General features: G+C 42.4%; 28 protein-coding genes across 32 annotated transcripts; 15 read left to right on the forward strand and 13 right to left on the reverse strand.

The window, feature by feature from the left end:
- Window positions 1-711: 711 nt before the first annotated feature.
- Window positions 712-24,949, forward strand: nr3c1 (nuclear receptor subfamily 3, group C, member 1 (glucocorticoid receptor)). The gene is made up of 9 exons (XM_041943499.1): window positions 712-987; window positions 1,644-2,851; window positions 16,145-16,305; window positions 16,558-16,674; window positions 16,813-17,094; window positions 17,915-18,059; window positions 19,019-19,149; window positions 19,629-19,786; window positions 20,334-24,949. Exons 2-9 carry the CDS (start codon window positions 1,644-1,646, stop codon window positions 20,484-20,486), a joined length of 2,355 nt encoding a protein of 784 aa, XP_041799433.1. The 5' UTR covers window positions 712-987; the 3' UTR covers window positions 20,487-24,949.
- Window positions 24,950-26,533: 1,584 nt separating this feature from the next.
- On the forward strand, window positions 26,534-27,958 carry fgf1a (fibroblast growth factor 1a). Its single transcript, XM_041944554.1, has 3 exons — window positions 26,534-26,699; window positions 27,488-27,591; window positions 27,758-27,958. Exons 1-3 carry the CDS (start codon window positions 26,534-26,536, stop codon window positions 27,956-27,958), a joined length of 471 nt encoding a protein of 156 aa, XP_041800488.1.
- Window positions 27,959-28,968: 1,010 nt separating this feature from the next.
- On the reverse strand, window positions 28,969-36,503 carry LOC121611767 (NEDD4 family-interacting protein 1-like). Its single transcript, XM_041944456.1, has 8 exons — window positions 36,328-36,503; window positions 35,407-35,500; window positions 32,982-33,121; window positions 32,764-32,851; window positions 31,805-31,929; window positions 31,565-31,631; window positions 31,327-31,435; window positions 28,969-30,717 (listed from the first exon to the last, which is right to left on the reverse strand). Exons 1-7 carry the CDS (start codon window positions 36,361-36,363, stop codon window positions 31,329-31,331), a joined length of 657 nt encoding a protein of 218 aa, XP_041800390.1. The 5' UTR covers window positions 36,364-36,503; the 3' UTR covers window positions 28,969-30,717; window positions 31,327-31,328.
- Window positions 36,504-40,312: 3,809 nt separating this feature from the next.
- Window positions 40,313-42,681, reverse strand: gnpda1 (glucosamine-6-phosphate deaminase 1). The gene is made up of 7 exons (XM_041944061.1): window positions 42,576-42,681; window positions 42,327-42,454; window positions 41,739-41,840; window positions 41,459-41,641; window positions 41,158-41,342; window positions 40,737-40,911; window positions 40,313-40,598 (listed from the first exon to the last, which is right to left on the reverse strand). Exons 1-7 carry the CDS (start codon window positions 42,578-42,580, stop codon window positions 40,537-40,539), a joined length of 840 nt encoding a protein of 279 aa, XP_041799995.1. The 5' UTR covers window positions 42,581-42,681; the 3' UTR covers window positions 40,313-40,536.
- A 1,107-nt stretch (window positions 42,682-43,788) lies between these two features.
- hspa4b (heat shock protein 4b) lies at window positions 43,789-52,578 on the reverse strand. Its single transcript, XM_041943663.1, has 19 exons — window positions 52,288-52,578; window positions 51,621-51,678; window positions 51,096-51,236; window positions 49,489-49,611; window positions 48,798-48,897; window positions 48,503-48,636; window positions 48,158-48,402; window positions 47,981-48,057; window positions 47,727-47,878; window positions 47,449-47,555; window positions 47,201-47,334; window positions 46,637-46,821; window positions 46,280-46,375; window positions 45,772-45,927; window positions 45,524-45,649; window positions 45,291-45,398; window positions 45,097-45,216; window positions 44,800-44,961; window positions 43,789-44,341 (listed from the first exon to the last, which is right to left on the reverse strand). Exons 1-19 carry the CDS (start codon window positions 52,392-52,394, stop codon window positions 44,135-44,137), a joined length of 2,538 nt encoding a protein of 845 aa, XP_041799597.1. The 5' UTR covers window positions 52,395-52,578; the 3' UTR covers window positions 43,789-44,134.
- Window positions 52,579-53,281: 703 nt separating this feature from the next.
- On the reverse strand, window positions 53,282-55,402 carry LOC121611811 (cytochrome b-c1 complex subunit 8). Its single transcript, XM_041944509.1, has 3 exons — window positions 55,364-55,402; window positions 54,310-54,481; window positions 53,282-53,456 (listed from the first exon to the last, which is right to left on the reverse strand). Exons 2-3 carry the CDS (start codon window positions 54,461-54,463, stop codon window positions 53,362-53,364), a joined length of 249 nt encoding a protein of 82 aa, XP_041800443.1. The 5' UTR covers window positions 54,464-54,481; window positions 55,364-55,402; the 3' UTR covers window positions 53,282-53,361.
- Window positions 55,403-57,176: 1,774 nt separating this feature from the next.
- On the reverse strand, window positions 57,177-59,498 carry gdf9 (growth differentiation factor 9). Its single transcript, XM_041944512.1, has 2 exons — window positions 59,123-59,498; window positions 57,177-58,117 (listed from the first exon to the last, which is right to left on the reverse strand). Exons 1-2 carry the CDS (start codon window positions 59,496-59,498, stop codon window positions 57,177-57,179), a joined length of 1,317 nt encoding a protein of 438 aa, XP_041800446.1.
- A 4,198-nt stretch (window positions 59,499-63,696) lies between these two features.
- Window positions 63,697-65,055, reverse strand: sowahab (sosondowah ankyrin repeat domain family member Ab). Its single transcript, XM_041944769.1, has one exon. It carries the CDS (start codon window positions 65,053-65,055, stop codon window positions 63,697-63,699), a length of 1,359 nt encoding a protein of 452 aa, XP_041800703.1.
- A 1,505-nt stretch (window positions 65,056-66,560) lies between these two features.
- Window positions 66,561-74,886, forward strand: LOC121611303 (septin-8-A-like). The gene is made up of 10 exons (XM_041943780.1): window positions 66,561-66,641; window positions 68,439-68,553; window positions 68,702-68,897; window positions 69,440-69,626; window positions 69,710-69,871; window positions 70,240-70,336; window positions 70,539-70,707; window positions 71,323-71,455; window positions 71,555-71,742; window positions 73,260-74,886. The coding sequence occupies exons 1-10, from the start codon at window positions 66,561-66,563 to the stop codon at window positions 73,261-73,263; spliced, it is 1,332 nt and encodes a 443-aa protein (XP_041799714.1). The 3' UTR covers window positions 73,264-74,886.
- Window positions 74,887-75,675: 789 nt separating this feature from the next.
- On the forward strand, window positions 75,676-80,421 carry ccng1 (cyclin G1). Its single transcript, XM_041943783.1, has 6 exons — window positions 75,676-75,876; window positions 77,696-77,959; window positions 78,058-78,311; window positions 78,619-78,697; window positions 78,927-79,037; window positions 79,267-80,421. The coding sequence occupies exons 2-6, from the start codon at window positions 77,696-77,698 to the stop codon at window positions 79,456-79,458; spliced, it is 900 nt and encodes a 299-aa protein (XP_041799717.1). The 5' UTR covers window positions 75,676-75,876; the 3' UTR covers window positions 79,459-80,421.
- Window positions 79,873-83,257, reverse strand: nudcd2 (NudC domain containing 2). The gene is made up of 4 exons (XM_041943784.1): window positions 82,864-83,257; window positions 81,897-81,945; window positions 81,659-81,810; window positions 79,873-80,933 (listed from the first exon to the last, which is right to left on the reverse strand). The coding sequence occupies exons 1-4, from the start codon at window positions 83,050-83,052 to the stop codon at window positions 80,850-80,852; spliced, it is 474 nt and encodes a 157-aa protein (XP_041799718.1). The 5' UTR covers window positions 83,053-83,257; the 3' UTR covers window positions 79,873-80,849.
- A 488-nt stretch (window positions 83,258-83,745) lies between these two features.
- gabra6a (gamma-aminobutyric acid type A receptor subunit alpha6a) lies at window positions 83,746-91,137 on the forward strand. 2 transcript variants are annotated; one of them, XM_041943782.1, is made up of 9 exons: window positions 83,746-83,941; window positions 84,048-84,115; window positions 84,504-84,724; window positions 84,819-84,901; window positions 85,005-85,148; window positions 86,092-86,244; window positions 86,351-86,601; window positions 88,167-88,411; window positions 90,243-91,137. In XM_041943782.1, exons 2-9 carry the CDS (start codon window positions 84,113-84,115, stop codon window positions 90,262-90,264), a joined length of 1,122 nt encoding a protein of 373 aa, XP_041799716.1. In that variant the 5' UTR covers window positions 83,746-83,941; window positions 84,048-84,112; the 3' UTR covers window positions 90,265-91,137. The 2 variants fall into 2 exon arrangements, with proteins under 2 accessions (XP_041799716.1, XP_041799715.1); XM_041943781.1 differs by having other exon boundaries at window positions 83,746-84,115.
- Window positions 91,138-91,500: 363 nt separating this feature from the next.
- On the forward strand, window positions 91,501-120,415 carry gabrb2a (gamma-aminobutyric acid type A receptor subunit beta2a). Of its 2 annotated transcripts, XM_041943778.1 has the most exons (10): window positions 91,501-91,574; window positions 91,694-91,794; window positions 92,225-92,292; window positions 103,413-103,633; window positions 111,842-111,924; window positions 115,514-115,651; window positions 115,900-116,052; window positions 118,050-118,294; window positions 118,768-118,908; window positions 120,059-120,415. In XM_041943778.1, exons 1-10 carry the CDS (start codon window positions 91,501-91,503, stop codon window positions 120,413-120,415), a joined length of 1,581 nt encoding a protein of 526 aa, XP_041799712.1. The 2 variants fall into 2 exon arrangements, with proteins under 2 accessions (XP_041799712.1, XP_041799713.1); XM_041943779.1 differs by lacking the exon at window positions 118,768-118,908.
- A 4,462-nt stretch (window positions 120,416-124,877) lies between these two features.
- Window positions 124,878-142,508, forward strand: atp10b (ATPase phospholipid transporting 10B). Its single transcript, XM_041943954.1, has 21 exons — window positions 124,878-125,403; window positions 128,357-128,561; window positions 128,932-129,017; window positions 129,314-129,420; window positions 130,191-130,322; window positions 130,563-130,690; window positions 130,909-131,161; window positions 131,544-131,737; window positions 132,818-132,976; window positions 133,687-134,230; window positions 134,367-134,467; window positions 134,553-134,679; window positions 134,782-134,966; window positions 137,366-137,633; window positions 138,456-138,532; window positions 138,616-138,741; window positions 138,823-139,023; window positions 139,155-139,235; window positions 139,368-139,472; window positions 139,585-139,772; window positions 141,130-142,508. The coding sequence occupies exons 1-21, from the start codon at window positions 124,994-124,996 to the stop codon at window positions 141,407-141,409; spliced, it is 3,957 nt and encodes a 1,318-aa protein (XP_041799888.1). The 5' UTR covers window positions 124,878-124,993; the 3' UTR covers window positions 141,410-142,508.
- A 1,429-nt stretch (window positions 142,509-143,937) lies between these two features.
- On the reverse strand, window positions 143,938-147,143 carry fbxl3l (F-box and leucine-rich repeat protein 3, like). The gene is made up of 5 exons (XM_041944517.1): window positions 147,040-147,143; window positions 145,900-146,260; window positions 145,501-145,623; window positions 145,059-145,230; window positions 143,938-144,612 (listed from the first exon to the last, which is right to left on the reverse strand). The coding sequence occupies exons 2-5, from the start codon at window positions 146,257-146,259 to the stop codon at window positions 143,969-143,971; spliced, it is 1,299 nt and encodes a 432-aa protein (XP_041800451.1). The 5' UTR covers window position 146,260; window positions 147,040-147,143; the 3' UTR covers window positions 143,938-143,968.
- A 2,366-nt stretch (window positions 147,144-149,509) lies between these two features.
- Window positions 149,510-167,102, forward strand: atp7a (ATPase copper transporting alpha). The gene is made up of 23 exons (XM_041943940.1): window positions 149,510-149,732; window positions 151,313-151,443; window positions 152,731-153,235; window positions 153,906-154,682; window positions 154,875-155,087; window positions 155,195-155,358; window positions 155,611-155,772; window positions 155,948-156,024; window positions 157,463-157,685; window positions 157,831-158,064; window positions 158,179-158,270; window positions 159,476-159,603; window positions 160,174-160,328; window positions 160,415-160,549; window positions 160,743-160,937; window positions 161,135-161,317; window positions 161,446-161,659; window positions 162,381-162,527; window positions 162,640-162,782; window positions 162,991-163,194; window positions 164,319-164,436; window positions 164,540-164,642; window positions 164,908-167,102. The coding sequence occupies exons 2-23, from the start codon at window positions 151,324-151,326 to the stop codon at window positions 165,179-165,181; spliced, it is 4,566 nt and encodes a 1,521-aa protein (XP_041799874.1). The 5' UTR covers window positions 149,510-149,732; window positions 151,313-151,323; the 3' UTR covers window positions 165,182-167,102.
- A 1,222-nt stretch (window positions 167,103-168,324) lies between these two features.
- Window positions 168,325-176,205, reverse strand: sfxn1 (sideroflexin 1). Its single transcript, XM_041944006.1, has 11 exons — window positions 176,120-176,205; window positions 174,166-174,335; window positions 173,915-174,085; window positions 172,815-172,913; window positions 172,624-172,699; window positions 172,217-172,302; window positions 171,931-172,058; window positions 171,689-171,738; window positions 171,344-171,393; window positions 170,001-170,048; window positions 168,325-169,820 (listed from the first exon to the last, which is right to left on the reverse strand). Exons 2-11 carry the CDS (start codon window positions 174,327-174,329, stop codon window positions 169,724-169,726), a joined length of 969 nt encoding a protein of 322 aa, XP_041799940.1. The 5' UTR covers window positions 174,330-174,335; window positions 176,120-176,205; the 3' UTR covers window positions 168,325-169,723.
- Window positions 176,206-177,055: 850 nt separating this feature from the next.
- LOC121611945 (serine/threonine-protein phosphatase 2A catalytic subunit alpha isoform-like) lies at window positions 177,056-180,105 on the reverse strand. Its single transcript, XM_041944682.1, has 7 exons — window positions 180,004-180,105; window positions 179,315-179,524; window positions 178,999-179,172; window positions 178,829-178,918; window positions 178,076-178,237; window positions 177,836-177,954; window positions 177,056-177,710 (listed from the first exon to the last, which is right to left on the reverse strand). Exons 1-7 carry the CDS (start codon window positions 180,103-180,105, stop codon window positions 177,638-177,640), a joined length of 930 nt encoding a protein of 309 aa, XP_041800616.1. The 3' UTR covers window positions 177,056-177,637.
- A 1,619-nt stretch (window positions 180,106-181,724) lies between these two features.
- Window positions 181,725-184,689, forward strand: atp5po (ATP synthase peripheral stalk subunit OSCP). Its single transcript, XM_041944683.1, has 7 exons — window positions 181,725-181,796; window positions 182,093-182,143; window positions 182,234-182,344; window positions 182,640-182,769; window positions 183,883-183,995; window positions 184,160-184,246; window positions 184,420-184,689. Exons 1-7 carry the CDS (start codon window positions 181,770-181,772, stop codon window positions 184,528-184,530), a joined length of 630 nt encoding a protein of 209 aa, XP_041800617.1. The 5' UTR covers window positions 181,725-181,769; the 3' UTR covers window positions 184,531-184,689.
- Window positions 184,690-185,021: 332 nt separating this feature from the next.
- Window positions 185,022-186,969, forward strand: si:ch1073-44g3.1 (UPF0461 protein C5orf24 homolog). The gene is made up of 2 exons (XM_041944510.1): window positions 185,022-185,233; window positions 185,498-186,969. Exon 2 carries the CDS (start codon window positions 185,501-185,503, stop codon window positions 186,137-186,139), a length of 639 nt encoding a protein of 212 aa, XP_041800444.1. The 5' UTR covers window positions 185,022-185,233; window positions 185,498-185,500; the 3' UTR covers window positions 186,140-186,969.
- A 1,133-nt stretch (window positions 186,970-188,102) lies between these two features.
- On the forward strand, window positions 188,103-201,346 carry nsd1a (nuclear receptor binding SET domain protein 1a). Of its 2 annotated transcripts, none has more exons than XM_041944267.1 (23): window positions 188,103-188,429; window positions 189,017-189,861; window positions 190,182-190,323; window positions 190,510-190,682; window positions 190,764-192,603; window positions 192,803-192,927; window positions 193,289-193,520; window positions 193,661-193,764; window positions 193,891-193,950; window positions 194,045-194,266; window positions 194,394-194,486; window positions 194,801-194,924; window positions 195,031-195,228; window positions 195,841-196,020; window positions 197,557-197,713; window positions 197,805-198,010; window positions 198,129-198,241; window positions 198,350-198,619; window positions 198,719-198,835; window positions 198,942-199,083; window positions 199,213-199,319; window positions 199,398-199,602; window positions 199,848-201,346. In XM_041944267.1, the coding sequence occupies exons 2-23, from the start codon at window positions 189,034-189,036 to the stop codon at window positions 200,633-200,635; spliced, it is 6,426 nt and encodes a 2,141-aa protein (XP_041800201.1). In that variant the 5' UTR covers window positions 188,103-188,429; window positions 189,017-189,033; the 3' UTR covers window positions 200,636-201,346. The 2 variants fall into 2 exon arrangements, with proteins under 2 accessions (XP_041800201.1, XP_041800202.1); XM_041944268.1 differs by having other exon boundaries at window positions 193,292-193,520.
- Window positions 201,347-202,722: 1,376 nt separating this feature from the next.
- On the forward strand, window positions 202,723-208,927 carry slu7 (SLU7 homolog, splicing factor). 2 transcript variants are annotated; one of them, XM_041944150.1, is made up of 15 exons: window positions 202,723-202,878; window positions 203,142-203,301; window positions 204,041-204,194; window positions 204,478-204,558; window positions 204,692-204,856; window positions 205,134-205,199; window positions 205,324-205,455; window positions 205,635-205,732; window positions 205,813-205,880; window positions 207,087-207,226; window positions 207,481-207,642; window positions 207,732-207,833; window positions 207,942-208,019; window positions 208,145-208,267; window positions 208,346-208,927. In XM_041944150.1, the coding sequence occupies exons 2-15, from the start codon at window positions 203,150-203,152 to the stop codon at window positions 208,523-208,525; spliced, it is 1,701 nt and encodes a 566-aa protein (XP_041800084.1). In that variant the 5' UTR covers window positions 202,723-202,878; window positions 203,142-203,149; the 3' UTR covers window positions 208,526-208,927. The 2 variants fall into 2 exon arrangements, with proteins under 2 accessions (XP_041800084.1, XP_041800085.1); XM_041944151.1 differs by having other exon boundaries at window positions 202,732-202,866.
- Window positions 208,928-209,954: 1,027 nt separating this feature from the next.
- On the forward strand, window positions 209,955-213,339 carry c1qtnf2 (C1q and TNF related 2). Its single transcript, XM_041944419.1, has 3 exons — window positions 209,955-210,090; window positions 210,418-210,675; window positions 211,331-213,339. Exons 1-3 carry the CDS (start codon window positions 210,063-210,065, stop codon window positions 211,969-211,971), a joined length of 927 nt encoding a protein of 308 aa, XP_041800353.1. The 5' UTR covers window positions 209,955-210,062; the 3' UTR covers window positions 211,972-213,339.
- A 364-nt stretch (window positions 213,340-213,703) lies between these two features.
- Window positions 213,704-234,180, forward strand: ccnjl (cyclin J-like). The gene is made up of 6 exons (XM_041944026.1): window positions 213,704-213,942; window positions 214,625-214,732; window positions 218,440-218,650; window positions 228,727-229,026; window positions 229,124-229,283; window positions 230,602-234,180. The coding sequence occupies exons 2-6, from the start codon at window positions 214,655-214,657 to the stop codon at window positions 231,134-231,136; spliced, it is 1,284 nt and encodes a 427-aa protein (XP_041799960.1). The 5' UTR covers window positions 213,704-213,942; window positions 214,625-214,654; the 3' UTR covers window positions 231,137-234,180.
- A 4,952-nt stretch (window positions 234,181-239,132) lies between these two features.
- On the forward strand, window positions 239,133-240,005 carry LOC121611594 (gastrotropin-like). The gene is made up of 4 exons (XM_041944218.1): window positions 239,133-239,227; window positions 239,325-239,488; window positions 239,591-239,680; window positions 239,786-240,005. Exons 1-4 carry the CDS (start codon window positions 239,161-239,163, stop codon window positions 239,837-239,839), a joined length of 375 nt encoding a protein of 124 aa, XP_041800152.1. The 5' UTR covers window positions 239,133-239,160; the 3' UTR covers window positions 239,840-240,005.
- A 580-nt stretch (window positions 240,006-240,585) lies between these two features.
- LOC121611593 (gastrotropin-like) lies at window positions 240,586-242,134 on the reverse strand. Its single transcript, XM_041944217.1, has 4 exons — window positions 241,981-242,134; window positions 241,730-241,890; window positions 241,503-241,592; window positions 240,586-241,334 (listed from the first exon to the last, which is right to left on the reverse strand). The coding sequence occupies exons 1-4, from the start codon at window positions 242,045-242,047 to the stop codon at window positions 241,275-241,277; spliced, it is 378 nt and encodes a 125-aa protein (XP_041800151.1). The 5' UTR covers window positions 242,048-242,134; the 3' UTR covers window positions 240,586-241,274.
- Window positions 242,135-249,775: 7,641 nt separating this feature from the next.
- Window positions 249,776-250,903, reverse strand: LOC121612024 (5-hydroxytryptamine receptor 4-like). The gene has a single exon (XM_041944770.1). It carries the CDS (start codon window positions 250,901-250,903, stop codon window positions 249,776-249,778), a length of 1,128 nt encoding a protein of 375 aa, XP_041800704.1.
- Window positions 250,904-251,438: 535 nt separating this feature from the next.
- LOC121611466 (alpha-1A adrenergic receptor-like) lies at window positions 251,439-262,868 on the reverse strand. The gene is made up of 2 exons (XM_041944039.1): window positions 261,603-262,868; window positions 251,439-252,676 (listed from the first exon to the last, which is right to left on the reverse strand). Exons 1-2 carry the CDS (start codon window positions 262,570-262,572, stop codon window positions 252,111-252,113), a joined length of 1,536 nt encoding a protein of 511 aa, XP_041799973.1. The 5' UTR covers window positions 262,573-262,868; the 3' UTR covers window positions 251,439-252,110.
- Window positions 262,869-278,806: the final 15,938 nt, after the last annotated feature.

The raw sequence follows: 278,806 nt of genomic DNA on the forward strand, positions 1-278,806 counted from the left end.
TACATCAATGTACTATTATTTCGGGATGTGTGGTCTAAGAAAAACTCTTTTTCACATTGCAGACCTACAGCTGTGGGCTGCTTCTTTAGTATTTTCCACGGGTAGAGATAAAAGCCATCCTCGGTTCCACTGCCCAGCCCACAGATCATCATCACTGCACTGTGGATGACTACATGACTACAGTGTTCATTCATAATTTCTTCTGCCTCAGATGCCAGCCTGTCTGTCAAAGGCTCCATTAACAGCTGCAAGACAGTCAAGACCCTGCAGTGGACAGCAGTATGAGCTATCATGTAAGAGGAGACAACTGCTGATAGTTTGATGAGCACCATTTGTTCCTAGCTCTTGCCTGATTTCTTTTGCACTTCCTACTCTATTATTTGAGTTCTGGTACTTTTGCGTATGCGCAAAGATACACAGATAAGATAAAGACATTATCAAAATTGCACTTAAATGTATTTTTGCCAAGAAAACATGCAAATTTATCATAATGTTATTTTTCTTTTTTAGTCGGTTGATAAATTGTCATCAGTTTTCATTTTAAATCCCCAAAGTCGTCCTGAGAGCTTGAGCTTGAACTCCCTGAACATAACAAGCTGCAGTTACACCGCACAGCCAGGAGGGAGCGCTGCATGTTGTAAACAGGTCTGCCATGGGGCTGGCTTGCTAAGTTCTCCATTTTGTATGTTTTTCCTGGAGGTTAGCGCCTACTTTCCTAATGGCTAGCTGCGAATCACCATAGCTCAGCCAGTTCACCGCAGCCTGTATTACATTTTACAGCAAGATCGAAGTGGAAGACTGAAAACTTATAAAACACACGCAGCTTGGCGTGTTTTTGTCGTTTTTATCAAGCCATGTAGCGAGGATACGACGCGTGAAGAGCAACGTTAACAAACATTGAGTCAGTGTTAGGTGGTGTGGACTTCCACTTTCAACCAAAACAATGTTGACAGACGACCTGTGGACACATTATCAGTCATTTCAAGGGTAAATATGAGCCTTTATTGAGATTTTAGCTGATGTAACGTTATATGTTAGCGTAAGATAAATGTGATTACGGAGCAGATTTAACGCTAAATATGCATTTATAAGGGCTATGTTGGCTAGCTGGCTAACGTTACTGTCAACGACATTCGACCGATATGTGGGCACGTAGCCACTTTAAATTAGCCGTATTGCTACGTAGCATACCAGCAGTTAGCGATAAGCTAACGTTAGCATATGTTTGACTTGGATAAACTTTACGTCTCTCTGAAAGTGACTTGTAGTGGAACCCGTGATGGGTGTGCTTACTTTAAGTGCAGTGTATGTAGGGTGGACAGGGCTGTCGATGCGCTCATGTGAATACTTTACTAATGGCGAATAGCTAGCACAGTTAGCCATCTTTAGCTTCATTAGCTATCAAGGGCGCGCAGCGGGGCATGCTTGGCAACTTTTCCCTACCTTTTATTGAGCTAACGTTCGTTACTTGTTTTCTGCGTGCGCACAACCTGAAATCATTTTTATATGACATTATAGTGTAACTGTACTAGCTTTTCGATACGGCTGATAATCCTCCTTCAGTGTGTTTTAATGTGGATTCTGTGCACTCTACTGAGTCCTTTCTGTTTCTTTCTGTTCTGTTCACACTTATAAAAAAAAAGATGGATAAAGGAGGAGTGAAGGAGATAACATATAGAAGAGATGACCATTTGAGCAAACTGGTCTACACTGAAAGCCCTGAGGAGGGAGGTCTGTTGAAAGTGGCTCCTCACAGTGCCATGTCCATCACCTCTGCCACATCTGTCGTTCTTCCATCCAGCCCGTTGATGCAGCCAGGACACGTGCCTAACGGCCTCAGCAACAGCCCCCTTCAGGAGGAACTCACCTCTGTTACTGCCACAGTAGGACCCTTGTTGGAAGACCCTGAGTTCAGGGGCTCGACCAAAGATCAGAAGTTTCAGCAGCAGCAGTTACTTCAAACACATACTTCCACTACATTTGGGCGTCAAACCTTGAGGGAAAATTTGCCCCATTTGGAGGCCTGTATAGTCGACATTACCCAGTCGTCCATGGATTCACTCATTGGTGGATCAGATCCCAACTTCTTCCCAATGAAAACAGAGGATTTCTCCATGGATAAAGGAGACCAAGACCCCATTGACCTTGATCAGGCTTTTGAGCACATTGGGAAAGATGTGGATGTGCACCAGAAATTGTTCAGTGACAACGCTCTGGACCTGCTCCAAGACTTTGAGCTCACTGGGTCCCCCTCAGATTTTTATGTAGGGGATGATGCCTTCCTGTCCTCTCTGGCAGACGATTCTCTGTTGAGGGATGTTAGCTCAGAGAGGGACATAAAGCCTGCTGTGGTTGAGAGCATTAATGGCAGTGGGGTAGTCTCTGTTGCTCTCAATGGCAGCAGTATGACAAGTCCAGATCAGTCCTGCTCTAGCATATCCACGACTGCCCCTGTCACCCCTACAACCATTTTGTCTGCGTTGGTGAAGAAAGAAAAAGATGGTGGGTTCATTCAGCTGTGCAACCCAGATGAGATCAAACAGGAGAAGTCACCTGCAGGCCAGAGTTATTGCCAAATGAGCTGCTCATCATCCACAGACATGCCCAGCTCTAACCCCATCTCCATCTGTGGGGTCAGCACTTCAGGAGGACAGAGCTACCGCTTTGGAGTCAACCCCAGCAGCAATGAAGCTCAGCAGCAGAAGGATCAGAAGCCAGTGCCCAACCTGTATCTCCCCGTGACAGCCATTGGTGGGCCCTGGACCAGAGTGCAGGGTGTTGGGGACAGCTCAGCAGTGCAAAGGGCCAGTGAGGCTTTCTCCAACTCCACTTACCCCATCAGCTTTGCCAGGTATGAAATGTAGGTTTTACTCAGCTGTGTGGTCTGACCTGACCTTTTGATTTATTAGTCTTACTAACTTCCTCTAATATATTTATGTGGTGCATCATCAGACATCGAAGTGCTTTAAGACCAGAGGTGTTTGTCCTCATCTTTACAACAAAGCTGTTACTGTTTGAAAATAGGCCTGGTCATGAACATGCCCAAAAATGGTCAAATCCTTGTAAAGATAAGCCATTTTATCAATTAGGTGGGCATAATATTAATTAATGGCATTTTGGATAACATTGTAAACCAGAATTATTATGTCAAAATAGATATATTTTGGTTACTGCTCTTCAAATGTGATTATCTATATTTCCCCAGCATGATACAGCTCCACAGTGCACATTTTGCCTGAAGAAGGCTTAGATTAGAATCAATAAAGTCGATCCAATTCAGTTGATGTATAACAGACAGCTCAATATCACTGTTAAGAAAATACATCCTGCATAACAGCCTCTCTTTATGTGTTTTGTATTGTGTCCCTTTAGTTTAAATCCCATGTACAGACTAATGTCTGTGTGCTACTGTAGTGTTAGCAAATTTGGGTGCGATTTGGACAGCTTGTCTTTATCCTCAGCATGAACACAATACTGACATTTAAATGCAATTTTTGAGCCACCTACCTTTAGAGGCATAGTTCACATGAGGAATGTCACTGTGACATTGTTAACCAAATGAGGTTTTTGGCTCACTGGATATTATTAATGAAAACTGCTGGCTTGCTGTATGGTTCAGCTGTTTATAACCTTGTGTGTTAGGAAATGGTTTCAATGTTATAATTGAGGTGTCTCTTAACAACTCATGTTACCTGAGTGCAGTAAACAAAGATGAGAAAGAGATATGGCCTCACATACCTGACACCAGTCTATTTAAAGGATTCCTTGGGTCAGCCCTGAATTGTCGGACGTAACATGAGCTTTAACAACTTGTGATTAGCATTCGTCATTATTTTTAAAATGCCACTGACAAAGTTATTAATCAGTGGAGAAAGTAATTGTGAGTTTTTCAGTCCAATTTGTGTTGTTTATAGTTGAACTTAGGCTGGCTCTGTTATCTGGCTTCACAAATGAAACACTGGCGATAATGGATAACAGCTATCACAAAGGTGGTTATCAGCTCGTGGTGTTAGTTCAGGATTAATCCAGTTTATGAGTGCATACACATGAGGGAGCTAGGGTTTACAACAAACACCCAAACACATGCAGCATGATCAGATAAAGCACAGGCTATTTAACACATGTTGAAGATATTGATCCCTGTGGGAAGATTGGGACAATGCAGTTTCAAAAAGTAAAGAGAAAGCAAAGTAGAACATGCTTTGACTAGAATAGTGGAAAAAGTTGTAATAATACAGTCATCAAATAAAGGGCACTGCATTTTTCACATGCTAAGTAGCCTGGATTTGGTATGGGACAGAATAAGGACATGTACCTGAAAATAAGTTATATGCTTAGTGGTGCACATAGATTAGCTACATGTCAGTGTAAAGATTCACACAGCAGGGAACCTTGTATTACTTGGATAGTGTCATTATAGTTTAGATACAATTTACCAATATCATGAAGTGGCCTCATAAGCACCTGAGCTGCACTCTTGGCTACATTGTACAGTAAGTTCAGCACAATTAATATCCAACAGTATTCAGTAAACTTATTGTATTACTAATTAAAGCATATTGCTGTTTAAATCCTTTATCTTTCATAAAAAGAAAAAACATTTATACCTGATATAAAGAAAAATCGTTCTATACGATGAACACATCTTTCCATTTTCTTCAGTACTTGTTACTTAAACATGAGTGTACTATTTTTGTCCACTTTTCTGATTGTGTAGGAATGGTAGCTGCTGTTTTCCTTCACAGTTGAAGCATGAGGAGGTGGACATTTTATACGTTTTGATAAGCCTCAACAAAAACTGCTCCAGGTTTGGTTTGCAGTGTTGGTTACCATAGCAATGGAGCTTCATTTAAAATCAAGCCATCGTCCTGAGGCAAAATTGCCTGGTTTAACCCTTAAGTTAGTTACTGAACCCACCAGCCCTGCTTTGTGAGACACGTTCTAGGACACTACAGGACGTGGCCTCAGCAATAAGCGCCAAAATCTGGAGAAAGGATGTGCTGTTAAAAAGCCAGGGGAATTCCACTTTGATCCAAGTCAGACATTTCATCTTTTTTTCTCTACTGGACAATCCTGAGCATCAGTTTGTGTGTTTATGGCAATGGCTTTTCCTTCTAAACTAGATTTTTGAAAATGTGATTTTAATCTCTTCTCTACAGTTCAGTTTAACAGCCTGTTGGCTGTGTTCAGTGTCTCATGGAAGTATCCACTCAATGGGGGTTCATGAGGTTGTTTTGGGCAGTCGTGTTCGATCCACCAGTTTCATTGTGCCAAAAATAAACCTGAGATTTGCACTGTCTTCACTGAAGCAGATCTGTCCCCAAGGAGCAGCAGAGCCAGCTCATTCAACAGTAGGGATGAAAGAATTGTGGCCTTTACTGAATTCAAGTCTGTACAGTAAGAATGAAATTCTGTAGGAGACAAAGATGAAAAGGCTGCTTGTTCCACTCACTGCCTCAGCTGATTTAGCTGAATCTTAATTTCAGCTGTGATTTCTTTCTAGTGAGTAACGAGTCACAGTAGTTGGAATTCACACTGCCCCACAAAGTGTCTTTTGTCTTTTGTGCTGTTACTACTTTGCTGCCGTGTAGAGTTTTATGGGTTGGCTTTGGAATCCGGTCGTGAAGCAGCTCAATAGAAATTCTTCACCAACACTGGCGTGAGACACATCTCAAAGGCTTTTTTTGTTTTTGTCTCTTTTACATTCACGCCTGTCTGATTCACAATATCTGACAGGCAGTGATCAGCTCAAAGATTGGCACGCAGGAGTGAGTCATGCCAACGAGGGCACAGCTGTGGTTGTTTTTATTGTTTGCACAAATGCTTGGTACCATCTTCACGACTGTCTTGAGGGTCGACCTTATACGTAGTGACCAGGAACAGATGGAGAGAGACACGAGACACACCTCATCTTTGTTTCACATGTGGCTTTAGTTGCCTTGTCTTTGTCTTCTTTAGAGGTGTGTGTATGTATCAGTAACTGTGTGTGTGTGTGCATTTAAGCATAGGATTATGTCTTTTGCATGAGGTGTGAGCGCAGATGATTTTGTGTGTTTGTTTGGGCGTCTGCTTTTATTGTTGTGTAAATTTAGCAGTTCTCTGTGTGTGTCTCTCTAGTGGGTGTGAGTTTGTTTTTGTGTGGTGCCTGTTCACCTCAACCTATGTGACATTTAGCGGCTCGGAATTAGCTGAACGCAGGGCTGCGCTGGCTCTGTGGTTGTGAGGTGGTTGGCATCGGGTCACCATCACCTCCAGCTTCTCACGCAACCACGCTGCTGCTGCTTCCTGCTGAGACGGAGGCTCGGAAGACTTCGCGCATCACTGAGGAGCTGACCTGCCGGAGCCTTACAGTTTGCTGCTTTGCACTGTGCAGGTCTTCTTACAATCGTCCAACGAGCTGCGACTTGTAACAAAACCAGTTGTCTCGCATGTCCCGCATCACTAGTACTTTAATTTTCCATACCTTGTCTGTTAATTTTCTGCACCACAGTTTTACAATCTGACTCAGTTTTACGGTCTGACTCACACACGACCAGTTCTCACACAACAAAGAATGCTTCACCTTGAGAAATGCTCTGCTTCGTTCTGAATTTAGGAAATACACACACTCGTCACATGATACTGGTTTTAATGTGGCATGACATGATTAAAATTGAATTACACTGAAAGGAAATGCCTACTGTATATTGAATGGAGAAAAATAAAGAATAATATTAAGAGATAATTCCTCTGGTAGATAATCACACAGCACGTTATGCAACCTTTGTTTTTAGTGTGGTATTTCCTCCTCCACTTGTGATTGGCCCATACAGGGGAGTTCAGTTTGTGGGTCAGATGTAATGACTTAGCCATACATTCTGCATTCTGCTGACTTAAGTCTGTGCCCATTGTGTTTCTCAGGGCTCTTTGACAAAATAAGAAATGTGGTGGACCTATAAAAACATTTTATAATGCACACTGTAGGTTACTGGAATATCTTGGAGGCTTTTCACTTGATTGTGTGTAATGGAGGACTGTTGTTTGCAGGAGTAATAAAACTCGCTCACTGAATAGAGTTGTTCTCGCGTCTCACAATCAGACAAAGCAGTGTTGTTTAGTTTTTCTCTAGAGTTCTCTTTATGTGCACGTATTGTATGGTCCAGGTTTTCCACACAAATAAGAGGTCGTTCATTCAGCCTGAAGTCATTTCAATTGAGATCAATTCATCACATCAGTTCAGTTTTCTGTTTATTAATCAGATGTTTGTTCATTCTCTTTACCTTGTTTTAGCTTGTTAAGTGTGAGGATTTGCTGCTTTTCTGTGTCTAACGTGATAGTTAAGAGTGTCTTTCAGTTTTACGCTGTTGATGGGACAAAACGAGCAATTTCAAGATGCCTTTTACAGAAACTGGCTTTAATTTTCTGACAGTTTAAAGACCAAGCGATTAATTGATTCGTGGAGAAAATAATGGATAGACTAATTAATAATGAAAACGTTCTTTAGTTGTAGCCCTGCTATGCACTGACTGATCTGACTTGTTGGCTGAGAATCTGCTGTGCAGTCAGACCTGGGAATGAAGCAGTGCCTAGCCAAGTTGAAGAGCACATCCAACTGTGTCTTCACTACAGTGGTAAAACTCCAGAGAATTTCTCATGCGGGAATATTGAGTCAGTTTTGGAAAAATGGCTGTGACTCACTGCTGAATAAACCTTCGGAATGAAACTGCTTGAATATATACTGTGTTAAAAAAAGCTTTCTGACTTCTTCTTTGTCACAGCAAACAGTTCTACTATCTCCACACATTGTTTTCCTCAAGTCCTGCACAAGATAACAGGACAGGAATTATACCTCGGCCAAGCGGTCAATGCCATGAAGGGCCTGGGGTGTGGCCGCACTGCCCCATCTACCACACTACCAGTTTGGCATGCTCCGTCTCGAGCTGGTTGTTGTGCTCTTAAAAGAAAGTTGCAGATTTCCTCGTTTAAAACTACATGTGATGCAGCCAATAAACAAACTCACCTTTGGCAGAGTCTAGCTTGCTAGCTAACAAGTAATGTCATGTGATCAGTATATGCAGCCAAACACTGTATGGTTTAATAATGTAAGTATTAATAATAATTAAAATAAAAAATTTTACAACCATTTTGCTGCATAGTGTAAGCTAACTGCAAAATAAATAGTCGGTTTACCATTTTTTCATAATATGTAATTATCACTTATTGTTATTGCACCATTGGTCTTGGGCCTACACTTTAGCCACAATGTGGAATTGGTTTGTGTTGATCAAATCAATTCCAGGCCTGAGATAAACTTCATGTAGAACCACATAGCTGTCTTTGTAATGCATCCTATTGATGAATTTACTGTTTGTCTGAATCCTTTCCTCGAGGCTGTGTTCGACAGCTGTGGTGCCTGCAGGACTTTGTAGCAACTTGTTGAACATGTGAGTTTCCTCATGCCAGGGTAAGCTCAGTGGTAGAGCTTGGTATTTATCAGGTAATTATTCTGTCTCAGCTCAGAATGTAGATCATTATCAAACCGTTGCAGGGACCAGAGTGATAGGCCTGAATGGGACAGCTATGACTAAACTCAGACTGTAGATTCAACTGGTGCTGGTGAAGTAAAAACGGAGTTAATCACAGCTGTCAGATGTATCAGCCGTGGTTTGGTGCCTGGTTTGATACATGAGCAGTTTAAGGTCTTAAGTCCATTTATATATAGCTCTATGTATTTATATAAAGCTTATGTACAGTGTATGAATAGTCTCAGCTCTCAGTCTTGGCTTTCTATTTTGTTTCTTTGGTCAGAGTCTCCATTCAGTGCAGTCTTGCTCTGGCACACCCCTCACCTCTCTGCCTCACCCACCCGTCCTCCCTTCCTCTGTCCGTCCCCTGTTTTAGCTTCCTGCAACCAAGGGCACAGACCTTGACTGTCAGCAGAAGCTTTCAGCTGCTGTAAATCACCTTTTATGATTTTGCTTGTGTGTGTATGTGACATGCGTGTGTATTGGCTTTGTGTATTATGCATGAGTGTGTGTGTGTGCATGTGGGTGTGTCATGAGTGCTGTGGCAGGCAGGCTGCTGTGAAGCGCTCACTCTCCTGACCTACTTTCCCTCCCGCCTCCCCACAGCTGGCGCCAAGTGAATGCACCAGATCAAATGCCAGCCATTCCAGTCGCTTTCACGTTATTACCGCATTCCCCTGTAACCACAGTTTTGCTTTTTCTGTGTTTAGTTTGTGTTGTGTTTTGACTCTGAATAGGCTTATAGAAATTCCCCATATTGAGGTTAAGAGGATATAGCTAAGTCTGTGCGTTGTTTGTGCCCTTCTTCCTTCTTTTGTGTACAGTTGTCGAGTCAGCAGAATCAAACTTTGGGAGTGGGTTCCTCCCACATTCAGCGGTATCCAACTGAAGGTATTACTGTTATGCACATGGTAGCAGCAGCAAGCCTCCAATTCATTTTACAGGCCAGGAAGCCACCTTCCACCTACACACAAGTCACTAGCTGCTCCTATTTTGGAAACTAATATGGAAACTCAAATCCTTTGGGGTTATTACTCTTGAGCTTAGCCATCGGTTAGGTTTAGTCTTCTCCTCTGGTGTTTGAAGCCAAGTGGTAGTTGCTGCACTGGGCTACAAAGTGTAGCTGTTATTGAAGAGAGTTTGTCAATACAGCATGAACGAGAGACAATGACTCCTTGTAGGCAGTGACACTGAGGCATCATCCATCATAAATCACACGGAAGAGCATTTCACCGAGGCCTGTATCATGAACCAAAACAGTGACCCAAAAAACACTTGATGTCAATGTAAAACTGCTTCAGAAGGTACCGTATCTCCATTGTATTAATTTTCAGTGGCAGCATGGCACTAATGTTAAGTACTTATACTTGTACTGTCGGTTTGTATTGGCGGGCACAGGATGCAGACATTTTAGAGAAGTCCAGCCCAGGATTTAGCCAAACAAACCCAGTCCCTCTGCTCTCTCATAGAAGCTGTGTTGTTGTTCTGCGTGCAAGAATGATTCAGAGCGTGCAGACCAGTTCCCCTTCTATTTTGGTGGCTCTTACCTCGGGGAAGGAGCACTTCCTTCTGCTCCTCCTATGCTCTCCTCTTCGCACACACGAATGAAGATGAGGAGATGTTTGTGCAATGTTGTCCGCTATCAGTAGCAGTGATCATGCAGAAACCCGGCCTGATTTTTGTTAAGATCCTTACTCAATTATTTCAAGTCTTTATTTGAGAGCTTGGCCTCACCACATTCGAGCCTTAGAGAAAAAAGGGAACTAAATGATTGTTCGTGTATCTCTGAGATAATGCATTCACTGTGGCTGGACCAGAGGTTGGTCTAGTAGAATAATGTAGACTATGTACAGTAAATGCACAGGGGCCAATTGACCTAAAATAAAATGATGTAGTTCGAACGGCTCCTTTTGAATTGACAAAGAGGCTAGGGTATATAGAGCAGGGGCCTGCCAAGCTGCTCGTGACACTCACGGCTAAAAGGGGATTATGAATTGTTAAGCAGGGCACTGGGCCACCAGCATTATCGTAAGTGCGTGAAGTGGCTTGCCTCGTTAAAACCCAGGCCGATTGATCACACTCCTACAGACGTAAGCGGTTAACTTTCTCAGCGCTGCTCTTGCTGAGGCCGAGGCCCATCTCGGGGTGTCTCTGCCTTTGTTCTGTGGCTGTGCTCTGACCGATAGTAAACTCTGAGGGAATGCAAGAACTTCCTGTCGATGGTGAGCTCTCACTTCAACAGATGGTTTCAGAAAGAGGAAATTCTGTCTCTGCAGATCGCTGTGCAGCTTTGATGGGTTTGTGTCTGACAATCCACAAAAACAGATTTCTAACATGTCTTATGGCTAAGTTGAATGTCATCAACTGATTCCAAATTGAGTTTTGCAAAAATATTGAAAAGCAGCGACTTCACGTCAGGCTTACTTTGGTGTTGGAAACCATGTAGCGGCTGCAGTAATTGGATTTGACCCAGTAGCCTAAAGCCATCGAGTAAAGCTGTCCTGCTGACACCATCCCAGTGGGCCAGTGAAGGACAAAATGGTTACCCCTCCACACCCTCTGACATCATCATCATCATCATCTTCATTACTCTAGACTCATTAGCCTGCTCTGTCCACCCTGCTGGGGCGTGAAGGGCTTTTGTGTGCGTATGTCCATATACTGTTTGTGTGTGCTCTCTTAGCCGTTAAGGAAACCCCACATAAATCTGTGTGTGAGACAGATGGCGTACTGGTTACATCATTGCAGCAGCACAGCTTTTATATGAATTCAGAGTTTTCCACAAGCGCCAGCTGTCGGCCGGATGGCTGGACAACAAAATTTTTACAGCTGACGAGTTTTCTTTCTGTTTCACCATAACATTTTAGATCTTAGTAATTTTTAACTGTATCTTTAAACTGGGTAAAGGACTTCAGTCATCATACCTAGAAACAAGATGAGCTAACGTTAGCGACAGCTGGACTCACAGCCCCTCCTGATGTCCTTTGTCCGCCAAAGAGACTCAAGAGCATTGTTTTTTGAAGTGAAACTGCTTTATTTCGTGAAAACAGAAACATACATAATGAAACTCTTTGGTCATTGTTTTGATTGAGAAAAGGCAAGGCAGCTATTTATAGAGCATTTTTCATGACAACGAAACTTGATGAAGAGACATAAAAACATCAAGCACATGCAATGTAATGGTATAACAGTGAAAATGATAAAAACAAACTTCAAATACCTACACACACACACTCACTGTTCATAGATCTGATAAAACAGGAAGCTTTACATACATACATGCATATGTACAGACTCACAAGGTTTACACACACACACACACACACACACACACACACACACACACACACACACACACACACGCATACACTGTTCAAATGCCTGAGAAAACAGGAAGGCATTGAGCTTAGCTTTAAATGTAGATACAGTTTTGATAGATTGTAGGTCATCAGGCACAGCATTCCTGAAACCAGGTCCACAATAACTAAAAGCACCTTTACCAGCCCCAGATCTTATTCTGGGTACGACCAAAAAGCCACTGTCTGAAGACCTGAGAGGTCAGATGGGGTGTAGTCAGTGAGCAGATCAGAAATATGCTGTGTGACTGAACTATGTAGTATCAACCAATAGGAGGATTTTCAATGGGAAGCCTAGGGGAAAGAGAAGCCAATTAAGTGACTCATGTATTGGAGTAACGAGATGATGATTTCTTGTACTGGTAAGAAGTCTGGCAGCTGAATTCTAATGAATCCAGTGAAAAGAGCATTGCAGCTATCTAATCTGTTCACAATGAATGCATGAATCAGTTTCTTAGAGGTGACTTGTGATATGAATCTTTTTACTTTTGACATATTTCTCATGTGCTAGAATTATGATTCTGTAATATCTGATATGTGACTTTCCAAGTTAAGGTCAGCATCCAGGATGACACCCAGTTCTCTGACCGAGAGACCCATAGCGACACAATATTACATATTGTTTTCGGTAAGGGTTGTGTCTCCTGTGATCCAAACGGCAAGTATTGAGACGTGCTGGTTAAAGGTGTAATGAAGAACTGAGAACTAGGATTCAGATGATAGTATGACATTGATATATTCAATCAAAAATAATTTGTAGAAAGTAAAGGCAAAGCTGTGAACCGCGAGTACTCAATATAAGAAGTTTGTCACAGCACAATCATTTGCCAAGACGATATGTAGAGAACACATTTTTAAGTATTGCTGATCCTCAAATGGCTACAGTAAAGCATTTCCTTAAATTGTGTTCCCATAAATAATCTTGAAACAACATTAATTGACTTTTTTTGGCAACTTGAGGACAGTAGATCAAGCTGTAAACACGAAATTGACATATTATCACCTCATAAAGTTGTCATAGTGAACTGGAGTCATGTTCCTGGCCGGTGGTGCAGTGGTTGGCACTGCCCCCTTATAGCAAGTTCAAGTTCAAACATATCGGCCGCCTGGGACCTGTGTGGAGTTTCCATGTGAGCCTGAATGGTTGTCTGTCTCTTTGTGTCAGCCTGTTCAGGGTTGTACCCCGCCTCCCGGTTAAAGCCGTCCAGACCCACCAAAGGATAAGTTAATGGATGCATTGATGTTTTTAGCCAATTCCAATCTTCAAACTTCTCCACAAATACAAAACTTAAGTGCAAGTACAGTGGGTAGCCAAAGGTAAATAAAAGAATGCAAGGACATTGATTCTCAGGTGTCTGTCAGCCAAACAGATTGAAATGAACAACAAATTTTCTTTGGTTACTCTCCAGTACAAATGAATTAAATGTATAAGCACAGCCTATAGCATCCAGTAGGCTGATCAAATCATAATGAAATAACAAAAATAGCAGTGACAAAAACTGTCTTAGCCTTAGGCTAATCTTAAAGCCTATTTTAGATTTTTTTGCCCGAAAAAAAACCCCGACCCTAACCTGAATCAAAATTTTGCAGTTTTACATTTCATTGTAGTATTATATAATATTTTATTTCACATAAAATTATGAGAAATATCTTATTCATGGTCTTTTCCCACCTGAAGTCAACCTAGCCCACATGCAGGGCAGCCATGGTGACAGCCTTCTGTAACTTGGCTTAAGTGCTGTCCAGAACAAATAGTGTTCTTAATTTGGATCTACTATAACTGTCACTTACATCCCCCTGGAATACTAATCCCCAAATGCTGAATAGGTTTAATATTACTTCATAGCACTTCCCATGACGTAGGCCTGTCAACAAATATTCTAAATGTGGATATATATATGAATCCATCCATGAATCCATACGTTCAATTTTGAAAATTGATATTCGGTTGTGGAAAAAAAGCAGCACTGCCACGGTTGATGTACTAAATGCAGTGCTTGATGGACAAGGGTTGCAAAACCAGAGTTTTTCTTGTCCTGTAATTACTTATTTTTACTAGGAAAATCTATTGAACTCTGACATATTTAAATCTCTCTGGTCCTTATGTCTGGTGAAAAATAATTTAGAGTAGGAAGTGAAAATATTCTTGTCCAACATGCCATTTTCATTGGTTCTCTGATGTCCGTCCTCTCTCTTCCTCCTCTCCTGATTTGGTGAATTAAGTGTTTATTTCAACCAATCCGGAATTGGTGTTGTTTGTTGGAACAGTGGAAATATGAACCAGCAAGGTTTTGATATCTTTTATTTTCTTTTTGTCACATTTCAATGAGTTGTTTTGTTTTACAACAATGAAATTAGTGTTTCTGTGAATGCAGTCTGGTGTCTTTGGAGAGAGCGATACAGCAACTGTTGAAGTTAAAGAAAACGGATCTTATTCTTAAACAAAAATTCGATCCATTCCATTATGTTGTCAGACACTTACTATAACAATCTGAGCCTGTCAGTGGCAAAAACAAACACCTGGATGTATATTGACGTGGAAAATGCCCAGGGAGGGAGGGATTACATTGCAGCCCATTTCACTCTAGCTATAAATATTTATAATGATGTTCCTTCTGCTCGGGTCGTCCACCTCAAACAATGCTAAATTGTGCACACAATATGGAGTGTGATTTGCTTTGTGCTTCTGTGGCTTGGCTGTACCTACCACATAGAAATAAAACCTTTTGTTCTTCAAAACTGCCTTAGCAGAATGTCATTTAAAAAAGAAAAACAGTCAGTCAGATGAACAGCCTCTATTCCAAACGAGTTGTGACACAGTGTAAATATGAATAAAACAGATTGCGATGATTTCCTGATCTTTTTTATCACATACTTAATTGGCAGCAGCACAAAGACAATGTATTTAATGTTTTACCTCATCAACTTCTTTGATTTTTATATTTCTACACTTGTTTTGAATTTGATGCCAGCAACACGTTTCAAACAAGTTGGGACAGGAGCAACAAAAATGCCTGTTTGGATCATTCCACAGGTAAACAGGTTCACTGGTAACAGGTGATAGTATCATGATTGGGTCTAAAAGGGGCATCCTGGAAAGGCTCAGTCGTTCACAAGTTTGGATGGAGCGAGGTTCACCACTTTGTGATCACATGACTGTATAAAGGAGATTACTACATGGACTCAGTTATTATTGTTATTGGGTTATGGGTGTTATTGTCTCCCCAAAACAACCAAAAGTTTTGGGGGTAAACACTCCAAGGTTTGAATTTCAGCTGTATGACGAAATGCAGTCAAAAACACCCAGAAAGTTAAAGCTCAAACTATCATCATACGAAGTAAATGAAGAGTTTTATTGACCACGGTGTGTTGTCAGTGGTGCCCAGAAAGTTCTCAGCCCTGTCATGGCTAGACGGTCTCTTGAGGTCTCTCCCTGATGTTTTTTTCTTCCCCTGACTGCTGAATGCCTCTGGACTTGATGCTTTGATGTTTCGCTCAGGTTTTCCCATCCTACTACGCCCACAGACTGCTGGGGCCTGACCTGCTTTCATACTAATAATGTTGTGTAACTGAGAGTGAACTTGGCTCCTTGGCTGCATTGGTGTGTTCGTGTGCAGTGACTGTTCAGCTGTTATCACATCAAACTGCCTGTTTTCATTGCCGTGGCAGACTTGTGGACACATGGACAGACAGAGACAGTTGTTTGCAAGTCTCAGGCTCAATATCCTCTCGCTGTGGGCGTTGTTGCTGTGGCCTCTGGGTTAGAAAGGGGGTGTGGGCCCCTGGCGCATGGATGCTGCAAAGCCCGACGCCCTCTAGTGGTAGCTTTGAAAAAGTACATCTCTAACCACTGTTGATGAGGTCTGGAAACGTTTGTGGTTCAATCAAAGGAAGAAGGGTTGTTTAATGACAACCACTGGATTTAAGATGTGACCACAGATCTTCAGATAATTTAGGCCTTAAAGGTCCAAATGGGCACACTGGACTCACTTTTCCTCACTCATGATGTTGGGAATGAAGGCACAGTTTAGGAAAAACAAGCACAAGGAACACATTGACTCTGATGGGCAAATATGTATGTGTAGTGTAGCCGTGTAGTTTATTTCTGGAAAGCTTTGTCTACAGCTGAACTCTCAAAACTAAGAGGATGCTTTCAGGTGCTGATAGTGCAGTATGTAAATATTCATTTTCTTTCTGTTTTAATGTAGTACTAGTAATTAATAATCAATGTTTTGGTGTTTGTTTTTTTAAGAGAGACTGACATATGAACTCCACCTTTTCCAGTTCTACCTCCAGACAGGAAGGAGTCGTCGCTACATCCTCGACACAGGGAAAGAGCGGGACTCATAAAATCTGCCTGGTGTGCTCTGACGAGGCTTCAGGCTGCCACTACGGCGTTCTCACTTGCGGCAGCTGCAAGGTCTTCTTCAAAAGAGCAGTGGAAGGTACAACATCATAGGACATTATTTCCTCACTGACTTATTATATTATTATATCGCCTATGCTGAGCTCATTCATCACTGATTTGTATCACACAAGTTTGCTCAAATGCTGGAGTCATTATGATTTTAAGTTGGAGGCATGATCATTACAAAGTAAAGGACTCTGATACAGCTAATTACTTTTTCCTCCCTGGAGTGTTTGCCACAGCAGTGAAGGTAAATAACAGATTAATCTTCTTCTTCTGTGTGCCTCAGGGCAGCATAATTACCTGTGTGCTGGGAGGAACGACTGCATAATAGACAAGATCAGGAGGAAGAACTGCCCAGCCTGCCGATTCCGCAAGTGTCTGATGGCAGGCATGAACCTGGAAGGTATACCTATTAACCGCACAGATAATGCCAAACTGTGTACCTTTAAGTTGGTTTAATTGCTCCTGACTCCTCTTCACCTCTTCTCCTTATTTCACTTAACTCTTCCCTGCATGTTCAACCCTGTTTTCCTCTCCGCAGCACGCAAAACCAAAAAGTTGAACCGCATAAAGGGCGTCCAGCCGAGCAACCTGCCCGAGCTGACCACTCCTCCCCCAATCGAGGCTCGCTCCCTTGTACCCAAGTGCATGCCTCAGCTCGTTCCCACGATGCTGTCCCTGCTGAAAGCCATCGAGCCGGACACCATCTACGCCGGCTACGACAGCACCCTGCCCGACACCTCCACCCGCCTCATGACCACCCTCAACAGGCTGGGCGGCCGCCAGGTGATCTCTGCTGTCAAGTGGGCCAAAGCTCTGCCAGGTTAGTAGGGTGCCCTGCCAGTCGGAGTAGAAACGTGTCGCCCGCAGTGAGTGTAGCCTATGTGCGGTGAGATCGTGGTATTGGTGAGCTTGCAAAGAGAAGGATGGACCACATTGAGGTTAATCTGCGCTTTTTGTTGTAACACTTAGCGCTGATGTGCCAATTGTCATTGGTCTTCTTTTTCTGTAGTGACATCTGTGTACATGTAAATTCAGTATTTAAGAGCTGCATTTGATATCCCACAAATAGAAAGGAACTCAAACCTGCCCGAAGCGAGTTTATGATGTGCGCTGTCCTCCATTGTTAGGCATTCAGGCACTGTGTGACACCACACACAACCCTAAATGCAGCTCCTATGCTCAGTCACACATTTTATGTTAACAGCACACAACAGATTGCCAGCATAAATATTTGGCAAGTGTTAGCTAAAAGCAGGAGATGTTGTTATGTATCGGTGCAGGGGAAAACAGGTGTCTTCCCTGCTGTGATTTGTGTAAACAAACACACTGACACTACATCTGGATCCGCTCCATCTGGGGCTAAGTTGACACGCAGGCACATTTGGTAAACCGAGTGAGATCTGATTGATATGCTCACTTGGAGGAGAAGAAGTTGGGGGGGAAATGAGTAAAATGTAGATGTCAACCAGGAAATGTATGTGATATTTTTCCAAAGAATCACCTGTTCAAGGATACATTATCAGCGCACATCTGAATTATTTACTGTATTTTTGTTTTTTGATTCTCACGTTCACACACCCTTCCTCACATTATGATTACATTGGTAGGTGGTAGAAACATTTCCATGTCCTTGCCCTCAGGTTTCAGGAACTTGCACCTGGATGATCAGATGACTCTGCTGCAGTGCTCCTGGCTCTTCCTCATGTCTTTTGGCCTGGGCTGGAGGTCTTACCAGCAGTGCAACGGCAACATGCTCTGCTTCGCGCCGGACCTCGTAATCAACGAGTATGTGCCAGTCCTTTTTCAGTCTATGCATGAGACTAGCGCTTGTTGTTTAGTTCGATACCAAAAAAGGGACTGCACAAATGTGCTGAGTCTTTATTTGTGCCTCAAATAAATCGAGCGCTGAAGTGATATTTTCCAGCCTATGTTTTTTTTTTTTCCCCGCCAGTCAGCCAACGCATAAATCTGTTTGTTTTTGTATATCAGTGCTGCTCTCTGCTCTGTGCTGTGTGTGTCGTATCTCCTGAGAATCAAACAGCGTCTGTCAGCTGTCATTGGTAATCAGTGTTTCACCCTTCTTATGGACTCGATGACTCGTTTAAACAGTGCTCTGAGTGTAGTGAGCAGTCAGCACAGCTACCCTGTTTAAGGCTGTAATAGGCCTTTTGCTTTTTTTGCGTTTTTTCCCATAATCACAAGATGAGAGTTGATCGGATCATAATTATTATCTGATGATGTTGTGTTCACTATTTGCCAGTCGGCCACCAAACAAAATTCAACTCCATGTTTTTCTGGCAGCCTTGAAACAGTCTTTCTCAGTCTAGTAAAATCCTTTCGACAGTGTCATTTTTAAGTTGTTGTCATGAATGGTGGCCAAGAATCCGGCCATTTCTTCTCACTTTGACTGAAGTTAAGGAATGAAAAGGCAACTCCTACAATCTTTTGCATGAGTTTGTCCTCCGTTTCACCCACAATATATTTCACCCGATATGACACTCGCTCATCTTCTCAGCCTTCTGCTCCAACAAACTAATAGACTGAATCTCATTTCTGGAAGAATGATTTAAAATAGGATCCACAAATTGTGAGCAGCAAGACCTTGAACATTTAATCTACAGCGATATCACAGGGAGCTGCTTCATCTCCCTGATTGAGACTGCACAAGCAGGCCTATAACTCAACTCTGACTTTAGGTGAAACAAGAATGTGCGCTTTAACTGTTTGTGTCTTAATTCCACCAGGGAGCGGATGAAGCTGCCCTACATGGCCGACCAGTGTGAGCAGATGCTGAAGATCTCCAGCGAGTTTGTCCGGCTGCAGGTTTCCCATGATGAGTATTTGTGCATGAAGGTCCTGCTGCTGCTCAGCACAGGTCAGACTTTTTCACCCGAAAGCAGCCAAACCACCCCCCACCCACCACCCCCACCCCGTCTTCCGCTCTCACATGTCGAACGTGGTGCTGCGTTAATGTGACCGTCACGAAAGTCGTTACTCCAATCCAATACTGTCCACCGATGCTGAGAGATAATGTTGATGTATGCGCAGAATCAGGCGTCACAGCCCAGCTCATTAACTTAGCTCACAGCCAACACAGCTGCTTTTATTCTGTGTCTTCTAAAAGCTTTGTGCTGCTGAATATTATTGGGTATTCACCCTGGAAATGACCTTCTGTATATTAATCAGTTGCAGTTAATAATGATATGAAAGAATGTAAAGAACACCTTTTCAATTAAACGCCGGAAGTTTTCTGTTTGAAGTGTGACGTATTGACACTAACAACAGCTCACCGGTGCAGTGCATTCTCCATCACTCTGTCCCAGGTGTTGATCTTTAGTTTGTCCTCTCCTGCAGTGCCAAAGGACGGCCTGAAAAGCCAGGCGGTGTTCGACGATATTCGGATGTCGTACATCAAGGAGCTGGGGAAAGCCATCGTGAAGCGTGAGGAGAACTCCAGCCAGAACTGGCAGCGTTTCTATCAGCTCACCAAGCTGCTCGACTCCATGCACGAGGTACGAGGATCCAGCACACACAGACAAAATGTGTCCTCCGACGTCAGCGTTACATGTTATCAGCAGGCTCTTATTGACCACCTGCTGTCTGCAGCTTTAACAATGATTTACTGTCTGTGGTTGATCTCATTTGTTTAAAGCATTTACCTAGTTCAAGGAAATGTTTCCTCCAATAATGCAAAGTTAACTTGAAAGACCTTTACACCAAGAGAAAGTCATGTACTACATGCCATCATATCTGAACTTACTGACACGTGGTTCAGTGTGTTTATCCCCCTAACATCTCCTCAGTAATACGTCAGAAATCCTTTTTTGTTTGATCCCGTTGTACTTTGACTAAATTGAGGATGGCTGCACCACACGTAGATATGGGCAAAAAAAATAACACCATTAATAGAAGTCTGTTTTATTCAAGGTTTTAAATGATGGTTCTAGAAAAAAACTGAGCAACAAATCAGATTGTATATTGTAAGTGATACTGAGATAGATTTTTTCGCCAAACAGAGTGTGTCTTTCTGTTAATTATGCACTTTCTGTGTGTCTGCAGATGGTTGGGGGACTGCTCAGCTTCTGTTTCTACACCTTTGTGAATAAATCCCTGAGTGTGGAGTTCCCAGAGATGCTGGCAGAGATCATCAGCAACCAGTTACCAAAATTCAAGGCAGGGAGCGTCAAACCTCTCCTCTTCCACCAGAGATGACTGTGCCCCGTAACAGACACAACGCCTTAAAATCCCACCACATCACCCCCCTGCGCCCACCCCCCACCCCCGAACAGCGACGGTGAAAGGACTGAGGAACTGCTGCGAGGAGCGAATGATGCTTTTGGGAGCGAGTATGCAACTTTGTGTAGTGGGTAACGTGTCCGGAGGGAGAGGGCGGAGATGTTTGTGTAGAAACTAGCCAGCGAGCACAGCGGTTATGTCGAGCAGACTAAGATGTAGTGTACAAGAAGTAGGAAATGTTTGTAAGATAAATGATAATCACAAAGCGAAATAGGCTTAACATCCATGTCGTCTCAGGTTTCTTACCTTCAAACACAGAACAATATCGAAAATAGATGAAACAAATATCTATGTACAGGTTCTGATAGTATTTTCTACATTTTCAAATTGTAACAGTTTATACAAATTTCCAGGTTGTTGTTACCTGGGAAGGTAACAAAGCTTAATGAATAACATGCTCTTAAGTAGGCTTTTGACTGTATGTTCCTCTTTTAGTTTTTATAGAAGGTTGTAACAAAATGTTTTTCAGTCACACGGGGGGGAAACTGTTGTCCGGTCATGTGAAAAGCATATTTCATTGCTTTGATCTTTGATTGATACTTTGGAAATTGAAACAATTCTGTTGGATTGTTGATCGACATGCGCCATTCTAAGGATGATCTCTCCCACAAGCCGACCTCTTCCAGGTTTACACAAGTCTATTATAAAAGGGAAAAAAAATGTGCCTTTTTTGCTTCAAACATCATCGTAGCCATTTCTGTGTACCTGTCCAAGGGGTGCGTTTTCTTTGACCCATCATGGTCTACCTTCATCGTACGTTGATTGTACTTTTTATGTTACATGCAGTTTTCCTTTTTTTTTTTTAATGGCTGTGTTTATCTTTAGAAGTGGCAGCTCGGTCCATCCTCCGTGTGTAGAAATTATCCTTATTGTTAAAGAATATTCAAAGCCTGCATCATTTCACGCGATCTCACGCACACACTCAACTCCTCAAGTGCGATTTGAGCACTTTGTACCCTGCTAAAGGCTTTAAGACTGTGAAGACAGACTGTTATGCAGTACCAGTCTTTAGTACGTATATGACTTTAGGTGGAACATAGAGAACTTTTTCTAGTAGGAAATATCCCGCTTTATTGTTTATTTTTTGCCCCCCACTCCTGCTCCAATAGTCTAATAATGGAATGTGATAGTTACTGTACCTGCGTCTACCAATCATAGAAGAGAGGGCATATTTTATTGGGTTTGCAAGATTATGTCATTTTTAAATCATCAGGAAAACTAATTTCTGTGGTTCTGACATGGCTAAGACTGGTTGGAAAAAACCGTCCTTCAGTTTTTTAAGCTCTTTTTACAGTCTGTTTTGTAAAACTGACAAACATGCAGTCATGATGCTGCCACTGCTGATCCTTGTACGACAGTGTATCCATGCTCTCAATTAACGTCTGATTTGGATAATTAGTTATTGGAAGCCTTGCATAGTTGCTTTGCTGTATTTCTTATATAAATAGTTTAACATTTTAGAAATTAATGTCATTCGCTTTCTTGCCAAGTGATTTGAAGATTGATATTACTCATGTCTTCACAGTAAATATGAAGCTGGAGTCCACAGCCAGTTAGCTTTAGCTTATCTTAAAAACTGGAAACTGGTGCAGAGCTCTACCCTGGCTAACAATCTGGGCTTTTGAGGTGCTGTTAAATTTTGTGACCTTCAGGTTGAGCCAGGTTAACTGTTTTCAGCCCTTATGATAAGCTAAGGTATCTGGTTCCTGGCCGTAGCTTCATTTTTACCCGACAGACGTGAGGGCGGTGTCAGCTTTCACATCTAACACGACAAGAAAGTGAATAAGCGAATTTCCCAAAATGTCCAACTAACTATTCCTTTAAAGTGAACAGTGTGTGTGATAGACAGCTTGTGTATACAGCACTTTGGATCAGATGTTGGCAGATTCATCACCCAGTAAACCTCCCACAGCTGCTGATAATCTCTCACCTCTCCTGTTTAACCCTTTCTGCTCCTGTAACACCCTGTAGGCACTTTGTCTTAATGTCATTGTATCTTTAGTATATTTGAACATTTGTGTGTCTGTTAGGTAGTCAATCCCCCAAATGTTAGAAAGCACTGAGCATCAGTCACCTCATCGAGTCAAGTCACAGTCAGAGTGCAGCGTCACTGACTGGGGAGGCAGGCAAAATTGATCCTTTATTCTCTGGGAACTCTTTCAGTGCCAAACTCCTGTTTTGTCTGTTGTCAGTGATGCTGAAAGTGGGTCAGTGTTTGTACAACCCCGATTCCAAAAAAGTTGGGACGCTGTGTAAAACATAAATGAAACAGAATGGGGATAATTTGCGAATCCTTTTTGATGTATGCTCAACTGAAAACAGTACAACCAGTTCTACAGGTCAACAGGTTGATTGGTAACAGGTGATAGTATCATGATTGGGTATGAAAGGAGCATCCTGGAAAGGCTCAGTCGGTCACAAGCATAAAGCATGGACTCAGAAACACTTTGTAAAACTGTTGTCAGCAAACACAGATGGTTTGCAAACGATTCATTCTGTGAGTCCCAACTTCTTTGGAATCAGGGTTCTATAAGAAGAGGAAACAATTCCCAGTATTGAAGCTTCTAAATTTGTCCTGACTTATCTGAGCTTTAGTCCACTGGATTGAAGTCATTATTAATGAAACACGAGGCACTTACAGTTGTGTAATCACATAGAATAATGTAGTTCTGTCAGTATCCCTTTGTTGTGTGTTGTCTAAGTGGAAGTTTGAAATGTGCTGCAACATTTTCATCAGTTCATCAGCACAAAATAATCCAGGGTTTGACACGAATGTGAACTTTACAGAGGAATTAATTTTGTTTCAAAGAAATGCTCTTGACAGTTTAAAGGTGATGCCCTGCCAGTTTAAAATTGGATAAATATGTCAAGTGTGTGACTACAAATTGCTCACTGATGCACTTAAAAACGGAAAATTCTACCATTCTACCGTTGGTCTGTTGCTCAGCTGTCCCAACAACAAACATAAAAGCACTCATCGTAAATGTCGAACCGCTCCCATGCTCAGGTTGTTGAAATTTGATGTCTGATTCACACAGCATGTAACTGTCCGTGTATGAGCCTTTATGTCCTGACTTCAAGAACCAAAAACATTGCCTGAAATGTGTGTGCTTCTGTGATTTATGGTGTGTGTGTTTTGTCAGGTTCAAGTTGTCAAATTCACGTCACAGATAAGGATTGAGTTTCAGGAATGTGCTGCCACGGTCGTCACTCACACCCACGCTCGGAAATAATCATCATCAGTCATTTTTCTTTTTCAACTTTATTCAAAATAGTTGAAAACCATCTTTATTAACCGCAAAGGGGTTCCCCATGGGTTACTTTCACATTCAGTGTATCCAAATCTCTGCTGCTGCTGTTCATTTAAACAGGTAAATATATATAACTATATACACATATATTTATATATATATATATATATATGAAATTGCACACTTGCCTTTTCTTGCTCAAAAATGTATCTTTGCTTACCTATTTGTACATTTTTGAGGAGGACAACTGAATATGCAATAGATCCAACAGATAATCTATCACCATCGCATAACAAGATGTGGTTGGTCCCTCTTCTGTTCCCAGTATAAGCTATTTTCATACAGGAGATTCACATTTAATTTTAACTCTGCGGGCCAGATTTTCAGGAAACAGATACACTTAGTGATCAGTCTACCGCGACTGCACACAAAAGCCTATTTGATGTTAAACTACACGGTGACCAAAGCAAACACAAATTCATCACGTGTCGATGTAAACTAGAAGACAAGATGCACAGTTTTTCGTTTTTTTAAAACACTTTTTTTTTTTTTTTTTACTCAACACACACTCAACGCTTTGGTCAAATTGTGTAATACTGTGAATAGGATAGGAGTCAGTCTTTTTCACACACAAACTGTTTGTGAAAGTAATCAACCAGCTTGAATCTAAAAAGATTTGCACTACCCAAATATTGTTTGAAAATCTATTTTGTATAAAACATATGCAGACATTAACTTTTGAGAATTATCAAGGGCGGATCATGTTTCACTGGTGTATGCTTTCTCTAGAAAAAACCCATTTGTTTTGCTTACAATTTGTTGATGTACATATAATCCATTGTAAAGAAATGTGGTGTATTTGTCTCCAAATAATAGTTTTTCTATACGTACCCTCTGTATTATTTCTCTCTGTAGTGTGGCTCCGGTTGATCTTTTCCTCCATTGATTAAAGGTCAAACTGTATGTCTTTGTGTGGTACTTCTCGAAATACAAGGAACTGTACGCTGAGGCTTGCCACGATATGAACTGGGTGGTTCTGAACAGTGGAACCAGTAAGCTCGTTGTAACACACTTTCCGTAATCACACCCAGCACTTGTTCATCAAATAAATGCGCTTTTCCATTCTGACAGCTGGTGTGTTGAGTGTTGATGTCGACCGGTGAAGTTTGCTGAAATTCTCAACCTTAACGTTTGGAGAGTTCATTGTTCATCATGTTTTCATGACAATTTAAACAGTCATGTTTAGTGTGAGCATGGCTGAAATGGTATGAATGAGGATCAGTCAGCAGGACATTTCAACCTCTGGGCCCTGATTGGCTGACAGCAGCAGCTCCTCTGATTCAAATGAGGTAAAAGAGCAAACTTCAGGCACCTTTGAGTGTTGATACTGAAAAAAAGCCCGCATTGGTCATGTGGTTTGTTCATGAAACGTAACACCAACCAGTTTCAACCTCAGCGGCGTTCATCACCAGGGCTCAAATGAAGTAAAACTGAGAGCAGTCACATGACAGCGAGGAGAGCCAATCAGGACAAAGTTGAGTTGTAACATTAGAATGAAACTGCTGATTCAGAAATTACGCAGAGGTAGAAGAAGTACTCACATCTTGTACTTAAGTAAAAAGAGTAGCACCACAGTGTAGAAATACTCTTCTACAAAAAAAAGTAGCATTCAACATTTTACTTAAGTACAAACACAAAGGTATTAACACCAAAATTTACTTTGAATTTCCTTATATACTGCTGGGTAACTCATGAATTCCCCCTGTGCCCTGTGGATCAATAATGTCTTTTTCTTGATTACATTTTGTATTCTTAATCAGAATCTGCGAAGTAACTTAAGCTACACATACAAGTAAAAAGTACAATATTTCCCTCTGAAATATGGTGGAGCAGAAGTATTAAGGAGCATAAAATGGAAATACTCAAGTACAAGTACCTCAAGATTGTTTTTAAGTACAGTTCTTGATTAAATGCACTGAGACATTCAGAAACACGGCCTACAGTTAACCATGAACCCATTAATGGTGCATCACAGCAATATTTTTGTTAAAGGCCCTGAAAACGGATTCACAATCAGATTCTCACCATGAATGAAGGAGTCCTACATCAACACTATAGCTTTTTTTATTTTCTGCCAAAGACAGAGCTGTTTTGTCTCTGTCACATGACACATTTCTGTATTGGTGGCTTTTTTCTGCACTCCTCTTGCTGATTTGAGGTGAGCGGGGCTCAGCTGGGAAAAGGTGATGTCCTGCACCATTCAGCATTTAGCATTTGAATGTAATAACAATTGGTGGGTTGTCTGGCAGCTGTCAATCAAATCTGATCGAACCACACCTGCTAGTTTCTGAGTCTTAAACTCGTTAAAAATAAGTTGTAAGTACTTTGAGCTTCAAGCATCTTACTGCCACCTCGATAAACAATATAACAATAATCATCATCAACAACAGCAGCACTTTACTGCACTTTGAAACTTGGACTGGAGGTCTATAGGTGTCAGGGATCACACTCCATACAATTATCCCAATTGAAGGTTTAGGCCAGGAGTCGGGCACGCGCATCCAGCTCCCTGTGTGATCTCTGCGCTCGTTCACGAGCGTGTAAACACCTGACCGCTGCAGGGGACACAGCCCGCGGATCATTCTCAAAGACCACCGGGCTCCTCTGCAGACCCTCCTGCTGGCTACACAGCCGAGCTTTCCTCTCAGCAGGATGTCGGACGAGGAGCTGCCTTTGCCCGAGGATCAGGCTGTGGACACCGGCATGCTGCCGTGCTACAGGCGGCTGACTCGACTGTACTGCATGAATGGCGGACATCACCTCCAGATCCTCCCCGATGGGACCGTGCAGGGCCAGAGGGACGACAGGGACGTTCACAGTAAGACCGCACCGCACTGCGCATTTCACGCCTAGCTCAGGCCTGCAACATGATGCGTTCACTTACCTTACCTTACCGCAGGTGTGTCAGGTTCACGGAGCCATGTGGAATGCGGCAGCCGGTTACTGATACTTTAAATGGGGATGCCGCTCATTTTCAGTAGCTCTGCACTGGTCTGTTTGACTTTGAAGGCCGATTTATTGAACTTACCTACATGTGGAATAAAATGCAGAAGTACAATAAGTAGCACAGACCTGTGACAGACTGGGTGTAGTTGAACTATTATGGCCTACTTTTAAAATATTCATTTTCTCAGCCATTATAGAAATATTGGCCTTTTAATTCGTATCAAATATGAAGGCTCATGCCGCAAACATGTCAACATTACTACTTCTGTTGTCTATTAATTTCCAAAGGTATGTCACGTGTTCTATCAAACATCTGGCCAGAGACAACAGATGCAGATTTTAAACCTTTCAGGTGAAGAGGCTCCATGTTTTATACTTCAGATACTGGAAGACTGGAAAGATTGACACCTTCAAGACAACACATTCATTCGGTCACCAGCATGACGGTGCTCTGAAGTTCATGTGGCTGAGACTCTATTCAGTTTCATTTTGTGAGACTCGAGACCTGCAATCGTTCATGTCAGTCGTTCAGCTCCAGAACAAACACTTGAAACTGTTCAGTCTTCTTCCGCCCACTCATCTGCCAGCTGATGAGCGGAAACAACAACAAGAATATTTGGGGCTGACACAGAAACCTTGCCATCTTTGCCCTGCTTTCAGCTGTTCTGAAGCTCAAAGCTGTGGACAGAGGTGTGGTGGTCATCCAAGGAACGGAAGCTGGGCGATATCTGGCCATGAGTGACGAGGGGCGATTGTACAGCTCCGTGAGTATCTTCAGGCCGCCTGATGTGTGTAAATCAGTACATTAAGCGTAATGACACATTACATTGATCACTCACCATTACTCAGTCTTAATCTAAACTTTGAACCTCAAACCAAACAACTAAAGTGCTGTCAGCTGTTGCTGCTTCTTTCCTGTTTATCTCTCAGGCCACAGTGACTGATGAAAGTTACTTCCTGGAGAAGTTGGAGGAGAATCACTACAACACATATCTGTCTCAGAAGCATCGGGAGAGGAGCTGGTACGTAGGCCTGAAAAAGAACGGAAAGCCTAAACTGGGTCCGAGGACTCACGTCGGACAGAAGGCCATCTTCTTTCTGCCCCGACAGCTGCGCGACTCCAGTGAGTGAACGCTCAACGCGGCGACACCTCCACCCGAACCTGGACATGAAGCTGCTCCAGGATGGATTCTTTTCTGTTCAGATACACACATCTCACCATTTTAGTTCAGGAACTGGGCCGGAACAAGACATGAAGAACTGGTGGGAAGGTGGTTGATGGATTAAGATCAGTAAAGATCAAATGTATGTCGGTTCTTGTTAGGATTAATATTCACACAAAAGAGCAGCTGGTCCTCGACCTAACCACTGTGCACGTCATCCCATCATCATCATTTTAGTCCATTAACACAGCATCCCAGCTTATTTGGCAGAGGGTGGGACAGAGGAAATGTGAGGAGTGAACAACAAAACAGACACACACCAGGAGTGATTTTATCTCAATTAGTGGTTCTCAGACTAAAGGGCATTATAAGTAATTGTGTGGGATGAGAAAACAATGAACAATAATATACCGTATATGCTGTAATTAGACACAAAAAAACCCTACTATATTATTAGTAAATTTCTACTTTTCTAAATTTTTTCCAGATGTCAGTAAGTGTTGGTGGAAAGTTTGGCCACAGGTGGGAGTAATGTTGAAAAGGTCTCATTTTCTCATGAACTAAAGCACCAGCTTGGATGCATAATGACACACAGAACCCACCGCACTGAGAATTCTGCTGGTTTGCGGGATGTCATGTGCTCTTTGGAGTTTGACTTTCCTGTAATCTATGCTTTCCTCTCCAGAAGTGATTCATTGCTCTGTATATGCCGAGGTGCCACAAGCTGAAATATTTCATATTTCCAACAGTTACACTTTCCTGCCACTAGATGCCACCAATGTGTAAAACCACACAGAGAACCATTAACATACATAATGGCTGTGGCTCTGTTGCACTCCCTTTCCAGCCAACACCCCATCCATAATACTAACCTGTAAATACTGTAATACTGGAGTGGTATGACACTGCATATCGTGGGGACATACTGGACCATAAGGCTCAGTGGCACCCCAGTCAATAATCCAGACAACTCAGAAATCACGCATTAAAAGTGACATTTATTTAACACTAAATGTTTTCTGTACAGATTCATATCAACAAAACCCAAAGGTTGCAGCTCTACACCACATAGAAATAAGCATAATGTCCGTCTGTATCAAAGCCATGGCAGAAGTATGAAGTTAACTGACGAGGCAAACAGTTCAGTTTGCTGGGCCACGCTAATACCCATATTAACTCCTCCCACTGTCGACACTGGTTAGATGTTCAAAAACTGCATTACCCTGACATGCTGTTTCCTCCACAGTATAAAACAGAAAAGCAATCCTGCACCGCTGCATCACTCATTCCTTGTTTTATATGTCTGCGGTTTCAAATAACGATGGAAACGTCCTCTGGGTTTTATTGGTCATATTTCTAAAAGTGCACCTGCATTCAACATTCTTCGATATAGTTTTGATACCCACACGACAGCTAAAATCTTACACCTTATGAATCATTAAAAAAAAAAAAAAAAAAAAAAAAAACAGATTTCCCATCCCCATCTGTCGATTAAATCTTAAGGCAAAACCCTCCTGAAAATGGAATAGAGTTATTTTTATGCTCTTAGATCATCTGAAATGTCTGAGTGAGATCATTAACAGCTGAAATCCAGACAGCCAAGCCTCTTTTCTATCATCACAGAGCTTTTCACTGACAATGAATGAGACGCAGACTCCACTGACTCACCGAACAGTCATGGAAAGGTCAAGCTGTTACATCTAAATGAGCTATTCAAAGGGCATGAGCCAGAAAATGTGCTCACATGCCCATTAAAAAAAACAAAAAAAACCAAACATCTTTGTGGCTCCAAATGTCCAAAACAGTTGGTGTCCCCTTCACTGTTAACCAAGCTGCTCCGGGGTTTGTAACTGGACATTTGTGGCCATCTGGTTTCGGGGCTGCGGCTCGTTTGTGTTTAACAAGACAAACTGCAGCATCTAAGATCATATCTGTAACCTAAATTCGATTTCCAAAGTGGATAGTTTCACCTGATTTAATGCACAACAAAACATTTACCAGGTAAAATCATACCTTCTGAAACATGGATGTAATTTTGGTGCGCTCCACTGACACTGTGTTTGAATCACAAGCATGTACAATGAGACGATGCCCTCACCGGACAGTTTCTAACACCTTAGAAGCAGCAGGCAACTCTGCCCCCTCCTGGCTAAAAAAAAAGGGCAACACTACTTAAAGCCAACAGGTGTGAAATACGTGCTAATCCATAAATCACCATTTACAGCCTAATGAAAGCTCTGCAAGTGTATGTGGTATCTAAAAAACAGCCTATAATAGTCACAATAAAACCATGAAGTGAGATTAGTGCAGATTATAAAGTGTGCTGCATGCTATGGCAAGTCTACGGAGTGTTGTATTAACTAATACCTGTTGGCTTCAAGTGTCACCAACATGAGACTCCCCCTATTTATTGACCTTAAGGGCAGATGCATGCTCATATGCTACCATCAAATGATATAAGGCATTACTTATACATTACAGACAGATGTAAATAGCACTTAACATTCGCCACTAATGAATACATTAAGGGACTATCACTGTTAACCATTCTCCATTAATAAAGTTTCAAAACAAAATAAAACAAGTGATATAATTCCTGAATATTTTATTGAGAGTTGTCTTCATCTATAACTTGTCTGGCCGAGTTCTGTCTTCACGTAAAGTTTGAAAGTCTTCACGGAGTTGCTGCTTGTGTCAGTCATGTCCAGTTTTTCCACAGCCAACATCCTGAATTTGGGTTAAGGGAAGATGTACAAGTCAAATCTAGAAAAGGGCCGGATTAAAGTGACACTTTAACTTCAGCCACTCTTAATCTCCTGTATTTTACTTATCAACATGAGGATGTAATGTGTAGACCCTGTTAGCATGGGTTTCTGCTTGATCCTTGAGCAAATTACATACAGGTCTTACACTAGCTGGGAGGTAACCCCATGAATTCTCATGTCAAGAATTATCAGTACTCTATGAAGTTTTTCTTTCTTTTTTTTCTTTTTAACAGGAATATCACTTCTTCTTGACACTGTAAAAGAAAAATCAGGCCAAGAAACTGATCGATTCGGGTGTGTTATGCTGCAGCAGCTAATGCAGCATTGAGCCGCTAGCAGGCTGCAGAGGTCGGGTAAATTTATCAACCGTTTTTCAGATTAAACAGGCTTGTTGTCTATAACTGGTGCAGTGACCCTGACTGCTTTACTTACTAAAGAAACATTTTTAATTTGTGTGGTGAGTAATGGCAGATATTTCTTTTCTTTTTTAATAAACAATTCAGTCTCATCATTGCCTTAATCTCATCACGCAGTGTGACCTGAGCCCTGTGTTCATGTTCAAAGACTTTACCTCTAATAGATGAAGAGTACCCTTGTTCGGGGAAGAGTGGCATAGGTGGGATCAGCCAGTTTACGCACTCTGGAGTAGTTAACAAAGCCTCTGATGAACAGCATGAAGCCTGGACGGAAAGGAAAAGATATAGAACACAAGAAGTTAAAATAATACCACAGAAGATTGTTGACCAACACGTAATCATGGGAACTACCGGGACAGGCTATTCATTTATAGAATAATGTCTATAACTTACCCAGAGCCAGGAACACCCACCACAACCAGTACTGTCCATCAAAGTAACCAGGGAAATAGGTAGAAAACTGGAAGAAATACAAGATGGAACCTGTTAGGTGCTACGACATTATCCTACAAAGTTATCTGAGTCTTTCTGTGGAGCAACACACATAAGAACGAGTCAATCTGCACCATCTGTTCTGAACAGCCATTTAGTAGCTGAACTGGTGGTGGTAATTATTTCTTGAATGGCTCTTACCCTGACAATGAGAACCCATTTGATGAGGGACAGACCGAAGCCAGAGATGGCCCCGTATCTACCGGCGGCTGATGTGGTCAAACAGAACGACAAGAAGAAGCCGATCCAGTTGAAGAGGAATGCCACTGGTGACAAAAAAATCAGAAATAATGTCAAAGAAAGAACGTGTTAGAACGACACCAAACTGCCGTGGACCATGAACCCACAAATAAAGCATGACCAATAGACGGAGGAGATTTTTAATCAAAGATGTCAGACGTTTTATAAGTCACCAAACTGGCTGGCACACGTTCTCCTCCTCCTCCATATTTTGCTGTGAGTGAACTGGCATTTGCACCCAGGACAGTAACAACAAATGCTAATGTTAACGTGAACGAGTCCATCTACTTCATGCTGTATATAAAAGGCAACATGTATATATATATAAAAGGCAGCACCCAAAACCAAATCAGAAACCTAAAACCTAAAAATAATAATATGTATATGTATGTGAAGGGAAAGTTCATCTATTTCATGTTCAGTGACCAGGTTTCTATAAATAAGGAAGCACCCAAAACCATCAGATCATTTATAAAGTGGGACTGAAAATTTAAAATAATAAGTCATCCAACTTCATAAAACAATAAGAAAAAAAGTCAGCATTTACTTTTGGTTTCACATTGACTTAAACTGCAGCTCAGTGGGTGAAAGTCCTGTGTTTTGACCATGACCTCCACCCTATCTGTACTTTCCTCTTTGTCCTCTTTATTCTATGTTACCTGATGACGGGTGTTAAGAGCTGAATTGCTGCTGCGTGACTGTTCTCACCTGGGTGGAAACAGGCATGCCACATGAACAAATACCTAATAAACATCTGGCTCTAAATCAGTTCTGTAATAGTGAAACTGAATGTCAGTTTGCTCTTTTAGAGAGAAGGGCTGTTCACAAGTCAACTGCTGAAATGCTAAACGAGTTCTTACTGAAGAAAGTGAGCATGAAGATGCCATCATTTCCTATTCGCAGCTGGTCAGCATCCTCAAAGTCATCTCTGGCCACAAAGTCGTCCTCCTGCACCCACAGCAAGACATATGCAGATATATTACAACAAGCCAAGTTCACCTCTGATTTCTACTTCTACTTGAGAAAGTACTCAGTAATTAAGAACATATCTAAATGTTTGAAAATTAGATCAATTTACCGTGACTCTTCCAGTGACCAGGGGGATGGCTGCCTCTTCTTTGCTTCTCTCAGCTTCATCATAGGATGGCAAAGTGGTGGCAACGCTGTAGGATGGAGGGTTGGGAAATCTTCCTCCATCTTCCTTGTATTCAAAGAAAGCTGTGGAGGGAACAAGCAAATGACTTCACATCCATGCACAGAGGTCTTGTCTCAAAACAAACTCTTCTAAATAAAATAAACTCAAGAGCACAGCTGGCATTGCAATACATTGTACTCAAGTATCATTTCCGTAGGTTGGGATAATATTTAAGCTAAAATCACTAACTTTTTACACTTCAAATATTCTGGAGGCTATTATTGCATTTGTAAAGTTGCTCAACTTATTGGTAACAATATAAGGTGAAAATGTCATTGACTGACAAGGAAACATGAATATTAAAGTTATTTATTGAAGCTGGATTGCATTTGCATTGTTAACAGTGATGTTTGGCCCAACAAACCTGATCAACATTATTATTTAGAATTTGGAGACAATCTCCAACTAGGGCTGGGCATAAATGGTGTACGATGTATTTAATATTTAGGGACAGTAAAGAGAAACTGTGTGAACGTTAAGCTTCATTTGAAGCCAGAGCAATAACCAGAGCAGTAGCTTTAGATGTGGGGGAACTGTTTCATGTTGCTTTTTGTGTAGTCTCACATAGTCACACCTAACATTATCTCCACACTGCAACACAAGCTGAGCTGGTTTAGTTGTTACAGGAAAGCTCCCTCTGCTGCATGTCAGACTATGTGTCTGTTGGTACCTTACCTTAATGTACTTGATAGACATGCCCCGTGGTGCACTGACTGTTGTACTTATATAATACAGTTTGGGTTTTCTGCCAAATAAATGCTGTCGAGATGCCTAACCCTACCCCCTGACTAGCTCTGAGAATGAATCACATTACATTCACTACTTAACCTACATTACGGGGCAGTTACTCCTTCCAAAGCACATGTAGGTCTATAGTTTCATTCCTGTATGGAGCCAATAAACACATCCTTTTTAGTAATAATTTTTACTCTTGTAATACTATGATATAATACCACCACCATAAAAACAACAGAATCCATCTCCAACCACACTAAGTGTGCAATTGTCAGTATTCTTGCCCTCACTATACAGTTGGATTTAATAACAATATATACATTAAAAAAAAAAAACATTACAGATTGCAGCTGGTGATAGAGACCATCTTTCACCAGTTTGATCTCCTTTTAGGACACTGTATCTGGTCTGCACTACTCTACTAACAGACAGACACAGATAAATACACACAATATGGATAAGCTAAAATTATTCTATCAAAAAAAAAAAAGAACAATATGTTTGATGTTAATGGCGATGTTAACAGCAGAACTCAAGGTTAATGTTGGCTGATTCACCAGCTGTCATTAAGGTATGATTGCTGACAGGCAAAAATCTACTTTCACTTTCTTCAAAAAAGAGAAGCAGCAGCAGCAGCAGACAATTATGAAACCAGACCAGGAGGTAAGAGGACAGAAGAGTTACATCAAGGCGAAAGACATTAGTCATAAACAGTATGCGATGATTATCGTTTATGTTCTGTCCAATACAAGTCAAGACTTTTATCTAGGTCATTTAGCAACTATGCAGAAAGCTCCTTAGTGTTGTTCAAACACACACAGCACTGAACACGATAAATGGACTCACCCAGGAAGAGCTCGAGGCTACACCTACTTATGCAACATAATGACCCCTGTCCTCTTAAGAAGTGAGATTAGAAACATCAGACCACTCTGAAAGGCCTTGTACACAAGCTATTCCCCTCTACATTACTCCTTCTAAGGCTCAGAGTGTACGGCATATTAGAGCAGCAGGTTGACAGAGCCATATACATATTTATATTTACGTAAGTACTGTACTTCAGTACACATGAGTTATGAGCTATTGGAACATCATTTAGATTTCACTGGAAAATATTGTACAGTTTTCCATTGTTCTGAATATTTCTTTATTGGCTGTAGTTACTTTTTACTTTGCAGAGTAGGTTTGTTATTCCGAAAAACACCGGATGAGCTCATAAAATTTTAGCCATTATTAGACTTTACAGTAGTCAGCAGTACATGCAGTTGGTGAAATAGCTTCAACATTAAAATACTCATTACAGGTTGAGGCCCAGACCATAAAGGATGTGACTCTCAAATACATACTTGCAAGATTAATGTGACACTGTGGAAAGAACTATTCACAAAGATTACTTTTCTTTCTTCGACACATTTCACCGCAAGTACTTTTACACTATTACTACTTAACTATGTAAGACTTTCACTTTTAATTGAGAATTAGTATGCAGGGGCACTGATATTAATGGATTCAAAAATTTCTGTTTGTTCTGAGTTATCTGACAGTATGTGATGGAGCTGTGAAGGTTTCTAACCTGCATTTGCTGCAGCAATACTGCTGTAGGGTGGTGGTGCATCCGGGGCAGGACCCTCCTGGGATGACTGGGCCGGCTCCTCCTCATTCACCAGCTGAGGAAATAAGTAATACAACTTGGTTCAAACTTGAATTACATCCTTTAGGAAAACTCTCCTTGCTGGCTATGATTAATGAAAACTCAAAGCACCCCTTGGTTTGCACACCCCACACCAACTTAGGCCAGGTACTGAAAAAGCACAATACAGATGGACTGGAGGTGCAACCAACAGCACTAATGTCGCACTTGTTTAATGCACTATGCAACAAGTGGTCATGATAGACATGTCTGTAACAACTCCTTCCTTCTAACAGTAAGGACTGGCTGCACTGCACAGTCACCTCTGATGCATAATTAAAACTACAGAGCCCAATTTACACTGCCATATAACCTGTGCACCCATTATCTCACACATCATCTGCGTGTGTCAACAAATGACCAGGCACCAGCCACATCACATTAGTATTCTGATCCTGTTCTGTCTCTGGAGTTTACATGACTGACAGACTGCTGGTCACTGATCCAGGACTGTCAGGAAGTGAAACGGTCTCGGTTCAAGGCTACACGAAGTGACAGTACACAACATTCCTGTTCAAACCAGCCAGTGCTAGCAAACGCTACGACTATTTAACTAGCTAGCTCCTAAACGAAAACAGGTCACATGAGCTTCAAGTTATATGTGACGATTTCATGATCATGCAATTAATAGTTCACTAAGATAAGATATTTGTCGCTCATTCAGGCCCGCCCGTAACCAAATGTCGGTTGAGCTCGTTGTTTTCCTCTAAGTGACAGGCTAATGTTGACTAGTGTTAGCTGACTGGGCAGCGGCTAACGCTAGCTGTTAGCTCCGTTTTAGCGTGCCAACAAAATGTTACATACCTCTTGATATCTGACATTGCTGTTTTGTTCTGCCATTGTGGAAGAGGAGCGAAATATATAAAGCGTCCTCTTCACACTTCAGATACAAAGATGTGTTATGTAAAAGGAATCTCGCCAACGAAGTAGTAATAGCTAACGTTGCCTCCTAGTCGGCCATCTCCTGCCTTGTCCCCCTCCTGACGCCCGGATTGTAGCAGGCTCTCATGTTGCCTTCAATGCTGTCGGATTTTTCCACAAACACTGCTTGCGCATGAACGAAAACTGTGCGAAATATACTTAAAGTATCGAAAATATAACTACTGCACAGTGTTACACAGTATGTTATATCGTTGTATTACCAATGATAACGGGCAGTGCTTAAATGTTGAAGGTGACACTCAAAAGGTTGAATATTGACTCCATATCATTGAGTAATTTTAAACAATTCATCAAAATTATGATTTAAAAAAAATTATGAAATTATGAACTTAATATGGCAACCACTGAAAAATGGCTGTCATATAAATGTAGTCAATCAATGATTTGTTAATTTTTAACAGAGGGAGTGGCCCAATGTCTCCCCCGAAATAGCTTGTTACAGAGCTGTTTTGCTGTGGGGGTGTATGTACAGCAGCACAGACAATACTGAATGATCTTTGAAATATTATGGGAATTTATGTATTCTTGCATATATATTATGTAAGAATACTACAGAAGTGTGTCTGTATGATCCTCTCGCTCTTCCGCGACCATGCGTTGTCACTTTTATCATGAGGGTGGCACAACTATAGAGAAGATGGGTTACAATATAGTATAGAATTGCGTGTTTATGGGATGGTTTAGAGAATATAGATCCAAGGGAAAAACTGACAAAAGAGCCTGACTAAGAGACAAAGGTGCAGTTACAAATAGATCTGCAGCTTCAGCACCATGGGTTTATCAATACACAGCACAGTTAGACTACTGATATGGCAGATCTGTGATCGAAGCCATTTTAACTTCCTTAGTGTGATAAAGTTGAAAGGGGTTTTGTGTCATCGCATCCAGCACAAATCAGGATATAGACGCTTACAATATGAACGTGAAGGCAACATTAGTTGAGTTGTCATGTGACCTGACAGAAGGAACAGACTGACCAACTCAACACTATCCCCAACCAGACAGAGATATGAAAATTTAATTGGTAACCCCAAACAGTAACAAATTAATTTTGACTATTTCAATACCTATACCTATTCTTAGGTTTAATACATCCCTTTCTGGGTGAGTTCACATGTATGGGATCCTGCATTTGACATTTCCTGCACTCATTTTTCTCAGTGCCAAGTAGTGATGATGATGTTCTAATGTGTCGACACTCACGCTTGTTTCATCTTAAATGCCTCTGACTGCTCATCCACATCATTGCGTCGCTGGTCAGTTTGTCAGTTTGTCCACTTTGATGACATCTTGCTTCAGTTTTCATGCTGATCGTCCTAGAAATCAACGGGAAATAACGGAAGTGATGTTATAAATTATCACAGGTATTATTACTTTCATTTGTAATGACGCCTTCAGTTTTTATGTGGTGAGAAGTTCAACAGGAATCGTCTGGATTAAGATATCAATTTAACTTTAATTTTGTATGACTGGATTATTTACTACAGACACATTTTAATGGCATGTGACACTTGGTGTGTGGTATTAAATAAACAGTTTAGTCCCACCGTGACCTTAATCTCATCACTCAGTGTAACTTGAGTCCTGTTTTCATGTCTCCGATGACAAACATGACTGTGGCCAGATTAATACACGTTAATGTTAAACGATGATGTGAAGGGAAAGTGCATCTATTTCATGTTCAGTGACCAGGTTTATATAACTAAGGAAGCACCCAAAACCATGATCATTTCTAAAGTGCGACTGAAAATTGAAAATAACAAAGTCATCTAACTCTATAAAAGAAAGAGAGAAAAAAAGCCAGCATGTACTTTTGGTTTCACATTGACGTGAACCGTAGCTTAGTGGGTAAAAGTCCTGTGTTTGAGCCATTCAATCACCACAACCTCCACCCCAAGTGGACTTTGTCGAACTTTATTCTGTTACCTGATGACGGGTGTAAAGAGCTGAATTGCTGCTGCGTGACTGTTCTCACATGGGTGGAAACAGGCACTCCACATGGACAAATAATTAATAACCATGTGGCTCTAAATCAGTTCTATTAAGGTATATGATCAGATCAACTAAATATCAAATATATGTTAGATTAGGTATGATCAGGGTAATCTGATGTTTGGAATGTAGACCATTTTTAGTTGTGGTATGTGAGGCCACATAAGGTCAGATCAGGAAAAGGAAAACCAGAGGTGGTAAAGTGTATAGAGGGGCTAATAGGATGTAAACCTCTCAAAGAGGTAGATATAGATTGATGCAAAGGAAAACATTCCTCAGTGGCACATTTGCCCAGAACATGATCTGGTTTTTGAATTAGGAAAGGTATGGGTGGAGTAAGACGAAACACCATGCTATATATTGTGATGTCTGTATGTTAAGGGCAGAGTCTTCTGATGTGACCCTGAAGCTGATCTGATACTGCTTGTTAAAAAAAGTCTCTTCAACTCAAGCTTGTATCAGCAGAGTCCTTTCTACATCATCATCATACCACTGGCTGATAAACATCACTATAATAGTGAAACTGAATGTCAGTTTGCTCTTTTAGAGAGAAGGGCTGTTCACAAGTCAACTGCTGAAATGCTAAACGAGTTCTTACTGAAGAAAGTGAGCATGAAGATGCTGGTCAGCATCTTCAAAGTCATCCCTGGCCAGGAAGTCGTCCTCCTGCACCCACAGCAAGAAATATGCAGATATGTTACAACAGCTTGTGTTCACCTGTTTTCTTTTGATGTTTTGTTTGAAAACTCTGCATTAGTACATGACAAGGGACCTAATTTAGAAAAAAAATCCAATATGGAATTAAATTGCATCCAAACAAATCCGTTTTAATTGCAGAACTCAAGGTTATTTAACGTTGGTTGATTGGGAGCAAAAACTGTATCTGTAGTCATGTCTCCACTAAAATATTTAAAAGAGTTGGCTTGCTTTGTGTGTGTACTTAGAGCAGCACCAATACTACTGAATGATCATTGAAATATTAGAGGAATATTATTCAAATACTACAGGCAGCACTGAGTCTCTATGATCCTCTCCCTCTTTCACAAGTAAACGTTGCTACTTGTCACTTTGATCATGATGGTGACACTACTCTAGAGTACATAGAGAATACAGATCCAAGATGGGAGGGACTGAAAGGAGGGTTGGACTGAGAGAAAAGGGTGCAGTTAAAAATCTGTCTGCTGCTTCAGCACCACGGACAGTGCCATGAGTTTATCAAAACACAGCACGGACTGCTGATATTTCAGAGCCATGATCAGAGCCACAGATTCTATTGCACAAACCTCAGTCTTATAAAGGATGAATGACTCAACTAATGACTCAACTAACATATTCAACTAAACTACCCCTCTGCCCCTGCACTGTCTACTACAGGATGAGAGGGGGGGGTTTATAGGTTAATAAGGGGGATGACATCCCCCCGATCCATCTCAAATTGCCCACTGAATGTAATGGAGTGAAAACTGCAATATTTGCCCCTGAAATGTAGTCGGATAGAAGTATAGTTACCATATGTGCCTGAAGAGCTATACAGTGGCAACAAATCACATAGTCTAGTAAAATTGACGTACTTTGAAATTGTACTTAAGTACAGTATTTGTCTTTGAGGTGTTATAGTAGTTATACCTTACAGTTGGCAACAAAGACTTTGTGATCCTCTGATTCTCTTAAACACACAATGAAAAAGGTTTGTTGAAAGGGCCATTTTGCTATTACATCCAGCATAAATGTGGATGAGGAAGTTTACAAGTAGCACGTGCAGGCAACATTAGCTGTTCTGTGCTGTCATGTGATGTGAGAGGAGGAGCGAACTGAACCTCAACACTATCCCAAACCACACAGAGAGACAGAGATATGAGAATGAAACACACTTTATTCAAATAAAACAAATGAGAAGCAAAACTGTATTAACAATCATCTGAAAAACAGTGTTTGCAATATCAGCACCCGATGATTACTATAAGAATTAACTGAGGTTAACAGCAAGCAATGCTTGATGTCCACCAGTGTATTTCCACGAGAAGATTAAGAAGTTGTGAAAAATGCCTTGTGAATCCACAAAATTTGAAAAAGATCTTCTCACTTCTTCCGTAGTTCTGCGGGAAGTGTCTCCACCAGCTTGTTGTGAAAAGGCATCATGCCTATAGAAAGAACAACAAGCATTTTCTATGATTTCGTGTCTGTTTTGCAAATATTTTTGCTTCATGCAACCTGGTTTGCAGTTCATTACAAGTGAAAGAGAGTACTTTAAGCACTGTAGTCTTGTGATTTAGTCTCACCTTTGAAGTACTTCACAGTTTTGACCCGCAGTTCCATGGTGGCGTCTTCATCACATATGAAAACAGTCCGCGGGTGCTGCTGGAATGCAGACACTGTCCACATGTGATTCACGCCCTCCTCTATGGCTTTGTACAAAGCAAATGCCTTGTGTACTCCGGTGATGAGAATCATGACCTGAGAAGAAGTTGAAAATGTGGACTGTGGCCTGAGTCACTGAGCAAAAGCAACTTTTTTTTTGTTGGGTCGGCAAGATGGCAAGATCATTGTCCAATGCACTGTTCTGCTTGTAAGCAAAGTTCTAACAGGAAATAATGAGAATTTCAAACATATGGCATGATTGGGATTTGGCAGAAATGTACAGCAACAGGAGCAACACACACAAAACAGGACAGACGGTCGACATTCATCTCGGCTTCTAACCTCTCTTGCGTCCATGACAGTGCCCACTCCCACAGTCAGTGCTACGGTTGGCACCTCTGAGGCATCTTCCTCAAAGAATCGGGAGTTAGCTATGAGGGTGTCGTTTGCCAGGGTCTTCAACCTAGTCCTGGAAACCAGGCTTGAACCAGGCTCATTGAAGGCAATGTGGCCATCTGGTCCAATACCTGACAAGACAAGAGGAGTAGTTTGAATTTTACTGTTTCTTCAATAATGGCTGCACAAATCTCAAATGTGTAGTTTATTTTATAATACATTCATTATCAGCACTGTGAGCTCTGACCTCCGACAAAGAGCTCGATCCCCCCAGCAGCTGTGATCTTTTCCTCAAAAGCGTCGCACTCTGCTTGCAGGTCGGCAGCGTTGCCATCGAGGATGTGGGTATTCTCTGGTTTTATGTCGATGTGCTTGAAGAAGTTATTCCACATGTAGGAGTGGTAGCTCTGTGGGTGATCTCTGGGAAGTCCTATATAGGATTTTATGACAGTTTCTTATGCAAGACCACAGCTTTCAATAATGGCTGAATGTGTCATCATTTTCAGTGGGGAGAAAGAAAGACTTACCTGCATATTCATCCATGTTGAAGGTTTTGACATACTTGAATGAGATCTCTCCATTCTTGTAATACTCGATGAGTTTCTGGTAGCAGCCCAGGGGTGTGCCTCCTGAAAACAGGAAAAGGCTTACAAAGCAAAAGTGGAGTCACAGGACTTGGGCTATATCCCAAAATGGAGACCTCCCTATTACTCCTCTATATTTCAGAGGAAACTGTGCTATTTTTTACTCCACTAGATTTATGTTGATGGCTGTACTGGCTCTTTGCAATAGAAAGTTTGTGGGCGACACATGTCACAAAGCATTTGATTTCAAACTCCCTACATCAATGGAGACGTAAAACAAGCTAAAGCATTTAGAACGTTCTTGCATAAGTACTTTCACTTTCAGTTAGTTTTAATAACACTTGCACACATTTCAGTATAATTTAAGCATTTTCCATTAATGGGTTATTTTAGTAAAAGGCAGCAGATGTGGGGGAAATACTGCTGACTTCATCACTGTTTTACACACTATCCCATTCAACAAATTATGAAAAAACAACGACAACAAAATACAATTTAAAAAAACCCCACACAGCTGTATGGCTCTCTTACCTGTGGGCAGCCCCAGGGTGAAATATCTGTCCGGGCCGGGTCCGAACAATAAAATCTTATTTCTAATGTACTTGGCAGCCCACTCGCTTGCCTGGTTATAGTCATCGAGGATGATCAACTTCATCGTCCTGGAGTAAAAAGACAATGGAAGAGGAATGAGTCGCTTGAATGAAGGAGCTCAGCCTTTAAATAGGGACAGAGCGCGCCGAACTCAGACTTTAGACTCATTAAGGTAAGTAGATCAGATACTTCATAGCTGTCCATGCATTAGGGTTGCGAAACAAGCTGCCAAAAAGACTGACAACTTTAACGCAGCGGCGCACTATGACTACAACTTCCGCTGTACTTTCAGACTGCTGATAAAACACAATGAATCTAGTTATTGTATGTAATTATACCTCGGACTATCTGCTGACTCCCAGCCGACAGGGTCTGGATGGGTCATGTGATCTGTGTTTTTGGAATCAAACAGCGCTCATCGCGGAGGTGGCGTTTACTGAACTTCTGTTTTTATGAGGAGCTGATGCTAGCTAGCAAGCTAAGTAGTTCATTCATGCTGTTTCGGCGTATTTCTCGGCTCTGTGGAGCGATTGGCAGCTTTTCAAAACCATTTCAGTTGTATGTTTAGTTACATGCGTGTCTCAAGAGAGTTTTCCTGAGTCTTTAGCTGGAAATCATTACGTTCGCAGAAGGTTAACAGCGTTTCAGTTTAACGTTAAATGCCTCCTAACGTAACTTAGTCAACGATTCTTGATTTGTTCTCAGCTTTCTCACCTGAACAGGTTCATGTTTTCCCCCATTGAGTTACCTACATATTCAACAAATCGCATCTGTTTCCAACTCCTATAACATATTCTGACTCATTAAAGAAATTGATATAATTTGTCTCGCACGGCTATAGCCAGGATTTTAGAAATATCAAGTTCCCCAGCTACACCTGAACTCTAAAAACCTCTTTTACTGTAACACACATTTCACAGGTGTTTCTGTAAGTGTTCAACTTGATTTTCTGTAAATTTCACCTAATTACATTATGAGGGTAAATGTTCCTCTAATACTAAGCCATCTATTTGAGCTTTTTGCTTAAAACATCACAATTTCAAAATATTGAGTCAAAAAATATATCAGAATCAGTCATATAAAAGCCCAGCGTTTTAATTATTATTGATTAGTGATTAAGCCACTATAATAAAGGTTTTCTAATATTTCCTTCCTTGTTTGATACATTTTCTTATATGTGGAGTGGCTGGATTGCCTTCTGATTTATGATGCATAATGTGTGTCCAGTAGTGAAAAGTCCAGGTCATGTCATCAACCCCCCCCCCCCAAATATTCCTGGAAATATGACCAAGGACATGACCTGTGTCTGTCTTAAATGGTAGCTGGTGCCCTGCTCGCTAGTCACAAGAAATAACTTAGTGAGGCCTTGGGTATCTATGAGCAAAGTCAAAGATGGCACAAATGATTTTCAATAACTTTATTAAAACCATATTGTGACACAGACCAGAACACGTACAGAGCACACAACAGAAATAAATACCATCATTGTGTACAGCGCTCATTGTCAAACAGGCTTATTGCGGCTGGCTTTTGATTTATGTCATCCAGAAAGAGAGAGGGCATGCTATGTCATCAGAGAGATACCACCAGGAGCTGGGCTCAGTGTGCTAATCACCCTGGCTGCTTTTTGACTGTGGAGTGCACTTCCTGAAACACTTCAGCTTGCTCTGATATACACCCAGGCTGCATCTCAATCTGAAACAGCCAGGCTCCTTGTTCGGCGTTGCTTGTGGAGGTGTTAGGCTGCTTTAATCAAGGTCCATGTCAGGCTTGTTTTCTGTGGTTTCTGAGGTGGGGTTGCCTGTGTTCTCGCTCTTTCCCTTGTCTGCAGTTTCCTCCTGGGGTTTCTCCTGTCCATTGACAGGCCCGTTCTGTTCTGCAGGCGTGTCCTCCTTGGGGAGCTCCACTTTGGGCTTGGGCTTGGTCACAATGGGGTTACAAGCAGAGAACAGCTCCTGGAAAATTACACCCAAAACACAATTTTTAATATGTACGTGTGTGTGTGTGTGTGTGTGTGTATATATATATATATATATATGCACACACCAAAGCTAGGGGTGTGTTTCTGGTTGATGTTTGACCTGAGTGTCTCATTACTTTAGAATGGCATAAAGCAACTTCATGATACCCCAAATGGCAACAAATGAACTTTGACTATTTCACTGCCCGGACATCCTGCAATCTGAACTCTTGGATTTAAAAAATCATTTTCTGGGTGTTGTTCGTTGCTTATTCCTCACACACAATACAGATTTAACAGTGGCTACAATTTATGTTGTATATGTATGCTGTATGTATGGACAAATCTGTCAATTTATTTTACAGTGCGCAGGATTCTGATTCAGGACTCCTGTATTCTAGTCACTTTTCTCAGTATTTTGGCATCATGATGTTTTAATGAGTGGACACTCACCCTTGTTTTAGCTTGAATGTCTTTTACTTTGACAGAGGGATCCACCGACAAGCTCAGTTTGCTTTGCTGGTTCATGGCGCTGTTCATCCACACCATTGCATCGCTGGTCAGCTTGTCCACTTTGGTGACATCTGCCTCATCTAAATGGTCATACTGCTCCTCCTAGTAATCAGCAGGATATAACAGCAGTGGTGTTAACTGCCACAGGAATTGGTACTTTTATTCGCAACAATGCCTTCGGTTTTTATGTGGTGAGAAGTTCAACAGTAATTGTCAAGACAAAGTCTTTAGATTTACCTTCATTTTGTATGATTCAACAAATTTCATGTACTGCTGGATTTGTTTTCCCATCTCCTCATATGCTTTAGGTCTCTCTTCAGCCTCTGTATACCTCTCCTGGATGGGCTGGCCAAGTTTCTGCAGTGAACATAGTGTACGTGTCAGTTAATCGGTCAATGGAGGAAAAAAGCCACTACTGTTGCAATAATTACCTTAAGCTCTGCCAGTTTGTCAATGTACACATGTTTGGGTTGGTCCTCTCCATCTTCATACAGCCAGTTTTCAGTATGCTCCAGCTCTAATGACAAAGCATCTCGGTCCTAGAAGCATAAAAATAATTTCACAGTATGTTCAGAAAAGCCAAATGTGTCAGGCAGTCACGACAACTTTGAACTTTGATCACAATTCCTTCTGTACAATGAGTCAGAAGTGACTGTTTACTCACAGATTCACTGACAAACTTCTCCAGCATTCCGTGTAGTTTGTCTCTCATGTCGTACACATACTCTTCAACATTATTCTTAGCGTCATTCCTCTCCTTCTCCAGCTTGTCCTGCATGATCATCTTACCCTGAGGAGAATCCAAACAGCAACTGTAACCGCCACACACTTCAAAATAGATCAAGTAATTAAAGACGACAGTCAGATGGGTGGAATTAGGAATGTGTGTGTACATGATGGATGAAAGTTTACCTCATTTTCTACAAAAAGGTTGAGCATGTCATCTGCTAGCTGCCACTGTGGACTGTTTTCAATAGGAAGCTCCAGCACTTTTGTTTTGACTTTGGGCTTTTTGGCTTGTGGGGGTTGGTCGGACTTCTTCTCGCCTTTGCCCTCCTCTGTGGTTGTCTAAGTAGGTTAGAGAATCAGCATTAAGATTCAAAACATCACTCAACATGAAACAAGATGTGTAATCACGCAACAACTTATTAGATCATCTGCACAATCTAATGGAATCCAGTGCATTAAACCCGTCTTTGTGAAACATAATATTTTGTTTTTGTTTGCACTGTGTCAGAGTGTTGATTAAATACATTTTTGAGGCTGTAATTAGTATTTGCAACACATCTATGAGGATTAAAAAAAACATTAGAAGCTTCTCAAAGATAGAATTTAATGCACGCTGAATTGTATCTCCTTGCAAAGCCAGTCTAATAAACTGGTAACTGTATTTGTTTTACACAGAAACTGGGCATCTTACTTCCATCTCTTCATTCTCACGTGGCGTCTTCTCTTCAGTTTCTTTCTGACCATCTCCCTGTCCCTGCTGCTCATCCTGATCGGTCTGCATCTTGCTCTGCAGGAAAACCAAACATGTTTGTCGTCTCAAAACACATATATATTGTTCTTTTTTATTATTATATTGTACTTTTTACATTGTTTTTTTATTATCAGGGAGTGCCATTGTGATTTTTGTGTTGTTGTCTTGCGCAGTAGTACAAGGACCAAGTTTCTTGAATCTTGAACCTGATGTTCAATGTCAAAGAACACTTTATGACCCAAAAACAACAATAACAACAACAACAAAAAAAACAAGACACCTATTAGGCTGAAGTACCTCTCCATCTTTGTCATTAGCTTGTTCTGTCTCCATGGGTTCCTCTGTCTCATCTGACTTCTGTATTTCAACCAGGGAGGCACTGGACACACTGAAGATGCCATGAATGTTCACCCGCACCTTCACTTTGACCTTGGAGCTCTCACCAGATGCCTGTGGGACAACCTTCTGGATCAGGAACTGACCTGCAAGGAGGGGGGAGGGGACCCAGAGTTTAAAAAGGGAGAAAGGGGGAAAAAACCAACAAAAAAAACCAACTACCCCTAACAGCGTTCAGGCCTCTCCTGATGCTATTAGACTAACCTTATTAGCAGGTAAGGTTAGTCATTTTTTGCTTGTCAATTTGATTGTGTCTATCAACCTCAATATTTTATGCAGGGATTTGTGCAGTAAACCAGCACTACAAGGAGAGTGAATGCTGGACTTCCATTTGTCAGGCAGACAGAAGCATGACAGGATGCTAATCCTGCTGTGGGCCTGCTGGGAGCGTAGGCTAACACATTAGCTACTTCTCGTTCTGTCCCTCAGTAGTGAGAGATCACTTAAGAAGCTTCAGCTGCTTACCAATAGTGGGATCAGGGTAGGGCAGCTCATTAGGGCAATTGTAGTAGGCCTCCAGGGAGAAAGGCTCTTTCCGGTAGAAGGTCAGCACTTTGGAGAAAGGTGCTGCATGGTTCCTGGGAAACACCTCGCAATCACTGCAACAAGTGAATATTTCATAACTACTATTACATTCTATAAGCAAGCTCTGAGACAGAACAACAAAAATAAGAAAAATTATCCAAAACTTTTTTTTTTTTCTTTTCTTTTACCTCAGACCTTCCTCTGCAGCAGAATGCCACTTCAAGGAGATGGGATAGGGAGCAACGTCTGTGATGGAGAATTCACGCACTTTGAAGGCGGGTGACAGTATTGCACACTGCAGAGACAAAACCAGCATTTCAATGAGAGACGCGGTCATAATAAACATTTTAAAATGGAAAAACAAAAAAACATGTCACGTTATCTTTAAAACAGATGCAGATTCAAGAGCTGATGTGAGGAGCAAGGAGGGCTGGAGGCGGGCTTTAAAACCCAAAGTGTGATTAACCTGCAGAGCACATCCTCTGGCCACAGCTTCGTCAGCATTCAGTGTGGTGTTTAACTCCTTCCCAAAGAATTTGCTGATTCTCTCTTTGACGGCTGGGATCCTGGAAGCTCCACCCACAATCTCTACTGCATAGATGTCTTCCTTTTTCAGTTCTTATGAAACAAAAACAGTTTTATTAATCACACAGTCTGATAAACTTGCACACATTACATTGTCTGGCAGAACTAATAAAGTGAAGTAAACACTGCACTCACTGGTTTGTTCCAGGAGACTCTGGAGTGGAGGCTCAACACGGGTCAAAATATCAGCACACATCTCCTCAAACTGACCCCTTGTGCAAGAGAAAACGTAAGTTTTTAAATTACATTTAAAATAACACACAGTAGAACCATGGACACTAAAAGCAAACAAGTGATTTCTTGTTGGTCTACCTGTTCAGTTTTCCAGAGACATCAATGTCATTCATGAAGCACTCAATGTTAAGCGGCAGGTCAGAGGAGTTGGCACTCATCAGTTTTTTCAGTTTTTCACACTCCTGGTAAAGCCTGACCAGAGCCCTGGGCTTTGACTTGACATCCAGCTTGTATTTCTTGCCAAATTCCTCACAGAAATGCTTCACCAGTACCTCGTCAAAGTCCTTTCCTCCCAGCTCTGGGTCACAAGCTGTGGAAAGGATCTGAGAGGCGTGGAGAGAAGGCCAAGAGAGAGTTGAAGGAATTAAACAGCCTCTCGCAGATTGTTAAATAATTGTAAACTGTGCTGATTTGTCTACACACCTTGAGTTTGCCCTTATTAAATGCACACACTGATGTCTGGTATCCAGAATGGCCCAGGTCCACAAACACCACATTCCTGGCCTTCTCCTCGGGAGCAGGGAGATCCTGTTTGTAGATCCCATACGCCAATGCAACTGTAAGGGAAATAGTTAACTTATTAATGAACTACTGGAATCATTGTCAAAGTGTGCACATTATGACTAGTTTTAGGTCTGAATGGCAGCCAGAGTCAGCAGAACTATTAGTAACATGCACATCCTTGCCCAAACCCTGCCCAAGAACACCTAGTACAGACCTGCAGTCGTCTCATTCATGAGCCTCAGGCAGTTGAGACCAGCGATCTGAGCGGCATCTACCACTGATCTCCTCTCAGCATCAGTGTAGTAGCAGGGAACCTGGTTACAATGGAAGAGCATTTAAAATTAGATTCATTTTTCAACAAAACAACTTTACACATTACGGTAGCGTAACTCCCTTCAAAGGAGGAAGCTGTCCAAAGACCTGGGAGCAGCTGGAGAAACTTTTTTCTCTGCAAACTTTACGAACTTTATGCACTTGCTGACAAGCAGATACAGGTTAGCTGCACTGCACTAGCTAACAAGCAGTGCAAGGTTTAGAGGGGTCACAACCAAAACAGTGACCCCTGTCTCAGGGCAGACAGCCAATAACCAGCATTATTAGGTCTTGGCACAAGCATGCTGCATGCTTATTAGCTCACTGACACTGGTGAAATTTACTTCTTAGATAATGAAATTCAGTACAGAATAGCATGGCATTTTTTGATACTCAGTGGTATTGAAGCCATTCCATCAATGCCATAATGCATTGCAGTTTGGGTAACCACCCCTAGGTGTGGCTATGCTGGGAATTACGTGAGGTCAGCAAACTGTTTACTAATGACACTGGTAGCAGGGGCAACCAGGCAACAGAAATGAAAACACCTGCATGGGTGCATCAAAAACTCCACAGTAATATGTAATACTTACAGAGACAACACAGTCAGCCACGGGCTTCTTAAGTGCATTCTCTGCCGTCTCCTTCAGCTTGGTCAGCAGCATGGCGGTGACCTGCTCAATGCTGAACACCTTCTCTTCCTCCATGTACATCACCTTTAGAAACAGTCAAATTGTCAGACACAAGATTACATTGCTCTACATGATTTATACTATGTCGGCTCAAAATTAGTGTTCTGCACAGCAAGTGACTGCACGATAATGAGCCGATTAAACATAACTATCTACCTCAATCTCTGTCCAAATGTAAAATAATTTCACCACTGAGTCAAACAGTAAAACACATTTCTTAACATGCAGTTTGACTTATGTTTTTCATGTAGCATTAAGTCAGTCTTAACAGTATCCATTATACTTCTACTGAATCATCAAGTTCCATTTTGAACTTTCTCAGTTCAGCTTGTGATGACACAGACATTTCACAACTTCAAGAAGCACACATGTGCCACGTCATAGGTGCAATAAAGTGCGGTACAGATACAAGCTTTTAGTGCTTGTTGGCATTAAAGCTTTGTTGGAAACAAAACTCACCTAATAATTACCACTAGTAATTAATAAGCATAGGACTGACGCAACAGAACAGACAAATAATCCAAAAGAAAAGCCAATTTGGTCTTCAAAACACAAAACGGTCTGAATGAAGGCATGGAATATTAATATCTGTAATGCCCATTTTTGGGACTATATCGTGCTGTGTAATGTGTAATGATGCACGTCAACTGTTTTATTATCTTTACTATCATTGTGAACATGTGTATTCTTTGCACCTGCAGGTGTGACAGAATAATGAGTCACTGATGTCACTTTCTCATAGCCAGACCAATCTGCGCAACTTTGTCAACGCTGTGGAATGGACTGGCGGCACCAATCGCAATTGTTTTGGCAGTGCAAAGCCCAGAATGCAGCGGCTTGTCCCTGCAAAATAGTGTGTGTGTGGTGGGAGGGGGATTTGTTTTGATGTAACAATTGCATGTGGGGAGGCAAGCCCCTGGCATTAAAACTGCTCAAACCCTGCAAAAGGTAACAGCTGCTAGCTTGTTTATGTTCGTACTGTTGCCAACCAGGTTACAGTTAGGGTAACTTGCCACTTTCAGCATGTGGGTCGCTATGTCGTAGGTTGTTGTTTCCTGTAATGATGGTGATTTTGAAAACGGTAACACACAGATAGTGAAAGGGGAGGAGAAGGCCGTCTGAAAGATGGCAGGCTTATACCCACAGTCTGCATCCAGTGAGTCAGACCACTGTGAAGTCAAAAACTAGTCAATGTTTGAAACCATGAATACATCCAACTGAATAAAGGCTTTTCTCCTTACTCTGAGAGAGAGCACCTGAAGAAGTGCTTCTGCTCTCCAACGAAAATTTATTTGGCAGCTCATTAAATACCTGGTCTGGCTGGTCAAATAGTAACCATATATGGGTGCCATTAGATGTCTCAGAGCGAATACTGGATTTTACAATGACAGTTACTGAAGAATAATTATTAAGCATGTTAAAGATAATAATTAAGTGCATCCAGTGTGTCTAGGCTATCACTGCTCTAAAAAAAAATAAACTGTGAATGTTCATCATTCTTCCCTTACCTTGATGCCAGTTGTTCCTGTTGGCATTTGTGCGATGTCGTAGACCATGCTGTTTTTGAGGCGCTGCACATAGGGGTCTGAAAACGCTCTGCCATGAAACCTCTTGAAACCTTGTACTGTGTTCTTGCAGTTTGTGACGACCTGTTACCAGAAAAAATCCCTCTGTGTTAAAGACATGCACACCTAAACAAAATTTAATTTGCTGAATTTGATTTGTGCTGTACCCATGCCTAGTATTGGTCATGCTCATACTCAGTGCGCTGTGGACACGGGCCCCTCTTTTGTCATGCTACTTGTCACCAGGGTGGGAAATTAGCAGCAGCCACCAGCCAAATGCTGATAAAATATGAAAGTGGCTGGCCGATTTCAGAAAAAACAACAACAAAAAAAAAAATACTACCGAATGGCTGGTGAATTTGAACATTAATCTGTCAGTGGCTGGTACATATTCCCATTTTAAAAAGTTACTATCCCGCTGTGGTGGTGGCATATCCAGTGTCCCATCACTCCCCATTAAATACATACCTGGCTTTTGGCAGCAGCACCGATCGACCGATTCCGGGGTCCAAAAGAAACACATGCTCTAAAACATAAAACACAATTCAATTCACTCATTACATTTTTTTTCCCCCAATGGTGCAGCTTCGTGTACGGTTGATGCAACCAGTGCAAAAATGATGATCGACTGTAATGACGACTTCACGTAATAATATTTTTTGGTGCATTATATACTCCAACATCGGTTTCTCCCATGGACTATGAATCTGAAAATGAAGTACAATGGATTGCTCAAGCCGTTTTGACAGATAAGATCCCCGGCCTCCTCCTATCATGCGCTCATTCACGCCTGCAGTAAAAAAATATTCATCACCTGTCCGGGCAGCTCAGTTATTAGACTGTTCAGATCATTTCGACGATATTACCGTCGTAAGACACCACAAGAGGCAATTCTTAGTGTGAAGCGGTACCAGGATTTCTTTGTACTCCCTCAATGGTTTCGTGTCAGCTAGCGTTAGCTTTAGCAATCACATGCTGTTTCCTGTTGTGAAATCTGCTAGCATGCTAACTAGCTTGCCAGTAATGTTAGCTTCACTCAGTATTATGATGGACAACAGTGGATTCATTCACGTTCCGTGCGTGCTATCAGAGCAGATGATACAAAGCAAATAATCATACACATTAATGTACTTACGGTGTACATCGATCACTGTATTCATTAGCGACAGTTTCAATGCCTCCGGCTCTGGCTACTGCTACATAGCAGTTCATGAACCCGACGTCAAACCCGACAACTGACATCTTCGCGAGCTAACTGAACAGTGTAGAGTGCAGTAAATACAAGGAAGAACAGAAATACAGTTCAGTGCTAACAGTGACAACAGCAGCTACGGTGGGTTTCAGTCAGCGGACGGTGATACACCCTTGTTCTTGTTCCATGAAGCTCAGTAGCAGCATGCGGTGCGCCGGCTGATGCTTGAGAACGTTCAGGAATTTTCTGTCTGTCCCACCGACCAATAGCAACCGACTGCAGAGCACGAGACCCTGTTGTCGTACGCCACCCAGAGGCAAGGAAAGTCATTGCATCAGCAGGTTCAGACCTGTAAATGCACAGACCCTGCAATTTCATTTTTCGTCCATACTAACATATCACAACCATTGTAATGATCCAGAGCTGCTGCAGGTCACCTGCTTGCAATGCCTCTCCCACTACCTCTATCATTACTAAAGATAAATGCAAATGTTTATCATCACTTGCTATATAATTGCCTCCAACAGCATTTTAAACATTTAAGGAGGCTATCATCGCCAAAATCACCTTCAACAAATATTTGCTTCATTGATTTATCTATTTCAGAAAATTGTGAAAAGCACCCATTACACTTTCCCAGATCCCACAGTGGCATGTTCTTTATTTTCATTTTTTCTACTGCAAAACCCAATAACATTCAATTAATAAATATGTGATTTTGAAACAACTGGTCATGGGCATTTTTGAATTGATAAATAACTGCAGTACTTATCATAATTGTGGGAAATTAATTTTCAGATATAGACTACAGCACTAAATTGGTATAATAACTTGTAAAACTGTAGCACTGACCTGACAGAGGCTTTAAATGAACATTAATCCGCATTAATGCAACCAGAAAGAGATGGCTGAATGAAATCAAACAAATTCACATAAATATCATATTCATCTTTATTGGTGAAACTTATGGAGCTGGAATTAATAACAGAAAGCAGCATTCAGAAAGGTGGCTGAAGTTTATTCATCATTCTCGTAGTCAGCAGGATTCTTCCGCTTGCCCTGCTCATGAACACTGTTGCCCCAGGTGTATGTCAGGTACATCAGAGTCATTGCTGCAAAAGCAAGATCATAAAACAAATTAGCACCAGGACAATCACTACATTTAACTGTATTTAGCTGTACCTTCCGGGGGAATAAAAGGCATGAGAAAAATCTTGAAATCAATTTTTCCAATATCAAACTATCCCTACACAGATCCTGAAAAAACAAGGAATGTTAATCACATTTTTAATTTTTAATCCAAACCCGTTCTGCTAAATACTGGTCACACCAGAGAGAATATCACTCAACACAATGGTAAAATGTTTTCAGGTTCTACACGAACAAATAAACAATATAGTCATGTAAGAACATAGTCACAGTTAAAAATTAGATTTTTTTTAATGCATCTGCCTATTCATGTGACAGGGTTAGCAGTATTGATAGATAGATAGATACTTTATTCATCTTCGAGGAGAAAATTGCAAATTTATATTTGCTCTACTGGCATTATCTTACTTTCCAAATGACCAACGTTAAAGTAACTTTTTTCTCTATAATTTTAAGGTAATACTTAGCATACAATGTTTTAAAAGAAAAAAAAATGTTATTATTATCAGTACTACTGAAACCAAATAGTTGAATAGGGTTTTGATATTGTCCGTTAAAGTTACATTTACAATAAGTGCAGTTACCTATAGTTGCGCCTGTGCCTGTCATTTAAACCATAACAGATGCTGCGGCCAAGCAGGCATTTACGCCTATAATATGACTGGGCACCAGCCCAACTCAATGCCTGGGCACTAGTAATGATGACTAGATTGATGATAATTGAGATTTCAATGAATATATAATACTTAAATGTATTATCTGTACCAGCTCTAAGTAAAATATTGATATATGGTATAGAAATAAAAAAAAACGTACGGGGGGCAACTTTGAAGAATGAGGTTGAGAACCGCCTCCACACATTTGGGATTCCCTTGGAGAAGTAGTTGGGGAAAGCCCTCTGCTCAAAGGGGGACAGACTGTAGGTGATTATATGCCTGACCTTGGCCAAGTCTCCGAAGTGGCGACCCATGTTCACCAGAGAGCTGATCTGAAATGACAGTAAGCAATTTACAAAAGTAATTTAGCAAGCAGCCATTAGTATTGAGGGGCAAAACTCTTTTCAGTGCATCTTAGCAAAAAGCAATCAAACCACATTGTGATTTCAATGTGACTTGTTAATGAACACCCCTTCATCTTCGAGCTGCACTGACTAACTGATTAGTTGTCAACTATTAATCAGCAACTATTTTGATAATCGATTAATTAGAGCATTTAACAAAAAAAAAAAACACATAAAAATCCTCTGTTTCCAGCTTCTTAAATGTGACTATGACAGTTTCACAGTGCACTATAACTCTTTGAGATGCGGACAAAACAAGACATTTTAGGATCCCATCTTGGGCTTCGGTAAACACTGATGGATTGTTGCAGCCCAACTTCATCTCCACATGAACTATTAAGGCTACCAAACAATTTTAGAAAACGAATATAGAACTTAAGGTTTATATATATATATATATATATATATATATATATATATATATATATATATATATATATATATATAGCGTAATAGGGTTATTGATAAAAGCGTCCATACATAAACTGTAAGGCAAAACCAGGTCATCTAGATACGTGAATACGTGATTGCGAAACTACAAAATAACAATTCTAAGCAAGACACAAGACTAGCTAGACTGGTTAGCCGTGATAGCCTAATGTTAGCATCGTCAGGTAGCTCCTGTAGGCTAGGTGCTAAGGTACAAACAGTCCTTGAAACTGTTGACTGGAACGTTAACGTGGTCGTTTACTCGAAAGAGGCCAAAACTAAGTCACTCGTGTTACAACCAAGCAAATATCTGACACAGGTCGGCGATAAAAGCGAATGGAAGAAAAAGTTTACCACTAAAACCATGACATTGAGGCTTACCGTGTTGCTGCTCAACGGCGTTTCCGAATAGCCATCCGGTGTCCTTCCTTTTTACTCAAGCGTCGGTTGGCTGCTGACACTGAGAGCAGTACCGCCACCTACTGGACTGGAGTATAGCCAAACTAAAGATATGGAGGAGGAATAGACTTTTTTCCATTCTGGCTCCAGGTCCACCAAGAATTTAATCACAGGTCTTCAAATATTCTTGATACCTGTTAGGAATACGTTTAATGTGGACATAAACTGGTTTATACAACAGTATGCCAATGAGGACCTAAAAGTCAACAACCACAATCAGAGGTTGACATCAGAGAAAAGGCCACAAAGAGCCTTGAGCTGTAAAATGATATGGACTGAGGCTTTTGAAATACTTCAAAACTTGGTTCATACACTATGACCTGCTCACGTGTTGTGGCATTTGGCCATGTGGCCTTTCTGTTAAGATTAGCACAATGAGTTTTCGGTTTGTGCCTTCCTCAAAAAAGCAACAGGAGATGAGCAGAGATGGTTCATGGTCGCAGATGCCACCGCCCATCTACAGTTTCATGCCAAAACTAAATCACCATCAAAGAGGATGTGTGAGTCCTGATTGAGGTGGTGGATCTTGTGTTAAGTGATGTGTACAAGTGACTTCAGTTACATGCTGGAGATTTTATCGTCACTACCATTAATGAAAACATGCTTTCACCTGACCTTTGAGGCCACAGAAAGACAATGCACACTGACATATTTCAGAAAGGCATCTGAGCACAGGGGTAATGACTGTTCATTTCTGGAAAGTATCAGATAACTCTGCAAGTGCTCTCTTCTCTGACAGGGCACCTCACATAATCGTACTGAAAGTGGAGTCTGTGCATATTCTAAATTGTATTTGGCAGGGCAACTTGCACTCAACACTCACAGGACAATACTTTGCAAGACTCCAAATCTCTCTCATTTCTCTGGTGCACCATCATACTCCCTGTTTTGTGTGAGAATTTTCATCCAGTTGTATGCAGACAATATTTATGCATGTTATTTTTTTATTTTCCAACTTTTCAGAGAATATGTCTACATATTTTTCTAAGCTGAGCACAGACACACAGTGAATTCATTCAATTTGCATAAATAGACATGGCATGCATTTAGTCACATTCAACCAGTACAAATTCATAAGTTTGCAGTCAATTCATACGTATGCAGTCACTCAGTGACTAGAGGTAATAAATACACACTGAAACCTTGTCAACTTTCATTCTGGACATTATGAAGACAGCTGCCATTCAGACAGCTGTCTGTAATCCCCAGGAATAAAACGATATGTAAAAGGTTTGATAAGTGTTTGTGACTGCTTCTTCATCTTTTGTCCAGAACAGGGCTACTTAAAACTTTTTGTTGTGTTAAATGAAAGAATAACAGACAGACCACCCACCCAAAATAAGTTAACAAAAAGAACTTAAAAAAATCATACAAAAATCATACAACACTCGTTTTCTTCTTCAAGGGTGTCAGATTCAATACTACAACAGTAAGTTGAAGAATAGCATGCATTGGCACCCTCTCTTGTCACGCCTAAACAAAAAGGAAATAAATGTCACCTTTCACATTTTTCATTGGGATAAAATACTTTTTGTTTAAGTAAACACGCCTGCTCCAGATCAAACTTCTTTCATGCACAATGATTTTATAAATTCATGAAATCACTGAGCCCGGTCAGAGTATCTGATACTTGGATAACGTCCACCTGTGATCACTGGTGAGGAGGTTTGTGATGATGTTCTATTCAGCCTGTAAAAAAGGAGGAAAAAAGAAAAGACACGTTGGCTTAGCTGGCTTAGCGACATGTGCACCTGGTGGCAACCATGTCTTCAAACTCCTTGTAGACATAGGAGCCATCCTCCTCAAAGATCATGACACTCAGTGGGCTGTAATGGGAGGGAATGCACGAGGGTCTGGGCACAGAGGAGTCAAGCTTCTCGTAGATGATGTTTTGCACCATGGTGTGGACAGGTGAACCGTAGATGAAGCCCATGGTCCTCGGACAGATGCCTCTGCAGTACCTGGGGTTGTACTTTGGTGGAAAAACAATCCAGTGATCCAGTTTGAGCTGGCTGAATCGCACCCTGAAATCATACAAGGCACAGTCACTTGTCGGGAATTCAGAGCTTGGAAGAAGGTCGGGCAGGTGGATATCCAGACTTTTATCACCTCGTTTGCTCTTTGAGGATTCCCTCTTCCATCTCCTCTTCCGCCCAATCCTCTGTTCCGGTTTGAAAACCATCTGCTTGTGAAAAGTGTTTGCTGCAGTGGCTGGCCTTTGACCTGCTTTGGCATTGACCAGTAACCTCTGGTTGGCGGTTCTGCTTGTGTCATTGAGATACAGAAGCAGAGGAGGGGACCTCAGGGTGAACTCTACTGGGCCTTTGCTCCCATCACCCCTGGCTCTTTGTTCGTCTGGGCAGGTGACATTGATGAGCAGGTGTATGTTCTTCTTCTGAAACTTTAAGAGAGGCTGGAGAAACAAGGTGACGTCAACTTCCACCCAGTCCCTCCTGCTCCTCCCGTCTGTGCTGGCTGTGAAGTTCACAGCGTGGTGGACCCCGGGACACAGCGGACACTGGTCTGAGTGCTCCTGCTCCCTGATACTCAGGTAGCACACGGAGTTGACAGGTACCTCACGGTAATGGTCAAAATTGTACAGCAGGGCCGACTTCATAAGCTGTTCTTTTCTTCTTACTTGATCAAGGCTGTAGGAAAGATCCTGCATAAAACTCTCTGAGGGAGAACATAAGGAAACATAAGGCACTGTGTCACCATTACATAAAAGAGACAACACAAATGTCCAGCTACTCATGATTACACTCAACTCTAACTGGCCAGAACATGTATGTGTATATATATATATATATATATATATATATATATATATATATATATATGTATATATCACATGACCACAGGGCTGAAAACACTGTCCTCTTAATCTAACTTTAAGGTTTTTGTGGAGATGAAATAAACAACTTTGTGAAAAAGACCAAAAGACTAGCAGCTTTTTCTTTCTGTGCGGTAAAACCTGCACAGAGCATAATGAATTTCAGTCTGGCACACCAATATCTGACACACTGGTGTCATTAGAACCCCTGTAATGACAAGATTAAAAATGTTGTTTGGTCCACCCCTATTGGCCATTCCCCCACCCTCTGTGCATTGTGTATATACTGTACAGCCTCCAAGGATTCACATGGCAGCTTCAATATATTGCCAAAGCTCCACCAGAGCTCCTATCCTGGAATGTGATGCCCCAGGTTTTGTGTGTGTCAACTCAAGTTTGTGGAAACATTCACAAATTCATTATTATAGTACTGCTTACTGTACAAAACAGAGACACAGCATTAGCAAATAATTCGGGACCCTCCTTAGTTTCTTTATGTAATTTATAAAATTTAATATCTTAATCATATTCCCAAAACCACTGAAAGCACAGTGCTTTTGAGGACAGTTGGTAATCCAGCCTTGCCCCACTGAGCTTTAAAAAAACTGACTTTTTGACTTAGCTGCTTTACCTTTATATGTGCTACAAACAACAGGCAAAACTTTAAAGGTGGCTTTTTTTTTGCTTCTATATTAGATCCTATGATATTATTCTTTGTGCCTTTGGGTGGCATATTATGGCATATTTTCAGAGGCATGCCAATTTTAATGATTTCATTTCAAATCAAGCCTCAGCACTGTGAATGTTGTGTGTATTTCATTGTGCGTATGGTCGGATCACTTGCTCACCTTCATTACTTTGCGCAAGACACTCATCTTGAGGCTTGATCAGTCGGACTGTGTTGTAGATTTTATTCCCGTCCAAGCTCCAGTGCACTCTGGAGGACTTCTTGTAAACCTCCGTCAGATATTTCATGTACCTGTGCTCGGGTTTCATCTTTTTCTTCAGGCCTGGGTTCCACCTCGACCCTCCGTGCTCTGACAGGGCTTTGAGCAGCGGGGAGAAGATGCTGTCGTAAGGGTAAGTGAAGTCGGCCAGGCTGTGCAGCGCATTGGAGGCAGTCACAGAGGAGCTAACCAGCGGGCAGCTGCAGGTGACCAGCAGCAGATAGACAACCGTGCGAAAATAACGAAGGACAGCTGACATCAGCATTTGTTTTTCCATTCTAAACAACGAAACCAGTCAAAACTTAGAGAGACTCTCCACTGAGAGCGCGAGGTCAACAGGACCACGCACGTGCCGCCGCTGATCAACACGCGCAGGTGTTGGCAATCAGCTGCATCACTCATATTACTTTATGAGGCAAAGAGCCCTATAACCACAGAACTTAGTTCACTTTCAGACATGATATCACAGCGAGTCATCAAAAACAGCAAGAGGCTAGTTTGAAGTGATAGCACGGGAACTTTAATTCAAACTCGAAATAATAATAAAAAAGGTAATAAAGAGGATTTAAAGAGATTAAGATTTAAAGCGCAAAATCACAAAAAAAGATTTTTATAAACACATTTCTTTGCCTAGTTTAGATGCAGTGTACAAGGTTCCTTACAAAAATAAAGACCATCATGGCGGCATATTTTTCGCTTTTATTTTGACATACCCTCCCTGTTTCCGGGGCTCTCTTCAGTATTTCCATTTAACATCACACCACTGAGGAAGTATTTTTTACAAAAAATGTCATCCAGTTTGTTCGCTATTAAACGAACACTATTTGCAGTTTTGGAGATAACGTTTAGAAGTACACTGACAATTTGAAGGTGTAAATGAAAAGTTACACTGGTGAGTTACTGATTGTTTGGAGTATCTGGCTAGCTAATAAACAGGGTTAACGTATAATGTTATTTTAGGTTTAAGTGCACTGACAAAACGTGTGACTAGCATAGAGGTAATTGAGTTTCTTTTTGGCTTCAAGCAAGCAAGATAATATCCACTAGGTTAGCTGAAACTTGAAACAAAGCTTAAAACTCTGATAACAGTTAGTCTGACCTGCTAGCATTAGCCAAAGCTGCTAACTGATGGTAGCTAACTTTCACTATATGAGGTAAATAACGTTAATATTACTTGTCCAATGGTATTGATTTCCTACAAGATGTGCAAGATTGGTTCTCAAACGGGTAACAATAATGCAATAAGTCTGAATTTATAGAGAATACTTATAACATAAAGTGTAGCTACTTTAAGCTGCTAACCACTAGAGGGCAGAAATTAGATTAAAAACAAATACACAGTATATATCACAGCCTGGACAAATAGTACTGTATCAGAACTTGAAAATAATAAGTGAACTAGCTCTAAAAATAACAAGTCACACAAACACCAGTGTCCCATGTGGAGGTCCTGTGCTCGATCCATTCATCCACCACGATCTGCTCCCAGCATGGACTGTAGTCTGTTGCAATGATGGTCCTGGAGCAACATTAATCATGATGTTGTAGGAACTGCAGTAACACAGCAATATCAGATAAACTATAGTGTAATGTGTACTTTTGAGTGATGTGGTGATTGGGTTCTCCACCTCTGGGTTGACAGTACACTGCCAGACAGCACTTTGTAGGACTAATTGTACTGCCAAATGTGTGGAAATTACAAATATACTAACTACTTGAGCTTGACTCAGCTGTGTTATTGTACTCTAGAGGTTTTCCTTATCTATGGCACTTTGTACAGTGTGTACCAATTTGTGTCGAAAGGCACATGTTGCTGCAGTTTTCAACTTGGTTGGTAGTAGGGCCCAATAACAACTCGCTAATATAGTTCATCAACTTTCCGAGTGATTTTATGGTGGTCGTATGTCATCATTTTACACAAGTTTGTTGTCCAAATCAATGATTTCAAGAAAATTCTATTGAAAAACAAACAAAATACATGTTTTTTTGTGAGGATTGTCTGATATTAATGCAATTTTGGTTGCAGTTAACATCAGTTTGATTATTTTTGGTTTGGTTCTTGTTTTTGCAAGTTCTGCACATGTAAAACTAACCCTTCTGTAGCTCATATCACACATTGTACTTCCTGAACTGTGCTTTTGTACTTTGCAAGCTCTTAATAGTAATATATCAACACAGACTAGTTAGAATTACCATTTTTAGTCTTCTCACTCAAAACTAAAATAAACCTCTTGCAGACAACATAGGCGACTATTTAACTGTGATGATAAAATTAGCATGCCGCGCCCTCTACTGGCCTGAAATATGAAGAGCAAATAAAGGGGAATAACAAAGCCCATCATCTATTAAAATCATCCAAGATAAACTCAAACAAACATGTAATGTGATTTATTTAGAGGTACTGACTCAAAATGATGAAATGGTCAAAAAACAAAATGAGTTCAGCACTAGTCAAACTTCGAAAAACAAATCAACCAAGACAGTAAGCAGCACAATCAAGTACTACAAGTACAATCTCGTGAGATCAGAGTAGTGCTCATATTGCGTGGTGGAAAAAGCTGTAAGTGGGCCGCATGTAGTGGCCACTGATTCCACAGTGTCCCCACAGATGGAGAATGTGTGTCTACTATAACCACTTTGCTGCCTTACTTTGTTTTAAAACACACCAGTAAAGTTCAAACTGTCATTATTATGCAAGCAGCATGCAGCTTTTTGTACAGTGGTTGTCAGCATGGAGTCGTAGTGCATTACCACTGATTCATTATTGATTGTTTGATTGATTGTTATTTTGTTGATTGCATGCCTTTACTGTAAAACCATCCGCAGGACGTTTTGTGAGTTTAACATTTTTAGCCCCACTGCTTGCAAGAGTCTAAAAATAGCAAAATCATTGTTGTTTGTGCCATTCAGCACTTACATATTATAAAGGGGAATTGTTGCCTCTGGTACCACAAGCCGGACTTTAAACTTAGGTTGTAGCCATATCTCATTTCACCAAATACTATTACTAAAATATAAACAAATCTGCATATTATACTTGTAAAGGTAGCTATTAGTATACACAAAACTGAGGTACTTTTCCATTTTGTACTGAGAGGAAATGATACAAGACCTGGAACGCACCACAGTATTGTTGGACAATCTTTGATGTTTGCAAATGTTGTCAGAACAGTTAAAGAAGAGCCATAGGAAGCCATTCTGTGGTAGATTTCCTTTTATTATCATCCAGTTGTCTTGCAGTATGAAAAAAAGTTTCAATGTGGGATTTAACGCATAATGCGGACTACAACGTTGAATAGCTGTGAGTGCAGCTGTCCTTTGTCGGGATCATTATGCAAGCAGCTTCTTTTCCAGATAACAAGACAAAGGACATTGTTCTGGCACTGTTTTGCTTGTGGCTTCATTGTCTAAACTCTTTCCATGTCACCAGGGAGCGTTTTTCTCTGGGTCAGTTAAGGATAAAAATTGTGTATTGTACTGCACAAAAACAGGCAGATTCCTGTTTTCAAGCATGTTTAATGTGCGAAAAATAGTTATTTTTCTACTTTAGGTTTATTTCTTTGCCATTTAAATGACACCCTATCCTACAATTTAATCTTTGCCTTCTTGTTTGCAACTTGAGCAAAATCATGTCAAACCTGTATTTGGCTGAAACCCTTTCTGATCAATACTAAAATGATTGATCGTGGGGTATTGGGGGCATGGTTTGGCATGTTCTGCTTAAGACTTTTTTGACTGCATCAGTCCAGAGCATGACACCCATGTTGTCCCACAAAAGGAGGCCTTTCTCATGCATTACAGCTCAAGTTCACAAAGACACTAATAAAGGAGACATTCCAGCACCCCGTCCAGTTGGCTGCTTTGCATAACTGGCCCCACAGAGGTCCCCTCTGCTTTTACTGCAGATGTGAGGCACCTTTTTTTAAAATGATAAAAACCAACTGTTCGTTTCTGCTACACTACTCAGTGTTTTATTTTATCATATGGCCTGCTGTGGGTCAACAACCCAATGACGTGTTTCACACCAGGTTTGGCAGCAGCTGTGTCCCAGGTGTGGTCTGCCGTCATATTTCCTCATAGTCTGAAGTCACGATTCAAGAGGTTACATCTAATGGTTTATTACACATTGAGTAAAGAAAATATGTATGACTCTCGCTGATGATATTAGTAAGAAAAATAAATTAAATGCATTCAAAACAACATTCGTTATTAATACATGGAGTTCAACTAAATAAAATAAGATGATTAAATTATAAATGCCGTTCATAAATAGTACTTCCAACAGTGATACACTGTGCAAGAGGGCTAAAGCCTGCAATACTGAGACACTACACATTTATAATTCAGTTATAGACTTTAAGTGATCTAAAGAGAGTCAACAATGCTCTGACTTGTTTTATATTAACATAATATACAGCCTATACAGTACTATTTATTATGATTTTACACAGCCCCTTTTGCGGTCCACGCCATTCTCACCAGTCCTGAGCAAACTTGGTTGTGGTCTTTTGTTTCTTCCCTATGTGAGGCTGGAACAGTTTGCTAATGGTGTTGAAGCCTTTCGGGTGCTCTCTGCATTCTTCATTGTCTGTCTTCACCCTGAACTTGCTCTGCTGCAGTCCTCCCAAGAGTGCTCTGACCTCAGGCGGCACACCTCTGCCCAGGTAGTGGAAGGCCTTCTTGCCATCGTTGTCTCTCTCGTTTACATCGGCTCCATAACTTCGCACAAGCAAGAGCATCACTTCAGTGTGTCCGTGTATGGCTGCGATGTGTAGAGGTGTGTATCCCCCGTGTGCTTTGCTGTTGACGTTAACACACGTGCCTCTTTTCCTGGAGACGTCCACGAGCTTGTGTATCATCTCGCTGTTGCCGTCCTTGGCAGCCCAGTGCAGTGCTGTGAAACCCGACATGAAGTCTTTCTTCTGTGCTAAGCGCGCATCCTGCAGCAGCAGACCATAGATTTGTCCCCACAGGCCTGCAGCACACTTAACCAACCACTCATGAGCTAAGGGCTCCAGAGGCACAGACTCAGAGTACTTTGCCTCATCTCCTTGTCTTGTGCTCTTGTTTTGGGGCCTCACCTGGGGAAACCCCGGGGGCTGCATGTCCTCTGCCTGTCTGTTTGTCCAACATGGGGAGTCACTTGGTGCACCCTTCTTGCAGGCTGGAAAGTTCAGGGTTTGCACGGATGGCTTGTCTGAAGCTTTACTCTGATGTACATGGGAATGTAACCCATCCTGTGTTACTGGTGCAGGGTCTCTCTGGGGGGATTTTACCGCTATGACAGCGAACACAGCTCCAGATTTCCTCGCTCTGCTCGCCTGATCTCCGGAGATATTCAGGACTTTGACAGTAGTTGCCTCCGCACTAACGTGTCTTGATAGCGGCCTCCTTTCCTGCACACTCCCTGCAGACATACGTTTGGCATCACTATAATGCTTGTCTTTTCTGTTTGAGGGATAGCACACGTTATTATTCTGAATGTCAGAGTAAGTCATCCTGGCCGACTCGGCTCGATGAGGAGATGTGTAGGAAAAGCTCGTATTTTGGCTCGAGCAGCTGTCATCCATCGGCGTTTTCTGCGTCGCATCGTGCGCTGCCTCTCGAACAAAGTCCCGATAGCGTTTCTTCACGACCACAAACTTCACCTCGTCGAGCTGCTTGACCACGGCGACGCTGTTCACCAACTTCTTGAAGAGGTCCCTATTGTGCTGCTTTTCCGCGGGATCGCTGCAGCTGATCTGACTCCTGAAATTGTTCAGCAGCTCCGAGTTCTTCACTTTGCCTCCGCGCTCCAGCAAAAAAGACAAAACCGATTCTTGGGTCAAAGCCATTTGGTCCTGCCGGGGTCAAACCTTTGAGAGATAGAAAATGTAGTGTGGGTGAAGACCGGGGGGTAAACTGTGCGCCCTCCGTGCTCCCCTCTCTGTCCTCCGCCAACCTGCTGCTTCCGGCGCCTCTCCAGATAAAACCACCGTGCTCTCCTGATGGCTGTCCACGTTAAAGGCTGTCTGTGGGCAGTGCGCACTGCACGCCTCGTCCCGTGATTAACCAGTATTAAAGCTGCTGAAAAAAAACTACTTGCATTTTCTACTTGTGTTTTTACATGTAGAGATTAAAAAAAGGCGACAAATCAAAACAATAGTCAAATGTGATAAAATTATACCAGAGTAGAACTGTGTATTATGTCTTGATCACTTTTCTATAAGGCATATAACCACTTGTTTATTCTGTTATTTAAAATATTTTGATATTAAGTCAATATTGCGTGGCATTATAAATGGACATTCCTCCACTTTAATCCTTTGTGACCTATGACATAAAATAAGATTCCTGGATTGAAGAAACTTAGATACACAAAAAAATCAGAAAATTATTTGTTTTTTTTCCAAATTCTGATCATTATTCAAACATAACGCAACAATGATCATGTCCATACTGTGAAAAACATGTAATTCAGTGTATTTAACACCTGTCCATAGCAGTGGTGCAAAAAAGGAGGGGGGGGGGATTTTTAACTTAAGTACAAATAGCAGAATCTTAATGTCACAGTGCTCCATTCAGTCTTGCATTCATAATCTAGAGGCAGACAAGTGTGGGCAACATATAATATACTTACAGCATCAAAACTAAAAGTATTCCGGCAGCAGATAGGCCCCTGGAGGTGGCTTCAGTTATATTACTGGATCATTCTTACTCATGCATTACTGTCTACATGTTGTAGCTGGTAGCATGAGGACAAATGGTTTCTTTATATAATTCTGAGTAGCTTCACACGTTGCATGTTGGTTTCTACATTTTGTCGGGTCGGCTATGAAAAATCTTAATCTTCAAAATTAGGCTAATTGACATCTAAATTTAGTGGAGTAAAGAGCACATTTTCCTCAGAAATGTATAAGAGAAGATGTATAAAGTCGCATTTAATGGAACTAATATTATAAACTAGAAGTAAGTACAGTTACTTCCCACCACAGCGACACTGTGCTGAGGTCCTCTGTTATGGGTACTGCATTGCAAGGAGACATATGTCCATCAATTATTATTATTATTATTATTATTATTATTATTATTATTATTATTGTTGTTGTTGTTGTTGTTGTTATATTGTTGTTGATGGAATCCAGACCTGATGAAACAAAGACAATGGCAGCAGCCATGTCTGCCTGTCTGTCCAAGCAGTTATCTGAGAAATTCCTGCGTTTAAAGCAACTGCTCTCCTCCAGAGTCAGAATGAGGGCTGAGCAGCGATACTGAGAGCTGTTGTAATGTCGCCCTCCAGCACCGAGGGGGTGTAGCCTCCAAGTGGCCATATTGGAAGGAGTGAGTCCGTCCCTGCTGGATGTGCGGAGCAGGTCTGCCTCATAATTCCCACACTCAGCCACTCGTGACGATGGCGGCCGGTGATGTAGATGTTTTCGCAGTAAGTACGGTGATCTTCCGTCTGCGGGCCTGCAGTGACTCATGATTTGGTGCCTTCAGAGCAGAAGCTGGAATTAAGCCGGCCAACCCGAAGCGTTCAGGTGTATGTGAGGGAAAGGTGGTGGTGATGGGACGTGTGTCGCGAACGCAGCACGGTCGATGCGGCGTTGCGATATCTCGCTGTGTGGAATGAATCTGGGATAAAGACGGATTTTCAGCCGCGGTGGGATTCAGTAGAAATGCTGCGTCGTCGCTCCGGAGAGACGCGCAGGAGAAGGCGCAGCTCAACATGCAACCGACCAGCATGAAACGGCAGGAAGCGTGCGCACTAACGCCGTGCTGTTTACATGTCAACACCTGCTACAGGTGTACACACGGCTGCTGAAGGGACGGGACAAGAGGGCCGAGCGCTTGAATGAAACGCAGGACAGCAGGCAGAAAGAGACTCAGTTAAGAGGATAAACATAAGTAGCGTCCTCTTCAAGTGGCAGCTGCAGCTCCACTTTAGGGTTAGGAAATATAAGTATGCATCAGCCAAACGTGTCATAAAAGGCATCATCGCTCACAGCGCGTGCCCGGTGTTTAGTCTCCTGTTTCCAGGTCGCTTTGTAAATGATGGAGGACTTTGTGAAGTTGAGGTGGTGCCTGTTTGTCTCACTGTGAAGGGGGGTACCAGGGCAGCCAGCAGCTTGGATATCCTCCCACCCTGTGAAATAACATCTAAATAAAGAGCTCTTTGTGTGTGTGTGTGTGTGTGTGTGAAGAGAGAGGGACAGAAACAGATGATTGTTGTATTGAGCACATCCTGGCCGTCATGTTGAGCCTTTTGCAAGATGCCAGTGTCCCTGGGTGAATCTGGTAGAGGAGGAATGAGCCGTCTCCCATTTTTTACGACCAGCCAGACCGAAATACATAGAGATTTACATTCTTTGATCTATTTTCAGTGTTATATTCGTCAACTTGGAAAGCATAGACAACATGGCGGTTGGTAGAGCTCTGCAGTGAGTTTAATCATGTTAACATTAGCTTGGACTGAGTCCAAAATGAGTAGAAGTGGTGCTGTAATGATTGCCAGTCACCAACTATTTTGACAACCAGTCATTTATAAAGGAAATAGCCAGTTTTGTTGTCCCACTGTTGTCCCACTGTCCAAAATTTGATTTTTCCTGTTTTAATCATTGTAAACCAAGTTTTTTGGTTTTCTTCAGTCGGTTGAGCAAAACAAGAAATTTGAAGAGCCAGCTTTGGTGTTTTCTGAATTCTGAATCTATTAATCGGAAAAATTATCGAACAACTAACAAATGATTAAAAATATACCTTTGGTTAGCATACTTATAATCACAAACCATTACTGTCTGCAGCATTAAAGTTACTAACACATAGTCGGGCTAAGCCCTGATACTGCAATACAATCACAAGACATGCAATGTAAAAGTGTGACAGCAGTGCTGCACAACTCCAATGATCGTCTCTGCTCTTTGTTTTCTGGCAGGATTTGTGTGACTGTACTGGAGGAATTTGGTTTGTGACGTAGAGACAGAACCTTTTTATAGGTCGGACTGTTCAGTGTGTGAAGTGGAAGAGAGGGATGACCTCATTAGCAAAGAATGCTTTTAAGCTTGAAAGCAGAGTGTGGTGATGGGATCTGACAGAAGGACTTGTTTAACCTCACCGTGCAGTTCCTGGATTTTTGTTGTTGTTTCTTTGGATATTTAGTGAAGAGAATATGATGAAATGTTGCTGAAATGCAAGTCATTCTAATATATTCTTTGTTCTCGCCTGCTTCCAAATACGTCAGAACGAAGAAAAGCGAAACCTTGAGCTTGGAGGCCATGTGGGGTTTGACAGTCTTCCAGATCAGTTGGTCAGCAAATCAGTGGCACAGGGATTCTGCTTCAACATCCTCTGTGTAGGTATGTCTGAACCCAGGAGGAGTTCAAAATCAGAAGTTAGTGCTATGAATGTAACACGCATTAATATGGAATTAGTCACTCATCTCTCTTCACCGTGTGCCATTTTCTCTCTCTCTCTCGCTCTCTCTCTTCTTTTTTTTTTTTAAAGGTGAGACCGGGATAGGCAAGTCCACATTAATGAACACTCTCTTCAATACAACATTTGAAAACGAGGAGGCCAGCCACTATGAGAGTGAGGTGCAGCTACGCCCACAAACGTATGATCTGCAGGAGAGCAATGTCAACCTCAAGCTGACCATCGTGCACACCGTAGGGTTTGGAGACCAGATCAACAAAGAAGAAAGGTGCACATTCTTGCAGATGTTAGACTTTTAGTTAGACTGAGTGCTATCCAGACTGAAAAAAATGATTAAATGTGGAAGAAACTAACCTGTGCAAAGGAGAAACTATAGAACTTTATAAAATGCTACAGAAAACTTGAAATCTTCAGCGTTGTTTTAATACAGATCTTTAACTACTCACAGAGCTATCGCAGACATTTCCCCTGGTTAGATCAGCAGCAGCTATTGATCATTTCCCTGCTCCCGCTCTGGTTCTTCAGCCAACACACTTCTGGCCCATTTCTGGCATGTGAACTGGGAGGGAAGAAAGGGAATATTGGAATGACTGGTAGAACTAATGCAATCTCAATAGACATTCGAGTGTTCCAGCAGCAGGGAGGGAAAAAACCGGGCATTCTTGAGCTGCAAGACTGTAGTCACAGAGTTTGTAACCAGGATACTAACATGTCTCCCGAACAACAAGGAAAAGGTCTTAAATGTTAATGCCCATGTAAGGATAAAATAACGACGCTCATCTTTTATGTGTGTGCTGTCTTTCTGTGCAGCTATAAACCCATTCTGGAGTATATCGACGCCCAGTTTGAGAAGTACCTAGAAGAGGAGCTGAAAATAAAACGCTCCTTGTTTAACTGCCACGACACAAGAATCCACATCTGCCTGTATTTCATCGCCCCGACCGGACACTCCCTGAAGTCCCTCGATCTCGTCACGATGAAGAAACTGGACAGCAAGGTGACCGCACAATCTGACACCGTGTCTGTCAGCTGTTCTTGTTCCTCAGTCATATTATGTTTTTGCCCCCCCCCCCCTCGCAGGTGAACATCATCCCCGTTATTGCAAAGGCAGACACGGTATCCAAGAGTGAACTGGACAAATTAAAGATCAAGATTATGAGTGAGCTGGTCAGTAATGGAGTGCAGATTTATCAGTTCCCCACAGAGGATGAAGCTGTTGCGGAGATCAACTCCTCCATGAATGTGAGTCCTAGAAACACACAGACACATACACAATGGATGCACCCAGTGTGTTTTACAAGATAGTGTGCGTTCTCACTTGTGTTTTCGTATTTTAGCTCTTATTTGGTCAATTGTGTTAGTCTGGCTCCAGACCTTTGAATGGCCGCCCGCATCTCAGAATCTATTCAAATGGAATAGAAATACCAGTAATGTAGCTGTATAGTAGCATAATAAGGATCACGATGTAAGGCACACTTTCAATCCACAGTTGACATATTTAGAAGTGTGTTGTAATAGCAGAATGATATCCTGGATGTGACAACTGTAGTATGATTTTTAACCATATTTCTTCAAGGATATTGTAACAGTATCAGTACTTTATGTTACAGACTCATCTTCCCTTTGCTGTGGTTGGAAGTGTAGAAGACGTTAAAGTGGGAAATAAGATGGTGAAAGCAAGGCTGTACCCGTGGGGATCAGTGCAGGGTGAGTGCATTGAGTTGATTTGACAAGCATCATACAAGTCCCCCAAACGGTAGAGCTGTTTGTCAGATGCCTGCCGCTGAATTATTATACGTTTTTCAGTCGAGATGTGAGCACGATGACCACAGGAAGCACTGAGTTGTCGTTTATGATTTGCATTAAGTACGGAAGGTTAAATGAACGAGCTTCTTTTTTGTTTTGCCAGTGGAGAATGAAAACCATTGTGATTTTGTGAAGCTGAGGGAGATGCTACTGCGTGTGAACATGGAGGATCTCCGAGAGCAAACGCACACTCGGCATTATGAGCTCTACCGTCGCTGCAAGCTGGAGGAGATGGGCTTCAAGGACACAGGCCCGGACAGCCAGTCGTTCAGGTGAAATTCAGGAGTAGCGGTGATGCATTGCATTTCTGACTCATCTGAAACCTTTACTGCCTTCATAAATTCATCTTAAGATCAGCATTGAAATGACAGGCGACATATTAGTTGTTATATCTCAGGTGGAGTTCTGTATTAGGTTGAACCACCTATATATAAATCCATGTTTGTAAAGTCCTTCATGCGTTCTTAGAAACTACTTGCTAATTTAAAATAATGATTCACTGAATCATTTAAATTTAAGGAATATCTTAGCTAAGACTTAAATAATGTGCAAATAAGTTTCTAGGAGATGTCTGTGGTTCTGTCCAATCAAAAGTGATCAGCTATTTAAACAGGAAGTCACTGTAGAGTCATAAACAGTATCATAATCCTTGTTAATGTATGTGAGAGTGAGTGGAAAACACGATGACGCAACCTAATGACATTATTTAGCCGTTGAGTCTCATGTTAAAGTATTTGACGTTTTGTAATTTGAGGTATGTTGTTTTGTTTTTGTGATATGTACCTTAAAATCTTGCCAATTTGCATGATGGTTGCACTCCTGGGTACAAATCCTGCCCAAACAGGGCATTAGCCTGATGTTAACATTGCCTTTACCCTGATCCTCAGCCTTCAGGAGACATACGAAGCCAAGAGAAAGGAGTTTCTTGTGGACCTGCAGCGCAAAGAGGAAGAAATGAGACAGATGTTTGTCAACAAAGTGAAGGAGACAGAAGCCGAGCTGAAAGAAAAAGAAAAAGAGGTGAGCATTCACGTCATCACAGAACAGCTACTCGCTATATATATATAGCATATTTGGTTTGTCGCATGTTGTGCCCTGTCCCCCCATCATCGTCTCTAGCTTCATGAGAGGTTTGAGCAACTCAAGCGGATGCACCAGGAAGAAAAGAAGAATCTGGAGGAGAAGAGACGAGAGCTGGAGGAGGAGATGAATGCCTTCAATAGGAGAAAGGTTGCAGCTGAGACGCTGATGGGACAGGCTCTCCAAGGCTGCTCACAACCGTTCAAGAAGGACAAGGACAAGAAGAAGTAAGTCTGCTTTTCTGTGTGCATCTACACCACGCTGATCAGAGCCAGCACTAATGCTGCTACATAATAATAATAAGATTCAAGGATAATTAATAATAATAAATGTCACACATGCATTATATTCACAAGCCATGAATGCGTGTTCTCTGAGCCAGTCTACACGGAGTTGATTGGACAATGTGATTAATGAGATAACGTTATCTTCCCAGAAGCCATGTTGGCTCAGAAACTGATACAGGGACAGATTCGGCCTGACACTGTGTGCCCAGACATAGTAGGAGGGGTCACAGCTTGCATGACACAGCCTGATGCTTATTTCTCTGCAGGCTGACCTGCCAGACTGTATCTCAGGCAGGGGCACTTCTGTTTACATTCGGCTGGCCTCACCAATGCTCACGCCATGTGCAGCGCAGATGATACTCTAGAAATCCCACATAGAACCGTAATCATTTCTGCAGGTGGAAACATTATATGTCACGAATGATTATGTATGCTCAAAACTTGAATACACAGTTTGACGCTGAAGGTTAGCCTTGAAAATCCACAATCAGAAAGCTGGCTTAGCGAAATGGAAACAAATGGGATTAAATTAAACCCCAGTTCCTGAAAAAAAATGTTCACTATTAATGGCAGCTTGCACGGGTTTTAATGCCACGTGGGTTAAAATGTTAAGAGTATCAAAGGCATTAAGCCAGCGTAATGCCACACAGGGCCGAAGATGTGATTTCAACAGGTTTCTGCTGAATGCATGCTGCATTATGACATATTTAAAAATGCAAGAACAACTACATAGGCTGATCATGCGCACAAAAGGATTTAGAAGATAACACCTAAAATGTGTCATATAAAAGACTCTAAGATGAGGAATGTATGTTAGAAGCTTTCAAGCTTTGAAAGCACATGCGGGTAAATTAAATTGTCTGAGGCAAGGCCTTCTACAGGTTTACCTGATTTGATTCATGCCATGGTTGCCGTGTTTTTTTCCGGGATGCAACTAAACCAGTAAACTGAAATCTCCATAAACGGATATTCTCTGAAATGATCTGTATCACCAGACTGCATTAGCGACAGAAAAAGATGATTTTTATATGCAGCTATTTTTGGTGCTACAGTCATTGTTGGTTAGCTGAGCTCTGCACATGGTGTCAGTGTTATGTGTCTTGTTGGATATGACATTGATGGTTTAGGATCGGATCGAAAAACATCTCTACAAAGTCAGTTTTAATCTGATTTCTCTTCACCTGTGAATGTGGCCTCAATCTTATTTGGAGAAGTTGGTTTTTTGTGATTTTATTTTGAATCTGATTTAAATGTTAAATGCTAAAAACAGAAGTTGAGCTGTGGTCTGACTGAACAAATCTTAAAATGTAAGCTTATAGAAAGGAAGTGAATACTTAAACCCAAACACTGTTTCATTCCCATTTCATTCATTTATTCCTTTGCTTGCTCCCATACCTCAAATCCTTCATTTTTTCTTTTTTTGCCACATTTTGTCTTATTTCTTTTTCCCCTTTCAGTTGATTTATGGATCAAACATCAAGGGAAACCAGGAATGTGTCTGCCATCAGCATGGGAAAAAGAGACAGAGTCATATCTGACATTACTTCCTGTATGTGTGGACATAGTGTCACAGCCACAATGCACGTATGTCAGCCTGAATAATGTGACGGCTATAAGCCACTGTGTACTTACGGATCAAAAAGGTAGCGCTGCTCAGTGTATTTAATTTGTCCCTAATGCTGACTCAGCTAGACACACAATCCATGGACTGTTTTCATAACATGTAGCTTGTGTTATTTTATGTTCTTGCCATGAATGTGTGTCCATCTCCTGCTGTAAATGTAAATCTCTGTTTCTCAGTGAGAAAACTTAGAACAGGAGACTTTCAGTTACTGACTGAACTGATGGTTGTGAGTTATGTATTAACGTACAGTAAGCCTTTGTGTGTATTTATGCAGCTGTTATTCACAAGTTGAAAGGTTTACAGCAGTTTTTTCTAAGACAACATGTCTAATAGCTTAGAAAATATTGTTTTTTTTTATTGTATTTTGAGGTAAGATAATTTATATGTCTAACACAGTTCTGTGCAAAGTTAAAAAGAAAGTAATTTATATTATTTACGCACAGTGAGTGTGGAAGTGAGTCAAATATTTTGCCTTCATTTCTATTCAAATAAATAATGACAATGTGAAACCGAACGTGGCATCAGTTCATCTGTTGGTCAGCTGAACCCATTCTGTTCTCTGGGATTTCCCACCACATCACTCATTTTCAAAACATTTCACATTGTACCCATTGTCAACAGAACATGTTTTTTTTCTGATTCTGTTTGATTAACAGTGTCAGTGGTTTTTCTGTAAAAGCATTATCCATTTAATTCAATTTGTTTTTGCCTTCAGTCAGTGGCAGCAAACAGGTCAAAAAACAAAATGCTTATTAAACTTACTTATCCTTTGCACTTATATGTTGTATTTAATATCTTGTTGTGGTTTGTCTAATAACCTTAATGAATATGTGGAGTTGCTTGTTCATATAAATGACATGTTTTTTTTCCCTTCTCATAGCTTCTTTAGTCTTCCATCTGCGTGCTCCTTAACCTCAGGAAGGAATTTGAATTAGAAGACTTTCTACCACATCAAAAGATCACAGACTAACAGTCAAGCATATTATTTTTACTATGTGAAATAACAGTTTTATAGAAATGCACTTAACATCCCTGGAAGTGAGTCAGCCTGAAGTCTTCCATGTCTACTAAACTCTCCTTTAAGCTTTTAAGCAGCGCTCTGTAGCATGGTCTCTGCATGGCTCCTAACGTTCATTCCTAAAAGTATTAAAAGATCTTCATTGCCAAAATCTCAGTTTTTGTACTTAATGTGCTTAATGTTCTTTCATCTGCCATGTTAGGCTAATAGTTTTTGACTGATAACAATTTACACTGTGAAAAGTGACATGATATTGCTGTTTAATGTTGTACGGATACATTATATTATGATTTAAAAGCACTTTAAATGAGTCATCGTACAAATACAATCTTAACTCATTGTAAAAGGTGCCCTATCATGCTAACATGTCAGCCCTTATGTTGTGTCAAAAAGATCTAGTTAGAAGTATTTTATAGTTTTAAACTGCAAAAAAATATATGGTGTTACATAAAAAAAAAGCCTGGATGTATATAAATTTAGGATTAAATCTCTAATTGTTAGTTGATCTATATGGTGGGTCCATATGAGCGAGCCCGCCTGCAGATTTGTATATCCTGATGTAATAAAGAGTTACTTTATTGAAAACATGCCTCGTCTCTCCATAATTTCTCATTTAGACAGAAAAGTCCAAGGTCCACAGAGAGCAGCTATATGGTCAGCTACAGTCTCTGCAGGTTCGGGTTCCTTCCAGACTGTTCCAGAAACCTACCAGTGGGCCTCCATTCAGAAAGAACAGGAGACAACATAGTGTGATAATGCCTATGAAAACAATCTGTACACGACATTTTAAGAAATCCTGCAGTTTTTCAGAAAATACACAATGGTTTTGGTGTTTTTTCTGCCTGTTATTTACCCTCTTCTTCAGTTTGAACACCTTTTCTTGGCTTTCATTTTAGTGAACGCAAAAATAGTCAAGAAACTAAATCTTGTAAATTATTAGATATTAACATCTAACGCGCCGCTTTAAAGTCAGAAGTAAAAATTATTTTAGATAATTTTATTGACAACATATAGAAGGGATACACAGCAGTTCGCAATTTTCGGTCATGTCCTATTCCCCAACTGCGATTGGTCTCCCAGCATGTAAAGGGCGGAGCCTAGTCAGGAATGGCTGGCAGTTTATCCAATTGAAATTTAGAACCAGAAACGTCATCCGTCGTTAACCAATGAAAACTCTCCATGTTTGGGCATGGGCTTGGTTTTATGCCTGCATTAAAACCTAAACTGCCCTTTTCCCCATCGCCTTACGCCAAGGGTAGGGGGTGTGCATAGGCAGATATTAACCTATGCTTAAAACTTTCTTTAGTGAAAGTTCATACTTACACTTTTTTTGTGTTAAAAACCTCTTCTCACTCGCTTATTTCAAGCGCGCGGAGGCTTTTTTCCATTGCTGATTTTTCATTGTATCAAAGACAACGTAACTTAAGCCAAGGTAAGTTCCATATCAAGTTAATTTACAGTATGTTTAACTTTAAATGATATTTTGGGATTTGAAATGTAAAAACATATCGCAATGTCGCTGTCCGTATTTTATAAGAACCTCGACTGACGCTATGAACATTCAAAATGGATGTAACATTAACGTTATGTTAGCTTTAGCGGCTATAGCTAACGTCAAATGTTAAGTTACGTCGTTAACGTCAGCTAAGTTTGTCACTTCCCCTTTGCCTTCGTGCAACATAATGTTAAACTGATACAGTGGCCGCCGTGTTGTGTCCTGTAGTTTTCGCTACGGTTTTATGGTTTGAACTGTGTTTTATCACTTGGGTTTGTTGTCATCAGGCTCTGCGTTAGCTCTCAGTTGGCGTGTATGGCGAGGACATGTCCTGACATGACGCAGGTCCTGGCCTGCCACACAAAGGGCCTGTTACTTTGATATAAGCTAATCGTTGAGCCTTATGTTGTGCCCACGTTGTCCAAAATGTTTCCGAAACAGACTAATTCGTATATTTTATAAATAGTACTATTACAAATTGTGATAAACTTTGTTTGACATGTCCATGGTATGTATCCCTGTAATGTACCCTGTCCAGTCCAGTTGAGTCCAGTTCAATGACAGCTGTTAGGGGAAGGCTTGTTACTTGATAACTTACAAATATGGAAACGCTCCCATGTCTCAGATACTCCTGAGCATACAAAACCGTATCCCTAATCCAGATCCATTCAAGTTACTAACTAAATTATTTATTATGAAGTGTGTTTAACCATTTTGTGTGGAAGTACATCTGTTCTAACCATTAAGAAAATTTAACACCAACTCTAACACAATTATTGCTATTAGTTAGACATCGTATCTTGGGTCCACATTCTAGAGTATTAACATTTGTTAGAGATTATTTATGATTATTTTATGTTTGTTTCCCCCATGGTACTAAGTGGTATAAATAACACGGGAGAGTTGACTTTTTGTGTAGAAGGGGATTTCATAATCATGCAATAAAAGGCTAGATAGTGTCTGGCTTTTCCTTGTCTTAAAATTGTGTGACTCCTTTCCTTTTCTGGTATTAGCTCACGTATGTAAATCTTAATTTACCTAACTTTTATAGTAGAGTGAAACAGTAAATGTCTCTACTTGCTTGGCCATCATATCCGGACAGTATTGTCCATCCTTATATTATTTAACAATCTAGAGACATGTTCACTAGACACACCTATAGTTGTATGGGTAAGGGCTTTTTAGGAATAATTGACTAATCATTAACATTATATATATATATATATAGTAGGAGCCATGAATGTGTTTGAAGGGATATTTCTTGGTGTGTTGGCTAAAATATTGGTGTTTGTTATTGTTTAGGTTTGTGTGATTCTCTTGATGAGGGAATACGTAGGTCAAGTGGATATGGGTGGGGATGTTAAGTTAATATAAGGACCTGCTCACCTTTTTTTGTAGTGTGTGGCGAGAGAGTGAGAGAGGTTGATCACTGTAATCACTTTGATTATGAGTTTGTGCACGGCATCATAAGTTGATTATTCTTTTCTTGAAATAAAAAGGTAAAATATATTTTCGTATTCCAGTGTTTTTTTCCGTTAAGCGCATCAAACAAATTGGGAGGCCCTGCCTCAGCCTCTCAGCGGCTCTTTGTTCTTTGAAGTCGCTACATATATATATTTATATATATGTGTGTGTGTCATGTATGTCATACAGACAATCTTGTCAGTAGTGAGTTTTCAAGTCAAAGACATTGGGGTTTTTTTGTTTTGTTTTGTTTTTTAGTTAGCCTTCTTCAGCTTTTTTCCTGTCTACACAGATGATTGACACAGTGACAGGACCTGGAGCACAGCCCTTTGCTGTTCAGCTGAAGGCCATGATGGATTTGGAAGGCCGATACCAACCAAAGCTGAGCGGCTTGAGGCTCATCGAGGGGTCCCAAGACAATGGCCTCAGGATGACCACCAGACTGAGGGAACTGGAGGTGAAGGACCTGCTCTCTCTGACCAGGTTCTTTGGTTTCAGCTCGGACACCTTCTCGCTGGCCATCAGCTTGCTAGATCGATTCCTCTCTGTAATGAAGGTTTGTAAATGCATGGATGCCTGAAAAGTTTAAAGTTAAAAAGAATCTAGCAATAGGAGAAGGTTGTTTTCTAATCTAATTTCCTTTCCCTTCTACAGATTCAACCAAAGCACCTGTCCTGTGTGGGCCTGTGCTGCTTCTACATTGCTGTTAAGTCCTCGGAAGAGGAGAAGAACGTGCCTCTGGCCAACGACCTGATCCGCATCAGCCAGAATCGCTTTACAGTGTCTGACATGATGAGGATGGAGAAGATCATCATGGAGAAGCTCCACTGGAAGGTGAAGGCCCCCACAGCGCTCCGCTTCCTCCGCCTCTTTCACAGCCACATCCAGGAGCAGCTCGACGCTGAGAGGTAAGGACAGACGGTCACATCAACCTGCAGGGCTTAACCATGACTCAACAAGATTATATTTACTCTACTAAAATGTGTCTTCTCATATTTAGCTTTAAAGGGAACAGCCAAGAGGCACAGTCCTATTTGGAATCATGTAGATTCAAATCATTTTCATCAAAAGTGTGGTGTCATATATTAGTTAATATATACAAATGAATTCTAATTTTGACTGAAGCAGATTGATCTCTAATCTAAGTTGCCTCTCGTCTGTCTTTTATATACTGATAGTTACAGCCTTGACACTAAAAGCTCTTTCTTTTTACAGCAAGAAGATACTGAGCCTTGAGAGACTGGAGGCTCAGCTGAAAGCCTGTCACTGCTCATTTGTCTTCTCCAAAATAAAGGTAGGTCAAAATAACTGGAATGCTAGCATTTTAAAAGCTGGCCTATTTCCAGCTGGAGATATATTGTATTAGACAAAATCATAATGTCAAAGTGGCATCCAGCAGTTCCTGTTGCATTGTAATCATTTGTAGTGATATAAAGTAAGCCATCTGTGTTGGGCATATTCATTTCTAAAATGTTTTCAATGGCAGTTCTTGTGATTAAGAATCATGCCCTGTCTCTCTGCAGCCATCTCTGCTTGCCATGGCTCTCCTGTGTTATGAGGCCCAGGAACAACATGACCCAGAGTACACTGACAAAATACCAGAGGCTCTGAAAAGCCTGCAGCAGCAGCTGAATGTGAGTACCAGCTATTTGTACAATCTTCAGTAGGTGTTCTGAATTCAACAATTCAGATGTAATATTTCTTTGAGTAGTTTTGATGTACCTTTGTTGGGTTAGAGCCCAAAAATAACAGACTGTTAGGATTTGTGGAAATTGGTCACCATGAATACATGGAACAGGCACTCTGGTGTGTTGTCCTAATTAACAATTTCTTTTTTCCCCACATACTGTTTCTTCTGTGCAGATCAGAGATGGCGACCTGGTTTTGGTGCGCGAACTGGTTGGAAAATGCCTGGCTGAATATGCCACCACCAAGTGCTACAGGCCAATCAGCCAGAGGCTTCGCTGGACTATTTCGGGAAGAACTGCACGTCAGCTGAAGCACAGCTACTACAAGATCGCTCATCTTCCCACCATACCTGAGTCAGCTTATTAAACCTGGAGGTACAAACGGGTGACTTTACATGCAGAGAAAAATGACAACTGTCCCCAAACTCTCTGATTGGATGTAACTTTTGGGTGACTTTCTTGCAGTATGGTCTCCCACATACAGCTCCAGTTATTTTCCTTACAGATTTTCATCTGTGATGATGGATTTCTGTAAGGAAAAGCTCAAAATGCAACAGTTTTCATCAAGTTTGTTTGTTTGTCATACATTGATCAAGCACACTGCATTTTCTCTGCCCCAATGAGAAGGAGTAATTCATCTAAGACCATCCAAGTTTTACTTTCCTGGTTGAGTTGCTTGTGCAAGTGTACAGTATGTTCTTGTTTAAATCCGTACCAAGGTGTTTGGTATTTCCTGGAACGGGTTGCTGGTTTTAAGCTAATAAGTATAGAACCACCTAGGTCCTCAGTCCACCATGTGGAAGAGGAGGGAGAAGGATTTTGTGAACAGCAAAAATGGAACCAAGAAATCGGGCCCAAAATCCTTAACTCTCACCCTAGGTTGCTAAACTGTCCTGAATGCACACTCCTACCCAAGGTGATGATTTTTTGTTTTTTTATTTTGATATGGTGAGGGAGCTCCAGTTTTCTCCAGTGAAGTGAGGCTAGTGACGATCCCGTCATGTACGGCTAACCATACTGTGTGAGCTGAAATGTTGTCAGTGGTTACAGATGAGTTGTTTTCACAATTCTTGATTTGTGTACACAGAGTGAAGCACTACATGTGTTAATTGATTTCAGTTGTCAATTATGCAGAGAACACAAAAAAGGTCATTGCAGTGGAAATGTGGATTGGAATTTGTATTGCATTTTCTTTGCCAGTTTCCCTGTCTAGTTTAAGTTTCTTTTAGTGACAATGAAATGTGTTCTCAAATTGAAAGTGGCAAATTGAACGCACCATCTGGACAACCTTGATACTTGTACCTTTCAATAAAACTTTATTGAAAAGCTATTGCTGTGCTCCTTCTTCTCATTATTAAAATCATCTCATGTCACAGGGTTCTTACAACCAGATAGACCAAAAAACAAAATTCAGGAAGTCTTGCTTGACATGAAGAGGTGTAAACAGCAAAGTGAACAAGATAAAACCGCTCACATCAACTGTTGTTCTGCCATATAATCAGCCCTGAAACTTGCCGAATCAGGCCTAAATAAAATCCATCCCTCACAACCAAGACAAGTCAGATCAAGGGGCTGCTGTGAAAAGTCTGAACAATAAAGTCACCCTGTATTTGAGTTAGTCTGAAGGCAAATCTTTCACTTCACATCAGAAAGATTGATGAAAGCACTGTTCCGCCACATGTCATAGATGTCCTCAGTAGTGGTTAATAGACAGAGGTACCATTTCGGGCACATAACAGGTCTCTGACATGGCATCAGTCACTTCTGTAAACTGGAAAAGTCCGGACCACCACCAGCAAAATTCCCAGAGATCTCTGCACCGCTGAAGTCAAATCCAGGATTCTAGCAAAGAGGAAGTGCAATTATTTCCTTTGTAGGTTTCTCTCATTTTACAAATCCCCACAGTAAATTTGATGATAATACCTGTGATGCTCTGAGGATGTATTCAAATCTGATTTCTCTCACAGGCTTGAGGAGTAGTTTGAGAAGAACTGTTCAAGTGTAAATGGACAAAAAAACGTCTGCCTTTGCTTTGCTCATCTCAAAGCATTCCCAAACCACACCAGCAGCAAAGTGATAAGATTGAGTTTCTGCGTGGTGGAACCACTCTCTAAATCAGGCACACTATCAGGGATTTATAAGCTGCAAACAGTAAATAAGAACAACTTTTGTGATGAAAAAAAAAAACCCTTTGGTCTAGTTCGACTATTTGACCACTTAATTCTACAAAACACAGACAACTGGGATCAAGCTCCATATATTAGCATCTTAAAAACACATTTGACTGCAGCTTGATGGCTTATTAGACAAGGAGAAACCCACAAGCATTTATTAATGGCTTAGTTCCATTTATATCTACATTATTACCAACTAAAAAACAGCCAAAGCTTATAGCTGATCAATTAGGCATTACTTTATTATTTATTAACCATCAATAAAGCCATTAGTTACAAATTAAAACACTGACATGACTGTATGTAGAGGAGACAGTTGTGCATCTGATCACTTGCTGTATCATCATCTTAACACACACTGTGACCCTTCAGAAGACATTTAAAGAAACTAACCTCCCGCTGGAACCTCTCCAGTGTGAGCTTTCTCTGCATCTGGTCCTGGACCCAGGCATTGGCACAGTACTCCCCCTCCAGCAGGGAGGACCAGCAGTTCCCTGCCTCTCTGTTGGTCTTCATAAGAATGATCCGAATGAGACACTTGTCCTCTGGACAGAAAAAGAGATTGACGGGAAGGTGATTAATCGTGGTTCCGCACATTAAAGTTGAAGCTATTTAGAGGTGCGCAACCTACCTAGAGTCCATGTAGCCTCGTCAGACATGGTTACGCCAAACAACTTTCCCTGACAGAATGTAAAAAGAAGAGATTGTGAGGTTAATATGTGCTCACATAGCAGGGAAAATTATCATGAGTTTCATAATGCCAGAGGAACAACTATGAGTTCAACTGCCGAGATTAAGAAAGGCCAGTGAAATATCTGTATTTACCTAACCTTTGCAGCTGCAAAGAAACTGGATGTGTGTGGAACAGCTGCAGAACAGCCAACATAACATTAACAATGGCTTGGCTCCCCTCCAGTGAGCTAGCATGTACACTCCCAAACCCTGAAACTGGCTGACCCAACTGGAATACAGCCATCATTGATGTTGTTGATTACACCTGCGCTTTTCCTCCTCTGACGTGTCAAACTGTAAGTGTTCCCACCTATATAGTATAATTTTAGAAATGGAATAGACAGAAGTCTTTATAGTGGACTGTATTCAGAGCAAATGCGTTTTTAGTCACAGAGTGATAGAGGGACAGTTGATGGACCTCATGAATCACACATTTTACTTTCAGATTCAGAAAATGTAAAGAGAACACAGATTGGATCCCACATCATCTTTATTTAGTTTTCTCTTTCTCTTCGTTGAATGAAGTCAATAAAGAATTAAGTGATTAGAGCTACGACTAACAATTATTAAATTACTTTCAGTGTCAGTTAATCTGTTGATTATTTTCTCGATTAATCGATTAGTTGCTTGGTCTAGGAAATGTCAGAAAATGGTGAAAAAATGAAATATCTCATTTTGTCCACACCCCAAAGATACTCAGTTTATTTTCTTTTTTTTCTTAAAAAATTACTCAAACCAATAAATGGATTACAAAGATATTGGTTATGAATGTAATAGTTGACAACTAGTCGATTAATCGTTGCAGCTCTAAAAGTGATGTTGACTGGGAAGTGAGAAAAGTCCCAAGAATCACCTCGGGAGCTTACCTTGAATATTTCCTGCCCCTTGACGTGCAGCTCTATGTCGCTGGATCCCAAATGGCACTTGACCTCTTTAGCAGACGTCCCGTGAGGCACGTTGACTTCGACGAATACCTCCTCCATAGTCTGGTACCAGGAGCCCCAGGGTGTCTTACAAGGGATGACACCGCTCCTCTCTTCGAAATTTACCGACATGCTGCGGCTACTGACCGGCTGACAGGTCGGCTAACGTTAGTTACCAAAGTTAGCTAGACTTTTTCCGGCTTGCAGAGAAATTATGCCAACAGTTTGCAATGTGGTTAAGCTCGATCACTGTAAATGTATTTACTGCGGAACAAGACAGTTACATTTATTGGGTATATTATCTCCCGCCATGTTGTTTTATCTCACTCACTTAGGAAACTTCTTCTTCTTCTCTCAGTGGATCCCACTTCCGGTTGTACACAACACTGTGGCTGCGGCGCCGGCTGGTGGCTGTTGAAACGAACTACAAGAAAAAACGTTCACGAGAGATCCTACATGTTATACTTCTGTCAGTGTTTTATCGCCATTACTATTTTGTTGATTGATGGGTTACATTGACTTTGGTTTTTATTTTATTTCAGTTATTTTACTTTGGCTTTAAAGGTAACCAAAAGAATCCCTTGTTCGTCTAAAAATGGAGTGGATTTACTAATCTGTTAATTAGATTACTGTTCTTGCCTTAGTGCCTCCTGTGTCATTAAGCATACCTACCAGTCACATTACCACCAAGAAAGTCTAGCTCTGTTTTTTTTGTACTGCCCTCATACGCCATCTTTTTAAGTATGAGTTAGCTCAGAGAGTTGACTGCAAATCTGGTGATAGGTGCTGCCTAGGATGGCTGTCCTGACATTAACTTTAGTTGCTTTTATGTGCTGGATAAGGTAAGTCCCTCGCTGCTGAACATGGATCAAAGTACAATGAGCCTGAGTGTTTAGACTTTTGTTTCTCTGCAGTCTTGGTAATGTACATGGGAATGAGAAGATTAACTCAGACAACATCACTCGCATTTTGGATCGACTTTTGGATGGTTATGACAACAGACTGCGACCTGGATCTGGAGGTAATTCAGTAATTCTTAAAGCCTTGTGTCTGAAGACTTAGACCGTGTTTGAGATAAAGCTCGTGTTGCACTATGTGCATTGTGCAGCTGTTAATTACTGTTGCAGGTGGTGTCACAGAGGTGAAAACAGACATCTTTGTCACCAGCTTTGGACCTGTTTCAGATGTTGAGATGGTAAGATACTACTGCTGTAAGGAGATGTGTGTGTGCTGACTGTGAGAGATAACAGAGCTCCAGTGCCCAATGAATGTCTGCCTTATGGGCAATCTGCCATGAGACCATCTAATGAGCTTTAATCTGTTTGACCAGCCTTATAACTCCATTATTGATGGCCTCTAAATCAATATGACAACATGTCAGACAGAGAGAATGGATGAATGGATTGATTAATGATTATCTGGGATGAGTGGCATCCATCATTTTCTCGTCATCTCTCCTCACCTTCCACTGCGAGTTGAAAAGGCTCTTTAGTGTTATGCATGCTGATGAAAGATGAGCACTGTGTCTTCAGTCCATTGGACACTGGTTGTGCAGCCACTAACGTGTTCCGTGCATGCATCAGGAGTACACCATGGACATGTTCTTCCGTCAGATGTGGGTTGATGAGCGGCTGAAATTTGAGGGCCCCACTGAAATCCTGCGGCTGAACAACCGCATGGTGGACAAGATCTGGACGCCTGACACGTTTTTCCGCAATTCAAGGAAGTCTATCTCTCACAACACAACCTCACCGAACAAACTCTTCCGCATCATGCAGAACGGGACAGTCCTCTACACCATGAGGTGATCTTACATTGTACAGTTACTGTTTTGCGGATGGGATCTTTTGTGGACACAAGCTTCATAGGCTTGTTTCTGTGTCTCCTCTTGCTTTTAGACTGACGATCAGCGCAGAGTGTCCCATGAGGCTGATGGACTTCCCCATGGATGGCCACGCCTGTCCTCTCAGGTTTGGAAGCTGTAAGTACGACAGATGTGTTCAGAAACAGAAAGAATGATAATGTCCAGACTCCTAAGTGTGTCCCACATTGACGTTTGTCCTAACATTGCCTCTGCTATTTAGATGCCTACACAAGCAGTGAAATCCTGTTCACTTGGAGGAAGGGGCCAATCGCGTCTGTCGAGTGTCCCACGGAGTCCATGAGTCTTCTGCAGTATGATCTGGTGGGACAGACGTTGTCCAGTGAGATATTCAAGTCAAACACAGGCAAGGCTCACTGTCCGCTATCACATCGCTCTTCTCACGAGGACGCTGTTACAGCCGTGCCCGCTATCAGAAGTTTCATTTATGAATAATTCTCACGAGCTGATGAATCTCAGAGCAGAAAGAGGTTGAATGAGTCTCTTCAAAGTCTGCACTAGTGTCCGTTGCTCCCCCCGCAGTTGAGTCGATAAAAAAGCAAAGACTTCCTTGAGCAGCCATCTACTGTAAGATGCTTAAGTGGTCAGGCCTAATGCGTACGGTGTGCTTTAAAAAAGAACTATGGGGTTTAAAACCCAGTGAATGCACCGGCAGAAAGGAGGAAGGATGGAGTAGTGTGTGTGGGTGTGTGTGTGTGTGTGTGCATTTTCTCTTTTCACCAGAAGAAGGAGAAGTGCTCCCCTGCTGTGAACCCAGCAGATTCTTGCAACAGAGAGGAAAAGGATGAGGCAGGCTCCAAAACATAGAGATGATACCCATTTAGAAAACCTCTGTATCTGTGTGTGTGTATCTGTGTGTGTGTGTATGTGTATATGTGTGTGTGTGTGTGTGCGTGCGTGTGTGTGCGTGCGTGCATGACGCAGCGTGTTTTTGGCCTGTGAGTGTCTGCATGCATGTGTTTAGACAGAGCAGGGCAGTGTTACGCATAGTGACACTGCATGCTCTCCTCCTGCCCCCACCTCACCCGCTCCTTCCTCTTTGACTTCATCCCATTTCCCAGCGTCTGCGGTGCTCCCTCCTCCTTTTTGTCCTCCCTCTCTTCCTTCCTCCTGTCTCTCACATGCTGTCTTCCAGTTCGCGGGCTATTCCAGTCCCAACAGCAGCACTACATCCATATGTTCCTCTCAGCAGCTATTCTGTTTCAAGGGCAGGCAAGGGCATCGGTTCTGTGCTACCCCGCTCTGTCCCTCGGGGGTTGCTCTCTTCACACGTGCTGTTTATCTTGCAGGTCACTACTCTGTGCAGGTGGTCCATTTCCACCTCCAGAGGAAGCTGGGCTACTACCTCATACAGACTTACATCCCTCTCATAATGGTGGTTGTGCTGTCGCAAGTCTCCTTCTGGATCAACAAAGAGTCTGTTCCTGCACGCACAGTTGCTGGTATGCCCCTCTTTCCCACCGATGTTGGCCAATTCATTTGCACTAATCACGTTTAATATCATAATACATCTCCATGTTCGTGTCATAAATGCGTGTCTCCCGCCAGGCATCACCACAGTGCTGACAATGACCACCCTGAGCATCAGCGCCCGCCAGTCACTTCCCAAAGTCGCCTATGCCACCGCCATGGATTGGTTCATCGCGGTGTGTTTTGCCTTCGTGGCGTCGGCGCTCATCGAGTTTGCGGCGGTGAACTACTTCGCCACCCTCCAGGCCCACCGTCTGAAGAAGCAGAAAGCTCGACAAGACAAGCTCGAGGTGTTGGCGACCAGCAGCGAGGATGGAGACACCATCTCGGTGAGCGGCTGGCTTGTCGTCATTAGAACGTGGTCATCATTGGAAGAGATGTCCCAGCACATATCTGTGCCACATTTAATAGCAATTGTAGAGCCGTAATAAAATTTTTTTTGCACATACAAAATATTTTGAGAGAGAGAGATGATCTATTAGAATATTAAAGCTCCTGAAAACATGATTGTTAATTTTTAGTTTGTCTCTGTAACATTAAATATTCACATCTAAATAAGCATCAATTAAAGCAGTTTAAAGTTTCAAAAACAACATCCTTAGTTACTGTTTATCAGGAGTGAAATGAATTGTGTTAAGGAGTTCATCAGTCTGTGCAGATTGAAATGTTGCAAAATTCTGATTTTTTTTAGGTAAGAGCCATTTAATCAGAAACAAACAAACAAATTGAGTATATTGAAAAGGTAATGGAAGTAGTTCAGCATTTTGGGAACTGCACTCCTTCACATCCATGCAGAGAGACATGGCTGTACGGTAAATATATATAAAGCCAGCCCGCCTTAATGCTAAGCTAAGCTAACTGGCTGTTGGCTCTAGCAACATATTCACCGTACAGACGCGAGACTGGTGTCTCATTGACGATGTTTCCCAAATTAATGTCTTTCAAAACTGACAAAATGAATTGTTCTCTTATCTTCTGTGTGACCTGACTGTCTGCAGTGAAGTCAGTGATCAGAACAAACAGTAACGCTCTGGCTTCCTGGTTATAAACAGGGCTAAATATATAGCCTTACAGCCTCGTTTGCTACCATGAGAACTGACTACTGGATAGTAGATTTTCTTCCTGAACTCAGCATGAGAGCGACTTGCTCAGCAGCATCTGCTTCTGCCATCACTTGAGGAAGGGGGGGCGATTTGTATCATCTCAGATGCATTTACATAGCTAATAATGGTGAATGGAGGAGTCTCCTCGCTGCCGCAGACAGTTTGATGCAGCGGTGTTGATGATGAACAGGAAGCCAGCAGCTCCGGACTCAGCTGTAGAGGAAAAGAAATCATGCCACAGATAGGAGGTCTTTTTCTATGCATTTCCAAGTATTCACCCTGCCTCCTCCAGTCTTCCCATTCAGGGCACACCACACATTAAATAGTAATACACCCTGTTGTGGTGCTCTCATCTCCAGCTATATGCTTTATGCTAATACAGTAAGCCACCACAGAGTCCTCCTGGGATCCGTCTCACGTGTGGGGCTCATGGTTAGATGCTTTAAAAATAGCCTCAGTGCGAGAACAGAGAACAACTCCAACACTCCTCCCTGCATAATCTCCCAACCATCCTGTGGGTATCCAGCAGACTACCTGCTGTGTTCTATAAGGAAGCCATTGAGAGGAAGCTCCTGTGGGAGCAAACATTACTTCCAGGATGTATACATGACTCCAGCATGTAAAAATCACCATACATGTACTAGCTGGCTAGAAATTTCATGTTATTTTTTTTTTGTTTTATTTTTTACACTACCTACTCCCCTTTTTCCATCACTGAGCAGAAAACTCACACTAACCCCATCTCACCCCTCCTGCCTTTCCTCCAAATCACCCCCACCCCCTCCCACCAGTTGGACAGCAGCCCTCAGGAAGGCCTGAAGAGGAGAAACCACTCAGTGAGTCGCAGCGAGGCAGGAGATGCTCCGCCGCTGCCGATTTTCCTCCAGCAAGGCTCAGCTTTTCCTCAAATCCCGCAGCTGGCCGGCACCAGCCCCATCGACAAGTACTCCCGCGTCCTCTTCCCCCTGGCCTTCGCCCTCTTCAACCTAATCTACTGGTACATCTACCTGGCCAAGGACACCATGGAGAGTGCCAGGTACACCAGTCACATCTGATTATCTTGGTACACTTGGCACATCATCTGGTGATATTCTGTATTTTTATCGTTATCCAAACCCAACAATGAATTGAGCCTTCTAATATGTTGTGTCTGTGCAGCCAAAACCCCTTCATATCTTATTCCTATGTGCCATAGATCCCCTGAAACTGCTCCTTTATTATGATTAGCATGGACACTAGTTTATTTTTAGTCAATCCCACAGAGCGTCCCCTGTCCTGGTGCCATTCATACTCACTTGAGCACCAAATGTGTATCCATCCTCACCCGTAAAATATAGTCCCCAACAAATGCACTTAGTCCTGTCTGAGTAACATTTCTAAAAACTACAGATCTCAGCTTTTTTAGGATATAACTCGGATGTAAAAGCATTGTTGGTGTTTCATGGGATTAGCTGAAATATGGAATACCATCATCTTCATCCTTTTACTGTTCTTCCACTGCAGATAATGACAATTGAAATCAGTATACTTCCAACCATTTCAGCCATTCTTAGCCAGTTATGAAAGAGTGATTATCTCTAAGTCATGTTGTTGCATCTGAATGATACCTTGAGATCTGAGGAGCAAACAGTGTCTGGTACCTTATAGGAAAAAAAGTAAAAACAAACATGATTTTGTGTTGTCACATTTTTGCAAACCTTACCATTTATCTTGTGACCTTCTGGGGAAGGTCCCAGCCTGATTACGTCTTACAAGTAAGCCTCCCTTGCGCAGTTTCACCTTTAACCTTTTGAGTCTTGTGTGACAAGGCGGCAGATCCCAAAAGGCTTTCATGCAAAATAGTCAGCACAGCAGAGGCACACTTGGAGGGCGTCCAGCACTCTGGTACGAATGAGGTAAAAAGGCAAAAAAAAAGATCAGACAATGGACAAAGGATATTTATACACACTTGCTTTGTATCTCAAAGAGCCACAAACCTGTCTCACTCTGCTCTAATTATGATAGCTTCAGTGGAACAATAACTACCCACAGTTTTTTGTCAAAGACTTTTATCTAGGCAGTAAAGGCATCAATAATTTCTAATGCTGAAACAGCCCCGGGAGTTGTAAGCGAAAAAAAAAAAAAAAAAAAAGGGGGGGAATGATGTTAGGTGGCGTTGTTGCTGCATTCACGCCAGCACGGTGGCTTTTATCATCATCACAGATTTACTATACAAAAGTGGCTGGGTGCTCAGTTAATTTGAGAAGAAAAACATGCATCAAGCTCTCTCCTCTTTTATATAAGGCTCACCTGAGGGCTGGCAAAACCCCAGCCTTATAATGACAACTCGGCTTCTCCGTGGGGAGCAGGTCTCACAGGCGAAATAAACCAGAGCTTACTTTGTGCATGGAGGACATGAAAAAGCGGCTATTCGCTTTCCTGTTTATAAGTGAGCCACTTATAGAACACAAAGCTCCATGTCCAAGAAAGAAAGCGAGCGATACAGTGCAAAACGACAGAGAGGGAGACGGAGGGGAGAGAGAGATGTGTTATGTAACAGTGGGGAGTGCAAATCTGCTCATCATGCTTCTCATGTTCCTGTCAGAGAATTTTTATGGTTGTTTTGTTTATAACGTTCTGCAGAATAATGAGAGAGACAAGATGGAGAGCATGAGAGCGGCTGCATCACGTCTATTAGCTTTTACATATTTCTGCCACGTCTCCCACTCGGCACTTTTTGAAGAAGGCACAGAGAGGACAGGGAGCGCAGGAGCAGTTTGGGCTGTGCGGGTATACTGCAGATAGAGAGTCTCTGAATGTGGAGGGAGAAGAAGGGTTTCTGTATGCTCCTCTCACCTCCTCTGCTCTGCTGTGCTCTGCTCTTGCAGGGACGTGGATATCCAAAACTGAGAGGACCGGGAAAAGGGCACGTGCAGCCGGGGAGACCTTCAGCATCCAGCCTGCCTCACCTCACCCTCCTCTCTGCATGTGTGTGTGTGTGTGTGTCTGTGTGGACAAGCTCTCAGCAGTCACTCTGCTCTCATCTGACAGAGGAAATGAATCAGAAACTCATTTATTCTCCTGCCGCACATCCATTCATTTCACAGGCTGTGACCACTGCCCACTTGTGTTCTGATCAGTAGCTGAAGAGCTGCCCTTCACGGGCCTCAATCACTTTAAAGCTGCGTACACACAACAACTTCTCTGGGCCCCCGGACCGAGACAGACGCCACACACACACACGCACACATACAGTACGCATGACGCTCAGACACACACGAGCACGCACACCCAAACCAAGAAACACATCAAAAAGAAGTGGATGATATAATCTATGATGGCTGTAACTGGTGGTGATGCAACAGTGAACCAATGCTTTCAGAAGCCTGCCCTCTACAGAAGCACAGCTCCCACTACAACAAGATCAAAGGCAATTTAGAGGAGGCTCGCGTCCCTCCCCGCGGCTTCAGAAATGTACTCAAACCTGAGAAAATGAATTGTGGGATTGTGTTTTCCATCCCACCTTTCTGCTCTGGCGCTCTGGCGCTCCCTTTGCATTCGCAGATCCACTGCAGGTCCTGTGGAAACATCGCAGGGAAGAGTAGGATGTAATACCCATGGGTCTCCATGACATTAATTTTCTATTTTTTCGTATGGATGGTGCATCTCTGTTGGGCACATGTGTTTTTATGTAAAGTGTCTACCTGTAACTGATGGAGCGTTGTTCTCTGTTTAGCTGCTTAACGTGTGCAGGAACATAAGAACTGAGGGAATAAACTTGATCTTAAGTTGACGTTTTGACCACTTTAACCCTGCAGTGCATCCCATTGTTTGACCTTGTCAGGATACAGACAAACTTATCTGCCATGTAGTAGACATGAGAATAAAAGAAGCCTAGAATTAACGCCGTTGTTGTTCATTTCACTCCTGGCACAAACGCTTGTTTCTTCATTACGCACAGCCACTTGTCCCTTTAATATTTTTCTCTGCAATGGAAACTGCTCATCCACCATCATCAGTCTCCACTCTTTGATCTTGGGCTGGCTGCACGCATGCGCCTCTCATTGGCTCCTCTGCACTGTCTGGAGTAAGTTGGATGCGCGCTCTCCTCACTCGCATCGCGAAACCACCTCAAAAACTGTTGCGATGGGGAGGATCAGGAAAAACCACTTTGGGATTTTGACTTTTTCCTTACTAGTGACTTTCGTCTGGGCTCAAAGGTAATCCCGTTTGCGTCTTTTGTCCTCTGTCTCGCATGTCATGTAGCCTCTGTTAAAGCGTGCCTGGCGTGTGACATTAATAAGCTATTCTGCATCACACCACCTTTTTCTCTCCCCAGCGTCAAGGATATCAAAGATCCGAGCAATATGCCTCTGGTAAAAGAAACAGTGGACAGACTGATGAAAGGATACGACATTCGGTTGAGGCCAGATTTCGGAGGTAACGAGCAAACTGAGAACGGAATGTCATGTTTTCACGCCCTCCTGACGTGCAGTACATGTTAAATGACTCGCAAAATCTCCTTTAATTTACATAATCATCCCTTCACAGCCAAATAGGCCTTTCCAATTAGGTTATGAGAAATGATGAGCACATTTCATTTGATGGGGAGATAAGACAGGCTTTTTAACGTGATCGATCCTGCTCATCAATGTTTGATTATTCCACTAAAAAGATGAAATTAACAGCATTTTAATCTCATCTGCGTGTTGAACATGATTTTTTTTCCCTGCTCGGGCTGATGATGCACGAGTCTCCTGTAGGTGGAGGGGAGCAGAGAGGAACCTGAGCGCGCGTCACGAATTTGTTAAATTTACATGATGAGAGAATTATTCATATGTGTTGTATTAATGCCTCCTCTCCTTCACAGGTGCGCCGGTGGCTGTGGGGATGAATATAGACATAGCCAGCATAGACATGGTCTCTGAAGTCAATATGGTAGGTGAATCTTCATGATTATAACCCCCCGCTTAATGTTGCCAATTGTGCCTGGCACGGCTGGAATACCCATGAAGTGGGCAACTTATCACGGGTCAGTGTGTGCGATTGCATGCGAGAGAGCCGGCAGAATCTGAGCCAAGCTGAGGCATCTTGTGAATAGATTTTACTCGGGTTAAATAAAAAAAAAAATGTGAAGGCTTCCGTTCCCAAACACATCATCGCCATCCTCCTCTCGGTCTCCGCATTTGCAGCTCTGGTGTGTTGCTGCATTTGAATTCAAAACACACACTCACTGGCGCACTCGGACGCACAGCCCCGGCTGCGCGCGCGGAGAGCTGCCTCTGTGTGTGTGTGTGTGTGTGTGCGCGCGCGCGCGCGTGTTCCTGACTGCTTCACGTTGTCAAGCCTCGGTGGTGTAATTTTGTTGACACGCACCCCCACCCCCCCCTCCTCCTCCTCTTCTTCCTCCTCCTCCTCCTTCTTCCTCTTCATGCAGTTACCTACAAAATGGATAAAAAAAACTCCTTCTTCTTCTTCTTCTTCTTCTTCTTCTTCTCCAAACTGGCATCATTTGATGTTTTTTTTAGAGGCTTTTTAATTCGGCGACCAATCACATCATCACCGTCTACGTAAATGATCTTCCCCCTACTTGTCAGATGACGTGAGCAGTTTGTTAATAATACATGTCTGGTCACACAGCATATTGCAACAGAAAAAAAACCCCAAAACCCCGGCTTGATCTTTGGTGCACAAAGATGAGCGTCATGTGCGACTTGGAGAGGACAGGGGGGGAAAAGTTCAGCAGCCCATGCAAGAGCACCACCTATTGATCCGTGTGACTGACTGACAGACAGACAGACCGCAACCCACAAGAAACCCACAGCAGTATTAACTGCTTCAGTGTAGCTCCACTGCATTAAATCCACCGTCTTCCTGCTGTGGAAGAAGTGCTTTTGCTCATGTCATTTGCGATGCTTTCAGAGACAATATGAAGGGCAGTCTTTGCAGAGAATCCACAGTGAGCGAAAAGATGATTTACAAAGCAGCTTCTCCATGGAGCAACATAATAGAGATGTTATATAAGAGGATGAAACACAAGTTTGCCGGCAGGAACGGAAGGAGACGTGTTTTCTATTATTAATTGAGCCATTTTGCAGTTGACGTCTTGTTAATTTTGCCTGTCAGATTTTTTTTTTTTTTGATCGTGGCGACCTGTCAAATCTGTGTGTCTGATGGTCATTTTCAAACTGCACTGAAGGAGTTTTCAGCTCATAAATACGACAGCGTATGTCAGCTTGCTTTTGGACGAGGGAAAGCACTGAATGGTCAGAGCTTTTCCTTTGATGGAAATGATTTATTTTGGTGGAGGATGCATCCACAACGGAAGTGCCTTGGGGGTCCGGGGAGATTTGAAATAGAAACCCCTCACTTGCTTTCGTCCTCTCTCTCTCTCTCTCTCTCTCTCTCTCCCTCTCTCTCTCCCTCTCTCTCTCCCTCCTCCATCCTTCCCTCCCACCACTTTGACTGGATCCCTGGCTGTGACTCTGGGCTCAGCAGCCATGTAATCCACCTCTGCCTTGCTCCAAAGGGTTATCTTACTTAAGAACTAGGCATCTATGCAAGCATTCATCTGGAAAAAAACACTGCTTCATACATCCGTGTGTGTCTGTGTGTGTAACAAAACACAAAACTGTGCACAAACAGTGAATGGCGACTGACGTCATGCAACTCCCTGTGGCTATGAGAGAGCGTTCATCTCGCTCATTTCTCGGAAAAGCTCGCCCTGCCAGATCTGCACAGGCGTCCCTCTGACACGACAGACAAATTTAGACAAAAAGTAGAAAAAAAAACAACCCTCGTCTGACTTGTGTTCCACACGTTGTTGTTACCTTGTGAAAAACCCTTCCTGCGACTTACATAACAGGCCGGACTCTCCCCCTTTCTTCACGTCCAGCTCTCTTTGGTACAATGGAGGATGAGATTGATCTCAGAGAAATCAATCAAATCTTGCAGCGTGATCACGAGGACGGAGTCGGTGACCTGTGCTCGGCGCGGGGCCGCTTTGATCTTCCTCATCAGGGGCAGCCGCTTTTAAGATTAAAGTGCTGAAAGGGAAAACAACACAGAGAGGCGAGGATGAGACTGGTGAAGAGCAGGGTGGGAGAGAGGTGAAGGTTACTGTGATCAGCGTCCCCGTCTCCTCTAATGATATTCTACATCCTGGTGGAGGCGGAGGAAAAGTTACCGCAGACCCCTTGTTGCCACATGAGAGCTTCCTCATTAACCCCTCAACATACAGTTTCCCCTTTTCCTCGACTTAAGTGGCTTTAAGGTTGGAAGCATTGCTGCACGCTGCTCCTCGCTGAAGCTACATGACGCTCGAGCTGAGGGGAATACTCAAACCCAAGATGGCTGCACAGTTGCATCAAATGGATCTTCTAGATCTCTGTGCATCGTTTTCTACAAAATTTGAGCCTGAAATATTTTCCATGATGCTGGGATGCCTACAGTGATTTGAAATAGTGTGTGGGTTTGGCTGCACAGCATGAGTTTGTAATGACTGGCTCAGTGCTTCAGTGAAGTTTGAGGGGTTTAAAAACAAGGCAGCTAATTTTACAACTCTCCAGTCTAACGCTGCAACTTTCTGTTTCAAATTATTTTCCTGATCAGTTGCTCTGTCAGGTGAAAAATGTGTTTGACAAAGTTTCTCAAGCTCACGATCATGTCTTCAAGTGTTGTTTTGTCCGACCAACAGTCCGAAACCCTCAATTTTCAGAAGGCTATTATAAAAAACTGAGAAAAGCAGACAAAAGACATTTGAAAATCTGTGAGTTGTGACTTGTTTTGGACACTTTTGCTTGAAGAATCACTTAAATGATTAATCAGAGTTAAAAAGTCAAAGAATGAAGTCAGTTTTAGATGGTAGAAGTCCAGGGTTGAAGCTGCACACATATAGAAACGCTCTCCTTCGAAGCAAGGAGAGAAGTTGCATGAAAAGCCATTATGTAGGCAGGCACATTGGTTAAAATGTCAGCCCCACGGGGTCTTAATCAGGGTGGAACGTGGAAAAAGTGCTAATCTGAACTAGATTCTGATTTTTTGAAATATTATAACCCCAAACAAATTCACATCAGTGACGCTTCATTCCAAACGAAGGCTGAATTTTACACCAACAGTGTGAGAACCAAAAGGAAAATGGAGTAATTTTCTGTGAGAAGTGAAAGAATATGCCTTGGCTTTGAAATCAGTGTCTGTGAGCAGGCCTGCCATCATGGCGGTGAGCAGGTTTTGGGTTGTAGACAGCTGCTCACTCCTCTAATTAAAGATAAAAACGCCTCTGGTGGAGAATGAACTCTGCGTTTTGGTCCGGGCTGATTGAAGCCATTGTGGCATTTTTCTTCTACGCTGACATGAAGGGCATGATGGCTGTTGAGGTGGTGTTTGAGCACGAAGCGGGATTCGTGGTTTTGCCGCTTCTCCCTCCATGCGATGTGCACATGCAAGAGGTCGGTTTCGCATGTGTCATAGTGCCATAGCGGGGCCATTTTTCTTTTTGTGCATTCCCGTGTGATCCACAACGATGGCCCGTTGAGGCTCAAAGGTCAGCCGTGTTGTCGGGCAATAAAAATGTGCAGGTCAGTCAGCGCCGAGGTAGCAGCCTCGCCTGCATGACATTACAAATGTGCTATTTTGAGAGGGAAGTGTCCTCCGAGTCCGAGGTGTGACCACACATCCTTGCTGGGTGGGCTTTGCTGACTCACTGGGGTTAGTGCAAAATATGGCACAGATATGATATCATGGCTAAGACCCCCCTACCCCCATCCCACCGTCCCCTTTATCTCTGTCTGTTCAGTGCAGGCATCTCGCTCCATCACTCATCTCCCACACTTAGCAGCTGAAATTGCATTTGCATAATGCTGTTTGTTTTTGCTGAAATCACAGATCCAGGAACCGAACCCCGGTTACGGTGCATTAAAAAGTGTTCTGCACACAGCCAGTGCAGCTGATTAAATACAAGTCGGGTCTGTTGTCTCAGCAATGCATCAGTGCTGCATAATAACATCCTCAGCGTACATCCATATGTCGAGCATAGCCACAGTATGCACTCCGAGGCTGGAGTGAGGTAAATGAGTATTTTCGCTCCTCGTCGTGTCTTCATCACGCTTGTTAATTACATGTAAAATACCTGAGGTTGGTGGTTGTTAAGAGGCACTGCCTGTACTATAATACTGTTCTCTGAATGTTAATTAGCTGGCTGTGAATTAAAAGATTTAAACAAACCAGCTGTGGTGGCTTCTGGGATGGAGGAATTAGTGGGGCGTGAGCGTTGCCTTTATTACGATCATTATCCTGACGAGCGCCGGTTTCTTTACATGAGTAAGGGGATCTGGCCGTCAGATAACGGGGGGTGGGGGGGGCGATGACCAGAGGGAGCGCGTCGCAGGCCAACGTCCGCGTGAGAGACGCAGCTTCTTGTGCCTGTGAATTAGCAACCATTTTGATCTTGTTTGTCCAAACTGATCCTGTTCCATTTTATTTTCAGCTTGTGGAAAATAAGCTTGTGTTATTTTTACTCAGTGTTGCCATGACAACGCAGCCCTTTTTTGTGGATCCAGGGAAGTCAAGGAAAAGCAAATAGGGCCTCTTCTTCTAGGGACTTTTTCAAGGTTTTAAACATTTGTGATCCAGGTGAAGGTTGTCGTGTGTTTGAAGAGAGGCCAGATTTGTTGGTATTTTGCTTTTTTTTCTCATAAACGCTGATGATACAAGAAATCCCGAAAATGTTAATCGTGACAGAATCTTAAATAGGACTGATAATAATGAATAAGAATTTATTTTTTTCAATTGAAGGATTCATCTTTTATAAAATATCTGAAAACTGTAAAAAAAAATACCACATATGGGCCATATTCACATTGTGTGTTTTGTTCAACAAACCATCTGAAACCCAACGATATTCAGTTTACACACATTCAAAAGGGAGAAAAGCACAAATGTTTGCCATTTTTACATGATAAATGACTGAATCAATTACTTGATTATCAGAACTGGTGCATATTAATCAGACAGTCGGTGATTGGAGTAAGTAATCAGTTCTCATTTGAAATATTACAGAGTGTCACGTCTCTTTTCTGCGGCTTTCCTAAAGTTGCTGCAAGAACATTAATCAGAACTACAACTCATGCACATTTTTCTAGAGATATATTCACCATTTTTGAACATTTAAATACAAGACAGATTTTGTCTGTGTGTCCGTCCGGTGCAGCTTTGATTCTGCCTGCTCTGTTTGCTCTGCTGAGCTTCCCTAAAAGCTTAAAACAAGAATGCAGGTTGTCCAGAACAATGTCATTAGTTATGCTGAGTGGCCACACGGAGTAACAGATTAATATGGTCAGCAGCATAATTACAGCACAAGAACAACACTTAATCCTGCAGCTTTCTTACATGCACACTGGGTTCTCTGTTTAATGTTTAGTCCGTGGAGAATTTGAAATTGACGATAGAACACTGACAGGAGCTTTAAAAAAGCAGAATAACAGCAGATTTGAAAGAAACCTGATTACACGCATTGATACAATTAATCAATACTTATGGTAAAAATGTGCTAGAAATATGTATATTTTAAACATTAGGCAGCTAGTGTCATATTTTTAAATGATTACATGTAATTTTGTTTGATTCTGATTGATTTGCAGTTGTAAATGTAATGGTGTCTTTCTGAAATGCATTTCCTCTAATGCACCTATCAAAAAAATGAATCACATGCATTCCTATTTTTACTTTGCTGCTTTGTCATTTGCTTTAATTATCAGCATTTACCCTTGCAGAGTCGCACTGTAAGAGCGAAGTTACGCCAAGTTTAAATTGGTCGTAATATTCTTCCATAATGGCCTGTGTGGGAGCAAAAAAAAAAAAAGCTGCGTGTCTTAAAACAGGGAGTAAGTTAGCCAGCTCCATTAAAAGCATTTAATGTGCTGATGACTCCCTTAATGATTCTGTCAGGCACTTTCTCCACTGAAGCTAAGTAGCTGAAAAATGACCCATTGGAAAGAGAGTCACAAAGGCGTCCATGTTGTCACTTCCCTCAGGGTGCGTACGGCCGGCAACTCATTCAGAATGCGCTAACTCCCCATTGACCCATAATAGTTAACTGGAAGCCTGAACTTAACCGGACACGGAGAGCGCAGCAAATGAATAAACTCAGCTCGACCAGCTGATGTGCTGTGGCGTCTCCCCCAGCTTGTAGATGGGAGGCGAGCAGACAAGACGCTGAGATGTCTGCAGACGAGCTTGTTATCGCCCGAACATGGCGTCGCTCCTCGTAGCCGTGCACAGTAGATGTTGTTGCTATCAGCAGGTCCTTCTGTGCTTCTGCTGGAGCCCTCTGCAGCAGGATGCAGCAGAGGGGAGCGTTAGCAATATGGTGGACGTCTGTCTGGTCCCGTAAGCTGCAGAGTAGGGAGGAAAGCTCAGATACCAACTGTCACACCAACGGTTCATGGGTGGAATGTGTTTTTTGAAGCCTTGTGTTTTGTTGAATGCGGCTTTGTTTTCTCCTTTTTTAGGGTCCCACAACCACAATTCTGTATGTGTAAAGAAAAAAAAACCCAACCATCATTATTTGTTCCTTCTGACCTTATTAAAACCCAGCATGAAAAACAGCATTGGAGCAGTAGCATTGCCCTTTGTAACAAACTGCACAATTAATGAAGGTGAAAAATTACAGACATTACCATAAAGCATTGTTCCCACCAAATATGGAAATATTTCATTTTATTTTTACATTTTATTTTATAAATATTTACTAATAGAAATAGAATATATGCAGATTTTTTAAGAACAGAATTCCTTTACCAGCCGCTAAAAAAAATGCCAGAAAATCAGTGCTTATGATTCGTATGGGCTGTGTATAAACACAAAGTCTTTCTCCCTGTTAGACCACTCACGAGCAAAAGACTGCAGTAGCACAATAAATAGATTAAAGATAACATTCACACCAAAAATCATCAACTATCATGCTGATAAAACAATGTTAAGTATTTTTAAAAAGGTCCCTATAACCCAAAAAAATAACCTTTGCGGGAAATGACTCAAAATGTGGTGGTGCACGCATCTTTTCATAAGTAACAAACTGAAAATAAACACGTGAATGCTGCTGGCGAGATGGTAGAGAAAAGGTGAATGCATTAACATCAGCTGTTTCTTCGCATCTCAACCTACAAACAGAGCAGCACGCGTTGTGTGAAGCGCGTCTGTCGGCAGCTCCCTCCCATGTCGGTTGTGACAGCTGATGTAGCTGTAATGGAGGTCTTGTAACAACTGTAGCCTGTCAGATTTCTCAGGGAAACACAAATGTACTGCTTGTCACTCTGTCAGATTCTTAATGGGGGTTTGTTAGCCCAGAAACATATCTGCAGTGAGACACTGTCACTGTGCAACCAGCCTTGATGTTTTTTAAGTTGGCCGGGCCTTGTTTGCATCTCCATCCTGTTTATACAGTCAGTGCTGTCGTGCTTTTCTCTTTTTTCTTTTTAATGTTGGCGCTCTCCACAAGATGTCTCCCTCACTGATGCTCGCTGTGTGATGTTAATAGGGCTTCTGAGGAGTGCTTGTGACAAGGAGACTGAAGGTCGCTTTGGAGACCGACGCTCCAGCATGGGACGGTCTGTCTCTCACTTTTTTTTTTTTTTGGCTTTTTTTGGATGCTGCACGCTGAAGAATCCTCCCCACCTGCTCCTCCCTCTCCAGCTTCAGTGTGAGGAGGAAGAGACTCTTAACACATCAAATGCCTTGTTTATTGCTCAGAAATCAGTTTTGGTCCAGGAGACAAAATGCTGAAACAACAAAGTGACATGATATTTTGTGTTAAAATATTGCTTTGATTGGGTGTTTTTACTCTTATGTTTAGCAGCAGCAGAGTTGTGCTTGATATTGTGACATGGCTATCACGCGTGCTGTTACATGCATTTCTGTAATGCTAAAAGATGGACATGCAGATGTTCAGGATGTAGTGTTTGCATGCTTTTCCTGCACCAGAATAGCACAACACCTTTCCCCCGTCACAGGAATAAATGCACTCCCCGGCAGCATAGTAGTTTACGTTGCACATTCTTTGAACCATAAGTTGGACCGTGCTGAGAGAGAGAGAGAGACGGGGGAGGCAGCTCTATTTTGTGTCCCTCTCTGAGCTCAAGTGATGTCCGAGTGGAGGTAAGCAGCACCATCTGTGCGGCCGTAATTACGCTGCCATTTTACAGCACAGCCAGGAGGCAGCGTGCAGGCCCAGGTGTTCTCCATGCATCTCTATACTCTTAAACCCGCCCACCCCCAAACGTACACAGCGAAGCACTGCACACACACAAATGCACACACGCGCGCAAGAAAATGAGAGCAGGCACCTTGAATCCAAGCTACAATGAACTTAAGAGACACGGCTGAAGAGGTTTTGTATTTAATAGACCTTTAAGAGATATTGACATGTCGCAGTAAAGCACAGGTGGAAATAATAAAATGAACGACGGCTGAGTTCCATTCAGCTGCCTCAGTTTCAGGGTCCTGCTATTGTGCCTGCCGGCTCACTGTCACACCGTCGTGGCTTACTGGGACACTTGAGTAGAACAGAGCCATCTTTAATGAACATATTAGTCGGCCTGACACCTGAGCTCTTCCTGCTGTGACATGTCAACATGTCTGCTGTGAAAAAAGGCCTGTTGCTGTGTGTGAAATCACTCCCTATTTACTCTTCAACAGTGTATTTGAGTGTGATTTCTTTATTTTTGTGGTGCCCTCACATTGTTCCAGCTTCCAACTTTCTGCCAATGCAACACTCCACATCTGGGGAACAACGATGGTTCAGAAGTGTCTGATTTTGCTTTTAATGTAAACAATTGTGAGGGTTTTTAAGTCATATACATAGGGAGTATTGAGTGATTTTGTTGTAATTCAATAAGTGTCCGTCCTAGTAGAGGGATCCCTCCTCTGTTGCTCTTCCTGACATTTCCTCCATTTTTCCTGCTATCAGATGCGTCTTTTCGGGAGTTTGGAGGTTCTAAGAAGAGACAGATTGCACCGATTGTGAAGCCCCTCGGGGCAGATTTGTGATTTGTGATATTGGGCTATATAAATCAAATTGACTTGCTTCGACTATTGAGCAATTAAACGAGGAAATAATTTTTTATAACATATAAGTAAAAATCCTACTGGTGCAGAAATCACAATTGGATTAATTGATTTGTCGATCGAATTAACAGCCGCAGTATTTTGATGATTAATTGTGCGTAAAAGTCATTTATGAAGCAGAGACATTTTCTGGTTTTAGCTTCTCAGATGTGAGGATTTTTGCTGCTTTTCTCTCTTTTTTAAATCATAGTAAATTGAATATCTTTGGGTTTTCAACTCTACATTTTTGACAAGTCCTTGACTCTTAAAGAAGATTTCTCAATTAAGCCAAAAAAATAGTGAACATATTATTTAGCGATGATAATAAGCGTTAGATGCGATGACTGCAAACATCCAAAATGTGACACACAAGACACACTTAAAGCTTGTTACCATATCCACCAAAAGTCAAAGGATGTTTCAGTCCAGATACGTCATAAAACCATGTTGAGAAAAAAGAAAAATAGAGAGAGTTTGTTGCTGAAAGTCCGTGCCGCCATATTGCAAAATAATTTGTGCTTTAAAACAATCATGCTGCTCAGATTGTTACCGTGGGGCTCCAGTTAATATTGTTTGCTTCAGCTTTCTAATTTAGTCAGAGACAGGGTTACAGTATCTTCCCCTCCGACCGTTCCAGCTCCTTGTGTTGCTCCTTCATCAACGCGGCAAAGGATGGCGGTAAAGGTGGGGATGTCTTGCAGGAGATGCTGCCTCAGTGGGTGAGGCGTACCGAGCCCACAGGCAGCAGCTAGCGATCCCAAAGGTGATAGAGACATCCGATCGACGGGCTGATAATGAGACAGAGAGGGAACGAGTGTGAGAGGAGGGTTCAGTGGGAACTCTTGTAAAACAGGATAAGGATGCGGCCGTCCTCGCTTGACTTTTCACTCCTGAAAAAATCAACATGGCAGCAGCTCGTGTATTTTTAGATGCCCTTTTTACGCAGTGCTTTGGTCGTGCACGCCGCATGCAATGAATGATAAGAGTTTAGGAGCCAAAGTAGCGATTGCTTTGCGGTGTCAGTGTGGATTGGAAAACATAGAAGCGCAGCGATAAGCAACAATGATGGCCGCCTGGAGCAGAAGCTCGAGGGCCTCGTTTCATGGACCAAATTTTTAAATTTGTTTTCCTGCTCATCGATTGCACTGCAATACGCTGCAACAGAGCAGATCCAACTGCAGTGCTGTGCTTTGCTGTGGCTGTGTGGGTGTAAGTCTTTTTTTAAGAGTGAGAAGCAGAGAAAGGAGACAGAGAGCGAGAGGAGGGGATGCAGTTTACTGCTACATCTCGGAGAATGTGTAAAAACAAACTGTACAGTACAGATGTGTTTTCTCGCTGAGGGGACATCTGGGAAACCTTTTTCCGAAATCTTGGCCGTTTGGTTGTTTCTTACACGGAATTAGAAGCATAAAGCAGCGAGAGAGAAAAAAAGGAGACCCCAGTTGCAGAAATCTACCGGCCATTTGCATTAGAGAGAGTATTGTCTCCGTAGAGCAGAGAGCGGCTTCACCCGTTCAAGTGGAAGCAGATATTTTTAGCGTGAGACAATCGTCAGCCAGCTGAGAAAGTTCCCCTCTGGTCACGGTCTCAAAATTAAGCGAGGATAGTTGAATATTAACCCCCCAACCCCAGCCACCATGGCCTCCAGTTTGGGACCACCAATGACCTTTTGGCTGACCTTCTCACTGTGCACAGTCTATTCATCGTGCTGTGACACATCTATGGAGTCAGATGCTAGCATGGGATGGCGTGCTGTCAGGGTTTCACATGTTTCCCTGTTGAGATGAGAGTGGAAATAAGGCATAGTCCCGTGCTTAGGGTAGCACCTGAAAGACTTGGTGGAAAGTGTTTTGGCTTGACAGTGTAATTAACATCAGTGTTACTTGTTCTCACTATGAGTTGACTCTCTGAAGTCCTGCTCTAGCTTTGCTAAATGGACCCCCCCTTCTTTCCTCCAGGACTACACCTTGACGATGTACTTCCAGCAAGCGTGGCGGGACAAGCGTCTGTCCTACTCTGAGATCGCCTACAACCTGACTCTGGATAACCGGGTGGCGGATCAGCTGTGGGTCCCCGACACCTACTTCCTCAACGACAAGAAGTCCTTCGTTCACGGCGTCACCGTCAAGAACAGGATGATCCGTCTCCACCCCGACGGCACGGTGCTTTATGGACTCAGGTAAGCCTTTTACTGCCGCCCTACCCATCGTGTCATGACTGTTAGCGGATTGATCGCGATGCATAATGAAGTAATGTGATTGTGTCTGAATGAGCCCTTATAATGAACTCTAATTTTGACTTTAAACCATTGTGGCGCTTCACTTTCCTGCTCAGCACAAGTTCAGCCTTTTTTTTTTGACAGTGCAGTGCAGCAGCACATCTGAGAGACACTTAAAAACATTTAGATGTGCTCAGCTTAAAAAGAACATGGTTTAGGTCTTGGGTTTGATACCTGTGGGGCTGGGACTGTCCAAGGGGTCCCAAGGTAATTCTGACGTCATTAACAAGGCAGGTTTGTTTGTGTGGCAGCTTTCAACAGCAACACAAGTCAAAGTGTTTCACATATGACAACTTTATAATAAGGGTACAAATATTATACTTAAGTAAAGCTTAACTAATGCATGACTCATGATGATTTAATGCATGAATTAATACAGGGTGTATCATAAATTCCTGTTGCTCACCAATAACAAATGATCAGGTCACTATGAGTTTATATCAGTTTATATAATGAGTTGACAAATAATGAGTTGACGTTCCTTAACTGATGATACGTTGATCATCAGTTAAGGAACGTTAATTCACAGTTACTTCATATGTGAGCTGATATGCGATCAAGTCAGATCAGTTTCAGCTACGTCAGAGTTTATTTGTGTAACTATATTCATGTGTTTCTGTTTTTTATCTAAATGTTTGCATCTGAAAACCAGCTTGAATAAAAACTGCTGTAACTGGAATCAAGCTCATTTGGTTGCATATCAGCGAATGTATGCAGTGTGATTGAACATTTCTTGCATGCATTAAATCATCATATACTTAAGTAATGCTTAACTAATGCATGACACATGATGACACATCTGATTTGTACTCTTATTGTAAAGTGTTCCCAAAATGCATTAAAAACACACAGCAATATAAAAATACACATGTAACCAGGATGTAAAGACAGTGGAATAAAACAGGAGAATAAAATTACAGGCCCGTATTTAACTTAATAAAAAGGCAAACAGAGGAACTCCATGCATCCTGTTATAAAAACAAACCAAAAAGAAATATGAAAAGGATTTTTTTTCCCTCAAAGTTTTTCAAGTTTTCCTCTGAAATACCAGAGAATTTGACCCTTTTCTGGACCATTCAGAGTATTGAAATGTGCGAAGTGCGCAGCTCGTTGGCACATGAGACCTGTGACTGTGTGGGGTCACTAGTACTACTTCTTTGGGCGGGCTGTAAATGGTCACAAGCCAGAGTGGCTGGAAACCAGCAGTCTAGATCTACATCTGGCTAACCTGTTACAACCTGTCTGATCACCTGGTTGCTCATTTCTCATTTGACCGTCGCAACATTTGCAGATCTCAGCACTCGCTCGGGTCTATACACTGTGTCATGTCTGATAGAAATTGTGTCCACAGCCATGAGAACAAGTCCTAAGTTGTAATAAAGTAGAATAATCCTTTAACAGCTATGTGTAGGAGGTATACGCCTTCATGTTGTGGCCTCTCACATCCCCTGATGATAATCAGTATCAATAATTGATTGGTTGTGATCAATAATAAAGCAGGGTGGCACAAACAGCCGAAGTGAGTCTGATTGTGCGGGATGGTTCAGCCCGTCTACAAGACATCTCTTTGTGGTGTTGGACCGTGATGCCTCTGAGGAGACTGTCATCCATAATTGATAGCTCATAATCAATAATGTAGCAGTTCAATACAAACACTGAATCTGTATTTGTACTGATGCTGCGTATTTGACTTCATAGGCTAGCACAGCCCGTCCATCACTGTGCCGCTGCCTCCTCTGATCTGTCGCTTCCTCTTTGTGTGTGCGCGCGCGCGTGTGTGTGTGTGTCGCTTGTGCAAATGATCTCAGATTAGTGTCCGCGTTTAAAAGATGAGATTATTGTTGCTAATTCAAGATGTTGCAGCATTCAGTCATTCTCTCTCTAGACTGAGATGCCCTTCTTGCGCAAAGACTGCTTAAAAAATTTAAGTATCTGCACTGCACCAGATCATTCATCGCTACATTTTGTTTCAAGCAGTCGAGAAATGTAATTTATAACGCTCTGACTCAATTATATAAGACCAACACATGTTTTTGCATAACAGCAAAAAAGCAATGGAGGCCATGATAGGGCTGTTGTAAATCTGAGGGCATGCGTGCAGCGGAGAGATGCGGCCGTTACCTCAGATACGTTGTCCTTGTCAGTGCCGGTGCCTCCCGGCTCCTCTATTATTTGGTTCATGGGTTTGGTCCGGGTTTTATTTGATGCTAGCAAGTCCAGACACAAGCTTCTGTCAGAGTCAGCCCGGCCAGATGCCTGCGCGCTCTGAGCACGCTGACACATACCTGTAGAGACGGGCCGGCTGGTTGCAACAGCAGGGCTTTAGTGGATGTGGAGGAGACGGCTAACTGAGAGGAGACTCGGAGTCCTCGGGAAAACAGGTTGTGTGTGAACACGCGTCCTGCCAGGGTGTCTGAGCGCATGACTGTTGGCTGTGAATTCATTTGAGCCTTCATCATCAGTGGAAAGTTCAGCAGTTCATCGAAGCATTTAGATGCTTTGTGAAGTAAAAGTAGGAATACCGCCACGTAAAAATACTCTGTTACAATTACAAGTGCCCTAAAAATGCTGCAGAATGACCTGTGTTATAGTCTAGAATTTAACTGCTAGTCCTGATGCATGAACATGTAAATAGCCCTTCATTGGTGCATTTCGTGGTTAGGGAGCTAACGCTATCTGCTTTCCGCACAAAATTATATTTAAGTACAATACTTGAGTCAATGCTTATAGTTTCTTCCCACTGAAAGTCAGTTTATGTTACAGTTATCATCACCCATGCGTTTCTATTTGATTCATTAAAATACCTCACTTTTAAAGGTCCACCTTTTTTTAATTAAATGTATTTGTGCAGGAACAGATTTTACACGTTAACTGTTCATGAGGAGGCAGACAGCTGTGTAACGTCCTCCGTGGCTCTTCTCAAATCTGAAAACATGACCCTGATGATGTCACAGTGATGTAATCAGGGCTCAGAGACCACACATTTATGGCAGAAAGCCGGCGTTACAAACTTCTGCCGTCCAGTTGCATCATGGGAAACGCAGGAGCCACTTTTTGTGGAGCTCGACCCATCCTGGAGACTAAAAGTCAGGATATGACGCACTCTGCTGCTTCAGTTTTTTTAAAAATGTGTCAACATCTTTATGGACGTGTGATATTACATCACAGGTGGTCACCTTTAATCTATGATATGTAGCTCATTCAGCTGCGAGATTTCATACACAACAAATACAAACAATTTTCAATGAAATATAAAAAATGAATATAAAATTTAAATCTTCTTCCGGTTCTACACAGTGTAAACACCCCGTGCACCTTAAAACACAACCAAACTGTTGATTAACAACATGGAAATAATTGGTTTTATATTTGAGCAATTACACAATTAAAACAAATGCAAAATCAATTCTCCTGCATCATTTCACTGCTTGTTTACCTTCTTTTAAACCTCAAACCCTAGTAAACATGTCGCGCTATAAGATGCGATGTTGTCGCTCTAAATCCTCGCATAATAAGCCGTAACAGTAAACATATTATTGGCCTCAAAGGTGAACGTGGATTTGTGCTGAGCTAACTGAAATTAGCTAACACTGCACCTGGGGAACACCAATAGATTAGAGTTGTTTAGTTTGCAGGAGGCATTAGATGTGTGTGTGTATGTGTGTGTAGGATCTGTGTCGGTGGGTGGGTGTGGGCGAGTGTTATTTTTGGGGTGCATGTGGAGGAGGAAGGGTGAGGGTGTTGTTTACTCCTTATTCCCTGGATATATAGCGCGCCCCAATCCTGCCAAATCCTGGTCTTCAATTACCAGGAGGAGCAGAAAATTGCAACGGTGCTCCCAACTGTCACTTTAGGGCTCGGGCTGACTCTCGGGGAGAGGTAGTCTGATCTAATTACCCGGCCCCTGAAAAGGCTCAGCCAATAACACAGATACCGCCCAGGCTGCGAGAACAGACACACACGACAGGAAAAAAAACAACAACAACACGAACTCCACTTAGCCTTTCATTTTATGCAGGAAAGGAGGAAGGAGCAAAGACATGGAGTGCACGGCTCCTGATGCGTGTCGCTCAAAATTCACAGAGAGGGATTGAGAAAAGAGGGAGAGCCGGAGAGAAAGGAAGAGACATGAAGGTCAGACTTCATTCAAAATGGAGAAATTGTTAGGATTCTCCCTCCTCCTCCTCCCTTCACTCTCTCTCTCCCCCTCCCCTCTCTCTCTCTCTGTGAATATTGTAACTCCTTTTGTGAGAGGACATATCCTTGTGCTATGGAGACTGACGTCCTCTTTTGTCAGGGCGAGGAGTGTTCCACTCTGCGGCTCAATAGATGACATCGCATGGCCAGGAGGAGAAAGCTGCTGAGTGGAAGAAGAGAGGGATTTAAATAAGCCTTTTTTTTTTTCTTCTGTCAATACGATCAATACGGGCTTAGCATCGCCTTCAAAGTTATCCATCTCCCTCTCAAACTACTGATCAGGCAGGGCTGCTTTTGTGTGTTGCATGTGTTCATATGAGCCTGTAGTTTGAAATTAAGAAACCTCTCCTTTGATTTGGCACGCTTTGGCACACACGCCGGACTCTTTTTGTTGCCACTGCAGACATTTTATTTTCAAATTTGGCAACAGTGCCCCGGCAGGGAGAGACAATCCTGCGTGCCATGTTTCCACAGCTCAACACGGGCTCTCTATCCAAAATGGAGGAAGCTTCTCCATCTTAATTTAACTTCTAGCTCCATTACAATGTCCATGTCATAATAATAAGGCCAGTTTAATTAAAGGATGCACTGGTTTGTAACCTGCCTGCAAAAATCTCTCTCTGCGTTCGCCTCTGTGCCGTGACGCTCCCTCGAAATGAGATTCTGTCTGGGAATTCGTGGTGGTTGTGTTATGTCCGTAAACAAGGTCATTTGGAATAAAGGTGCACAGGCTGCCTAAGGGGGGGTCCACACACACACACACACACACACACACACACATACACAGCCAGAGCTGAACTGTGAGGGAACATGCACAGGAGAAAAGAAACACACACACACACGCACACACACACACACACACACACACACAAAAACAGCCTTTTTTTAGAGCTCCATGTCCTATTAGCTCCGACGCAGAGCAAATGTAGCGTGTTTGAATCTGCGTGATCTGTTAGAGCGTGGCCTCTCCTCCGGCAGGTTGGGATGAGAGAGAGAAAGGGGGGGGGGGGGGGGGGGGGGGGGGGGGGGACCGGCCCTGATGCTGATGAAGAGCAAACAAGCCCGCGCTTCATGATCACTGCCGCTGCTGCTGCAGAGGTCCACAGCAGCCTCTCGCTGCAGCGGAGATGACGAGGAAGAGGAGGAGGAGGAGGCGAATGCGAGGACGGGGAGGGAATCCTGCAGAGAAATCCTCATCCGTCTCTCCTCCTCCCTCGTTATTAGCTGTTTATTAATTGTTAGCGGGGGTATTGGCCACGCTAGCTCGGCCAGGGGATGCAGAAGCAGCTCTTGATCAGCGATGCAGAGTCTCTGACAAAAAAGCTCCCAGACTTCTGCTGATGATGTAGGTGGGCTATAAATAGGCTGTTATTTTTACCCCTGCCATTTTGGCCTCATTTCCGCTTCTCCCCTGTGCTTCCTCTGCCACCATGATGATTTAGTGGTGGCGATGCTAGTGACAGTGAGTGATGAGTGACTGGCCGGTGAGCGCAAGTAAGTTGTGGTCGTAAAAGGGTAAACTGGGACAGGAATAAGACTCCTGTGTTAATCCCCCAGTGCACCATGGCCCTGCTAACTGGCTCTTATATAAGAGCCCAGAGAGCAAGAAAAGGGAGGAAGAGAGAGAGAGAGAGAGAGAGAGAGAGCCTAAGTGTGTGAGAGGAAGACTGTGTGTCTCTGCATCTCAAAAAAATGAAATCCTAAACTTGCCAGGCTGGGCCCAGGGGAGCTGCGAGTCTTGTGCAGAAGGATTTCAAATAAACTTTTGCTCTTAATTATTAAAGACAAAGCACTCTTCAAGATAAGTTTGTAGTTACGATGGGGTCGAGAGAGGAGAGATATTGTGATTTACTTTTTAGTGCTACACTTATTCTTATTTGTTAAGCAGTTCGAGCTCAAAATGTATTTTCAGACTGGATGAAAAGTCAACTTTGCATATGAAATTTAAAAAATGTGGGGTTTTTTTAACTGTTTATACATTGCAAAAAAAATCTCCATCTCACCAAGTGGGGTTGGGTGATATCACAATATTCACCATCAGACAGTATGAATTTGCCTACCGTCAGAGATTGTTAGAGATTTCTTTATATATTTAGTTGTTTTTTCATGTCACAGCAGCTATCCCTTCAATATCTGTAATAGGCCATTGTGTGCAATGCTGAAAATGGGCAGGACTGATTTATGGCAATATTGGATGTTATATATGATTTTTGAAAAAACAAAAACTATTTCAGGAGATATTTCATTTGCTGAACTGAGCAAAAACACTCCTGCCTGTTTTTTTTTAATTAAAAATGAATCAACTGATATTCCATAAAATATATTGTGGTAAAGTATTTTATGCTATTACAAGATCACCTTTTCCTTCTAGTCTTTATTCCCTTAAAGTGCCAGTCTCCTGATTATTTTAAATTATTCCCGTTACAAACTTCTAAATTGAGTGTCAGCACCTTCATACAAGACAGAATGAGGAAGATTCCCATAAAAAAAAAAATCTTTAAAGTTGATTTTAATTAGAAAAAATAAATTTTTTAAGTGTAATCTACTCGCTATCAAAGACTTCTACTAGTTTTCATTGTCATCTGTGAATTAATTGATCACTAAGGCAGCAAACTGATGAACTGATAGTAACCGGCTATGACAAGGGAAACCCAAGGTCACGACATATACTTTGAACTATACTGGGAATTCTGCCACAGGCCGCTGTTATTGTTAATGGTTGCATGATGCTATCATGTTTTATATCAATCAGTGTGTGTGTGTGTGAGAGAGAGAGAGAGAGTGTGTGTGTGGGTTTGTCTTACAACTCTAGGATACTAGCTTTAGTCCCTGTAGTTAAATTGTGTGTCCGGTCTCTCTCAGACAGCCTCGGGGGTTTGGCAGGGCCGGGTGCCAGCCTGTCTCAGCTTTGGCCAACTTGTCGTGTGTGTAACAGGAAGTGCGTCGCTCTGAGTGAACCTGTCAGACGCGGCTGGCTCGCACTCTGTGGCTCTTTATTACAGGATTGTGTGACCAGAGGTTGAACCCTGTTCTTGTTTTATCTAGTTATCTGCTGAAAATAAAACCGGTGTTGTGTCCCAGTTCCACACTACATACAGTGGTAATTGGATGCAGTAGATACTATTCTTAATAGTATACATTTCTTGCAATCAGCATACAAGTAAGACATGTACTGTACATTTTGCGCTAACAGGAAATGATGCAATACATGCACTGATGGAGGACAATAACATTTGACAAAAAAGTATTTTTCCAAATATTTATTTTTTGTTTTGCGACATGATAAAACTTTTTTTCCTAAGGGAAATTCTTGTGCAGCAGTTTCAGTACAAAGCTTGAAGATCTTATGGGAGCTGTCTCACCTATCAGCTCTTTATTTCATATTTTTTGCTCTCATTAGCTAGTCCATATTCTCTTTGCATTGCATTGTGGCACAATAGTGTGCACTGACAGCATATTTAAGAAAAATATGCATTTTTTTTGTATGCATGCTTGTTTTTATACTTAATTTTGTCACTTTTCCAGTGTGAACACATTGCCCTGCTTATAATTAGTTTGTATTCTGGACTTAGGACGTAGCTCGGGTGTTGAAGAGTTATAAAATGCTACAAACTTGAGAACTAATACTAATCTCAGGTCACAGTTCAGGTCCTTCTCAGATTTGGCAAACAGCATTTGATTTTGAGTTATCACCGATTTGATGCCATTTTTCATTTGATCCTGTTGTTTTCGGAGGAATGGTTCCATATCAGGTGCTTCGTATTGTAGTTATAAGGATTTGTCATCAGCCTGCTTTGACGTGTTCATCATACTCTGTAGTGAAGGTAAAATGAAATGGACCGAGCCGCTTGTGGCAGCCTCGGCAGGCTCTTGATGATGAATCCTGTATTTTCCATCCCTCTCTGTGTGCAGGATCACCACCACTGCAGCCTGCATGATGGACCTGCGCCGCTACCCTCTAGATGAGCAAAACTGCACCCTGGAGATCGAAAGCTGTAAGTACCGTTGTCCCTGACAACCAGCTCTCACGCCCACGCGTAGACGTAGAATTAAACAGATCCCACGTACACATGCAGCTCTGAAATCTGGTTTGAAAACAGTCTGCCGGCCCAGTGGTGGCAAGGTAGAAGGAAGGCTGATAAGGCTGCATGTAAAATGCTGAGAAAGGCTGATGAGATATCAAGAGATACGCATCAAGAAGAGGAACATCACTAATGGCTCGCTGACTGATAACATCCAGCCTAATTAATTCAACTCCAACTGCAGTGGCTTCCCAAGGCGTGGACGAGCCTGATTAGGTCCAGTGATTCAGGGATGTGCTGATAGTGGATGTTATGTGCAGATTCCTCCCGAAACTGCCTCCATGTTTGTACAGTACAAAGAGCTCATTTCACATGGAGTTTGTAATTGTACGTGATCCGGCGCTCTCGAGTCGAGGGAGGGAGGGAGCGTCGAGGAACATGAGAGAGAAAGACGAGGTCCTCTGCGTGTTTTATCTGGGTCCCCAGAGAGAAGGATTATGGGGCTGGGATGTGGTGTAGGGCTCAGTCTTTCCGGGTTTGATCACACCATTGCCAGCAGCGTTAAGCGGCACAAAAACAGTGCGGGTCAGAACCGCCTCTCGCTGCTCCTCTCCCATTATGCTCGCCATCTCTCTCCTCATCACTCCCTCTTTCCGTTTCTCATCTCCTTTCTTTGCACGGTCTCATCCTCTTCTTTTTTTTCTCTCTCCCAGCCTTTTTATCTCTCTCTCCATCACTCATACTCTCTTTTTTTCTCCTCCTCCTCTCTCAGGCAGCCCAACACAAAATGCACACACACACACACACGCACGGCTCCAGTTTTGATCACCAGGCAGTATCTGCTCTCATATGGATTAACTGGCAATGGTTTTAACGTTGGAATCGCTTCATGCCAGAGCATGCTATTTTATTCAGACTAATGAGCCCAGAGAACTCTCACTTCCCTTGATAAACTTGATGCATTTTTAACAGACACAAGTCTTAAAATCCCAGATCCCCTGATACATCAGCAGCTCGCTCCTGCAGCTCAGACCACGGGTCTCACATGCTGGGCTGCACTGAGCAATAATTGATTTGCACCCCTCCAGCACGAAAGATTTATTGTATTGCACACATGCGCATGCAAACACACACTCACATATGCATGCATATCTTCAAGCTCACGCTGCATAGTTTCTCTCTTCACATCAGTCTTATGGGACCCACATGACAGGCCAGGATGAGAGCAGTGATGTAATACATCGACATCTTTCCAAACTCGTACAGAGACAATGGTCCAGAACTAATGGAGCTACAACTCGACTGACCAGTTATGTACAGGCCATAAAATGCTCCCTTACGATGCTCCTCATGCCAAAACCTCCCTTTCCCAGACTCCTCGACACCCCCCTGATCCCAGCCTGTCATGGCTGATCAGAACTGAACTGAGCTGCGCATCAAAACAGCAGCATGGTGGACTCAGCCCTAATTGGGGTGATGCGGGGTTGCATGAGGCTGGGATGATGATAATGCAGACGTGGAGGCAGAGCTTACTGTATCTGCTGGTGTACAATTTCAGCATCAGCCACATTATGCTCCACGGCTGCACCAGCGCTGCAATGTTTTCAGTTTATGTGTTGTTTTACCTCAGCAGAATAAGGCTGATGATATGCTTGTCTTATTGTCAGTGTATAGTTTATTGCTCTGTGCCATTAAAAACACACCAGTGAGCCTCACCAGTGCACTGGCTGACCTTCACTACCATGAGCACAAACATTGGAGTTTATTTTGAGTCAACCTCACATTCATATTTACATGCTGTATGTAAACCTACTGTGTATTAAGCCGCAGCTAAAAGTAGTCCCCAATAAATACACAATTTACTCATGTTTGAGTAATGGCTGCTAAAAGCTACAGTGCCCAGCTGATTTAGGAAATCATTTCACCTTTTTTAAATGGAAATTATATATTTGTGGCCAGTTGTTAAAAAATGATTAATCTTTAGTAGGAACAAATTGGCCTGGAGCTAAGTGATAGGATAAGTAAGTCAGACAGTATTGAGTTGCAGAATAACAGTGCGATTTGTTGGACATATATTAATATCAGCCTTATTTGTCAATGATGTAAGATGCAGACCAACCTCAACAGGTCTTTCTCACAGCAGGCGTTTTTACATGTCGCAGTAGGATAAACTGAAGTGGGATCAGTAAAATTGATGATGGCTGTTCAGTCTTCAGTGTCCTGGTAGTGTGCACGCAAGTTCATGTAGAATGAAGCCACTGCTGGGATTATTAGCAACACCTGGACAGGGAGCAAGTCAAAATGTTTGCTGCCTGTCCAGTCAATACCAACCCAACACGAGCACCACGACTAACTTCACCTTGAATGTCAGGAATATGTGTTAATTTTTAAAAATCAAAGCCTCTGAGTTTAATTATTCATCGCATCTGAATAGGTCACTGCCTCTATTTTGAGTGTGAGGCAGACAAAGTGGAGCTCAGGGCTGGGAGATGGCTGCTCCTGCTCTGACGGCGACTGCAGCCGTTTCCATGCATGTGCAACAAACGCATCAAGCTCCAAATCTCTGCCGCTCACAGTGTGCTACAGCTTTAAAAGAGCACACACTCTCACACTCACACCAATATAAACCATGCTTCAACGTGGAAACATGCCCATGTTTTTAACGTGAATATTTTCCTCCCAACATTAGTTGTGTCTTTTGCCTGTCCTGTGAACCCCCTCAGTAGATCCCCATATATGTCGCCTTTCATGGATCAGACTTAATATCACTGCCAGCCTTTTTAAATCAGTTTCCTACCTTGCAGTTCGAGATAGTGTTTCAGGTTGATGTAAGTAGGTTATGAAAACAAACCAGTGATCCATTACAGCTAACACGTAGCTACGTTTAATTTTTTTTGTGAACATTACCTGTTTGTATTACTGATGCAGCCGAGGGAAGCAGAGACCAGGAGTTTGCTGAAATCATCATATTCATGAGGCCTTTTTTTGTAAAATTATATCAACATAGAAAACACATAATAAGCCAAAATTAATGTCATTAATTTTGGCTTATTTGGCATTCAGAGATTGCTGTTTGATAGCAGACAGCCAAACAAAAAGCGATGTTAGCTTTCAACCAGCACTTGAAGGATTACTTGCTTTTCTTTTCTATCGTGGATTTAGAATTTAACGGGGACAAAAAAATTAAGGAGGACAGAAAATAAAGCTAAAAATGTGTGTATAAGTGAGTCTCAGCCCTTTTGGCTTGCAGCACTGTAGAATAAAGCGAAGTCAACTTGTGGTTCCTCTTTAACACTTATATATTCCTTCTTCAATTCAACCACTTTAAGCAAAATTTGAGATTCTTCTCTTCTCAGACTGTTTAACCTGAAATGTTTTTCTTCGATCGTCTTGTGACCCCTCAGATGTACTTTGTGACACCTTGCAGGGTCTGGACCCCCAGGTTCGAAACTACTGCTCTAGACACTTCACATCATGTCACGACACCATGATGTATTATACATCCGTAATGGATGCTGGTAATGTGTCTCTAAGTGTGCAGGCTTTGGTTTCCCTTCTGCAGATGGCTACACCACAGACGATATTGAGTTTTACTGGCGAGGAGGAGACGGCGCAGTGTCCGGGGTCGACAGAATAGAGCTGCCACAGTTCTCGATTGTTGACTATAAGCTCATCTCCAAGAACGTGGTCTTCTCTACAGGTAAACGCCGCAAAAGTCAACTTTGTTTTTGCTCCTTTAACTCTTTGTCTTTTTCTCGTGCGCTAGCGGCTTCTTTCAGCTGAAAACAGATCTTTAGGAAAAGAAACATTTTTAAAAATCCTGACGCTCAAAAAATATCGGTATAAGTTATTGGAGATGAACATGGCAGGCTCTATATAACTTTTAGTGGGCGTCATTGAGGAAAATCTATTTCTATTCCACTTCCTTTCTCCCTGTGCCTCCTTCAGGTTCCTACCCCCGCCTGTCCCTCAGCTTCAAACTGAAGAGGAACATTGGTTACTTCATCCTGCAGACATACATGCCTTCCATCCTGATTACCATCCTCTCCTGGGTCTCCTTCTGGATCAACTACGATGCCTCGGCTGCCAGAGTGGCCCTGGGTAGGATCGCCTCGCCACCGCTGAACAGTGACCCTGGGAAATAACCCAAAGCTAAATGATTACAAACCAGAAAGAGGGCCATTTAACATTTGATTTAGATCTATACGTTATTGTGTGTGTGTCATGAGCCTGATCTCTGCGTTGACTATTTTCCCAGCATTTGCTTGTCTTCTCATTAGCTTTAAGCATGTGAGTGATAGCAGTGTGTGATAGACTGCCTGGCTAAATGTCTGTTGTTCAGAGATGACTATATGCATGAGTCATGCAGAGCGAGAAGCGCTGCAGCTCGACCTTGAAGCGTGTTGTCTTCCTCTCTGCCTGTCTGTCTATCGGAGCCTCTCATTGGTCACAGATCCCAGCTTATCAGAGCCAGATCGCAGCTAAATTGCAGTCGAACGAAAGGTGGCAACATTTGCTTAAATGCACCTGAAATGTTACAGTCGGTGTTTTTGCATTAATGTGAAACTACCACTGATGCTTAAATGAAATCTCCCCTGAGTGTTAAACATGGGTATGACAGGTCAGAGCAGCAGAGGGAATGGCTCTGAGCTTTGTGTGTGTCGTTCTTGTCACACACCATTTGTTTTCTGGAGTGGGACACATGCGGTTTGGAGCCCCAGACGGTGCGTTCAGAGGGTAACGTGATTTAAAGACTCACCCCCTCCCAGCGTCCTGAGAACGTGCAGCGAGCGAGCGTAGCCAATGAGAGATGAGGCTCCATGCTACAGTGACACTGCTTGCTGCTGGGTTATTTATAATACGTGTGAATCTGACCAAATGCAGATTGTGCATGCAGATGACTAATGTATCAAACACAATGCGCGTATGTCAAAAAAACAGGTGAATCGTGCTGTGACTAATAGCAGATGTTTACAGTGGGAGCGCTGTGCTTTTCATACATCCTATAGTTTGTTCTGGGTTCATTTGGATACGTGATTGGATCTCCAGTAAACCTCGCCCACATGAAAAAGACACACACACACAGTTTCAGTCTCAGGAGGCTTTGATGGATCTTTTTATCCATATGGGTTCACGTTCTTTCAGGCCTGTCTGTTTGCTATAAATACTATATAATGTACATGGTGAAAATGAATGCTCATGTTCACAGCACATACTCATGTCCTTTGAAGATGAGCACCTGATCGCAGTTATTTTGATGTAGGGCAAATCCCAGTGAAACCAGACGCCGCTGCTCACTCAGTCACTACTCTCTTTATCATAGATACTCAGTGGTTTACTGAATGGTGAGCAGCAAATTTGAGTTTCTGACACATCATCACTGATGGACATACAGTCACCTGTAAAAAGCAAAAAGTATTGTGAGCAGGGAGTGAGTTTGGATACAAAATAAGAGTCTAAGAGTGCTATCTGCTCTGCCAGGCCGCACTCAGGCGCAGCAGCGCTCCAAGCTAAATGCTAATGTCAGCATGCTAGCATGCTCACAATAACAATGCTAACATGCCGATTTCAGCAGCTATAATGTTTCTATGTTCAGCATCTCACTTTAGTATGTTAGCATGCTGATTAATTAAAAGCATTTGCTAATTAGCACTAAAGACAAAGCAGAGCTGAGGCCGATGGGACTGGGTTTTGCAGGTATTTGCTCATAAAACATTGGACAAAATTGATCATGATTCATCCTGAGGGTGACATGAATGCTTGTACTAAATTTCACGGCAATCCATCCAGCAGTTGAAGACGTTTCACTCAAAACCACAAATGTCAACCTGTCAGAAAAAGTCATCGGATCACCAAATTCATCGTGTGGGGACCATGAATGTACAAAATTTCATCTTAATCCAACAGGTGTTGAGATATTTCTGTGTGGACTAAACTGACATCCCCAACTCTAGAGCCAAGCCACTAGCATGGCTATATATCTAACATAGCCCTTGATCAAAGTGACAACCTTGTTGTTTTTACTGTACAGATGATGGTAAAAATGTCTTACAGCGTCTAAAGACTTTCTTTCTAAACGTGTGACCTGTGGTATCCAGGGATCACTACGGTGCTGACCATGACCACTATCAACACCCACTTGCGAGAGACGCTCCCAAAGATCCCCTACGTGAAGGCTATTGACATGTACCTGATGGGCTGCTTTGTGTTTGTCTTCCTGGCCCTGCTGGAGTACGCCTTCGTCAACTACATCTTCTTCGGCCAGGGCCCCCAGCGGCAGAAGAAGGCGGCTGAGAAAGCAGCCACGGCCAATAACGAGAAGCTGAGACCCGACCCCAACAAGGTACATGTGCGGGCAGACTTCCTGTAGAAGTATCCGTGCTGTCAGTTAATGTGTGTGTTTGTTTCTGTGGGAGTAAATGACTTCTTCTCCTCTCAAGGTCAATGTGATGCTGTGATCAATGCTTGATGTCCTTTACCAGCACTCTTTACTCCTGCTCTAGCTCTCCGTTTCTCACTGGTTTGGCCTTGTGTATCAAGTTTATTGCTCTGACTAGGATCTGAAAGAGTGAATGCAGAAGCAATGATTGGCTCACACTTTATCTCCATATTTCTGTGTCTCTCAAAGGGCAAGGCGCCTTGGAAAAATCACTGGCTGTGGCGCCAAAGCCTTCCCTTTAAATTTCATTCAGCTGCTAACGTTAGCAGGAACAACAGCAACATACGAAAAATAAATAAAATAAAACACCCTTTCCTTCTGAGTGTGGCAAGCTACGATTTCCCCTAAGTAACAGTGCTGATTTTGTATGCTTGCAGTGGCTGGTGGGAAATGTAGTTCAGAGAGATGATGCTCTGTATGCCAGAATGAAACAGAGGGAAATTGACGCATATGACTCGATGTGGGATCCCATCTTTGTGGACGATGCCGCATTAGGACTAGGCGAGCAAAGAAATAAGGTACTGGAGGTTTTGAAAGTCAAAACTAACAATGTCATCAATCTGAATCAACCCAGATCAGAGGAAAATGCTGTAGTTTTTGTGCATTTCTTTGATTTCTATAGATTTTTAAGGCAACTTTGATCATCACTCCCACCATTGTGTTTTTTCCCTCTCTTGGTTTGCTCTTCATGCATTTTCCTGACAAACATGGCTTAGCAGTTTGATTTCTGCAGGCATGAACTTAATCTTAACTTGGGCTGTACATCTAAATTGACGGGAAATGACAAATATGGCAAGAGAGAAGAAAACATCAGTAGCTTCTCTTAAGATAATATCATCTAGATACAAATACTGGACAATCTCAAAGGCAATTGATAACTCTCTTAAAACAAAGTGAAGCAATTGAAAAAAAAAAGGATCGTCAGACAAGAGAAAGAGATCATTTGCAGTTTGATGAATAGTGCCAACTAAGTGGCTTCGCTTCAAAGTGAGTTACACAAAAACAACAAAATACAACAAGCTCCATTTACAGCGGGACAGGATTGGATTATAGGGACGTTTTTCCTCAGAAGTCAGGCTATGGATGAAGAAATGTTGATCCGAATTCACTTCCCACAACGTCTTTCCTGACCTGCCCCGAACCTTTTTAGCCTACCTCTCCTCCATCTTTGCAAAGTCCTTAATATTTCTCTCAACCTTCTCCTGTCACATTTTTTTCCTTTTGCTTTCTCTTTTTTTATTCAGTTTGTCTTGTGAATCGACAGAATTTTAACCACACTCTGGTTGAAATTCTGAGATGACAATGAAGATTTCTCCATGAGAATTAGTTTGTGGAGTGCGTTGTGCTCTTCCAGGAATGTTACCTCATAGTCTTGTGGTCGTATTATCACTCAGATATTGATTGACAGATGATCAATAATTAACTTAATGCTTTTAAAGTGCTTAGAATATTTCTCCACTGTAAGTAACACAATTTCTGACTCATTTGCATTACCCATTCTAGCACCTCATCAGTATTTTTTACACAGTGAATTACTTAATGATCATTGTAGATGCATCTGTTTTGAATGCTAATTTTACCAGACTTAGTCAGAAGTTAAAAGCACTTTTAGATTTTCCTTTGGCAGTAACTTCTCATGGCTCCACCTGTTCTTACACCCTCACACAGATGACCCCCGACGACAACATCCTGTTCAGCACCCTGGAGATGAAGAATGAGATGGGCGGGGCCGGGGATCTGTCCCGGGGCCTGGGAGCGCCCGGAGACCCCCGCAACACCATGCTGGCCTATGATAGCTCGACACTGCAGTACCGCAGGGCAGCCATGGCCCGCCAGAACTATGGCCATAGCGCCTTGGAGCGCCACGCCCAGAAGAAGTCGCGCCTACGGAGACGGGCCTCCCAGCTCAAGGTGAATATCCCAGACCTGTCCGACGTGAACTCTATCGATAAGTGGTCCAGGATGATCTTCCCCACCGTCTTCTCCTTCTTCAACGTCGTCTACTGGCTCTACTACGTCCATTAAACCCGGCGGTGTCTGGCGGCCGGCTTGTGGCGTGCAAAGAAGATGGGGGGGAAGGGTAGGGGGATTTAGGGAAGGTGAGAGAAATCAGGAGAGAAAGAGAGATGATGTGAGAGAGAGAGAGAGAATGAGAGATGAACAGTGCACCAACTTTTTTAGCTGGTTCATTTTAGAAGAAGTGAGGAGAATGCAAAGACTTTTGGATGGACTGCAGCAGCACCCAACACTTCAGTCAGCAGTGACTCTTTTAGGATTTGGGAAACACCTTAAAACGACTGACAAACACTCGAAAAAGAAGAGCGAGTTTTAAAAAGACAGATATGGTGCCTGTTCCAGAATTTCAATATATCACTAATATTTGTCATTCGTAGCTTACTCTCTGTGGATCAAATATTTATGCTTGTGTTTGCATATACTTTAAGGATTTGTTTTGTTTAGTATCTATTTACTTCGTAGCCGAGCTGTCTGCATCCAGGAAAGCTTTATAAATGATTTTAAAGGAGTCATCCTTGATAGTCTATTTTCCTATAATTACTGTATATCAAAAACATCCTTTAAAAGCATGCTTATGTTTGATTTCATTTGCATCTCAGTCATGATGATGATGGAGCGCAAAGTATTTTGGTTTTACTAGTTGAGGTTAGTCTGTCAGTTACCATTTTGCAGCTTTGGCTTAGCATGGCCCACCTGGGTGGATGGTTTGAGCATCGCTGGATGACAACAGGTGGACAGCAGGGGGCGCTCTTTTCTCTGGAGATCCCTGTGGGGCTTTAATGGTGCCAATGCTGAACAGAAAAAGCTTCTTCAGTTGTTGAAGGTCTCATATTTTCCGGTGAAAGAGCGGGACTGTTGGACACTGACGCTTTGGCCAAGTTTATTTTTTGCTTTCGCTGTGCTGACAGAATCAAGTCCATTTCATCACGTGATATTTTTTTAAAGAGAACATGTGACTCCTCCGTACTTTCTGCCATTGTGTGAGGAGCTTCAGAGGCGGAGAATGGCTTTAACACAACTTAAGCTGGTGTAAGAACTTTGCTGATAGGTGAGCTGAGTTTCATTGCAACCAGAGTTGCTGCATAAATATGGCAATCCACAATCATCATTATCAGTAGAATTGAATGATAGAAGTATGATGCGTTTCATTGTGATTAGGTTTCTGTTTTGAAAAACTGTAGATAAACATAAATCATGTTTAAAGAAAAAGAGGTGATTCATTTTTATAAATCAATACTCACATTATTGTGTAAATATTATGGATTTATTCTATTTAAATGGGTCTCTGTTGTTGTTTTTGCAGTTGAAATACAGATCAAATGTTCCATTCAGTCAAAAGAAGAAAAAAAGAAAAAGAGCAATTTAACTGAGGAAAAAGAAAAACACAATTCACAACTTTGCTGACTCTGTACTTTTTGGACTTTTCTCTCTTTTCTTTCTTTTTAATGGACTCTAAAAGCATCTACTTGCTGAAACTAAAGCACTTCCAGACACCAGTGACTTTTGGGTCAATGTTTTGTTCTCCAGAAATGACTAAACAAGGACCCCACTATCCAGGCATTGAAGTCAGGCATATTTTGTACAAAGTTTCTGTAAATTCCAATTGTAATATTTCATAATGACTGTAAATATCTTGTGTAATGATTGTCAGCAATTATGAAGATGTATCTAAATTCAATTAAAACTCAATTCAGTCTATCACTTCAATAACAGAGTACACGGGTGGCGGTTTTATGTGTCCTGCATGAATGTGCGGCTGTTCATGATTACTGACTGTCGGCCTGATTGAGTGAGTGAGTGAGCAGCTAAACCCGACACAGGCAGTGAGTAGGCAGGCGAGAGAGGCAAATGTAGGGGTGAATAGAGAGATGTGAGGGCTGCAGCTGGGGACGATTGGCTGCATAATGGATGGAGAGGCAGAGGAGTCGGAGCAAGAGGCCGCGGTGGTGGTCTGGGCTGAGATGGGCTTGGCTGGGGTCTGAGCAGGGCCGAGCGCCAGGCCTCAGGGGACATTAACGCAGAGAGCCATAGATATGGAGGCACTCTGTGGACTCAACTGTGGCCTGCTGGCTGCAGGGGCCAGCAAAAAAAAAAAAAAAAGACAGGAAGAGAAAGAAAATAAAGGACAAGAAAGAGAGAGATCCATCCATCCATCCAGCCTCGACCTCTCCCTGCACCCCCCCCCCCCCCAACCAACTGCACTCTGCACTGCACTGCACTTTCCTTCTGACCCGACCACTGTTGCAGGCCTTAAATGGATGCTTTTGAATATTTGATGGTGCAAAACACTGAATATTTAATATTTAAAAAGGGATTTTGTTCTAGCAGGGACTAATGTGGCAGCTAATGTTTGATTTTGAACTTAGAGGACCAGAAGAACACAATGAGATACCAACGGTTGGAGGATGTTTTAACTGAGGAAATTTCTGATGAACGTTATGAATAAGAAATAAGGACATATGCAGGAAATGAGGATTATGAGTGAGAAATGGTTCAGTCCAGCCTCAGACACATAGAGAACCTTAAATGTACGGTAGTGGACTTCTCTCTTGCCGAGCTCAAGAAAAGGGAGGACAAATTAGTATGTAACTCAGAGAGACTGCTCATGTTTGTGGATTTTATAGCAGTTTGTTTTTGAGAAACAGAAGAGGCCCAACGTCGCTCTGAATAGGACCGCATGTGGCTTCTGTGTTTGTGTGCGTCTGATACTTCTTGGAGTAAAAACTCTAAGTGCAAACTAGCGAAAAAGGCAAAGTGGTGTAAAAAGTGATGTAACGCGACATGTAACCTTGTTCCAGGTTCCTCCATGCATTGGTAAAAATCAGCTCAACATTACTGTTCCCCCTCAGTAGAACAGATGTATTATCTCACTACAGTAGACAGATGGTTTGTGCTAAATTTGCCCTCTCTCTCTCTCTTTCCCTCTTTTCAAAAAGGGCATTAGTGTTGACATGTAAGAGAGGGGGGAAAAGGCAGATGCTTTCTACTTTGTAGTGTTTCCATGTCACTGGAGTAATTAGGGATGCACAGACCTCTGCTCTGTGGAATCATGTATGTGTGTGTGTCTGTGTGTGTGTGTTTCGTGTCCAAGAGTGTGTTTTGTTTCTATGTGTATGTGTGTGTGTGTGTGTGTGTGTGTGGACTCACAGCTGCGCCACTGTGCAGTCGGTGTGCCAGCCAAACCAAAGCGAGCCAGAGCTGACTGGGACGGGTGAGAGGGTGAGTCTGGCAAGATCGCGTCACGCCACTCCCCTGCCGCACACGTCTCGGGATGGAAAAAACACGCTGAGCTGCCCGGGAGAGATGAACCCGCCTGTGTCAGCTGTTCAAGGGCAAAACAGGGAATCATTTAAATTCTTTGATTGGTGATAAATCAATGTCAAAGACAATGAAGATCCATCTATCTCCATTTGAGGGCAATTCCCCTATAACTCCTGTATATGCTGTGTAGAAAATACTAACCAGATGCATATAGTTTCATTACTATGGCTATAACTGTGTCACAATAAATAAGTGATCCGGTTCAAATCTAAACAGGTTCTGCAGCTTTCTTTTGAGAGGACAACATATGTCAACATGAGGAAGTTGAAGGCATCCTACATGCATGCCATCTGTGCAAGAAGCTGCCTTGTTGTCGTCCATCATACGTAAGAGCTTCACACACAAACATGTAAGCAGATTCACCTAATTCTGTGTAATCGGCATGATTCAACCCTCAACATACAAAGCCTTTACGAGCTTCTGCTCTGCTAGAGTGTCAATCGGGCAAGAAATCTTTCAAGCCCACCTTTCGGGCTTCCGTAGCTGACCTCTGACCTCTCAGTGGATGAGGGGAAAGTATACAGATCACCAATAAAGAATCACACTAATTACTATCTTCAGTTTCATTAAGAACAGCAAAGAGGTTGTCAGTGGCTTTAAGCACTGTGGACCTTATTCTAAATCCATATACTCTTGAATGGGGTGTGTACGTTGCCTCTGCTGTGTTCATTCACACACCGCAGACTCTTCATATACTGTATGTTTGCCCCGAGCAGTAGCTGCACTCTGCTTGATGTTGTGTTGTCAGTTCAAATCTTCTTATGAGCCGCTGCACCAGTTTTACTGCTCTGCAAATATTAGATTGTTAGCTCATTTGACATGTTTGTTTTGTGCATTAGTGTTTTTTACTTTTTTTTCTTATTTTTCCTTTTAAAGCACAACATCATGTGTAAAGTGCTCATTAATGACTAAACTAAGGCCGACAGGAAGCATGCTACTGGTTCAAGGACTCTGCTGAAATGAGATTATTGGCAGCAAAATTAAAATCAGCCGAGTCACTGCCACACTCACACCTGAGTTTCCGCTGCCGTATTTCCCAACTCTCCAGAGCAAAGAATGAAAACACACCTGTCAATGAAAGGGGCGGACTCAGAGGAGGACTAGGTGTGCTGTCACTTGTTTTTAGGCCCCACACAAACAGAGAGAATCTTTCAAGCGGCGGATGGCCCGAAGGAGAGTTGCTTTATCTCATCAGAGCTGTAAGTATTGACGGGATGGGAAGGAAAAGTTGGTGACAGGAGGAAAAGGAAAACAGACAGAGCAGCCATGACGTGGAGAAGCCCCCTGGCTCTGATGAGGGACGCTCTCAGAGCTCAGAGGGCACGGGAGAAGGACCTCCGCAACTTGGCGTCCAATCTACCTTATGAGGGTCTGGAGAAGAGGAAGCAACCCAACCGCTACTTCCCTGGCAATGCCATCAAGACCACCAAATACACCCTCCTCTTCTTCATCCCCATGAACCTCTTTGAGCAGTTTCACCGGCTGGCCAACATCTACTTTGTGGGCCTGGCTATTCTGAACTTTATCCCCGTGGTGAACGCCTTCCAGCCCGAGGTAGCTCTGATCCCCATCTGTGTTATCCTGTCTCTGACGGCCCTGAAGGACGCCTGGGAGGACTTCAGGAGGTACCAGTCAGACAGGAAGCTCAACAACACACCGTGCTTCATCTACAGCAGGTAAATGACTCAAAGACAATCATACTCTGAATGCAGACACAGCACTGTTCATGCATGATGTGGCGAGTGGAAACACTCACGGTGCATTAGCGTCACCTCCACATCTGTGTTTATCATTCTTACCAAACAGCATGTTGCTGTCTGTGAGAGTGTGTAGATGTGTGTGCTGTGTGTGTGTGTGTGTGTGTGTGTGTTTTACCTCCTCTGCGTTTCAGCAGCCCGTGAGAATTTTTGACTTAGAAATAGAAAATGTGTGGGAGATTATTCCTTTTTTGAAGAGCCTCACAACAATATCTCTCACCATCGCATTGTGCACACTTGATGAAACCCTCATCTGGGTGTTGCGTCAGCAAAGACAGTAAGGTTAGCGGTTATCTATTTTTAAATTACGGATGAAACATGAATAATTCACAAAGGAGGATAAACACTGTCATTTTCAACCCTTTCGCTGCTGTGATTGTGAGTAGGGGGAAGAGGAGGCGAGGGGATGTGGATTTCCTCTGGATGTGTTGTGAGACTGGAGGCACCTCCAGTGATGAATCCTCACTGAAGGGCTTAACATTAACCAGCAGTTGCTTGCTTTAAATTTCCCAAGAAGAAGAAGAAGAAGCGCAGCCTCAGCTGGCAGAAAGCCTGCATCGTGTGTGTGTGTGTGTGTGTGTGTGTCTGTGTTTGTATATGCATGTGTGGTGATAGGGTCCAGGTGGCCTAAGTGCAGACTCCAGATGCGGCGTTTCGGACACTTCGGAGAACACACCGGTCCCTCTGGGCCTGTTAGCAGACACTAGCCGTCATTGCCTCACGCAATCAGATAAACAGCGGATGAATCATGGCGAGTGTGTTCTTGTGGGTCTCTCATGGCTCGCTGGGTGGGGATGCTGAAGCTCCATTTTGGGCTTGTAAAGATTAGGACGGCATCGATTGCCTGGGATTTCTTTCAAGTATACAAATGTTTCGAGAAGAAGCTCAGGAATAAATTTCAGGCTTCCACAGACTTCGTCTTTTCCTCTAGCTTGGTGAGCTGCCATTCACCGTTGCAGCGAGTGCATGTAAGGGCCCACATGGAATGCAGTCGGATGAGGGGGATTTAACGTTAATTCATCAGAACTTGCAAGAAGCACGCCTTCATTTCCCGTCACCCTTTACCCGCGTGCTGTTTTCACACTGGCGTGAAGTGTGTGTTTGAATGTGCTTTATCTTCGGGGTCATCCTGTCCGTCTCGTCTCTGTTCACCTGCACTCAGACATACCACACATGAAACATAAAAGCTGTTAATCATGCTGATTGAAGAAACAGCAAAGTCATGTTATTATAATGTTCAACATGTCTGGTTTTATTGTCACTAAAACCAGTCACCACTCCTCATAGTCTGTTCCTGTCTGTTGTTTTAAGCATTCATTTCTTCCATATGTAGTGTGAGCGTGATTCATATCACGCCTATTATCAAACCAAACAGGTTATCTGCTGTCATTTTCTTTCAGAAGTATTTTCTTCACAAAATGCTTCACACTCTGAGGTCTTATCACAAAGACACATCAGAAAATTTACAACACTTGGCTTTTATCACTTTAAACATCAGTTAAACTTGATGACTGCACTGACAAAGACATTGTTAAACATGTGGAACGTGAGATCCTTCTGCAAAGGTTTGACACTTTTAGAAAAATATTTATATGCTTCCTTGCAGAATTCAATGACAAGACTGATACCACTCACATATCTGTCTGTTAAATATGACGTTACAGCCAGCAGCCAACTATCTTAGCCTAGCATAAAGACAGGAAAACAGGGGCAATTAACAGCTAGCCATGCTCAGTCTGAAGGTTCAAAAAAATCCACCTAGCAGCACCTCTAAAGCTCAACAGTCAACATGTTTCTTTTATCCATACAAAAACCAGTGTGTAGAGCAAATTGTCACTGGAGACTCAAATTCACCATTCATGGGCAAGCAAAGGTGCAATACAAGAAAAGTTTTTATGTGGATTAATATTCATTGATGTTAAATGCTAAGTGGTGAGCTTTAGAGGTGCAGGTAGGTGGATTTTGCCATGATTTGACAGATCTGTTTCCCCCATTTCCAGTCTTAGCTTTGTGCTAAGCTAAGCTAACCAGCTCCGGGCTTTAGGTTCATATTGACTGGACAAGCATGAGAGTGGTATAAATCATTTTGCATCACAAGCAAATGAGCGCATTTCCAAAAATGTTGTTGAGCTGTTCTTTCACAACAATGTGGAATCACTGACATACATTTTAAAACCTTCTGATCATGTATGTGATGAAATTTAACTCCAGGCAACGTGAGAACAACACAACTTTGAGGAAGGGACCTCCCATAACTGAAAGGCTAATTAGGCTGCCTGACGCAGGCAAAGCGTATGTGAAGCTTTCCTGACGGGAAACAATATTTACACAACCTGTTATGTAGTATAATCTAAACAGAACATACTAAAAATACATACCCCCCCCCCAACCTGGCTTTGTTTGGGGTGAGGTGTGGTGTTTAGTGGAAGCCACCCGATCAGGTCCTACATGCAGGGCAGCATACCTGCAGCTCTTTGTCATTGGTGGTTAGCCAGCTTTACACGCAGGTAACAACTATAAAGCATGTGGCTCTCTGGGAAGCGTCAGAGCCAAGAACAGCCTCGGCTCGTACGGTCTGTCTTCCTCTAAAAATTTCCTTATTGTAAAACGCACAAAACACATCTGGGCTGCTCTCCAAAAACAACAGCATTGATTTTTCATTTGGTGTTGTTGTTTATTCCCTAACTTAAGCAGCTGCTGTGATTTTTTTATCCATAAGGAGTGAGTCAGTACTTCATTTGATTGCATAAACACGAAATATGCCCACTATGCCAATATTGCGATTAATAAAGGTGTCAAAAATCGATAGAAAAGGCAGCCGGGGACTTGTGTCTCTGTAATGACTGTCGGTATCGGACACGTCTGATTACAGGAAACAGAAACAGTTTGTGGAGAGGCGTTGGAAGGACGTGCGGGTGGGAGATTTTATGAAGGTGGTCTGCAATGAGATCGTCCCTGCAGACCTCCTGCTTCTGCACACATCAGACCCCAACGGTGTGTGTCACATAGAGACATCCAACCTGGACGGAGAGACCAACCTGAAGCAGAGGACGGCGATGTCTGGCCTCTGCATCTCGGTGAGGAATGCGGTACCTACTGCTTCTGGCTTTAATTTCTCGCCTGTGTTTCCTCTTTCCTCACTGTCTTCCTCCCTCCGTGCTGCCTCACCTTTCTGATTCTCCTTGGCATGAACACTGAACACACATCAAAGGAACAACTGTGACATCTCTTGACAGTACTTACTGGAAGTCTGCAGTAACTATGATATGCATTAAAGTCAGTAATGACAGACAGAAAACACATACCTGTTGGATTACATTCTGTTGCCTTAATGCTTATTTTTTCTGAGCACAGTTGCTCCTCCTGCGTGTAATAAAGGAGGTTATGTAACGTTTAAAAAGTTTCCATTCACACTGTAGTGATGTCAAACCTCCTCTCGTTTCCCAGGACCCTGAGTTTGAACCTGAAAGCTTCAACAGCCTCGTCGTGTGTGAAAGACCCAACAACAATCTGAATCATTTCAAGTGTTATGTGTGAGTATCAAAAACACAGATCACATGGATTCCCCAAACGGTTCCTTTGAGCCTTTCAGAGAAGCCGAGCAAAACTAATTCCAACCCACTTTCTGATGCCACCAGAGGCATTATTGGGGCTGTAATAGACTATAATCGATTTCCTCGGGCACCGCAGCTCTTACAGCTGGTCTACCCATGCTGTCCGGCTATGGTCGTAAAGCAGGAGAATTGCTAATGGGGAATATATAAGCAGTAATGAATATCTAACAAGATCTGACAGTACAAAGGAGGTTTCTCGCTTTCTCCTGCCGCAGAGAGAAACCTGATAAGGAGAAGGTGGGCGCTGGGATCGAGAGTCTGCTGCTGCGAGGCTGCACAGTGAGAAACACGGACCACGCTGTTGGCTTTGTGGTGTACGCAGGTATATTCTCCATTTGCTCAGCTGCTTAACTGCTTTGACCTTGTGCTCTTTGTGCTTTTGTTGTCCAGGACCAAAGCCAGGACTTCAGAGTCCAAATTTAACAAAAATTTCACATACAGTATTATGAAGTATTTTTGGCATGTTGTTTTTTTTATCCCTGTGTTATGAGCTGCTGCCAGTATGTAATTATGGTGGAGAGCACTGCATTCCTTTCATTTTAATGTGATTTTAACGGTCAAGTTCAGTCAAACAAGGCTTCAGATATAATCAAATGCATATAAATTAAACACAATGATAGACCATCTGGAAACTGAGAATGCCTGTCCAACATTTTGTGTCAATCTAGCAGATGTTGAGATATTTCACAGGATAACCTGCTGGTGTTGTTAGAGGGAAAGTCAGAGGACCATCAAAGTCAGATCACAAATCCTAATCTCATGGCAATTCATCCAGTTGCTGTTGAGATATTTCAGTCTGGACCAAATGGCAGCCAGACTGACATTGCAACGCCTAGATCCACTAGATAACATGGTTGAAAATATCAGAATCAGTCTTAAAACATCCTTACAGTGTTTGAAATCAATAATGTAAAGTCCCCTATCATAATAAACCCATAACTTTGCAGAAATATTGCAGAGGACATGACCTCAGTGTCCTCAATGGCAGCTTCAGCCCTGTTTTTTGTCCTTGAATTAACCGAAGCACGTGTTTTCAGACATAAGGAGTGTCTGTTGGTAACTGACTCAACACGTTCTCATCCCATCTTTAAGGCCATGAAACCAAGTCCATGCTCAACAACAATGGACCAAGATACAAGCGCAGCAAACTAGAGCGGAAGCTGAACACAGACGTCATCTTCTGCGTCATTCTCCTCTTCGCCATGTGTCTCGTCGGAGCAGTAGGTCAGTGATGAATTACATAACGTAACAATATAATCACAACACAGACTGACTCGTGATTAATGCTTTTACATTTATGAGGCGGCGCTTAATTTCCAATAAAAAAAAACGCTCAAATTGGCCACAGGCCCAAACACATACCAGGAGAACAGGGAGGAGACAGGGGAAGGTGTGGTGCCAAAAATAGCTTTCATCCCTGCGCGACAGTCGGTGTGATTAATGCTCCTGTCCTCACACATGCAGGTCACTTCTTATGGCTGCAGGCGCTGCCCGGTGTGCCCCCTTACCTGGTCCCCGACAGCACCGGTCACCTGGACAGTCCCAGTCTGTCTGCCTTCTACATGTTCTTCACCATGATCATCCTGCTGCAGGTGGAGGAGTCTGACTGGGTGCATGAAAGAGAGCATTGAGTGTGTCTTTCTTAAAGTCTTAAAATCATCAAACTCTTGTCTCCTCTCCTGTCTCCTCATTCTTCTACATCCTCTCCTTTTCCACCACCTCTTGTTCATCACCACCTTTTCTTTCCTTTCTTTCTCGCTCTCTCCTGTCTCTCTTCTCTTTGTTTACATTTTTTCTCCCCCCACTTCAGGTCCTGGTTCCCATCTCCCTCTACGTGTCCATCGAGTTGGTAAAGATTGGTCAGATCTTCTTCATCACTAATGACATTGATCTGTACGACGAGGATACAGACAGCCGAATGCAGTGTAAGGCCCTGAACATCACGGAGGACCTGGGGCAGATTGAATACATCTTCTCAGACAAGACCGGCACCCTCACAGAGAACAAGATGGTGTTTCGTAGATGCTCCATCATGGGCACCGAGTACCCACATAAGGAGAATGGTAATCCTTCATTTTGTGTATTTTTATTTCAGCAAAATGAGCTGTCGCAGCTTTTACTGCTTTTCACAGTAGGCCTCATATGTATGTAAACATACACATGAGAAAACAGTAGCAAGTTAGTTCTTGAAATAATGCCTGGAAAACTTATTACTGAACTACATGTACTTTCACACACAGCACATTGCAAGAAATATCAGCATACTACTGTAACTCACTGACATACCAGCACTGGCATGTTAGCTGGAAACATGTTACTGTCATCAGATGTAAGTGAACATGTTAATGTAAGCATGTTGCATGCTAGTCTTAGATTTAGCTCACAGTAAGGTTGATATCACTGAGCTAGCAACACCACCATCGACATGGTTTTTGGGATTTGCAGCCATCCGCCTAGCTGTCCTTGAAGAACCAGACTCAGAGGAGGACGTCATCTTCAACCAGCGGCCACGACCCCCAAATACCGGATGGTCCCTGGATACTGAGGACACCAACCCAGAGGACACGCAACATCGCAGCCGGCCCAAGAGCAAGGTCGCAGGAAAGGCCCAAAGCGACGTGGCCTTCAGCAGTCTGCTGGTAAGACGGTCGCTCGGTCAGGGAGAAAAGGCAGATATTTAATTCAGAGTCGGGTGGGGTTGTGGGTTTTGCCTGTCTTGGTATTGTAATGCGGTCAAGGCAGGGTCACAGGAAGCCACCGTGGGGAAAATGGTCATCGGCGTTTCACTTGTTACTCATGCAGGAGGAGAAGTCAGGCAGTTCACTGAGGGCCACCTGGAGAGGCCCACAAATTAGACTCATACCCTAGATTAACAAGTCCTTGCAGTCAAAATAAATGCCTCCAAATCAAACACAAAACATTTATACTATAAAATCACACTTAAAATTTTATAGTATGATTTGGTAGATTCAGCTCAGGTCATTATTGTCTGAGTAAACAAAGTGAACAATGATCTTTTCATTTTATTTGTTGTCATGTATAGTCATGCATGTTTGAAATGAAAAAGACTGAGAAATTTGATCTCCGGGATTCATGAAAGGACGTCCCTTTTTAAATGTTCCATGTCCACAGACACACTCAAAAGACCTCAAACTGACATTTGTTTACCCAAATTTCACCCATCCTTGTGTCAAAAGGCCTCATGGTCCCAGTCCCTGCTGCAGATGGCCGAGCTGCTAGGTGTCAGTGATGAGCACATCCATTTTGGCTCAGCGCTGCCCCTCTATCTGTGACGGGACATATGGTCATGCTGGGCATCGCTTGGCACAGACCACGGATGTCACAGAAACTGTACACTATAGATTAGCCATCGTCGTCTTGATATACAGTAGTGTCTATTTTTGTCCACGTGGCAAAGAGCAGAGGAGAGCAGAGGGAAAGTCTTCCAGCAAGGCAGCACGGAGGCCATCTTTGGCTTTCCTCATGCTGTGTCTCGAACAGAGCAGAATATTTCTATGAATGAAAACTTCCTCCTTACCTTCTGCGTTACCTGCGCTCCCTCCTTGCACGTGGGCAAAGAAAACTGGATGAAAAGGTGAAAAAGCTAAAAACTTTTTCCAGCCCTGCCATGTCAAATCAGTGAAAACTGAGCGTAAGCAAGAAACAGTTTATCAAAATGAGCTTTTAATTAAAAAACTGATTAACTTTTACTCCAACAGGAAACTGAGGTGATTCCAGACAGGAAGCTGCTTCAGCAGATTAGCAGGGCAGAGAGCAGCAGCGGCAGCCGGAAGATAGATCCTTACCTGGACTTTTTTCTGGCTCTCGCCATTTGCAACACGGTGGTGGTTTCCATGGCAACAGCTCAGAGACGGAGGGTGAGTGCTCCGTTTGCTGCGACTGTGGATGAGAGATGGAGGGCACTGTCAGGAGAGGAAAGATGGCCGCAGGATTTCTTCTCTTAAAACTCCCAGTATGCAAACTGGCAAACTTTTTATCTAGAAAACACTGTGCAGAATCTATTGATCACTGTGTCCATTGTTCCATGATTTCTGAAGATCTATAAACCCAGTACCCAGCTATTTGGCTGCAATACTGCAGCGACATCTCCATAATTTAATCAGTGACACACACAACAATAATATTCTTCTTATTAACCTCAAAAATTTAGCTTAATTTCAAGAGTTTTCTTCAATTGTTTAGCTTTAAGTTTCTGTGCTTTCATCAGCGGTCAGTACTAATTTTCTTTCATCTTTAAAGCCCCAGTTGTAAAGATTCAGAGTCCTCTCTAAATTAGCCACATAGTAAAGGGAGATTTGCAGGGGCAGCCAGGGTTGCCTTTATTAATTTTAGTACTCGCTGCTCTTGACTGTGCTGTTCCGAGGTCTGGCAGATGGGAGAAATATGTGGGTTTTCCCTTGAGTTTGTAATTAAAGGCGAAAGCACAAAAAAGAAACGGAGTGGAAATGGATGACAAGGTTTTGAGAGTATTCTGTGTTCTCACCATATGGGTGTTCGGGCAAAATGTCCACATAAAAACATTATATCACAAGCAAATTTCTGTTTTGTTTGCTTCGTTTGTTTTCAGGTGAGTGGGTTTTCACGCTCCCATCAGACAAGTAACCCACTGGATGCTTTTTCCAACCTGGCGAAAAAGTCTGGCTCTCTTCGCCATGTTTTCACCTCCTGGCAGAACAAGCCTAAGAGAAATCGTACCTTTTCAGAGGATTCAGCCATAGAGGAGGACCATTTCCACTCCCCTGTAAAAATGGAGGAGTCTGGCGGCAGCAGTGGGCTCCAAACATGTTCGCTGTACACTCCAACTCAGTGCAACCAGCCTGCAACGACCTCAGACAATCTGAGGTATGAGGCAGAGAGTCCAGATGAGGCAGCCCTGGTGTACGCAGCCAAGGCGTATGGCTTCACCCTGCTGGCCCGCACCCCTGACAGCGTGACCGTGAGGCTCCCGTCTGGGGATGACCTGGTGTTTGAGGTGCTGGACACCTTGACCTTTGACTCCACCAGGAAGAGAATGTCTATTTTGGTGCGACACCCAATCACAAAAGAGTATGTGCTGTACACTAAAGGTGCAGACTACGGCATCATGGAGCTACTCGGTACACCGTACGCAGGTATGTGCAGGTGAAAGTGTATTCACACACTCTTGTTTCAGATTTATTTACATTTATAAGCCGATAATGAGATACCGTGGGTCATCTGATAATCTAACATGAAAGTATATAAATGTATGTGTCATATTATGTTCAGAACATCTCCGTGGGAGTCATAAGAAAATAGCAGCAGATACTCAGCATCACCTTGACTGCTATGCTAAAGATGGGCTGCGTACACTTTGCTTTACAAAGAAGGTGCATAATCAGATATATTGATTTACAGCATCATTTTCTTATAATAGATGAGCTCTGTTTCATCTTTCTTCTGCGTGTGCTGCAGGTTGTGAGTGTCAAGGCGTATGAAAGCTGGTCTGTGAACAGACAGAGGGCTCTGGCTGCTATAGACAGCAGAGAAGAGCTTGTTATGGACACTGCTGTGCAGCTAGAGACAAACCTCTCCTTGCTCGGTATTATCCCAACACACATTATTCATAACACTTGAAAAACATACTGTGTGATAAGTTCCCTGTGTGAATCATACCTGACTGTGGATATGTGGTCTCCTGCAGGGGCGACGGGCATTGAGGACCGTCTGCAGGAGGGTGTCCCAGACACCATCATGGCACTACGGGAGGCAGGGATCCAGGTGTGGGTGCTGACTGGTGACAAGCCGGAGACAGCCGTCAACATTGGCTATGCCTGCAGGCTACTGGAAGAGGAAGACCTAGTGATTAACATGAGCTGCAATAACAAGGTGAGGAGGCCGCTGTCTGCCTCACTGAAGGCTGCCTGTTTGGCTCAGAGCTGCTTTTCTTTGCCGCTCATGTGAAATGATAAATGGTTGTGCATCCCTGATTCATTTCTCAGACCAAAATTTGAATTTGTTTTGGTAAATCAAACCTGAAACGAAAATGTTGATGTGCTCAGATGAGAATGAGATGCGTTACATGAGAAAACTGATACCACTGTCATGTCTGTAAAGTAAATATGTAGTTGCAGCCAGCAGCCAGTTGGATCCGCTTAGTATTAAGACTGGAAACAGGAGGAAACAGCTAAACTGTCCAAAAGTAACAAAATCAGCCCACCAGCTACCAGGCAATTAGAGAATCCAGGAATTTACCAGTCCAAGAAATATTCAGACACATAACTCCCTCTGAAATGGCATATTAACATTTTTACACAATTTGTACAGATTTTACAAATGCAACACAATGAATGTATGAGCTTTGCAGGTGCTTGTAGGTGAATTTTGTTACCTTTTGACAGGGTAAGGCCAGCTGTATCCAGTCTTTACGTAAGATAAGCTAATTGGCCTCTGGTTGTATCAATCTTCTCACCTGACTTTTGGTAACTTTTTAGTATTTAGTCTGTTTGAAGCCTGTGTGTTTGTGTGTTTACGGGCAGTTGTGCTGACTTATACCAGTTAGTTTTGCAGGATTTTTGAAAACAGTCAAACAATTATGTGCAGAAACAGAAACAGAATTAAAATGGGATGTTTTATGTATTAGGATAGGTTATATGATTGTCAAATAGCCTGTGCAAGCAAATAAGGGGGAGAGAGGGTAACCCTGAAGAAATGCTACTTCCTATCTTAAATTACAGGTCAATTTATTTCTTGTTTTTAAAAATAATACAAAATATAATTTGCCACTTACTAATTTAAGCCTGTTTACTTTAGCCACAGTAGGTTGTACATTAATTTTTCCAAAGAATTAATCAAAAAGTGAAAATGCTGGCACCACAAAAAAAAAGCAAAACTGAACACTGGCCTTTTGAAACAGATTAAGGCGAGGCGTAATTTAGATTTCACATACCACATACAGCTTGTTTCAGGGGGCAGCGTTTATGGTCATTCAGGACAGGTCATGTGTTTTCCAAGCAAGCAGTGAGTCCAGTAGGTTTTACCTGTGAGCTTGTCTCCCTCCAATTTAAGTGGCCAAACCTTTTTGACCACTTTTACATTTTAACTAAAGGTCAAACCTTCACATTTTCATCTAAGAAAGATAACGTGTCATGTGCGGGCCCTTCTTCTCTGAGGTCATTAACGATCTGGTAGCACAGGAACGAACCCTCCATAACAAGCTGACCACGTCTAATCATCCCTGGCCTCAAATAGACTGAAATTACCTGTCGGCTCTAACGGACACACGGGGAGCTTTCTGGAACAAAGGGACTGCCGCGCTTGGCTCAGACGGGACTACCCATTGATGATGAATGCAGCGAGATAACCCCAATTCAATATCTACTGCTTTCATATCTAATTACCAGTCTAATATTCAACCCTCAGAGGAAATACCCCTTCGCTCATGATCCACAGTGGAGGCGTATTGGTAATGAACTATTTTTACCACTGTAACTCAATGACCACCTGAGGGATGCATTCCCACAGTCATCAGCCTACCACACCTAATGAAATTTAGCCAGCGTTAGATAGGTGATAACAGGATGTGACCCAGTTTTTTTTCATCATGTCGGCTTCCCTTTTGGCTAAGATGCTGGAGTTATTTACACACAACAGTGATGAGTCTGATGGGACCAGAGCCTCGTAGCTGCTTACAGTCAGACATCATGAACATGACTCAACAGAGTGATGTTTCTTTTACCAGCACATACCATAATGTGTACTTTATTGCACACAGTCTTGCCTTCAGTGTTTTCCCTTCTCAAGCTGTTTTTTTGCCTTTTTATGGATGAAACTAGATGTCACCTGTACGTGTCTTCTTTCAGTTTGTGTTTTCTTTAGGTCTCTCACAGACAGCCTTGTGTGCAGCTCAGTCTAAATAAATCACAGGACTATAACAGGACTGCAACTTACTCTTACACTACAACAATTATACTTCAGTAAATAGTCTGGTCCATAAAATGTCAGAAACTAACCACCCAACAGCCAAAGACGACATCTTCAAGTTGTTTATGTTGTCTGACCAACCATCCAACTATCACATGTGCCAAAATAAAAGCAGGAAATCTTTACATTTGAAGAGCTGAACTAACACATGTTTGCCATTTTTAATTAAAAAATGATCAATTGTTTAATAAAAATTGTTGCCCTGTTAATTTCCTGCAACTTACTGTTTCAGTTCTGCTTTGCAAAGCTTTGTGGAAATGATGATGACCGTGTGATCAGCCAAATAAGCAGATGCTGTTTTCCAGCTTACGTGCACATCCATCCTGGACTGCACACTGGAAGAGGTGAGGAGGTACAGCCTGGATCCTCGTAACGTGGACACAACGCAGGACATCTCTCTGGTGATCGACGGACGCACCCTGACCATGGCCCTGTCGTCGGACCTGCAGGACCGCTTCGTGGAGCTGGCGAAGCACTGCCGCTCGGTGCTCTGCTGCAGGGTCACACCCTTACAGAAGAGCAGGGTGGTGAAGGTGGTCAGGGAGAAACTCAAGGTCATGACCCTCGCTGTCGGTGAGGAACTTTTGCTCAGCTATTCACAAAAAACAATAAAATAAAATAAAGCAGTGAGAATACAGTAAACTACAAAAACTATGTAAAGTCTTTGTTTGATCTTAATTACCACAGAGTGTTACTCAGATATCAGTTTAAGATTATATAAGATTATAGATTAAGATTATAGAGGGTCCCTGAAGGGCCGTGTTGAGTCATTTTATACAGGACAAATTTGTTTCTCCGTTTACCTTTTTTTTTTTTTTTTTTTTTTTTTTTCATCATGTCAGTTCATTTTGATTCCAGCAAAAAATGAATGAATTCATTACCACTTTGAACTGCTGGTTGTTTGCAGATATTGTAATTCTTGGACAGGCTTTTTCTGCAATAGGCATTTTGACATGTTGCAGTTGGAGAAAAAGAAGTATAAAAGATAAAATGAACTATGGCTGAATTCCATTTAGATGCTACAGGTGTGAATGCAAAAAGTGTTACAAGGGAACAGAAAAGTTAATTTCCCTTTCATCATGCAGGTTCTTTCAGGTTTTATAAGGTTCTTGATCTTATCCTGCTCTGAGTCATTGAACTTCCTGATAAATTTATTACTGGACATTAAACCACATTTCACATTTATGTCGAACCCAAGGTTCGACAAGGACTTTTGGATAGAAATTTGAGGATGCATGGTGTTCTGCCACGATGGTATTAGAGTTAGTTCAGGTCTCGAGGAATTGAAAAGAAGTCATTTTTATTATAAGGAGAATGTGTTCGAAAATGTAGACAAAATGAAAAACATTTTCACCTGTAAATGTAACTGAACTGACATCCGCTCCGTGGCTTCAGGTGATGGCGCAAATGACGTCAACATGATCCAAGCAGCTGATATCGGCATTGGGATATCCGGTCAGGAGGGCATGCAGGTCTGAACTGAGGTCTTCATCTTTGAAAATGTTGTTTGTTCTTCTACTGCTCTTCACTGTCTAAACCTCTTCATCGTCTGCAGGCCGTCATGGCAAGCGATTTTGCTATTTCTCGCTTCAAATACCTGAAAAAACTTCTCTTGGTTCATGGACACTGGTGCTACACTCGACTGGCCAACATGATCATTTACTTCTTCTATAAGAATGTGGTGAGTCTTGTATCTGCTGTCTGAATTATCATGTCACATGCATTTTTCATCTGATCACCTACGGTTGAATGTGTCTCCCAGGCCTACGTGAATCTGCTGTTCTGGTATCAGTTCTTCTGCGGCTTCTCAGGCACTGCCATGATCGACTACTGGCTGTTGATTTTCTTCAACCTCTTCTTCACCTCTGCACCGCCCATCATGTTTGGGATAATGGACAAAGACGTTTCTGTAGAGGTCCTGCTGGGCGTCCCTGAGCTGTACAGGACCGGTCGGGGCTCAGGGGTCAGTGACAGTCCCAAACCACAGCACAACTCTGTCAGCAGCTACATGTTTATAGAGTCGGGTCTGGAGTAAAATGCGTGAAATACTTTGATTAGTTTTATGAGTATTTTAACATGTGTGTGTTTGTCTAGGAATACAATTCTACAACTTTCTGGGTTTCCATGCTCGACGCCTTCTATCAGAGTCTGGTGTGCTTCTTCATTCCATATTTGGTGAGAGAAACACTTGAATTCTCCACCGCTGATTAAACATTGCACGAAGTCGCAATTGTCATGGTGCATCCTCTGAGTTACCGCTTATTTTACTGTTTTACTGATATGTTCCTAAAATGTTTTCTCCCCCAGGCTTACCGGGATTCAGACATTGATGTTTTTACCTTTGGAACTCCTTTGAACACTATTTCTTTATTTACCATCCTGCTGCATCTGTCAATAGAGATCAAAGCCTGGGTGAGTGCTAAACTGATGGATATCTATGGATGGATGCTGTGTAAAATGTAAATAAAGCAGAATGTGATGATTTGCTAGTCTGTTTTGATGAAGTCCGATTGCTGTCTCGCAGACGGTGGTTCACTGGGTGATCATTCTGGGCAGCGTGGCGCTGTACTTCATCGTGACGCTTGCCTACAGCGGCATCTGCGTCACCTGTAACCCTCCATCCAACCCGTACTGGATCCTTCAGAGCCAGATGGCTGACCCCATGTTCTACCTTATCTGCATCATCACTACTGTGGTGGCTCTGCTGCCCAGGTACCGTCAGCGTCATCCTCCCGGCTCTGGAGGGGGGATGGCTTTTTCATGCACTTCCACATACATTTTTTTCATGTACTTCCATGTCTGTAATTCCGCTGGATTCCACATATTTGTTTTCCCATTTCCTCCCTTCTTTAATCTCCTGTTATATATACAATTAAAATATTTAGAAAAAAGGTTAAAGAGCAGAAATACAGCTTTGCTGGTAATTCGCACCTTAAATCAAATTTAAGTTTGCTCTGAACCTGATTTTTCATCATCATCGGATGTCTCTTATATAACTAGAGCTGGAACACTAATAAATCTGAATTTTTTATTTTGTCTTTAAAATGTCAGAAAATAACAAAAAAAAAGACGGCCTTCACAGTTTTCTAGAGCCCAAGGTAACGTTTTCAGGTGTCGTTTGGTTCAACAAACCCAAAGATATTCAATTAACTATGATATCAGAGAAAAGCTTTTCCTCGTATTTCTATTAAACAATACAGCTATTTGAGAAGGTTATTCTAGTCCAGTGTTTGTCCTGGGGGGGTCCCAAAGTAAATCTGAAGGGGTCCATATATGATTAAAGGATTAAGAAACATCAACATTTGTTTGAGAAAATTTACTTTGTTTTTTTACTTTATTGATCTGCAGGGGGGAATTATCAAGCAATCCAGCAGCAGGGTATAAAGCCGTTTAAATGAGCTCCACCTTTACCAGCTGCAACATTAAAGTGATGTACACATGGATGCATCAATTACTATAATCCAGTCTTAAAATATATATAATTCTAAAATGGGACATTCTGCATAATGAGTGCTTTTATGTGTAGGTATATTCTGATGCTAATACTTTTAGACTTTTACTTTCCTTACAAATTTGGAAAACATGGCTTTTACTTGTAACATATTTCTACACTGTGGTATTGCTATTTTAACTAAAAGATCTCAGTAATTCTTTAAGCACTGCTCCACACCTCCACAGAGATTCTCTGTAATGAGACATTGCTCATTTCTATGGGTCACAAGCCCAAAAGGTCATAACCACTCTTCTAGTCCTCCTGCCACCTCTGTTTAAACCCGATCAGCCTCATAATCATATTGTTTATCTCTTATTTTGGAGTGTGGATTTGACTTGCACACATTATTAACTGCTTTGTAGTTGTTAGGTTGTAATGGTGCATAGACGGTCTAGGCTGATTTGTAATTAAATAATGTTAATTGTGAGGTTCAGGAACGACTGCGCCACGGCTCGCTCTTCCTGGTTGCTGATGCGTCTGAAAGTGCTGATATTTAGAGGGAATGCTCTGATTTACATCAAAGGGCCGCATATTTTTCACTGGCCTACTTTCTCACCACCACACTTTCTCCCCCAGGTACATGTTTCACGTGCTGAGGAACTCTATCGCCCCCTCCCCGCTCGTGCAAGCCAGGCATCTGGACCGGCTGGACCCCTGCACGAGGAGCCAGTGGATCAAGGAGTGGAGGAGCTTCAGGGGCGGTGGGCAGGTGAAGCGCTCCAGGCTGTCTACCCCACCCTCTCCCTCCCTGGAGACGCCTATGGAAATTTACCCCCACTCTCCTTCTCATATCACGCAGGATGAATTCACACTGAATGTTATCACTGAAAAGTGTCAGCAGCCTCTACACACATGAAAAAACAGACTTGTGGCAACTTTGGGAGGAGAAAGGATTATTTATTCTGAAATTTGTAAATATTAGGCGTGAGTGAATATATCCCAGTATAGAGTTATGAGAGTTATGGTCTTACATAAATGCAATCAAGGAGACATACTCTTCCTCTCTGACTTGTGACAAATCATCGATTGGGGCGATGACTTCATTTTGTAATAAACTGCTTGACAAAAAGCATGTAGGGCCTCTCCTCCTTGCTCTCCTCATAACAAGCTGCCATAGTGAACACATAAGCCTGTTACTTTCCTGATGGGTTTTCAGAGCACAGTGGTAACCCAATTAGTCATGCCACCCACCCCTCCAAAACGTGGCACTTTTCCAGAACAAAATGCTTAGCTAGTTTAATATATTCCTCTCACCTAGATACCCTAAACAGTCACAATGCATCCTGTCACTGAGGCAAACACACATGTGTGGTTTACAGATTTCCCATTTAATTTGCCTGTATAACAAAAACGATAGGCTGGGCCTGTATTTTATTTTATTTAATTTTTTACATCTGCAAAATTTGCTTTAGAAATACACGGAAGCACAATCAAAATGTATTTCCCCTGAGTGTGTGTGTGTGTGTGTGCGCGTACGTTTGTATGCGTGTGTGTGTGTGTGAAATGTAAATTCAGAGGAATCAGAAGAAAAGGCTTCTAAACTACAAAGTCTGATGCTTTTGTATGGAAATGGAGTGTGCACAAGCCGAATCCACTTGTAAAAAGGGCTGAGTTATCATCTGCATACTTCACTCTACAGCCGCCGCTCTGCTTATGTAAGGTCCCACTGCCTCCAGTTGGATCGTTGCTGCTCTCTAGTGTTGTGAATGAAGAGCTGCAGAAAGGTCAAATGGGACAAAGTCACAATAACAGACATTTAAACAGCCCAGATGAGGCTCGATTGTATTATAGTCACGAGAATGTGCAACATGCAGGTTAGTTAAATCCATTTTATTGAGAATAGATGCAGCATAAGTTAAACAAATAGCACTTGCGATGAAGACTTCTTCCAGACCTGAGCAAGGCTCTCACTGCTGCACAGACATGAATACCATGTAAACATATGTGATAAATACTTTAACTGACAAATTAACAAACACAAGGCAAATCTTTACAGCTGTTTTAATATATGTGTGGTATCTTTAAACATTAAACTGTAATAGCCTTTTTCTTTAATGCACCACAAAAGAAACAAAAATCATGGTATAAAAAAATTTAAATCTAGATGTTTGGCACAAGGGCCTCTATTTCAAGACAGGAAACCTTCATCTGTTTTAGCCAGTGCTCCTACTTGAACAGGGAAAATCGTCTATAATAAAACACAAAACAAACACCTACAATTAAATTAATATTATAATATGTTGACTACAGGTGATGTTCCACACAGGTTGTGTGGTTGGTTGTGTTTTATCTTATTCTTGAGGATTACGGGACAAATTCAGATGATGACAATAAGGAGAAACATTACACTGAGATCCAGTGCGGCAAGCACAGAGTTTGAAAGGTTAAAATCACTCTTTTCTCATCAACTTAGATTTCAGACTATAATTTTGGAAAATAAGTTTTAAATGCCAATTTGAATGAAAACAAATTTAATTTCAGCAGTGGAAAAAAAGGAAAGTGAAACAATCACTATAAATGATTTTTAAAGCTGAGTTTAACATGTTATACCACCGTTCAAAGCAATTAAATGAAGCAACATATTTTCAGATATTTTAACTGACAGCTGAAAGCCTGAATTAAAATGTTGTAGTTTAGGATGAAATATTAAAGTCTCCACAACACAAATACATACAATATATATATATATATATATAAAAACCTCATTGTGTTTTACATGAAGGTGTGACTCTTGCTGTGACTCGCCCAGAAACTCTCGTTGTCTCTGGGCTGCAGGAGTGACACTACTGTTGATGCAGGTAGAAATGTAGGAAATCACTAACTAAAGCAGGAGTAGATGGGCAATGAATAAGGTAGAGAACAACATTTCATCACAAAAAGACCTGAAGAACAACACATACTGATAATAGTGTAAAAGCAAATTAAGAGCAGGGTTTTCCCTGAAAAAGTAAGTAAGATAAGCGAGATCTACATCCTTTACTCACAACAGTAGAAAGGTTGCGGTGAATAACTGGAAATTCAGACTGAAAGAACCTACTACAACCAAGATATCACACCACAACATCTATGGTAAAAAGAAAGCCGACTGCTCACAAGGTAGCCAGACAGAGATCCACCTGCCAACAAACATTTTCAGTATTAGTCAAAAGATTAAATTCACTGCAGGTAAAAATATGAGTGACAGCTTTAGGAATGAACTTCTAGTGAGCCGGCCAAGAACAGTGATGACACAGAATCTGTCTCTCGCTTTCTTCTTGTCCAAAAAGAGCAAATCACACTGCAGTCTAAATCTGAAGCTTCAGCTGAACATAAAATGTGCAACTGTGGACACACAGGATTCTCATGAAAGCATTATGCAGTGAGTGTCCATGAAAGTCACGCACTTCATTAACCTCCATGCTGGCTTTATGTCAGCCTACCAGGTGGGCATCATATCGGGGAACCACATGCGGCCCAGGTGCTTGGACACCTCACTGTGGATCTGCTCCGTGTTGTAGCTGCTGTCTGGGATCAGCACCTCCTCCATGATTGACAGCTGAGTCAGCCTGCCCCCGCACATCTTTACGAACTCCACAAAGCCACTGCAGGTCACTTCGCACTCGCCTAGCCCGATGGCCGTCAAGCTTTTGCAGCGTTCAGCGATGCGGATCAGCTCCTCGTCGAGGGGCTCCAGGCCGTTGGCGCACACCACCAGCTCCACCAGCCGAGGGCAGTTCAGTCCGATGCGGCCGAGCATCTCTTTGCTGACCGTCCGGCCAAAGTACAGGTGGGTGACGGGAGTCTCCTCACGGAAGAAGGGCTCAAACTCCTCCTCATAGAGGAAGAAGTACATGACGATGTCGACCTTGGGTGAGTGTCGGACCAAAGCCTCCCAGCTGCTTCTTTTGATTGCGTGAAAATGTGTCTGGCCGGGGTTTTCGCTCACCACGTCAATGCGCAGGTGCTCCAAGTGAACGTGTTTTTCAGAGGACAGGGCAAGCAGGAGCTCGTCGCTCAGGAGATGGTAGTTCAACGCCAGCTCCCTGAGACCATGGCACTGGTCTGCAACACACAGGATACCTGAGGACCGGAAGAGAAGTCAGAACATTTGAAATAATCTGCAGGGCTCTAGGGATGGCAATTTTGCTCAATCCATCCACCATTTTGGCCCAGATTGAGATTTCTCAACACCTATTTCATGGCTTGCCATTAAATTCTGCACAGACATTCATGGCCCCCTGAGGATGAATCCTACCGGTTTTATCGATCCACTGACTTTTCTTCTAGGGCAACCACGAGGTTGACATTTTTGTTTTTGAGTGACAACAGACATTCATTCATGTTCCCCTCAGGAAAAAATTTAATCACTCTGATTGTCAGCTGTGCTTTGTGTTTAATGCTAATTAGCAAATGCCAGCATGCTAACACCTTAAACATGTACTTATCATTCCCCTTTTCACTCTTTTCTAATTCCCGGCCCACTTTTGACTGTGCTCACTGATTAAAAACAAAAGCAGAAACTTGACCTGCTGGGGAGACATGAGGACAGCTGCTCATCTTCAGCAGCTTGAGGGTGTCGCTGTTGTTAGCAACCAGCACCTTCAGGGACGGGTCGTCCACCGGCGTATCATCAATCTTGATAGAGGACAGGGACTTGGAGTTGACAAACACCACTGTCAGTGCAGACACAAAGTGGGCCTGAGGAGGGACAAACAATGCTGATTCAACCCGAACGATTAAAAATGTTACAAGACAGTTTATTTTCACCAAACAAAAGTGCAGAAATTATATTTTTGCCAAAGTAAAATCACGGTACAGTAAGTCCTTATGTGGGATGAGGGAGATGATTACAGTCTTCAGCTTGACGTGCAAATGGCACACGTGATACGACGGACCTAGCTCTTTGCCTCAAATAAGACAGCAGTGAATGTGTTGAGATGTGCATATGAAGCGTAGGCAGCCTCTTACCTGAGACACGTCCATGAAGCTGGGCCGTGCTGTGGAAATCAGCCCCAGGGTCTTAATGGTACAGTTCACCAGCTGGGAGAGAATGTCACAGGCCGCCTCTGCAGATTCTGTGCAGCTGTCCACCTGATTTACCAGCAGTGATTCACCATTTAGGTTAAAAAAAATAAACACACAAAAATGAGGAATGGTAAGATGGAGGTGTAAGAATAATCTCATCCTTGATGTGTTAAGCTCACTAATGCCAAGACAGCTGATGCGTCACGAACAGTTGTACAGCAGATGGTTTGGATTAAGGAGGACACACATTGTTTTTCAGACAGCTGTGTTGTGAAAAGGGAAGAGGAGGAGGAGAAGGTGATAGGAGAGGATGAACGGGCGACAGCAGGGGAAGGCTCTCACCTTGAAGCTGACGTACTGCAGGTGCTGGGCGTGCTTCTTGATGATCTGCTGAATGAGGTCAGGGTGAGTGGAGCGCAGGTAAGATGTAGCCGACTGATTGAGCTCAAATTCAAATCTCCTCCACAAGTCAGGCGTGTGAAAGACGTCATTCCAGCAGCGGCACACAGACGAGGCCCTGGCCCGGTCGATGAGGGACAGATGCTGGAAGATCTGCAGGACGATGTGGTGGGGCAGGTTACCCCAGTCCTGTACTGGAGTCAGGGCGAAGCTGGACGCCCCCCACTTCTGTCTCTTAGCCCTCTCTTCATGGGAGGGGAAGGTCTGGCACTTGGATTTGAGACCTGTCCTTCCTCGTTTCATTCTGAAACAAATAAGAAAACAACGTGGGATCATGTGATTAGAAATTGTTCGAAGTTTTAAGGCAAACCATAAAATTAAAACTACTCATTTTATCACACAGCTTAGACTTCAGAAATCTAAGCCCATTGTTCATGCGCTTCTATATTGTAAATTATAATCCTTTTTTATTAAAACCCTCTTTAAAATAAAACTTCTATATTTCCCAAAATAAAAATTGCCAATTCTGCTGAAACCTGTACTTAGTGTCTGTGAGTGAAATTAACAGTGATGCAGAACCACCAGTCTGAAACCTCTACCTCAACTACTCTATATCATCCACCCAGCAATCATGTTCATAACTGGAGACGCCTGTTTCGCTAACCAAACCTGTTTGAGGCTGCAGCTGCAGGTTTCAGCAGTAAACACTGAGCTTATCTCCTTACAGATATGTTGGTCCAGCATACAAATAACAATTTACAACATATTTTGAAGCTTGATACTCTGTTGACCCTGTAGTTTCAGACACACCTCTTAAAGAGCATGATTGATATTAACTGCACTACACTTCTTCTAGTAAAATAATTTCTAACACCCCTTCATTATAACTTGGCACGTTATTATTATTATTATTTTAATGTGTGTGTATATGAAGGAAAGCTATTCATGCTGCAGGTTGAATTGAACTGAGTTGAGGCGAAGTGAATAGAGAAACACCACCTGTGGCGCCAGATGAATATGTTTACAGAAACCTGCATACTAAAGCACACATAATTACAAACGCAAATAAAACGCGTTACTTACATGAACGGCTTAACAGCAACACTTTCCTCTCGGTTTTGTGCTCTGTCGGTGGAGTAGACAGCGTTCACTCGGAGCCATGGCTGGAGATGACTGGAGGAGGCGTGCTGCTGGCTGTTGCTGACATAGGACAGCAGGAGCAGCTCCCATAATAAGCTCTCCTCTCGGCCTTAGCGACAGCTTGAAGGGCGCTGCCGAGCAGCCGGTACACGTGAGCGGAGAAAAACATGGACCCGCTCGGCTGCAACTCCAGCCACCAACCTGCATGCAGAAACACAGGGGTGGTGTCTACATCACCGGGGGGACACACATGTTTCCCACGTTTGCTTGTTATAGACGGTGTACCTTCACTTTGACCCAGTTGTTTACACCAGTGTGCGGGATTGTGTGTTTATGTGCAGTGAACGTGTTTGTCAGTGTCGTGACCCATTAGAAGAGGCACAAGATACGTGTGCACGCGTGCAGAGAAAGTAGGTCAGTGTGTCAGAGTGTGCGCGCGCGTGAGTGTGCGTGTGTGCGTGCATGCGTGTGCATGTCTGTGCGTGTCTATGTGTGTGCATGTGTGTGTGTGAGAGAGACAGAGATGTAAAAATGGGCAGTAGTAATCACAGAGACGCAGCCTTTTATTTTTCCCTGAAATATTAAACCTGCAAATTAAATAGCCTACTATGAAATACAAAAGTACAATACAATAAATAATGTTGACTGCATTAAATATGATAAGTTATTTGATAAGGTATTTCAGTTTCATTATAAGTATAAATGAGCAACAGTTCAGAATTGATTTAACTGTGCAAAAATATGTGGTGTCCACTGTTATGTTTCCATTCGACTTTAAGATCAGGGCTAAAGTACATGACGACAACTGATCTTATTACTGCAGTGCTTTACTCTTATTTGAAAAATGAAATTGTACATATTTGGACTTCACATTTTAGCAGATCAGGTGAAAAAGAAACATGAACCTTTTCCTGAGATAATCTCTTGAGCACTGATCTTGAGTTTAGACAGCAGCGGTGACTTGTTCATATACAGCACTTGCACTTTGACAGGCAGGATTTCCTGTTCCTACTGCATATTAAAGCCAGCAAAAACACTGTTATGGACTGTTGTGTGTACTTGTGTTGATGCTTGCCCATTGTTTTGTTGCTGTGTCCAGTGGAGCCTGCATGTTGACTTGGGGGATGGCTGGAGGCTAAATTGACTTGGGGGATGGCTGGATGGCTGGAGGCCACTGCTTGGCTGCCATCATTACACTTCATACAGGCTCATGGGTTTTTGTAAGATATTGGGTGTGTATGCATTTGTGATAATTGTTTTCTATTAATAAGCAAAATAGGTGATCTGATTTTAGCTCTGATTGTGACAGCAGATTCTATAATGCAGGACAGTATTGTTCTCTCACTGTCAGTTGGTGGTAAAGACTACTTTATGATTATGGAATGTACATACTTTTACTGACTTGGCAGTAAAATTATGTTTTTGTGTGCTTTCCAACTTATATATTTATATGTGTGGTCATTGAACCCACCTTTTCATTTTTCCGTGGCAAATGTCTCACATATAGTTCAATCATGTCATGATTACGACAAAAAATGTTGCTGTAAACACTGCTGAATTAAATTAAGGATAAAATGATCACTCATACATTAAAAGATGGCATTAAAAGATCAATCATTTAACAATTAATCACATATTAGTTACAAGTTAAACAGATTATATAAACGGTCCCCCATTAGTAAAGTAGGGCCCTCTAGCCACCGAACAAGATGCTTCATCCCTCCAGTTTTCACCACAATTTGACCACCAGCCATCAACAGAATGAGAAGTTACTGTTTTAATACCAGGGCAGATTTTTTAATGCCACATCTAGGGTCAGTGTAAACTGGACTGTGACAAGTTTGGTCTGTGTTTAAAGCGACCCTAGTCATGCCGTTTTTCATAACTGAGCAGTGTACAATCTATGGTGCTTTTTCAAGCCAGAGGATTACTACTGCTGTATGATGTTTCTCACACACATTGTAGATTCCTGACCATACAGGGAGGGCGTATGGGCGATGACAGAGGGCCAATAACTAGTCAGGTGTTTAAAGGGAGGGACTAATCAAGGAACAAAGGAGTCAAGGAGATGAAGACGCTTAAGAAACGAATCACTATATTTTCTAATAAAACCCTGAATTTTGTCTGTTAGGCTCGCACTGCGTGTACATCAATGGTGCCCTGGTCAACTCTTTGCCATAAACTCACCTAAACTCATGACTAATCTAAGTCTAAGCTGATAAAGTTTGAACACGGATCATCTGATAAATCATTTTAGGTATGGTGGTGCTATGCACTATGTGGAAATAAAGCCTGTTAGAGCCTGAGAGGTGCAGCTCAGGGCAGAATTTACCTCGAAATATTGCTGTGGAGTTCCCTTGCGCAGCCCCGCCCCTTGGCACTGACGCGGCCGTGTGGAGCCGTCAGTCACGTCGGCATGAGAAGAAGAAACAAAAACAGTTTGGCGAAGCTGAGTTCTGTATTAAAAAAGGAAGAGCTGTTAGCTAAATAATTATTTCCCACCGGCAACACGATGCCACAACGTGTTCGTTTTGTTGCGTGTAAGATAGGGTGGAGAAGAAACTAGCTAGCTTGCTAGCCCCATCGTCTGACAGCCAACGCTAACAGCCTGTCGCTAACTAGTTACTTTGAATAAGGTAAGAGTTGTGCATTTTTTGTCATGCTAACACTAGCTGTATTTTCACAGACGCTACATTTGGGCTATAAGGTTTAGAAAAGATACATTTCTTTGTTGACACCTCAGCTGTTTTAAATAATTAATTAAATAAATACTGTTTCAGAAGTAGCAACAAGCAGTCGACAGCTAGCATTTAACGTTAACTGAAGTTGAAGTAACTTATTACCTAGCTTAGTCAAGCTAGCTCACTGTTAGCTGCCTTAACGTTAGCTTAAAGAGATGCAAGACTGTGAGTATCCTACTCAGTCGCCGTCACTAAAAGTCCTAAATCTAACGTTAGAAATTTTATGTAGACACCAGTCAGTCTGTCTGTAGCTAATTATATTTGATGAGTGACTGCTTACTCTAAAGGAGCACCAAAACAATTTATTTTTTTACTTATTTTTGCAGTGCCAATAGTGAGTGACATATTGATTTCATCGTCAGAGAGAGTTGTGGGTTATGGCACAGAGCTATAATCCATATAACCAAGATTGAGTGTGATCATATATTGGTGTGGCAGGTGTCTTTCAAAACTCAAGAAAAGATGACAATTGCCATTATTAAGATGAGCATTGAATTGATAGCAAAGTGCCGAGTTGGAACCCAGTGTTACAGTTTAACTGGTGGGTTGTTGCCTGTGGCTGACAGTGACTGTATGTTTCACTTATAGGCTGCATGTGAGTACAAACACATTAAAAACGATGACACAAATGTAAGACCAATGACATGAACATTTGGATGATTTATTAAGTTTGCATGGTTTTGAACAGGCATTGACCTACATTGTTTTTCCATACAATCTTTGGAAACTAGATTCCATATTATAAATATAAATAACTTAAAGAAGGATTTTTTGACTTCTGAACTGAGATAATCAGGTAAAATAATCCTTTATAAATCCCACAGTGGGGAAATTTGGAGCAATGGGGATAACGCAATGCCGAGAAACATCAGGACAAGAAGTGACATAATTTTTCATGCTTGAGGATTAGATTATTGCAGATTACTGCATCCAAGCAAGGAAACACCGAAATAATAACGTTCCTCTGTGGTACTGGTATATGGTATTAACATATTTTACATTCCTGTACAAAGAAGTAATGTTCTGATTCAGTTTTTTTGTCACGTGAAGGAGCCAGAAGACGAAATAGCAGTTACAGTTTATATAAATTGGTCTAATTTGACAGAATTGGTGCAGCTCCAAGGTCGTCCTTTGTTTCTTCGTGTCCTGTTTTCTTTAAAATAGGAAAACACCTCACAATACTTCTTATCTCGTGTTGCCTTCGTGCCTCATAGTAGTGGGTACAAAACAGCTTATATTTTTTAGTAAGTAGTAGTTTCATTTGTCTTCTCAGAACTCTTAGGTCTTACAGTTGTTTCCCCAAAGATCCTAACATCACTGTCACAATGTGTTTTTAGTAGCCTATTTTTTTAATTTTCTATTTTGAGAGAAGGGCTTTGACTTTGTGATGCATTCCCTATTTGTTCGTATTTAAAAGCCAAGGACTTGCCATTGTGTGTTAGACAATAAATTTTGTCCTTCTTGTGTCCTTTTAGACTAAACAATCATGACTCAGAAAGTCAATCTGTGTTCAGTTTCCCTCGGAGTGGAGGGTATGACTTGTGGCTCCTGCGTCCAGTCCATAGAGCAGCGCATTGGGTCTCTCCCTGGAGTGATACATATAAAGGTAAATGCTGTCTTTGCAAAGATATAAGACCAATCTACTGTCATTTAAAAAAAAAAAAAATCCACATTGAGGTCCAGTTGTTCAAATTTGTTGACTTGAAATGTCTTCCATGGCATTACTATCGTGGATGCAGTGACAATGCAGTCTGTATTTTAAAAGTCTGTATTAGGGCCTTGTGGAAAAAGGCAGATATGTTTACATTATTATATTAACTAAAGTTTCCTTCCCATTTTAGAGTAATGCAGTTTGATTAATGCCGTAGTCTTGCTCCCTCAGGACTAGCTGGCCTGATTTACAACCACGTAACATCAATGTGGCCATGAGAGATAGCTAAATGGCAATAGTCGTGGTCTGCTATTTTGTTTATTGTGTGTTTACCCCTCGGGCTGAGGTTAAATGAGAAGATAATGTAATAGTATGTTCCAGATAGAGGTCTGCCCTTTGCAGGACTGTGACAGCAGGTCAACATGCAGTCTGTGCCCACAGGAAATGTCATTTGTGTCTTAAGAGAATTTAGTTCCTGAGTCATTTTAAGTTAATCTATACAGACATGAGCTGGGAGGAGTGAATTGATTTTTCTTGGTACAACATTGTCTTATTCCTGGCACTCCCCAGTCTGTCATTCTCAGAAAAAAAGGTTAATCTAAAGCATACTCATTTACTACTAAACCCCCACTGTGGTTTGTAACTTATGGCTCAGTCAAGTGATCGCTTCAGTGTGTCACATGTTTCCTTCTTGCTGAAGAGGAAGAGCAAAGGGTCATTATGCTGACAGAACATGCTGTGATTTTACCAAGGCTGTGGACTTCTTTTACCTCTTTTTCATAAAGTTGCACTGTTGAGGTAACACAGATTTACAGTACGGCACATGGAAATGGAATAAAAGGAAGTGGGCCAAATATGGAAACAATTTTCTTTATACAGTATGTAAATGAAAAAAAAATAAAATTGACAACTCAGCATAACCTTTTGAAATGAGCATTCTGACTTAAATAACACACCAAATCAACATAAACAAACCTGCAGTAAGTGCTTAGCACTATTATGGGCATAGTAATGTGCATTTTACAGTTTTATCAGAAAATTCTACATATGCTGTTATTATGTGAAGAAGGAAAGCATTGTTAGTCTGATTATTAATAAAATAAAAGACTCAAGTCAATGCAGCTAGTGAGAGCCGAGCTGATTCAGCTTAGCCTGATTTTTTTCAAATTTCTTTCATATTTTCTGAATATACTCTGTCTTGTATTGACTTATTTATCACATATCTTGACATTTATTTTGTAGGTGTCTTTAGAGCAGAAGAATGCCACTGTAATATATGACCACAGCCAACAAAGCCCAGAGTCTCTGTCAGAGGCCATCGAGGATATGGGCTTTGAATCAAGTCTATCGGAGTCCAGCACAGCCACACATGTTTCTACAGATACCCAGCTAATCCCCACCTCAGGTCTGACACCTGCACTACAACAGGAAGCCTTGGAGAAGTTATCCCAGATTCAAGGCGTGCTGGATGTCAGAGAGAGCCTGGCCCAGATGGGTCTCACTGTCGCCTTTGTTCCTTCCCTGACTTCGTCACAGCAGCTGAGTGAGGTGGTGGCCACCTTAACACCTCTGGAGATCCCCACACCCAGGAGCCCTGTCCAAAAAGGCCAAATCTCGTCCCCATCTCACACCACAGGAGGCAGAGTGTCGCTCCTGAAGTTGCGCATTGAAGGAATGACCTGTCACTCCTGCAGCACCACTATTGAAGGGAAGATTGGAAAACTGAAAGGGATTGAAAAGATCAAAGGTGATGTACTTGACCTGTTACAAGCTTGTAGTCATGCATTACCTTACTGTCTGAGCTAGAAGTGATGCCGTAACACAGTTGCTGCACATCTTACAGATAACAACTGATATGTCATTGTGTGTATCAGGCTCTCTGTATGTTCACCACTGACAGATTGCTCAGTGGGATTTGACTGTGACTCACTGGTATTGTTGTAAGGACTGACATGTAGACAGATAGGATTATGTTTGCTGAGTACAGAATTGTCAGCTCTATGCTGTGTGTTCTAGATGCATTGTTCCAAAAAGAATTTCCAGAGCACAATATTTTATGCCAATGACACAGTTTTCTGATAAAGATAAAAGTAATAAAAATAATAATCTTTATTTGTAGAGCGCTTTTCAAAACCCCAGTTAGAATTTGCTTCACACAACACAGCAAATTAAAAACCATAAATATAGATTGTCTATATGTATTAAGTCATTCGAACATGTATGCAAATAGAGATATGAATGTAGAGTGTCTTTTAGTGGATTTTAAGTTAGATTTTTTGTGCCTCGTCAATTGTAGATATCTGCGTCATCTTCTCATGCACAGTCACTTCCTGTTCTAATAAAAATATATGCTGTCTTTTAAAGTCCTTTATGCTGTATTTCTGTTTTTAACTTTATCATTTCTTTATTCTCCACAGTTGTTTTAGAGACTCAGGAAGCTACAGTTGTGTACCTGCCTTACCTCATTACCGTCCAAACCATCATCGACCAGATTGCTGTGGCTGGCTTTAAGGCGATTGTCAAGTCAAAGCCTCAACCTCTGCAGCTGTCCCCCAGTGAAATGGAACGTTTTGTTGATTCTCAAAAACCAACCATTTCTTCGCCATCAGAGACATCAGAGGAGACAGAAATCTTCATAGACACAACGCTTGTCATGCTCAGGGTAAAAGGCATGCACTGCCGTTCATGTGTGGTCAATATCCAAGACAATATCTCAAAGTTGCCTGGTGTCTCCTCTGTGGAGGTCTCTCTGGAGAAGGAGAAAGCCACAATCTGCCATGATCCTCTAAAGGTCACAGTGACCCAGTTGCAGCAGGCAATTGAGGCACTGCCTCCAGGAAACTTCAAGACTCAACCCTGGGACTCCTCTGGCCCTCTGAGTACTGTTTCCACATCACCCACGCCTGCCTTGTCATCGCCACGGCCTGCAGGAGCAACTCAGGCCAAACCTGCTGCCTCACAGCCTTGTTTTACCCAGCCTCTGGCATCTGTAGTTAATATTCACATCGAGGGCATGACATGCAACTCCTGTGTCCAGTCCATTGAGGGCATGATCTCCCAAAGAAAGGGGGTGATGTCAGCCCAGGTTTCTCTGGCTGACCACCAGGGGATCTTTGAGTATGATCCCCTCCTGACCACACCAGAGGAGCTGAGGGAGGCCATAGAGGACATGGGTTTTGATGCCTTCCTACCTGGTGAGAGGATAGATGTTTTGGTTGATCAGTAGTAGGAAATTTCTCACATAGATAAATGCCTAAGCAGTTTTGTTCTAGTATTGTGACTGTAGTATTGCCTGCAGATAGTCTGAACCTTAACTTTTGTGCCTCTGGATGCTCCTCAGGCAGTGGGGGTACCTGCCTTTTAAAAACTATTTTTGTTGTCCACAGAAACAAATTCTCTGCTGCCTGAACCAGATCGCAATATCTCAAAGTCTTCAAGTCTAGTACCTGTGAAAGATAAGGAGCTGGACAGTGACCTACACCAAGAAACCCCCCAGGGACGCAACGGAGACACGCACTCTAAATGCTACATTCAGATTGGAGGGATGACCTGCGCTTCCTGTGTGGCAAACATTGAGCGAAACCTCAAGAATGAAACTGGTCTGTAAAAACATAGAAATATTTAAGTTTTGTTACAAATTTAAAAGTTTAAATCAATCTCATTGGTTTGAATAGGTGCTAAAGAGAAAATCTTTATTGTTGTGCAGGCATCTACTCTGTTCTGGTAGCACTAATGGCTAGTAAAGCAGAGGTGCGTTACAACCCTGAACTTGTCGACCCTGTGAAGATAGCTGAGTATGTGAAAGAGCTGGGCTTCACCGCCTCTGTAATGGAGAACTATGAAGGTTCAGATGGGAACCTAGAACTAGTGGTGAGTCAACGTAAGGTTGTACTGACATTATGTTTATGATGTATCACGAAGACAAGATGCAGTCAACACACTTGTTTATTTCCACAGTATGAAATCCGTATATAAACACTACCATCACCAGTTCAGAAGAATATCTAATACATGTGACCTCCTTTTCAATAGATGAAATGAATCATGTCTGTTCCTTCAGACTCTCTGTAATATATTTTTGTCCCTTTCTCTACTTCACTACTCCTCTTCACCTTCTCTCAGGTCAGGGGAATGACATGTGCTTCTTGTGTTCACAAAATTGAATCTAGCCTCATGAGAGAAAAGGGGATTATATATGCCTCTGTTGCCTTGGCAACCAACAAAGCACACATTAAGTACGACTCGGAAATTATAGGGCCGCGAGACATCATCAAGCTGATTGAGGTATTATTCCTTTCTATTTCTCTTATGTATACATTTGTTCAGTTATTTTTAGCAGTGTTCCTTTTTGCATGTTGTTCATGCAAACCAGAGAACTTGAAATTTTTAATGTTTTTCTATATGAAGGGCTACATGATAGGGTATGAAATTTGATCTGTAGTTTGACTGTTATTTGTAGAACCTGGGATTTGAAGCATCTTTGGTAAAGAGAGACCGCACTGCCAGTCACCTGGATCACAGCAAAGAGATTCGACAGTAAGTAGCAAGAGCCCCATTTTATGCTTGTTCATTAATTGTAATCCATATCTAAACACTGTAAGTTTGTTCATGTTGCAAGTTGTTGTTGGATGTAGCCTGAAGCCCTGTTACACCAAATGTTTAGTTTTGTCATGGCGACTCAGCATTTAGTCTCACATTTCTCAGAAGCAGTTCTGTTTTTCACTCAGGCAGCTGCTAAAAATGCTTGTACAGAGAAGGAAACGCCCCCACTTAATATTACTAAATAGATTCTGTTATTACAAAACCCAGTTACTTTAGACCTCCATATAGGTTGGACTGAATTAATCTGAATTAAGACTATGGAGAGTTTCATGTCAACTTTGGGACCTCTATTTGGGGAATAACAGTTTGAAATATTTGTAAATATACAGACAGGTGACAAGTTAAAGGAAAAAACTGAATAAATGAGTGGAGAAACGTAATGAATGTAGATGTTTCCACACAGGTGCGCTGCATGGTACGAATAAGCATTTAATATCCATGCATAATCTGTGGCATGTATAAAAATGCTAATAAGACCCAGTTAATTCTGATTTTGTGTCAAGGAGGGAAAAAGTGACTTTGTCAGGCTTCATTGGCACAGTCATTTGATGAATATGATGCTCGTGCATTAGTGTGATATGTAAGAAAAACACGAGAGCAACTCTTCGTCAGGTGACTGAGAATGTCAGTGCAGGATGTGATCAAACTGTGTCAGCAAGAACAGTCAGTCAACAGTTAGACAGAGAGGGATATTGTCAAATGAGTCATTCTTCATTATATTCTCCACAAGTGGGCGAGCGTGTGTACACCAAGAGAATGGTACAGGCCTGAGTGCCCCCTACAGCGAGGGCATCCAGTGGCTCTGCTATACTGTGCTGGGAATTTTACTGTAAGGGTTTGGGTACAGTCGTGCCCTCAGAGGGAAGAGTCACTGCATATCTATGCAAAGTTGAAAACCCATGGAAGACTTTGGATGTTTTAGACAGTACTCTCCAGCACCATCATCAAAACACCACATGATGGAATATCTTTTGGAAGAATAATGTTCTATCCCTCTAGTAGAGATCCACAGATCTGTAGAATCAATGCCAAGGCACACTGAAGCTTTTCTGGCAGCACACACACCTATATCCACCTTATTAAGACACTTTATTTTAGTTAGTCACCTGTCTGCATGTGGGAATAGGATGGAAATGAATAATGATTTGTTATCTGTTGTATGATACTTTACATACGCATGCTGGCACAAATGTGTATACTTATGAATGTGTGTTTGTTCAGCAGTATGGACAGCATGTGCAGTTTTGTGGGTCAATGCACATTGTAGTGATGAGGAATCTCTATGTACATTTGTTCTGAAAAGAGATTTCAAACCTAGATTACAAAATTAAATGAACCAATACCTAACACACACCTGTCTCTGCTCTGTAAGGTGGAGGAAGTCTTTCCTGGTGAGCTTGATTTTCTGCGTGCCTGTGATGGGCATGATGACCTACATGATTATCATGGACCACCAAATGAATGTTTCACATCAGCACAATGCCACAGTGGAGGACCGCAACCTCTACCACTCCACCATGTTTCTGGAGAGGCAGCTGCTCCCAGGCCTCTCCATCATGAATTTCCTCTCCTTTCTCTTTTGTTTGCCTGTACAGGTAAATCAAAGGGATTAACTGCATGACATGCTATAGAAACTTCAGCAACACACACAAATTTAGATTTTGAAAGAGGAACTTATTCCATCCACAGTGTTGATGAATACAGGCTAATGAATACAAGCTTTTCTGTCTCCCTCTCTAGTTTATTGGTGGTCGTCACTTCTACATACAAGCCTACAAAGCAGTCAAACACCGATCTGCCAACATGGATGTGCTTATAGTTCTGGCTACATCAATAGCCTTCACCTACTCACTGATCGTCCTAATTGTGGCCATGGTGGAGAAGGCAAAAGTCAACCCCATCACCTTCTTTGACACACCGCCCATGCTTTTTGTCTTCATCTCCCTGGGACGCTGGCTCGAACAGATAGCCAAGGTTGAGCTTTTTATCATTATTGATATCCATGATATTTAATGTTGAAATACAAGACATCAATTGAATTTATTAGTTACTTGGAAATGATTTTGTGTCCCACTTTCTTCCATCCAGAGTAAAACATCTGAGGCTTTGTCCAAGCTGATGTCTCTTCAAGCAACTGAGGCCACAGTGGTCACTCTCAGCAGCGACAAGTCTGTTCTCAGGTACTCATTGTTCTCTTTGCTCATTTCACATCTTTCATATCTTCTGTTGGTTTTAGATTACAGTATATCTAAATGTAAATATTTGCAGTTGAAATGTCAGAACGGTCTAACAAAGACTGCATAACCAAGCTGTAACTTGTATTCTTGAGTAAGAATAGCGCAAATATTTTCGTCCATTCCAACAGGGATTCAGATTTAATACTTAATCTTTAATCTTTTTGTGTCTTCTGAAAACATTAGCCATCCCTAAAATACGATTATACAGATGGGTGAAAAATTAAAGGAAAAACCAGCACAGCTTGTTTTAGTAAGGTGTTGGGCCATTACGTGCTGCCAGAACAGCTTCAGTGTCAATGATCCTACTCGTCTGGGGATCTCTACTGGAGGGATGGAACATTCTTCCAAAAGATACTGCCTCATTTGGAGTTTTGATGATGATGATGGTGGTGGAGAGCACTGTCTTAACACGTCACTCCGAAACCTCCCATAGTTGTTCAGTTAAACTATGCAGTGACCCCTCTACCTGGGTCACCTGTCATCCTGGAAGAGACCACTCCCATCAGGATAGAAATGTTTCATCATAGGATAAAAGTCCACATCTCTGTAGACCAGTGCTGATGGCTTTTGCACCACTGAAGTCTCAGATGTGCATTTCTCTTAGTAATGAGGTGTTTATGCACTGCCACCCTACTATAATATCCCTCTCTGTGTAACTGTTGACTGACTGTTCTTGCTGACACAGTTTGATCACATCCTGCATTGACATTCTCAGTCACCTGATGTAGAGTTGCTCTCCTGTTTTTATTACATATCACACGAATGCAGGTGCATCACAGTCATCAAATGTGGCCCAATTTCGAACTATTCACTAATATCTTTTCTATAGATCTAAATACAGATGTCACTTTTGTCACTGTTCCTATTGAAACACCAGCCAGTCGAGCAGTCTCTGTGACTGAAGCTCCTGCCATATGTGCCAATGAACCCTCTTTCAGAGTCACTTAGATCTTTTTCTCTTGCCATCTTGTTACAAAATCAGAATCAACTGGGGTTTATCAGCATTTTTATATACGCCACAGAGCATGACTGGATAATAACTGCTTATTCGTACCATGCAGCGCACCTGTGTGGAAACATCTGCATTTGTTATGTTTGACCACTCATTTGTTCAGGTTTACATTGTTTGACATTGATGTGTGTTCCAGTGAGGAGCAGGTGGATGTTGAGCTGGTGCAGAGGGGCGATGTGGTGAAAGTCGTACCTGGAGGAAAGTTTCCAGTAGATGGGAGAGTCATCGAGGGACACTCCATGGCCGATGAGTCTCTCATCACTGGTTGGTCAACTATTATTGATAAAGGGCTCGATATCAGTATTGGTGGCATTAATAGGTTAAATGTAAATAGTAGTAGTAACAGATCTGATTTGCACACAGACTTGTGCTCCGATTGGTCCCTGAAGCGTGTGCCTTTTAGTTGTTTTAACATTTGAAACTATGAGCAATTTGTTTGTGAGATGAGTCAAGAATCTGAAAGTGTTTAATTTCTTTTTTTTATAGCTGATATCAATTAATAATAAAATAAAGTCTTTGCATTATAATTTAAACCATGCTTTTTATCATTGCATTCTTCATAAGATTCTTCATTGTTGAAATCTTCTGTTCCATGTGTCCTGTATTGTGTTATCAACACACTACACAGCCAACCACAACAATTATTGGTCTTAATTTGTCACATCATTTTTGTCAGTATTCAGTTAGAAAATAATTTCTGAATATGAAAAGCTTAATTGCCAGGACATTTTTTATTATTATTTGAGTTGTGATTTCTGCCAAAACACCAGCCTTTGCTCCAGATGAGATGCTCTTGTTGCCTGTTGCTGACCAGCTGTTGCTCTGTGACTGCAGGTGAGGCCATGCCAGTGACTAAGAAGCCTGGGAGCTCTGTGATTGCAGGCTCCATTAACCAGAATGGCTCTCTGCTCGTCAGTGCTACACATGTTGGCATGGACACCACACTGTCTCAGATTGTCAAATTAGTGGAGGAGGCTCAGACTTCAAAGGTGAATTTTGCAGTTGGACATCTGCACTTGTGTCTATCTGCTGTGCTGGATTGCTCAGGTGTTTAATTGTGACATTTTATTTTTAGGCCCCCATCCAGCAGTATGCAGATAAGATCAGTGGCTACTTTGTACCCTTCATTGTTGGAATATCTGTCCTTACGCTGATCGCCTGGATCATCATTGGTTTTTTAGACTTCTCTCTGGTGGAGAAGTACTTTCCTGTGAGTCTTCTATTCAGTCTTGATATCTGAGTCAGGAAATCACATCCATTCCTGTCTAGTCCTTTTTTACTGATTTAAAAAAGTTATTTTATATTAGTGTTTTTTAGTACTATTAAACTTTTTTCTCAGTGAAGGGAAAGCTGATTGTAACTAATTTGAAAGAAAAGCTAACAGCCACATTTCCTCCCTGCAGGGTTATGACAAGAGCATTTCTAGGGCTGAGGCAGTGATTCGCTTCGCCTTCCAGGCCTCCATAACAGTATTATGCATCGCCTGTCCCTGTTCCCTTGGCTTGGCGACCCCGACAGCTGTCATGGTGGGCACAGGGGTTGGAGCCCAAAACGGCATCCTGATAAAGGGAGGGGAGCCACTCGAGATGGCGCATAAGGTGTGTTAATGATGATATTCTGACACACTATGTTGTCAGCCAATTACCTAACAGAACAACTGTCAAGTTAAACACGTTATGAAATGGTTCCGGTTACACAACCACATTAGTCTGAGTGTTACTTTGATTAAATAGCATAAAAACATTTAATATTCAGCCTGATTTTTTATTTTTATCATATCACCTTTTTTGGGCAGGTCCAGTCCGTGGTGTTTGATAAGACTGGTACAATCACTTATGGCGCTCCGAAGGTAATCCAAGTCAAGATAGTTGTGGAGGGGAACAAGATGCCTCGTTCCCGACTGCTGGCCATTGTTGGTACAGCTGAGAACAACAGTGAACACCCTTTGGGAGCAGCTATAACCAAATACTGCAAACAGGTTGGTCTGCTGCCTTAAATTTAAGCCCCCCGTGGCCTCCAGCAAGACCTTGTCTCAGATCACTAGTCCACCATTTGAACTAGATTTGTAAAATGTTATGTTAAACATCCATCACTGTCTATGTGCAGGAGCTTGGCACAGAGTCTCTTGGTGCATGCACAGACTTTCAGGCAGTGCCGGGCTGTGGCATCCGATGTCAGGTCAGCAACACAGAGATGCTGCTGAAACAGGCAGACAGCGACAGCGAGGACAACAACCAGCGCAACAGTGTCCTCGTCCAGATCAGTGACACCCGGACATCCGCCAGTTCCCATCCACTCATCATGGACCCACAGCCACTAAGTATGTTTGGAAATGCAATCCTTAACATTTTGTTGTAGTTGTGTATTCAAACATTTTTATTTAGCCCTTTAATTGTGAATTTAGGTAGTGATACAAGTCAAGTAAATGTTATTCTGTTTTGCGTTTCTTTTCGGGTGACCAGATGAGGATGGGTGAAATTTGGGACAGGGGAGTTGAGGGTGGGCATGGTCACATGGAATTGGTGGCAGGGGCCTCCAGTTTATTACATTCAGTGTTCATGAACAGTAAAACATCTCAGTGCTAAAATTAATCACAGCTGCCTGCCTGCCATTAGGGGGGGAAACACAATAGCTGTGTTGTGTGCAACAGTGTGTAAATCATAATCATTAAAATTCAGATAAAATTCATTTCATTTTATTCACTTCATCAGTGTGGTGCCTATCACATCTGTCTGCTCAGTGCATGTGTCCGATCACCCCTTCTCTGTGGCTGCCTGCATGCAGCACTGTTGTACACTTGTACATTTTAAAAGGCTATCCTGCAGTCCCTGCTATAGCTAATTTAGAGCTGGAACAGTGGGCAGAACCAAAAAATGTATTTAATGTTTTATTGTGCTATAATAATCAAAACTCTGATTTAGTCTAATTGTGTGACACAGGACAGGATTTGGGTATTCGGGAGCTTGTATTTTAGGATTGTCCTGTCTTCTGGTCACCCTAGTTTTTTGCAGTTGTCTAACCCAAATGATCTCTGTGTCCAGGCCTCATCCAGACGGCCACCTACGTTGTCCTAATTGGCAATAGAGAGTGGATGAGGAGGAATTGCCTCCAGATCAGACCAGATATAGATGAGGCCATGACGGACCATGAGCGCAGAGGTCGCACTGCTGTCCTGGTAGCTGTAGACAGTGAGTAGTGCTGTTCAACATGTAATTTCCTGACTGACTGCTAAGAGTTATGTTCTTGTCTAAAACTTGCATGGAGAAAACACCTGTATTCTTACTGTTAATTTGTTGATAGATCTGCTGTGTGCGATGATAGCCATCGCAGACACAGTGAAACCAGAGGCTGAGCTGGCAGTCCACACACTGACCAACATGGGTCTGGAAGTTGTGCTGATGACTGGAGACAACAGCAAGACAGCACGGGCTATTGCTGCCCAGGTATGGACAGAGTGTGGACATAGAGCTAGATGATAGAGATCAGTTATTGGTATAATATCTTTGACTCATTGTCTGGATATTCTCAGTATAGTGATATTATACCCAGATGCTATCGCAGTATCGCCATAACCACATTCTTTAAGATTACAGAGGACTACCACTGTGTTTTTGATTTGTTTGTTTCTGAGCCTGCTGGTCTCTCCCACAGGTGGGTATCAGGAAGGTGTTTGCAGAGGTCCTGCCCTCTCACAAGGTGGCCAAGGTGGAACAGTTGCAGCAGTCAGGAAAGAAAGTAGCCATGGTGGGTGATGGTGTCAACGACTCACCCGCCCTGGCCATGGCTGACGTTGGCATTGCCATAGGAACCGGGACAGATGTGGCCATAGAGGCAGCAGACGTGGTGCTGATCAGGGTGAGAATTTGAGCTTTGGGGATTTTTCTGTCATGAGTTCATGTCTCTGGTCTACAGATTGCCTGTTCTGTAACATGAAAACATCAAACACGGGTTTTCTGCAGTATAAACACAGGATAAGGCACAACACAGTATCACACACACAGGAAGCAACCCCCGATTCTATCACTGATGGGATGCTGTGTATAATATCAGTAAACAGAATGCAATCATTTGCAAACAAACTAAATGTTCCTGAGCTCGCGCAGTAACATCCTTTATACAATCATATTTAATAATCTAATATTTTTTGAGCATTCAATTCATATTTATACATCAATATTCACAAAGTGGTGAACCTCGCTCCATCCTTGCTTGTGAACCACTGAGCCTTTCCAGAATGCCCCTTTCATACCCAATCATGATGCTATCACCTGTTACCAATCAACCTGTCTACCTGTGGAATGATCCAAACAGGTGTTTTTGGAGCGTTCCACAACTTTCCCCGTCTTTAGTTGCTCCTGTCCCAACTTGTTTGAAATGTGCTGCTGGCATCAAATTCAGATTAAGCAGATATTTACAAAACATTAAATACATTGTCTTTGCACAGTTTTTAATAGATTATGTGTCAAGAAGGATTAGCAAGTTATTCACAAATTCTTTTTTATTCATGTTTCACACACGTCCCAACTTTTTTTGGAATCAGAGTTGTGCAACACAGGTTACTTTGGCCATGATATCAAAAGTATAATAATTTGCAAGACAGCAGTATATTATATGTCACAATACCTGCGGAAGTGAAGACAAAGGCATACATTCCCATTTTACAAATAGGGTTGCTTATAAATACAAAAGTCAGTTGTTATGCAATTGTTACATTTATTCACTGCAATGTGAAGTGCTTTATATTTTGTTTCGTTTTAGTTTAATTAAAGCATTAATGTGTAACAAATGACCCCAAATGACTTTACTTGTATGTATACAGTGTAAGAAAAAAACATCTAGATTGACAATAAGTCAACTTTTAAAACTGTTTTCAAATGTTGAACTATAGATACATGAGTACAGCTCATGCCTTATTATCTGTTAACGGACAGTATACATATTTTTATTTACCCTTTTTTTTTTTCTTGTCGTGTCTGCAGAATGACCTCCTGGATGTGGTGGGCAGCATTGACCTCTCTAAAAAGACAGTCAAGAGGATCAGGATCAACTTTGTATTTGCTCTCATCTACAACCTGGTTGGCATTCCTATCGCTGCTGGTAGGTGACTGCAAAAGATTAATTTCCATGATGCCGTCGAATCGACAGTGATCATTGCAGTAATCTTGAGCACAGCAAAAATGTGAACGTCGTCTGTCCACAGGTGTCTTCCTTCCTCTTGGTCTGGTGTTACAGCCGTGGATGGGCTCTGCCGCGATGGCGCTGTCATCTGTCTCTGTGGTGTTGTCGTCCCTTCTACTCAAATGGTAATGAGATATGTAATGTTTTGTTGTGGCCTTTTTATCTGCGTGCTTTGGCTCAGTTTTCGGTTTTATTGGTCATATATAGGTTAACACAGGCTTAACTGCACAATGAAATACGTTGGATGAGAAACCAGGCCAGGTCAGCAGTGAAAGCATAGGAGGTCTTAGGAGGAGGAGAAGTCATAGGAGGTTTTTTCTCCTTTTTGAATATATTCACATGAAAGTTTTGCATATTCATCTCTCTCTTTCTCCCTGTGTCTTTGTTTAGTTACACTAAGCCCAGTGCTGAGAAGTTGGAGGCCAGACTGGGTAACGGCAGACGGCAGGGCAGCCTTTCTGAAGTCAGCGTCCACATCGGCATGGGCGAGATGCGTCGTCCCTCCCCCAAACTCAGCCTGCTGGATCGCATTGTCAACTACAGCCGTGCCTCCATCAACTCCCTGCGCTCTGATAAGCACTCCCTCAACAGCTTGGTGCTCAGTGAGCCTGACAAACACTCACTGCTGGTGGGGGAGGCCCTGTGTGAGGAGGAGTTTTGCTGAATATGTAAGGCTCATGTGGGCCAAGAGCTACTTTTCTATAGGACAAAGACAGTAACTACATGCATTGAAGGCTGGGCCATGCTAAGCTGAAAGACTAAGCCTTTCAGTAACGGCCCATCTATCTGCTGTAGGTGCCTCAGGGCAGCACTGTTGACTTGAAGAAAGCTTCCATGCCCCTTGTTTTCTTTTAGCTCAACCAGCTGATCACATGCATTTCAGACCACACTGGGGTGATTTCCTCTCTCAGTTGCAGACTGAAAGGGGTCACCTCCGTGTGAGGTCACCGCCCTCGGGCACACTCTTTGACCAACCCGTTGATCCTCTGACACTCGCTGTGAGCAGGGACATGAAGCATCTTCATAGCCTTGAAGCAGGCGCCCACATCCAAGAAGCAGAGTGACGATCTGAGCTCTGCCACCGTGGTCACTTGCCAGTACAATCTTTAACATCTATCCAAAGACATTTTAACAGTGTTGCCCCTTGTAAGAGCGGACACAGCAGAGTTATATTTTCATTCATTTTCCTACATGGAAAAATATAATAACACTGTTGTATAATTATATCCCAGAGTATTTATATTACCTTTATTTATCTTTTTTCATTATATCTAATGTGAAAAATGAAGTTCTTGAATCCAAATGCCTGTTTTCATTCATCTCCCAAAATGTGTAATTACTGAGGAAGGCATAAAAACTCAATCAAAGACATCTTTTAACTTGCTGTAAGCAGATTTTTGTGCAAAACACTTACAGACTGAGTTATTATTTTATTTCAATAGTAATTGTTGGTGTTACGTGAGTGCCAATTGAAATGCAACCTTGTCAAAGTCCAACACATTCCAAAGACAGCACTGTACAAAAGATACCTTGGACTTCATGTGTACCAAGTGTGAGCAGAGATAAGGATAATGACTCAAAGCAGAGACTTCAAGAACGTTGACTTTGAACGGTGACGACTATAAAAAACTCTTCTAATAGATTTCGCTACTTTTATCGACCCTCCACCTCTGGTTGATGATGGGTTTCTGTCAATGAATGTGAACGTTACTCGCTGTTAAATATCATAAGAAGCTGTTACGTGGGTGACGGTGTTTGTCATCCAGACAAGGTGTATTGTGCTGTGATGCTGTTTGTTGTGAAAAGGGCAAATTCTGAAGGTATTTGTGTTCTGTCTGTCATCACACGAGGCAAGATGCTGTTACTGTTTTTCAAAATTTCTCTCAGCGATGCAACTCTTTGTTCATTTCTCTCCTTCTTCACATGATTCACTGTCGCACTTGGTCAAAGAAACATCTTTAAACCCAGGCGAGCAGGAAACAGCAGGATCAGCAGACTGAACACAGCTATGTCCCAGACAGTTACAATCTATGCTTTATTTTTTAAAGACTTCTTGCCATTACTACCTGCTGTGTCAGAGCAGGAGATAATCACTACAGTCCAGCTTTTCCTGAGCGTTTTCTGCGTCTGAAGCTCTCTGGTATTTCTTTACGATGATGAAAATAGACGTCACTTTGTGCTGCCACTTTCCCATGATGCATTATGTTCTGTAGCTGTCACAGCTTGCTGAGTGCAATTATCTGTTGTTCTTGTGCATTGCTTTGTAAAGACGCTGATGGGACTTCAGATCTGTGTGCAGTCAAATGAAGCACGTCCGCGTTCGCAGTCTTTCGTAGTTCTTCTAAACATGTGCCTTGAAATAAAACGCCTTTGTAACGCCACAGCACTCTGTCCGATTTAAACCAGAAGATGGTGCTGTGGGGCTGTCAGCTGCACCAAAACACCAGACACAAGATTTCATCAACTTTATTTCCTCCAGTTAGTCTAAACATCACATCACCCCAGTGTACTGCAAAACAATCAAATAGCATGTTTGTCATAATATTCGTTTTGAAATAAAAAACAAAAAACAATTAATGCAAACTGTAAATGAAATGACTTCCTGTTGAGTCGATATGTATCGCTTTGGCTGTGATGACATTTCATTTCATTTGGTAGATTGAAGCTTGTGAACATATTATTTATTAGGTAATTAATTTCATATTTCAATTTCTGATATTTATTGTGTTAGTTCTCATCAGATACAGTCAGAGGTAAAGGGAATAATTATCAGAATTCATGTAAACGAAAGGGCCAGTTTAGTACATCTCATTTTTTCTTACTCCCTCACTGATGAAGGATGTGCTGAAAAGCATTGTGGTCGGGAAGCGAAACATGTTTAACAAGTTCTAAAAATGTAGAGTTGTTGAAACATGTCACAACATGTGTGCTTATCACACACACCGCCAACAGCTGCAATCGGAAAATGGTACATTCAGTTACCTTCAACACCATAATGACAAATGTCACTTCAAACCAGCTAGGGAACAGCTCCAACTCCAACACATCTCTCTGGAAACACTGACAATCTAAAATAAAGTTACTTATACAGCAATATATGTAAGCAGATTTACAGAATATCAAACATTTAACACCTTACAGAAATTACACACCATGATGAGCAAAAAGATGCAATGAGTTCAAATCAATGTTCACAAGCATTTAAGATGTATTTAAATTTGAAATGTAACAACTCCATTTATTGGACCAAATGATTTAAACACACACTAGATCTTCAAATCTTTTTTTTTTCTTATTTTTTTTTTGAAGTTTAAGTTGGTTGAAGATTTTGCAAAATACTGCTTGTGAGTTTTGTGGCTTCGAGTCCATCTTTTTCACTCTCGTCCCTGATTTTGGTATGTCCACTGATAAATCTGGCATGTCGCTGTATAGTCTCTCTGATGTGATATTGGCCTAGAATACAAACTTCACATTGTAAAATACAGTTGCTGTAAATGTGGCTCACAAATGCCATCCACTCTGTGCACCAACAGAACAACCCGGCAGCCTTCTGGATGAATGCCATCTGGTGTCGGGCCCACACGACACAGTCTACGCCGACTGTGTCCAAACATACCAGACGGGCATCATCTGAATACTGACTGCTGCAGGACAGGAACAGAACAAAAGTTACGACATCAGACTGCACCTGCTTTATCAGAAAAGAGCTCTGTGATACTCTGTGCTGATGTAACCCTATGTAAGAACTAAGATGTGCATATTTCTCACAAAATACAAAAAAAAAAAAAAAAAAAAAAAAAACGCTAAGCAGGGGGGTGTTAATGATGCAAGGTTTTAGTTGAGAACTGTCCTCAAACTCTCCAGGCCGAGGTCAAACTAATTCTGTATGATGCTCCAGTCAACGGAAATGTGCACTCTTTGTTTGACTCCACAGAGCAGGTTCATGATGGCAACAGTCATATTTACAGCAGATGGATTCTTCTGTATATCATCATTGCCTTGAAAAATGCTATCATTAGAACATTTTTGGCATTTCCCCTCCACAGTATGGACATCTATATCTAACATAGATTCCAAACGTATATCTATAAATGTTCTATAATATCTCCAAAACAGCATGATTAATCTGCCACATACTTCTAAAATGTGTCACTTTGCGCGCTACTAATCAAACCCCTTATGATGCTGCATAAAGGTAGAGAAGATACCATGTGAGTCAGTGAAAGGCATGAATGAGCTGTTGAATTTTGGTGGTATCAAATACTGTGATCATCCTAGATTAACTACTGGAGGTTAGGGATTAGGTAGCTGGGAGCCAGTGTGAAATCACCGTTCAGCTCTCCTGAGTGTAGCCTCGGTGCGACTAAATATACAGAGAAAACTACTTTCTGTAAACCCCATGATGCTCACATGAGGAGGGGCTTGTTCGCGCGTGTTTGGCAAGCAGAATAAGTAGTATGATAAATGCTGCTTATTAAGACATCAAATAGCACCATGTTGGCCCACCAATAGTTGCCACAATCATAGCATCACATTTTATAGGGTGGATCCCTGGAGAATGGTCTTCAGATTAATGATGTCAGGAGGCCTCAAGGCTCACTGAACGTCACTCATTTGGCAAAAAGAACTGAACTAAGGTGAGTTAAAGTGAATGGCATTCAAAATAATACTGGCAGAGTAGGAGGTTGTAATCGTTGATGAGGTCGAAAAAGGTGTGAGTACAGATTTGGCAAATGCAAGAACTGCAGAGGTCTTTGACTAATCAGTGTCAAAATCTGATTATAATCAATTATTATGCAGTTAAGAAATAAGACGACTGCCACCCTCATAGGTAGGAGAGTATGAAAAAGTCACCAACTTCAAAAAAAAAAAATACTGCACAGAAAAAAATGTCCACTTAAAACAACCTTACACGGGCCACTATACAGTATCTGTCATGATAAACGTCATACTTTTCAACCGGGCCCAGTCGGAGAAAATCTTCTCGAGCAGTTACGATAAAAATCAACGATCACATCGACAAAAGCAAACATCTCGTTACAAAGAGACTGACTGAGAGAGGGAGTCCTCAGATATCCATCTTGAATGGAGGAAATGAGGAGACACTAACTTAACTTTGGCACACTGAATGAGGAGGGCTGGCAGAGAGGCGAGGACTGAGCCTGCAGCTGTGCTATGGCAGTGTTTGGATGTGGGGGCTGCACGCTCATAGCCCTTTGTTGAAGTAGACCCTCTCCACTCCCGGGTGCTCGGCCCGGATTTTCTCCTGCAGCTCCGGCTCCAGGCGGCTGACTGACATAGAGCTGGATCGGGGGGGAGGAATGGGAGACATGCAGGGGTTAATGGCTTAATGGGTGTTACGCAACTTTTCAGGCAGAAAAGAATTGTGCAAATTGTGCATAAATTGAACGAGCGAAAAGGCGCTGCGGCTGTGATAGGCTGGTCACTGGTATCTCAGTGTCAACTTTGAACGTCCCACTCACCTCTTCTGAGGGAACAATGCACAGCACAGCGGCGTGGCAAACACCAGGCTGAAAAGACATACAGAGGGTTGAATTCAGCTGCGTGGCTGTTTCAAGTGTATGTGTGCTTTAAAATAGGTAACCACAACAGGCTACATAAGCTCTATCATGATGATGTACATTTCCGAAAAATAAGTCCAGAAAGTGTTTATGGATTAAACAAGACAAAGAGTCTGCAGCCATGTTAGCCGCTCTGTGAGGCACGTCACGGCTTTGAGCTAAATATATATAGTATATATACTATATCAGCACACTAACATGCGCGTTATAATCATCGCCATCTTAGTTTAGTGTGTTAGCATGCTAACATTTGATAAGTAGCGCTAAATGCAAGGATAGCCGAGGCTGAGGGGAATGACATTGGTTTTGCAGGTGTTTGGCCATAATGATGATGGCGCTAGAAGAGACGTTAAGGAGTCACCAATGTTACCACAGTTACCATGGCAATCCATCCAATAGTTGTTGAGACGTTTCACTCAAAACCACAAATCTCGAGCATAATGGCACTAAATGTCAAAAGTCAGGGGATCAGTATGATTCATCCTCTGGTGACAGTGAATCTCTATGCAAAATTTCAGGTAGAGATATTTCAGCCTGGCCCAAAGTGGTGGACCGACACGAAGGACAGGCCGACATTTTCATCCATAGAGCTACGCTGCCAGCCTGGCTAATAACATAAAAATCACAGTAAACATCTAATTTTCCTGCTTGTTGACTGTTGCATTGCACACAATGGCCTAAAACAACCAGATATTAAAGGGAAAGTTACTTTAAAAGTATGGCAAAATCTCTGACAGATCGTCTCATGGTAAATATTGTCATATCGTCTACCTGTATAAGAGGTCTTCTCTCGTGTGTGTGTGTGTGTGTGTGTGTGTGTCCCAGTTGGCATGATGTGCTGCTCAAATCACTGAACTAAAGGAATGTTACACATGAGTTTAACTGGTTATTCAGAGGTGATAGGAAGCACGTGAGAGGATTTCACAGAACATGTGGCATGTTTGTTTAAATTACTGAAAATGTTGTAACCCTCTGCCTGCTGACTACCACTTTACTGTTAACATAACTGCGTTACTGAGCCGCTGAACTCACAAAACCAGCTCCGTGATATTATTTAGGGAACTAACACGTCTAATGAGCACATTCCTCTTGAGATGCTTCACAATAATTTGAACAGCAACCTTTACAGTGGCATAACTCTTGGGATTAATGACATTTCCTATCCTTATAGTAAGAAATGAAGTTGAAATTTCAAAAGAATTTTACATGGCCGCTTATCAGGTGGACCATCTCTGACGACTCACCAGAATCCCACCAGGCTGACTTGAATAGGTGCACTCATCCATGGGAACTTCTGAAAAGACCAGGCAGAAAAATGAATGAGGGGCACAAAAGCAGTGGTGAATTCCCATACTAGAGTGGCCTCATGTCCTCGGCGCTTTTCGTGCCTCTGATGTGTGATTACTAAAAGGAAACCGAGTGGCAGACGCAGTGTGGGACATGAGGTTCCCACCATTTAACTTCGGCCTCTGTGCTATTTTAAACCTGTGATGATGGGGCTGATGTTGAGGAGGTCGCTGCCGCAAATGCAGCCTTCTGTACTGTTGTTTGGGTCTTAACGGATGCAACCAAGTCAGAAATATGCCTACCTTCAGAAAGGCCTTCTTCTCCAGATGGTTCATTAAAAACGGGGGGATAGCTGGAAATAGACATAAAGTATCACTGCACAATGCATTTTCCACTAAAATGCTACAAATATAACAAAGTTGGTGGCTTTAAACTTGTATTTTGTTTTATTTTTAATCAAATGACGCCACTAGCTACCAAATGGGAGTTAAAAAACATCACATCCGGCTGTCTAACTGGACTGATGATGCAAAGCTGTTCATACCCATTCCTGGAGAGGCCATGAGGATTCTGGAGACCACAACCTGAGAGATAGCCTGCTGCGCAGCTTTCGTCGACTCTCCTAACCTGTTGTCATTCTCGTCTGTTATGGGTATGCCGTGTTGAAGTTCTCTGAAGACAAGAAGACAAAACAAACTAAATCAGAGGAATTCGACCGAGGGGGGGCTTTTCCACCATCAGCGTTGTGTCATCTCACAGTCAAAGCCATTGTGTGTTGTCCATGCGCTTAACGATGATGCACTTTGCCGAGAACTGCATGTCCTCCTTACCTTTGTCTCATCAGTGGGATGTTGATACAGTTAGCGGCAGCTACAGCAGCAAAAGGAACAAATCGTCCAATCAGGGGCGAGATGTGCTACAGCAGGAGAAACAAGGCATAAAAACAGGAGGGAAGAAATGAATCACTTGGCTCTGCTGTGCCCTGATAGCACAGTCAATGTAACCATTCAGACTAGTGGAAGTCTGAGGTTGCTGCAGCTTATATTTCATATCTATAGAGGCTTTTCTAACACAAAGTCACTATAAAAGCTGGCAGGACAACGAGATTCCAGGGCCTGTCAATAATGCAACTGTTCTACAGGCTATTTGTGCATGGCTAACTTCATGGCAGCACACCCATGCGGCTGGAGCTGATACATTAAAATGAGATGTAGAATGGGGTTAGATGAGCCGATACCTTTGTTAGTGCATTTAGTCCTAGAGCGGTGGCAACTGCCCCTGTGGTGGCAGACACATAAGCTGTGCCAAGCTGACTGCGAACAAAAGAGTCACCGGTCACGTCACGCAAAAACAAACTGTGCACACAAAAACTGTTGAATTAAAGGGTTAATATGAGCCAGCGTCGGTGCCAGAATGTCTGTCTCTTACCTGACTGTGATTGGAGCATCGCCACTCCGGTTGGTATAGTTGACTATTGCGTTGAAGGACTGATTGATCCACTGCCAAAACAACACGGCCGGAGTTGTTCTGCAAGACGGCCAACATCATGAGCAAGGATAGAGCAGAGGTTTCCCAGAGGAAAAGTATTTCATTAGTTAAAACTGTACAACTGAAGGTTGGATTTACTGGTTTTAGTTAGAAAGCATGAAGACTCTATTATGAATTGATTGATTAAAAACGTGGATAATAAGGCCTGAAGGTGCAATATGTAATACGCACGTAAGAATTTCAGTTTAAAACATTCAAAAATTAAATAACAGCTTTGAATCTGACGTTATGTCAAAGACGCCTGTGTATTGTGTTGCAGAGATACTGAAATTAGCATGCTAACCAGCTAGCCCCGGTCAATGCTGTAATACCACTTTGTACCTCAAGAGGCAGCAGTCCGATAATATAGCCCCATGTAGTTTCAGCTGGGAGATGTATGTGAGCGGCGAGTTTGCTAGGTATCGCAAAATGTCAAGAAAGGAATTTTTTCTTATACTTATGATCATTATTAAACAGAAAAATACAGTTATACACCTTATAAGTTTCTCTCTTTCATTGAACTAAGACAAGCTTAATTGCCAAGAGCTCTCTGCCTGGGCAGACTCGGCCACCTAATAGGGCAACTAGCTGCACGGCTAACTGAGCTAACTGGCTAACAGCAGCTTTTACTCTGGTGATACACTGCCCCCTATGTGTTTTGGGCGACCCTCAGCAAGTGGCCATATTCTTACATATTGCACCATTAAATGAATATTTTCCTTCCCAGGTGTCCTTCAGTAATACATAAAAATGCACAAGTGATACTATTTTAAGTTGTAAGAATACTACCAGGAGTCCTGCAAAGTGTGACAATGAGCCAGTATGCACAATACAAGGACCTTGAAACTGAAGCAGCTAAATGGGATTCAGCCTTTGCTCATTTTATTATTTACACCTGTGTGTTTCTTATTGTGACATGTGGAGAGGTCTGCTAAGAAAAAGGCCTATTATGGTAATATCTTCAGTAGTAGTAGTACAGAGATGTAAATCTATAAGCTTACTTGTAAAATGTCATCATGCATCCAGTGATCGTCATGTTCATTGGAACCTGTGCTGACATGCGGCCAATCAGGATCATCTTCTCTCCGGTGTCAGGGTGGAAAGCCGAATCAAAAACATATTTGGCTTTCCACAGTTCATCTTCTGTCAGTCCTGGGGAGACTATGCCTTGCCTTGGAGAGAGTAAAGGTAACGTTTAAAGCAAACTCATAACAGCTGGAAAAGAGAAGCTTGCAGCTGTTGCCTGGCTCACCTGTACTCAGTGATGATTTTGTGCGCGTGAGCTAGTTGTTCGTTGGTGAGGAGGACGTTTCTGGGGTCTGTGACAGTGAAGAAATGCTTTGCCCGACCTACAAATGTGCTCTGGTCCCACCGGGGCTCCTTGATGTTTATGGAAGTGGATAGCTCTGCTGCCATATTTATCTGCGGAAAGAAAAACGTTACAGTAGTCACATCAGGGATTTGTGGGCACACAAAAGTGTGTAGGAACGATGCTTTAAGGTTCAAGGATTTTCAGTCGCCGTCCTCTGGAGTAGATTAATGGAAGCAGGAGAAGCAATCTGAGACAAAAATGCTTAATTTCAGCTGTACTGGAGCATGGATGTCTGAATGTTAGCTATGGAGAATAACTGTGTTTCCTGACTGGCTGATGCTGACTGATATTGTTGAAGGAGTCCAGGGCCCCGCTCCAGCACTCACCCCGGGAGTTACAGCTTTTCACTTCTTGTTGTCTTTTGAGGACACAAGTCAGTGAAGGAGGGCTCCTGGAAATAAAGCCCCTGTCTGGACTGCCGTGCTGCTTATTCAGCATAATGTTGCTATGGTGACGGCTGACCTGACACAAGGGTTGTGAAGCACTAAATTGCAAAGCCCCATTATGTGCACACACCAACCCCCAAACTGTGGCTGAAAAGCAGCCCTTGGAGCTCTGCGTGTACGTTGTGAGCAACTGTGAATAGCTGGCCCAAGTATTTATTATTGATTCATAATCATTATTATTGACTACAGATTGCATTAAGGTAAAGTGAGCATTGTGCAGCAGGTTATGCAATATCTGGGTTTTATAATCATTTATTATCACCACCACTAGTGAGCATTTCATTCAAACTTTATGCATTTATGACTTCACAGTCCAGAACCAGATAAGACTGGCCTGCACTGAACAGACACTGACCTATCAAAAAACATCCTCTTTGTGGATGCAGCCTGCTCATTCTGCCCTGTGTGTGGGTCCCCTGGAACCCAGTCTGATCTGGTTTTTAACCATTTGCTCCACGCCCCAGATGAGGGAGACACCAGAGTGCAGCAAGTCAATGCAAAGACACGCAGCAGCATGATGAAACTCCACCTGAAATTGCACCAAAGATGGCTGCTGGACTGACAAGAAAACAAGAAAAGTCTCTTGTTGGCCGGCGGCTGTGGCGTGCAGGGCGCGTGCGGTCTCTTTAAATTGAATTAAACTGCATGCGGTTCTCACGAGATGACAACAAAACCCCCCTTTCTCTGAGCCCATCCAGTAAAACACTAAATCACTGCACGGGCTGGACGGTGGGAGCAGGACGTTTCCTGATGTTAAAAGGAAAATAGCTGATACCAGAGGACTGAACTTTGGACAGACACGGCCTTGGATCCAAACTCTCAACTGCCTCTGCCCTCACTCTTAACCAATCAAAGGCGGCCTGCGTGGCTACACATTAACCTGCAATCCCCAGCATCTCCTTACAGTCAAATACATGATACTACAAGCAGCACCTGATTGCAGATATTTCAACCTGTATGTCTGACATCTATTACACCGGCAGAAGCTGCTTTCTGTCAGTGGTCGCGGGCGGAGTAAACATGCTCTGTGACTGGATACGGTCAATTGTTCAACCCGACGTAGACCAGTTAAATCTGGACTGTAGCTGGAGGTGTCCTCTGCATCCGAACAAGGCTCTTAAACACTTAGCAAACAATAGAAACCTAAGTAGCTTCATTTTGAAAAGACTAATTAGGCACGACATCTGTCCGGGCCCGTCAGCTGTCCAGCTGTGCGCCCCAGATTCAACTAGTATCAGCCTGCCACATCCACACATCCAGCGGGCTTTCACCACCAGCCAAACGCGTCTAATCACACTTTCCGCGACCTCGGACGCAGAGTGCGCGCTGCTCGCCTCTGCCCCGACGTCTCGACGGACGCCTTTTAAAAATACGGACAGGTTACTTACTGCACTGTGGGCTCCGGCGGTCCGCAAGAGGTGTCCCTGAAAGGCTGCAGCCAGCTAATTTTACATGCAGCAGCGTCAGCGCAGCCACACAGCAGCGCACACGGGCACATCCCCCCGCGTCAGGAAACTCTCTGACAAAATAAAAGTCTGCCTCCAAACCGCGCTGCGCTCAGATCAGAGGCGGAGCGATGGACGACCGACAGGCACAAAAAGTTCGGAAAATGCGTGATGTGTTCCTATTTTTCCACCACGCACTAAAATACATTTTGGCGACAAGTTGAGTTTCATTTCACTTCGTCCTGAAAAATGAGGCTTTTATGTTCAGCATCGCGCCGCGCTCCACATCCGCTAACGCGCTGACATTTTCGCCGCGTTGACGCTCCGGCTGTAAATCATTAATGACGGCTAAAACTTTGGATTTCCACACTCGACTCTTTGTACCAGCCTGATATTAATAAAAAATAATTATTAAAAAATAATTTTACACTAACGTGTTAAAGTAAGCGTTCCTTTAAAAAACAGAGCTTTCTTTGTTTTATATGTATAAAAAAACATATAACAGAAAACAAAATGAGTACCCAAATGCTTGGCTCGAGATCAGTAGTCTGATCTCTTTAATGTTTCAAAATCATGATATATACCTCGTGGCTGCCTACAAGACAAATAAATACATGAAAATGTGCTGCACACATTCACAGTAGGACTGACTGTCCTATCGTTTGACCATCAGCAGTTTTTGGGGGTCTGTTTCCATCTAGTGGTGAAGAATGCCACAAACAGCACCTAGAGGAAAATAAATGACGAAGCAACTTCAGTTTTTATTTTGTATAGCTGTGGCTGCAAAACATTACGTTTTTTCTTTTCTTTTTTTTTTACATCTGATGTCATTTTTATCAATATTGCCTACTTAAATGAAATACATTAACTCCCATAAGAGACAGCAGAGCAGAAAGAGAGCTACTTACACTATAACAGGGTATAAAAAAGAACATAGTCTGTCAGTGCCATGTGATAAAAATCAAATACAAAAGTGCAAAGAGAACAGATTCATTTCCGACGTCTAACCCTATCATCTCACTCCACAAAATAAAACTGTTGCGCTTCAGTTACCAAAAGAAAAGAGTTCACATTAGATTTACTGCAACCTTTGATTTGAGGCCATGCCGAGTGAAAGATGCAGCTTACATACTGTATGTGGCAACACACTCTGGTCATCGTTAACACCCTAACACAAAGATTACTTACATTTAGTTGTTATTCTCAGCGTTAGTTTATTCGTGTTTCCTGACAAACCAGCAGGTATTGTGACGGTATTGTTCATAGTAGCAGTCATTTCTAGCGATAAAAACATCATGCACAGAGAGAAAAAAGTTGAAAGGATGGTGGTCTTTAGCTTGATGTGATAGTTTCCATTTCACTGTGAGTATGGCACACATTTTTTTTTTTTGGTCCTTGGGGTTATGAATACATCTTTTCTCAAGCCTCTGTGCGGCCTCTAGCCATCCTCACCAGTGATCTTTACAGGAAATAGTCTGGCGTACGCCGCGTCACATGGGGCTCCCCTCTGCGTGGCGCGGGGTCGAACTGTAGGCTGAAGCAAACACAGGGCAGGACTCCTCGTCAAGTCATATTTTGAGAATTAATCTTAAAGAGAGTACCAAATATCCATGTGAAAAATAGTGACTTTTAGAACAACATAAAAAAAACTTTACTTACAAGGAGTATTTCAATGTGTCGTCAAGTTCCATGATTGCTGCCTGGTTTCCACAACGATAACAATAGTTTGGTGCACTGAAGATCGTCACTACATTGCGGTCGTGGCACCAATTGTAACCCTGGGCCGAGACATTACTTGCATGTTACTTATTTAAAATTCACAACATCTAATGTCAAAGCTGCAGCGCCTCCCAGCAAAAAAACAGAATTAGTGTCAGCGGATAAACAAAGTTAAAGTACCTCCATCACCAGCTGGTGGGCTCTTGAAACCAAAGTGAGGCCGTTGGCGTGGTTGAAAGTCTCAGAAATGTCCTGCCCGAAGGTGTAACCAGCACCGCGGGGTGAGATGCCCCAGCCACCACGGTCATCAGGGTCTGACCATAACAAGTCACACATTGGACCCTGAAACATGCAGGAAACAGTGTTGTTTAGTCTGATGCACATGCAAACACAAAGTCTATTACACCGTATAGAACTACAGTTTTGGGATACTGTAAAACTGCTGTACGGCTTTGTTAGGTCTGCAACTAAAAATGGTTTTCATTATCGATCAGTCTGCTATTTGTTTTTATTAATTGCTCAATGTATGAATTGTTCGAAAATTGAGCAAAATGTTCATTTCAAATTCCCATGACTCCAGCTAACATATTCAACAGTTCAATTTCATTAAAGACTAACAAAGTCAGAAAACATTTGAAAATCCAGCCAATTTTTGGCACTTCGATGAAAACATATCCTTAAATTCCTCGCTGGATTCATTTTCTATGGATCAGCTAATTGATCAAGATTTATAATGAAGTTTGATCAATGTGTATGTAAAGCAGATGATGTAAAAGTTGTGAAATTGATGGAGCATCCCTGCAACTACACGCATCACTGTACTCCATCACATAAATGTTTTAACATCCATATGTTATGACAGTAAATTACATAACAATTAATCATCTAAAAGGTCCTTTAAGAGAAGTTCCTCTAATATCGGACTTAATTTACCTCATGAGGAACCTCCTGCAGGCGATCCAGCGCTCTGATGTGTTCCAGTGTGTCTATTGAAGGGGACAGTCCTCCATGGAGGCAGAAAATCTTACAGAAGAGAGAGAAAACAAATGACAGAGTGCCTGTATCTTTAATGTCACATGCCACACCTGAACACAGAGCCTTACCTGGTTATCTACCAGTGCAGTGAGGGGCAGATAGTCAAAAAGATCTGTGAAGTACTTCCAAACATTGGCATTTCCATATTTCCTTAAGCACTCATCGTAGAAGCCGTACACTTGTGTGATCTGTCTGCTCTCGTGGTTTCCTCTGAGAATTGTGATACGTTCACGGAACCTCACCTACCAAGAAAAATGTGTTTGTAAACAAAATGCAAGAATGATCACTCGTGAACATTATCCTTCCCCAAATCAAAATCCATATCTCAGGTGAAGCTGACTTGCAAATATTATATATCACAGCATCAGTGGCATTTTTTTTTACCTTAAGAGAAACCAGGAGGGTAACTGTCTCCACAGAATAGTAGCCTCTGTCAACATAATCTCCCATGAAGAGGTAGTTAGTGTCTGGAGACTTGCCCCCGATCTTAAACAGCTCCATTAGATCATGAAACTGACCATGGACATCTCCGCAGACTGTCACCGGACATCTCACCTCCTGCACATTGGACTCCTTTGTCAGGATCTCCTTGGCCTTAAATGGAGGACCAACAACACACAGGATGATGCAGGTAACAGGTAACACAGAGTATGATGCAGTGTAGGAGTGCATACTGTTTTTGATTGAACAAGCCGTATTAAAGCACACAAACACTGAATATTCATCCCTTTTTTCAGATTATGAAGGATGCAGCAGATCATGCTACAGTTTGCTGTGGTAACTGGTGCCAGTGCACTCCAGTGGTGGAGAGGTACCAAGAGTGGGCGTAGCTAGGGGAAACATATTTGCAGGCATGCCCCTCCATCTTCTTGGCGAGTGGTTTCCAATAGCAGTGTACTGCATGGAGCAGCAGCCAAATGGTGTGCTCCAAAGCAAGGGCGTGTGTATTAGCTGAGGTTCGGCAATACTTCAGCTGAGCCTGACGATTGAGGAGGCGTAACAGCTAACGGTGCGCTAGCATCGCAGAAAGCTAATGACTGATAGTTCTGCCTCCCGTCCTGCGCAAACCTTACCTTTTCACATAGGACTTTGACCTGATTCTCTGACAGCTGTTTGCACTCATTCAGTTGTTCAATCCATCCGTCCAGCTCCTTGGTGAATGACTTGTCGTCCATGCCTGGTTTGCCGTCAGCTAGCGAGCCGACCAGCTTTAAAATACCTCAGGACAACCTCTCGCTATTTCGTTACGTTTTGATGGCCCGGCTACGCTACGTCCTAGCAAGCGCTCTGGTCATTCGCAGCTTCACTGTGTTTACGCGCGTGTTTGCGTGTGTGCGCGCGCGCTTGTGTGTGTGCGTGTTGTGTGTGTGAGAAAACGAATGCGTCAACTGCTCTGCGTCCCTGCAGTGTGGGGACAAAAGTGTTTAGTTCACATTATTCAGCAATGATGTACCCATCCTTGTTAAAGCACCAAGGTCATGCACACTCTTATTATCGCGAAGACAAACTCGCGCAGAGAAATCGCGGACCCAGCCCTGCCAACTCCGCTCCAAAGCGATGCTGGGCAACAAATCCTAATTACGTCATATCATCCCTGATGGGGCCCTGAAGATATATGTTTAAAAAAATGTCTCGTGCATTTGTCCGAGCGGCTGTAATTCTAATGGGTTAATTTTATGTTTTTCGTTACTTTAGCTTGTTAATGCGTTTTCTGAATGTCGCTTTTTTAAAAAGTGAAATTGCTGGTTGCTCTGCCCTCTGCTGGACGATGCCGGGAACAGTCAGGACCAACGGTTGAACAGCATCATCACTAAAATCAAAACAATTTTACAGGCTAGTTAGTCGGTTGGTGACTAACCTGCATCTCAACAGGTTAACTTAACGATAGCACAGAAAATATATCACAGAGACGGAATATGTGTTAAAATTTTGTTTAGCCTGTTTATATTTTGTGGTATGGAAAACGATAGGCTGTTGAAGTGTAATTACTGAACCTATAACGGCTGTTTTAAAACTAACTAGTTAGCTTAGCTGTTAAATCAGAGCTAGTATCGCTAGCTACTTAGGTATTTACAATACGTAGCTACCTTAGAAATTAAGATAAGAGGAAAAGGGACCTGTAACACAAGTTATTTGTGGTTTTCCTAACTTTAAAGCTCAACAACGAGTGTTTTAATATTGACAATAAATCCACTTGATTTTGATAAACCACAAAGGATTGTTACTCTTTTGGTTAACCTACTTGTTTTGGTTTTCACAGACTTTATGTTTACCTTTTTTCCAGTCTCATCTCTTTCATACAGTATTTCCAGCAGCAGCAGGGAAATGTTTTCAGTAAAACAGCCATGATAAACTAACTGTTGCCTGCTCTACATCAATAGTAACTGGCTTCTGAAGCAAGTACATATAGTACACGAATTTTCTCAGGAGTTGGTGATCAGAATAGAGATGGCACAAAGATGGCAGTTCATCTAATATTTGTTGAGATATTTTACTAAATGACAAAAATGTCGCTATAGTATGGTGACATTGAGAAAAGTAGTATTCAACTACGAATTGTATAAATGTGCTTTATGTAAAATTAGGTCTTTCTGTCCTAATACACAACCAGTTGGGTATATTCTACTTAAAACAAAACATTGATTTTATGAAGTTGGTAGTATTTCCCGTTTGACATAAAGGGCACAGTTCGAAATTTAATCATCTGTGGTTGTCAATTAGTTTCTCCATCTTCCAGAATGCGTTACCTTGATAAGACTACATTACCCATTGACACACGCCTTCCTCTCAAATGCACATGCGCAGTCGCTTATTCTACTCTAGACAGCTGTAGGAGAAAATGGCAGCACACATGCTAGGACAGCAGGTAAGACATTCAATGATTTTGGAGATTTCTATCATTTTGTAACAGTTTTGGTCGAATTTTTAATCGCTTGTAAAATGTCGTAAGTATTGTATTCCCTCTGGAGACCCGGAGGTAACGCTGAATGTCTAACAAATTCCACTTGATGCATTGCACTTGAATGACTGCTAACGCGTTAGCATACTCGCTAGCTGTCCTTAACGTAAATGGTACAAAACGTGCTAAAAGTTAATCAGTTCACGTTATAGTTTGTGCTCTGTGCTCAGATCATACATATCTTTGTGTTATTACTTTTCTAGGTCCGCCAGCTCAGCACGTCTGTGGTCAGACCTGCAGCAAAATTGATTAAGGTAAATAACGTCCGACGCACGAAGCATAACCGCTCGTCTAACGTGACAGATTGTAGCAGAAAACGTCAATCTGTGTTTATGTCCTTCCAGCCTCCCATCCAGGTGTATGGTGTGGAGGGCCGCTATGCCACTGCTCTGTTCTCAGCTGCCAGTAAGCAGAACAAACTGGACCAAATGGAGCAGGAGCTGGGGAAAGTTTCTGTAAGTCAAACAATAAGACACTAAATTGCATCTTAATCATGTAGAGATCAATGGATGACGGGTTTTCCTCTACATTTTATCCTAAGGTGATGAGGATATTATCGTTGGTAATTCATTTTAACTTTGTCATTGAAACAATGTCAATACATGTGCAATATATCCGATAAATGAAACATTAAGATAATGATCTGATCACTGTCAGATTTTGCTAATCCATGCTACTTCAGATCAACCTACCTTTCTTCTGTTACAGAAATTCAGATGCCTTTCAGCTGTGTGCTATTTTGTTTTACAGGCCATGATCAAGGACCCCAAGCTCTCCAGTATTGTCATGAATCCTCATGTAAAGCGCAGCATCAAGCAGAAGACCTTTGGTGATGCTCTTGCAAAAGCTAAGGTTTCACCCATGACCAGCAACCTCATCAGTGAGTGATCCCTGGCTGGACTAAGTGGTCCCATTACCGCTGTGTGTGTGTGGCCTTTGCCTTAGCATTATTTTCATCATAGCTAAGTAGACGGCAGTGGGCTCTGTGAGTGTATTGGGTATTTTTGAGTCTAGTGTTTCATACATGTAATCATAAAACCAAAGGTTATAGCCTATTTTGTAGGTCAGTAGAGGTTACAAGTATTTGAAGTTACACAAGGTATTTCTCACCATTTCTCACTTACACTAATAAACATGGTGAATAATACAGGGATGGTGGTTTTCCAGAACATACTAGTTACGATGCAAACATTTACTTGTTGTACTGCAAAGTAAAGTAAAGAGTATGTTTTGCATGCTATCACTTTGCCCGTAGGAACCAATATGCAAATATTTCACAGTTTACAGTTTTGCTGAAATTGCTTCTCAATTTAAATGTAATAAGTTGGGTTCTTGTCTTGTTTTCTGAAATTATGAGACACAGTAAAGAAAACCAGCTTGTGCAGTTTAATTAAAAAAAAACAGCTCTTACTATAATTTTTTCTGTCATGACTGTACCCTTTTAAGACGACGGTATAGATAGTTTAGTTCATAGGGACACACAAGTTGAAATGAACTGCAGGTCTTCATGTCTTTCTTGGGTTCCTGTGACCTCTGGAGGACCTATGGAGGTCACACAGAGCTAAGGATTGTCAGACATAAGTGACTACACTAGCATTATTGCTGTTTGTCAAAATGAATAAAACATGTAATGCAGGGTTGTTAGTTAAGCAGGAGTACTGTCATTGTATAAAAACATATCCTCAAATACAAAAAAAAATTACATAAAAATGGCTCTTCACTTGACCAACTGTAAGCTCCGCAATGCATTTCACATGGCAGCATTACTGCTATGCAGGAGTACTATCTTGGTATTGATCATGTTGTAAATACACTTTGGAGCGTGTGTTTTCTAAATTTGATGTAAATGTATATAGCAGGACCAGTTGGATGAAATCACAATATCTATTTTGAACTCATGTAGTTCAATATGAGTGCCGTACACTCTGTTATGTAATGCAGAGAAACAGATAAATGATTCTCATTCAAACATATCCTGCTCTTTGTTTTGCAGATGTTTTGGCCGAAAATGGTCGCCTGACTCTTACTGGTGATGTAATCGCTGCTTTTGGCAAGATGATGAGTGCACACCGTGGAGAGGTCATCTGCTCCGTCATTACTGCTCAGGTATGAAATGGGTGGATGTACATTATGAGTATTTTTGTTGAATGTCCCACACTTTGAAACTTGTCACCTCATATATACCATCCTTATTGCATATCAGTCATTTGCAAGTAATTAATTGAATTCTTTCAATATGTATCCATAATATCAATATGCATCCATTTCAGCCTTTGGATGCAGCCAATCTTGCTGAACTGAAACTAGCTCTCAATGGCTTTCTTCAGAAGGGTGAAACCATCAAACTGGAAACAAAGGTACAGTGTCAATGCATGACTCCAAAAACATAAAAATTACAATTTTGCAGTTGGTTGACTTTATGTTAATGTAAGTAAGGGTGATTTAAAAACCACTCTGTGAATTTAATGAATCAGCAATAATGTAATTTTGGGAGTCATCTCTAATTTCAATTGTTGTGTCTTCCTCACAGTCGGATCCTTCAATCCTGGGTGGCATGATCGTCAGTATCGGAGACAAGTATGTGGACATGTCCACCAAAACTAAGATTCAGAAGCTGACCAAGCTCATCAAGGAAGCTTAAGTCCCATGGACTTAATTTTGCATATTGGAGGCGACCGTCAGGGGAAACGCTGATAAATGTATATTGCTACTTGTTCTAGCACTGCAGTTGCTCCATGAATCCAGTATCTGTACCTAAGTTCATATGGATGTTAATAAAAAGAACAAAAATTGAGAAGGCCTTTGTTGTCATTGATTGTTGTTGTTATTGAGACACCTGGACGCAAATATTTTCTCACCATGACTAATGATAATAATATATTAATGAATGCTTTATTAAGAAAAAAATAAAGTCTAGACAATGCAGCAATTGTAGTTGCTGGAGTAGCTCAATTTATAAACTTGGTAAAATTGTGACGATTGGCCCACGTTTTACCACTAAGAAACGTTTTTGTGTAATATGGTGCTATCTTCGCAGAACCTCATTGGGCGACGCTCCTGCGTTTCCTGGAAGCCGTTGTGCGCATGCGCGGTTAGCGCATCCTGTTTTATTAAATTTTTTTCCAGGCGAAAATGGCTGCCTCTCTCATCTAAACCTCTGCTCAAAGGATTAAATGAGGATGAAATAAACAGCAGAATTCGCAGTCTCGCTTCAAGACAATACTGATGAGCGCCAGGGCGTAGTTTGTGCAGCGCCTTCATAAAGATGTTGTGGCTGCCAGAGAGGGAAAATGTATGCGATTCGAAATTAACCCTTTCCAGTCCAACATCCACCAACAAATAAGGTACGAACTCTTAATTTTACGTTCTTAAAATAGTTGAACATTTTCGGGGGGAAACGTTAACATTTAGATTTGTGCATGCAGTCTTTTTTTGTTTTGCAAACTACAACTGCACTTTACCTCGCTTTGTCTTGACATCACTTTGTGTTGCAACGCTAAAAGGCCTGTTTGCTCCACCAAAAGTAAGCTACTAAAAATGTCTCGTTTAGTTTTTGTTTTTGTGTGCATGCTCCTACCTAATATTTATATTTCTCTGCACTCCAACAGACAATGATGCATCAAGTGACCAGCAGCAACAGTGACTATTGTATGGGTGGACTGGCAGAGGACTGTCATCCAGCCAGCCACTTTGATCTATGTAGCACACAATCCAACAAATTCTACACCTCTCCCACAGCCTCTGGTTTGCAGCTGTCCCTTGCGGGCCTAGGCCCTTTGCCACAGGGCATGCACAAATCCATGGCATGTCAAATGCAAGACACCCAGAATGACTTCCAGCCTCAGACGGTGAAAGTCAGAGGCAGCGAGGTCGCAGGGTCTGATGGCTCTAAGAAGAAGAAGGGCATGGTGAAGTCGGGGCGGAGAGGAAGGCCATCAGGGACCACAAAGTCAGCCGGTTACCGCACAAGTACTGGACGTCCACTCGGAACAACTCGGGCAGCTGGATTCAAAACCAGCCCAGGGAGGCCCCTCGGTACCACCAAGGCAGCAGGGTATAAGGTTAGCCCCGGCAGGCCCCCCGGCAGCATCAAGAGTCTAGCTCGGCTCAAGAAGCTTGACTTAAGCAACTGCAGTGTTCCCAAGAAACTGGACTTCACTAGCTGTGATGTTCCACCTTTTCCATACACCATGATGGAGAAAAGACCCCTCTGTGAGCCCAGTGGCAAAGTGGATGAAAGCAATGAATAGTTCTGCAGCTTTCAAAAACATTTGAGTGCATGAGCAAGAGGATCCTTAGCAAAACATTTCTCTCAAATGTTGGAGGAAAGAACTTTTTGTCGTTTAGGAACAGCCCTGACTGAGTTTTCATTGTACAGTGTGTGACATTGTCTTCATCCTCATAACAAATGACTGAATTAGAAGTACGTATGTTATTCCACTTTGGCAGAGATGCATGCATATGAATTAATCACACCGGTCCGTATAGCCAAAAATGTATTTATCAGTTTGTGGTTCAAGCCTCACTAGAGAGTGGATCTTTTTTTCCCCTCAAGCATTTTATTCCTCTGAATTGTGACACGTTCTCTTACTCTGCTTTAATATTTCTATGGCCAGGTTCTTGTGACATTTTCTACATTTATAAAAACTGCATTTTAGTAGAACCAGCCAGTCAAATCAGCTTTTTCCTGAGCATAAATATGTGGCTGTGTACTTGTCCTTTCTGTGTTGTCCGGCTCAGTATGTGTTTTATTTGGTGATATTATCCTAGCATCATGCCTAAAATGGGAACACTGCGATACATTTTTAATTAGCTTGAACTGGTAAAACTCAATACATAACATCCTTTTGAACACGGTATTTGTTATTTCTGCACTTTGTGAATATAGTTTTGATTATGTATTGTAACAGCCTGTTTTGTCCCCAAACTCACTTGATAAGCACTTCCAGATTTACATGTGTTGTTATGCTGATCATTAGAAAAAAATGACTTCGTAAAACAGAAAAAAAAGCTTTGTGGAATCTGTAATCAATGCTAATGTGTTGTATGTGAAACCAAAATAAAAGAAAGAAATTGTCTTTTCCACAACTATTTCCTGCCAAATTGAAAGCATGTTATTCCCTCTGTAGACACAAGGGGGCCCGTCTCCCCAGACAATAGTGATCACCTCATAATAATACCTTTATTTACACACCGAAATGAAATTACGGCTTACTGACATTTATCATGTTCCTTTCTGGGTGTGGTCTAACACGGTGTGGTGCCAGACTTGGTTAAATTACTAATAAAAGGCCACATTTTATTGCAAACGCCAGACAGCTGATCTATTAGGCTGGGTGAATAAGTTACTTGGTCGAATCTATCTGGCGTTTCTACCGCATCATTCGCCCAAAAGGGTTAGGGAAATGAAGCACGTAGAGATCTGAGCCAGCAACCCTCTATACTTGTCAGTCTGCACAGAGAGGTAAGTTCCTCTGCTGTGAAGTCGGCGTGTAACTGCATGGTCTTTGTTTGATCTCCAAGGACTGGCCCACTGCAGCGAGCCTATTGTGCTCCCTGAAGTTTGCGCGTTTGTGGATGCGTACCAGTTTGATTTACAGTACGCGCACTGGTGTCATGTGAGGGCAAGCTGGAGGACGATCATCGGAGCAAAAATAAGCCGCTGCTTTTGCGCGCTTACAGCCACCCTGACTCCTTCTTCGTCTTGTTTTCCTGAGCGCCTAGCGGCCTGTTTCCTCATGTCAGAGGACTCTGTGGAGAGGCAACATGGCGCACGGAGTTTGGTTTGACCACAGAGGCCGTGTGGCTGTTTGCGCAACGCAATCATTTCGCTCTCTCGCTCTCCTTTGCCGCTTCACACAGACACCGAGGCCTACACCTGTATCAGTCAGCAGAGACGAAATGAGAAACAATGGAGCAGATGCGCAGAAATGGGGCAAACTGCTAAAATAGGTCATTCATTCGTTTATAGTTTTTATGTCACATAGCTGTTATTTTTCACCACTGGCCATTATAAACTTCACCTGAACGCTCTCTCGCGCGCGCACGTGCGTGCTTGGAAGTGTGCGCGTGTATGTATGTGTGTGTGTGTGTGTGTTAGGAGGGTGAGAGTCACGGCCCTCTGCAGACGGGGGGTTGGGTAGCAGTGCCGATTGGTTGCTGCTCACCAACACAGTCGGTCTGGGCTTGTTTTAACACAGCCTAACCGGGGGCACTTCGACAGCAGGCAAAAACCATGTAGTAAATAAGCCGCTGTGGCTGTTAGGGGACCGGCTGTGGCACACTGAATTTCGCCGCTGCATGGTGTTGCAGCGCAATGGAGATTTACTTGTTATTTCGTATTGAAGGTGACAGTTTTTCAGGGGGCCGCCGCTGATGAGGCGATGAAGTGCAGAGAATGAGAGCTGTGCCTTGGCCTACTACTAGTGCTGCTGCAGCTGGGATTGTGCAGATCCGCTTTCACAAACCGAGAAAAATACTCGCTTTGTGCCACATTATCAAACGTCCGCTGTTGGTTTCACGGTGACCGACCTCCAAATGGTGAGTTTTTCGCGTTTTTCCACGTGTTGATGGTGTTGTGAAGTTGGTGCTGATCAGCCCTTTTTTTGTGAGTTAATAGTAGCTTCCTATGTCGGTGTGTGGCTGTAGCTTGTTTGTGTGAGCCACTCACTGTGCTGCTGTGATGGCTCAGTGTCACCACCTCTACTACAGCCTCAGCGCTCCTCCATTGACTGTACTAGTCGGCGATCGCCATGACCCACAGCCGGCAGACTAAGCGGTGATATTTTATGGTAGTTTGTGAATGAAATGCGGCGAAGGAGCGAGCGTGTTCTGTGTTTTGTCTTGTGCCGCCCGACCGGCCTCTAGTATGGAGGCCATGCAATGTCGGCTTATTAGTGTGTGTGTATGTGTGTGTGCGCTTAGTCCATGGCTGGTTTGCTCCTTTATAGGTTTCTGTCGGGCTCGCTATGATTGCCGCTCCATTTCCGCAATGTTTTTATGTGCCTGCCAGCATGCTTTATTGTTTTGTACAGTATGCAATCATCATCACCCCCTCACAGATTATAGTTGGTGAGAAACTTCAATGGCACGTTTCCCTTATCTAATCTGCCTCTTCTTTTTGACAGGATATAGCCGTGACAACATGAATCGATACAGACCTGCTGTTAGGGTAGGCTCAGTGTTTGGCTCAGGCCAGCCAGAACAGAGGCCCCGCAATGGTCTTGTGAGCACTTCCTATGGAAACCAATGTGGCATTGTGAGGCGTGGGTCAGACCAGCCGTCAGCCGTGCAACTGCCATCCTCCAGCCTCAAACAGCCAGACCGATCTCACTGCTACAGCCCACTGAAGAGGCTGCAGGACCTGAACACTGTGGTCAGTAGGCCTGAATTAGAGAGGGACCTTTATCCTAGGAACCACTTGCATTGTGCAAGCCCAATCAGTGATGATGATGATGAGTTTGAGGCACCGTCGGTCCAGCTGCCTCCTTCTCCAGGCAATGATGACACAGAGCCCTCGGAGACTCTGCAGGACTCAGCAGACAGAAATGGCTTCTCCCCTCACAGTCCGGACAGCTTGGACCACTGTTCTCCCATCCCCAATGGCTACCTGCATTTCGAGTCCACGCTGTTTGACAGCAGCGACGTCAAGGAGGAGGACGAGGGGGACGAGCACAGCAGCAGCGAGGACCTGGCGCCTTTTCACCACTCCCCAAAGTCGAGTCAGGACCGAACTGTTGCTGACAGTAAGACCACGTGCAGCTCGGGGGCGGATGAAAGAACATACAAACCTACTGTCTTTAATCTGATGTCCAAAACTATTTCTGAGCTCAACCCTACACTAAGCCCCAGTGCACTGCCAGAAATCACTATGAGAGATGGGTGGAGCTTAGGTGAGGAATCAGACAGCGATGGTGGACTGACCTCTCCTGTTGACCCTGGACTCATTTCACCTGCTGGAACCAACTCTAATGTGAGTCTGAAACATCTTGGATGCTTACTGTATAACCTCTGTACAACCAAGGCCAAGCAATGTTGTCAAAGTTTATCTTGGTGATGTATTTCCACGGAGAAAGGCAGTGGGTATGCATGTGTGTTTAAGTAATATTTGAGTTTCATTGTGTTTGGGCCACCTGGAGACTTGTGATGCTAAATAATGCAAAAGAGGATCTTGTTTTTTAGTCTGTTCTAACCCAGAATGTCAGTTCAGTGGCAACAGAAATGTTGTTTTGCTACCAACAATATGATATCACAGTGCATTCAATATTAAAGTATCTTCATTGTCCTGGTTAGTCCAACAGCCCAAAGAAAAAGCCTCTTCCTGCAGTGAAATACATAGAAGGGGACTTGGTGTGGGCTAAGTTCAACAGACGGCCCTGGTGGCCCTGCCATGTCACCTGTGACCCAGACCAGGGGAACCACACTAAGATGAAAGGTGAGGTTTCATTCATAAAGAGTAGTGAGGGTGATGAGGGTGAGTGTTTGGGTTCAACATGGATTTTATAATCCGATTGTTTCCTGCAACTCAAACTTTATGTGGCAGGTTTATGCCTATCAAAGGAATGAAAACTCTGTGTTCAAAGTAATCAATGATCTCACCATTATTTTGACTTTGTTACAGTTCCCAGTCCCCGTCCTTGTCGGATGTATTTCCTGGAGACGATTGGGGAGATTGTAGAAAGTGCCTGGGTCCCAGGGAATGTCATTCTTCCTTTTGAAGGGGGTCATCAGTTTCAAGATCTACCTGTGCTCAGACGGAGGGGGAAGCAGAAGGAGAAAGACTACAAGTATACGGTAAATTCATGAAATGACCTGATGAATATCACATCATCTTGTTGTGAACGTTATTTTGAATGTTATTTCTGTCGCTGGCAGATACCCAAAAGTTTACTGACTGCATGGAAAATCAGCGTGGCAGAAGCGGAGTATCTGCTCCCAGAACGACAAAGGAATACTGAAAGCGTGCTTTCAATATCTGTCAATGGAGAGGAGCGTGTGCCCAGCCCACTCCCCCCTGAAAAGCCACAGGAGGCCCCCTCTGTCTCTGTGGACACTGGTCATCCCCCATCACCCGATATGGCCTCCAATGGAAATGAGCCCCATCTAATCAAAAACTCTGCTGCAGTCCAGTCCAATAAGAGCAAAGCTTGTAAGAAGAAAAAGAAATGTTTGTCAGACATATTTGGTCATATAGTTGGCGGATCAAAGGAGTCATCGACCATCGCCAACGTGGCAGATCAGTTTCATACTACAACTCGTGCACTGAAAGAAGAGCCCAAGGACTCACCTTATGCAGACCTGGATTCAGTTCCAGTGCTTCATCGCCCCAAACGCACAGCAACGTCTCCAATACAGGATGCAGACAGATCAGTCAGAAAAGAACAGGGTTCAACTAAAGCTAAAACAAAGTTTACTGAAAAAGCGACCCACTCTGCAGATTCCTGTGACTCCTCGAGCATTTTATCAAAAAAAATGACATCTAAAGACACACACTCTGAACAGAGTTTGGGCAGCTGCAAACAGCTGTCGTACAGTTCAACTGAAAAGCACTCTATGAATCTTCCTGCTAGTAGTCGCCTGATGACGAGAGCTCTCAAAGCAGAGGAGACAGATCTCAAAGATGCACTGGCCACAAGCCAAATCTCAACAGACGCCCGCAGTGATGATTGTCCTGATAATACACCTACTAATGCACCCATCGAAACTGAAATGTTTCAGAACTGGGAATCACCCAGCAATGCGTCATCCTCTACAAATCACAGCTCACCAAAAAGGCGTGCGAGGAAGCCTGATAAGAAGCAAATTCGTAATGGCTCATTGATAAAGCCCAAGTTTGTGGGGTCCAGTCCACCTGCCGTGCAACCTGTTGAGATCAAGATGGAAAACGTTGTGCCAGATCCGTCATCATCTTCCTCCCCGTCCTCATCTCTGTCTCCTATGGATGCTTTCCAGGATCCCAAGGAGCTAATGTTTAAATCTCTCGTGAAGGAGGACAGCAGCGACTCTGAGCCGACGGTGTTTCGGCCTGATTCCAATTATAAATTCAGCACCTTCCTGATGCTCCTGAAAGACATGCACGACACCAGAGAGAAAGAAGGGAAACCCCTGACTCTGCCGCCGTCACCAGTCCTGATCAAGGAGGAACCTCTGGTGATCCCTTCTTCTCCAGGAGGAGATCTGGCTCCTTGTGATGGTTTCACTCAAAGGGTCAAAACAGAGAGTGGGCAGTCAGGGAAACCCACAACATCCCAACACAGAGCAGTGAAAACCAAGAACAGTACTAACGCTATCATGACAGCTGACACTTACCATTGTGAAGACTTTCCTGTTCGCTCTCAGAGCGGAAACTCAGACAAGCAGCGTAGAAAACAAAGGCTACCCGCCAAACTGAAACTCAGCATACCTGGCCTGTCTTCAGACCTGGCTGACTTGGCTTATGGCAGGGAGTTTGTCAGCGGCCACGCTGACTTAGCTCATCCCGTGCCCTGTCCTCCCGTCGCTGCTGATCCCTCGACCAGCTACCTCGATAAGAACTCAGGATTGACGGTGGCTCCAAAGAAGCGCTGGCAGTTGCTTGAGGAGGCTGCTGAGAATAAGGGTGACGCTATGAGCGAGGTGTCTGCTGAGCTGAATGGCTCTCACACCATGAGAGCATCACCAGATCTTGATCTGGGAGCTGAGAAGCAGACAGGGAAGGCCTCGAGCAGCGCAGCAGGTAAGACACAAACTGCAGCTGTTGCTAGTTTGTCCTCTTATCTGATAAAATGAATAAGAAAGTGTTAGCCCTGTATATTTGTTGTGCTTCTTGATGCACTATGGCTCGGGTTGTACTGTATTTGTAGGTGAACAAAAGTGTTTGCCAAATGAATACATGTATTATATAATATACATGTATTTTACGTGTGTTTGCACAGGAAATTCAGAGAACAAACGTCTCCGAAAACCAACTAAAAGGCTCCTGGAGTCAACTGAGGAGTATGAACAAATATTTGTCACAAAAAAGAAATCAAAGAAACGCACCTCAGAACCTCCAAAAATGGTAAGATGGTCTTTCCGTCTCCTTGTACTCTTGTACTCTGTAAAAATCAGTCATGCGAAGTAAATTGCTCAGAAATATTGATTTTTAGGGAATCATTTATATTAATTACACACCATAATAATCACACTTTCCTGATTATTTCTGTACAAATAGGCTTATCGTTCCACCAGTTATTCTCATCTTACTAGGTTAACAAGATCTCGGTGCAGAAACAAATCGCAACTTGATCGACTTGTAATGTCTGGAAAACATAGAATATCATCGGAACGTGTAATCACCCGACGCCGCTAAACGCACCCCGCGCATTCAATCCAAACTGCATGTTTGATGCGGTGCTTTGTTTGCATGTGTGTGTGTGCAGCAGACATCAGGGATGGCAGCACTCCATGATCTCAGCACCACACCGGGAATAATTACCTCAGCCTCGACCTCGTCCTCGTCTTCTGCGGAGCCCACCGAGGCGCCGTCCGAGCCGGAACAGAGCCCGTCTCGGGATGAGCTTTCTCCTGTAGCGCCCTCACTATCTCCAGTCACAACACAGCCCTCCCCTGATGCAGAGGCAGCAGAAGAACCTGATCTACCTCCAAAATCTGGTAACCGATAAGTTTAAGCGTGTCTCCATCAACTATCTTGCTGTATGACGTAAAATATACGAGTGCAGCTGGACAGAATCGTACATTTTTTGAAAAAACATTGGATAGATGATGCATTATTGATGTATTTTTACCTTTAGACACAGGGTTGTTAATCCCAGAAAGAAAGAGACCAAGGAAGCTGTCACACAGGGTGATGGAATGCACTATAGAAGAAGTGTCTGCTCCTCCTACAAAGAAGAAGGTATGTTTAGACGGCAGCGGGGGAGTGTACTAGCCTGCTATCTTTGTGTGAGTGTTGCGGGAGGCGGGGGACGAAAGCAGCCCAGTTAGCGTTGTGGACTAGCACCACAATCTGTTTGTTTTGCAGGAGCTAAAGCGACACAGCGGCGCTTCTACGGAGGTGAAAGTGATAGTCAAGAAATCTCAGGTACTTTAAAAACAAGGTCACTATGCTCATATTCCACGAAACAATGTGACGCTAAAAAAAATGTGTGAACACGAATAAATCTCACATTGGACAGGTCGGATCGGTGAGGAAGGAGAAGCCCGCATCCAGCGCCCCTTCCACCCCGGTTGCTGCGGCCCAGCACTCAGAAAGCAAAGATCTCATCGAGGGCCTCATTCCGGACAGACCTGCCAGCCCCCAAGGGTCTAAGACCCCCAAGCAGGTGGCCGAGATGGAGACCTGCAGCCCAGAGGAGAGACAAATTGTACACACTGGAACACTAACCCCCAAACCTGAGGTGTGCATGTTGTATTGTTAAGCTATTAAGTGATCGATTGAGCCGAGAGGGAACGTAATCTGTAGCCTTGCACCCGCGAGTGCAGCGCTGTGCTTGAGTGACAGTATCCCTCTCTTCATCTCTGTAGGTGCTGCCTGTTGGTTTGAATGACAGCCTCTCTTCCCACGTGGATGTAAAAGGGAAAATAGGTGCTACATCCTTAAAGGAGAACGTCTGTCAGGTGAGATCATGCGTTTTTGGCATGGCTTGACTCGTGACACATCCTTTATCTGTAACAGGTAGATCATTATCGATTCTATTTTATTTTCATTAATACTATTTTTTATGCCACTTATTGATTTATTTTTTATTTAGTTTTGTCTTTTTTTCTATTTTTTAAATCTAGTTTCTCGTCTCTACACTTGTTCTGTCTTACTACCGGCTTGTGTGAAGCACTATGAACTCCATTAACCCGAATGAAAGGTGCTATACAAACAAAGCTTGATTGATTAGCGTGTTTTTTAAAATTCTGTATTTGCTTATATGTTTGTGCAGGTGTGCGAGAGGACCGGAGACCTGCTGGTGTGTGACGGCCACTGTTACGGAGCCTTTCACCCGCAGTGTATTGGCCTGTCGGCGGCTCCCAAAGGGAAGTTCCTCTGTCGTGAATGCAACACTGGTGGGTGCGCCTTGTGTCCGACGCAGGGCTCAAAGCAATCTGTCACTGATCATAAAATGTGCGCCCGCACGTACTTGAGTCAAGAAATACTTTCTGTTGCCTTCAGGTGTCCACACATGCTTCGTGTGCAAGAAGTCTGGTAACGGGGTAAAGCGCTGCATGATTCCGCTGTGTGGGAAGTTCTACCACACCGACTGCATACTGGCCTTCTCGGCCACCCAGCCACATAACAAAGGCTTCCGCTGCCCTCTGCATGTGTGTCTGTCCTGTCACATCACCAATCCTCTCAACATCTGCTCTAAAGGTATGCTGCAGTTTTGGGATTTAAACTATATACTATGTTAATAGCACGTGTGAATTTCTCAGCATCATGCATAAAGTGATTCACTGAGCTGAGATCAGGGGGCCTTAGCAGTACACAGCCATGTGTCACAAAGTGAAGTAAATGTTGGTTTGTGCTAATAAGACATTCCTGAGCACCATCAAGTAGTTTTGACTGTCCTGCAGAATGTATCCATGTTGTTTTTACCAAACTCTGAAACTTCTATCTCCACGTCACACTTTTTGGCAATCATGTGGCGATTGGCACCATCCTGTTTTATTATCTTTATCTGTACATCATCTTGAGTTATGTCCACATACGCATTTAGTTTGGATAAGCACTGAGCATCTCTTGTAAACTCATTATTAATAGGCTTTCTGTTTTGTGACCGGCATTATCAGGATTTGTTCTGGTGGAGGAACTTTTTATGAGTGACTCACGGTCTGGAGCAGTGGGCTGGTAGAGTGAATGGAGAGCTTATGTGTCATTACGAGCAGGGCCGGTCACCTGAGAAGCTCTGGTTATTGTTACAAAACTTCAGTTTAACCTCCAGATGTGCACGGATTAAGCTTCGCTCCTGCGTTTTCATCGCAGGTCGTTTGGCTCGATGCGTGCGCTGCCCTGTGGCCTATCATGCCAATGACAACTGTATGGCGGCAGGAAGCTTGGTGCTGGCAAACAACAGTTTCCTCTGTCCAAACCACTTCACCCCCCGCAAGGGCTGCAAGAACCACGAACACATCAACGTGAGTTGGTGCTTCGTCTGCTCCGAAGGTAAGTTTGCTCTTGTTTCATAGTCCGCACAGTTTTACTACTGCGATCATGCACAAATGTCATCATGTGTAAGTGTGAAACTGTTAAATAACTTGGATCTGAACACACTTTTTCTAAACTGTCTCCATGTTTTAAGTGTTAATACAAAAACATGAAAGTGGCAGCTTTGGAAAATGCTCTATGCTGTATTTTTCAGGAGGGAATAATCTGTTTCAGATTGATTTTAATGGCCCGTCCTATTTTCAAATTAAATGCTCCCACCTCGCAAGTTTAGTTGTATTCAGTTTGTATTCTGTCTCCACTCAACAATCTGCGTCTGAGACACAGGATCAGCCCGAGAGGAAAATGTCTAAACGCTGCATTACCACACGTTTTTAGTTTAGCACCATCGTTACTGACTTGAATGCGCTGCCTTCACCCTTTATGCCTTGTCTTCGTTGTGTGCACTGTCACCGCTTTGTGTCAGTTGTCGTGTTGAAATAACTGAAACTGATCACACCTCACACATGCGTACAGTTGCTTGATTCTCCCTCAGGGTTTAACATTGTGTTCATGCGTGCTGATGGGTCCAGTAGTGTGTGTTCATCTCACACACTACTGGACCCATCAGCCTGTTACTTTTGTTCATTTTTGCCAGTAGGAGCCGCAAGTGATCAACAGCTGCTTTCTGATTAATAGCGGATGGGTGAAATAATACATCATTAATGAGTTGAGTGTATTAAATACCTGCAGCAGAAAGAGGAAAGCGTGTCTCCGCATGAACAGAGAAGCTCAGTGCATTTATGCACAAGGAACAGCAGCGTAACTCGATTGATTATTTAAATCTCTCGACACGCCGACCGGATTCCTCAGGATCTAACGTTAATTAATGTTCTGTGTTCTATTAAACATTCAGAAGGTCACACACAGTCCAGGTTCAAACAGTGACATTTTTTGGAGCCAAGCAGCTGTCTTTAAAAAAACAAATTTCAGAAGCTAAAAGTTTGGACAGTTTCTCCTGTCCTGTCACATTTAGAAATACAGTTTTTAGTTTTGCTGCTCAAATGTCTCACAATAGTTGCTGCAGTGACACATGGAAATGTTTAAAATTACTGAAACCCTTTTAATCATTAAAGTAAATTGTTAAACATGCATGCATCGATACAACACACAATAAATAAATCATCAAAGTTTGCGTTGCTCGACGTAATTTAAAAGGCAACGTAGCCTGCAGGGACCAGTAGAGGCGCAGTGAAATGTCCGTGTGGATGCGGGACTCTAAATCAGAGGAATAATTTGTTTGGGTGGGTGGTGGGTGGATGTTTTACTAACACATGCAGATTTGTATGATGTCAGAGCTGATCCACGCATTGCTGCCCCAGACGCACCAGGCGGAGATCTGCAATTTCATACAACAAATAAGCAAATTTAAGACATCGCTTTTTAAGATCACAATTTAAGACTCAACATTTTATGGACCAATCTCTGAGAAATAAGCAATAAACTAACTATTAATGAAGATCAGCTGATCAGTGTGTTCTGCTGTGGTTTTTGCAGGGGGCAGTCTGCTGTGCTGTGAAGCCTGTCCTGCTGCTTTCCATCGGGAATGTTTGAATATGGAGATGCCTCAGGGCAGCTGGTTCTGCAATGACTGCAAAGCTGGAAAGAAGCCTCGTATTAAGGATATACTGTGGGTCAAATGGGGGCGTTACAGGTAAAAGGGTGCAACGCCGTCTTCCTCGTACACACAAGCAGCAGCTAATGTGCCCGTATTTGCATTTCTGAGACCTGATCTAATTCTCTAGGTGGTGGCCTGCAGAAGTCTGTCTGGCCAAAGATGTCCCAAATAACATCTTGAGGATGAAGCATGAGGTCGGAGAGTTCCCGGTGCAATTCTTTGGCTCCAAAGATTTTGTGTGGACGTATCAGGCCAGAGTCTTCCCCTACATGGAGGGTGACACTCACAACATAGAGAAAATGGGAAAGGGTGCAGATGCAGTGTACAAAAAGGGTATGTGCTTGTGTCCATCAATTCGTTTTATGTGTTCTGTATTAAAAATCTCTTCCTGCTTTTGATGTTTAGATATTAAGTCTTTATTTTGACTGAAGATCGTGTTTTGCTTTCATAGCCCTGACTGAAGCAGCAGAGCGTTTCAAAGAGCTCCAGGCAGAAAAGGAGATGAAGCAGCTTCAGGAGGACAGAAAGAATGACAAGAAGCCTCCTCCATACAGGCACATCAGGGTACTGTGTGTCACCACACACTCACCTGTGGTTTTCTAGCCTGACCTAAAGAGCTGTTCACTGTGGTGTGTGGTTTAAAAAAAAATTGCCCCTGCCTCTGTCTCTCAGGTAAACCGGCCAGTTGGGAAGGTGCAGATCATCACTGCCGACCTGTCTGAGATCCCACGCTGTAACTGTAAGGCGTCTGACGAGAACCCGTGCGGCGTCGACTCGGAGTGCATTAATCGCATGCTGATGTACGAGTGCCACCCTCAGGTGTGTGCGGCAGGGGAGCGATGTCAGAATCAGGCCTTCACGAAGCGCCAGTACACGCCTGTGGAGATTTTCAGGACGCTGTCCTGCGGCTGGGGTTTACGCGGCGTGTCGGACATCAAGAAGGTAGTTCAGAAAAAAATCAGAATGTGTGACTGCAATCCTCATGTTCGTCCCTCTCCTGTTATTAATGACCACCCTCGTTCTTTCCCTGTTGCTTCTCAGGGAGCCTTTGTGACTGAATATGTGGGAGAGGTGATCGATGAAGAAGAATGCCGAGCCAGGATCAGACACGCCCAGGAGAACGACATCTGTAACTTCTACATGCTAACACTGGACAAGGTGATTGTGAGCACGATGAGCACAGACACAGTACCGTGTACATGTGCCACATTCACGGCGTTGATCACACGCTCTGTACTAACCGGTTTGTGTCGCGTTCTTTCAGGACCGGATCATTGATGCCGGGCCTAAAGGGAACCAGGCTCGCTTCATGAACCACTGCTGCCAGCCAAACTGTGAGACTCAGAAGTGGACTGTGAACGGGGACACCAGGGTGGGGCTCTTTGCTCTACAAGACATCCCGAAAGGTTTGAGCGATGGCCTGCTTCTCTTATTGATTTTTTTGTATTGTGTAAGAAAGCCGATTATTTCACGAATTTACTATCTTCATATCAGAGCGCAGCATTTATCGAACACTAACACAACGTGTACTTCAGGTGTGGAGCTGAATTTCAACTACAACCTGGAGTGTCTTGGCAACGGGAAAACTGCCTGTAAATGTGGAGCACCCAACTGCAGCGGTTTCCTGGGTGTCCGGCCAAAGGTAAAAGCTTCAATTTGATGAAGCTTCACACCTCTTCCCAGAAGAGCCGGCTCGTAACCTCTCTGTTTCCTCGTTCAGAACCAGCCGCCAGCAGAGAAGCTGAAACTGAAGGAAGGGAAGAGGAGGGTCCCCATGAAGAAGAAGACCAAGCAAGAAGTGACCAAGGAGAGGGAAGACGAGTGCTTCAGCTGTGGCGACGGGGGCCAGATAGTGTCCTGTAAGAAGCCGGGCTGCCCGAAGGTCTATCACGCTGACTGTCTCAACCTGGCCAAGAGGCCTGCAGGCAAGTAGAGGTGGAGGGCTGCTCCTGTTTGTGTCTGGATGACTTTGAGCCCATATCATACCACTCCAAAGGCACTATTCAGACTAAATTCTTGAGTAGCCAGACTCTTTATATGCTTTTTGAACATGTTACCAGCAACATCTATTGAAGGACTAAACCCTTTTTAAATGTTATGAGCCTCATTATGGTCAAACATCTTGAAGACGTGTTTACTTAGTTAGTACTGACAGTGATCTTGTCTCCAGGCCGGTGGGAGTGTCCATGGCACCAGTGTGACGTCTGTGGTAAAGAGGCTGCTTCGTTCTGTGAGATGTGCCCCAGCTCTTACTGTAAGGAGCATCGTGATGGCATGCTCTTCATCTCCAAGCTGGACGGCAAGCTGTCCTGCAGCGAACACGACCCCTGTGGGCCTGACCCGCTGGAGCCGGGAGAGATCCGTGAATACGTGCCCAACATGACCTCCATGAGGCCCGGGGCCATGGCTGTGCCTCTCTCGCTCGTCCCAGACTCCAAAAGAGCCACTTCTGCTCCCGCCACTTCCCCTGCTGGCCAGACTGCGACGGGGCCTCCTCCTCGTCTCTACATCAACACAAAGACCGCTACCTCGAGCTTCATCCCCTCCAACAGGTCTTACCTCACAGACAGGACTGAAGGGAAAGCATTCTCCACCCCCACGTCCTCCAGGGACGAGAGAGAGGACGGCGAGGTGGAGGATGGGGAGGTGTGTGGGTTGGAGGTGGAAGACGTGGAAGATGACGATGATGAAGACGACGACGATGAAGACGACGATGATGATGATGAAGCGGAGGAAGACGAGGACGACATGGAGGAGATGGAGATAGTAGAAGATGAGGAGGATGAGACGGTGTACGGAGGTGACCTGCTGGACGAACACGACAACGATGAGGAGGACGACGAAGGAGGGGACGTGTATGACACTTGGGGTGATTATGTGGACGAAGACGCTGATGATGGAGAGGTGAAGGGGGAGGACTTGGAGGAGTGGGGGAGGGTGGAGGACGATGAAAAGTGACTCAGTCCACCCATTCCTTCAGAACTACTCAGCAAAAACTCTCAGTAGACATTCAGAGGACAAAACAGTTGGCATGAGACTATGAGAGTTTGATATTTTGGTACCTACTTGAACGCGACACTGCCTTCACTTTGGTACCGCGTTGCCTTCTCGTCCCCAGACTGCTGGACTGACAGTGGGGATGTGTACTGGTGCTAAGGCTGGGGGGCTGATTCAGTCCATCTCTTTATACTTTTGTCGATATGTTTATTTGTGTCTGGTGCTGTCATGTTCTTTCGTTCGTTCTCTCAACATTGTTTACATTTTGTTGGCCTTTTTTTAAATGTTTGGAATATAAGAAAAAGGTGAGAAGTCGCACCTGACCAAACTGTTATCATATTGGCATCTTATGTTGTTCCTGTCTTAACCTTGTCTTTCTAATTACAAGAGTGATCAAAATAGTGTTCTCACTGGTCCATGTTACAGTAAAGCACAACAACACCTGCTTGGTGCTTCTGAGGAATGCAAAAATAAACCCACTGGAGTCATCGAGGCTTTAGATGATTCTTCTCATTGCAACAGCAGCCTGTTCGTTCTGTTAATTCATCCTTTTTTCCTCCAGACAGGTAGGTCAGAGCTCAGGATCGGAGGCAAACAGAAATAAAGTCATGTCTCGACATTCTGCAGTCTCTAAATGCATCACAGGTTCATTCACTAAACTAGAAAATAAAATCTAAGTACTTACTCACTTGGTATTCAGTATTTCGTTCCCTCACAGTCACATCTGGCATGAGAAGACTTGTCTAAAACAGTCAAGGTCAATATATCACAAGGTTTTCTTTAGATGAGCTACTGCAACTTGCCATATTTTGTAAGTGTGCAGGTTTGATAAATAAGCAAGCAGTAAGGAAATGCGTTTTAGTTCTGTTTTGAGTTTTCTGGTGCTCATTCTACTTCCTGTAATCCATCTGATTATTTTCCCATGTTTCCATTATAAATAATGTCTAATTTTATTCCCAGGTCCCCCAAGTGTTTAAGTACAATCTACTTCCTGCCAGTTTACACATCATGGTTTATCATCAGAAACCTTGCAAATCATACACAATCCACAGTGTTTATATTTATTTAAAACAAAGATAATGAGCCATTCTGGATAAACAGCAGCACTTTGTCAACAGTAACAGTTCTATTTATCAGTTATGGCCAGATTAACCTCTTAGGGGTCACCAGGGCAAAAAGTAAGATGGTAGACCCTTATTAATCCTTTGTTTCCCACAGTTTCTGTGCAATGTGCACAGTTTTTTATGCTAAAATACCACCTGGCCCCTGTTTTACTGTGGGAGAATTTGATTAAACACATTAATTTAGCAAGCACAACCTTTAAATAAAAAGATAATAAAACAGGAACACCCTTCAAGATTGTATCAATTAATACAAGGACCCACTGTAGGGCCCTTATATCAGCTGATATTGTGCTTTGGTGTTGCATATTCCCAAACTAATTTTCAATTAATTAGCGCAAACCAGTACACACACAGGAAGCCAGGACCTCTGAGGCTCGAGCTGTTGGTAATCCACCAAGGTAACATGTGCTTTGCCCCCAATTTATCGGTGTGAATGTAGCATAATTTACACTTTAGACGAATTGCGAGAAAGTTCAATGACATCTGCCATGTACTACACAGAGAGCAAATACTGATTAGATTTTAAAAAATGTCGGCAACAGTGAGGTTGTAGATCAAGGCGAATAGTGCAGGCAGCTGTGTCCACTAGATGTCGCTCTTTCCGGCTGTGACATTACATTGTTGATTGCAACAGCACAGAGAAAGAAAGGACGCGATACAGTCACAATTAATCCCACCGAGAACCAGTCAAAGACCTGACCGCAGTTTTCGGCCACCACCGCCACAAGATTACACCTTTGGAAATAGACATAGCCCAAAGTGCAACGTAGTCCCGAGTTCGACCAGCGGGAGGGAGCAATGGGCCGGAAGACATCGAGCCTGCCAGAAAGAAGAAGAAGAAGAAGAAGAAGAAGAAGAAGAGGAAGAAGAAGAAGAGGAAGAAGAAGAAGAAGAAGAAGAAGAGGAAGAAGAAGAAGACGAAGACGACAGGACGTGACGTGACGCAAGTGCAGTTGACGTAAAATGGCGACGAACGTGTGTTAGTCAAAACACAACGGAGGTGCCCGAATACAGAGCAAGATACAGAGAAAACTAGCGATTTTACGTAGGAAACATCAAGGTACCAAGGTACTTACCAAGGTAACCAGTTCATTTATTGAATCGGTGCATTTGAGATGAAATACGTCTTCCACATTCAAGCCACTTAGCTGGTAAACAGCTAACTTAAGTTAGCCAGCATTAGAGAGGCAATAGCTTCTGTTTGAACTTCTCTAATTGTGAATAAATGCTGAGTACGGACGACGAAAGGAAGACTATATTCAGAATAGATGTGCTTATACTGAACACTTAAGTGTGTTACACGGCTGTATTGGAAGCTTAATGACGGTTATTACTGCTGGCAGGTCCAGTCATGGCCGAGCAGACTACCAATGCCACATCGGAGGGGATTGTGGGCCTGGATGAGCCCAAGAAGATGACCAGGGAGGACTGGAGAAAGAAGAAGGAGCTGGAGGAGCAGAGGAAGCTGGGAAACGCTCCAGCTGAGGTGGACGAGGAGGGGAAGTAAGTTTGTGTCTGCACAGAGAGTGGGTCCTCAGGGCATCTGAAGAAATGCTCCAGCTGAAAAGTTTAAAACTTGTACACATTTGGATATTTAAAAGGTCTAACAAGCAGAGACAGTGCTGTAATACCATTTCTCAAATATAGTAAGTTTACTCCAGTATTGCACTTCCAGAAGTACAATACTAACGACTGAAATAGTCCTTAACGTACTTGGATACTACATTTCAATTTATAACATCTTTATTAGATCATCCCTGGTTGGTGATGCCATGTTCATGTCATATCAGAGTTGTCATGATTACAGTTTCCAACTTGTAAACAACATTAACGTCTTAATGACAATTATGACCAAGAAACTGAGATTTTTGAAAGCTCCGAAGTCCAACTGATCACCCATTAATACAGAAATACTTGAAAGCAAAACAAACATGGACGCCATCATACGGCGAGACGTAATCATTGGAATATTTCTCTTCTCTATCGTCCTTTCCATGTGACGTCTTTAAAATTTTGATAGAAATATTTGTCTCCAAGCTGAAGCATAGATTATTTTAATAGCACCATTCAGGTTTTCTTGTCAGATGTGACATGGTCCTCCAAAGCCACAGAAGACATTAAACAACCGTTTTCACAGGCTGAGTGGTACTTCTCATGGCGAGTTAACTAGTCTTCGAAGCTACTTGAAGCTACTGATGTAACACTAACATGAACCACTTGTGCTGCTCCATTTCTTTTCCAGGGACATAAACCCTCACATCCCACAGTATATTTCATCAGTGCCATGGTACATCGACCCATCCAAAAGGCCCACACTAAAGCATCAGAGGCCTCAGAGTGAAAATCAGAGCCAATACTCAGCCATTGGAGAGTGGTACAAGAGAGGAGTGCAAGAGGTGAGGGTGGGTCGATGATTGACACGAGAGAGAGAGAGAGCGGCTGTCAGCAACGGGGAAAACGGCGTGTAGAGCTGATATATTGCCACATCTGGCTTGGGAATTATTTTCACCAGGCATTATGACTGGAGATACTTAAACATTTCAGACTTCAACAGCTTTTCAGTCTCAATATCGATTTTCACAATCAAATGTCTGGCTTTTCTGAAAATTTGAATATTTATTTGAATATATATTTTCGTATTCATTGACAGCCCTAATAGCTCTTTTTTCCTCCAAACAGAAAACTGTTGCCACCAAATTTCGTAAGGGAGCTTGTGAAAACTGTGGTGCCATGACACACAAGAAGAAGGACTGCTTGGAGGTAAAATGGATAAAGAAACCTGTCATCTTCCAGTAGAGATTAACTTTTAGTCATTTCCTATCCTGTGCATTAATGGAATGTTATATCTGTGATAAATAATGTAAACCTCTGACCTTGAATTTTCTCTTATCAGCGACCCAGAAAAGTTGGGGCTAAGTTCACGGGCACAGGCATAGCTCCAGATGAACACGCTCAGATACAGCTCAGTTTGGACTATGATGGAAAGCGGGACCGCTGGAACGGGTATGATCCTGAGGAACACCAGCGCATAGTGGAAGAGTATGCCAAAGTAGATCTGGTAAGCAGTCCAGTGGTAATTTAAGTATGGTTCAACTATGGAGTGTTTGGTTTGTTGGGAAGAAGAAAAACAAGCACAGATCTCTTCCCTCTTCTGAAGACAATGTTGTGTGGGACATTACGATCAGGAACCTAATTCAAACGAGCTATACACAGCAATTTCAAACTGGACCTTTTTATTGGTGTATGGATCAAAAAAACAAAATGTAATTATTACTGTGTTACCTGCTTCCTGTTGACCATGTGAATCTGACTTTTTATTTGTTTCTGCCTCTCAGGCCAAAAGGACACTGAAGGCACAGAAGCTTCAGGATGAGCTGGCCTCTGGAAAGCTGGACCCGACTGTAAGTCTCCAGTGATGTCAAGATTGCAGTAATAACGGACTGTGTCGCTGTCTAGGTTAAGAGAGAAAAGGTACTCCCTGATTTAGAACACAATCATTTAATTCGTATATTCCTTTCTCTGCAGGAGCGGGAACACGACAGCGAGGATGAGGATGAAGATAAATATGCGGATGACATCGACATGCCCGGTCAGAACTTTGACTCCAAGAGACGAATCACTGTCAGGAATCTGCGTATCAGAGAAGACACAGCTAAAGTAAGACACACATCTGGAAACACCGGCCTTTTCTGCTTTACCACTGTGGACTTTCTGACTGACGATACTAATTTTCCTGTGGTGGACCACGTTTGGTTGCCTGTAATGGCCACTGTCAAAGCTGTTGATTTGAGAGATGAAGTGCAACAATCTGAACTTCTTGTGTCTGTTTCTAACAGTACTTGAGGAATTTGGATCCAAATTCAGCATACTATGATCCAAAGACACGAGCTATGAGAGAGAACCCGTACTCCAACACTGGCATGAACCCTGACGAGTAAGTTACTGTATTTCCTGATCATTCAAACAATGTCACTGGCTTATACTGAATAATAAGAAAATCATTTTGTCTGACAGAGTGGGGTATGCTGGGGACAACTTTGCTCGCTATACTGGGGACACAATCACCATGGCTCAAACACAGCGTGAGTTACCAAGATATTTTCCAGCTCTCTTATAGTCTCCACTGGGGTCATTGGTACTTCAGGGTTATATGGTAATTAGTAGCATCAAACCTCCTGTGCTTAAATGCCATTTAGGCCCCATTTGCTCCTGGTATTAGGATGCGATCTGTCTCCAGACACGGTAAGGAAAAACATATGTTAATGCAAGGTGTAAATGCATTGTGATCGGAATATGACTGGGTCTGCCTAATCCCATCTGGAAGTGGTCTGGCTTACACTGTGTTCAGATCTTACAATGTGCTGGCATCTGTACACAACACATCATTGATAGGCCACAGATGTTTGTTTTAATCTAATATAAAATAAAGGTTGTGGTTGGAATTTAGAGAGCGAGCAAGCGAGAAGGCTGAAAGCAGCGTGTGTTGAGAACGATATCGGTGGGAAATGAACGATATACACTAAGAAATAATTTGTCTGTGCAGCCAGACAAGACGTATCATTTATCAAGTCACATAGCAGCCTACACACCAGCACTGCAACACACTGGGATAAAATGACAAAATACATTTTATACAAAGAAGGGAAAAACTTCATGTGTTACATCTGCTGAATTTACAAGAGGGCACACATAATTATGAATTTGCCATAGACAGCATTTGACAAAGATTATCTTAAAAACAGGTTTTGCTCTGGAGGACAGAGATAAAATCTCAAAGAGGACAATGAGAATCAGTTAAAAAAAAAAGCAGGTGTAAATTTAAAGGCGAGATCGGTTTGTTAATTATCCAGATAACGTCTCCGGATACAGATTCCACTCTGATTCCAGGTGTAAGTGCGGTGTTACACATCAGCTGTTGCTGTGAGTGTGTATGTTTTGTCAACAGGAGACACGTTGTCTGTGAAATAGAACAGTAAGATTAGCAAGGCTGGAAGAGGGGACACATTATAAACTGTTTCGGTGGTTGGAGTTATGTGCACTGGTATCAAAAATCAAGCATGGGAATGTTATGCCAATTATTTTGCAGCCAAAGCGTGTCTACTGTTGTGATATAACATGGTAGATATGAGACGAGGTACCAAACACAGACTGATTCCATTTTTGCAATGAACAGCAAATATGATTCTTTGCTTTCACACATTAAATAGAGCACAGAAATATCACTGACTGACAATGATGTAGCATGTTTTTGTGCTGTAAATAACAGTGAGCACTTCATCTTGTGACAGTGTTTGCCTGGGAGGCCTATGAGAGAGGCTCTGAGGTGCATCTGCAGGCTGACCCCACCAAGCTGGAGCTGCTCCACAAGTCCTTCAAGGTCAAGAAGGAGGACTTTAAAGAGAAACAGAGGGATGGCATCCTAGAGAAGGTACACGGCTGCCTTCTTTTTTTTCTTTTTAAGCAGCAGCAACAGCAGCAGGCTGTTAATTTCATGTCACACTTTGCATTACGGGTCCAATAAAATCTAGGCCACAATCTGTGTGATTGTATAACCTCAGTTTTGATGCAGAGACATGTCATCGAGATTTCAATACTTTTCTCTCAGCCCCAAATTATACGCTGTTGAGTATTCGTACTGGCTAAAGATGTCATTGATGATGTGCCTTTGTGTGTGACAATCAGTATGGAGGTGAAGAGCACTTGAATGTACCTGCGCGGGAGCTGCTGTTGGCCCAGACGGAGGACTACGTGGAGTACTCTCGTCACGGCGCTGTGCTAAAGGGGCTCGAGAAGGCGGTGGCTCGCTCCAAGTATGAGGAGGACGTGCTCATCAACAACCACACCGTAAGGACGGCAGAACACACTGTGGCACCCGCAGGAAAAAGCCATTTTGGTTTTGTTTGTATTCTAATCAAAGAATCTCCTGTCTTTAGTGCATCTGGGGCTCCTTCTGGAAGGATGGCTTTTGGGGATACAAGTGTTGTCACTCCATGGTCAAACAGAGTTACTGCACAGGAGAGACTGGAGTTAGAATAGTAAGTAGATGTCCTAGCAGTGTTCAGATGTTCTGTTTGATACACCGTTTTTGTAACATTTTAATTGTGTAACTCACACACTCTTTTTGTTCTCTTCATAACCTGAAGAGCAACACAGACTGTGTCCCATTTGAAGAGGGACTGACCGAGCCACAGGAGGAAGAGCCGCCAAAGTCTCTGCTGGAAGTAAGTGCAGCTGAAGAGATTTAAAACAGGAACAGTTCCTGTAAGAGGTCACATGGGTGTTTTTATCATCTGTGAAAACATAGATCTAACTGTATGCTCATTGCGTCAATGTTTTTAATCCCCAGATGCATCGGGAGAAGGTGATAAAAGAGAAGAAGAAGAAAAAGAAGAGCAAAAAGAACAAGAAGCACGGCTCTGACAGCAGTGATTCAGAGAACGAGGAGAAGAAGAAGGAGAAGTTGAAGAAGGTAAAGTTATTTTTGTTTTTAATCCCCATTTAGCTAATTTCTCCGTGATTGACCCCCAACCTGTTTCCCTCTCCCCAGGCTCTAGAAGCAGAGGACAGGCGGGTGAAGCACATTGAGACAATAATGCAGCTGGATGAGAGGAAGAGGCCATACAACAGCTTGCAGGAAGTAAAGGCGCCCACTGAGGAGGAGATGGAGGCCTTCCGCATGAAACGCTGCCGGCCAGATGATCCCATGGCTTCCTTCCTGGGACAGTGACCTCTTCTTCATCCCTGCTGCCTCCCCTAAGCTCTCCCCAAGGACTCTAGACTCTACCAGAGCTGCTGCTCGGTGAAACAAAAATGTGTCAGACTCATAAAACTCAGCTTTGGTCTCGTAAATTCATCACAGGAGACTTCTGTTGATTTATGAGCGTGACAAACAGTGTACAGTGTTTTGTGCATTTTATTTTGCACCTTTTTGTTTTTTTTATGCTAGAGGTTTGTAGTTGATGGTGCATCGGACAATAATAATGTAATCTTTTGTTTGTACTTAATCCATCTTTGTGGAAAAAAAGTAAAAATGACAGTTTTCTTGACAGATTTTCTTGGATTTGGAAGCCACCCTCATACCTTTTAGTGCGATTAATGCATCATTTTTATAATAAAATATATATACCTGTCCAAACACTTTGTGTTGTGTAAAAAGTTCACATTTTTATTTTAGTTTTAGCCTTTTAAAAGGTCGATGATCATTGATTAACGTCATTGTAGATGTTGTGCCAGTGTTATTTTCAACAGATTCAATCCATATTTTAAATTTCATTTGATATTTGAAATACTGCTTTCTTCAGTTGTCATTAAAGATGGGTAGGGAAGTACTCTATTACATAGTTCAAAAGTTCCAGAATAAGATGAATAACATTTAGTTCTCACAGGTTTTAAGAAGTTCTCTTTTGCTAAGATTTGCAAGGAAAAGATCTTATCAGCGGCATCAATGTGCATTCAGTGCTTCTGAGATTGCTTCATAAAAAGCAGTGTAGTTGTATTAGATGCAGCTCTAGCAGTCAACTCTCGAGCAGTGGTGTTTAATGTTGATTTACGTTTTAAATATTACCATTGATTTTCATTTTTTGACAGTTAAAGCTAAACATAAGTCTGCAGTATGTGCAGGTCAGCTATCGAAGACTTTGGTGTGAACGTGTGTCTTTTTTTATTTTATTTCAATGTCAATGGTGTCTCAGAAACCCTGCAACACAGCAGACAGTTATGTAATTTCTCTTCACATGGTTCCTGTTAAAGGTGAATACAGTAGATCACTAAACACAAGGCACTGCCTCACCCAGCAGCTGGAACATTTTTATTGGTCTCTCAGCTCTTGGCTCTGCATCACAGCGATAAACACAAACACATCTGGTAATATTCACAGTGCATTTTATACACTTCTGCAGACCACCTTGTGCTGTTTAATTTTGCACAACGTAATGTCATCAGTATTTACAGTAAGACCTACGCAGCTTTGTTCTAAACTCTTTATCATGTCTGCTGTACAACATCCTGCTTTCCCACAGCGTGTGAACATGTGATGCGTCACCACTTCAGCTGTGCAATACTGCTGCACTGACTCGAATTTAATGACATCATGGTGAAAGTATTTTTTGGCAGTGTAAACAGGGCGGATGTTATGGACTATGATTCACTGGGCTGCACATTTCTCTGCAGCGCTTCTCAAGAATGATATCTCACCCGCTTATTGGAAAATCATGTAGGAAAGTTTGCACTCTCAGGCAGAAAAAGGACTTGGATAGAGCTGAAAAATGCCCATGGGTCATAATTTCTCAACTGGTGAGTTGTTTCTCTGTGTTTTTCAAATATCTGATACACTTCCTTTGCAAAAGCATGCAGTGAGCGGCATTCTGTGCTTTGACTATTCCCATACATAATGGATGTATCATGTTTCTCACCAGGCATTGATTACATTACATAGCATCACACCATTTATGGTGCAGATAGTATGCATGTACTCTGCCACTGCTCCCTATTTCAGTCTCTTTCGCCTGGCACATTCTTTGTTTTTTCTTCACTGACATTTGAATCATCTCATTGTAACTAACTTGCAAACCTAAAACAAATATATTGTAAACAGTTAACTTTCCTTCATCTCCTCCGCAGTGACCATCATGCTCCAGATATGTGTGATGTTCTGTTTGCCGTCAGTCGTCTTCTCCCAGTCAATGTATCCTTCACCCAAGAGAGGTCGCAACATCACCATCCACTCCTCCCAGCTGGTCTGCAGTCTCCCCGGCCCAGCGGGGCCTGCCGGGAACCCTGGAGCCCCCGGATCACCAGGAGCCATGGGCCCCATGGGGCCTCCAGGGAAGGATGGCCCAGATGGGAAGGATGGACAGAAGGGAGAAAAGGGAGATGGAGGTAGTTACTGACTGACTCGCTTCGGTTCTGTTTGGGGCTCTGGAGACCCTGGACCCTCTTTAACAGCTCAAACAGCATATTTAACATGTATTATCATCTTGATACTTCTTGACTTTTCAGAATTTTAGAATTGCTTGTAAACATGATTTTAAACTGATTACCTGTTTCAGAGGTCGGCTACAGAGACACATTGCTTCTCCCAAATACCAAATCTATATATCTATCAAGTCTATTTGAATTCCTGTTATTGACAATGGTGGAATGTAACTAAGTACATTTACGCAAGGACCATACTTAATTAAGTATTTCCATTCCATTCCATAGCTCCTATAAAGTGTTATCCATGAAGAACAGTGCTTTGCGGTCATTTCATATATTGGGATTGCATCAAAAATTATTATTTTTACACATGTATCAGCAGGGTCTTCTGGGCCCCAACAATAAGGTATTACAGCCAGTGTCAACAGAAAAAAGGGTTAATGCATGTTAACTTTAGACACTCCAGCGGCACTGTACATAGAGACGACAGGTTCCTCCAGGGCAAATGATAAACTGCGAGGTATAAAGTCAGAATGGGGAGTTACTCTAGGCTCTTTTGACTGCCATGCCATAAAACATCGGTCAACGTCTGTCATCATTTTGCATCTGTTGTCAGGTGATCCAGGGAGGCCTGGGAACATGGGCAAGCCGGGCCTGAAAGGGCGCGAAGGCGTCATAGGCAAAGCTGGACCTCGAGGGCTGAAGGGGGTACGAGGAACACCAGGGGTAGCAGGAAAACGAGGAGAAAAGGGAGAGATGGGTGACGTGGGCCAGCAAGGAGCTCCTGGAGGCTGCAATTGTGGCGGTACAGCCCGATCAGCCTTCTCCGTGGCGGTGACAAAGAGCTACCCTAAAGAGCGACTGCCCATCCGCTTCAGCAGGATCCTGCTGAACGAGGGGAATCACTACAACTCCAGCAGTGGCAAGTTTGTCTGTGTCATCCCTGGGGTCTATTATTTCACATATGATATCACTCTGGCAAATAAGCACCTAGCCATTGGGCTGGTCCACAATGGACAGTACAAGATCAAGACATTTGATGCAAATACAGGGAACCACGACGTGGCGTCTGGTTCTACTGTTCTCCACCTGCAGCAGTCAGACCAGGTCTGGCTGCAGATCTTCTACTCTGAGCAGAACGGACTCTTCTTTGACCCTTTCTGGACAGACAGCACCTTCACTGGCTTTCTTATCTATGCTGACCAGGACTATCTTGATGAGGCTGACAGAAAAGCTAATGCTCAGGATGGCAGTTAATACTGTCATCCTGACAGTATTAACTGCCATTAACTGCCAGCGACTGCTCCACAGTGGTAGGCCTCAGTGTATTTCTGTTGTTTTTCAAGTTACAACACCAGGGGGCGCACAAGAGGAGAAAACAGTCAACCAGAGTTAAGTATTAGTTTCAGTATTAAAATCACTTGAAGTGGTTTAATACTGAAAAGTTATGTGTTTAGGCTGCAGGTTCCTTCAGGGTGCTGCAGTTCTATTTCTCCAATAAGTAACAGAATTATTCCTCTTTAGATTTATCTTACAGGAACTATTATTATTTTATAAAAGACAGGACAAAGTCATCTTTTGTTGTGAAGTTTTTTCTAACATACAAAGACAACATAAAATTGGAGGTGAAATGAAGCCAACATTACTATATTAATTTTACAGCCCTGAGCACACAAAATGGTGATGTGTTTGTGTGCTGTCTGATGCCCTAAACTTAGTAAAACCGAGAAATTGCCTCTTTGACAACTGAAAATGTAATTTTTTTAGGATACTGCAATTTAAAGGTAAATATTAATTTACATTTTTTTTAAAAAACATATAGTGATGCATTAAAAATGTTGGTTAATTGAGGTTATCATGTTCTTAGCATTCATTATTACATATTCCCAAAGGGGGGCCCACCAGGTCAGAGGATCCCTGGATTACCAGATATTTAAGAAATAGTTTAATTTCACTCTTTGGAATTAGAATTTAAGTGAATGAGAAGGAGATGGATGAAGAGAGGAGACAGAAAATGTGGAGAGATGTGTCTTGTTCATATTACCCTGATTTATGTCATCTTGTGGACAGTTTCCACATCACACTTGTCTTGAGTACCTACAGGATGAACATGACTGGCTTCAACTAGGTGTGATGTCACAAAGCTGTGCTCATATCTCAAACACAAGCACAGAGAAACGTTTCCTCTTCTGCAGATAAATGTGAAAACAGCATCAACATCAACCTGCACAGTGAAGCTCAAACATCCAAGTGATGAAGGAACAAGCAAAACACATTTTTGAGTTGACAAAGACTTTAGTCACCTTATCAGGCAGAAGAAATATTATTCTTCTGTGTTCTCAGCCCAATGAAGCTATGGAAGCATTGTAGCCCATAACGTGGATAAAAAGTAACCGAAAGAAGAAAGTGAATATTTTATTTTGATATTTGTATCATTGGATGATTTCTGATTTCCAAATTTCTTCTTCTTCATTTTACTCATTATTGCTACCTCCTCATTTGTAGTTTTGACAGGATGTCTTTGTTTAGCATTAGCTCATAGCCTGCCCAAAAATTGATTAATATGAGAGAAGGACTCTTTTTTTAAAAAAAACTGGGAATATTTCAGTCTATTTGTCCATGTAAACGGTGGTTCTTGGAATCAATAAATCAGTTAAACATTTTCAACAGAAGGAAGTTTGTTTTTTCAGTGAAAAGCACTTCAGAGGGGAGCTAAATAGCAAAATGCTAAAATTGCTAATAACACAACGGAAACGAAAAAAGCAAAGCAATGAATTTGAATAAAAAAATATAAAGAATTCACACGCAGTATAAATAAAAATGGACCGGCTCGTGATTGGTACTGCTGTTTGTAGTTCCGGCGCTGACCTCTAAAGAACTACACCTCCCAGGCTGAAGGGGGGCCTCACGTCGAGCGCACGAGCCTCGCACCGCAACAGCAGCTGGTGCAGCCGAGGAGGTTACTTTGTTACAGCGGAGCCACCGGAGAGAAAACGGCCGAGCGGAATCTCTCGGAAAAGTGTGAACAGTTGGGGGAAAACGGCGCGACCGCACGCCTGTTGCCAGGTTTTGGCGGCGGCAGGTGTTTTGTGAATTTGCCCGCGGATTTGAACGGTGTCCTTTCGCCGAAAAAAAGAGGTCTTTCTCAAAGTTGAGCCGGAGAGGAGTTCTCTCGTTCAGGATGTCGGACTGAGACAAAGGGGTCTGGGGGGCATTCCCGTTGGAGCGGTGAGTGGCACATGTTAACGACCACCGAGAGGAAAAGTTAACCAGGTCCCTGCCATGTTGGAGAAACGAGCCGTCTTTGGGTCGAGATGTTTAGCTTTATCCCGGCGCGTTGTTTTTGTTTTTGAAGCGAAGCGAGTGTTTCTGAGCTCGGTGGGCAGTTAACTTGAGTAGCCTCACTGTTTGGCCGCTGTCTCGTGGTGCAGACGCCTTTTTGGATGATAACCGAAGTGTGCGGGTTGTTAGTAGTAATTTCGTCGCGGTGAACAACCGTGTCAAAAAGTGGCATCACTGAAAGGCTGCTTTGATTTGTTTGACCTACAGCGTGGTCGAGTGGGCATTTAACTGGGCCATTTAAATTCCCGAGCAGAGAAAATGGCCTATGCTGGGAGAGAGTCCTCTGCTGTGGGGTTAGCTAGGTGTTCAGAAACTTTATCAAAACGACTCTAGCTCTCAAAAAAGAGTATTTTAGGCACCGGTACAAACACGAGCCTCTAGCTGAGTACATGCTGAAATCCATTTTGATGAGCCCATTGGTAGAGCAACTTTAATTCGCTCTCTCTTCTATCAGATGGTTTTTTTTTTTAGCGCATATCCTGTTGAAAACATATTTTCTAGTTGCCACTCTCGGCCCAGCATACCCCTTTTTGAGGTATCTGAACTCTGGAAACATCTGTCTTGGCAGGTAAAACTTGATTCTTGAAGTGTCCTCTGGATGGGAAAGATGGAGAGGGAGTTGCAGTGGTGGAAAGGACAGCTAGCTGCAGATATCCATCAATCCCTCCGCATCAAGGTGAGTCTGATATTATTTTGATAGGAGACTGTTGTTGACAGTATGAGCCAAACCTGTTTAGATAGTGTCTGCTCATCAAAACATGACGCTGACATTGAAAAACATTAAGATCAGTAAGGTCGTCAAGATTTTTCAATCCTCCAACAACCAAGAATACCATTTGACAAAGTCACAATGGCCTCTAAGACATTTTAAAGACCAAGCAATTAATCAGCTAATCAAGAATATAATTGGTAGATTTGTCAATAACGAAAAATTTCATTAGTTGCTGCCTTTTTGCAGCCAGTGAATCCATCAATAGAAAATTGAGAGAAAATGTGATTTTCATTGATTAAATGATTAATTGTGAAAGATAATGAGTACATATATTGATTATGAAAATAATCAGTGCAGCGGGCCTGTGTTGATATTCAACAGCAGCATATCACACACCACACAAAGTTGGGAAGAAAATATAATTACATGGTCCCGTTGACTATTTAAACATGATCTAGATTAGATTACATGGAGGAGTTAACGCTCATTAATTGAGAATGTCTTAATTAACCTTGAAGCGTGATCATATTTCTTCCCATGTGTCACTTTAATGGAGACATCTGTCACTTGACTGGCATCTTGGAGCTGGGACTCTGCTGCCAGCTTCGCGCTGAGGGAGTGAATACAGATCAGGTTTTAGATATTAGGTGCCTGAACGTACCAGAGAGTGTATATATGAGTAGAGAGAGGACTGTAGTGTATCAGATTGTGAATCATATGTTTGTTAGCCCATATAATGAATCATTCATTTACACATCGGTTTACTCATTCTGGACAGTGACTGACTCAGAGTGAGCTGTCAGTTAGGTGGAAAATCTTTACACAGAGCTGGAAACTAAACAACACACCCACTCTTTTCTTACATACTATAATGAGAGAGAGATGGTCAGTCTAATGTTAGGTTTGATTGCCCTATATCAGCATTTCTGGTGAAATCCTAAGCAACAGGCTCACTACAGTATATACTGTATAATGCAATGCCCTCATTGTAAATGCTGCAGAGTGACAGAAAAGAAATATCCAGAAAATATGGCGAACAGAGAAATGCTTCTTTTTTTCATTTTAATAGAAACAGCTGAGTTGATTGCTTTATTTATGCAACTATAGCAGACAACATAGTGTATATATGTCTTTTTAAGTCATAGTAGATCTGCCAGACCTTTAAGAGCAGTACCCCCCCCCCCTTTTGTTGATGTATCTCACAATTAGAACTAGCATTTGTTTTCATTATTGATTTGTATGCAGATTATTTCCTCAAATGTCAGAAAATTGGGCAAAACATATGTTAACATTTCCCACAGCGATCTATTTTGATACCTGTTTTGTTTGACCAACAAACGACTTCAGGGATTAATTGATCATTATCAAAGTATTTGCACATTAATTTTCTGTCAATCTATGGGTGATTAATCGTTTGCTGACCATCTTTCATTCCTCAGAGGGATAAAGGCTTGATTCTTACCTGCTATGACCTTACATTTACTTCTCACGGTGACAGTTTAAGGAGCTAGAAATCGTAAAGGTCTCAGATCCTAACACGCCTCATTTGTAATGCTGAAACATAGCATGTTTGATTACTTCATTAGTCATTTGACAGAAAACTGGGACAACAATCAATATCGATAATCAAATTATCGTTCAGGTAATTTCTCAATGACTTAAATGCAAATGACAGTAATTTGCTTGTTCCTCCTTCTCAAACATCAAGATTTGGTGCATTTCTCTCATCTACATGATTGTAAATTAAATATATATATGGGTTTTGGTCTATTAGTGGGACAAAAAAGTTGAGTTCCAAAAAACAATTATTTACCTTACTGATTAATCTGCAGATTCTTTTGTGGATTAGTCTGTTTATTGTTTGGTTGATAAAATATCACAGCCCAATATATGCTATAGTGTAAAATCAAGAAATGCAGCGAATGTCCTCATTTAAAAGCACGGAGTCCTTAATCTCCAAAACGAACTGCAGATTGCTTGGAGCATTAAGTCACTTGTAGCCCTCCTATTTTCTATTTTAAGATGTCTAAATTGAGCAGATTGCTTTTAATTTTAGTGAGAATGCTTAAAATGCTTTGTAGTATTTACAAACTTTTGATGAACGGACGTGTGTTTCCAGACATGGGTAAGATGAAAGCGTAGTAAATTTTGTAATGGAAAATAATGGTGGAATCAGTTTCAGAGCTGTGTGTAAAAAGGCCTTCACACAGTGTTAAGATTTCCTGCATGGCGCCTGCTCCCCCACAGACTCATCCAGCCTTAATGACGTTTGCTGCAGTGGTAATGCCCTGATGTGGGAGATAGCTGTGGTGTGTAGCATGTGGCAAATTATCAGACATGCAAATCAGGCGGAGGCAGCTGTGGAATCCTTAATTATGGTGCGGGTCCCCCACAAAGGCACCTCTCCACCCCACACAGACCCCCCTGGAGCCCCTCCAGACTCTGGAAGCCCCCCCACCCTCTCACCCTCCTTCACATCCACCCCCATTCTCCTACTGCCCTTGTACCCCCAGACAGACAGATGGACCAGAGGCAGAGGCTGAAGCAGTGGGAGGAGAGGAGAGTTTGGGGAGGCTTGGGCAGTATGGCTGGTTGTGGCACCGGGGGTGTTCTGGCTATGTGTGGATTTGTTGGTGGTGGGTGGGGGGGTTGCTGTTTATTTTTGGATTCCATTGAAGTGTCAGTCTGAGGATCATTGTTGTTTTACTTTAGTTAAAAGTTGACATTTTTGGTACCTTTTGTCCCTGCAGCACATTGTATTTTGCAAAGCATAGACTGTTGATGTATTTCTAGGAGTTTCTTTTGATATATCGAGCATTCAAGCCACACTGGGACTGTCTGAGCAAGCCTAATTTCAGGGATGTTCCTAAAAGACATCCCTGACATAATGTGGATGTTTTCTGTATTTCTCTAATGTAAGGACCCCTCGTGGTCTGAAGTTAAGGAGATTAATCTACCAATCCTCAATCTCTTTTTTAATCCAATTCAAAAGCCCTTGGTTTTAGTCAGATTCACAGAGAGCAAGAAAACAACAAACAAATATTTTTTTATATAAGCAGCTTAAATACAGAGAAGGTACATGCTGTGAGTTTGTACATCCAGTACCAAATGTTTTTTGTTTCTTACTCTGAGGCAGATTCTGAAACTGGAGCCTTTTGCTCCTCCAGTTTTCTGTAGCTGATTGGAAAGATACCGGAGGCTGATTCAATGCTAATGCCCCCGAGTGTCTTCCTTCCACTTTGAAACACATGCAGCTAATTGAACATGAATAGGAGATGTGCTAGGGGTGAAACCTAATCCTATCTACTACTCAGCCTCCACTGGAGGAACTATGCCCCCCCGCTGAACCACACACACACACACACACACACCACCCTTAGCCCATTGCTCAGAGACCCCTGCAATGACCCATATTAGCTCCTGTTCTCTGCTGCGACGGTGAATTAAATGAAATTGAAATGAGGCTGAAGCATAATGAAGAATTTCAGATGGTAAATTGAGTTTTATTCTTGGTGTGAGTATTTTAGACCTACAGCAGCTCTCCTGTTAAACCCTGTCAGCAGGAGACATGCATGACTCTCTATTATTATGCACATTTTTTACAACCCCCCTTGTTTTACTCCACTGTCGTTTATATCCCCCCTTATCCCTCTCCTCTTCGTCCTCTCCAGGAGCTGAAGCTACCGGTCTATCGGGCCCACTCTCCGCAGATTGGCATGCGACGGTACTTTGCAGACTTGTTGGCCATCCTGAGTAATCGCTACCAGCTATGTCCTACAGCGCGTCACCTAGCTGTCTACCTGCTGGACTTGTTCATGGACCACTACGATGTGGCCGTCAAGCAGCTCTATGTCATTGCCCTCTCCTGTCTGCTCCTAGCTAGTAAGTCCATTATCAGTCTTCCACCTCTTTCTGTATATCTACGGACATGCTTGTTTTTTGTATTTTTTGCATGATGAGAACATTTATTTTGAGACCAACTCTTTACTTCTCTTGATGATGTTTTGAAAATTGATGTTTTGGAAACTGTATTTCTTAAATCTAAATCTAGAACAGTGGTAACTTGACTGAAATTAGGTTTTACATTTCATCTTGAAACGCATTGTACTTTTACTTGATCAGTAAATGCAGAAGAGCTACACTGTAAATATCGTCATATTCTTAGATTTTTTGACTGTGGTTTATGCCGATAGCACAAGGTGAAACACTTCCTGCAACAAGGCTAATTTGAGTTACGCTCACGAGACCATGATGTTTTTTTTTTTTCCTTCAGCTTCACTTTTCCGACTGATCTGATAGCCTCTAATGACAGTTTACTGTAGCTGCAATATTACTTTTAAAGGAAAACAAGGTTGCCATTGTGGAAGGATGACTGTGCTATTGTTGTAGGAGAAACTGTTGGGGATTATGCTTGTGTCTGCAGAACGCTTTGTATGTCTTTGATCTTGGCTGTACTAACATGTCTGGGGCTGCTGCTGTTACTTCAGTTCCAACCAGTCAGTTTGAGACGAACTAGGAACTAGGAACCTGCTAAGATCAAAATGTCCTCTAATCGAAGGTGTGATTTTTCTTTTCATTTTTTACTCTATCATTGAAGACATGTGATTCATTGTAGAGGACAGCCTACCTACAATCCCCACAGAAATCCATTTAGTCTTCATGTTTAGTCACTAGTGGATCAGCCTGTTTTCATACCTAAAAGATAATTAATTATAATGACATTCTGTACTTTGAAGTAAGAAATTGATCTTACTTTCAAATATTTCCTCTTAAGCCAAAGCCTGATGTGTAGCCTATTCCTCTGTTCCACAGAGCTCCATTGTTGTCCAAAGGCCACCATTTTACTGGGTGACATGTTCCTTCATTACCATGAATGTGGGCTCTGTAATTTATTTTCAGTCAATCACACATACACTCTTGCTACTCAGTTGAGCACCGAATGTGCATTCTTTCACGGCTGAAAATAGCCTCAAACAAATGAACTATTTCTATTTCTACACACTATTTGTGTAACATGTGCAGTGAACTACAGTGCCCAGCCTTTTTTTAGGAAATTACTGAGTGTTTTATAACAAAATGAGACTACAGCTTTGTGACTGATTTTTACATCTTCATTCGTTGCAAATGGGCTTGGACCTCAGTGTCTGAGATAAGATAGGGAAGTTGGAACAAAATAACATGTTTTCTATATATTTCAACTGAATGTACGGAAAACACCACCTTTATCATTAAAGTACTGTCTGGCTGAGGACATACTTGGTGATTGCACTGCAGATTTAAAACAATCAAGTTAAAACTTTGGATTTAATTTCCTAAATATCTCTCCTCCCCACATGATGACTGGTTGATGTTAGCATTTGCTTGTAGTTGCTTCCCTTTTCAAGCTGTGTCTGCAGAAGTGCGTGATGTGATGATTTAATCTGATAACTAGTAGCCAACATTCTTTTCTGCTGTAAAATATACAAATTGTGTCTTTGCGTGTGTTTTGTGTAAAGCAGGTGTGTTAATCATTCTTCCCCTGCTGATGCATGGCGCAGGATGTGTGGTAGTTATTAGTGTCTCTGTGTCTGTGTGGTGATTAACAGACTGTGAGGTTTTCTGTACATTAATGCAGCCCTTGGCATCATGGGTAATTAGACTAATGATGCCGTCAAAGTGGGAGTCTGGAACAGGGCCTGCTCACTTGGGAGGGCTCTGAGTGTCTGTGTGTATGTGTGTAGTCACGCACAAGCCATCTTTGCAATCAGAGTAGTTTCTGTGGTGGGATAAATTTGAATATGAGACTTGAAAGAGGTTTTATTTAAAAGCAATCTCTTGAGAATCCAAGAATAGCATTGAGGGTTTGCTCATGGAGTGATATAAATATTATCAAGCCAACTTGGACAGAGGTTCTTCTTCTATTCTCTAATAGATTAATCAGGTTTTTTTATTGAATCTTTTGATTGTGGCTTTCAGTTAGTCAGGCTCTCCCTTCTCTTCTTGCCTGCCTCTGACTCCTCTAGGACTCTTGGGAGTCTCTGCCATGATTGATGAAAGCTTGAAAGGGTGTTTGATTCAAAGTTGTCTTGGGTTTTTATCTGTCCTGAGGTGCTTTGGAATCTGGCCTAGTTATTGAACAGCCTCCCCAGGTCCCACTGCCTGCCTTTGACAGACACATACATGGTCTTTCTTTAAAATTTTCTGGCTTCCGCACTCGGTTAATTAATCGCTACCTCTTTTGTGCCTCTCAGCAGTCACTGCTTAATCCTGTTATTCTATTGTGTGTGTGTTTTGTGGGTGCTTGTGTGTGCATGTGTTTGTTCATGGATGAGCTCTTTGTCATTTGCAGGAGTAAGATTATGGTCAGTTTTTTTTAAGTCCACAGGGATTGTGTGTTATTGACTGTTGGGCACTTATTTAGAGACCTCATCTCATTCCAGAAAATCCAATTACTCAGAGAAACCAAAATCCTGGTTAATTTAGTGTGAATTTCAGTGGACTGTTTGTATTTACACTGAATATTTCCATTTAGAATCCAGTCCACATCCCCATACTGAAGTTTCTATTGTGTTACATTCCATGAAGTCCTGCAGTGATCACATCAGTCTTCTTGGCAGATCCTGGTCCCTGAAGTCAGAGCTCTGCATACTGCAGCTATTTGTTATGGTAAATGACACCATCGATTTGCCTCTGCTGCCAGCTAGTACAAGAATGTTATGGATTTTTTCATTATGGCAGTATTTTACTCCCCATTTACATATTTTATTAAGTTTTTTTTTTGTTTGGCTCTTGATTATGATCATTAGGTGCTCTTGATTGGTGTGTTTCCACAGCAAGTAACTGTGAAACTGGATCTCATCTATTGTGTTCAGTGAACCTGATTCAGTCTCTGAACAAAAAAAGAGCATCCTGTAAAATGCACAAGAAGCTCAGTTATATTGACTTCACAGTGCACTTACACAGGCCTTGGAGCCCGGGGGTGGGGAGGAACTGTGTGCTGAGGGGCACCTGCCATATGCTCTCCGAGTCAGGCCTCAAACAAAAGCCCGTCAAATGCAAGCAGGACAGCCAGCCAGGCAGCCAGACCATTCCCAGAGAGGGGGAGGGGAGCAGATACTGAGGGGTGGAGGTTGTTGTGTGTGCAGTCGTGTGTTTGTGTGTGTGTTTTTTTTGCTAAATGAGGAGGTGGTCGCTGTGACAACCTTTGCATAAACCTATGGACTTTTTTGTGACCATCTAGTTAAGATTCACATTGGAGTCTAATACATCAGACTGTTTCCTACTGAAATGGCACTGCTCTACTGCTACATAACCCTTTAACTGGCTGGGCTCTGACGGTGTCCTTTTACTTCTTGCTGCTGGCTCTGTTTCCTCTTCATTCTCTCACCTTGTCAGGGGCAGGCAGAGTGAGCTGTCCTGGGACAGGGCGGCCAGTAAAAGCAGCCCCATGTCCCTGGGGGGCTGGGAAACGAGTGGAGCGGTACTTCAAAGGCAGGTCGGCTGCTGATGTTAAACAGGGTAGAAAGGGAGGTAGAGGTGGTGGCCTGCAAAATTGGACATGTTAGAACTGAACCACTCAGCAGGGTGCCCTGAAATGTAGATTAATGGGGAACCCACTTCCCCCGTTATCCCCCTCTCAGAGGTTTGACAATAATTCTGATGGAACTCTTGTCATGTGGGGCTCTCGTAATTAAAAAAATTATGTAAAGATGTACTGATGGGTTCGGAAAAGTCAATAATATTCATTATTATCACATGATACCAAAGCATGAGTTCACCTTTTTGTTTATATCAGAGCTCTTGCATGATTGTAATCCATAAATTATTGTCCAAATGTTCGAATTTTATTAGATTTTGAGTGTTGTTGTGTAACGCCTAAAGCTCTGTTTGCCCACACACTCCCTGTGTCAGCCCTCATCACCCATACGGCAAGATGCTTTACACCCTCAATTGATGGATCCCACTAAAATGCACACACACACACACACACACACAGGGCTGGGTTTCCTTGGTCACCCAAGCATTAGCATCAGGGGTCAAGGGTCGGCCCAGGCCTACATTGTGAGAGCTGCCGAGGCCAGGGGTGGCAACACGGAGATTCTATGATGGAGCTGTGACCAATTTCACACTCCCAATGAAAGATGAACCAGCAAATGAAAAGAGTTTAAAGAGCAGAGGAAATTCCTCTATGACTGTCAAGTCGAGGAGAAAAACAAGAGGCGAATGAGGAAGAAAATGAGCATTGCCTTAAATCTTTGCTTGAATCTTTATTGTTAAGAGATTATCAGCATTAAATGATAACAGCAGGTAAAAAAAAAAGTTTGAAAACTACCGGTACATGCGTCTTGTTGTCTCAACATAGTTATCAACTTTTCCATTTAGATTTCTTCAACAATTACTAGCCACTAGTCCTGTGTTGGGGGTGCAAGATGCCCCAATTCTTCATAATAGCTTTTTTTAGTTGCCAATAATCATATTTTAACCAGATTTCTGTCACTTTTCATCCCACTGTCAGAGAAGAACAGAGATAATGTACCATAGGGACCTTATATCCTAGTGTTCGTTGTAGCGCTTTACATACAGTTTCTGAAAACAGTTATTCTTTTTATTTGATTTTTATGCATGCTGTATATTATCTGAATGATTGACATCAGTTCATCCATAAGTGTCTAACATATGCTTACTTTTTAAAAGTAGTTCAGGTTTTTTTTTAGGTGGTATATTCTGTTTTTGTGTTGGACATCACAACTGTATGAAAACATAGCTGATTATTGTCACCTTACATTTCTTTTAGAGGAAGTTAACTGTTTCGAGGACTGATCAAAATGGACTAGAATTACATGATGCAAAATGAAGAGCAACAGAAACAGAGACTGTCTCTCTGTGTGAGAATACAGCTCTCAGGTTTCCGAGCAGCCCCTATCACTAGATACCTTTCCCAACCCCAACCCCAACCCCCACCCGCACCTCCACCTCTTCCTCAAACAGCACACCTGGGGGGAGGCTCTGCATCCTAGTCTTACCTTATCCTAACCCCTGACTTTTAACCTCTCCCTTTTTACTCGACTTTTTCTCATCATCACCATCACCTGTGGGTGCTGTTAGAAAGGAGAGGTGTCCTGTCGTTGCAGTGTATGAGAAGGTGGTTGGTGTGCATGAAAAGAACATTTTTTTTTCTTAATCTGTGTTTCTTCTCAGATCACAGACTGAAGATAGGATCATTTAGCTGCCTGCATTCCAGGTAGACTGAACTCACAGGAGAGGAATGCACCGTCTCTTTTAGGCCACATTCACACACTAAAATGGGACAAGGCGCTGCATTAGTGTTGGCATGTTGTTACAGGGTATTGGTGAGAAGATGACGTAGAAATCACTCCAGTTAAATGGCAAAACAAAACAATGACAGACTGAATGAGTGTCAATATTTGTTTTAGATGGGATTGTGCAAAATGTGAGATAAATATAAACCAGTAAAATAACACAGTACTACAATGTGTTCAAGTTGGTATGTGCACTTCAATGTTTTTGACTGACTAGTGCAGTATGTTGGTGGATTGGGTTTGTAATTAATTGAAGTACTTTTTGAAAAGCACCTGAAATTTGTCTCTAACAGGAGGTATCAAAAATGATCAAGTATAAAAAGTTGCCATGTAATTCATGGCACATGAATCCATGCACATGAATGATATTTCCTGATCTAAGTAATGACCTGGCTAAAGTTTGCAAATTTTAAATGAAGCTGATATTAGCACTACAGCTGAAACAACATTAGTTGATGGACAGAAAATTAATCGGATTCAACTTTGATAATCGTTTTACCATTTAAGTAACTTTTTAAGAAAAATATTTTCTTTCCAGCCTCTCAAATGGGAATATATGCTGATTTTCTTTGTCCTCTTTGTCCTGTTATAGTAAGTTGAATATGTTTTGGACTTTAAGTCAGATAAAACAAGTAATTTGAAGACATCACCTTGTTTTTCACTATTTCTAACAATTAAGACCAATATACTAGACCAATTTAGACCAAACAATTAATCAATGAAATAAGTAATGCAAATAATAGTAACCAACAGCTCTAATTAGCACTTCAAAGGATACCTGGCCCTGTTGCTTGATGCTGTTGGGAGTGTGCTGCAGATAAGATGGATCAACTTTTTTTGGCCTACTACCCTGTGCTCGTTGCTGGAGCCCTCTGTGGCTGCACCCCTGCTGTGCCATCTCATTGAGATGAATGAAAGCATTGTTTTGTCATACAGGCTGTAATACGCACAGGAGTCAGTTCTTTTTTGCAGTAAATGAAACCAGTTTGTGGTTGTAATCATACTGTATTTCTGTAGGTTCTTCTGAAGTTGCTCTGTTTTTTGTTGTCAGTGCTTTTGTACATCCCATGTCTCTCATGTGCCCGGTCACCCACAGTAGTAATCCAGAAGAGTAATCACGGAGCACAATGAGGAGATTGACTTCTCTCTTTAGATCAAAGAGACTGGGGTTGTGTGGAGATTGAAGGCATTGATTGCTTTTTATGGCAGCGTCTCTGTGGACATAGCGGTCTAGCAGCAGACAGAGCCCTGATCAGAGGATATGAGGGTGAGAGAATGGGGCAAGTGTGGACTGGGCTGTGGAACGAGCCCTGGTGGGTGTAAACAGCCCTGTTTCATAGTGCTTCCTGTTCTGGTGGAGAGATGCCATTATTGCCTCTCTGCTAATTACCTCCATGGCCTGTTGGGCTGCGGATCCCCCACACCCCTCCCCTCCTGCTCTTTCAGCCATTCCCTCTCGCTTCCTCTCTCCTGCCCTGCTTAATGGTCGGTCACAACATCAGTGGTAAAACTCACACTCAGTAGGAAGACACCCGTCTCCCTAAGACATGGACATAAAGGGATAAATGAGGTCCATGAAAGACAACCACAATAGCTCTGGAACGGCAGACAATTGTGTTCCACTTCCAACTGCAACTTGGAAAAGTCAATAAACCCCCCATTTTTAATGTTTGGTTGCCATGGTTTTAGATTAGAGACCAGGCTTTACTAAAACAGAGGGGTTGCTATTCTCAGCTGGATCCATATTTAGGCAAAGCCGATACATAACATAACCTAGGTAATGGATATAATACAAAATAATTCTGCAACAGTGACTGAATAGCACTTTCTCAGCTGTGTGTGTCTGTGTGTCTGTGTCTGTCTGTCTGTGTGTCTGTCTGTCTGTCTGTCTGTCTGTATGTTACAGGATTTTTAGAAATTGTTGCCATTATAATCGGGATCCGGGAAGTAGAGACATTGTTTAAAATGTAGATAAAACAAATCGTACAATGATTTGCAAGTCCTTTTGGACCTGTTCTACAAAAACAAGATATTTGATGTTCAAACTGACAAACTGAATTCTTTTTTGTAAATAAATTCTGAATTTGGTGCCTGCAAAATATTCCAAACAAGTTGGGACAGGAGCTACAAAAGCCTGCGAAAGCTCTTGAATGCTCAAAAGCATCTGTTTGGGTCATTCCAAAGGTAAACATGCTCATTGGTAACAGGTGATAGTATCATGATTGGGTATGAAAGGGGCATCTTCGAAAGGCTCAGTCGTTCACAAGCAAGGATGGAGCGAGGTTCACCACTGTGAAAAACTTTGCGGGCAAATAGTCCAACAGTTGAGAAATCTCTGCATGGAAGGGCAAGACCAACATTGAATGCCTGTGATCTTCGATCCCTCTGGCAGCGTTGTGTTAAAAAACTGGCATGATTGTGCAAAAGATATTACTACATGGGCTTGGGAACACTTCGGAAAACTGTTGTTGGTAAGCACAGTTTGTTGCTGCATCTAGAAGTGGCTATACCATGCAAAGCAAAAGCAATATATCAACAATATCCAGAAGTGCCACAGACTTCTTTTGGGCCTTAGGTCATCTGAGATGCGTTAACAGGGACCCAGACTGCTGAGCAACTGAAGTCGTATCAAGCAAGAATGGGAAAGAATTTCACATCCAAAACATCAACAGTTAGTGTCCTCAGCTCCCAAATGCCAACTGAGTGTTGGAAACATGCCCGTGTCTCAACTTTTTAAAAATGTTTTTCAGGCATCAATTACAGAATGAGCGTATATTTACAAAAAACTATTAGTTTATCCATTTGAACATTAAATATCCTTGTGATTGTAATGTATTCCATTTGAATAGAAGTCAAAAAAGGGATTTTCAAATCTTTGCGTTCAGTTTTTATTTACATTTTACACAGTGTGCCAACATTTATTGGAATCAGGGTTGTACATAACTTGTCCATAAGAAGGCTTGTTTTTCAACGGTTACATGTCTCACTTAGTACATATGTGTAAAAAAATGAGATCTTTATCTAAGGTAACACTGCTTTTATTATAGTTATTACAACTGTGTTTGTCCTTTCATTATCTGTTTATACAGCAGCCTCCACTTATTAGTCAGTACAGGAGTTACAGTTGCTGACAAATACATTAAAAGGTTCAAGATTATACAATAAGACTGCACAGTGAAATGCAGTTGTAGCTCCTTGTATGAACAGATATTCAAATAATTGCATTTAAATTTTAATGTTGCTGAGCTATAATCATGAGTGCCAGTCAGTTTCATTATGTCTACAGTGTGTCTTCACATCTTACCACTGAAAGCTTCGTGTAGCTAAGGCAGATATTTTAGAGGGAAGCCTGTATCAGAGTAACCTGACACCTCCTCGCCCTCATTCTTTAAAGTTTGAGCAGAGGGGGACCGTTGGACCCTTGGATTAAAGGCAGAATCGCCCCTCTTCATTGGTCACATGGACCCTCGGGGGCCTCGGGGCTGTTGCCACGGAAAGGAGGATATCTTGGGATGGGGAGGGGGCTCAGTAATGGCTTTGTATTGTCTGCGGAAATCTGGAGTGAGTGAAAGGATAGAAATATTATGGTCCGAGCTGACTGGCTTTTTCATAGAAAGTGTTTGTCTAATATAATCCACACTAAGTGCCCCACACTCTGTAAGCCTATAGTGATACCTCCCTGTTAGTGTAGTAGTTAAGCTTTATGGCCAGATGTTTAGTAATAGTCAGCTTAATTGCTAATGCTTAGCAGGCACTTGTTTGGTTTTGTGGAAGCTGGGGTAAGGCTCCTTAGGGCTGACTTTTAGACACCTCTTTTTGCCTGCATTGTAATTAATAAACTTTCTTTTGCAAGATGACTTATTTTAACTTTGGCAACATTTTCTGTTGAAATGTTCCTTTCTTCTTCTTTTTTTAAAGGTAATTGATATATTTGCTGTGATTTTATTTTCGATGGAGATATAATGAACATAGAAAGTTGTACAAGTAGTTGTCTTGTTAGTAAATGCTATATGACTTATGTGGTGATGATTTACAAAAGGCATATTAACAATAAATTGGCTGCAACTAATATGTTCATTATATTACTTTATTAGTTTTTTTTTTTATTAATCCATTATTTGTATAGTCTACAACATGTTAAATAGTGAAAAACACCAGTCACAATTTTCCAGAGCCCAAGGTGACTGGTTGAAATTAACAACCAAAGAGAAACAGAATATTCTCACATTTAGGGAGCTGGGATATATGCCATTTTTGCATTTTAACCGATTACTTGATTGTTTAATTGGTTGCATATAATCTTTCTGTTGCTCAACTATTCTGTTAATTGACTGTTTCAGGTCTGCAAAATGTTTTGCAGATTTTATATCATGTTAATGCCTTGCCAGCAGAGCAAAGAGAAAGCCTTGGTAGATATAAATCACAGGAATTCAACTGTGTATTATGCACAACATCATTCAGTATATGGGCTGTCTGTCTTTATCTTTTCTTTGTTTTTGTTTTTTGGGGGGGGGAATTTCTGCCTTATTTGCGATAGTGACAGCTGGAGAGAGTAAAGGGACAAGACATATCTTGTTCCCTCAAACTGTTACATGTGGCTGTAAAGTGTGAATTCCACTAAACACTGTAAACTCACTGTATCTCTTCCTCTCTTTCCAGGTAAATTTGAGGAGAAGGAGGATCGGGTTCCTAAACTAGAGCAGCTGAACTCTCTGGGCTTTATGTGCAGCCTAAACCTGGTTCTCAACAAGAAGGATCTGATCAAAATGGAGCTTCTGCTGCTGGAGACCTTTGGCTGGAACCTGTGCATGCCCACACCCGCCCACTTTATTGACTACTACCTCCATGCCTCGGTGCAGGAGGGCGACCTATACAATGGCTGGCCCCTCTCCTCCCTCTCCAAGACCAAGGCTTTCATGGACAAATACACTCACTACTTTCTAGAAGTCTCACTGCAAGGTACGTTAAGAGGAGGAAAGTGAACTGGACTTACTTTTTCTTTGTTCCAGCTTATGGTGTAAGTTCTCTTGTAACTCTTGTGTCTGGGTTTTTCTAGACCACGCCTTCCTGAGTTTCCGACCGTCCCAGGTTGCTGCTGCGTGTGTTGCAGCATCTCGCATTTGCCTTCAGATTTCCCCAAGCTGGACGACTGCTCTGCATCTATTAACAGGCTACACCTGGGACCACCTCACCCAGTGCATTGAACTCATGCTGCTGTAAGGGACACACACACACACACACACACACACACACACACACACACACACACACACACACACACACACACACACACACACACACACACACACACACACACATATACACACACAGCACCAAACAATTCTCAGCCAGGTGCCACAGGGTTTTCATGGGAGGCCACTCCTTTTTACACACTCATAGATGGATGTGGCTTTTTTTTTTCTGTAGTGTAATTTTATCACATTTGAGTTTGGCCAGACAGAGGAAGTGTCCCTTTATTGGGAATTAATATCCAAACCTTGGGCCAATCAGAACTGAGTATTCAGCCAAACCTTTGTATAATCTCATTACAATACACAAAGACTTTGATCGTGAACCAGTTTGTGCTTAAATCACTTACTGTGGCATCTGTAACCACACTGCTCATTGCTTCAATTGGTTTGTTTTGTATGTCATGACTGGTATAGGTTAAAATGAGACCTCTTTCTGAAAATATCCACAATGGAGGGCATGTAGTATAGGTTTCTACCAAGTTGTTCTGCATTAACCAGCAGTGAAATCTTCGAGTCAGTAACGTTTCTCCTGCTCCCTCCAGATGGCCTCACGTGTAAGATGCTCTTTAGAAGGTGCATGTTAGTGAAACCTTTATGTTGGATCCAATCGCATGCTTCCACTTACAGTATTCCTTTATGATGAAAGCTGAATCAATGTGCTGAAGGAAATTTTCTACAAGGAAAATAGAACAAAACAAAAAAAAGAACAAAAAATCATTTGGATAGGCAGGCTCGACTCAGACTTGAGTAGAGGGAAATGAAAAAGGTCTAACAGAAAGCCAGGTCGACAGAAGTGCCACTCCAAGTGTAGTGGGCAACTCAAGGAGACGACATTAAGGCCCCTATCTCTACATTTTTGGTTGCCATGGTTTTAGATTATAAAACACCTGTTTCTGTCTTATAATGTTGTCTGTATCATGCGACAAAGCTCTTCCATCTGATACTCCTAGCTGACAGCTTCAGAGCTGTGTCATTTAACAATTGTAATTAAGTTGCACATTTCTTGATCAGTGGGTGGCTGTGTGCGTTTATTTGTGTGCATGTGCGTAAGTGTAATTGTTGGCACATGTTCATAGCAATTGTGTGGGAGTGAAAAGGGTTGTTACAGACTGATCTCTGCCCCGTTAAAGGATTTTTTTGAGCAGCCACTTTTTCTGGATGGATCTTTTACTCGCTCTTTCCCTGCATTTCAAGGATGGCTGTTGTTCTAATTCACCACCCAATCGCCTGCAAATTTGTTTTATTTGTAATCTTTTTAACGTGTAAACTTTCCTCTCTGCAGTGCTCACGACAACGATGTTAAGGAGGCCAACAAGACCAAATCCACTCCTCCTCACCGACCATCCTCTCTGCAGTCTCAGCCCCAGACCTCCCACCTCTCTCCAGTATCAGCCATCCAGAGACCAGCCTCCTCTTCCTCCTCCTCCTCCTCCTCCTCCACCTCCTCCACACCACAGCTGCTCTTTCAGCCGGACAGCTTCCCACACCTTACCCAGCATTCCCCGTCCCTGTCCCAGCTGCAAGCGCTGGCTGACTCCCAGGCTTTGGGGCCTGTGGTGAACATGTCTCAGGACTTCCTTCAGAGTCACAGAATGGGTCTCCTCACCGGGGCTCCTTCCATGACTCCTGGGGGTGGGTTCCCCTCTTACCCAAGCCTGACCTCTGGTCTCCAGCCAGGGGCTCGTGCGCTGCCGCTCCAGGGTCCCCTTTCTGTGCAGATGGCCCTCGCTGGAGAGCCTCGCCACTGTCTGAGCATGGCCTACAGCGGAGGCTACCTGGGGGCTCACACTTTCACAGCCGGCTGCTTTGACAGGTGACGCCAGGAGACGGAGAGGGAACACAAACCCCTGCGGGAGTGCACTGCTATGCTTCCGTCCCAAGCCCCTACCCCAAAATATCCTTTTACAGACCTCCTCTCTCTCTCCGTCAGCTCCGCAACACCTTCAGCTTGTCCAGCTCCCCCGTCCCACTCACAGAGACACCTCAAACGCAAGCAGAGGTCCAAAGGCAAGACCGACCCGGTGGAAGTCATCACATTGACGTGACAAATGCTCCACAGACTCCTAATGAAATACTGTAAAAATGTTATCGGCATATTCTGGACTGGTTTTATAAATCTGTTATGAGACTGTCATCACTGTGAATGAGATGAAAGCAGCCGTGTGATCTAACACCCACCTCATTCAGTGCCTGTTCTCAGTTGTGTGACAGCTGAGCCAATTTTAGAAGTGCACAGAACACAAAGTATCTGTGATAAGGATATCTTGCTGCTTGCCATATATTTTTTTTTTATTTCTAATCCCCAAAAATTGAACACATTTTAGAGAGGAAAAATTGGCTGGTGTAATTTTTTGAGCCACTGTTTGAGAGAGATAGAAGAAGAAACAGATGCTTGTCACTGACTTGGCAGGAAGCAAAGAGGCTGTTGTAAGTCAGTGAAATGTTTGGTTGTGTCTTCTAAATGTCAGCGAACATTGATGTAACTCCTGTAGTCTCTGTTGGAGCTGAAGGGCCCCACTGGGTATTCCTCACCACGTAAGGCCTCAGAGGGGACGAAGAATTCATTGTTTGGAGCACAGCAGGTGAAGTCCACAGCTTGAACACACCTGCAGTGTTTCAAGTTTTTTTGTTTTTTTGTCCTCATCTCTTCCATCTTCCATCCTCTCCCCTCTCCAAAGTCGAGCCTTGCGGCAGAGCCGTCACACCCCCGGGTGAAAATGTGGCCCTCTGGCAGCTGCAGGCTCTGTCGAACAAAAGTTTTAATTTCAGTGTCTCCAGCACCACTCAAAGAAGTTTAACACAAACTGATGTGACTGGACCAGCATGGTGAAGGAGACGTGGACGTTGGTCGTGTATTGTACATACAGTATGAATTGCTGCTGCCTTCTTATGAACTGTTGGTTCTGTGTCTGTGTTAATGACTCCAATGTTTACATGAACCACTAAGTATCAGGGACTTGAACAAGATTACTTGAATATGATGCCATTGAAACATGCCATAGCTTTTTATTTATGATGACGTTTTTTCCCTTGCTCTTGTTTTGTTTTTATTTCATTTTTGTTTGATGTAGTGTAGCTTTTTATACCAGCTTAGAAACACACCATTGATTAATTATAGCTTTGTTTTGTACCATTTCATAGAAACTGTGTATTCAGGCTCAGGTTTCAAGGCTGAAACTAGCAGCCTTCATTATTCTGTGCTTTATGCTTTAAAGTGGATGCTAATGCAGCATCTGCGGGGGTTGGAATATTCCCCTTCTTCATCACTGGACCATACTCTGCTACAAGTCAGTAACTAAATGCATGAAACGGTCGGTTCACATCGTAGTGGGACAACCTCATGGTCACTGGTTTCACACACTACATCTGTAGCTAGTCGACGGTAATTGCTTCCCAGAATCCTAAAGCTGCAGTGCCCAATCTTCCACTTCCTGCTTAAGTGTAAACACATCCAGATACTCAGTGCCGGTCACAAGCGTTGCCCACTGGTTACCACGGCGATACCTTAAACGGCCGTGGACCCCAGGTTCTTCTTGAATGCCGTTGACTGAAGAGTGATACAGCTTCAGCCAGCAATTATTTTCATGACCGATTAATCCGTCTTGTCAGTTTGTCTAAAAATGACAGATTAATCGTGAAAATGCCATCGTGATTTTCCACAGCTCACAGCGATACATTCAGATGGCTTGTTTTCCAAGACCTGCAGTCCAAAACCCAAAGATATACAGTTGGCTATCATTCAGAGAAGATGCAAGTAAAGAATTTTGGGCAGTTTTGCTTGAAAAATTAAAAAAAAAAAAGCTAACCTTTCTGTGGATCCACTAATAGTCACAGCTGTACTGTGGCCCCCAACTTCTGGAATGATGTTGACTGACACTAAAAGCTGCTCGGAGTTTTGGAAAATTGTGACCTTAACTTATGATATGTAACTGTCGCCATTTCACACCTGAACCTTGATATGTGTGTATTTCTCAAGTTCTGACTATTCAAGCTGTTTCTTTGCTGTTGACACTGGACTATTCATGTCGGGCCTCGTGCTCAGCAGTGGCCATGCTTGTGCTGTGAACCTTAGATTTGCAGTCAGACATGTGCATTTCTTAGATAACACTGCATGAAGCCTTCTGAAACTGCAACACTCAGACTATTAAAGTCCTGAACTCACCAAACCTTTGTTTATTTTTCTGCCACTGAAAAGAGCGTGTCAGTGTGCTTCTCAGTGATATGAAGATACTATTCCTTTTGTTTTAATCTTTTATGTACAGTTTTGTTAAAATTTTCACATTCCCTTTCAGTGTATTTTAGTTGTGATTCACCTGATGAACGCTGTTGGTGTGAACTAGATTTTTTTTTAGAGTTCAACTTGCTCTTTTCTTCAATTCATGAGCAACTTCTCTCTGAGGTGTCAAAGGTGCAATATGTTGTTTTTCTGTTTAAGCTGTCCACAGCCATCACTGTCTCGTGTACACCACTGGTTCATCTTTTGTAACTTATTTTTGAGTATTGTGTGATTTGACTTGCTGTAGCTTGATCTCCTCTGGAGGGCAGTGGGCTCTGAACACAATTAATATGTTGCATATTGCAGCCACCTTTCTTGAGTGATAGATATACCTGAATGCTTTTGTCTTTTAGCTATTTAGAGACTTACCGTGCATTTTTCCCCTCCCGTGAAAGGTGCCGATGTCACTCACACCAAACAACACTTGACTAATGTGATAGTAATGAAATGACACCACAAACTTACAATTTATATTTTTGTATTATTTTGTACCAATTTGTAGTCTTGGTTTATGTGACACTGAACGATTGAAGGAATTCTTTTATCGTAATGTGCCATGGAAAAATAAACACACAAGTGAGCTGAGTTTGTGAGGGCTGTGTTTCTTCCCAGGAAGCATGACTGAAGTGCCTGCAGCTTTTAGGGAAATGGTTTCCACTGCATTGCTCCCGTTGGTTCAGATCGAAGGCAGTGCAACTGCCCTGAAGGTTTTACACACAGTCCTCCAGCTGTGACCACATGCTGTCAATGCAACACATTATTCATTCAAGCTCTGTTGTACTACACCAAACTCAAGCCAGCAGTGGATCGTGACTAAGTACATTTACTCAAGTACTGAACAAATTTATATTATTTGTGCTTTCAATACCTTTGAATGCAGGACATTTACTTGTACTAGATTATTTTCATAGTGTCTATATGCTACTTTTTCCACCACTGACTGAAGCACACTTTGTGTTTGAGGTTAAGTCAAAAACAAATCATTTAATATTTCATTCCCTCACTTACAGACTTACAGCACTGTACAGTTCTGTGCTTTTCTGACTGCAAACAGAGTTATTATTCAGCATGTGAGAAAGAAGTCCAGTCTCTCCTCTGCTGCTTAACTCCTCCTCCACAGCTCAGTCACAGCTTTCTGTGTTTTATGGCATTTTGATATATAGAAATCTTTTCAGTGACGGGGCTCACTCTCACACACAAGACACTATTCTCCTATATAATGCTTGCAAATTGACTGCGCTTCTCATGTTAAACACAGCACAGTGGACTGTGGAAATCTTTGAGCCTCAGCTCTGTGCCCTCAAACATAGCTGAATTTTTTTATTTTATTATGAAACTGAAGGCATGTTTTATAGTTTGTTTCCCCAAGAAATCTTGAACATGTGCATATCAGCTCACTGATCTTTAATTAGCATTAAGTTAGATAAGAAAAGACTTAAAAAATAAAGCTACACAATGCTCCTCCACATAAGCCTGATCAAAATGTAATTAACTTGGCGTGCAGATTAAAGAGCAATCAGTATTTGGCAGTGCTCTTGTGCACACTATTAAATGATTTGTGTATTTTTAACAACATTTGGTAAAAAAAATAAAAATAAAAAATGTGTGCACTGATGTTGAGATTGAGAGGAATTTAAGTTCCCCAATGCTCAGCGGCCCATCTGTAAAGGGAGGTGGAGCGGGTGGAGACGGGGGAGTGCTCAGAGCTGTCAGTCTGATAATGGATCATTCTCACACCCTTCTGTAAGCTTTTGTATGTGGGGCTGAAGAAGCTGCTGGCTTCCTTTTCTATGCCCTCAAGGAAAATTTGGGGTTGGTGGGGGGTGCAGGGAGGGCTACTCACCTTGTGTTTGTGGTGGGTGTCACATGTGCTTTGAACCCACAGTGCAACATTTAATCAGGTATATTGAAGGGATCATCATGACACTTGCATCAGGACAGGAGAGCAAAATCAGCACAAAGACACTTTTATGCACTTAATAATTAGATAAACACAAGGCAGGATTTTCTGTTTATCAGCCGGTTTGTGCTAAGACAGAAGTTTTTTTGTAGAAGACTTTACATAACTAAAACACAAAATTGACTGATTCGATAAAGAACTTAAGGTGGCTCTGGCTTTATTGCCTGATCCTGTGATCCAGGTCACAAATCTGCCTTCAAGGCCTTCATTATATCCGTTTTGTGCTTGTATGGTGCAAATTCTCCTTGTTAAGTGAATTAAATGTTTCTGACGCTTCATTCAAGTATGAACTCAGTAATAAATGTATGCTAAAGCGATCTGATAAATGCATATTAGTATTTTGATCTTATATCATAGACATGATGAGTTATCCAATAAGTATCAGTGATAAAAACTACATTTACTCTCTTCACTGTGGGTTATAGTCTATGAGAGAGGAAGCCATCATCAAACTAAGGATCACTTGTTTAAAGGTTTTTTTTTTAATCTTCTTGTTATTTTTGGTGAATTTTCTTTTATTCTCCATTAAATCCATTATCATCTTTTTCCTTGAGGGATAAATGGTTATTATTAACACAAATGTGAATGTACCACAGTTTTTATTTGACAACAGCTTATATTCCTCTTGGAAAAGGCAGAACCCATTCACTTCATGCATTGCAACACATAAACAAGGGTTACTTTGTGAGGCAAAGTCCCGCTGGTATTTTATTGAAGAATGAGGGCGCCCCCTAGTGGCGACAATGGACAAGTGCATTCCGGGAGAAGCAGGCCCACAGAAGAAGAGAAGTGTTTGTTATGTCCTACCACCGCAGTGTTAAGTGTCGGACAGTGGTCGTGTCTGGACAGGCAGTATGAGACGACGGTGACCTCTGCACTCAGACATCTGTACATCTGAACCAAAACTTTAACTGTAGAAGAAAAAGGAGCAGTAAAAGAAGTGTTCTCCATCGAATACTCTTGCATCTCCAGTTTGAAATCACTTGCCAAAACTTGAAACAACAATTTACTTTTGGTACTTCGGTCACAAGCTACTCAGATGCTCACGTTAGCTTGGTAATGAGGCCGAAGTGCCTTTTTATTCAACTGCATGATTTTCTTCTTATCACTTCATTTCTTTTCTAACTGCTGAAAGAAATTGGAGACGTGGTGATTCAGAGATCTGGAACCAGGCTATGTGACATGTTGTATTTGAAATCAATAACCCTCAAACTTCCCAATAAACTGCAATATACATTAAAACCTCAAGTAACACTCATTAAAGTGGAATGAGCACCTGAGTGACATGCTCTCAATAAATAAGAGTTTTTCCTTGTATCGTGTGCACAGGTGTTCATCATGCCACGCACTCTCATCCCACGTTAACCACACCAGAACCTCCTCAGGCACGGTTCACATTAATCAAACATCCATTAAAATATATTCAACCACCTGCGCCGAGCCGAGCCGAGGCCGGGCCCTGCTCGCCAGCTGCGCCTGCAGCCGTTAGTTTTTGCTTAGTAATACTGATGAAAGACAGACATCCCCGGCAGATATTTGCTTTAATTTAGTTTATTTACATTTTGAGGAGCAAGAGAAGCCAATAATAATAAGAAGGGAGCAGAACAAGATAAAAAAAAAGTCTGATGAGACCAGTTACCTAACAGAGTGTCAAGTTCAGCAAATACAATAAAGAAAAAGGAAGACAAGTCAAACTGACATAACCAAATGTATTATAACCGTTTCTATATTATAATTCAGACAAACAAAGACAGGATGTTTGTATGACGTGAAGCCTCCCTCTGAACGTCCTGGCACCAGACATAAAGATTTCTCCCAGGTTGCTCACACTGTGCAAGCAGCTCAGGCTTCTTCCTCTCAGGGGAAGCGATGCTTATATGCAATGTGTAATATTCTGCCTCTTTGCCCACTGGCTGTTTGAATGTATCCCATAAGCCTCTCCCAGCAGATCTGGATCCTCCAGTACCTGTGAGCACACTTCATAAGGATCATGACAGCTGTGCTCCGTGGAACATTAGCACTGGTGCTTTTTATTTGTGTTCACCTGTTCAATGTGTGATCCTCCGCCATGTTCACGTTCAGCGCTCCTACTGAAGAGATGTCCTGAGGAGAGGCACTGACTCAGAAAACCCTGTTTCAAGCCGTGTGTCTACAACACCTCCTCGCTTATCAGAAGAGCGTAACAGCTACCGATCACGTGGGTCTCTCTCAGTGCTGTGGCAGTCAGTCGAGCTTATTATGGAGCTGTGAGATTCTGAACTCTCGTCCTGCTCTGCAGCATTTGGTCTTCCGCCTGCTCCAGAGTAGCGGGTACACAGACAGGAAGTTTGGTGTCATGACAGCTGGTGTGCAGGCTTTAATAGAAGAGGAAATTCGGCTTTTTACATAAACACCACAGATGGCACACGATCAGACAGGCTGATACACTCTGTGGATTAACAGGGCTGAATTTCAGGGAATGCTTGGAGGCTCTCGGAGGCCTGCGTTATAGACGTTTTCGAAGCTAGCGTAACTCGCTTGTTGGGCCATTTGTTGGCTCATTTTGTTGCACAATCCACAGTGGATAGCTGGCAACATGACAAAGCACTGGTGGCACAAGCTGTCACAAAGGCTCATTTATCTATGTCACTGCAAAGTCGGAGATAACAGCTGAAAGGATGTTTGCAGAAGACAGCATTCAGCAAGAAAAGAAGCTGATCTAATGACATCCGCTGACACAGTTCTGTTTCCCTGACCGTGCAGAACAGACAGAGACGAACCACAAATCTCTCATAATCTCCAGTCATGTTGGGCTACAGCTGGTCTCGTTTAGTCTACAAGCAGGGATCATCTGGTACACAACAAAACACTGTGTCCACACAGAGCTGGGCCCTGATCCTCATCTTGGTGATTAATTGTTTTCTTGCTGGTTAGATGTTGTTTGATACTCTCACGTCCATAAAACATAAAACAGCCAGCTAGTTTAGCTTAGCATAACGACTGGAAACAGGGGGAAACAGCTAGCCTGGCTCTGTCTGAAGGTAACTACCATCGTGCCAGCAGCGCCTCTGAAGCTCCCTTATTATCATACTATATCTTGTTCATTTAATCTACACTTGTGAAGATGACGAACATCAGTTTGACAGGGGATGTGTGTTAGATTATTTCTTGGCTGTGGGCAGTCAATGTTTTTTCCTTCCTACAAGGTTAAAGAACTTGAAATGTCTCCTCTCAGGCATCAGAGAAACCATTCATTCCAGTTCTCTAACTTCCTTGAAGGAGCTGGTGAATTGTGAGCTCGGTGGAGAGCTGTGGCAGGGAGCTCTCTTTGGAAATATGTTAGTGTTCAGTGATTTATGTGCTCAAAGTTTAGTGGGTAAAGCTGAATGTAATGGAAAACACCCTACTGTAAATTTGCTTATTGCATAACCGGAAAAAAATGACTGCAGAACAAACAATTAGAGACACATTTCTCTACAGATCTCACTTAATTTGATTAAACTGACGAAAAACAGATATGAGCCCTACCCAAAATTTTGCATAAAGAGAACAAAACGGCATATAAAGTGATTCCAGGTGCTTGTGTAGTGTAGTTCGGCAGCAGGTAGCAGAGTGTTTGCACCATCATGGCTTTTACTGGGAAATATGTGCTGGAGAGCCAGGAGAACTACCAGGATTTCTTGAAGGCTCTCGGTAAGCGACCTGTGCTGACTTACAGAAAAAAACACATTCAGACATATTGGATTAAAATGTGCAGTTTGGTGTGTACTGTGTCTTATATTCTCTGTAGGAATTAAAGACGTCAAAGACCCCAGCAACCATGAAATTATAACTGATATCTATCAGAATGACACCTTCAGGCTGACTAAATTTCTGATGGACCGAACCTGGAATAACAAGTTCCCCATCGGGAAGGAGAGCGAACTGGAGACTCTGGATGGCGAGACGTTCAAGGTCTTTTCATGTTTCTTTCTTCTAAAATGTTTTATGATATTTTAAACAATCACTGCAGTTTGATCATACTTATTATTATTTTGTTTTGTTGGTTTTTTTTAGACCACTGTCACTTTGGATGGTGGTAAACTCAAGATCCAGTTCCCCAAATACCTTTACACCGCTGAGGTGGATGGTGACAAGCTCATCGAGGTGAGCACAAATGTGACGAATGAATATGTGTGTGCGTGACAGAGAAAACAGCTTTCTGAATTATCTTCATATGTCTTTTCTTTTTTCTCGCTTCTTTTTTTTTAGGTGAACACTATTGGTGCAGTTACAAACAAGATGATTAGTAAGAAGGAAAAATGAACTGCATCATTTAATGAGACGTGAAAAAGATGCAGCAATAAATCTTTGTAGTTCAAGCATTTGGCATTCATCTCTTTGTGTACAATGATTTGTTGTTTCAGCACAATGTCATGAATATTGAAAGATGTGTTTCCTTTACTTTGGACTTTCCTCAAGCCCTGTTGTAAATGCTAACAGTGTGCAAATTAAATGGCTTTTTGCTCACACATTGTCAATATTCAAAGGTTCAGACTATGTCATGCAAAGTCTGCATGTTTAAAAGCTTTTTTTTTTGGGCTGCATCAAACAATCTGCCAATTCACGATTAATAATTTAGTCTATAAAAATGTCAAAACATTGTCAAAAAGCACACCACAACTTCCCAAAGTGTCTTTAAGTTGCCTCCTTTGTCCAACCAACAGTCCAAAACCCCAAAACTCTTCATTTACTGCAATAAATGACAAAGAAAAGCAGAAACTCCTGACATTTAAGAAGCTGGAATCAGAAAATGTTTGAGATTGTTGCTTGAAAAGTGACTGAAACCATTGACCGATTATCAAAAGAGTTGCTGATTAACGTTCTGTGGACTGACTAATCGATTAATCGTTGCAGCTCTACTCTGTTGTTGGGAAGACAGCGGCTCATGTTGCCACAGCTAACTTTACATATATATGTATGTAAAGTGTAAAGTGTATATGTAAAGTGTATATGTATATATACATATATACATATACACCTTCTGCACACATCCTGCAGGCCACAAACTGTGAAAGGAAGAAGGGTCTTTTATGACTAAAACATTTTACATTTGGGTAAAAACAATAAGAGACATACAAATCACAACTTAGCGTCTACATACTGACCAGATACAATCGCCTTGTTTATTCAAACTAGTGGACCTGAATCAGTATTGCTTTGTAAACTGAATAAGAGAGGGAAAAACGCATCTTCTGCTCAGCTGAGATAAAATGACTGTATATGATACCAGAGGGATGCTCTCATCTGTTCAGCACAGACTAGCTGGGTGTGTTTGTGTCACATTTGATTGTTTCCACATGGATTCAAACTTTAACCATTAACTAACTCTGATGCTGATGCTATCCTTCAACATATCTGTCTTATCTTCTGGTGAAATAGTGGTTTGTCTTTGTCCACAGAAAACCCCATTATTGCTTGGCAAAACAGGCTATAATTAGGAAATTTTTATTGGATCAAACACAGACTCTGGTACAGACAAATTGCTTCATCTTGCAGAAATACAGTACATAGTTTCATTACTTCTATCAAAAGCCAAACAACAAAATGCAGTCCTGTGAAGGCACGAGATGTTCCACTTGCTCCTCCCTACAGATGGCTACTTTGTTCCTCTCGCTTCAGTGCTTCGAGCAAGCAGTTTCATGTCGTGTGTGACCTCCCGCAGCCTCTTTTCCATTGAAGCATGTCACGTCTCGCAGGATTAGATCCTCTTGCTAATTCTTTTGAATGTCACACCCTTCTCTCCTGGAGTTACGCAAGTCTGGAGAGCATGGCATGGAACAGATGAAGATGATTGGGGATGAAAATACAATACGCTACAATTTTTATTCAGGTTGTTGAAAAATTATTTGAGAGAATTAGTCTCAGTAAGTACATTGGGGTCAGAGGTTTGTTGATTTTGCACATGTGAAGTGGTTGCTTCTCTTACCATTACTAGTTTATCTTCAATGAGCTCTGCTGTGAAGTGGTACTGAGGAAACTGTATTGAAATCTTGCCACCCTCCATAGTGACAGGAGCCTGCAGGTTACAAGGACAAAATGCCACAGAGGGAAATGTCCAGTGAGCTTGCATAAAAGCTTCATGGCAAGTTGTGAACATGCGCCAGCTTTGCTGTGAAACGATCATTTTATGATCAGAGCCTGTGATGAACTCACCTTGAATTTGGAGCCCGTCATTGTCACCAGCTCACATTCCTGACCAACGCTGAACTTGTTGGACCAGGTCCAGTTGGGAATGGTTTGCGTCCAGGTGAAGTCGTCCCCATCCTGAAGCACCTCTGTAACCACCTTGTGGTCTGTCTTGGCATTGAGGAACCCTGTGACAGAGATTCGACAAACTTTTAACTGAGCGATGGCTCACAGTTATCCATTGATGGCTTATGCATCAGTAAAGAAAATCCATGTACCGATCGCTTCCAGAAACTCCTCGTACTTGTCTTGACTCTCCAGCTCATATTTCCCAGTGAAAGCCATGATGGCGAAGGAGAGGAGAGGAAGTGAGGAAGGAGTTTATAAAACAAATGGAAAAAGAGGAGTGGCCCACCGCAGATACTCCCTGTCTGTTCTTTTTGAATGGCTGCCCGTACCGCATAAACCTCACCATGTGTCAGCTGCACATGTGTGTGAAAAATCGGGCGTTGCTTTTCCGTCACAATTTGTCACATTGTTTTATGCTGCAGTGTTGTAACTCGGAAAAAATCCCAAGCATTTCCCTGCTCCTGTCACTGTCAGGTTTTTCCCGCGCTTTGCAAGTTCGAGCATGTATGTTATAGTAAAATGCTCAGAACAAAGAATACAAGTGTGTCTGTGTACATGTTAGCAACATCCTTTAAACAGACGACAAAGTTTAAACCTTGAATGAGAAAATAAGGTCCTAGAATTGAAGTAAGTGTTTGCAGTTAAGTGTTTCTTGGTCTACACTGCCTTAAGAATTGCTGGAAAGAATTAACAGGACCAAAACAACCCATGTGACAGACAAATCTCCATCAGTATAACCCTGCAAACAATAACCATAATCATGCTGCGTGGTTGGACAATTTGTATTTGAGCAATTTGTCACTGATCTGTCAGTCTTGCATACGGCTGCAACCCCTGGTTATTTTCATTATTGACTATTCTGATGATTATTTTCTGCCTCAACCGTTTAGTCTATAGTGTGAAGAATTTCACTGTAATATAAACAAAAAAAAATAGTGGCAGCAGGGACGACAGTATGTTACTGTTATTTTTCAATGCACCAACTGTAATTTAGTTTAACAGTATAGTACTGTATTTGAATTACCGTATATTACCACAGTATAACAGTGGGTGGTGTGGTAATTTTACAGCACATCTAGCTCATCTAATTAAATGAGTAAGTGATAAGATGCTAACACGTCTTAGAAAGGTTAGAAACAACACCAGATTGCTAACGTTAGCTAACAGAGTTCAAACTTGCTAGGTTGCAGAGCTTGCTTTGCTAATTTTAGCAGCCTGACCAGGTGAAACAGACCTAATGAAATAGGCTTTTATTTATAATGTCAACTGTGTAATAATCATGCAGACAAAACAATACTGGACACACACCTTTTTACGGAGATAAAAATAACTTTACCTCTTTGGTTGACGTCCACATGGACAGCTTGGAGAGGTGAAGAAGCTGTGCTGTCCAAAGTCAGGTTCAGGAATATCCTGTCAAATGTGAAAAGTTTGAGTAATAAAGAACTGGTATCATCAAAACAGAAACATAAGCCCACAATTATCAGTAGGTGCTGATGGATCGTGACAAGACTCGTGAAGGAATGTGGTGCCTATCTATCTCCACCACTTGACAGAAAATACTGTTTTATACTGTTAAATTACAGTTTGTTATTCTTAACCAAGCATTAACTGTTAATTTACATGTGGGGATGAATATTTCACAGTATTTTACATTAAAAAAATACAGTAAGATACTGTTTTTACATCGGAAATTTACAGTAATCCATAGTTTTATACTGTTAAATTACAGTTATCTACTGTTTTTGTTAACTGACTGATTTAACTGTTAATTCACATGCTGTGGATGAGTGTTTAACAGTAGTTTACAATTATTACAAAAAACAGTAAGATACTGTTGTAAATTCACCATAAATTTATAGAAATTCGTTACAAAGTCAGTAAAATAGCTAAAAAACCACTGCTACATGTTGTTTGGCCACTAGAGTTTTTTTCGCTGCTGGAAGGAGGCCGCCTCACTGTTTGATGTGCAGTAAAATGTGCAAGTGGAAGGGACGTACACGAAGGCCATGTGCCTGACAGGTGATGAAAAGATGAAGAGCTCTGAGGCTATTCATTCCACTCCAATGCTGAGCGCAATGGATAGTCTCCCCCAGCCTGTCACAAACACACTGAATAACAGCCTGGTTCATTTTAGCAAATAAAGATGTGTGTGTGTGTGTGTTCGTCTGTGCTCTGACCTTTACCTTAATTTTGAACAAGTTTCATCCATATGGGCGTCTTGAGTAGCCAAAAGACTACATACCAGACTGTATATTTGAGCATAAAACACTCAACTCTGAAAAGAAATGTGCATTCTGTCATCAACCGTGAACCAAAAACAAGGCATGATTAAAACAAAACATGGATATACACACACACACACACACACACACACACACACACACACACACATATATATACATATATATATATATATATATATATATATATATATATATATATATATATATATATATATATATATATATATATATATATATATGCTGTCTCCATGTCAGTTTATCTGCCTGCACAGAATGAGGAGTGACTCCAGCCTTTGACAGAAAAGGTCAAGGAGATTTCAAACCACAAGAACCGGCACCAGATAATGTCTTCATCGAGGGTCCTGGCAACAGCAAGCACTGACGGGATAAGTGTCCGAGTCTCAGTCGGAATATATTTTAACGATTCCATCTGTTTATGCCTCTTGTGTATTCGAATTAGGAAAAGGTCGGAGGACTGTGGGGGAAAATCAGCGATTCTGCGGGGCGTCACTATTTGCAACGTAGCTTGAGGGCTCACATGGGAACAAAGATGTCAGAGACTGAGGTTTTGAATACTACTTCACTATGTATGGAAGGACAGCACATCTTCTGCACACACACACACACACACACACAGTATCAGATGCATATATCAGTGTTTGGACTTCATTCATTCAGTCACGGTGGCCCACCGTGCTTAATGTTTTAGCCTCATGTGCCTCATGTATCATTATTTGTCAGCAGTAATTCTGTCACTCGAGCAGCATCGTCACAACCACATTCGACTAATACTTAGTGCACATCCCTTGAAATGAATGTGTTTCTGTCTCATTGCACATCTTCACATCTCTGAACTGAACCACTTGAGTCATGTGTGGCCCATTTCTTCTTTTCCCCCCTCACAAACCAAACCAACCTCTTACACTACACTGGTTACATACACGGCATTCATTTCTTTTTAATGAACTGTAAAAACAGTGCACGCTCAACATGAGTGCAGAATTTACTTGAGATTCAGGTGTATGTACCTGGGGCACACTGCCACAGAGACAAACATCATATAGCAGATGTATGCTGTGAAAGCTTCGGGTCTGCTGGAACTGAATGGCTGCTGGATGGCTATACTGAGGGAGGTTATGCTGTCTGTACCATCAAATCACTGAGTGCAGCTTCAGCAAGACACAAGAGCAAAACAAAAGAAATACAGTTGATTTTAAGATGTTAAATAAATACAAATGAACTGTAGCCAACTAAAAGTGAGTAAACTTTGAAGTTCACTGAACACTCCTTAAGGCAACAAGCCACAACTGGATCTGGTTTTGAGGGTAATATAAACTAAACTGCTATATTGTTGCAGTGAGTTGGCCCATTGTTTCAAGTTTAATGATTTAAACTTACTTAAATTAGATTGCTATTTTGTGATCCTATAATTCCAGTATTTTCACATTATTTCAATAAATTCGAATCACTTTTACTAATCATTGTTACCATTATTTATTTATTTGCTACTGTATGCTTGTTTTGCTCTTAGTATGATATTGATAAGGTGATTGAATGTAAGGTAGGACTTAATAGTAATTGCAGAGGCCACCGTGATAGACAGTGGGTGAACGAAGAGGAGGAATGAATGGAAAGCTGAGCTGATGAAGACCTTTGTCACAGTCAAAGCTGCATGGTGTTACATACTTTAAGGTATGAGCTAGTATAAACAGTATGATTAGCAGCAACCAAGCAAACCAGTTTGGGCTCGCGGGTAGTTACAGGGGACCTTAGATATGAGCCAAGCAGGAAGACAGACAGGTGGATGTGCAGTAGCCCCACCCTGAGTGTGGACCACTTTGCTGGATATGACTGGAATTCCCGAATATCCAACGGCATTTGAAGGCACCTCATTTGTTCGTGCCAGCTGTGTGACGTTCAGTGACTCTCGACAACCATGTCTGCAGTGTGGGATGTTAGGTCTTGGAGAAATGGTCGAGTTACGGAGCCACTTCAGGGGTTCTGCTTTCAGCTGCTGAGGCGCAGAAGGGGGGCACCGCGAATCGGTGGACTCCCGAGACCCCATAGAGGTCACAGTCCTGCTGGTTCCAACTCACAGCGAGGTCGGTGCTCTGTCAGTGGCTGTGGAGATACTGAGGGAGATCGGCCGCCACGACGAGGCAGACAGACCAGGTGATGGTTTTACATCGTTTCATGAGACCAGCATTAGCGATGACACTTAATATCTAAAGCTACATAGACTTATAGGGCTGAACTTCAGGGTTGCAGCCAAGTGAACTACAAAAAAAGCCAAGATCATTACGTCACTGCGTAGCGCGTGGACGCACACTGGTGCTTCACCTGAGAGCCCTCCTCTCAGGTAGGATTGTGGTGAATGGGCACACCTTCATCTCTCTCCTCTCAGGTTATCAGTCTGGGTGATGGAGACACAAAGAGTTTGGTGTGTTGTTATTTAACTAATGTTTCATGTGTTTTCAAGGTACATTTCCTTTGATTTGTGTGTGAGTTAAATTATTTATTTGCATGCAAATATACTTATAATGGACTGGAGCTTGTTAGATGTGATACCAAGTATGGTTTGACCAGTCTTTCAGCTTTTAAATCAGAGTGAATTGTGGTCCTGAGATATTTAAGACACTGTAGGATGAGTGTCCCAGAGGTCTTTGACATACATCGAGCACAGGTTGTTCATTGTTTAAAACAAACAAGCAAACAAAAACACTTTAATCATGACATATAATTTGCTTCATTACTATAAAATGAGAATGTGATTAAAAGATGTTTTGTAATATCCAATATAATAGGATTTCCAGAGATCTCATTTGTGTTAATTATTATTTTTATTTCAAGGTCATTTCAAAGAATTCATAAGTCTTGTAATCTTACTAAACTGGTATCTATTAAAGCCTGTATGGTTTTCAAGAGCTCAGGACTCAAATATAGACTTAACAAAGGGCGAGCTCAACAGGCTGGATTTACAAAGATGATTTCCAAAAACAGGCAAACAAAAGGCGCTTAGGCAAAAGGCAACTAACAAAAGATACTTGGGCAAAAGGCAATAACAAAAGGTGCTGAGGTTCAAAAGGCAAAAATACTAGAATAGACTCTGGATATAGACTAGGACAAGATTCAAGACAGGGATCACAAGAAGCACACGATGTACAAGGCAATCTGGGCGGGGCAGACAATCAGAGGGGCGGGAAGACACCAGGAAGTCAAGGGTCTGAAACGAGAGGAGAGTTAGGGTTTCATAATAAAACAGGAAGTGCATAACAAGACATGACGCTGTGAACAGATACATCAACAGGCACAACGAGGCATGACAGTATCTTTGGTTTAAATAATTAAACATCACCATTTGTTGTCTTGAGATAATGAGGACATTAATTTGAAAAAGATGGCAATTAAAATTCTACATTTTACCGAGACAAACTCAGTTAAAGAAATAGTTCCACATAAAATAATTTCCCTCCTCGGGTTAGATGAGAAGATTGACACTGCTCTCGTATCTGTTCAGCATATATGAAGCTGGGTAGCTTTCTTAGCGCTGCGCCTACCCAGCAAATAGCATGTAACCTCTTTTAAAACCACAACTTGTTTTTTACACTGTGGTATTTGAAAGGATTAAAAACATGAACAAACACGAGGATTAACCTTTAGACAGAGCCAGCTGTTTCCCCCTGTTTTTTGTAGTTTATGGAGGAAAGCGAATAAGCCTATTTACCAAAAAATGTCAAAAATATTCCTTTAACATACCATGCCCAGTAATTTCATCTTTTGGAAAAAATATTTAGACTTGTCACATTTGATATCTAATTGAATATTTAATATCCAAATTTTGTTTTTCTGCATTTTTTTTAAATGACTGTCGACAAACTGGTGATATTCAGTTGATGCATGGTGAGACTCTGTGTATGATGAGTATTTACAACTACAATTATTTGAATGTCCTGTAGATCTTTCACATACAGCTGACATCTTGGTGTGCTTTGGTTGGTATGTTACAAATGGAGTTAAATGGTTTAACAACAAACATTAATACACTGTGATAGAATGTCGACATTACCAATAAACAGTAACACTGATCATTTGGATCTGCTTCAAAGAACGACAAGAAGAAGTTGCCTCAAGTGATGTCACTTGAGTCAGTGTCAGGTGAGGTTTAAGGCCACAGCCACGCTAACACGTTATTTTAAAAAGTGCATAACTTTTGCTATGTTTACATTTGTGTCCATGCATGCCGACATCTTAGAACTCCTGAAACGGAGACTTTTGGAATCTCTGCTCGCCACGTTTTAATTTGAGAACTCTGGGATTGAACTTGAAATCGATGATGCAGACTCACGTTTGCTTCCTGATTAGGTCTTACCAGTCACGGCGGGTCCTTCCCTGGTATGTCATGACATGGGACTGTTTTCTGAAAGAAACTGAAGGACATTAGCCTGTATGTGTGTTTGCAGTTAATTCAACATGGATAATGAATTACAGGCATTGCTGGTGTTGAGCTAAAAAGCTGTGAGCTTACCAGACCTCTGCAGTCCGCTCCTGATCTCTGCTTGAGGCAAGAGGCTCGAGGCCACATTAGCCGCTATTAGCATAATGTGGCAGAATCTGCTGCCAAACTGTCTGTAGTTGAATTGCATTGTGGGTAACAATATCAGTTTAGACAGGGCATGCTGCCTCAGTGACACAGTGAAGAAGAAAGTAAAGAAGAAACTAAATTTAATATAATAAAATATAGTTTGTGATATCTTTGAGGTGTCAAAGAATGCACATCTCACAGATGATATTACACAACTATTTCTGATGTATCGTCAGTGTTATCCTGGGTCTTGAAACTACATAATAATAACAGAAAGCATGCATGACAAACATAGACAGTATATAAATAGTGAATGGAGCTTCTGGGTCTGAAAAGTGAAGCCAATACAGAAATGCCTGAAACCTATATTCTTCCTAATTGTCTGCAGGGGTGACTCCACTGGTTGCAAAAAGAAGTCTGATTGTATAGAAGTCTATGAGAAAATGACCCTACTTCTCACTTGATTTATTACCTCAGTAAACAGTTTCCTAATGAGTTTATGGTCTCAATCACTAGTTTTAACCCATCCACAGTACAGCATAATGTTCAGTTTGGAAATTATGTTTCCATTTAAAGTAAAATAGATGACAAAGCAGGGTATGCTTTAGGGCATGGCTTCCTTGTGTTACTGTCACTGTATGTCCTTGTGTTCTCAGTCAGATCCAATCAGGATAGAGGTGTAGCATTGCGCATCCTCCCAAGCTCCACCCACTCATCCAAATATTGTCAGACTCTAATGATGACTATGACCATAATGCCAACTCGAGGCTTTAAAAATGGTAGTCCACAAAGCAATGGATGAGGTCATGATGGGTTTACGCTTGGTGACAAAGTGGGACATGTAGTTTGAACAACTTTGCTGTTTACCAGGACGGAGAGCCTATAAAGATGCTATCAAATTGCCTTTTTTGAAATGTAGGATGCAGTGTTTTTTGAGTTCAATTCATACTCAGGATTAGACATCAAAATATCTCGGGCCTCTGCTGCACCAACTTTAACCAATCAATCGTTCATGGGACGGATAAATGACTCACTAATGATTATGGCAAAAAAAGCCAAAATAACCATCCCATCCAACAAGGAACTGGCTAACATTATGAGGCAAATACACAATTATCATCTTGAAATGGTCTCCAAGGTAACAACAGTATGTGCTTGTCTGCCAAAGACTGAGGAGTCCAAACCTGCTCTTAAATGCCTCCCCAAAGGCACACAGTCAAGCATGACTGCAAATACATGATGGTAGTTCTTGTTAAATAAGGCATAGAGGAAAGGGTTCAGAGATGAGTTAGCATATCCAAGCCACAAGGAGGCCTCCAGGACCAGGGAGCTGACACTGTAGCCCTTCAGAGGATGGACCATGTTCACACAGAAGAAAGGAAGCCAACAGAGCAGGAAGACCCCCATAATCAGACCCAGAGTCTTAATAGCCTTCCATTCTTTCTTCAGAGAGTATCTTTCCACACGACCTTGGACTCGTCTGCCGGTGGCAGTCCTCACGGGGCTCTGGTTAATCTGAAGCTGCCCAGTACGGTGATCAATTGCATGGATCCACCTTCCCTGTTTCTGGGCAGCCTTGAAGATTTTCCCATAGGCAAACAGCATGAAACCCATGGGAATGAAGAAGGTCACAGCCGAGGTTGCAAAGGCATAGGGGACTTGAAAAGAGACCAGACAGATTTGAGTATCCTGCTGCGCGCTGCTGCTGACCACAGCAAGAGGCGGCTGAGTGTACGTGCCGAGGGAGACGCACAGGGAGGAGATGACCAGAGGCAGAACCCAGCAGAGCAGCAGCAGCATGGCCACACGTCTGGGAGACATACGGGCAGCATAGTGCAGCGGGTCGCACACTGCTATGTACCGGTCCAGTGCTATGCAGCTGAGATTAAAAATGGAGGATGTACAGAAGGTGACATCGAGCAAGAAATGTGCTCGGCAGAAGCAGTGCCCAAAGTGCCAGCTGTCGATGGACCGCACCAGACTAAAAGGCATCACCAGCACGGCAACCAGGAAGTCTGCCACTGCCAGGGAGACCACGAAAGCATTGGTGGGCGTCTGGAGGCTTTGGAAACGGGCCACTGCAGCCATGATGAAAAGATTTCCCATGATGGCGACGATGGGGATGGGCAGGAGCAGGAACAGCACACCAACGTTAATAGTGGCACTTTGAAATAAAGCAGAATCACTGCCATAATTGGTCAGGCTGTAGTTACCTGAGGTGTTAGTCCCTGGCATGGAAATCATAGTGCAGCAGGGAACAAGCCATCAGCCGCTCAATATAAATCCACGTGGTTCAAGTAGATGCCTTGTCCTTCAGTGCTGATCATGTCTCACCGGTTAATCTAAACATGTCTCTGTTCCTTCACCACAGAGAGCTGCATGTCCTGTGATGTGTACCGGACACTGCCTGCTTGTGTGTGTGTGTGTGTGTGTGTGTGTGTGTGTGTGTGTGTGTGCGCGTGCATCCAGCATTGATCCACTGACAAAACAAACCCCATCAGGAGTAAATGATTAACTGGCATGTACCAGGAGTCAGCGGGCCGTGAGGTGAGTGAACAGGTAGGTATATACAGTCAGATGTCTCATGGCTGAGCTGTGAATGAAGGTCGCTGCCTATAAACAATAAAAACCTCAGTTTTATCACTCCTCACTGGAAATGTTCCTTTAAATAACAGCCTTATATTTGCTCTTCACCTCAGATGGGGACACGGCCAAATTTAAATACGGTCATTGATTGTCTTACAGAAAGCGAGTTTGCCTCCAAGCAGCATTTGAGCAACATTCTGTTTATTCATGTTTCCATCACATTTTTAATATTGATATTCAGAACTTTTTGAACATCAAACATACAAACAAGATGATATCTGATGATTGTGCGCACAGCAGATAAACCAGGTTATACTTTATTTCCACAACATACCATGACGAAATCAAGTGACTGCAACAGATATGTGATCATTTGTCTTATCACACGTTTTACATGAGTCAGGTTCTTTGTCATGTTCAGTCTTTTTACAGGGCAGACATGGATTTGGAGCTGAAGGGCAGTGAAGGGAAAGCTGTGTTGGGTATGGTTCCTTTCTGAAAAGGTGTCCTTTTTCCTTTAAATTATTTTTTTGTTTTATCAAGATGCATGCACTGGTGTTCCAGTCCCAAAGAGGGCGGCGGACAGTGATTTTGTCTTGAACATCTCACTGTTCATTGAAAGAAACCTTCCTGTCTATGTCAACCACAGATACAGTAACATAGACCATATACGTCTGATACAGCAGCATAGTCAATACTCTTATCGTCACCTCAAACTGACCACTAATGACAATGACAGTCCACTGATGAATGATCATGGGACCATGTACAGTGAATGCAGCAAATCTGTAAAACCCTACATCCACACTCAGTTTGTGACTTTAGTCCTGATAAGGAATGAACAAGTCCCAGGAGGACTCAGCAGTCACACCTTGTCATCAGGCACGATGCTTTCTTTGTTGATCCCTCCCCTGCCTCGATTCTTCCCGAAGGAGAAAGAGAAAACACCACCAGTCGTCTCCTCATCTGGTGCCCCTCCTCTTACCTCCCCTCTCTGCGCTCCCTGCTGGCAGTCTGCAGGGCTGCCAGGCAGCAGGTTGGGTGTGGAGGGGGTTGGGGTGGAGGCCCCCCAGATGTATAATGTCTCCCCTTCGGGGCAAGGTGGGAGACCCTTGCTCAGGTAGCTGGGGCTGGGACTGGCTGAGGAAGGCAGGGTACGCTGGCTGCCGTTCAAGCAGCTGGAGTTGTGATCCGCTGAGCCTTTGCGTGAGTGTCCAGAGGAGCTGAAGTTGGAGGAGCGGTAATTGTAGGCCTTCCAGCCAGGACGCTTACGCTGGTGACACTGGCATCTGAGGATACGAATGAAGGCCAGCTTGAACTCGCGATTGTAGCAGGGGTAGATGATGGGGTTCAGGCAGCTGTTGAAGTAGCCGAGCCAGAAGATCACTTTGAAGAGGACATCAGGCGGGCGCAAGTTCACATTAAAAGACCCTGGAAACAGTAGAACAGAGAGAGAAAATGGAGACATTGAATTCAACCATTAGTAGGAAATGGCTTAATACAGACAATTCAAATGAACCCCTTAAAGACCCTGGAAACCTTTTTAAGGAACAGCTCTTTACTATGAGTGATGGGATCTAACATGAACACAATCCTTTTTTCATGTTTTAGTCTTTCACGTTAAATGTCTGACTCGACTGTTGTCTCTGTGCTTTTTTCACTAGTTTGAGGTGCTCAGCTGGAAAAAAGGCGATGTCATCTTTTTCTGTGCACCAATCACAATTTAGCAACATTTCAATCAAAATGGGGTGATGGTTGTGTTGTTGTTGCTTATGTCGCTGGCACCGTCAGTCAGACCTGATCAAACCACACCCACACAGATTTTTTAAGTGTTAAACTTTTATTAAATAATGATTAGGGGTGTTTTTTCTACAGTAACTTAAATGTTGATAGTTCCTTATTTAATCATGAATAATTCATGTTAAATAAAGTTTTCAAACCAAGTTTTCTCTGGCTTTGAAGGAATACTTGAGAAACATGCTTTCGCTTTTAAATTTTTTTTAAGATCAACATAAAAAAAAATGAGAAAATCAATTCCACTCTCGTGTCTGTGCATGAAGCTAGAGCCTGGAAGCGATTAGCTTAGCTTAGCATAAAGGCTGGAAGCAGGGAGACAGCCCTAAAGCTAACACGTTGAATCATGTATATTTAACCTGCACACAAGAAGTGTACAATTAAAAACCTGTGGTTTTAGGGGGAGTTGTATGTTGCTTTCAGAAATGAGACACATAGACATGAAAGTCATGTCGAGCTTTTCATCTAACTCCCTCTAAACCCTTAGTCCTTACAAACACATGTTCAAAGTCTGATGCCAAATCTGTTGGGCAGAATTTTGAGGAAATGTGTATCAAATGATGCACCAGACATATTTCCATTGGATGGAATGGTCCAGCCATAAAACACATGGGTAAAGGCTTGTTTGAACATTTCACTCATGGGAAAGAGATTGTTGTTTCTAAGTTTAAAGCCACTTCAGGGGGAAAATAAGTCATGATCAGAAATGCGCAGATCCAACTTTTTGTCTCCAAATAGCCAGAGTGACGATGCGTTACCAGGTCTCTCCTTTTCTCACATATAAAGTTTGTATCTTACCGCTTGGAGGTCATGAGGTCAGGAATTGCTGTGGCACTAAAAACTGAGTTGCTCGCCTGCTGTGACTGAACGAATCAGTATCGCATCAGCGCTTCCTCTCTTGAAATACATTTACTGGCCTGTTTGTTGATCTTCTGTCACTGTGGGTCATATGTCACCCAGCAGGTGGCAGCATTGATAAAGAATACTATATGGCTTTACAGTGAGGTTAGACAGGATGTGAACCACAAGATCGAAGGACCAGAGAGGACACTCCATTGCACATGTTGTTTATCATCAAATAAAGACCTTGTGCTTCCTTTTCAAAAAACGAAGCAAAAGCTCTGTCAGAGTTCATATGGAGGACTTTCATACGAACACAGAGAGAGCGGGATAACCCTGAATTCCCCTCTGGATGCACTGAGTAGATGTTTTAGTTGGAATGAAATGGCAGCTTATTCTCCGAGAGGTTATGGAGGATACGTTGCCACGGGAAACTTTCCCTTTTTCACACCTGTAGAAGTGTCAAGAAGTGTTGTCGGTGCAAAATAAGTGTACAGGTACGGAGCCGAAGCTGTGTGTGCATATGTGAGGAGGTATCTTGTGACTCATCAAGATGTTTTTTCCCACAAATAAAGGCAACCCTAATAATGGAGATGACTATATTACAACAGATTGTGGAGCATGTATGCTATTGAGTGAGTTTAGCCTGTGTCAAACTGCATTAATCTACCCCTGTGGTGCCCTTTGTCCTCCTGTGGCCAGGCTTAAATAGAGGGAGAATATCTTACAAGCTAATGAGGTTAGAGGGGGAAGCCTGGAGATAAAAAACAGGGAATTAATAAGCAAGTGTGAAATTAGTGTGAGGGAAAGAAAGACTTAGTGTGTTGGTGTGTGTGGGCAGATGTGAGTGAAACTGCTTTTACACCAACCCACATTCTTACATTATTATTACATTCATGGAGAGGCTGAGGATGCACCATAATCTCAGGCTTTGAAGTGTGAAATTACCTCTGGTAACATATTATAGGTAGACAGATAGACGCCTCAGCCTGCTTCTTCATGAATATCAGATCAACAGCTTTAATACTTCTTTTAAGTGGTACCAGGTTTATTATATAGTACATAGCCAAGGGGTGAAATTTACTATTGGATGCAATAAATGAAAACAGCCTAAAGGGAGTTGTGTCTATTTAATTAGTAGAAAATAGTCAAAAACATCCCACGTTGTTTTGGTCCGATGCCACAGAAACCTGTGCACGTAGCTGCGACGATGCAAACTTGACATCACAGAGGGTCTATTGCCATTCAAGATCCAGAGAACACAGACACACACACACACACACACACACACACACACACACACACAAAGAGATACACACAGAGTCATGTTTCCACCACATTTCTTTGGCTTACAGTAACGCTAAAGCTCAAAAATACTTCTCTAACTCTAACCTCAGCTCTAAGCTTTACCAAGCCCTAACCTTACCCCAAGTCTTCACCTTAAAATTTGATGATTTATGTAATAGGGACTTGTGTTTTGTCCTCATAAGGTACGCTGGTCCCCACAATGTGTGCGAACAGAGTTATGTTCCCACAACATGAGTAATAATGCACGTGATGCACACACACAATGCTCCAGTCAATTAGTCCTGGAGGAAAGTGAGGAAATGTCAGTTCCAACTTTCATTTAGCGCTCAGGAGAAAGAGGGGTCGTCCACTAATCAGAAGGTCGGTGGTTGATCCCCGACTCTTCCAGTCTGCATGTCGAAGTGTTCTTGGGGAAGATACTGAACCCCTAATTGCGCCCAATGGGCGAATGTGGCATGTGTTGCAAAGCCACTCATGCTCCTAAACAACAGCTCTACAAGCTGTGTGTGTGGGTGTGTGTGTGTGCTGTCTGAAAGTGTCCTGGCCTCCTGTCCTGCAGCTGAATGGATCTCTTCTCAGTGGCTGGTATTTTCACATGCTGTTTTCGCTTTTGGACAGCCACTTAAATGTGTTATATAACCGTGTGCAGAGTTAGAACTTTGTCATTCCTACATTTCTCTCTCTCCTTCCGTCCCCCTTTCGCCTCTCTTTGATAGTAGTTGGTTGCAAATAACTGCCGGCATCACAAGTCTGACGTTTTCTCTCATTCTGGTCCAGCAGATCACAAATGTAGAAAACAAGTTGAGCATTTGCAAGACTTTAACCATCAAGCGTTTCGTATTTTTACATGATAAATGTCACAACAAGTTCTTTATCTGTTTGTTAAATCATTAGTTAATACATAAATGTATGTTTTTTCCCTTTATCCATTAATTTTTACAATAATTTTCTCAATCAATTGTTTAAAAATAGTGAACAATGTCCATCAAAATTTGTCCCAGTCAACGGTGACCCCTTATCATTGTTTGTTTTGCACAACCAACAGTCCAAAACCAAAATATATTTTAATTTACAATGATCTAAAACAGACTAAAGCAGCAGATCCTCACTCTGGAGAAGCTGATACGAGAGAAGGTTTTGCTTCAAATTGACTTAAATGATTAATCAGTTTTCAAAACAGTTGTTTTTCAGTTTTGTTACGTGCCATGATGCATTATTAAGTTAATTACCTGTTTTCTTTTCTTTTACAGGCCTGAGAACTTGTATGTTTGGGTGAGATGGGTAAGTCATATTCAGTGGCAGAACAGTAGCACTGCTCGTGGGACAGATTTAGTGAGGAAACCCAGCTTGTGGCTCTCTCATACTCAAATTCCCAGCTGGGGATTGATAAAGTTGATCTTATCTTATCTCTTGATTCAGTCAATAGTTGATATGCTGGAGAAAAAATACTGTGCATGTACTGTGATGCTACATTGAATTTATAAGCCTCTCAGGTGGGCTAGATGAGCGGCATCTGGAAGGGCAAACACAGCTGTGTGGCTCTACCTGCCTCCCACGAAGGGCCCTCTGAAAATCCAGAGGCCTCAACACAGACCAGCACGTTCCTGCGCCTCCTTTCTGCACAGGAGCAGGATAAAAGTGTAGGAAACACAGACAGAACTGTGGTTCACAACAGACCTTCCTGTGGGCCAGATATGGCACATGTTTGTGTGTCTAAGTTTTGTGTGGACGTGGTCCGTGTTTGTCCCTTGAAGAGTGTTTATGTTGACAGGCTATAGCATAAACAGCAGAGGATGCGAGGTCTTGGCTGTAAGACAATGGTATATAGATAAACGTGGGAGGGTTGTTTTTGGTGGTCTCTCCCCTTCTGTTAAGAGAAAGGTTTGCACCTCCTTCCTGAGGACAGGCACACGTACACACATCTCACGGTGAAACACAGGAACATCTTAACAAAACAAGGCATCCTGTTATTCTCACTAATTGGAAGAGGCAATGCCTATTCTGTGCCATGTACAGCACACACACACACACAAACACACACAAAGTCGTGTTTCCATCATTTTTGGGGACATTACATAAACTTACATTCATTTCCTGGAGGCCTACCCATGACCACAACTTACCTAACCCTAACCCTTATCCTAGTCTTAACCTAAGCCTAACCTTAAATCTGCATCCTAAAATTTGATTTACATTGCAGGGACTTGCGTTTTGTCCCCATAAGGACGGCGAGTCCCCACAATGTGACTGTGTAAACAGATTTATGTCCCCACAAAATGAATAATACATGGTCACACACACACATACTGTACATACACACAACCTCACATTTCCAGTACTTCTGAGGACATTACATAGACTTACATTCATTTCCTGGAGATTTACCCTTAGCCTAACCTGAACCAAGTCTCCACCCTAAAATTGAATGATTTACATTGAAGGCCTGTGTTTTGTCCCCATGAGAGATCCGAACAATGTGACTGTGTGAGCAGATTTATGTCCCCACAACAATGTTACTACACTCCTCACTCACTCACTCACACACACACACACACACACACAATCTGCTCTGAAAACTTGCACATCCTGTTTCACAGCACACCCATAAATATGATTAATATGTCTTAATCAAAAAGGACAGAAGTGTTATTGCCCTTGCAGATTGCTTTCAATGAAATCATCGCATGAAGCTATTTCAGGAGAATTGGGTTGACATCCCAGGGACCCTGACTTTCACCCCCGCTGCCCTGTGGCCCCTCCAGCTCCGCTCTGCCACCTCCTTTCTTCTTCATCGCTTTGACACTAAGCACTCTCATTATTTCTCCTTTTCAGAAACCATTTCAATTACCCCCTGAGCGGCAGGGGCCCGGCCAGATCGTGTCGCAAAAAAAACAAAACAAAACGCATAAATGTGAGATGCACACGTGCACACAGACACAGCGTCTCCTCAAACACATGCATGGGGGAACAAATGGTTAACAACCCAAGGTGTTGGTTTCTCTCTCACATGCGGGCACTGCTTGCACCAGTTGCTATTTGCGAGTCCTTTACAGGATATTATTGCCTGCGCTGGGTGTTAAAGAGCCGTGGGACAATGTGTGCAGTGAAATAACGCGTATCCCCTGAGGACTGGTGATCAGAAAAAGAGCTCACTGAAACAACTGAATGTAGACGAGTCCCTCCACTGAACCTTAAGAGTTCTCCATGTTTTAAAAGCATTTATGACAACACTTTAATGCTTATAATAGTCCTGTGTTTGTGTTTCCTAAACTTGGTTTCGTGATTAGTCCATTAATTCAGTGAATCAGCAATTAATCAGCATTTTTCAAGCACAATTCAGCACCAATTTCTGAACTGTGCTTATATACTGTAAGTACAGTAAACCCTAATCTATTTTTTAATCAACCATTTACGTCATTTTGGTTATTTGTATTTGTTTGCTACATCAAAATCAATCAAATGTTGGTTGTAGTAAGTCATACCATTTTTTTGACTGCTCTATAACATCAAATTGAAATATTTAAATATCATATGTATGATTCCCATATTCCCCTGCCGGTCAGCATGAAATACATCTTATCCTTGGAATCTTTGTTGTCTGGACTCGAATATAGAGAGATTTCATTATGTGATACAAGAATGTGTTATGAAAAAACATTAAATTTAGATATGTCTCCCTTACTCACAAACAAGCTAAGCAAGACAGGTCAGTGAGTGTGTGTGAAATTTTGGGCTGTTTTTTGTCCAAGGAAGCTCGCCTGGAGTAACACTAACTTAAAAACTTTGATGTAATGTTTATAATCTCGAAGTTTGTATACCTTACTTTGCTCCAAGTTAAAGGCGTAAAAGGAGACACTGAAATCGAATGACTCAAACTGAACTGGTAGCTGCACGTTTGCCATTTATGTACAAAAAGAAAACAAGGTCTTTACAGAATCTGAAAAGGTTAGATCAGAGGGAGAGAGTTCACATATTTCTTTAAGCTGCATATGTTCTCAGGCCAAGGCCCCAGGGGTCAGCGGTCACATCTTTACAAGCTTTTAAAGGCACAGTCTGTAATTTCCCCCGCTGGGGATCTCTCAGTCAACGCAATAAAGGTGTTTGATGACATCGTGAAGTAGCGAGGTATCATGGGAGTTGTCGTCTTCATTATTAAACAGCCACTATTGCAGATGAAAATGAATAATCGTGCTTCATCTCAAGGGAGCAACACAGACAACAGTAAACACCAGAATGGTTTTAGCTTGCTGACTTCCTTCGTCACTCCCTGACGCATCATGAGGTGTTCCCCCAGACCTTATAGCAACTAGAGGGGATAAAAAATTCATAACCTTGAATAAAACGTGTGTTTCTCTGGATTTGTGCATTGATGGAAAAGTTTGGGCTAATGTAAGTCCACAACTCAACAAAATATATAATGCACAGTAGGTCTAGTCATTTTTAGAAATTGTGATGTAGAAATGTTACATGTTATACCTTTAATTCTTTAAAAATCAGAGGAAGGAGGAGAAGCAGCCACACCAACACAAACACTCCAAACACACACAAACATATGTTCATACATCTACATAAACACAGACGTTTTCAGCACGCCTCCCCACACGGACACAAACAATACACTTGTCACACTTGTACTACTGCCACCAGCGCGCACACACCGCCAACCAGAAAGCCCCACATTTGTTACATATCAGTGACCGTGTGCAGAGGAAGGAGCAGGGTAATAACAAGTGTGAGACAGGAAATCCCACTCTGTGGGTGGAGGCTAATGAATGCAACGCCAGGAGAGCACCGCTGCCCTGTAAGGCTTTAAGTATTTAAGCTCAGACGAGTCACACAAGAGAGCAGAGGCGCAAAGTTACATTGAAAAACAACAACATCTCCCACAGATCTCTTTTTGGAAATAGAGGAGGCTCTGACATTGAAGAGAACTGCTCCGGTGTGCTGCACTGACATAGTGGATATGGTAGATGCCAGAAGGCTGCTAGACTTGTTTATAGACTTTTCTTTCATGCATCTCGGAGGCCAGTTAACAAATAGCATGAAATAAGGTTGTGTGGTGCTTTGTCACTATGGATCAGTATGCTACACCAGAGACCGAACAGGCAGACATACCCTCTGGGGTTTCTTTGCACTTTGTTGATTAGTGTTACATAAACAGGCCCCTCCTGAGCCTCCAGCCCCCCTTGTATCTGCCCTCTGAAGCCACTCAGGATCTGGAAACTGGAAATCAAAACTTTGCAAATTCACATTTGTTATGTGCATTTGGTATCTAAGAAAGCCTCAAGGCAAAATAATCCTCACTATGTGACCCTGCCCCAGGTTGTAATGTGTGTGTGTCCCTGTGAGGATGTAATTGGCTGCAGCTTGAAGCCAGGGGCATAAACACATTCCCATACGACCACAGTAAATGTATACACAAACAGGCGCATGCTGATAGACAGACACAGACTTCAAGATAGCATAACCCACAGTGCTATATGGGATCAATGCCCCGGCAAACGCAATGAGGCCAATGATCATATAAAACACAACAGCCATGGTTGTAGTTCAGACTCAGTCATTAAGGCTTAATGTTGTCTTAACCTTCTCCCCACTTCACCGCAGAATATATTGTTTAATTTCCTCTGCAGTTTTTTAAACAAGCATGACAGCGGGGTGTTGAATGCTTGCCAGTGTCAGTGGCATCAGGGAGCCCCAGCAGGCCCCACAGGCCTCTGAATAAACTGACCAGAGCGGAGAGAGGCCACAGTCTTCGCTTGGCACGCTCGAGGAGTGTATTTGTTGCACCAAGAGACTCGGGGGATAATGCAGAGATAACACTAATAATGTTTGGACGAGCTTGAGAAGAATTCCTTCTCAGTCTCTTACAGGCATATTTTATCCCTCGCAGGCCCTGAATTCAGAGACTGTAATGCTGGTGCAGCTTTGGCGTTGTAGAGAGAATGGTGCCAAATTGGAACATTTAACAGCTGGTCCAAACTTTAAGTCATAAAATATGACACCCACCGACTTAATCACATGAAGAGTCTGTGCTCTACTATTTAATGCTGCAATAATATATGGGTGATGTTACTTTTTTGATTCCTGCAGTATATTAGAACCACAGTATATTAAAGCCCACTCACAGGTTTGATGACAGTGCAGAGCAGTAAATGCTACCCAGGAGACTTTACCATTGCCAGCTATAGATATGATTTACAAGCCCTGCAGCAGCCAACTGTCTCATTTCTAACTTTCCACACCTCCATGGCTGCAACATCCTCTCTGCAAGTCTCATTAGCTAATTGAATATCGTGAAGCTTTTAGAGAGCCGTGAGGAAAAGGGGTGGTGGTGGCATTTTTGGAAATGGCTAAACATAAATTTCCTTCGGCGGTGTAACACACCACAGTATGAACGACCTGTTCGACCTACCTATGGGCAAGGCGAGAAAGAAGGGCAGCCAACAAAGCGTAAACATGCCGACCACAACTCCCAAAGTTTTTGCGGCTTTCTTCTCCCGGGAGAATTTCAGAAGTTTCACCGTGAGGGAACTTCTCGCTTGGTGTGCGCGGCCCTTGCCGGTGGCTGAATTGCCGGACTCCTCCTGCACCTGCGAACCCTTGTGGATCCTGAGGGTCAGCTCACTGGAGTTCATCCTTTCGCGCATCACACCGGCTTCCAGGTTCTTAGTGGTCCGTTTGGCGACTATGTACACCCGGCAGTACATGGCCAGAATGACGACGAGAGGGATATAGAAGGAGCCGAGGGAGGAGAAGAGCGCGTAAAACGGCTCCTCGGTGATGGGGCAAACTGTGTCGTCCGGCGACGGCGGCTGCTTCCACCCGAACAGAGGTCCGATGGAGATGACTACCGACAGCGCCCACACCCCGAGCATGGCCAGCAGAGCCCGCTTCTCCGTCACAATGCCCGGGTACTGCAGTGGGTGGCTCACTCCGATGTAGCGGTCGATGGATATTACGCACAGGCTCATGATGGACGCGGTGCAGCACAGCACATCCACCGCCGCCCAGATGTCACAGAAGATCCTGCCGAACACCCAGTAGTCTAAGATCTCCAGGGTGGCGGACACCGGCAGCACCGTGGTGCTCAGCAGCAGGTCGGCGATGGCCAGGTTGATGATGAAGTAGTTCGTCGGGGTGCGCAGGTGCCTGTTGCACACCACCGAGAGGATGACGAGGATGTTGCCCGCGATGGCGAACACGATGAAAGCCCCCAGGACCAAGCCGAGCGGGATGGCTCGGGTGAGGTCCACCTCGCTGGGCTCCGTGTGGTTCCCACCGGAGCTGTTAGTAAAGTTGACCTGGGAGCGTCCCAGAGTCCCATCGAGTTCCGAGGAACCATTTTTCCACAAGTTTGTGACATTGTCAGTGATCAGACTCATTTTGACTCAAGAGGTCCTCCATAGCAGGTTTCAGATCAGTTGTAACTGCAACTGCAACTCACGGAAGAGCTTCACAAAAAATAAATAATCGGTCTAAACGGCCTAAGTCCGCATGGTTTAACTGCGTCTTTGCTGTTTCGTCTCCAAATCAGCGCGGAGAGAGAACGCTCTGTGCAGCCGTGCGCTCCCCATGCACTCCTTCTCCCTCCACTCTCCTGAGGCTCAGTGGAGAAGTGAGGGGGGCAGCAGTGATCTCCTGCCTCCTCTGCACCACACACAGCTTTGCCATGCACTGACCAGACATATCTAAACACGAGCATATGAAGCGCGCAACATTACACGAGGAGCCGTGACTCCACATAACACGCGCAACGTGTATTTGCATCATTTTACGCATCTATGCCGGATGGAGTAAATTTGCGCGTTAGCTGAGAAGCGCCTCTTTGGTTTCCTGTGCTTGTTTTTCTTCACTGTGGGAGGGCGCTTAACTGGACAATTACAAGTGAAAGACTTTTGTGCCAAAACCATCTGAACATTGTTTTCAGCTTGCAGCTTGAAGTCCCTAAAACGGCGCTAGAAAATAAGATCATTTATAAAACAAAAAAACACGACTTAAGGTGTGATTGAGCATATATAAATAACCCTTGAAAAAAGATCTACTCAGTTTCCATCTATGTGTGCGCCTCAGAAATATTTTACATGTTTAGGCAGGCAACTTAAAAGGTCAAGCTTTAAAGGTCAAATTGATTTAAGTTCAAAAGTAGATAACACAGCCACATACAGTTCTGTCTGCTTTAACAGGTATTTCTCCCCTTTTTTGGTCAAATGCAGGAGTTCCTCAAAGTAACCTAATTTTGGATAAGAGCTCAGTTAGTGAGGAGTGACTGATTTAATGGGCCCAGTCCAGAAACATGCACATTCCTGAAACTGAGGTTCCTCCTGTTTAAGAGCTTTCTGACGGCTCATGATGTAACACGGGTGGAGGACAAATACTGGCAAATGCTTCTGATGAAAACCTGTGAAAGAGCTGTAACCTTTATGATTCAATGTAAAAAAGAGAAGCATCACATCTCTCTTATGAAGAGTCTTTAAAGCGCTGAAGCTGCTTTTATTCACACACCAGATTGCACTTCCTTAAATTTTGCTAAAATCAATGTGTTTAATGTGTTAATTCTCAATATTCATTCTGCATTCTTCATGCAATGATGATAATAAGACTGTCTGTAAAGGCAATCTTGATGGGCAGTAGATGTTTATCTTTTCACGCTTTTTATCCAACTAAAACCTTGGTCTTCAGTCTCTACGTCTTTGTATTTTCTTTACTTCTTGTCCTGCTCTGTTTCACTGCTGTGCTCGTCGCGCTCAGTTTTTAGCTCTCCCATATCTTCATGGGCTGCAGAACTGGTGAAACACATTCTGAAAATGATGTGAAAACTCACTGTGCTGCTCTGTGAGATGTGCAGTACTTGCTTCTGATGATTGATGTACCTAATAAAAGTTGCATTATCATAAAATTTAACATTAACAGGTTCTTCACAGCTAAACTGTAAATTGACAGTTTCTGCCTCTTACATATTCAGAAGACTTGACAGTGTCCGTCTCCACAGAAACAGAAACCAAACCCAAAGCAAAAGGGAAAGTAAAAGCATTTATTTTCCTTATTCTGAGGATCCCTGTTAAACTATTGGTTCATGCCATGATGTTCATCCCTAAATCCTGAAATACATTAATGACTGAAACACAGGAATGGATTAAAAATTACTTAAAAGAGGTAGAAAATGTGAATTTTAATGAATGTCTCTTGTTATGGCCTTTACCTCCTTATCTTTGACGCCATACACGGTCCAACCAATGGTTTCACACTATCCCAATGAGCTGCAGGTGACAGGCCACCAAGATGTGCTGCAACACGGCAACAAAGGCAGAGATGAAGAAGACGGCATTAAGGAAGAGCTTTGCACATGTTTTATGAGGAAGGAAATGCATTCATCATGTTTGTTTGACCTCAAGGTGTGTTTTGGTTTGTTTTGTTACCTGGCTTCACTCATTCTAACGTCAGTGATCCTGGATAACCGGGATCACAAAGCAGGTCATCAACTGGCTCCGTTAACTCTGGGTTAGTCGTTAATTACAGGTGACATCATCAGAACCATGAATGAAACGTTTAGGCCAATATGATTTTTTTGACTAAAGTGACAGCAAAAAGTGATATCCAATGAGATGAAAAGTATTACAACTAGAATAGAGTGAGGAGCTGTGGAAATTGAAAAAAAATATTGTTATTATTTTAAATTAAAAATGGCCAATATTAAAAGTAATGTTAGACTGTTTCTGTTGCCAGAGTACACAGGAGAGGAGAGAGGAGAAGAAAAGCGCCCTACTTCATGCCTGATAAAGTCTATATCAGTATCTGACTGAAACGTTGCATTTCTAAACATGGGAGCTAATTAACAGTGTGTGATTATTTTTCTAATAAAAAACAACAGAGGTGTTTACTTTTTATTTCCAGTTATCGTCACAAAGTCGGCTCATGTTCTCATGAGCTGCAGTGATATAATAAGAGTATAAAAACATAGACGCTGTCGGGAATCCTGTCGGGAATGCAATTAAAATGCAGCTATAATCTTCATTATGTATTTAGTGTCATAAACTATTCCCCCTTTGCAGCAAGCTCTGGTTTAATGTTAAGCTTGCAGCAGCAAAGTGATTGGCCTGATTTGTAAATTATGCTTTTTATTACATGCCACTTTATTTTAAAGTCTCTACTTTTGCCTGTGGGAATGATGATTTCCAGTGATCTGAGTAGTCAGTAGCTGGCCTGTTGACAGGTTATGATCTGATCCTTGAAGGTAAGGTAAGTTGATCCAGCTTTGTGATCCTGGAAAACCAGAGCAGAACCCACAGATGGCTGGATGACCATAATTTGACTTTGTGGCTCAGGGTACCTTTAAGTTTCTCCATGTTGGTCCATGTAATCCCTAAGGGTTTACGCTGTCTTACATGTTTTTTATGTTTGGGTTGATGCAGGCGACAAGAGGTGCATGAATTTTGATTTGATATGATTTGATTTTTTTTTTATTAAAAAAACGTATAGCAATAACACCCCATTACTAATCCGACCCTCCTACCATTCCTGTAGAATTAGCCCAAAATGCCAATCTGCCTAAAATAAACTGAAAGCTGTTATTGAACCATTTGGTGTATTGGTCTCTTTTGAAATGAAGCACTCTGAACTTTTATCCCCAGCAGTCTGAATCGCAACTGGCATTGAGCAACAGAAGTCTGAACACACTGAAGTAGAGGGTTTTAATTTCCGCCTGAATATTTTTCTTTTGCAAACGAATGCCTGCAGCTGAATTTATCAGGGCCTCATTAGCTAGAAAACACAATGGTGTCCAAGTTGAATAAAGACTGATAGCAAAACCACAGAAAATGAATATTTATCACGTTTTTAATGGTGAGACTTTGCTACATTCATGTAGACAAAGATCTATATTTATATTCAGGAAATCTACTGTATATTTAGGCCTTCTATATTCATATTGTGGGTATCTACACTTTACGTCAGCTGTGTGGATGAAATGGAAGATCCTAATTGGTCAAGTGAACTGTCCGTCAGAGGGTCAGAGTGCAGCTATGAATGGGATCGCTTTGGGTGGACACTGTAAATCAGGCATGTCCAGACTATTCCATACAGGGCCGTGTGGCTGCAGGTTATCACTCCAACAAAGGAGGAGCACACCAGGCTGGAGGTTGGAAGGAAAACCTGCGGCCACATGGCCCGTTATGGAACAGGTTTGGCACGCCTGCTGTAAATAGTTCTCACTGTTAAGCAGTTACAATCCAGTAGGTGGCAGTAATGCAACTTGTATTGATGCCAAACCCCATAAAGCTCACAGAAGAAGAAGAAGTAAAAGAAGAAGTAGTAGTAGAAAGATTAGCATATCTGACACCTAATTTGAAGTGATAAAACAACTTCCCGTGGATTATTAGAGTGTTTGGGACTAAATATATGGGATCGTCTGGACCTTAACCAGTGTCACCAGACTGAGTGTTAGCGATTGTTGGATTACTGTGAGACTTCATTGGTGAGTTACCTCAGTTTCTTAAGCAGCTGTTTGTTTGTTGTCTGATTGTAGGTGATGTTATGATTTTATCTTGAAATGATTTAGATCAGTCAAATCACAAGGACCTCAGCTTTCCAACGATGTATGGCATGAGTAGAAGCTTAAACTTCAGCCCATTTAGCACTCCTGCGGCCCGTGGATCCAAGTCAGTGTGTGGTCAGTCCCCTGCAGCCTGAAGCACTTTGGTCTCATTACCGTTTCTGGGTTACCAAAAGGTCAATTTAAAACACCAAACAACAATAAATGAGTAGGGTCCATACAGGCTCTTTTAGGTTCTTCAGAGCTCAGTAAGAACCACTGCTGCAAACTAAGAGATCCCTAAATTTCTTACAGTGTGTGGTAGCGTTCCTTCCGAGAGGATTAGACCGGAGACGCCCACACAGTCGTGCAGTCCTCCAGCAGACACCAGAGCACTCGCTTATTATGAGCATCTTTCTTAAAAGATGAATCACCTGGAATTATATCATTTCACATCTAAGACCGGATTTCAGTGCTGGGATGAAGTGCATTTCACTGCCCATTTCACTTGATTGAATGCGCCCAGCTTTCAAATAACATAAAAGCGTCTGCTGCGTTGTGCGCTGCCAAGTGCTCCGGGTTAGAGAAAAGTTTCATACCTCCCCCTGGAAATTCGCCCTCAGCAGGAGCGTCCTCCGTCTCTCTGTGTGCTTCAGTGGTGAGGATTTGTCTCGAGTTGAAGAGGATCAACTTTTCTTCTTGGCAGGGCAAACAAAATAAATCCTGAATTACATAAGACATGGAACAATTTGATTCCTTTTTAAAGACATGGCTCCTAGTTTTGTGCGGTAATTTGTCATTAATTCAATCCATGTAACATTAGTCAAATGAGATTAAGAAAGAAGATGTTTTTTTCTAGATTGCAGATGAAGACAGTTCCACATTTAGAATATTTGTTTTGTTATGTCAGAGATTTATTTCTCTGTACTTTGTCAGACTTGAGCGACTGGGGGAGGTTTCCAGCTTGACGTGGCTCATCATGCTGTAAAAAAGTAGTTCACTCCATGTCTGGTTGGATCGTCTGCGCTGAACTGTTTGAGTTTGGTCATCTTGGCTGAATGTTTTTCCTGTTGTGAACAGGTCAGAGGTCAGAAGCTCTCTTTGACCTTCTGGTCACGGCAGGTCAGGTTGTGCCAACAGACATCATATGTTTAGCATTATCCAAGAGACACAAATGCTTTTATCATCACGCTGAGCACTCAGGACTGAGTGAGGAGCAGTTTATCACAGATCACAAGTGTTTTCACAGTACAGTAAGTCCAGACAGGTTTGCTGCTTATCAGGTTTGAAAGAAATTTGTGACAACCTTAAAAGTACCAATACATTAATGTAAAAATACTCCATTACTAGTCAGAGTCCTGCAGTCAAAATCGTATTGAAGCAAGCCCGAGATCTATACTCATTTGGTGGTTCATTTAATTATTGATTGGGTAAGAGAGGCAAATTTGCTGCACAAATTTGTATTCATATTTTAGACTTTTCTCAGATCTCATTTTTTTTTTTGTTAAATATTGGATTGTTTTAACTCTCTGGGGCTCAAAAATAACCCTTTTCCACCAAATAGCTGCTGGCTGTGGTTCTTGAACGGTTCTGTTCAGAAGTCTTGGGACCTTGGTGTTGTTTAGCAAACCAGCCTGCATTTCCAACAGCTTTCGGTGGAGCTACTGTAATCAAGGACGCATCATCAACAGAGGGTGTTGCACAATGCACAACAGAAGTAATCAGTTGTAGCAAGATGGTGGATCAGAGTCCATCCTCTTTTTCCAGCTGGTAGAAAATGACACGCCCACTGATGTCGTCCCAGTTCAGGGTCCTGGCCTCTGTGGCCTCGGGGCAGGTCAAGGAAAACCTGCTGGTTTTTGGTTCCATCTTGGAAACAACCTTTTGGATTATGAAACTATTTACTTTTTGTCAAAATGCTTAGAAAGTTTGAATCAAGAACTGGAACAGAGGTTTCATGCTGGTGGAAAAGGGGTAACAGAGAAGTTTAGAGGTAAAATGTCTCTTTGTTGGAACTGCTGAAAACTAATTTTTTTTTAAGGGGGCATGACGATGGCAACCCTGGTTTCATCTAATTTTTCATTGTATTTGATCAGTGTTTCATATAAACTTTATATATAATCTTAATCTTAAAGTAAAAACTGCAACTGTAAGACAGTAGTAATGGAGTACAATATCACACTGGAGTAGAAGTACCAAGTAGCATAAAATAGAAATACTAAAATGGAAGGAAAGTACCTCCACACTGTACTTAAGTATACTACTTGAGTAAATGTACCTTGTTACTTTCCACCACTGTGACAAAGGAGCTGAAGCTCTTCTTTGAAGCTCACTCAAATATCCTATTAGAGATATGGTCACTTTCCCAAAGCCTTTGACATGGTGGTCTGACAGTGATTTGGCAGCCTAGGAGGTAAGGACAAAGTGGTTCACCTCCGGCATTATATAACACAAGTTTCTCATTTTAGGGCACAACTCCTCTTGTTTTGATGTTTTTATCCCATCAATAGGCAGATAGATGCCAGCTGGTAGTGAGGCCCACTCACAGACCCAATCTATAGCTGCCCACCTGGATGTGTGGGCTACTGCTGCCTGGTCGTGTAGTCTGTCCCACACCATATATGGATGATGTTGTGTAATAAGCCAAGACCCAGAAAATACTTTTTGTTGTATAACTGTTTTTTGGGATTAGTAATATGATTTTGAAATGACCATAAATAGACTCAAGGAGCCAAGATACAAAGATAGAGAACAGGAACTATTAGCACTTCCAGTTTTGTCACTCTTTTCTTCAAGCACTCCTCTTGGACAGAAATTTTGGCCGTTCCAAGTCATAAATAACCGGATACACTGCATCATGCTGCATCATGAGAGGACTGAAGTTTGTACATTCTGTATCCATCACTCACAGGAAGTTTCATTTCAGCAAGTAATACTAAAATAACCAAGTACCTGCAATTATGTGAGAACAAATCTTTCATCAGCAAGGTAAACAGTTCCCTAAAACACGAAGTAAAATAGCAGGAAAAATATGAACTGAAGCAAAAAATTTAGCTTATCATACAGTTTCATCTTTGCAAGTCCTGAAAATAAAATCCCTGAATATGAAGGGAAGCACTCTTCAAAGTGTCTTGCTTCTCACCAACATCTGCTCACTCTCCTTTCTCATTTCCAGGGCTGGTGAGTTGAGTTCTAGTGGTTTTGGCTTATGTATAACATTTAATACCGAGCAAAGAGAGCATGACAGGGAGAGAAAAAATGGCAAAAACAGATGAGAGAGAGCTGAGCCAAAAGACATCGGTTGAAAGAAGTCCTCATTAGATGAAACCATTAGCGCTCACGCTCATTAAATAAGCATCACACACACTGTCTGCCCACTTAACTGACTGAGGCCGAGGTGATCCGCCACACGGGGCTGCGGAGGGACCAGAGTGCCTGTGTCATTTTATCTGCTCTGTGGGCGACCCCGATCGCCTCCGTCGACAAAGGGCATACAAAAAAGATGGAGGTGGTGTCGTTAAAGCATGACGTTGTGTATGTGGATGCATAGGCCAGGAGCTGGGTTGGGAGTGATGGTTTGCTGTGGTTAGTATGCCCGTAGGACCACCTTGTAATTCTTAGCTGAAAGTGAAAGCAGCTTACCATTAAAGCTGCACCGCTCAGTACTTTTATAGTAACGTTGGATCAAATGACTATGATGTGAAAAGTGTCGCTCATATTGCTGAACCCACAGAGAATTATCACTCGACTTTGCAGTTTCCCTCAGCTCTGAAAAGCTTTTTATTGTCTTTCAGCTCATGGCTTTACTGTTTTGGTTCCGTCTCGCCGCTCAGTGTTGTTTTCAGCCATTTGTTTTCAACAAAAAGCTCTAAAAAACCCACTATACACCACCAGCCAAGCTCCAAGCAGTGGACAGACCCAGCACAAACAAGAGTTTGAGCATTTAACAGCTAAATAGGCAGATATGTCCCTCAGGAGTTGGTGGAGACCAAAACCGAGAAAAAAGGAGAGTGAATGCTGTGTAAAATAAACCATTCTTTGCCTACATGCACAACATTCTAACTTTATATTGCTGCCTTAAGTGAGAGTCAAACGTTCTTTTCATATTGAGATTATTTCACATTTTGTCATATTTTTTGTTTGTTTTTGTAATCTGATATTAAGCATTTTCCACACATCACTTTGACTGCATGACGCTTTTCATAATATACTGAACAGTAATGTTCCCTTCTGTCTTTCAACACCTTGGCCTCCTGTGGAAAAACAAGGGAGAGCCCATCTCGTTTCCATTAAAAAGGAGCAGAGGATTCACACCGCAGCTCATAGACGCGGCAGGCACAGCCACCTGGTAGCACGTTTTCCAAATAGCCCCAAAATACATGGAAACCAGACTCAGGCCAGCAGAAGCTGAGTGAATATTTTTTTGTTTCCCCGACAACAGACATCTGGAGCTGCTGCTGAATGTTTCTTATTTTGGACAAGAAATCCACATATCTGTCCAAGTCTCCAAAGATTGTCACTTAAAATGGGAAGTGAAGTTAAAGTGTCCTTTGGGAATTTGCTGGGGCGGGCAGTGAAGGATAATAATGGCAATCTGTCTGAAAACTATTGAGAAAAACTGACCAGTTATCAAATCTACTTTCTCTTACACATCTTTGCATTAAAAAATCTTTAACAATGTTTTATTATTTTTACTGTTGCTGACATACTTGTCTTCTTCTATAGGCTGAAAAAATAGATTCTTCCTGACCGCCCACAGCAGTGTAGCACTGGACTGATCATTGGAAGTGGAAGAAACCCAAAGCTCTCCAGCTGAAATGTAGAAGACATGAATAGAAGCCATTTCCCTCCCTGCTCCACATAAGTCAAACTGCTGATTTTAGTGGTTTGCTCATGTTTTATGGATGCAGATCTGCTTATGCCGCTTTGCAAATGCCCTCTGCTGCAAACATAAATACCCGCAGAGACGGTGGATATTATGCACACAGTGGTGACTAGATATCATTTAATGTACTTTACATGCACGCATTACACCTTCTCAGCTCCCTTATCCCATGTCACATTGGAATTTGTGTGTGAAGAGCAACCAGACAATTTTCTTCCATTTCACACTCCTCATCTAGTTTCAGAGTTTCGGGAGTTAATGGCAATGAGAGAGCCAATGGTGAGGATAAGAATGGATTTGATTTTAAACATCAGAGTGAGGTTGATCATTTTCTTGTCAGTAGCAGTTTTATTATAATAATGAGCTGAATAGTGTCGGATTTCTTTCAGTGAACTGGTCTAACTTACATTAGGCTCAGGTGGTTCTTAGATTAAATGCTCTAAATGCTCTAAACCACAGTTGGAGGAGAATCCTGCATTCTCTGTCTCATTTTCCTTTTTTTCACAGTATTTCACCCTTTTTTATTATTAGTACACAGAGCATGTCCATTGGCGTGGTTTGTCTGACTGTTGCTGGTTATTGTTATGTGTCGATTACATTGTAATATGAACCTCCTCTGTAAAGGCCTTGCTTATGATTGGCTCTGCACTAAAACTTTGAAATCTCCAGCAGTGATATTGTTGACACAGTGACTGTTCTCTGTCTGATCGGATCAGTTAATTTGTTTTTGTCTAATGTGAATTGGGGTAGTTTAAACAAATTGAGAATTACTGAAGTGCTTGTGGATCTTGGACCAGAGCGGTACAATAATTTAAGGAGAACAAGATACTGGTGGTTACATCACAGTTTCAGGACAGCTCAGCAGCAGGCATCAGTCAGCAAAGAGTAATGAAAAGAGGAGAAAATGGATTTCATCAATGCTGCTCGGCTGCCAGTGTGCCAGATGAGACCAAACTGTTTTGGCTGCACAAAAGAGCAGATGAATAGCCTTTCTCTTGCTTGTAAAGAGCCCGGGGCATGATTGAGCTTATCTGGTAGAAGATACAATGAAACAGTATTTCTTAGTTCAGCTTCTCTCTGGCTTTCACTTCGTCTGCCCTCACCTCTCTCTCACTCCCTCCCTCCCTCTTTCTCTCGACATTACTGCCCATCCAGGATAAGTTATCATACCTGCCCACACAGTGGCAATGACTGCCCATACAGTTTTATATACACCATACGATGGCACATTTACTGCAGCCCATCGATACGGTACCTGCCCTGCTGCTGGAAATGAACAGCTGGCAAAGAGGTGATTTCCTCCCTCAGTGGGAAAACTGCAGGTCCAGCACTTTGTGAAGCACTATTTATATTTGACAAAAGGGAGTCGGAAGCAGTGAACGTAAGGCCACATCACTTAAATTTGATAAAGCTCCGCCGTGGTTCCTGGCTGACCCCATCAGAAACGCTCATGGCTGCAAAATCAGTTTGTTAGCGCAGGTTGTTTGACAAAGACAAAAACAGGACCGGGGCAGGGGTGTGTGCGTGAGGCTGATGGGCCGCACTGTAGTAGTGTTGTAGGAAGGTGCGTTCATTAGAGGGCATTCTTGGCCGATGATGCTTGAGGCTGGAAGTGGCCTGGCAGGAGCCCAGCTCTACATACACAGAGTGCTGCTGAGTGGACACTTTAGCAGTGCTCTGAGCCCCAGCCATTAGATGATTGCCTCTGAGGTTTTGTGAGGAGAGTGAGAGTTATGTCTTAAATGTTTCCCCTGCAGGGCCGTGACGATCAGGTCCACCACAGTGTGCCACAACATTCCTGGAACTAAAACTGTCCGCTGCATGTTTTCTGGCCAGTGCGGAAAAAGAAGACATGGTGGTGGTCTTGGATGGGAGACGTCTCCAGGTGATTGTCTGGTTTATGCCATATAAATGAAATTGGGGCATTAGCTGCCTATAAAACCAGAGAAAAGCATTTCCGTCCCAAAAGCGTGCCATTTTACCAAACAATGACGGGTTGTTGGCGCCGAGGAGATGTGATGATTTGCTCTGTCAAATAGCATGTTAATAGCAACCTCAGCCTCTCCATCATCTAAACAATGTATTGCAGCAATTTGGCTCCGCAGACGAGCCTCCGAGCTGCACATCATAATTCCATTTGAATCTTATTTCACCTGGAAGTAACTAGCAATTTGTGCTTGGGGGAATGTTTTGGCAATATTCAAAGCAATGTGTGTGTATATACGTGTATGCGTCCTTGTGTCTTCATAACTTAAGATTGATTGTCACTTTGGCACGGATTGTGATTAAAGAGTGTATAGCTTGTAAATGTAAGCCTGTCAGTGTGAGTGTGTGAGTGTGTAGTGCACTTTGTGGAACAAATGGAGCTGACAAACTAATATTGACATGAGAATAAGAGCAGATCCGATAAATTATAGTGTTTCGACTTTCTTTGTTCGTCTCCCTTCGCCACCAAACCTTGAGCGAAACGCGATTGAAATCAAAATTTTGATCTTTATTGTGACTAACAGTTGCATTTAGTTCAGTGCTTACATCCGGCCTCAGCCTGTGTCTCAGCCCATAAAGGAAATTAAAAGGGGAAAACAGGAAATGGAGACCTTTGTGAATCGCTTGGTGAATGATACGCACATCTCTGTATGTTAATCAGTCTTTTCCTGCAGACTAAATTTAAACTTGGCACTGAGCCTTAAAAGGCACTCATTCAAATTACACACTCACAGTATATCAGGGAAATGTTTATGTTGTCGTGCTTGTTTCGTTTAGACGAAGCAGCACTGAAAAAAAACTTGAGGTTGAGGGAGGAAGAGGAAGTAACACGGCCTTGATGAGACATACACATGCTGCACAAGTCACATTATGGATTGCTCATCATGAAAATTGATGATGTTGCATTTGTAGCCACCATAGTGACCTGGCTGTGGGGGTGTCAGTCAGTGGGTCTGACTGAAATATCTCAACAGCCATCGGATGCAAAGAAAGTTTGCACAGACATTTGTGATCCCCAGTTGATGAATCCTACTCACTTTGGGAAGAAAGTAGGATACTCAGTAAGAGGAGTAATGGGGTAGTACCCTACTGTACAAAAAGATGAATTTGGTGTCCCCTCAACATTTCATCTAGTAGCAAATTTTAATGTGGCCAATGCTTTGGTTTATGACCAAATTCCTGCAAAACTAACTATGACTGCTGTGTAAATATCAGGATTGCAGTTTGCAGAGTCTGTTTTTTCGGTATAATCTGTCTCTAATGTGTGCAGTGAATCTTTTCAGCATTTGGCTGATGACTTTGTCGGATTTGTTGACAATTTTGCAGCAGTCTGCTGCCATGCTTTCCAAGAGCTTCATTTTTTAATCTGTTGCATTGTTTGAGATGACTGGTGATGAACGGTGATGGGCTTTGTTGCAAAAAGAAAAGTCTTGGGTAATAATACATTACACAGCAAGCAACGTGCAAAAAGCAAAGTGGAGACTTTGGAGGTTATTTGCAAATTGAACTTCCTTCATCGGCTGTTATGCAGTAGGAGTGACAGAGGTTACTCCTATATCCCTCCACAAAGGTGGGAAATAACACCTGCGCTGTCAGTATAGATGGTCTGTACACACCAGTTGCTGAGATGTATTGCTTGTTTAGCAAAGTGAACCGATTTTTGTGCAGTGAGCCAAAAGAACACAGAGCCAGGATAGGTCACATGACCTTAGCTCTGAGGCCTTAATGAAAACAATTGGGTTTGGGTGCAGTGATGGTGAAGTCTGCCTGCGTCAATGGCTCCCTGTTACTCAGAATAGCCCGTCAAAACTAGTAAATACGTCCCAGTGCCTGAGGTGTTATCTGAAGCCAAACAAACACGACGAGCAAATGTAACAAGCCAGCAAGCAGGCAGGAAGGCTGAGACAGATGAGCGATGACCTGCTGAAGCCGTCTATTCAAATCGATTTTCTTCATTGAGGAGAAGGAACATGCTGTCCTCCTTCAAGTCCAGGTGCACTGTGCTCATCCCACACTCATTTTTCTTTTCTCATGAGAATTGGTTTATTTTGAGCTGCTAAAACCCATCAAAGGCTTCCTGATCTTCGGAAAATGTCTTATATATTTAAAAGGAATGTACACATTAAAAGCAAAAACAAGGCGCTCTGGAAAGGCGGAGGCCTTTGCTGTAAAGAAAACATATTTAAAGAAAATAATGCGACTTTTCCTCATCAAACATGATGCTCCTCTGAGCCCCCGCTGCCTCCGCTGTATTTGAAAAAATATCTACAGCACAGCTGTGGTTTAGCTGGTATGTGCTTGAGTTGAAGGTCGTTGCCCTTGTGTTAATTTTCCATCACAAGCCGAAAAGCATGATCGTACTGTATGACTTCAATCTCGACAGCGTGCTGTTAAATTAGTGACTGTCAAGAACAAAATCAGACAATCTATGAAGAAAAAAATCAGTCTTGTTCTCTAACTGTGGTTGTCCAGATTCCATAAGCCCTTCTGGACACCTTTGTAATGTTGAGCCACCAGCTGCCATTAGCGGCACGTGTAACAGAGATTTGGGCCCAGTCGTAATCAGGCTTGTACCTTCTACTTTAGATCAAAGAATATCTGATATCTTTGAGCTCAGCTGGTCATATTTCGGACAGCAAAAGTTATAATAAGGTTGAAAACCAGAATTTTCCTCTCACTGATTATTTGGTTTGCAAAAAATAAATAACCATCTAGCAATCTGAATCTAATAAAATGTAGCTCTGTCTGTCTGATGCTTTGATATTGCCGAGTTGTTTCGGACAGGGTCACCGTTGGTTCACCTTTTGGAAGCGTTATCTGTAGCTTGGATAGTTGCAAAGAGGCTGCGCTGCCTTGTGTGTTCCCTCAGCACCAGCTGTAAGGCCTCATCACATCAAGTCTGAAAAGAGAGATGCTTTGCCTGCTGGACAGAGTTATCATTCCCAAAGGTAGACGGTATATTTATAGGGTCATATGTTTTTGCTGCTATTATAAATCTCAGCTCCCAGGATCCTTCACAGTGTGTGGACATCGAGTGCATCCTCGCCGTGGCGTCGATAGCTGGCAGCAGATAATGAGGATTTGCTGCTGTGAGTAATCATGAGCCGAGATGATACGTGTGTGATTTGTGGCCCTTCCAACAAACTGTGCAAAGTCTCGCTCCCGCGTTCCAGTTTGAGAGGTTTACATAATATGCAAAGGAACATACAGACACGAAAAAGAACAGCAGGAAAAGTTCGGCTCAAACATTCGTGAAAATCTCAGAATCTTTTCAGAGGACTTGCCAAAAGGGAAAAAGTACACGAATCAAAATAAACTTTGCGTGGAAGTTTGTAAATAAGTCCCAAAATAAGGCCTAACAGATAGCTCTCTTGACATTGACCATGGCCAAACCTCCGTGAGGAGGGAGATATTTCCATCCTGAGAATCGTTGTGGACCATGAGATCCTTGGGCAGCGAGGAGGACCAGGGACTTAGAGTATTTCTGTAGATGATCGAAAAATAGGTCTGGACCCATTCACTGAGAGCGAGATGGATTAGCAGCGTTCGCTGAATTCCACATGAGACACGCAGCATTGCCAGTGACCAAACACAGATATCAAAATCACTTCTGTTTACTGTCATTCGTCACTTTGGTGATTTATGTCTCAGCCCAGGAGGGAGGGGTGAGGAAAAAGCTTGGACCGTGATAAAAGTTGCCATTTATCCCCAATTTCAGAAGAAGCTCAGACATATCTGCTGGTAGAAATCACTGCATTTTCCTTTGAGGACATATTCAGCAGTGTAACCCAATAAAAACAAATCTCAGACGGGATTTGGATGTCTTGGATCTGTGTGAGTGCCGCCAGTTGGAGCACATAGATATTTAGGAAAAATTCTTTCATGTTGGGAAACGAATGATTGCGGTTAGTGCCAGCAGAGATATTATACATGCACAATGACAGATGTGTTTGCATTTGTGTGTTTCATTTATCTAAGCCTAAGTGTGTCTGACTGACAGGTTGTCTGTTATACCTTTAAAAATTAATTTGGGGTATTGCTGCAGAAAAAACAATGACTGTAATTTGCTTGACTAATGAAGGATATAACAAAGCATTCAGGTATTTTCTTTTTCTTTTTTTCCACCTCCTTTGTGATGCTGCTCCCTCTTTGTAACTCCCACCACACCTTCTTTTCTTCTCTATCCTCTGTTTCAGCATTTGGCAGATGTGTGCTTATGAAGCTCTTTTCTTAATTAGACTGAAAAGGTGCCGTTCAATTTGAGCTCAGGTAATGGATCAATGCCCTGGATGATAGCGATGAGAAACAGCTAATTTCAAGGAACATTGGTTTTTGGAGAGCCGGCAGAGTGAACATGAAAAACTGGAAATTCATTTTCATTAACTGCGTGTGAGTGATGAGTTTTTGAGCAGAAAACAATTAATCGCATATTGCTTCCTGCAAACTTTGTGGAAATGTCTTGAGATATTCTAATGGCATTTATGGGCGAGACTGTCCGATTGATTAATGCTACATGAAATGAAATTGGTCTTGTCTCAATTTGATCCTCTGGACGAGAACAAATATATTTATTTCACTAAAGAAGCAGATAAGCGGTGGCTGTTCAGTGGCTTAGTGAGGGACCAGAAGGGAGGATCAGGGTTGACACCCCCATGTTGATAAGCAGCTCTGAGGTTGCTGTTGCGTAGCTGAGCCTGACCTACCATCTCCTCTTGGATACAAGACAGAGAAACCAGAAAAAACCCAGCCACTTTACTGAGCTTTCACAGATAGTTGCACACTCTCCCATAACGCCCTGAATTTGGTCACAGTATGACAGAGAACAACTTTCATTTTTCATGAAAGTCAATCTGACATGTCACAGTAAGAAAAGCACAGCTGTACACAATGAAAGTAACGCTGGCTGAATTCCACTTAGCTGGTGTTGTGCACGCACTTACTGGGGCACTTGAATAAACACAGCCATCGGTAATGTTATAAGTGACACCTATACTTCAAAAGTCCATTTGTCGGCTGTGAAAAAGGCCAAACTTCATGTGAATGGATTCATTTGAATGTTTGCGCAGACAATAGAGACCACCTGCGCTCAAGGGCTTCTCCTGACAACTGCTGTCTATTCAAGAGCAGGAATAACTCGCGCTCACAAATAGGCAGGTGATAAAGTGGCTGCAGAAAAAGCACGGGGGTGGAGGCCTCCATACAGAACACAGGGGATCAA

The sequence above is a fragment of the Chelmon rostratus genome, chromosome 9 (assembly GCF_017976325.1).
Source record: "Chelmon rostratus isolate fCheRos1 chromosome 9, fCheRos1.pri, whole genome shotgun sequence".
Classification (NCBI taxonomy): domain Eukaryota; kingdom Metazoa; phylum Chordata; class Actinopteri; order Chaetodontiformes; family Chaetodontidae; genus Chelmon; species Chelmon rostratus.

Excerpts from the sequence above, each read along its gene's own strand:
- nr3c1 (XM_041943499.1), top strand. The coding sequence starts at position 1,644 with ATGGATAAAGGAGGAGTGAAGGAGATAACATATAGAAGAGATGACCAT. Across the intron at positions 16,306-16,557 it reads CTTCAAAAGAGCAGTGGAAG|GGCAGCATAATTACCTGTGT; the intron begins GTACAACATCAT and ends TGTGTGCCTCAG. Across the intron at positions 17,095-17,914 it reads GTGGGCCAAAGCTCTGCCAG|GTTTCAGGAACTTGCACCTG; the intron begins GTTAGTAGGGTG and ends CCTTGCCCTCAG.
- fgf1a (XM_041944554.1), top strand. The coding sequence starts at position 26,534 with ATGTCGGACGAGGAGCTGCCTTTGCCCGAGGATCAGGCTGTGGACACC. Across the intron at positions 26,700-27,487 it reads GGACGACAGGGACGTTCACA|CTGTTCTGAAGCTCAAAGCT; the intron begins GTAAGACCGCAC and ends CCCTGCTTTCAG. Across the intron at positions 27,592-27,757 it reads AGGGGCGATTGTACAGCTCC|GCCACAGTGACTGATGAAAG; the intron begins GTGAGTATCTTC and ends TTTATCTCTCAG.
- LOC121611767 (XM_041944456.1), bottom strand. The coding sequence starts at position 36,363 with ATGGCAGAACAAAACAGCAATGTCAGATATCAAGAG. Across the intron at positions 31,930-32,763 it reads CTTCATGCTCACTTTCTTCA|TGGCATTCCTCTTCAACTGG; the intron begins GTAAGAACTCGT and ends TTTTGTCACCAG. Across the intron at positions 31,436-31,564 it reads GTGGGTGTTCCTGGCTCTGG|GCTTCATGCTGTTCATCAGA; the intron begins GTAAGTTATAGA and ends CTTTCCGTCCAG.
- gnpda1 (XM_041944061.1), bottom strand. Across the intron at positions 41,841-42,326 it reads CACCCTGGGGCTGCCCACAG|GAGGCACACCCCTGGGCTGC; the intron begins GTAAGAGAGCCA and ends TCCTGTTTTCAG. Across the intron at positions 40,912-41,157 it reads CTGTCATGGACGCAAGAGAG|GTCATGATTCTCATCACCGG; the intron begins GTTAGAAGCCGA and ends ACTTCTTCTCAG.
- hspa4b (XM_041943663.1), bottom strand. The coding sequence starts at position 52,394 with ATGTCAGTTGTCGGGTTTGACGTCGGGTTCATGAACTGCTATGTAGCA. Across the intron at positions 51,679-52,287 it reads TACAGTGATCGATGTACACC|AGCATGTGTTTCTTTTGGAC; the intron begins GTAAGTACATTA and ends TTTATGTTTTAG. Across the intron at positions 44,962-45,096 it reads TTGAATCATACAAAATGAAG|GAGGAGCAGTATGACCATTT; the intron begins GTAAATCTAAAG and ends GCTGATTACTAG.
- LOC121611811 (XM_041944509.1), bottom strand. The coding sequence starts at position 54,463 with ATGGGTCGCCACTTCGGAGACTTGGCCAAGGTCAGGCATATAATCACC. Across the intron at positions 53,457-54,309 it reads ATTCTTCAAAGTTGCCCCCC|CAATGACTCTGATGTACCTG; the intron begins GTACGTTTTTTT and ends TTGCTTTTGCAG.
- gdf9 (XM_041944512.1), bottom strand. The coding sequence starts at position 59,498 with ATGGAAAAACAAATGCTGATGTCAGCTGTCCTTCGTTATTTTCGCACG. Across the intron at positions 58,118-59,122 it reads TCTTGCGCAAAGTAATGAAG|AGAGTTTTATGCAGGATCTT; the intron begins GTGAGCAAGTGA and ends GTTCTCCCTCAG.
- sowahab (XM_041944769.1), bottom strand. The coding sequence starts at position 65,055 with ATGGCTTTGACCCAAGAATCGGTTTTGTCTTTTTTGCTGGAGCGCGGA.
- LOC121611303 (XM_041943780.1), top strand. The coding sequence starts at position 66,561 with ATGTGCGGAGCAGGTCTGCCTCATAATTCCCACACTCAGCCACTCGTG. Across the intron at positions 68,898-69,439 it reads CAGATCAACAAAGAAGAAAG|CTATAAACCCATTCTGGAGT; the intron begins GTGCACATTCTT and ends CTTTCTGTGCAG. Across the intron at positions 71,456-71,554 it reads TGAAAGAAAAAGAAAAAGAG|CTTCATGAGAGGTTTGAGCA; the intron begins GTGAGCATTCAC and ends CATCGTCTCTAG.
- ccng1 (XM_041943783.1), top strand. The coding sequence starts at position 77,696 with ATGATTGACACAGTGACAGGACCTGGAGCACAGCCCTTTGCTGTTCAG. Across the intron at positions 77,960-78,057 it reads GATTCCTCTCTGTAATGAAG|ATTCAACCAAAGCACCTGTC; the intron begins GTTTGTAAATGC and ends TCCCTTCTACAG. Across the intron at positions 79,038-79,266 it reads GCCTGCAGCAGCAGCTGAAT|ATCAGAGATGGCGACCTGGT; the intron begins GTGAGTACCAGC and ends TCTTCTGTGCAG.
- nudcd2 (XM_041943784.1), bottom strand. The coding sequence starts at position 83,052 with ATGTCGGTAAATTTCGAAGAGAGGAGCGGTGTCATCCCTTGTAAGACA. Across the intron at positions 81,946-82,863 it reads AGGGGCAGGAAATATTCAAG|GGAAAGTTGTTTGGCGTAAC; the intron begins GTAAGCTCCCGA and ends ACATTCTGTCAG. Across the intron at positions 81,811-81,896 it reads CGAGGCTACATGGACTCTAG|AGGACAAGTGTCTCATTCGG; the intron begins GTAGGTTGCGCA and ends TTTTCTGTCCAG.
- gabra6a (XM_041943781.1), top strand. The coding sequence starts at position 84,014 with ATGTGCATTGTGCAGCTGTTAATTACTGTTGCAGGTGGTGTCACAGAG. Across the intron at positions 84,116-84,503 it reads CTGTTTCAGATGTTGAGATG|GAGTACACCATGGACATGTT; the intron begins GTAAGATACTAC and ends TGCATGCATCAG. Across the intron at positions 84,725-84,818 it reads ACAGTCCTCTACACCATGAG|ACTGACGATCAGCGCAGAGT; the intron begins GTGATCTTACAT and ends TCTTGCTTTTAG.
- gabrb2a (XM_041943778.1), top strand. The coding sequence starts at position 91,501 with ATGGGGAGGATCAGGAAAAACCACTTTGGGATTTTGACTTTTTCCTTA. Across the intron at positions 115,652-115,899 it reads GAACGTGGTCTTCTCTACAG|GTTCCTACCCCCGCCTGTCC; the intron begins GTAAACGCCGCA and ends TGCCTCCTTCAG. Across the intron at positions 118,295-118,767 it reads TGAGACCCGACCCCAACAAG|TGGCTGGTGGGAAATGTAGT; the intron begins GTACATGTGCGG and ends GTATGCTTGCAG.
- atp10b (XM_041943954.1), top strand. The coding sequence starts at position 124,994 with ATGACGTGGAGAAGCCCCCTGGCTCTGATGAGGGACGCTCTCAGAGCT. Across the intron at positions 134,680-134,781 it reads GACAAACCTCTCCTTGCTCG|GGGCGACGGGCATTGAGGAC; the intron begins GTATTATCCCAA and ends GGTCTCCTGCAG. Across the intron at positions 138,742-138,822 it reads ACTTCTTCTATAAGAATGTG|GCCTACGTGAATCTGCTGTT; the intron begins GTGAGTCTTGTA and ends TGTGTCTCCCAG.
- fbxl3l (XM_041944517.1), bottom strand. The coding sequence starts at position 146,259 with ATGAAACGAGGAAGGACAGGTCTCAAATCCAAGTGCCAGACCTTCCCC. Across the intron at positions 145,624-145,899 it reads TGCAGTACGTCAGCTTCAAG|GTGGACAGCTGCACAGAATC; the intron begins GTGAGAGCCTTC and ends CTGGTAAATCAG. Across the intron at positions 145,231-145,500 it reads GCTTCATGGACGTGTCTCAG|GCCCACTTTGTGTCTGCACT; the intron begins GTAAGAGGCTGC and ends GTCCCTCCTCAG.
- atp7a (XM_041943940.1), top strand. The coding sequence starts at position 151,324 with ATGACTCAGAAAGTCAATCTGTGTTCAGTTTCCCTCGGAGTGGAGGGT. Across the intron at positions 155,088-155,194 it reads AAACCTCAAGAATGAAACTG|GCATCTACTCTGTTCTGGTA; the intron begins GTCTGTAAAAAC and ends ATTGTTGTGCAG. Across the intron at positions 158,065-158,178 it reads GGCTCGAACAGATAGCCAAG|AGTAAAACATCTGAGGCTTT; the intron begins GTTGAGCTTTTT and ends TCTTCCATCCAG.
- sfxn1 (XM_041944006.1), bottom strand. The coding sequence starts at position 174,329 with ATGGCAGCAGAGCTATCCACTTCCATAAACATCAAGGAGCCCCGGTGG. Across the intron at positions 172,059-172,216 it reads ATCCCACTGATGAGACAAAG|AGAACTTCAACACGGCATAC; the intron begins GTAAGGAGGACA and ends TCTTGTCTTCAG. Across the intron at positions 171,739-171,930 it reads CATGGCCTCTCCAGGAATGG|CTATCCCCCCGTTTTTAATG; the intron begins GTATGAACAGCT and ends GTCTATTTCCAG.
- LOC121611945 (XM_041944682.1), bottom strand. The coding sequence starts at position 180,105 with ATGGACGACAAGTCATTCACCAAGGAGCTGGACGGATGGATTGAACAA. Across the intron at positions 179,173-179,314 it reads CCCTCCTGGTTTCTCTTAAG|GTGAGGTTCCGTGAACGTAT; the intron begins GTAAAAAAAAAT and ends TTTTCTTGGTAG. Across the intron at positions 178,238-178,828 it reads TGCAGGAGGTTCCTCATGAG|GGTCCAATGTGTGACTTGTT; the intron begins GTAAATTAAGTC and ends TGCATGTTTCAG.
- atp5po (XM_041944683.1), top strand. The coding sequence starts at position 181,770 with ATGGCAGCACACATGCTAGGACAGCAG. Across the intron at positions 182,770-183,882 it reads CATGACCAGCAACCTCATCA|ATGTTTTGGCCGAAAATGGT; the intron begins GTGAGTGATCCC and ends TTTGTTTTGCAG. Across the intron at positions 184,247-184,419 it reads CCATCAAACTGGAAACAAAG|TCGGATCCTTCAATCCTGGG; the intron begins GTACAGTGTCAA and ends TCTTCCTCACAG.
- si:ch1073-44g3.1 (XM_041944510.1), top strand. The coding sequence starts at position 185,501 with ATGATGCATCAAGTGACCAGCAGCAACAGTGACTATTGTATGGGTGGA.
- nsd1a (XM_041944267.1), top strand. The coding sequence starts at position 189,034 with ATGAATCGATACAGACCTGCTGTTAGGGTAGGCTCAGTGTTTGGCTCA. Across the intron at positions 194,267-194,393 it reads CACTAACCCCCAAACCTGAG|GTGCTGCCTGTTGGTTTGAA; the intron begins GTGTGCATGTTG and ends TCATCTCTGTAG. Across the intron at positions 198,011-198,128 it reads AGATGCAGTGTACAAAAAGG|CCCTGACTGAAGCAGCAGAG; the intron begins GTATGTGCTTGT and ends TTGCTTTCATAG.
- slu7 (XM_041944150.1), top strand. The coding sequence starts at position 203,150 with ATGGCCGAGCAGACTACCAATGCCACATCGGAGGGGATTGTGGGCCTG. Across the intron at positions 204,559-204,691 it reads AGAAGAAGGACTGCTTGGAG|CGACCCAGAAAAGTTGGGGC; the intron begins GTAAAATGGATA and ends TTCTCTTATCAG. Across the intron at positions 205,881-207,086 it reads CACCATGGCTCAAACACAGC|TGTTTGCCTGGGAGGCCTAT; the intron begins GTGAGTTACCAA and ends ATCTTGTGACAG.
- c1qtnf2 (XM_041944419.1), top strand. The coding sequence starts at position 210,063 with ATGCCCATGGGTCATAATTTCTCAACTG. Across the intron at positions 210,091-210,417 it reads GGGTCATAATTTCTCAACTG|TGACCATCATGCTCCAGATA; the intron begins GTGAGTTGTTTC and ends TCTCCTCCGCAG. Across the intron at positions 210,676-211,330 it reads GGGAGAAAAGGGAGATGGAG|GTGATCCAGGGAGGCCTGGG; the intron begins GTAGTTACTGAC and ends ATCTGTTGTCAG.
- ccnjl (XM_041944026.1), top strand. The coding sequence starts at position 214,655 with ATGGGAAAGATGGAGAGGGAGTTGCAGTGGTGGAAAGGACAGCTAGCT. Across the intron at positions 214,733-218,439 it reads ATCAATCCCTCCGCATCAAG|GAGCTGAAGCTACCGGTCTA; the intron begins GTGAGTCTGATA and ends CGTCCTCTCCAG. Across the intron at positions 229,284-230,601 it reads TGCATTGAACTCATGCTGCT|TGCTCACGACAACGATGTTA; the intron begins GTAAGGGACACA and ends TCCTCTCTGCAG.
- LOC121611594 (XM_041944218.1), top strand. The coding sequence starts at position 239,161 with ATGGCTTTTACTGGGAAATATGTGCTGGAGAGCCAGGAGAACTACCAG. Across the intron at positions 239,228-239,324 it reads GGATTTCTTGAAGGCTCTCG|GAATTAAAGACGTCAAAGAC; the intron begins GTAAGCGACCTG and ends TATTCTCTGTAG. Across the intron at positions 239,489-239,590 it reads TGGATGGCGAGACGTTCAAG|ACCACTGTCACTTTGGATGG; the intron begins GTCTTTTCATGT and ends GGTTTTTTTTAG.
- LOC121611593 (XM_041944217.1), bottom strand. The coding sequence starts at position 242,047 with ATGGCTTTCACTGGGAAATATGAGCTGGAGAGTCAAGACAAGTACGAG. Across the intron at positions 241,593-241,729 it reads TGACGGGCTCCAAATTCAAG|GCTCCTGTCACTATGGAGGG; the intron begins GTGAGTTCATCA and ends TGTAACCTGCAG. Across the intron at positions 241,335-241,502 it reads TTGAAGATAAACTAGTAATG|ACTTGCGTAACTCCAGGAGA; the intron begins GTAAGAGAAGCA and ends CATGCTCTCCAG.
- LOC121612024 (XM_041944770.1), bottom strand. The coding sequence starts at position 250,903 with ATGATTTCCATGCCAGGGACTAACACCTCAGGTAACTACAGCCTGACC.
- LOC121611466 (XM_041944039.1), bottom strand. The coding sequence starts at position 262,572 with ATGAGTCTGATCACTGACAATGTCACAAACTTGTGGAAAAATGGTTCC. Across the intron at positions 252,677-261,602 it reads CTTTCTCGCCTTGCCCATAG|GGTCTTTTAATGTGAACTTG; the intron begins GTAGGTCGAACA and ends TACTGTTTCCAG.